Source organism: Amblyomma maculatum, chromosome 6, assembly GCF_055883805.1.
Source record: "Amblyomma maculatum isolate TAMU_Amacu chromosome 6, ASM5588380v1, whole genome shotgun sequence".
Lineage (NCBI taxonomy): Eukaryota > Metazoa > Arthropoda > Arachnida > Ixodida > Ixodidae > Amblyomma > Amblyomma maculatum.
This window is the reverse complement of record NC_139349.1, coordinates 95,363,229-95,576,456: the sequence shown is the minus strand read 5'-3', so window position 1 is coordinate 95,576,456 and position 213,228 is coordinate 95,363,229. Positions and strand designations below refer to the sequence as shown.

Genomic DNA, 213,228 nt, shown 5'->3' with positions numbered 1-213,228 from the left:
CTTTGATCCCCGCCAGGCACGCATACTACCCATCAAATGATGAGGGGGAATTTGGGGGGGGGGGGGGCGTTATTATGGCTGAACTCTATCAAAACTACATGTTAACCACCGAGACTCTAACAAATATGCCGATCTGTTTCAACCGTTACTACATTTACAAATTTACAAGCCAAGCTACGCTCTCTCGATGATGAATGCCCCAATGGAAATAGAACGCCTATTTTTAATTCATGTCATGATTCGTAATCTACTCTCCAACGCCTCTTGTTTCCAATTTTCAATCCGGCTAACTTATCTATAGTAAATGCCGAAACCGAAGAACTTGTCCATGCAGTGCATACAATATATGGACCTCGGGCTAGTAATGCTTAACGGACGACCAGTAGGATCCTGCTCATGACGAACACTGGTACCGTTACAGAGGGGAAAGAAGCAATCGTAAATTCCTCTCGCGACATAGGGACTACAGTGGAAAGGTATTATTGAGCAGGAAGCAGTCCAGCGGTGCTTGAAAGTGCTGGTTGTGATTATTAAACCTGACTACCGCTTTAGTAACATACACAGTGGTGTACGAATGACACAACTAAAAGAAAATGCAATTACAAGCAGAAAAGGCTAAAATGTGCGCCCATCTAAAACAATAAAAGAAAAATAAAGAACCGCACTGAAACCTCAGCGCAGAGTATTCCACTGTACAGTTGGTTACGTGCTACAGTGGATAATGATAAGACAGCGGCATAGACTCCGACAATACCCCCCCCCCCCCCCCAATCGTTAAAAAAAAAGAAAAAAGAAAAGACGTAGTAAATGCTGGTTCCATTCACCGTTCAACAAAGTCGAGGTGAGGGTTTCCGGATGTCCAAGCGCGGGCGAAAGCCGCGTACTCATGAAAAGGATTCTGTCATCTTAAATGAAAGATGAAAACTGAATTCGGATAATTCCAACTTTAGCTCAGCAGTGAAGGTGACATGCCATCAAAAGATTGAAAAATATTTAGTAATTTTATATAGCAACATGACATTTTCCAGCGCAAGCTATATAAAGTTCTTGTGCCGATGGCGATGGCCGTGTCCCGGATACGTGACAAGCTTAAAGGTTTTCCACCACAAAAAACAAATTTCGACGAATCTGAAAGCACACGTCAACAAGTTGAACTATTTGATGACTTCAAAAGTACAAAATCTGTGACGCGCCAATGCTGTCAACACAGGAAGAAATTTGTTTTGTTTTTCAAGATTTAACGCTCTGAGGCGACTCAGGATATGAGAGACGCTCTAGTGGATTACTCCTGAAATTCCGACCACCCGGGGTTCTATAACGTGCACTGACATCGCACACCACACGGACGCCACTCCGTTCCGCCTCCACCGAGGCGAGAAACGGAGTAGCATCCATGTGCTGTGCGATGTCAGTGCACGTTAAAAGCAGGCAGAAATTGTACAGGAGCCTTCGCATACCTTCCAGCCGAATATCCCGGGTTTCTTTAGGAGTGTCTCAAAGTACCAGGCGCGTCCGAGATAACCTGCAAACAGCCTATACTCCTTTTATCGTCATTACGTGCTCTTTCTGTCTTCACTTGTCACCCACCGAGGTCACGACAAGCAAGGCAGCCGCGACCTTCCCTATCTCCTTTATCGTACGCGGCATTTTCACCTTTTGTGCCGTCACCTCTTTGCACCTGCGTTTGTGAAGGTACAATCCTATAGAGAAAATGCTCTATACGAGCTCTGACTCCTACCACGCGTTATAAACCATTCCTGGTGAGTCGCCCGAAGAAATTCACGTCAACATTATTATTATTATTATTATTATTATTATTATTATTATTATTATTATTATTATTATTATTATTATTATTATTATTATTATTATTATTATTATTATTATTATTATTATCGAATGCACGCGCAAGGAGGAGCAGAATGCCTATCGGATTCACCTAAAGCTCCTTCGTATCACGGGAACAAGGAGGCATTTTTCCAGGAAAACAGAATCTGCTCTTTCACTGCAAAATGCAACTTCGTAGTAAATGTAATTCTGTGCCCCAACACCGCAGATAAAGTCTTTGTGAACAGTGAAAATGCTCCGATTACTGTTGCATGGAATTACCCGATCACGTGCTTACGTATATACGCGTTATCGTACAGCGAACTGAAAGATTAAGAAAGAGAGCAATGGGCAATATAATTAATTACGTGCAAACCGACAAGCATGCAGTGCAGTCCAACGCCGGTCCAAAGGCCGAAACGTCGATAAAATGTAGAGTGGTTGAAGCGAAACTTGACACGCCCCCCCCCCCCCCCCCTTTTTTTTTTTCCATATAAAATAAAAACTGTAAAACGCCGGTCGAAAGGACGAAATGTCGATAAAATGTAGAGTGGTTGAAGCGAAACGGTGACACGCCACCATTTTCTTCTTTTTTTTTTTAATGAAAAAACGGGGGCGGAGGAGGGACAGGCGTTGTTCTGATAACGTTCGGAGAATTTCCGACAGATACTGCTTTGTTTGCCCTGTGATGCGCCAAAAAGAAAGCCTTGTTGTCCTTGCGCGTCCCAACCCAACGATTGCGACGATAACTAAACTTGTTCTCCGCACTGAGCTTTCACAGGTACTCCGATCCAGTGCCCCGATTCCACGGTCCTTTGACCGACCCACCTAACGCGACACTAAACTGCACGAAGGTTTAACAAATGCTCGGAATGCTAAAGATATTTGAATAGTGAAAACTGCTCCTGAGACTCGAAACAGACTAAGGAAACAGCACTCTCTAACTATGGGTCATGACACTCGACGTGTGTATTACAGCTAAAAAGTGAAACAGATTAGCTTTTTTTAAATTCAACTCTATCAAAGAAGCCGGAGGCACCGAAATTCTTGAGCTTGTAACTGTCCTTTGCCCCGCTGGGGTGGTACAGTGGTAAGACGCCCGACTACTGTCCGGAGTTCCCGGGTTCGAACCCGACCTCGGCGGCTGCGTTTCGATGGAGGCGAAACGAAGTGGCGTCCGTGTGCTGTGCGATGTTAGCGCACGTTAAAGATCTCCAGGTGGTCGAAATTACTCCGTAGCCCTCCACTACGGCTCCCCTTTCTCTCTTTACACTTTCACTCCCACCTTCATCCCTTCCCTTACGGTGCGGTTCAGGTGTCCACATAGCAAGTGTGACAGATAGTGCGCCTTTCCCTTACTGTCCTTTTTATTTAAGTAACCAGAAACGCTTTAACGGCGAACTACTTTCTGGCGCGGAGGAATTATGTGAGAAATTACTGCGGACTTTGGTTGTATCCGACTACAACACAGAGAAATGCGCTCTGCCCTCCTACTCAATTTGGAAATAATTGGGCGTGCAAACTTAGCCATCAAAAAGTGAAGCCCAGAGAAAGAGCCGGGACGATCCGCTACGGAGACTCCTGGCAAGTTCCGCATAGCCCACTAAACCATATGAGAAACTGGCAGGAATGCACAGACAGACGTTTCCCCAGGGAAAAGAACAAGGGCGACTGTTCGTGTCTCTCTTTTCCTCTACAGAAGTGCTCGTCTGTTAACCAAGCAGGTATATGCTGAACAAATGAAGGAATCTTTAAGGACCAGCGCCTAAACATTCGACCGCCTCACACATAGACCATTTGCATTTGATCTCTTCCGTCGCTGAACCAGCCAAACTAGAATTTATTCATTCGTTTCGTTTTCAATGAGTTCTCCAGTGCCCAGCAAAGACGCTCGGCAGTGCCCGGCGATTCTCCTCCGCCGCCTGGGCAGGACAAGGTTGTGCAAAGCGAAGCACGCCCGCTGATTTCGCACACAGGAAGTGCGCGATGCACGCGCGTATGTACGAGAGAAAGAGCACTCTTGAGAAGAGAGCGTCGCCGCAGACTTGCTTCGCTTCGCGTTAGCTTCATTTAGACGAAGGTCACGCTCGCGCTGCACGTCACAGGCAGCCATGCTCCGACTGCAAAACATCAACTGCGAACCTTGAAGCACCAGGAAAAGCTAGCAGACGGAAGCCGCGGCGGCGCAGTAAACAAAGCTTAAAAGGAAAGAGAAAGCTACGCTACACACATCAACCCGTCGCAGGATGCAGCGCGCGACTTCCAGAGCCGCGGCAGCCAGAGTCGCCTCACGCTGTAACTACTTGCACCTGTGAATGTCTCTACATCTCACTGGGTTCATATAGGCACGCAGACACGTCAAGCTGTGACAAATCGTTTAGTATGGTCTACAGGGTCTGTACGTCCCAAACCGACTCAGGCTATGAGAGATACCGTAGTGGAGGGCTCCGGAAATTTCGACCACATGAACGCACACTGGCATCGCACAGCCCACGGGCTCCTTGCTTTTCAGTAGCACTTCTCAGTAGCACACGCCGGTCATGACGTCATCAATGACGAAGACTTGCGAACAGTACTGCGACCACTATTCAGTCACCGAGGCATACACTCATAACGTGACGTCATGCTCATCCACACGCAAATGTTTCAGTCGGGGAGCCGTGCAGCGGAGGAGATACCTTTAATGGGATAGAGTTGATGCCCGCTGCACATAATACCCACACAAGCTGCCATTGCCGGTGCGTGCCCGACCGAGAAATAAAAATGCACAGTAAGTGACACTCGCGAGGATCAAGTCATAACGAGCCTTCCTGCATCTTACATTCCCTTATGAAACTGAAAACTTGGTAGTTGCAAAAACACCAAACAATTTTGTGTATTTCGGGTGCCTTACTTGTACGTGATGGAGGGATGCCACAACTTAATCGCATCAGTGACAAGAATTTTAATCACTTAAGAATACCAGTCGGAGCACGCACGCACGCACGCACGCACGCACGCACACACACACACACACACACACACGCACGCACACACACACACACACACACACACACACACACACACACACACACACACACACACACACACACACACACACACACACACACACACACACACACACACACACACACACACACACACACACACACACACACACACACACACACACACACACACACACACACACACACACACTGTAAGTAAAACGGGAGTCACCGTGGAAGCAGTCACAAAACATCTGCCGAAGCCAGCACCCCCTTTCTGATTACGTCACACGATAGACGAAAGCGGCAAATGAGAAAATCGCGAGGAAGCTGCTGTGGAGCAATATATCGAGGCGTCAGAGACGAGCACTTGAGACTATGCCACCGAGTAGCCATCTCAACGAGTGCCTAAGCTTCATCGGAAGGAAAGCAGAACACAGGGTGATGCTAGCATACTGGCAATAATTTTCAGTGGCTGCCAAGTGTATGCTTTAAGTTAATGGGTTTTAGCGTCTCGAAGCGACTCAGGCTATAAGAGACGCGGAGGGCTCTGGAAAATTTTCAGTCACCTGGACTTGTCGAAACGCGCCCTCTATACGGCCGAGATCACGCATTCGCGTCTCCGGACTCTAACCACTAAACCACCGCGGCGAGGTGCCGTTATCAAGGGCTTTCATAGCAACTACTGCTAATCTGTCCATTCTGCGCCTTGCACGCCTGAATGAAAAATTTTTGTCGCCTTCGTTTAGGTACAAGACATATATACAAACGGAAAAAAAAACAGACAAGTGTCTGCCAGACACTCAAAACCAATGTCACTAGACGCACTCTGTGTGGATTATGACGAGAAACGCAAATCCTGACTTACATCGCTTTTAGATCGCCCAGCGGTTTCAGTGAGCTAATGCCCCGCCGGGGTGGCGCAGTGTTTACTGCGCTTGACTACTGTTCCCAAGGACGCGGGATCGAATCCCGGCCTCGGCGGCCGCTTTTCGGTGGAGGCGAAAAGCGAGGCGCCCGTGTGCTGTGCGATGACAGTGCACGTTAAAGAACCCCAGGTGGCCGAAATTTCCGGAGTCCTCCACTACGGCGTCTCTCATAGCCTGAGTCGCTTTGGGACGTTAATCCGCACAAACCAAACCTTCAGTGAGCTGAGGAATCGTCTGTAGGATGTCATAAGTACGTAAACTAAAACAAAATGGAAGTTGAAAATAATTCGTAAAAGTGCGAATTCGACACGGTTATATGAAGCGGATACATTATTTGTTCATACGAAGGCTGCCTCGTGGTCTAATAATACATCGGAATTGTAATCCCGAGTGGAGGACACATCCAGTTACCTTCTCTGCAGACACAAGAAAGGCAGCCCTGCCAGGGTGGTGCAGTGTTAAGACGCCCGTCTACTGTGCCGGAGTACCCGGGTTCGAACCCGACCTCGGCGGCTGCGTTTCGATGGAGGCGAAGCGAAGAGGCGTCCGTGTGCTGTGCGATGTGAGCGCACGTCAAAGATCCCCAGGTGGTCGAAATTACTCCGCAGCCCTCCACCACGGCTCCTCTTTCTCTCTTTCCACTTTCGCTCCTACCTTCCTCCCTACCCTTACGGCGCGGTTCAGGTGTCCACAGAAACGAGTGTGACAGATACTGCGCCTTTCCCTTCCTGTGAACCAACCAACCAACAAGAAAGGCAGACGCACGGACGCTCATGCAGATGCTACAGCCAAAATAAGCACCGCGCCGAACGCGTTCGTTTGCGGCGCTTCGTCACCAGGGTGACCATAATTTTCAGAACACGTGCTGGCCGTGATTCGAGCTCAGCGTCCCCTTTATATCCCTCATCACACCGCGAAATTTCTCGTTACCTCGAGGTTCCAAGGCGTCAGATTCAGACTCGGTAATTTCCCACTCCTGCCTTTCGCCCTCTCATCCACCTAGGTATCTATCCTCCTTCAACTGGTCATTTTTGCTTGGCCAGATCCTACCTCGACCACATAATATGGGACTGTGCTCACCACCCCTCCCCCCCCTCCTTTTTTTTTCCCCACCCACAGGCACTCAGTTCTCATTTAGAGGAGCAGTGGGAAGCTGTCCTTCGCAGTTCCACAGCTTGATCTCAAAGACAAGATCCTATATAGGGCTCAGGTGGTAGCGAAGGTCTACACAGCGTAGAACCTCCCTCCGTCTCTCCGCAACTGCCTCCTTCCCTTTTGGGATAAAGCCGTTATAAGAGCACCCAAACTGCAGGATACGTCTCCCGGTCCCTTGCTGTAAGCTCAGCATATGCTTCCATTGACAGAGCGCGCTGGAACGCAGTTTTGCCACCACAACTCGATTCTATTTTTCGTCCGCATGTATGTATCGATCGACGAGGTTTTACGCGAGAGCTTAATGGTCCCGTGTCGCAGAAAAGCCGGTGTCGTCGTTGTTGCACGAAGTAAAGCGAAAATCCACAATGAATGAAAGAAAAAAGTGAAAAACATCCTCCGTGTGTGTGAATATTGCGTAATTAACTGTGGAGTCGCCCCCGCGTTGCATCGAACACAACGCGTTCCCCTGAACGCGCACTGGGCCACATCAAGTTTTAAGGCGCCGTATCTCTCGGCAGAACATAAAATAAAATATATACACAAAGATAACTGACAAAACTACTCTAGTGTGTGTGAAACGCTGTCGTGTCTGACCCTTAATGGCGGAGCTTAAGTGTCCTGCTAATTTTTAACGTTCGAGCGTGATCAGAGTTAAGGTTTGAGCTTCCAAGTTCAAAGTGCTTTCGTTTTGCAGTGCTGTGAAGCCAAACTTCCAAAAATGACAGTTGTGCTTCTCCCCCAAACTTGGCCTTTGGAAACATTATATGAAGTCAATGAGACATATGGATATGTGCCCATAAAACGCTTCACACAATGAAAAGAAAATAGCCAAAGGCGCACGCAATCACATTCTCCTACACTGATATCATGCTGAATTATATGCTCAACATGAGAGCGACGTACTCGCAGGCGTTCCTTAATTCGCGCTGCACGGCTGCGTTCCAAGCAAAACCATGCTCACCTCAATCGGTTTAAGCAAAGTTAAACCCCGCCTAATTTTTATCAAGCACCGAGCCTATATTTAGAAACGATATCAAACTCATTCGTGGACGCATATTTCAACAATGCATTATGGAACGCCAACGATGAAGCGCGTAGCATGTCCCCTGGCTATGGCAGTGGTAGAGCCGAGAGCGTCCGGTGGCGGCTGAGGGCCAGCGTGATTACATCGAGCGGCCTGTTTCACACCCAGAAGCAATATCAGGCTTCTTCATAGACGCCTACTCGCACAATGTATTACCGAACGCGGATGAGGTACGGGGAGAATTAAGGAACGCCACCGATATGGCAACCAAACTTTCGATTACCACCCTGTGTTGTCTCCAGTGAAAACAGAAACATGAAGAAGCCACATTTTCTTTCTTTTTTTTTCTCACAGCAGTTCACCCAACCGGCGTAGAAGTGGAAATGGGCTTTATGCTTGACGGGGCTTCAGCAACGACAAACTCAGCAGATCAGGTCACCAGGTTGGTAGCACAAAACACAACATTCGCGAACGGCGCACACGCGAGTTTGAATGCAAAGTCATGCGTCAAAAGGCAGTGCAAGCGGGTGGATGGCCACAGCCCAGAACCATTGATCCATCCTCGCGCGTCCCACTCGACCGGCGCCAAGCCGAGAAGCGTCCGCGGTTGTACCGATGATGACATCGCGCGCAAGCCGGAGTCCGTTTGGGGGAAGGAAGGAAGCGGTGAGGCGAGGAGGTGGAAACCGGAAGACTTCCTGCAGCGACTGCGGCGCCGCGAACACTCCGACGCCCCCTGCAAAGCGAGAGCGGCCCGGCTGGCGCCTTTGCAAATCAAAACATTGCCGCCTCGCTGACTTTGGCCAGCGTGCTATCGATCGAGCCAGAGACACCCCGCGCGACCGAGGCCGTTCCGTGTTGTGGTGTGCCCTCTCGCTCCCCAGCTTTCCTTCAACTGCAGCCTCCCTTTGCTCTTCATTTATCCCTTTTTTTTTTTCGCTCCTTCTCTCCTCTGCTCATTTCACTCTGACGCGCGCCCTGCGCGCGGGAGCGTACCCAAAGGGTTAACCCGGAAACCGCGCTTTCCGAAAAACGGACGCTGGTGGGAAGAAAAATTTAGAGGCCTGGCGAAAACCAGCATGTCCCTCCGCGCGGCGCGCATAACCGAGGTTGGGCTCGAGCGTCAACCGTGCAAACGTCCCGTTTCAAGTCGTACTCACCGGCGCTGTAGATCCTGCGGAACTTGAAGTACGTCGCCTTGAGGTTGTTAATCTTCGTCTTGCAGTCGATCGACGAGCGCTCGTATCCATGCATGCGCAGCTTGTTGGCGATCATCTCCCAGATGACTGAGTGCCGGTAGGCCGAGTCGAACTTTTTCTGCGTCTCCGGGTCACTCCACAGCGTGATAAGCGCGTCGCTCTCGGCGACGCTGAAATTCTTGGACCGCCGCACCAGCTCCATATTGGATCGCCGCGGCTCGTCGACGTCGCCCGCAGTGGGCACCAGGGCGGCGCCGCAGTCACTGGGCCTCGCCTCCGCCGCCACCACCCCCTGACGATAGTCACACGCAGCAGCGGCAAGATGGAGCGGCCGCCATTGACGGGGGAGACCGCGCTCAAACGCCGCCGCCGCCGACAGCGCCTGTGCTTTGCTGCTGCTGCCGCAGCCGCCGCTCGTCCGCACTCCCAGCCGGCGACGCACTCGGCGCGCGGTTCTTTCGCCCGTCCCGACTAGCAGCGCAGCGCCGACGGTTGCCGCCGCACGCAACAGCCCCGTTTAATTATCATTAGGAGCGGATGCAGTGCGCCTGCGCGCACGTTAACGACGTTCAAGGCAATGGTTGCCATGGCGACGCCGCTTCCCCCGCTCCTGCTCCTTTCTCCCCTCAGTGCAGCAGTAGGCATCGCCGCGCCCCTCTCTCCTTCTTCGCTCAGCCTCCTTTCCACCGAGGCCAAAGCAGGAGAAGGATGAGAAAGCGACTTCCTCCTCGCTCTCTATTTATTACTATTATTATCGACCAGACGCGACTAGACGATAAGAAGGAGGCTGCGGCGGCGGCAGCAGCCGTGTGCGTGTCCGCTGCGCCGCTACCCAACCCAGCCGTGCCGCCGCTCGCACGCGCGGTCATGGCTGTGGCGGAGGGGAGGCCTTTTCAATCCGCTCTCGCCGCCCCGAAATGATGGTTTTCTTCCCCCCTCCAAGCTCGACTGGCTGATGATCCTTCTTCACGGAAACCGCAGTGACACGCTGGACTCTCCGCTGCCCTCCCGAGCCTCCTTCCTGCTTGGTTCCCCCCCTCCTCCGTCGACCAGCGCGCTAGGCTGGGACCCTTCCGCGCCCGCTAGAAAGAAGCCTGTCAGTCCACCCCGCCCGCTTCCCCTCCGACGCCGCCGCTGACGCCCCTTTCAGGCCTTGCTAGTACTGTCGAAACTGCCAAGAAGGCTGCAGTAGAAAGCGAAAAACGAAAACGACCCGGGGGTGGTGGCAAACCAACAGTCCCAACCACCGCTTCTCTTGGCTCGCGCACTTGGAAACTGCTAAACCCCTTCCTTCCGGCAAGGCTCCCTCCCTCGCCAAGCGAGCATTAGTTCGCCCTCAAATCTCTCCCCCGCCCCAACCGAAGTCCAGACTATCCTACACGCCTGCTTTTCTTACGGCGCATTCCTCCTTCCCCACAGCATAGCTGTAGAGCAAAGGCAAACCACTCAGCCTTTCTCTAGCGCTTGGTGTTTCCATTGTTCTTTTGGGTCCGGCGCTTTGACGCTGCAGTGAGGAAGGGGGTGGAAGCAGGGGAAGCAAAAGCCAGTGCAATGACCACTGTAATCTGTGCAGCGCCCCGCTCGAAGCTCGCTCAGATCGATCACGGCTTCGGGCGGGGGTAAAGCGTGCCTAGCCACCCTCCCCGCATGCCTCTGTGCTCTCTCTACTTCCGCCTGTGCGTGGGCTGCGTTCCTCTCTTCCGGTTTCATATGTCATCACGCGTGCTCCCGAGAGCGCCGGCGCGCGCCTGGTAAAGGCACCCACGCGCGCGAGCTGGATTTTGAATAACGGTTCTCATTCGCGTGCACTGCCAAGAAAAAAATCCCGGAGAAAGGAGGCAGGAATTGCAAACCTTAAAAAGTGAGAAAGGCACTAGCGAAAACTTCACATGGTTGAACCGAGCCTGTGCTGTGCTCTCGAGAGCTATAGGGAGAGACAGATGGAGAGCTCTTCACTCGTTTTGTAAAATGAAAGTTTCAGGAAAGGCCGCTATCGTTCTTCACGAGAGCACTTCGTAGGTCAAAGTCGTAAGTCCGGCGCCACTGTAAGGGATATTTCGTTATATATATTCTTTTGTTTACTGAAACCTTTTTTTTTTTTTTTTTTTTTTTCAGGCAGTTACTTAAGGGACATATAGAATGTCACAAGATATTCTGAGAACCTGCAAATAAAGAAAGAAAAAAATGCGTTATTCGCTTTTTCTCCAAAAATATAACACTTCGGAGTACAGTGGCAACGCACTGTGCCATTAAGCGCTTTTATTTTGTAATGTAGAAAGCGGTAAAAATAAACTCCTTCAGAGCTTTTTTAGGAAGACATGACATTTCGCGTACATCAAGGTATGCTTGCTCTTGCTCATTTTCACGCGTTGGAGTTTTGAGTATACGCTCCCTCTTCTAGCCACTTGGGCACCTTAGCATGGGCATTTCCGACTTGTAGCGCATATCGTTCTGATACAAAAACCAACTATTTTGACTTCCCCACATGCTTTGAAGACCACCATATACCCCTTTAGATCAAATAGCGTTTTCTATATTGTATACTCTTCGATGTTAGAAATGCGGCCTTCCGACGCCAAGATGATCGTTTTGACTCTACGGAAAGGTTCGGGAAAATGCGTATGGAATGCACGCCCATGTTCAGAGCGATCTCGTTGCACGATAAAAATCCTCAGGAGGACGCAATTATTCCCCCTTATTTTTTATTCACTCCCGCCTCCACCCCTTCTCTTATTTCCGTAATTGAGATATCCACCGAGAAATTACTCATTACTATACCATTTCTTGTTCTCAAAGTCTCCTGTAGTAGGCTACAACCTAAAAAAAAAGATAAAGAAAGAAACAGCAATTACTAATCATGGGCACGGTACGCCGCGTGTTTATTGTCCAGCCGGACATTGGTTGGTTGGTTGGTTCATAGGAAAGGAAAGGCGCAGTATCTGTCACACTTGCTCTGTGGACACCTGAACCGCGCCGGAGTGAAAGTGGATAGAGAGAAAGGGGGGCCGTAGTGGAGGGCTACGGAGTAATTTCGACCACCTGGGGATCTTTAACGTGCGCTGACATCGCACAGCACACGGACGCCACTTCGTTTCGCCTCCATCGAAACGCAGCCGCCGAGGCCGGGATTCGATCCCGGGAACTCCGGCACAGTAGTCGGGCGTCTTACCACTGCACCACCCCGGCGGGGCCAGCCGGACATTACACAAAATCAGTTTTTAATATTTGACTACACACCAAACAAGCCGGAAGTATCGAAAGTTTTGGGTCTAGTTTACTCTGGTAAGTATTTTTTAAATCTAGGTAACCAGAAAAGGCTTAACAGCTGACAAATTTCGATGACAAAGGAATTGTGTACGGCGGTTACTGAAGACTAGTTGTATCCGTACCCCGGCACATTGGGTCTGCTGTCTCAGCAGCGGATACGCGCAGAAACGAACATGCAGCTTGAACGCGCTGCATTTCAAACGATGTCTCATCCTTTCGAGACCAACGATAACCCTTATTCTCCGGAGATGAAGCTTTTTCAAAGAAGAGTCTACGTAGGGGATGAGGTCACCCTGTCAAGATTTCAAGGACAAGTAGCCTTCAGTTGTCAAAGACGAACGGGGTGCAAACGATATAATTTATTGTACGAGCGGTCTTGTTCTGCTTAAGCGGTAAATCACTATTTTGACGGCACGCTTGTTGACTATAAAATTGCGGCCTTTTATATTCGAAGTCTGTGACAGTACGCAACAAGGAAAAAAAAAATGCCCCAGCTATCCTGGTCTCAATCAAGAGTAGATGCAAGCTTGAGGTGGGCTTATTGCTGGCGCTGTTTTGTTGTCCATTCCTTGGCTTAACAGTTGTAACAGCGACATCATTTATTAGACTCAATGTTTTGCGGCTTGTCGAACCAGCCCTATCGCAATGACATGTCTGCACGTGCTGATGGGGGATACGCCTTGATGGACAGCGGTGAACGTGGGCTCCTTGCCTTGCACCGCGGCGGACCAGAACGCAAAAATTATTGTGGACACTAAAATGCCGCCTCGATAGTGTGGGCGGCTCACGTATAAAGCCCTGCATTAATAAAGCTATTAGACACGCCTGCATTGCCTAGGCGCAAAGTTGAAGCCAGGTCCTGGCAGGCAGATTCTGATAGATTCGGGCGTAGCCCGGATTGGCAGCTTCTACCAAACCCAATGACAGGAGACCCTACGTCCAAACAGCGTTCGGCCATGGGTTGAATTGTATGCTACAGGTGGGATGTTCGGCCATGTCAGCTATACCTCGTGCCAGCCCCACGCTCGTGACTTAAATTTTCACTCACAAAGCCAACACTGGCACCGACACCGGATTTTCGCTGAACGGGGCATTTAAGGCTATCGAGCTGAAAACACCAATTTATTTATTTATAAAATACTGCAGACACTAAGTCCAAGCAGGTTGGCCTTTCAATTCAGTGAAATCGTAAACACACAAAAAAACCGCAACACTGCAAAAGAAAGAAAGAAAAAAACAATGACAACCTTTGGTTAGACCTCATGTATCAAACGTTTATAGTTCTCCCATTGCAATCCGTTAGGAAAAACTTGTGTCTGTTTTAGCGAATATAGGTATTAGATAACTGGGGTACTCTTGACGAGTTTGCCTCGTTGATGAATGCGTTAACAATAATGACGGATCTAGACCAATTTATGTATTAAAAGAGAATAAAAAAATTCTAACCTATATTTGTCTGTGGTGTTCAAGTGGTTCAAATTTAGTAATTTTTGATTAAGCTGCTCTGAAAGTCAGTCCTTGAGTACTTATTCAAGATAAACCAAACAGCTCTTCGCTGTATTTCCAAATTCTTTGTGTTAGACTTAGTGTACGGGTCCCACACTATGCATGAATATTCGAGTTTAGGTCTGCTTATCAAAGAGTAGCAAAGTAGCTTAATTTTAGGAGAGGCATTTTTCGGTTTAGGTTTTAACCAGAACTATTTGCGAACTGCGGAAGAGCATATATTGCTCATACGCGAGTTTCATAATATATTACTAGTTATGACTATTTCCAGGATGGAGTAGCCAGAGATAGTACCAGGATAAATGCAAATGGGCGTCGCTCATAGCGTGAGTCGCTTTGACGTTAAACCCCACAAACCAACCACATATGTAACTGTGACGTATATTAATTCCGGTTATTGGCATACAATCCGTTTCTTTTCTTTTTTTTCTCAGAGAACCATGCCTCGCTGGTAGCACCATTTCAAATCGTTGTTCAAAGCATTGTTCATGTAATTTTTGTCATCCTTATTAGTAACTTCTCTGCATAAAACACAACCGCCGGGGAACAATCGAATATGCACAGATGGGTTAACAACTTGAACAGTATCATTTCTATAGGAAAGGAAAAGCAGAGGACCCAACACATTCCCTGGGGTGCACCGGATAAAACTGGAAGAGAGCCCGAACTTTCCTCTTCCAACAAAGGAGTGCGGTCGAATAAGTGCACTAATATCCCTATTGGAAAATGCAGTGCCACTGGGACACACTGGATCAGTGCCATACCTGATTATCGGACCAGTGTGGCACCGGATACTGGGATACTGGACACTGGCTGGCACTGGATGCTGGGACACTGGCTCGCACTGGGTGCCGGGGCACTGGCTGACACTGGCACACTGGGTGACACTGTGCTGGCACAGTGGCACACTGGCAGCAGCTAGCCAGCATACTAGACCACGCGTGATACTAGCATGTAGGACAGAGTACACCCTGCACAAAAGAAGCGGATGATGCCCTGTTCCCATTGTCTGCAACATAGAGCTTCGCATGATGTATACAATTTAATTTGCACACATTTCCTTCTGACGGCCCACGCGACTGACGTCTGTAAAAATGTCACCAATGGCCTTTCGGCCCGAGATCCTTTTGGCAGTCGACACGTCACTTGTGCTCTCTGTGACCACCTTTTGTATTAGATCTAAAAAAAGAGAAGATATACATAAGTAATGGAAAAAAATGGTGTTTAAGGTCATGGCTCAAAATTACACTGTTGATCTGCCACTACTAATTTTATCATTGATTTCACAGGGGCGCAACAGCAGAAATAGGATTTGTAGCAATTTTTAGAGCAGTAAAATCCGTATTCAGAGCAGCTCACAGGAGAAAAAAAAAAAAAAAAAAAAACCTGCACTTTGCAGAATGAATTTAAAATTTGGAGCCGTTAACCAGGACAAAAAAAAAAATATATGTGAATATCGGACCAGTATGAATGTGATCCAAAGGAAATCTAGCAAGGGCCACCTGTCACAGGCGCTTAGCATATTTGTTCAGGAATTTGACGTGCACCATTTTTTGTAAATAAGCGTCTTGTACCGCAAGGCGTGGTATCAAGCACAAATAAAGAATTTGAGCCATACAACCAAGGAGGTAAATTTTTCAAACTTCGCGGCACAAAAAAAAAAAGATACAAAAAGCTAGAGAACGTGCTTTTTTGTTTTGCATCTAGTGTGGTTTGACAATCTCAATCAGAGATTCTTGCTTGCAAGACTCTTAAAACAATATTTTACTGTCTGCGAAATCCACAGCTTGTGTTGTGCGACGACAGCTCCGGTAGAGCTCAATTCAAAGCCGTGACTGCTATCAGCCTGTGCTTAAATGCGAGTACAGTACAAAAAAAAAAAAAAAATCTTGTTTCAAAAGCACACAGAAAGAAAAACAAGAAACGAAAAATAGCGACCACAAGGCGAAAGCGCAAATGCCAAAAGCAGATAGGGAAGCAACGGTCGTAAGCAAGGAAAAGTTATGAGCAAATGTGTCCTCTAGGGCTGGTGATGACTAGTTTTGACTCTATATTTTAATCAAGGGGAGGTGGGCAATAACTCGGGATATTAGGATATATATTTCGTGCACAGAGCAGCCTTTGCAGTATTTAGATGCTCCAGCATCCATAAATGGTAATTTTGACAGTCTTGGGCTGCACTGTGGCGTTGTGAAATTCAAAATTTGGCTGCTGCTCGTTTCCCGACATCGCCCACCCCCCCCCCCCCCAAAAAAAAAAAAAAAAAAAGAAAAAAACACGTGTACCACCTCAAGTTATATTAGCACTAACAGAAGCCATAACTGATGCATCTCCTACACTATCTGACGAGAAAGTGAGTCTTGAGTCTATCGACGGGATCGCATAAAAACAGCTGCTGCACATGAATGGCCCAACAAAATACAGAAAACTTCCAGAAGCCACATAAAAATAAAAACTAGATACACCCATTAAAAAGCATGCGGTGCTTAAAACAAAACATGGAAGTATTACTCCAAAACCAGAAATACTACTACGGCCCTTTTCGCAGTGCAACGCAGTAGCAGTGGTGCCTCGTTACAAACAGCCCCTTTGCATTAAAAGGATGCTTCACCGCACGAATAGTGGCCTGTGCGTTGAAGCATCCTCAAACCGCAACAGTTCAGCGTACTCAGTGGAGGAAGAACGTGAATGCTAGAAAGGAAAATGTGAGTCGGCATTAGAACGGCAGGACGCCGTCTCAAAATAAAAATGAAAGGCCAGTGACGCGCTGGAGTGTCTGAAACGTCGCGACTGGCCATATCACGGTCGCAGAAAGTTGTCCCTGAGCATGGCAAACTTTTGTGGCCGTTCAGCGCATTTTGGCACAAATTCACCAAATTTTGCGCTTATGGCGCAGAAATATGCCGCTGTATCAAAATGGCGCAAGTGGCACATCTGTTGCACCCCTGATTTCAGGAACAAGCATATTGTCACGTCTCGGTAGAAGACCAAGGAGAACCTAGCGATAGATGGTTTGAATGGTCTACCAGAACAAGTCTTGTGTTCAAACTTCTTTCACTTCCAGGCTCGCGCTTGTCGTCATCTTTTGCGTCGTCTTCTATGCGGCATTTGCCCCCCTCCTTAGGAAGCATCGTCCCGATGAGAACAAAAGGAAGTAGGAGGTTAAGGTCAAACTGAGTGGTATGGCTTCATACGCACGACGTGGACGACGTCAGCTTGGTGCTGGCGTCGCTTTGATGTCGACACCCCGTCTGGCATCACCTCATAAGTGACGTCGGTTAAACGTCGCTGAACAACATAGGGTCCAAAGTATCGTCGCAATAGTTTTTCGGAGAGTCCACGGCGGCGAATAGGTGTCCAGACCCACACTTTGTCGCCAGGTTCGTACATTACATGCCGGTGTCTCTGATTGTAGCGTTGTGCATCGTGCTCCTGCTGATTTTGAATCCGCACACGAGCTAGTTGGCGAGCTTCCTCTGCACGCTGAGCGAATTCCTCGGCGTCCTGGTCGAGATCATCGGTGTCGGCATTCGGGAGCAACATTGCATCCAGCATAGTTGTTACTGGTCGCCCGTGAAGGAGGCTGAATGGTGTCATGCGAGTGGTGTCTTGGCGGGCCGTATTGTAGGCGAACGTAACGTAGGGAAGTATTTCGTCCCAATTCTTGTGGTTTACGTCGACGTACATGCAAAGCATGTCTGCGAGGGTCTTATTGAGGCGTTCCGTCAACCCATTGGTTTGAGGGTGATAGGCAGTAGTTTTACGGTGACTGGTACCACTGAGGCGAAGAACGGTTTCCAAAAGTTCGGCCGTAAATGTAGTTCCTCGGTCAGTTATAATAAGTGCCGGAGCGCCATGCCTCAGGACAATGTTCTCAACGAAGAACCTAGCTGCTTCGGCGGCGGTACCCCTTGGCAGAGCCTTGGTCTCCGCGTAGCGGGTCAGATAATCAGTGGCGACAATTATCCATTTATTCCCGGCTGTAGACGTCGGAAATGGTCCCAGGAGGTCCATGCCAATTTGCTTAAAAGGTGTCGCTGGCACTTGAAGAGGGTGGAGTAGGCCAGCTGGTTTTACAGGGGGTGATTTACGGCGCTGGTAGTCAATGCACGTACGTACATAGCGTTTCACTGTCGCCGGCAGTTTTGGCCAGTAGTATCCGTGCTGTACTCTAGCCAACGTGCGGGTGTAGCCTAGGTGACCGGCGGTTGGCTCGTCGTGGCACGCTTGCAAAACTTCAGTGCGGAGAACCGATGGGACGACGAGCAGAAGACTGTTTCCCCCAGGACGGAAGTTCTTCTTGTAAAGGACGTTGTTGCGAATAAAAAATGAAGGGATTACTCGGGCGAAAATCTTCGGCACAACCGTAGTTCGCTTCTCCAAGAAATCAATAAGAGGGAGCAATTCCTGATCCTCTCGCTGCTGTTGGGAAAGCGTTGCGTCATCTATGACACCTAAAAACGCAGTGTCTTCATCGGTCATAGTGGGAGGTTCGACCGGCGCTCGCGAAAGGCAATCTGCATCTGTGTGCTTCTTTCCAGATTTGTAAATAACTGCCATGTCAAATTCTTGCAATCGAAGGCTCCAACGCGCGAGTCTCCCTGAAGGGTCCTTTAAGTTCGTCAGCCAACAGAGAGAGTGATGGTCGCTGACGACTTGAAAGGGGCGAGCGTACAAATAAGGGCGGAATTTCATAACCGCCCATACTACTGCAAGACACTCTTTTTCGGTTGCCGAGTAGTTCGCTTCCGCTTTAGATAGGGTCCTGCTGGCGTAAGCAATTACCTTTTCCACACCATCCTGGCGCTGCACTAACACAGCACCTAAGCCCACGTTGCTGGCATCCGTATGAAGCAGTGTAGGGGCGTCGTCATCAAAGTGCGCCAGGACAGGTGGTGTCTGTAGACGCCTCCTCAGCTCATTGAAAGCTTGTTGCTGTTCTTCACCCCAGCGAAAGACAGCGTTGTCACGAGTCAGTGAAGTTAATGGCCAGGCTATTCGTGAGAAGCCAGCAATAAACCGACGGTAATAGGCGCAAAGACCCAAGAAGCGCCGCAATGTCTTTTTGTCCGTAGGTGTTGGGAACTTGGCGACTGCGGAGAGCTTTTCAGGATCCGGCCGAACACCTTCTTGGCTGACGACGTGGCCTAAGAACTGCAGCTCCTCGTAACCGAAGTGGCACTTCTCGGGTTTTAATGTGAGGCCCGCAGATTGTATGGCCTGAAACACAGCTAGCAAACGGAGTAGATGCTCTTCAAATGTAGCCGAAAACACTATCACGTCGTCAAGATACACCAAGCATGTTTGCCACTTAAGTCCCGAAAGCACAGTGTCCATCAGTCTCTGAAATGTTGCTGGCGCCGAGCATAAACCGAACGGAAGGACTTTAAACTCATACAATCCGTCGGGAGTGATGAATGCTGTCTTCTCCCGATCCCTCTCATCCACTTCGATTTGCCAATATCCACTTTTCAAGTCCATCGACGAGAAGTAACGTGCATTTCGTAGGCGATCCAAGGAGTCGTCGATGCGAGGGAGAGGGTACACGTCTTTTTTGGTCACTTGGTTGAGCTTGCGATAGTCTATGCAAAATCGTAAGCTGCCGTCTTTCTTTTTAACAAGTACCACGGGGGAAGCCCAGGGACTCTGTGACGGCTGGATAACGTCGTCTCTAAGCATTTCGGCCACCTGGCGCTGAATGGCTTCACGTTCTTTCGGAGCCACACGGTAAGGATTTTGTCGAATCGGGCGAATCGAGTCATCCGTGATAATTCGATGTTTTGTCAAAGGCGTTTGGCCGATCCGCGATTCTGAAGCAAAACAGTCTCGAAATTGATCTATGAGATCCAAAAGGCGGTCCCGCTCTGAAGAAGACAGATTTGGGCTCACATCAACGATGGTTACGGGTGTCTTGCACACTGATCCTCTCTGTTGCAGTAAGCAACAGTGCTGCGCATTTGGGAGGCTGTCGAAAAAGGCCACAGTTGTGCCTTTCGGAATTTGCTGACGCTCGTCGCTGAAGTTTGTCAGCAGCAGTTCGGTATGCCCATTGGTCAAGTTGACCAGCCCTCGAGCTATAGAAACACCTCGGCTGAGTACCAGGGTAACTGCCCGTTCGGCGACGCCATCGCCTGTATGCGCCACGTCGCATTTCACTTCAACAAGAGAACATGATCTCGGAGGTAATGTCACCGTCTCATTGGCGACGCGTAAGGGCAATAGTGGTACTTACGCATAACCAAGGTCTTCATGGTTATTGGTGAAGGCAACGATGCTGTCACGGATGCTGATTACAGCCCCATGAAGACGCAGAAAGTCCATGCCCAAGATGAGGTCTTTGCAGCAGTCAGGGAGAATAACGAAGCTGCCAACAAACACCGCGTTTCCTATTCCTATCCGGGCAGTGCATTTCCCTGTCGGTGCCAGTAGCTGACCCCCAGCACTTCTTATTACTGGCCCAGTCCATTCAGTTTTTACTTTGCGCAGGGTGTCGGCCAGTTTCTGGCTAATAATTGAAAAATCTGCCCCGGTATCCACCAGAGCATGTACCGCCAGCCCATCAATGGAAACGGCGAGGTCAGCGCTAACAAAATTATCTGGGTTGATCGTCCCTTTCGGCATTTGCGGCGGAAGCGCGGCAAGGTCGGCGCTGTCAGCTTCGTCGTCATGGCTGATCATCTGGTACGGCATTTTCGGCGGTAGTGCGGAAATGTCAATGTTAGCGGCGGCGTCAGAAGCCCGGGTTGTCGGCAATTGCGGCGGTGGTGAGGGTTTCGACACTTTTAGACTGGTTGCAACCTCCCCTCGCGAGGTTGCAGCTCTTAGTTTCCCCGGTGAGGGCTAGGAGACCGCCGTCCGCTAACGCCAGTAGTGTTGCGACGCGTCGGCAAATAACGCTGTGGCGATGGGGAGGAGCGGCGGCGGAAGCCCGGGGATTCGGTTTCCCTGCTGACCGGAGGGTCGTCGTCGATTTGGGCAGAATCAGTGTCGAAGCGGCGGCGAGCAGAAGCAAGCGGAAAGGACTGCCCCTCTTCGCGGTGGCGGCAGTACCGATACACATGGCCAGGTTGTCCGCAGTAGAAACAAAGTGGTCGGCTGTCATAACTGCGCCACCTGTCAGTTCGGCGCAGTTGAGAGCGCCTGGGAGGCGCCCACTGAGGCCCCTGGAGGAACCGAATCTCCTGACGGTTCGGTGAGCTCGGTGGGGCGTGATCTGGAGGTGGGCGACGAAGGACCGCAGCATAGCTCTCGGGCTGCGGCTCGAGGTAAGCTGCAGGAATGTTGGCCGTGCAGCTGATCGGTTTTGGAGCGTGGTATGGTTCGGAAAGGGGTGCCGCGTTGTCGACTGGATGAGACTCGTTGCATGGTGTAGACGCTGATAGGGCGTATCGAATTTCATTCCTCACTGTTTCCATGAGGGCCCCTGACGACTGAGTCTTCGTAGTCGTAATTCGCTGCAGCTCCTCAAGGACAATGCCTCTAATGATGTCTCGAAGAGTGGTCGTATCTGTTGCAGTCAGCGCCGCCGCAGTCGTCGGGGCACAGTTGACCGGTCGGTTGTACTGGCGGCACCGGTCTTGGAGGGCTCGTTCGATAGCCGTAGCGTCCTTAACGAACTCACTCACGGTTTTAGGGGGGTTGCGGACCAAGCCGGCAAACACCTGTTCTTTGACGCCATGCATGAGATGCCGTAGCTTCTTTGGTTCACTCATATCAGGGTCGGCACGGCGAAAAAGGCGAGCCATGTCTTCCGCAAACATAGCTACGCTCTCATTTGGCTTCTGGATGCGCACTTCAAGCAGGCGCAGCGCATTGTCCCGTCGGTCAGTTCTCGCGAAAGTGTCGACCAGCTGGCAGCGGAAGTCATCCCATGTGGATAAGCTGGCCTCATGGTTTTCAAACCACGTTCTAGCATTATCCTGAAGGGCAAAATAAACATTACAAAGCTTCTGGTCTGCGCTCCACTGGTTGATCTTTGACACTCGCTCAAACTGGTCGAGCCAGTCTTCCACATCTTCAAACGCTTCCCCGCGAAAGCACTCTGGCACCTTGGTGTTCTGTAGAGTCACCGGTGTAGGATTGGTATGTGCCATGGCTTGAGAGGTCTTAGGAACTTGGGCGTTTGAGGAGTCGTTCGGCAGATGACTGTACTCCGGCGCTAGGCCTAGAAGGCGGCGGCTAGCACGATGGACAGGCGTGTCGATGTTTGGGATCCGCTGTGGACTGCCGGAAGGAGTCCTATGCATACCCCAGCGCGCTCCACCAGTGTCACGTCTCGGTAGAAGACCAAGGAGAACCTAGCGATAGATGGTTTGAATGGTCTACCAGAACAAGTCTTGTGTTCAAACTTCTTTCACTTCCAGGCTCGCGCTTGTCGTCATCTTTTGCGTCGTCTTCTATGCGGCAATATAATGAAACTTAGTCATGATTACCGTCACTTTTTCAGGGGTTGCCGGCATCTTTGGAACATTGCCAGCAGTCCTTCTGCAATGTTGGCCCTGAGACTTCTCCTCTCCGCAGGTATCCAGATATACCGTTACCATTTCCCGCTCCACTTTTGCCTCATTTTTCTTGCTTGTGATAAATTGAAGTTTTCCCTCGTTGTTGTACAGGTTCGACCCCAAGTGAACCGGCAAACACAAAATTGGCACCCATAAAATATGTATATATAGAGGGTGGAAAAAAGAGGCACAGTCATCCATAATGAAAATTTGCAACACTAAGATGCTTTCAAAAAGTACTTCAGTGGTTGTTTATGTGCTTTAACGTCACAAAGTGACTCAGGCTATAAGAGACGCCACAGTGGAAGGCTCTAGAAATTTATACCACCTAGGGTTCTTTTACATGCAAGGCATCGCACAGCGCAGTGGCGCCTTGCTTTTCACCAACTTCGAAAAGTGCCCACTGCCGCAGGAATTCAATCCATGCATCCTTGAGTTCAGCAGTCGAGCACCCTAACCACTGATTTATTGCAACAGGGTTACTTGAGCATTCAATCATATTATCCTTCTGAAATGCTTGCTTTAAGCAGTAACCGCATGAGGCTACAATTCGCGGCGACATGCCGTGCGAAAGCATCGCACGGTGGGCTGAGGACCGCCAACCAATGCCACTCATTGCTGCTGCTCAGGTTCTGGGATTTTAGTAAATTTTGCATGTTGCCCGAAATCAGATCGCGAAACAGCCAATCGCAGAAGGCTTTGGGGTATTCAACTTCCATTCTGGCTTTTTTTGCAAGTGAAGATTTTCTATTATCCGGTTTGGACGAAGGAAGATCCTGCATACGATCACTTCATTTCGTCCATGCATATACGAGGGCATCGAGTCGGTTGATTAGTAGGGTAATAAGAGAAAACGAAGGTTATAGAGTGGCTAGATATTGTGAACTTTCGAAAGGAGCCGGAGGAAGTCACTGCTTGCAATGCAAGTCTGCATCAATGCGTAGGAGCACACCACGCACCAATGGGGTGTTTCCATTAGAAGCCCGATGTGTTACAAAAAATTTCATCAGTGTTATATCGTACTTCATGCTGTTAAGTGTTAGAAATGGAGTATTAGCCTAACTGTACTTCCAGACCGAACGGCGACGCAGCAGTAACAGAGTAACGCTTAAAATGCGCCGCTGTGTTGCGGAGTCCCGTCATTTGTGCGGTGTGCACCAGTGGCAACGACAGGCGTTAGCGTATATACATGGCACGACGCATCGCCAAAGATTGTCGCTTCACGTGGCTACGACTTAAATATTAGATCCTTTAAATAGCTTAATGTTAATTCATTAACATTCCCCCTCCAGCTTGACTTCAATGCAACTAACCCAGCTTTTTAGCTCCTTGCATGTGGTCAGGTGGCCAACAGAAGAACTGAGACAAGACTAGACTGGATGTTTGCTGGACACACATATGCATACACATGACAGTTGAGTAAAAATGGCCAAACATTTTTTTGCAACTACTCATTTTTCGCATTGACTAGTTATTGGGGCTGTTTTGTTAACAAATTCATGCTTCCCGTGTTCCTGCTGAAGGTGTGCATCGGCCGAAAATTTCAGCCCGAGCCCGGCCCGACCCAGTGCTTAGATTTAAGACCCGGGCCCGAACTGTCATGTTAGTTGACGTGATAAAAAAGAAGAAAATAATTTCACAATGATAAGTTTATCCAACTTTCTTAAATGAGTTGTTACATTTGTACTTACAAATTTGCTGAATCTTTGTGGCACAGGACATAACTAAGAATAAACTTAGTGCACAAAAAAAGTTATCCGTTGAATTGAGGCATATGCGGCGCTCCTGGATATTGAGCCCGGTGGCGCTGAAGTTTCTTTCAGTGCTACAACTTGTGGCTGGAAAGACTAACACGTTCTTTGATAGGAAAACAAGTTCTCGGTAAGCAGCTTGTTAGCTTCTTGGAAAGTGCGCTAGCTCTAAAGCTAAAAAAAAAAAAAGGGGGTTGCTTTTGTGGCCAAATACTCAGTGAGCTCGCCTGGCTCACCATGTGCCTTTCACGAGAACTTTTCGCAGCGACAGAAACAAGAGGAAACACTTGCACCGCAAATGCTTTGAGCTATGTGCCGCTTCAAATGAGGTCATGCCGAGGCGGGAGTAAGTCACAAGTGATGTGCGATAGGCGACAGCGCGGGACGAATTTTGAAACGGATACCTAAGCATCAGCGCTGGCGTTACCAAAGCTGAGATGCGAACTCGATACCAAATAGCCTACAAGCTGCCCTTCTGCTCGGTGACTGACGGCTACCAAAGATCCGTTCGCGGCGAGGAGGCGGGGAGGAAAGGCGGGTCGATGCCGTGAAAGAACTTTGAAGCTCTCGCGTGGGAACGGCGCGGAAAATGCTGTGCATTCTAGACACTTATAGCACTGCTGTATTCGCACTTTTGCAGATGTTGCATGTGTTCGTGATCAAGGTGTCTGACCCGGCCCACGTGAAATAAATATACCTGGGCCCGGACCCGAGCCCAAGGGCTTCCCGAGAGGCCCGAGTAACACATATGTGTTACTAAGATGTCAGGAATGCCCATTCATTGCATTTTTAGGTTAGTTTATTATGCTGAATTTTCTCCAACGCCTTGCTAAAATCCAAAAATATTGCCCCGATTCGACCTTGTCTCTAAAGGAAGTGAATGAATTTATTACTGTACCTTACCGTCGAGAAGCCTTTTCTGAACCCGTATTGGAGGTCGGTTAGCACGTAATCTTTATTTTTTTTTCTAAATGAGCAACGATATGTGTTCTACTAGGTTACATGTATCACGGTTAGGTCAGTGATATGAGATGTAGTTCGGCAAAAAAAAATAAATACAGCCGATTTGCATAATTAACCAAATGTGAAGTAGGTGCGTAGCCCTGCTTTCCTCTAGTATGCTTCCATAAGCATTTTTACACCGTGTTATAATTCGGTTTGCATTGTATTAAAGATTCGACTGTCCGGCTTCGTTCATAGCGAAGGCAATCAAAAGCGCGGTGCATCCGTACTCTGAGCTCTCTTCACACCATCTGCAGTGGACTTCTTATCACCGAGCGGCTCACAGCTGAGACAAAGGTAGCACCGCGCGTACACGTCTGCTGTCCATGAAGACCAAGGCGCTACTGACTCCACTGGAGGGAGCCTGAATTTGAGGGTGTGCGAGTGACACGAGGCTGCCCAATGAGGACTAATATGCAGTTGCACAGCATTGCCCTGTGACTGCCTCGACGGCCGCAACAGTGATACGCACCACTCTGTCACTGCCTGCAGCTCTGAGGCAGCTGCGGCTTTACAAAGGCGCTGCCATATTAGGGCGCTGGGCCCACTGGGCTCCGTACCACACAGCGACAGACCGTTATCTCCGCATGTACTCATCGTTGCTTCGGTAGGTCTGCAAGGGACATTGACCCGTCTTTCTAAAAGCAGCAAAGGATGCAGCTTATATTTTGGACACCCAGAAAAAAGAATGCAGCCAAATTCCAGAATCGGTCTCACATAGGCTTTGTACAAAAGTAGAAGAGTATCTCGACGCATACCAAATTTCCTGTTACTTATCCGTGTCAGTCTACCAAGGGCACGTTCACCTTTCCGAACATTAGACTTGATGTGAAGCCTCCAATCCATACTAGCATCATACGTAATGCCTAAATACCGCACAGATTCCACTTGAGGTATGACATCTGAGCGGTAGTTTAACTAAACATATAAGGGGGTATGGTTTTAAAAGCTAGCACACTACTTTTGGACACATTTAAAACCAATTTAATTTTGTCCAACCAGACCTCAAGTGCATTTAGGTAAGCCTGTAGTGAACGATATAGGTCATGAATATATTTTGCCGAGGCGAAGAATGCTATGTCATCTGCATATACATATACAGTGACATCAGGATGAACCGGAATATCGCACATTAATATATTAAAAAGGAGTGGGGAGAGCACAGACCCCTGATGCACCCCTCTTGTCTATGCTTAAGTGTCTGAGATTAATGAGCCATCAGTGTAAAAGAATTCTCGTCCTTTCAAAAATTCCCTGATCCACACATAAATGTAGAACTAAGGACGTAATAATGACAACTTGTTTAGTACAATGGAATGTTCAATGCTGTCATAGGCCTTAGCAATATCGAGCGTCACTAAAGCTGATACCTCGTTGTTGTACATTGCAAGGCGAATCCTGCTTTCTAAATCTATATGTGCAGACCATATTGAGAATTCATTGCGGAAACCAATCTGGGAAGAACTCAAAGCATTAACCTCTGAGATATGCTTTGAGAGGGGGCCATGCACAATTATTTCTATTAATTTTACTAGATTCGAAGTCAAAGCTATCGGCCGAATGTTTTCAACATGAAATCCTTTACCAGGGTCTTTCAAGAGCAATATAATTTTCGCCACTTTCCAGACGTGCGGCAGTCATGCAGATTCTAATGATTCATTAACCAGATCCAGGAGATCCTGGATGAAATCATTTGCTAAAATTTTGAGCATACCTACTTTAACCCCGTCCCAACCTGGAGCAGAGTTTTTCATGGAAAAAATCACAGATAGGAGTTCTGACCTATCAACCTCAACATAGTCTGAGCAGGAAATGGGAGCGTGCAAGGGAACTCTGCACTGCTCCTGGATACGTAATGCGAGTCTTTGCGCAATTTGTTCCAACTCATCCTTTGCCTCCTGTGGAGACAACACTACTGAACTTAATGACTGAGAAAAATGCGAGTTTCTATTCCGTTCAATGAAACGATACAAAGCCTTCCTGTGCTTAGGGTTTGACAAATAAGTATTTAAATTTTCGTTGTACTCGTCCTTTGCCTGCGCTGTGGCTCTTTTGAAAGACGCCGAACAAAATTTGTAGTTTATCCAGTTTACTGGGCTCTGGTTATAAGAAAGGCTTTTCCATGCTGCTTTTCTACGGCGGAAGGCTTTCTCACACGCGTCATTCCACCATGGGGATGGCGACTTATTGTTTACTGTAGACCGCACAGTGAACTGGGAATCTACAGTAGCATTCGCAATTGAGGTAAATACCTTTTGTGCTTTGTCGGTCCTACATGAACAAAGGTTTGATTTGAGGGAGGAGCGGAGCGAAGCTGCATATTTGGCGTTGTTTACTAGTTTACGGTCCAAAGTTCTATCTCGTGTTGTGCTCATCATGATGGTAAATGTTGTTGGAAAGTGGTCACTAGATGTATCACTGTCTACTGTGGACCATCCTCCTATACCTATCCCACCTGCTGCCAGGGATAAATCGATGACAGATTGCGAATTTCCGCGCATGAAGGTTATAGCCCGAGAATTGCAGCAGCGCACAGCATTTTCCGACATCCACGTCCATAACAGCTGTCCACATGCGTCCGAGTAGTTATTCCAAAGAGTACGGTGCGAGTTAAAATCACCTGCAATAACTACCCTATATTAGAATTTGTAAGTAATCTGTCAAAATAGTCTGTGCTACGTACACCTGTGGGGCAGTAGACGTTAGCGACTGTGACAGGGCCACAGTGTGGCAATGTGATATCTACAGCCAAAATCTCACACTCAGGATTCATTATTGTTTTGTTTATTTTTGCCCGGTGACATAATTTTGACGATATCAAAGTTAATAAACCACCGCCTCTGCCGTTTACACGATCGGCGCGGAAAACATGATATTTCTTTAAGGTAAATGACTTTGCGGGGGAGAGCCAAGTTTCTTGCAAAAGCACTATGTCTGGCTTATGTGTTGAAAGGAGAAGGTATAAATCTGGAAGTGAAGATGCAATAGAGCGACAATTCCACTGCAGAACTTGTACACCTGCCATGATTACTTACCTAAAATTGAGGCCGCAACAGCCTCTTTTAACACATCGGTTTGCTGTAAAACTTTGGAAGGCCCTTTTTTAGTTTTGGACTGGGAAATGGAGGACTTAGAGGGTGAGCTAGAAGCACGGCGCTTTTGAGTAGGGCATGCCATTTCAACATCATTAGAGCAAATAAATACCTTTGCGAGAAATGCCTACAGGGACACTAGCTGTCGATTGGGTGCACTTGAGTCAGCACTAGAGAAGAATCTGCATTTAAACTTTCAGCACAGGTTTGAGATGAAATAGATGCTGGAGTCAGCACAGGTTGAGGTGGGCAAGATGACTGGCTACCAACAATACTAGACAAAGCTTCAGTAAAGCTGGTAAGCATACGGTCAACCACGACAGAAAGGGCATAAGCATCTGCTCGAGAGCAACGATTCTCTTGAATTAATTCTAGTAACGCCTGCTCCTGAGATCGTTTCTCACAACTGGCGTCATCAGCCGAGTGCTCGTTACTACACAGACAACAGCTAGGTCTTGCAGCGGTACAGCTATTAGAAGAGTGTCCTTCCCCACACACCCTGCATCTTGTCGCAGACTTACACGCTCTTCCACTGTGCTGTGTCCAACTCGCCAACAGTTGGTACATTGAAGGGGGCGAGGACGTAGCGGGTCAATGCGATAAATAATTGGCCAAATTTTTAACTCAGATGGACACATGAGACCGGCAAAAGTTGTTATAACTGACTCTGTAGCAACACGCACCCCGGCCACTATGCGAGAGCAGCGATACACTGAAAGAACGCCAGCTCCTGCGTCCTGAAATTCCTCCAAAATTTCTTGAGCAGTAGATGCAGGATCCACTCCACGCGCAATACCCTTAGTGCAAGCCAGCTGTTCAGGAATAAAGGCTTTGACAGGAATCGATGTAAAAGAACTGCAGCGTAGCAGATCTGACACACAATTAATGTTTGCAGATTTGCAAACTATACCTCGTCTCCCGAAAGGTTGCACCTCAGAGATATCAAGGTAGTGATCCGTCAGACTTTTGAGTTGCTGCTGAATTGTTTTCGGATTTTTCATTTTCAGCATTCCCTCGCCTATCGGTATGAGTGCGACAAGAGTCACATCGACACCATTTTTAGCAAATGATTCCAGAGGCAAGCTTTCATTCGGCAGGCTGGCGAACCAATCTGCCGAGCCCCCTCCCGGGGAGGTGAAAGACATGCCTGTGCGCAAGGTACTGACACCTTTGCATTACCAAATCCTGTAAAGCTAGCCTGAACCCTGACCAAAACCCCCCTGAACGTGAAAAGGCCTGACCACGAAGAAGCACCAGGCACCGAACACCTTGAGGACTCCCAGGACAGCTTTTGAGTAGCCTTCTTCTGGCTGTAGCTAGCACAGGATCACCACGACGATCACGGAACGGAGGCGGACGAACGCTCAAGCTTCCTCCAGATAGCGCAGATCCTGCAGGCACCGGAGTGGTACGACACTTCTTCTTCTTCTCCCTCGTTGTAATGGCACATACCCACAGTGGGGGATTGGCCAGAATTCGTTGTAGGTGACATAATATTTTTGATAATGAAGATTTGACTATATGATATAAATAACCTAATAATTAGGAGCTAGTGTTGCTGAAAAAATTTGAAATTTTGAGGCGATGTAATAGAAAGCAATGAAAAAAAAAAGGAATAGAATTGTAAATTACTAAAAATAATAAGGAGAAAAAATACAATTCAGACAGCTCAGCGCTAACACACAAATCTTCCAGTAGCAATATTATAATTATGAAGTACTTCACACACCGGTTTTAGGGCATATCCTTTGACGGTTGCACCAAAGGAGAGGAGGACAGGAACTGTAAATGGCAGTCCTAGGCGAGCAAGAGGTATTTCTAGATAATGTCTTCTCTGAGTAGCATACCTGTGGCAGGAGAGGATGTAATGTTCAATTGTTTCCACGTCATTACATGACGCACAAAGATTGGACGGCGTGAATCCAGAGCGACATAAATAAAGATTGAGGGAAGGAATTCTACAACGCATGAGCGTCATGGAAACCTCACATTGCCTCGAGGTACAACATCGGACATTCCAATGAAAATTTAAATGATTAAAATCCGTAGTCGCAAGGAGTGGCTCATGGCTCAAGGAGTTTAACGTTTGAAATCGTTCAAAACGGGATATATTTAGCAAGATAATATTGGGTACAACATCGGCAACAGGCCCACTGAGAGCTGAATTTGCTAAATAATCCGCCATTGTATTAGAAGCGATGCCGCAGTGTCCCGGAACCCACTGAAAACGTACTTCTTGTAAGTGTATCGGAAGGAAAAACATCAGGGTTTGTTTCAAAAGACGCATTTTCGGACTTTCTAATGCTGCTAAGACTGACAGGCAGTCAGAGAGTATGATTACGTGAGTAACATTGCCGGGAACTTTTTGAAGGGCCAAACCAATTGCAAGCAATTCAGCAGTAAATATTGGTGTGTAATCAGGGATCCGTACAGAAAAACTCCAATCAAGTGCTTTGGAGTAAATCCCTATTGCTGCTTTTTCATTTCGTTGTGAGGCATCTGTGAAAATAGGTACGTGTCGTGGATATTGTAATAGATAATCTTCAAGGTGTCCCTTTATTACCGTGGTAGTCAAGTGTTCTGCATTAGATGGCAACGACTGGTCAAAGCGCAGTGTGGAATTAGCTTGAACATTGCCAACACGTCTTACTGACCTAAGCGAAACTGCAATTTTGGACAGCAAGGACTGAGTAAATACAAATTGTGGTTGCTTATATTGCGGCCAATGATAATCTAGAAACTGAGATTGGTGTGTAATAAAAATGTGAGAAGCCACTCCAGACAGAGATTCCAGTGCTCTTAAAAAGGTTCGCACAGTTAGCAGCTCAAATCGAGATTTCAAGTCACGTACACGGGCCTCTAAATAGAGGACTGCATTTGAAACTGTTCTTGGCAACCCCAAACATAGTCGTAAAGCACGCCTCTCCAGTAGCAACAAAGGTCGTAGTTTGTAATTAGGACTGCCCGTGAAAAGAACACAGCCGAACTCCAGAATTGGTCTCAAATAAGTTTTATAGAGAAACAAAAGAGTATCTCTACGCATACCGAATTTCTTATGGCTAATTCGAATCAGGCGACCAAGGGCTCGTTCACCTTTCAGGCAATTACTTTTGATATGAGGCCGCCAGTCTAATTGGGAGTGGTATAATACACCCAAGTATTTTAATGATTCAACCTGTGAGATTTGTGAACCGCAATACATAAGGGAGATATAAAGAGGGTGTGCCGGTGGGAAAACGAGTACTGAGGATTTCTTCACGTTGAGAGTTAATTTTACTTTACCGAGCCAAACTTCAAGGGCATTCAAGTAGGCTTGCAATAGCTGATATAAGGAATGAACATCTCGTGCAGAAGAGAAAAAGGCAATATCATCCGCATACACGTACAATTTTATATTTGGATGAACAGGAATATCTCTCATTAATATATTAAATAGCAATGGAGACAGCACCGATCCCTGAGGCACGCCTCTAGTTTGGTAATAAGTTTCAGAAGTTATAGAACCTCTCGTGCAGAAAAATTTTCTATTGCTTAAGAATTCTTTTAACCATGCAAACATGTAAGAAGGCGACCTAATTTCGTTTATCTTATTCAACAGAATAGAATGTTCTACACTGTCATATGCTTTGGCGATATCCAAAGTGACCAATGCCGACACTTCTTTCTTCTTCATTGCTAACCTAATTCTACTTTCCAAATCTGTATGAGCCGTCCAAATGGAGCACCCTTGACGAAAACCAATTTGTGCATCATTAAATACATTCAGGGTCATCACATGGTTTGTGAGGCGGCGGTGAACTATGCGTTCAATAAGTTTCACTAGATTTGAAGTCAGAGAAATTGGCCGAATATTATCCAAATCAAAGCCTTTTTTCGGATCTTTGAGGCTTAGTATAATTTTTGCAACTTTCCAGTCTTGAGGTAACCAAGCATTTTCCAGAGAAAAATTGACAATATTCAACACCTCCGAGCTGTGGTCTTGCACTAAAGCTTTCATCATAGCCACTGTAATACCGTCACACCCAGGAGCTGCAGGTTTCAGAGCAGCCGCTATACAATGCAATTCTGGTGACTCAACTGCAACGAAATCAGCACGTGGTGTAGGTCGAAGTAAGGGAGCCACCGTTTGAGCTTGAAAGCGAATAGCAAGACCGTTCGCAATTTGTTCAAGTTTCGCTTTTGCTTCATTGGGTGCTAACACCTCTGACTCGGTTACATGTGGTGGAGAAGAATTTTGGTTGCGTTCCATGAACCTATACAATGCCTTCCGATTAATTGGATTAGAGAGATAGATATTCATATTAGCATTATACTCATCCTTTGCTATACGAATAGTTTGTTTAAATGAAGCCGCATAAAATTTATAATTTATCCAATTTTGGGGACACTGGTTATGGGAAAGGCTCTTCCACGCAGCTTTTCTACGACGGAATGCTTTCTCACATTCTTCGTTCCACCATCCGCATGACATTTTGTTAGGGACAGACGATTTCACAGTGAAGACTGAACGCTCAGTGGCATCTAGCAGTGAAGAGAGTGCTTGTTGAGCACGTTCAGAATGCTGAGATGATGCTATTGAGGAAAAAGAGGAGTTCACAAACTTTTTAAATAGTTTATGGTTGACAAATTTTTGTTCACAAGTAGTTACTCTAAGGGGAGTAGATTCTATATTAAACGTTACTGGAAAGTGGTCGCTAGATGTACCACAATCCACCGTAGCCCATGATGAGACCCTTACTCCATTTGCTGCTAACGTTAAATCAATTACTGACCTAGCAGATGCTCGCATGAAGGTTATGCCTGGACTATTACAGCAATGCACATCATTTATAGACATCCAGTTCCAAAGTCGCTGCCCACATATATCTGAACGGTAACCCCAAATAACATGGTGTGAATTAAAATCGCCAGCAATAATCAGTCCGTTGGTTGAACTCAAAAGATCACTAAAATCATCTGTTGTACGGACACCTGTTGGGAAGTAGACATTTGCAATAGTGAGAGGAGCAGACTGTGTAATTGCGATATCAACTGCAAGCAGTTCGCAGTCTTGTCGTAGAATTTTTTGTGACACCATCGCCCGATGAATTGTTTTTGACGAAATTAATGTTAGCAAGCCGCCACCCCGGCCGCTAGTGCGATCTGATCTAAAAGTTCTAAAATACTTTAGAGAAAATGGCCGATTTGGCAAAAGCCAAGTTTCTTGTAATAAAACTATGTCTGGGTTGAAATTTGAGATAAGATTCTGTAAATCGTGAAACGAAGATGCAATTGAACGACAATTCCACTGTAGTACTTTTAACCCCGCCATGATTATTGTAGAATCCGGGAGGCTGTAACAGCCTCCTTTAAGACATCAATGTTATTCTGAGGATTAGGGGAACCTTTTTTACTTTTAGTGTTAGAATGGGCGGATTTTGAGGGAGAGGAAGAAGCGCGACGCTTCTGGGACGAACATGGCATCTCTACATCCAATGGGTAAACGGTGGACACGTGGGTATCTACAGGACCCTGACCCTGTACTTTCATTGACAAAAAAGGAGCAGGCGTCGTCTGGGTAGAATCTCCCTCAACTGAAGCCCTAGCAACCATTGGAGCATGGCATTCAGCTATACCAGGGTTGCCAACTGGCAAAGCTGCAATTTCGGTCGAACCAATCTTTGTAGCTATGACCTGTGACACAGCCTCTGTAAATGTGCTTAACATACGCTCGAAGAAACCCTCAAGAGATTTCTCAACAGCTGAGATAACCGACTTTGTTATGCCTGTTTCCACATCTGAAGCTATTGTTTTTGCACAAGCTGCATACGAATTCCTCTTATGGTCTAGCTGGGCATAGGCATCTGCTCTAGAACACCTTTTATGCTGAATGATGTTAAGAACAGTTTGTTCATCTGTGCGTTTTGGGCATGTACCATCATCAGCAGGGTGATCTGCGTGACATAGTGCGCAAATTACCACAGCAGAAGTGCACATGTCAGATGCATGGTTGTCTCCGCACAGTCTGCAGCGTGATGCGGACTTGCACGCCTTGCTGCTGTGTCCGAATCGCCAGCAGTTTTTGCACTGCAAAGGGCGAGGCTGCAGGGGATCTACACGGTACACAATGGGCCATACTTTAATCTCTGTTGGACAGTTAGCCCCGGCAAACGTCGCTATCATTGATTCTGTCGGCACCCTAGAGCCACCAGCATCCCTGCTGCAACGGAATAGTGACAAGATGCCAATGCCAGCCTCATTAAATTCTTCAATCATTTCTTGCGGAGAAGCCGACGAATCCACGCCGCGTATAATACCTTTTGCACATGCCAGCTGTTCAGGTATAAAAGGTTCAACAGGCAATGATGCAAACGATGTGCATCGAAGCAAGTCCGACACACACTGTATATTCGAGGACTTGCATAGGATACCTCTCCTGCCAAACGGACGCACCTCAGAGATTTCTAGGTAGTGGGGAGTGACAGCCTTTAGCTGCTCCTGGATTATTTTTGGATTTTTCAACTTCAGGAATCCATCCCCAATTGGTACAAATGCCACCGGTATTATACTTATTCCATTTCGTCCGAAAGATTCCAAGTCCAAGCTTTGGGCCGGCAGACTGGCAAACCAGGATGCCGAACCACCCCCTGGGGAAGCTAGAGACATAGGCCTAATTGTACACGAATCCTAGGTTCGGTTTAAAACAAATACTGGCCAATCCCCCGACGTGAAATGGCCTCACCAGAGAGAACGGTCAGGCAGAGAGAACGGTCAGGCTTGCAGACAAGACAGGATCAACAGTCAGGAGAAGAATGCAGAACAGCACACCAGCACCAGTTGTCTACGCCAACCTGCCACCACTTCATTGTCTACACGAAACTAAAAGACGATGCACTTCCTATTTTTTTTTCTTTTTATAATGGTAACAATACGGCTGTCCTGCAATCATCAGGTATTATTCCCGGCAGCATTGAAGCGCCAAAAATAATCACCAGAAATGTAGCCACAGTTTCGGCGGAGCGCGGAGGAAATATGTTCGAAATGTTGTCAGGAGCATATGACATTTTGATTTTGAGGTTCAGTAACATAGAAAACACACTAGAGTAAGAAATAAAATTCACTTCGGAGGGAGCATACACTCGGCTGTTGGCGGTAGATGCGTTCTGGGTAGCGAAAACACGTTCAAAATAACTATAAAATGCTCAGCAAGTACATTTTTATGAATTACGTAATTTTTCATAAATATTTTGAGACACTTCTTTCTCTTTTTTTCACTAAGAAAATAATGAATGTTTGCTGGAAACACATATGCATACACATGACGGCTGAGTAAAAATGGCCAAACATGTTTTTGCAGCTACTAATTTTTGGCATTGACTAGTTATTGGTGCTGTAGTAACACCGCGTAGCTCGCAATGCATTACATGCGTTTCAGATCTCAAGGTAAAACTTTGGTCCGGTCCTTTTCAACGGATAGAATGTCGACAAGTGCTACAGGAGTATCATTATAATTGTTGGGATGTTGCGATTGTTGGGATGCGGTGTTTTACTGGGATGTGTTACAAATGACACTTAAAAAAGACCTGCCATTGACGCCACGTTAGGGTGTCTAGCCACGTGGAATTCGGTACTTGACAACTGTAAACGATAATTTTCAGTATTTCAGTATGACCTCATCATGCTATTGGGCCTTCACAGTATTTGGAGAAGCAGGATGGCTTATAGACACTCTGATGTCGATGCACGATCTGTATGCGATTATTTTGTTGAACAAGTGTATAAACTAAAAGAAATTTTGAAGCAGCAAGACGCTGCGGAGGAGGTCTTGAGTCTGATGGGCGAACTTGTGGTAATGAAAGTCCATTAGACACGGTTGTCAGCTAAGGGGCATGGCAGCCACGATCTTTTACTAATGTATTTGTACCAATTCATGCAATAAAGAAAAAAAAAAGGCGGGGTGGCGCAGTGGTAAGACGCCCGACTTCTGTGCCGGAGTACCCGGGTTCGAACCCGACCTCGGCGGCTGAGTTTTGATAGAGGCGAAACGAAGAGGCGTCCGTGTGCTGTGCGATGTCATCGCACGTTAAAGATCCCCAGGTGGTCGAAATTACTCCGTAACCCTCCACTACGGCTCCTCTTTCTCTCTTTCCACTTTCACTGCCACCTTCCTCCCTTCCGTTACGGCGTGGTTGAGGTGTCCACAGAAAACAAGTGAAACAGTTACCGCGCCTTTCCCTTTCTATAAATCAATCAATCAGTAGGCAGTGGAGTTGGCTCCGCTACAGAGGCAGTAGCAGGCCCGCGCATTTTCTTAATAATAATAATAATAATAATAATAATAATAATAATAATAATAATAATAATAATTGGTTCACAGAAAGGGAAAGGCGCAGTAACTGTCACACTTGCTCTGTGGACACCCGAACCGCGCCGTAAGGGAAGGGAGGAAGGTGGGAATGAAAGTGGAAAGGGAGAAAGAGGGGCCGTAGTGAAGGGCTCCGGAGTAATTTCGACCACCTGGGGATCTTTAACGTGCGCTGACATCGCAGAGCAGACGGACGCCACTTCTTTTCGCCTCCATCGAAACGCAGCCGCCGAGGTCGGGTTCGAACCCGGGAACTCCGGCACAGTAGTCGGGCGTCTTACCACTGCACCACCCCGGCGGGGGCATTTTCTTTCCCTTCTTCCTACAGCCACAGCAACTAAAGATATCGGGAGGGGGTGAAGGATGGCTGATCCTGGCCCTGATGGGGCTGGGACAGGTAGGTCACCGCCGCTTGCGGCGGGTACTAACTAGCCTGCCACCGAATTCTTATCTTTTGTAGGCCGTCATTGCAACCGCCACCACTTCGGTGGTGGACGACGGCTGTTGCGGAGCACGTCTGTCTTTCCCTCTTCTTTTTCTTCCCTTCTCCACATTCTTCTTTCCGCACGAGGCAGCGGAGGTGGCTCAGCTACTACGGTCCCCCTTTCTCTCTATCCGCTTTCACTCCTTCCCTTACGGCGCGGTTCAGGTGTCCACAGAGGAAGTGTGACAGATACTGCGCCCTTCCCTTCCTATGAACCAACCAACCAACCAACCAACCAACAGAGCCAATAGCAGGCCCGTGCATTTTATTGCGAAGCAATACTACTTTAGCTAACACCTCAGCCCGTGCCATGCGGCGGCCGCATAGCCACGCTTGACCTTTCGCGTGAACTCGCGGCGTGACGTCATACCATCTGTGTAAAAACGGGGCCCCATCTCACGCCGTCGCCTTGCGTGGCGCATAGCCACGGCCGCGGCCTGACTCCCGCTCCTCTCACCGGGGGCTTGTAGCGATCGCGGAGAACCGCGCATCCCTCCGAAGCACCGCGCGCCGCGGAGGATGAAGGGGACAAAAGTATTCCTTCTCTTCCGAAGCTGAGTAATCCAAACGGGTTTTTCGATAGCGCCGCGTTTCCCTCTTCCCTCGCCGGGCGCAGGAGCGCACCGCTAGGCGTCGCAGACGCGACGCTCATTGGCCGAAAAAGGACAAAGGGCAAGATGCGCCGAGATCGGCGGGAACCGGCTACCGCCGAGGAGAGACGACAGCGAGCCGCGACAACGGAAGGACGCAAGGTAAATACCTCCCCGCTATACTTCTTTGTTGTCGCCATCTTGCCCTTCGAAGTGTCAGGCCCCATCCAAAAGGATAGGGTCTCCAGCAAGACCTTCACCAGCGTTCTTTTTGGGAAGACCCAATAAACATCTGGTTCCGGGCAAAGTCCTGTTCTGTGTTGTGTCGTATTTTGCATTACTACTTTGCGGCCGTGAGAACGGCTGCACGTGGTGTGTGATCGCGGGAGCTCTGTGTTTGCGGCCTAGACCTCAGAAGAGGCTCGACGGCTTAATAAGAACCCCCACAACTGGCGCCCCAACGTGGTTCTCTCGTGCAGAAGCACTTGAGCTACTCGCTCCCGCCGGACACAATGCCAGACCAGCAGAGTAATCTGCCTGATCTGATGTGGCTCGCAGAGCTCAGCCCCGGGTACAGGGAAAGCCCGGCCCACGGCTCGCTCGCCGCTAGCGCGACTCTACAGACGGGACAATTCGCCGCTGCAGGAGCAGCCAGCGAAACACGACGCCCGCAGGCAGATTCCGGCAGACGCCGCGCAATGCCGCCCTCAAGAGTTGGCGCGCCCCTGAACTACGCGCGAACGGATTGAGGAGAAGCACCAGGCACGCCATGTCCGCCCTCGCAGCTACCAAACGGCAGCACAGGGGCCGCGCCAACCCCGCCGACGATCTCGCCACTCGTCGCGGCACCCGAGAGCGAGGCAGCGGCAAACGCCGAGAACCTCGCAGGAGTCCTCGCCAACGCATTCCAGCAAGCGCTGCAGTCCTTGCAACCCACCCCGCGTATCGGAACACCGATCCCAACGTACAGCGGCTACGGCGATCAAATGAGCGCCAACAGCTTTCTCCTGGCGCTAGACCAGTACGGCCAAGTCAACGGCTGCAGCGAGACCCACATGCTGCGAAGGGTGATACCAGTGGCACTGGTGGACCAAGCCGCTCGGTGGCACCGTTTGGTAGGTCACACAGCGAGCACTATGGCTAAATTCCGCAGTATATTTAGGGAGGAATTCCTTCCTCACGACTACCAGCAGCGAATGCGGCGAGAATTGGAACTCCGAACCCAAGCTCCCGACGAGTCGCTCGTCGAATACGTCAGGGCGATGCAGGAGCTTTACGATTACGCCGATCCCAACGCTTCGAACACGGAGCAAGTGGAACGAGTAATCCGACAGAGCCACCCCACCTTTGCTCTTTACCTGCGGGGAAGTCGCTGCAGGAACCTAAATGAGCTTGCCGTGGAAGCGCGTCGGGTGCAAGCCGAAATTTCAGCTGCCCGTGCGTACCGGCCCCCGCCACCCCCATCGGATTGTCTGGAGCCCAGCTGCGCCTGGAATGGCAGTGCGCGTTCAAGGAGTGAAAACGCTCGAACGTCACGTGTTTCAGGTGAGGGCGCTTTCCCGGAAATCTCGGATCGTGCTCTTGATCCCTACTCAAACGGCCCGAGGATCACCGAAGCTGTGCGAGAGGTAAAGTGGTCAACCTCACGCCGACCGCCCGACAGAGATTACCAAACACGGTCAAACGATCGAGCGCTGGTGACGCGTGCGGACGGGCAGCGTAACATGGCGGTGGCACCGGCTCAACAAGCTCTCACGGACGGCCGTACGCGAGAGCACCCTCCCCAGCCTAGAGCCCGGAATCCCGGGCCATGCTTCTCTTGTGGCCAAGTTGGTCACTTGGCTCGTGCCTGCCCTGCGAGTCAGGGAAACGAGGTAGGCCGCCGGTAGCAGCGCCGGCGGCCGAAGCTGATCCGAGCGACGGAGCTGCAATAGTGGCACCCTCACTTCTCAGGATCGGAACACCGACCACTACCAGGGCTCCGTTCATAGACCTTGCGATAGCAGGGACTACGTTCCGAGCACTGCTTGACACTGGTGCTAGCACTTCTCTAATCGGAGACGAAGTCGTTTCCCGCCTTCGACAGAGAGGCATTCGGGTGCGAAAACGCAGCCTGCCCCTCCAGTTGGCGAGCGGAGAAGTATGCTCCGGCGGTGATGTGCGCCTCGTCGCGCGTTGGAATCAGCGCACCCGGCGACAGCGTTTCATTCATCTGCCTGGACTCACGGTACCAGTTATTCTCGGCCGAGATTTCTTGTCCCGTACGGGAATCGTGGTTGATATCGGCAATGGTGGCTATCGGGAAAGCCCGTTCGCGCCACTCAAGCCATTCGTCACAGCACCGACCACGACGGCCGAAAGGACAGCTTCCGAGGTGGAAAGGAGGAAAACCTCCCGAGGAAGCGGCGCTCCCCCTCAGCCGCTGAATACAGCAGCTGCGGCCCATCCCCATGCCTTGCGCGTGGGCGCGGAAGAGCGTTTACAGGGTCTACTGGCAAACGCCGACAACCTGACAGACCATGAGCGCGGCCGCGTCTTTTCGTTGTTAGGAAACTTCGAAGAGATGTTCACGGACCGCCCCGGCTGTACCAAGCTTGTACAGCACCGCATCGAGACAGGAGACGCGCAGCCTTGGAAATCCAACCCGAGACCGGTCAGCCCCGCCAAAAGGCAGGCGATTGACGCGGCGCTGCAAGAACTGATCGATGCGGGCATTGTTCGCCGCTCATCAAGCCCCTGGGGATTCCCAGTGGTGCTGGTCCCCAAAAAGGACGGTAGCTCACGGCTGTGCGTGGAGTACAGGCGACTGAATGCGGTCACACAAAAGGATGCATACCCCTTCCCGAGCGTCGACGACATTGTTTCGAACCTCGGCGGAGCGCGGTATTTTTCTACTCTGGACGCTAGCAAAGGCTATCTCCAAGTAGAGATGCGACCAGGCGACGAGTGTAAAACGGCGTTCACCTGCCACAGGGGTCTCTACGAATTCGTTAGGATGCCCTTCGGTCTGTCCGGAAGTCCGAGCACCTTTCAGCGGCTGATCGACCGTGTACTGGGCGACGCCAAATGGCATCACGCTCTCGCCTACCTGGACGACATCGTCATCTACTCCCGCACGTTCGAGGAACACCTCGATCACCTCCGAGACGTTCTGGGAAAACTCAGAACAGCAGGTCTCACGCTGAACCCCGCTAAGGCACAGCTGTGCAGGGCTGAAGTCAGTTTGCTCGGCTACAGCGTTCAGCGAGGAAAAGTAGCCCCGGACCCTGACAAACTTCGCGCTATCCTGGAATTCCCGGTGCCGAATGATGTAAAGGCCGTGCGCCGTTTTCTCGGCATGGTGGGCTACTATCGCCAATTCATTCCCAACTGCATCCGCCTGCAAACCCCTCTAACAAAATTGTTAAGGAAGGCAGCCTCGTGGGAATGGGGAGAGGAACAGCAGGCGAGTTTTCGTCAGCTCTCGCAAGCCATCGCCGATACTGCGTCACTGAAACTCCCCGACCTAAATAGGCCCTTTTTGATCCAGACAGATGCCTGCGATTTCGGAGTGGGCGCAGTGCTTCTCCAAAAGGAGGACGAGAAACTGCGCCCCGTGGCGTTCGCCAGCCGCGCGCTGACGCCGGCGGAGCGCAACTACTCAGTGACGGAGAAGGAATGCCTCGCTATCATCTTCGCGCTCCGAAAATTCGAGATGTACGTGGAAGGTACAAGGTTCACGGTCGAAACCGATCACATGGCCTTGACATGGCTGACCCGCTTACGCGAGCCGAGCGGGAGGCTCGCGCGCTGGGCACTGACGCTACAGCGCTTCGATTTCGAGGTGCGCTACCGGAAAGGTGCCACAAACGTGGTTGCGGACGCGCTGTCGCGCGCGCCGGTGAATGACCCGTCCCCAGCCGCGGGAGAGGAGGCGCGGCAACTTCCCCGCTCGTCGGGAAAGGAGGGCCGAAAGGAGAAATTCCTGCCTCCGGAGCACGCGCATCTCGTGACAGCGAAAACGCCGATCGAGATTGCATTCAGCAGGGAAGAGCTTATCAAAGCCCAACAGGAAGACTCGTATTGTCGTGAGATGGTCGCCAGTCTGCGTGAAGAGACGGACCAATCGACACCGCTGGTCGAAGAGCGCCCAGAATCCGCGGAGAACGCGGTAGGCGCGAGCTCTAGTGCAGCTGGTATTGCTGCGAGTGAGCTGGAGAGCTTCCTGTTGGACGCTGATGGAGCTTTGCTGAAATACGTGCCTGGCAAAGAAGACTCAAACGAGTGCTTCAAAGCCGTCATCCCCGGCCAACTGAGGCATGCTGCTTTGCAGCACTATCACGACGCAGACGGTCACGGAAGCGCACCAAAGACATGGAAGAAACTATGTCGGCTCGCTACCTGGCCAGGAATGAAGGCTGATGTATGTAAATACGTACGGACCTGCCACGTCTGCCAAGAAAGGAAGCCGCGAGGTGGAAAACCGCCTGGCCTGCTCCAACCGATTGTGAGCACAAAGCCATGGGAAACTGTGGCGTGCGATCTGATCGGACCGCTGCCGCGCAGCAAAAGAGGGCACAAATTTGTGTTAGTGGTGACATGTCACTTCAGCGGAATCGCTGAACTCTATCCGCTGCGAAACGCCACAACGAAGGAGATCCTGACGAAGCTCTCAGGATTGTTCTGTCGCTACGGGTTTCCGGAGAGGCTGATCACTGACAACGCCTCGTATTTCACGGCGAAAGTTTTTCGTGATACGTGTGCCGCCATGGGCGTACGGCAGCAGCGAACGACGTGTTATCATCCGCAGTCAAATGTGACCAAACGCCGCAATCGCGATGTGAAGCCACTACTCGGGGCATACGCCCGGACGCACAACGACTGGGATGAGCACCTCGACGCGATCACCTTTGCACTGCGAACAAGCGAGAATCGCTCCACAGGTTTCACGCCTGCCTTCCTGATGTTCGGGAGGGAACTAAATACGCCAACTGACACCATTTTGACCAAAAGGCAGGATGCTTCGTCAGGCGAAACGGCAATAGCCGACTACGCGCGGCGCATGCGTGATCGCTTGCAAAAAGCAGTGAGCGAGGCCAGCCAAAATCGCGCTAAAGCAAGGGCTAGCCAGAAGGCTGCCTATGATCGCGCGCATCGGAACGTGGAATTTCAAGTGGGAGACTTCGTTCTAAAGCGTAGCCATGTGCAGAGCGATGCGAGCACGGGGTTCGCAGCTGGCCTTGCGCCTAAATGGATTGGGCCGTTCATAGTTGCTGAGAAGCTCTCGCAGTTGAACTACAGGCTGAAAGATCCGAACACGGGTAGACTCGGCAAGCCGATCCACGTCGGGGAGCTAAAACAGTACTTCCAACGGGAAGTGGCTGGCAGGGCGGCAGCGCCGATTTCGCGAAGACGCGGGAAAAGGTCAGTGCCCCCACCTACCCCCAAAGCTCGCCCATACAATACCCGCTCTAGGCGAAAGCGACCTTGACGGGGTGAGTGGCCTGACAACAACACCTCGACCGCTCAGACGAGTGGTCAAGGAAGCAACCGGTTGTGAGGAAGCGAGCTGGCTACGGGAGGGTCGTATCTAGCAGTATTGTCGGTATGTCCCCTCGTGCCAAACAAAGGGGGGGGGGGAAGGAAAGGAAAAGCGGATGGTGGCGAAGACGCTGCTAAGCTGTTCCCCCTCTCCACTCGCTGCCGTAGGGACCTGGCCAAATGGCAGGCAACTATTGGCTAGGAGCGCCAAGGGAAAACTAATCGGAAATCCGAAAGGGGTCTCCCAGAAGGCGCTGCGAAGACAGGCGTCGTCTCCGAGCGAACTCGCTGACGCAGTCGACATCACAAGCATCGGATAGTCAGCAGCAACAACGCCTTGGGTGCCAGCGACGGTCGCAGCTCTAGCCGTCACAACAGAAGCGCGCATTCCCTCGAGACCGGCCGTGCCACAACCCAAGTCGCCGCCGCCCAGCCGTCAGGAAGCAGCGCCCGGCGACGGTTCTGGACGGCTGTAGGAGCAGCAGCTGCCGGCTGCAGTGCTGCCTCTCAGTGCCGGATCGCCATGGAGGGACACTTCTCGAGATAAGCGCTTCGGTATCGCCGCCGTGTTTCCGGCAAGTGGCGTGTGTGCGTGCGCGCGTGTGGGTGTGACTGCGGTCGTCGCAGCTGTGTGACAGCATTTCCATGCGGTCGGCGTACCGACGAGCGGTGCCATGTGATCATCGGAAGCTGCGAGGCAAAGGACTTAATTCGTGCTCACGGCAGACAGAGTAGCGGTGCAGCAGCGAACTGAAAGATTACGGCGCAACCAACTCTCCAGGCACTGGACGTCGCGAAACCGCCGTGGCGGCGCTTACACCTGCGCAGTGAAGAAGTCTACGGAAGACCGGACTACCATCCCAACTAGCCACCCGGACAGCGGCGTTGGAGCGTTGGATGCAAAACAACAAGGCGGCAAGGAAGTCGTTGCCGGCCTACCGTCGCCTGATTTCAGGTGACGTTCGGTCTTTAGGGAGGAGGAGTGTAGCGATCGCGGAGAACCGCGCATCCCTCCGAAGCACCGCGCGCCGCGGAGGATGAAGGGGACAAAAGTATTCCTTCTCTTCCGAAGCTGAGTAACCCAAACGGGTTTTTCGATAGCGCCGCGTTTCCCTCTTCCCTCGCCGGGCGCAGGAGCGCACCGCTAGGCGTCGCAGACGCGACGCTCATTGGCCGAAAAAGGACAAAGGGCAAGATGCGCCGAGATCGGCGGGAACCGGCTACCGCCGAGGAGAGACGACAGCGAGCCGCGACAACGGAAGGACGCAAGGTAAATACCTCCCCGCTATACTTCTTTGTTGTCGCCATCTTGCCCTTCGAAGTGTCAGGCCCCATCCAAAAGGATAGGGTCTCCAGCAAGACCTTCACCAGCGTTCTTTTTGGGAAGACCCAATAAACATCTGGTTCCGGGCAAAGTCCTGTTCTGTGTTGTGTCGTATTTTGCATTACTACTTTGCGGCCGTGAGAACGGCTGCACGTGGTGTGTGATCGCGGGAGCTCTGTGTTTGCGGCCTAGACCTCAGAAGAGGCTCGACGGCTTAATAAGAACCCCCACAGGCTCTGCGCGCTATGTGACGTCCTATCATCTGTGTAAAAACGGGGCCCCATAACACGCCGTCGCCTTGCGCGGCGCATAGCCACGGCCGCGGCCTGACTCCCGCTCCTCTCACAAGGGGCGCTGCGCGCTATGCGACTTCATACCATCTGCTTAAAAACGGGTTGTTGTGGCTGTAGGAAGAAAGAAAAGAAAATGGACGGGCTTGCTACTGGCTCTGTAGCTGAGCCACCTCTGCTGCCTCGTGCGGATATAAGAGAAAATAGACAAGAAAGAAAAAAAAGAAGAGCGAGAGAAAGACGCGCGCCGCAACAACAGCCGTCGGCCGACACCACCGAAGCGGTGGCGGGTGCAATGACGGCCTACAACAGATAAAAATCAGTGGCTGGCTAGACCCCGCCGCAAGCGGTGTTGACCTACCGTCCCAGCCCCGTAGGGCCAAGAACTGCCACCCTTTACTTAAAAACGGGGCCCCATCTCACGCCGTCGCCTTGCGCGGCGCATAGCCACGGCCGCGGCCTGACTACCGGTCTTCTCGTCAAGCCCATGAGATGCCGCCTCCAGCCTATACGCTTCGGCAGCCTTGCAGAGAGAAAGCATCAGAGAGCTACGGAGACCGAAGAATAACAAGAACGGCTTTCCAAGCGACGAGCTCAAGATGCAGCCAGGCGAAAAAAACGCTCAGCGTCTTCGGCAGCAGAATCAACGGCAGAAGCAAGTGAGGAAGTTATAAGTTTGGCCGACAGTGTGGAATGTGCATCTAGTTCCAGCACTACTAGTTCGGTTTGAATAAAAGATGATAACGAGTAACATGTGTGTGTCGTCATTCTTGTCTATGCGTGTTTACTCATGCCAAACATAGCAGAAATATAGCACAGCCAGGAGTGTCACTATAGCCATACTAGCATAAGCATAACCAGAGCGTCACCACAAGCGGTACAATAACAGACCCCACGTATTGCTTCGCAATTACTAGGCTTAACCAAGATAAGCCACAGCCAATTTTCCTTCCCTTCTTCCTACAGCCACAACCACAACAACAACAACCACGATGAATGCGCCATTGAGAACTAGATTGATTGATTGATTTAGAGGAAGGGAAAGGCGCGGTGTCTCACTTGTTTTTTATGTGGACACCGCAACCGCGCCGTAAGGGAAGGGAGGAAGATGGGAGGGAAAGTGGAAAGAGAGAAAGAGGAGCCGTAGTGGAGGGCTACGGATTAATTTCGGCCGCCTGGGGATTAACGTACGCTGACATCGCCCAGCACACGGACGCCTCTTCGTTTCGCCTCAGTTAAAACGCAGCCGCCGAGGTCGGATTCGAACCCGGGTACTCCGGCACAGTAGTCGGGCGTCTTACCACTGCACCACCCCGGCGGCGTATTTGGGTTTGCTCGGTACGGTGGCTCCGTAAGGGACAAAACGACAGAAGAGACGAAGAAAGCGGGCTGTTCCGACTAGCATCTACCGCCCCCAGGAGCCGAGCAGCCTAGCGATTAGCGGCGCATGCTTTTTCAATGGGCGTCATGTTGGACGCGGCACTAGCTTGAGAAAGCCTATACTACTACTACTACTACTACTACTGTTACTACTACTACTACTACTACTACTACTAATACTACTACTACTACTACTACTACTATTATTATTATTATTATTATTATTATTATTATTATTATTATTATTATTATTAGTAGTAGTAGTAGTAGTAGTAATAGTAGTAATAGAGGAAGACTCGATTCACTAAGTTGGCACTGAATTGTTCGTAGGTAACGGCCAAATTAACTGGCTAAATATTATCTTCAATAATAATAATAATGATTGGTTCACAGGAAGGGAAAGGCGCAGTATCTGTCACACTTGTGTCTGTGGACACCAAGGGATGAAGGTGTCCACAGGCACAAGTCTGACAGATACTGCGCCTTTCCCTTCCTGTTAACCAATCATTATTATTATTATTAATTAAAGCTGTGAAGATAATATTTAGCCAGTTAATTCGGCCGTTAACTAGAGAATTCAGTGCCAACTTCATGAAACGAGTCTTTCTCTATACTACTACTACTACTAATGATAATAATAATAATATTAATAACAATAATTAGCAGAGAAATATTACTGCGTAATATTATTATTTAGTAGTAGTAGTAGTAGTAGTAGTAGTAGTAGTAGTAGTAGTAGTAGTAGTAGTAGTAGTAGTAGTAGTAGTAGTAGTATTATTATAGGCTCTCTCAAGCTAGTGCCGCGTCCAACGCGACGCCCACTGAAAAAGCATGGGCTGCTAATCGCTAGGCTTCTCGGCTCCCGGGGGCGGTAGATGCTAGTCGGAACAGCCCGTTTTCTTCGTCTCTTCTATTGCTTTGTCCCTTGCGGAGCCACCGTACCGAGCAAACCCAAATACGCGCCCCGGCGGGGTATTGAGAACTCTATATTTTTCGATTGAGAACTAGAAGCAACCGATAAGTATACTCGTGGGCGGGTGAGTTCATTCGAGAATTCAGTTCAGTTCAGTCGTGTCCGACTCTTCGTGACCCTATGGACCATGCCACGCCACGCTTTCCGGTCTCTCATTATCTTCCTAACATCACATAACTTCATCTGCAGTGCCTCGAGGATGCCATCTAACCATCGCGTTCGCTGCTTACCCCTTCTCCGGCGACCCTCAACCTTTCCCAACATCAAATCTTTCTCCAGCGACTCCTCTCTTCTCATCAGATGACCAAAGTAGCTGAGCTTTAACTTTAGAATTTGACCCTCCGATGAGCAGTCAGGGTTTATGGTCGACAATATCGACTGATTTGATCTTCTGGCAGCCCAAGGAACTCTCAATAGTCTTCGCCAGCACCACAATTCAAACGCGTCAATTCTTCGGTGGTCAGCATTTTTCACAGTCCAACCCTCGCATCCATACATCAAAACTGGAAAGACCATAGCACGAGTTATACGGATCTTGGTTGGCAGACTAATGTCTCTGCTCTTTACTAGGCGGTTAAGGCTAACCATTGCTCTCTTTCCCAGAAGCAGGCGTCTCCTAATTTCATGGCTGCAGTCTCCGTCCGAGGTAATCTTGGAGCCCAAGAACAGAAAATCTGTCACAGCTTCCACTTCTTGTCCATTGATGCTCCAGGACTTGATAGGGCAAGACGCCATGATCTTTGTCTTTTTAATGTTCAGTTTAAGCCCAAACTTTTCACTCTCTTCTTGTACGCGCTTCAGAAGTCTCTTGAGTTCTACTTCACTTTCTGCCATTAAAGTGGTATCATCCGCATATCTAAGGTTGTTGATACGTTTTCCAGCAATCTTCACTCCAGCTGAAGACTCGTCCAGACCGGCCTTCCTAATGATGCACTCTGCATATAGGTTAAATAGGCAGGGCGACGGTATGCAGCCTTGCCTCACTCCTTTCTCGATCGGAAACCAATCAGTAAGACCATGCCCAGTTCTGACTGTGGCCTCTTGTCCTTCGTACAGGTTCCTGAGGAGACAGATGAGGTGAATTGGAACTCCCATCTCTTGAAGAGCTTGCCACAATCTGCTGTGATCTACGTAGTCAAACGCTTTCGCATAATCAATAAAGCAGAAGATAGATGGGTTTCTGAAACTCTCTTGCTTTTTCCATGATCCAGCGAAGGTTGGCAACTTGGTCTCTAGTTCCTCTGCCCTTGCGAAACCCAGCTTGCACGTCCGGAAGCTCCCGATCCACATACTGCTGCAGCCTACCTTGGAGGATTTTCAACATCACCTTGCTAGCATGCGAAATAAGCGCGATCGTGCGGTAGTTGGAACAATCTTTGGCACTGCCTTTCTTTGGGATGGGGATGTAAACTGACCTCCTCCAATCCTGTGGCCACTGCAGGGTTGTCCAAATCTTCTGACATAATGTATGCAGAATGTTAACAGCGTCATGGTTGAGGTTTTACCTTGTCCATTTACGAGGATATAGAAATAGGTGGCCTCCAAGGAAATCGATTACTCACAATAAAATTTAAAAAAAATGTCAAAGAAAAAAATTTGCCGATGATTACGTTATTTCCTAGCACGAAATTTGAGCGCAGCTCATCAGCTGTTTCACCTTTTCGATAGATCGAGGCAAACAATTCGCGCAACAAACAAAATTACGCATATACCACACGACGACATGTCCACCCTAGCATGATCGGATTCTTTCAAGCACCGCAATACAACACTATATTGCTACATACGGCAGTGAGAGCGGCCTGCTTCGAGTAGTGTGAGAGAGGTGGACTTACAGCGCGAAAATCGGCAGCATGGCAAGCAACGAGCAGCAGCTTGAAGAACCGTGAAGACGAAGCTACACTCCCCCATCCCACCTAACTAACTAATTACTCAAACAGCAGCCGAGAGCCATCCCTTCCTTTGAATAAAGGCTTCATTCATCCATTTATTTTTCGCACATATCTCACACCAACTACGCCCCGCCGGGGTGGTGCAGTGGTAAGACGCCCGACTACTGTCCGGAATACCCGGGCTCGAACCCGACCTCGGCGGCTGCGTTTCGATGGAGGCGAAACGAAGAGGCGTCCGTGTGCTGTAGGATGTCCGAGGGGACTCAGCGCACGTTAAAGATCCCCAGGTGGTCGAAATTACTCCGTAGCCCTCCACTACGGCGTCTCTCATAGCCTCAGTCGCCTTGGGACGGTAAACCCCACAAACCAAACCAAAACAAACCTCACACCAACTACCTCCTTTTCCGCGAGCGACAGATACTGGGCCTTCCCTTTCCTGTAAACCACTTAACTAGCTCTAACTAAATTTCAATGTAGACGAAACGAAGAGGCGTCAGTGTGCTGTGCGATGTCAGGGTACGTTAAAGATCACCAGGTGGTCGAAATTACTCCGCAGCCCTCCACTACGGCTCCTCTTTCTCTCCTTCCACTTTCACTGCCACCTTCCTCCCTTTCCTCACGGCGCGGTTGAGGTGCTTACAGAAACAAGTGTGACAGATACTGCGCCTTTCCTTTCCTGCGAACCAATTATCCTTATTAAGGCGAGTCTCGCCGCAGTGGTGCAGTGGTAAGACACTCGACTACTGTGCCGGAGTAACCGGGTTCGATCAAGACCGCCGGCGGCTGCGTTTCGATGGAGGCAAAGCGAAGAGGCGTCCGTGTGCTGTGCGATGTCTGCGCTCGTTAACGATCCCCGGGTGTTGTTGTTGTTGGGGTCCTTGGGATATTCTCGGGGGGGGGGGGGGGAGATACCGGACGCGGGTTATGCCGGCCTGAAGCAACACCTCCTAGACTTGCCTTAAGTCGCGGCGGCACTCTTCGTGTCCGGGGGAAGGGGAGATGGGATGTTGGGAGGGGGAGGGGGGTCATCATCTTGTAGTCGCACTCGTCATCGTCATCGGCTTCGTCGTCAACGCCGTGGCCAGCAGGCCCGGTGGAAGGCTACAGATGTGCAGCCAGGCCGGACTCTTCCAGGAAGGCCAGCAGGAGCCGGTGGGCTCTCAGGGGGCTCCTGGCCGGGAAGAGCAGCTGGTCCTCCGTGGCAGGGCCCGGTAGCCTGCCTCCATCTTGCGACGGTGGTGGGCATGTGCTGGGCACACACAGAGGAGATGCCGCAGCGTTCCTGCATCGCCGCAGGAGGGGCATGCTGGGGAGGGAGCCCGACCATGGACATACAGCTCCGTGGGCGTCCAGGAGCCTCCGGTGCGGAGGCGTAGGAGGTGACCAGGTGGTCGAAATTTCTCCGTTGTCCTCCACTAAGACTCCGCTCTCTCTCTCTCTCTCTTTCCACTTTCACTCCCACCTTCCTCCCCTCCTTTACGGCGCGGTCAGGTATCCACAGAAAGAAGTGACAGATACTGCGCCTTTCCCTTGCTGTGAATCAATTATTATTATTATTATTATTATTATTATTATTATTATTATTATTATTATTATTATTATTATTATTATTATTATTATTATTATATTATCATCATTATTATTATTATTATTATTATTATATGTCCCCAACCAACGCGGGGAAAGATAGACGAAGCAAACCTCTCCACTCCCACAAAGGAAGCTGACGCCACCGTTTCGCTACACATAGGCGTGAAGCTTCTGTGACATGATGCGTTGCAGCACATCGTGGTTACAGCCACGAAGGGAGAGGGAGTCTCTCCCGAATGCATGTCCCGTACCCAACATTACTCGTTGCCGTTATTGGCACGGTGATGCGAAGGCAGAACCATATGGGCTTAAGTATTTGCTTTTCTGCATTCATACAATCTTTTTTTTTTTACGTGGCAACGAAGTAATGTTACATGTAGAGATACATCAATAGTGAAATGTTTTATGTTTGGGTCACAAAGATTACGAAACCACGTTTTGTTCATGCATGTGGGACATGATGACCTGACATGTAATTTCTGTTATTCGGGCACTGATGGGAGTAATATAAAGCACATATTCAGCAATTCAAGATAAATGCGAAACAACGTTGACTCCGATAGAGCAGCAGATAAAAATTGTTTGGGTTTCAGCATGGTTTGAACCTATTGCTACGAGCGAAAACTGTGAGTAGCCGCGATGTCCCCATTAATAGCGCATTTCAGTCCGTGCTTTTTGAAGCGAAAGCTTTGCAACGCCATGTAAAGCCAAGGTCGCTGTGCATGGTATGACACTACTGCCCATGCACAGTAACCATGGCAATCAGCTGTGCTGTTTCACAGGTTATACGTCACTGCGCTTTCTACAGAAGAGGGAGGGGGGAGGGGCTAGTGGCATAAAAAAAACTGATTTATTTATAGGAAAGGAAAGGCTCGGTAACTGTCTCGTTTTTCTGTGGACACCGCAACCGCGCCGTAAGGGAAGGGAGGAAGATGGGAGGGAAAGTGGAAAGAGAGAAAGAGGAGCCGTAGTGGAGGGCTACGGAGTAATTTCGACCACCTGGGGATCTTTAACGTGCGCTGACATCACACAGCACACGACGCCTCTTCGTTTCGCCTCCATCGAAACGCAGCCGCCGAGGTCGGGTTCGAACCCGGGTACTCCGGCACAGTGGTCGGGCGTCTTACCACTGCACCACCCCGGCGGGGCGGGCTAGTTTCATATTAGCAGATGCGCCGGCACGAAGAGGAGGAGAAGAATAGTTCCCGCACTGCGCATGCGCGCGCTGCTACAGAGAGCTGACCTAGTGGAGCAGGAAAGCTGCATAGTTGGTTGCTTTATGGGGTTTAAGGTGTCAAAGCAGCTCAGGCCTGAGAGGCGTCGTAGTGGAGCATCTGTCGCACTATTTTAGTGCTTTAGCACTACTACCCGAATTCTCTCAAAAACCCTAATGTCTGCATCCGACTTGACCTTGGACCTTTCCGAGTGACTTCATGTGTTCACAGAAACAAGTGTGGCAGATACAGCGGCTTTTTTTCCCTAGTAAACCGATTGTAGAACGCCGGCGAAATTTGATGCGTTCAAAAGGAATGCTGGTTGGATTCGACAAGGAGCGCGCGATGTACCGTGTGCAGCAGCAACGCTCACGCTTCCGCATTTCTCCGCATTTCTCCAATTCCGTGATTAACTGAGTTAAACCAGCTGTATTTTTAAAGCAAAGCCTTTAAGCTGATTTTTTTATAGGAAGGGAAAGGCACGGTAACTGTCTCACTGTTTTCTGTGAGCACCGCAACAGCGCCGTTAGGGAAGGGTGGAAGGTGGGAGTGAAAGTGGAAAGAGAGAAGGAGGAGCCGTAGTGGAGGGCGACGGAGTAATTTCGACCACCTGGGGATTAATGTGCGCTCCGCTGCCTCATGCGGAGAGGAAAAAATAGAGAAGAAAGGGAAAAGAAGAGGGAGAGAAAGACGCGCGCCGCAACAACAGCCGTCGTACACTACCGCCGAAGCGGTGGCAATGACGACCTACAACAGATAAAAATCAGTGACTGGCTAGCCCCCACCGCAAGCGGCGTTGACCTAACGTCCCAGCCCCGTTGGGCCAAGAACTGCCACCCTTCACTGTAATACATGATGTGCACTAGCGCCTCACTCCAAGAGGGAAAGGGTAGCAGTTCCTGGCCTCCCTACGGGGCTGGGACGGTAGGTCAACGCCGCTTGTGGCGGGGGCTAGCCAGTTACCGAATTTTATCTGTGTAGGCCGTCATTGCACCCGTCAAAACATCGGTGGTGGTGGATGACGGCTGTTGTTGCGGCGCGCGTCTTTCCCTCCCTCTTCCCTTTCCTTTCTTCTCTATTTTCTCTTATGTCTGCACGAGGCAGCGAAGGTGCCTCGCCGGAGTATTTAGATTTGCTCGGTACGGTGGCTCCTCAAGAGAGAAAACGACAGAAGGGATGAAGAGAGCGGGCTGTTCCGACTAGCATTTACCGCCCCCAGAGGCGGCCGAGTGGCCTAGCGATTCATGGCGCATGCTTTTTCAATTGGCGTCATGTTGGCCGCAGCACTCGCTTGAGAGAGCCTAATGGTCGAGCGATAATAATAATAATAATAATAATAATAATAATAATAATAATAATAATAATAATAATAATAATAATAATAATAATAATAATAATAATAATAATAATAATAATAATAATAATAATGTTTATTGCCACTTTGTAGAAAATACAGTATGGTTCAGGCCCGTCAAAGCCAACAAGAGGCTTGAGGGACTGGGCCCGGCAGTTACGGTCAAGACTACAAAAAAAGCAATAAATATAGCAATGCTTCTCGTTACAGCCAAGCGAGAGCAAAAAAAAAAAAAAAAAAAGGTGGAAAAAACAGGTTAACAGCACGAGTATTGAGAAATTCAACTCTAAACCCAGAGTAGACGTCAATATAGAAATAAATGAATTAACCAATAAATTTTTAAGCGTAACTTCACTTTGACAAAAATACAAAGATCAACAGAGGGCTTTCAGATGCATGTTTAGGTTACGCATAGAAGTTACAGCAAACATTTCATCCGGTAACTCATTAAAGATATGAGGTACATAAGCACAGCGCCTTGCTTTCCCGTATCTAGTTACACTCCGTGGTATATAATACGGTAACATTTTCGTTGACTTCCGTTCAGGAGTATTAATAATTAAAAAATCAGAATTTCAAAAATCCCGGTGAACAACTGTCTGCACAAAAAGAGAATGAATTGACGGAAGGCCTAGGAACTGAAAGACGCCCGAGCCGGATGGTATGTGACAATTGTACGCGATGCTCCGCAACATGTTTTTTTAATATACTATCAATACGGCAATGCCAGCGTGAAGGACATGGCCCAAATGTAGTTATGGCGCATCTGAGAACACTACGCGAGTGCATGAATTATAGTTTTTTTTACTGACATCGGCGCCAAAGACTTCATAGTGAAGAGTAACCATGTAACTTTCCGTAGCTTAGCACACAGATATGCCAAGTGGTCATGCGAAGATAAGCTGCGGTCAAAAATAACACCGAGATATTTTATCGAGTTAACATATTCTATTGGCTTGCAACAACAGAGGAGGGAATCATGATCATGCAAGAATACTTGTCTATCTATAAGTAGTGTCTTTAAAGGATTTCTGAAACATATCATTTTCTTTTTGTTTATGTTCACCGAGATTCCATTATCGGAAAACCATTTCATGACATAATGAATGTTTTCCTGCAACACATTCACTGCCGTCTCGGGGCTGGTACAGGTGGGTCACCGCCGCTTGCGGCGGGGGCTAGCCTGACACCGAATTTTTATCTGTTTAGGCCGTCATTGCACACGCCGCCGCTGGTGGTGGGCGACGGTTGTTGTAGCAGCGCGCGTCTTTCTTTCCCTCTTTCTTTTCTTCCTTCTCTATATTCTCTTCTATCTGCACGAGGCAGCGGAAGTGGCTCAGCTACAGAGCCAGTAGCAGGCCCGTGCCTTTTCTTTTCCTTCTTCCTACAGCCACAACAACAGTTTGTATGCTTCGTGAGTCCGTGTGCTGTGCGATGTCAGCGCACGTTAAAGATCCCCAGGTGGTCGAAATTACTCCGTAGCCCTCCATTACGGCTCCTCTTTCTCTCTTTCCACTTTCACTCCCACCTTCCTCCCATCCCTTACGGCGTGGTTGCGGTGTCCACAGAAAAAAGTGAGACAGTTACCGCGCCTTTCCCTTCCTATAAATAAATCAGTATGCTTCGTGAGCAGAACTGTGTCGTCAGCGCACTGAAAAAATACAGGAAAATAATAGTAATAATATTAACAATATAATAGTGGAATAATAATAATAATATTAATAAAATTATTATTATTATTGTATTTAATTATTATCGATTATTGGTTCACAGGAAGGGTAAGGCGCAGTATCTGTCGGCGGCCGCTTTTCGATGGAGGCGAAAAGCAAGGCACCCGTGTGCTGTGCGATGTCAGTGCAAGTTAAAGAACCCCGGGTGGTCGAAATTTCCGGAGTCCTCCACTACGGCGTGTCTCATAGCCTGAGTCGCTTTGGGACGTAAAACCCCACAAACACAAACCAACAAACTTGTTTCTCTGGACACCTGAAACGCTTGCGCTGCCTCTGGGGGCGGTAGATGCTAATCGGAACAGCCCGCTTTCTTCGTCCCTTCTGTCGTTTTCTCTCCTGCGGAGCTACCGTACCGAGCAAACCCAAATACGCGCCCTGCCGGGGTGGCGCAGTGGTAAGACGCCCGACTACTGTGCTGGAGTACCCGGGTTCGATCCCGACCTCGGCGGCTGCGTTTCGATGGAGGCGAAACGAAGAGGCATCCGTGTGCTGTGCGATGTCAGCGCACGTTCCCCAGGTGGTCGAAGTTACTCCGCAGCCCTCCACTGCGGCTCTTTCTCTCAGTCAGAGTTCAGTCAACGGGAGCCAACAGAAGAGAAATTGAAGGCACGTTGTGTGACTGATCACTCCATTCGAATTTCCGAAAGTGTATCTGCGATTCGGACATTTGAAGCATACTTTATGAACAATCTGTTTAGACACATGTAGTGTGTGCGAGAGCCTGTGGCACATTTGAACTGGACACGAGTAAGTATTTCACTTTATGAGATTTTGCGTTTGGAGGCTGCGAAATTGTAATACCAATATTGTATAGACAAAATTGAGACCGCTGCATGCTACTTCACAGATTATCGGGAATCTTCATCTGTCAAGCAATATTGTGACATATATGCCCTGCATCGCTGGACGCTAAAGAAGACAACGATCAGAGACCGTGACACAAACGACGACAAAGTGGTAGCAACGTTTAGTGCTAGAAAGAGGTTAACGCTGTTGTGATTATGTGCTTTGTGTGCTGCGTCAACCAGGACTAACCTTCGTGCACTAACCTCGCCACGTATCATCTTGGTGGAGGTGACCAAAGATCCCCGTGTGTACACATAAATCCATTTAAGCAGCCGAAAGCTGGATTTAACATCGTGCACGTAGAAAATAACAACGCTTATATTCCAGTCTTGAACTTCGGCCTTTTTGTGCACGTTCTTCCTGAGGGCATTACTCTCGCCGAACTGAACCCACTGTCTGACGTCACAGTTGCCGCTCTTTTGCCTGACCCTACTGCTAAAGTGTCGACACGACCTGCGCCGTCCCCATCTCCGGAGGATCGCATATCAGGAATGGTTTCACCTAATTTGCACCCTGGCCGTGCTACAGCACTTACGAGTCTTCTGAATTCGTACAGCGATATTTTCGATTTTGGTGACCGCCCCTTAGGACAAACGTCCCTCGTTACACATCGTATCGACACCGGAGACGCCCGCCCAATCCACAGAAGACCTTATCGAGTCGCTGTTTCAGAACGATGCGTCATACAAGATGAAGTGGACAAGATGTTAGCAAGAAACATTATAAAGCCTTCAAGCAGCCCCTGAACGTCGCCTGTCGTGCTTGTTAAAAAGAAGAAGGTCCTGCGTTGATTACCGACACCTCAACAAAATTACAAAGAAAGACGTTTACCCGCTCCCCAGGATAGATGATGCCCTCGATTGCTCGCACGGTGCCAGCTATTTCTCTTCCATTGATCTTCGTTCCAGTTATTGGCAGATCGCAGTCGACGACCGGGACCGGGAGAAGACCGCCTTCGTCATTCCCGATGGCCTGTATCAATTCAAGGTGATGCCTTTCGGCTTGTGTAATGCGCCCGCAACATTCGAGCGCATGATGGACTCTCTCCTGCGCGGCTTGAAATGGACGACGTGCTTGTGCTATCTCGATGACGTCATTGTATTTTCTACATTCGAGAGCCATCTTCATCGCCTTGATGCCATTCTTGGCGTCTTCCGAAGAGCTGACCTTCAGCTGAACTCGAAGAAATGTAGCTTCGGCCGACGTGAATTCAAGGTGCTCGGTCACGTGGTCGACGCCCGTGGCGTTCAACCCGATCCAGACAAAATACGTGCTGTAAGGGCATTTCCTACACACCGTTGTACCAGTGACGTGCGTAGCTTTCTTGGGCTTTGCTCCTATTTTCGGCGGTTTGTACCTAACTTTGCGGAGACGGCTCGTCCACTCAGCAATCTTTTGAAGAACGACGCTGCATTTTGCTGGGACCATGAACAATCCGAAGCCTTTTCTGCGCTCATTGCAGCCTTCACCAACCCGCCCGTCCTGGCACACTTCAATCCTTCGGCACCAACGGAGGTACGCACCGACGCCAGTGGTCACGGTATTGGTGCCATACTCGCCCAGCAGCAGATGGGTCGCACTCGCGTCATTGCCAGTTGCCTCCTTTCTGCGGCTGAACCGAATTACTCGATCACAGAACGCGAGTGCTTAGCCCTCGTGTGGTCCATTACAAAGTTTCGCCCTTACTTCTTTGGCCGCCCGTTCTCCGTCATCACCGAACACCATGCCTTATGCTGGCTTTCTACGCTGAAGGACCCTACTGGTCGCCTGGGTCGTTGGGCCCTTCGCCTTCAGGAATACACTTTTTCCGTCGTCCACAAGTCTGGCCGGCTGTACGCTGACGCTGACTGCCTGTCCCGCAACCCGGTAGATCCCCCACCTGCGAGCGAGTGTGACGATGACACATATGTGTTGGCCATCTCTGACCTTTCAAACATTCGCCATGAACAGCGCCTAGATCCCAAGCTTTGCAGCATAATCAATCGCCTCAGCACCGATCACCTTGATGCTAGCCTTGCTCTGTTTATGCTCAACAACGGCACTTTATACCGACGGAATATGCGACCAGATGGCGCTGAGCTTCTGCTCGTAGTCCCAGAACACCTGCGTACCACCGTTCTTCAACAGCTGCACGACGAACCCACAGCGGGGCATCTTGGAGTATCTCGTACTTACGATAGCGTCCGCTGCCGCTTCTTTTGGCCAGGCCTCTATCGCTCTGTTCGACGTTACGTTGCTTCTTGTGACCGGTGTCAGCGACGGAAGAAGCTCTCGGCTATGCCTGCTGGATCCCTGCAGCCGATCGACATCCCAGTAGACCCGTTTTCCCGAGTTGGCCTTGACCTCCTCGGGCCTTTCCCACTTTCTGCGTCGGGGAATAAATGGATTGCAGTGGCCACGGATTATACTACGCGCTACGCTGTCACCCGAGCGATACCCACCAGCTGTGCAACTGATGTTGCTGCGTTTCTTCTCCACGACGTCATCCTGCTCCATGGTGCTCCACGCCAGCTGCTCACTGACTGTGGCCGTTGCTTTTTTGCTCGAGTAGTCGACGAAATTCTTCGGTATTGCTCCATTAAGCGCTATTTTACCACCGCTTACCATCCACAAACGAACAGCCTCACCGAACGCCTCAACCGCACGCTCACGGACATGCTGTCTATGTATGTCTCGGATGATCACCGTGACTGGGATATTAATTTGCCGTTTGTAACGTTCGCGTACAATTCCTCTCGTCACGACACCATGGGCTACTCACCGTTTTATCTTCTATACGGCCGTGACCCTCCCCTTCCATTTGACAGCGTATTGCCTCCCACCGCTAACGCCAGTTGCTACGTTCGTGACGCCATCTCCCGAGCTGACGCAGCCCGTGTTATTGCTCGCAGACGACTAGCCTCCTCTCAAAATTCTCAAAAACGGCGCCATGATTCTCGCCACCGGGATGTCCACTACTATCCGGACTCTCTCGTCTTGCTCTGGACTCCCGCTCGTAAAGTTGGGCTGTGTGAGAAGCTCTTGCCACGCTACTCAGGACCCTACCGTGTTTTACGGCCGGTCACCCCTGTGACATACGAGGTCGCCCCTGTACATCCGCTGCGACAGTCCTCTATGCAACGCACCGAGATTGTTCATGTCGCCAGAATGAAGCCGTACTACCCCTGCACTAATTCGTCCTAGCGCGCACCGGGACTGGGCTTTTCGCGGAGGGGTAATGTGACATATATGCCCTGCATCGCTGGACGCTAAAGAAGACAGCGATCAGAGACATATATTATGTTGAGGCATGAAAAGGAAAGAAAAATAAAGAGCCTCTGCCCGTGCCACTTTGTATAACGGGCTTAACGATCAGAGACATATAATATGTTGAGGCAACCAAAAAGAGAATAAAATAATATGCCTCTGCCCGTACCACACTAGGTATAACAGGCTCAATCCAATCGAATATAAAAGATTTGGTCCCGAAGGACAAGCTTGGTCTGTGTTTTTGCACCCATAGGCGAAAGAACCCGAAGGTTCCAAAAAAATGCGGGAATCTCTACACAGCGGCCCACAGCCGGGAGCGGGCCCGGGGAGATCCCCCGTGATCTCCCCTGGGACATAGAGGGATGGGATGTGACAAGGGAAAGGGAAATGGGATATAGGGAAAGGGTTATGGGACTATAGGAGGGAACGGGGCAGCTTGGGGAATTTCTCTAATGATCCTGATTCGATTCGAGCTCCAATTTCTTGGCCTCAGTTGAGGGCGAGCACTCGCTTTAGCCAATGCACGGCCCTCGGCCTTCAAGCGCATTCACATCCACATCACGTTCGCCGGGTCTCCGCCACATGAGACAGGCTGCTGGGCCACATTGGGGTTCCCCGTCCCCCAAGTCAGGTTCCCTCGCCCCGACTGTACTAGGGCTACTGGAGGGGCGCATTTCGCCGTACTAAGATTCCTTCAGCCCTACTCCAAGGTACTAAGAGAGGTGCCCAGAGTCACCTGTTAAGACAACCCTCCATTCACCGTTTTCTCTCCAACATAGTATGTTGACGGCTAGTTTCTGGTTGGCAAATCCAGGTTCACCGTCTGATAGTGTCCGCAAAGATACTCGTGCACGCACCTACAGAGGTACGGCACTGAGGGGTCGCCACTCCCCTTTTTGGCCCTGAGTCAGCGAGCCGCGGTTCCCTTAGTACTTCGCGAGTAGCGCCACCGGTGCCTTGGCAGCGGGCTGGGCTTTCCCTCGGCCAGCACTACCGCCCAGGACCAAGGGTCTCGAACCCCCCGCTTCTTCCGCGGTTAGCAAGCCGCGGTTCCTTGCGTACTACGCAGGCAAAGCCACCTTTAGGTGGCCGGCTGGGCTAGGGCATGGCCCGCCTACTAACCTCGGTTCTGCGGGGCGTTGCCCCCCGAAGGAGGTCCAAGTCAGCGAGCCGCGGTTCCTCTCGTACTACGCGAGCAGCGCCATTGTTCCCTTGATGGCCGGCTGAGCTTTCCCTCGGTCAGCCGTACTGACTCGGTTCCTCGCAAGGGGTCTTTACTTCCCCTTGAATGCAAGCATATGAACCAGCTAGCCGCGGTTCCTCTCGTACTACGCGGCTGAGCTGTTGTTCCCTGAACAGCCGACTGGGCTTTCCCTCGGCCAGCCAACTGACTCATATCATTGCGGGGTCTGACTCCCCTGAGTAGTTCTGCGTGTTCGTTGAAGATACTGACAGCGAGGGACACATGTGCTTTAGCACAATGTGCGACCACCTTCTTTTCCCGAGTTTCTGGCTTACTCGAAACCAAGTAGGCTACTTTGACACCGTCTTTTTCGCCTTTTCGAGCCTAAAGGCAAGTTCCCCAGAACCTGGACTTGGTTCGCCCCAGCCGCGGCCCCGCGAGGACCCGCTCCCCCTGGCAGCGGAAACCAACGGTCTGCGGCTGGGAGATGCGCTCTCTCGCACCGAGGGGTAATTTTGATCCAACATACGGAGTCAGCTAACTGCATTTCCATTAGTACTCTGCAGCTACGCCACCGTTCCCTAGGCGGCGGGTGGGGCTTTCCCTCGGCCTACCGACCGCCCCGTACATTGTAAATTTTGTTGCTTTCAAAACATACGGAGTCAGCTAACTGCCTTTCCATTAGTACTCTGCAGCTACGCCACCGTTCCCTAGGCGGCGGGTGGGGCTTTCCCTCGGCCTACCGACCGCTCCGTACATTTGAAATTTTGTTCTGCTTTTAACCGGATTCCACGTGCCCAGTCCGAACCCCTTCAGACTTGCCCCCGTGTTAGGCATCGGGCTACGTGGGCGCGGCACGCTCACAATGCCGCAGGGAGTAAGCTGACAACCTCCCCGGGGATTCGCAACCCCTCAGTATGGGTTCCGGCTGCACCCATACTGACCGCTGGCCGTTGCAACTGGACAAAGCCTAGCAGCCTTAACCGCTCTGGCCCATCCAGCTGGCGGGGGGGACCACGTGCAGGTCGCCAGATCGGATTTGCCCCCCCAACGATCAGAGACAGTGACACAGACGACGACAAAGTGGTAGCAACGTTTAGTGCTAGAAGAAGGTTAACGCTGTTGTGATTCTGTGCTTTGTGTGCTGCGCCAACCAGGACTAACCTTCGTGCACTAACCTCGCCACGTATCAATATGAATAAAATATGCGAATACCCAATGTCTCTCTTTGTTAAACATACATGACCACAACAAGCTCCGCCAGGAAAATGTACCTCTCGCTAGGTATATCCTGGCATAGCCGAACTAAGCCACTGCCATGTTTAAATATGAAATGGCAAGTGAGCACGACTTTAGTGGAAGAAAAGGCTCGAGTGCACTGGCAGCGGCAACTTTACTGGCCTCATGCAGAGTCTCACACATGGTGAGAAGGCGGCAAAAGTGGCTCCAATCTGTCGTTAAATAGCGCAATAGTAGAGGGAATTAATCGTCTTCAACACACACACGCACTGTAGTACATGGGCAACGTTTCAGCGCCTGAAGATTCGACGTCGGGGAGGGAAGGCGAAGCGCTTCAAGTCCAGATGGAAGAAATGAAGCGGCTGATATAGCGTTGACTTGGTTGAGCCTCGAAGGCAGCCTAGAGGAATTGCGAGCGAGCTGTCCAGCTCGAAGAACATAAACAGACGAAGGCGACGTCACGTTCAGCATACTTTTAAACAGTGCAGCTAGCCCTATTTGTTAACGATCGAAGAATCTTTGACGCCGGTCATGGAATGCGTTTAATTTTCCATGCCCTTTCAACAACTAAATAGGCTGTCATTTTTAGTTTTTTTTAATGCTTCCCGACTCACTATAGTGCGCGTATTATAGCGCAAGCTATCACTATTTGTACGCTATCTCTCACTTGTATTCATCACTCTAAAGAGCGAATTTGAAACGAGACATTTGCTAGTAGACGCAGAAGTTAATGCATGGTCCAAATGCGCATCAATTCTATGTTCGTCGCACCATGAGGAAAAGTGAGGCGGAAAAACCAACTTGTAAAACACATTTGTGAGTACTTGATTTCGTGCTTGTGATGCCCTTGCACGATTTTGTGCTAACGTATGTGTGAGCTTTGCGATGCCGAAACTTTCATTTACAATGAGTACATAACGGAACAAGACCTTGAAAGCGTTCCAGCAAGCAGCATAATGTGTAGTTTGATGAAGTTTATTCCCAGAAGGCATGTATTTAGGCGAAGACCGAGGAAGTCGGTTGCGTCAGAAGGGGCTTAATAATGTTCGCTAGCGCCATTAGAGTGGAGGAGAGGGAAATATGTTACGCCACGAGGGAGAAAAGAGCGGGAAGACTGGAAGCTACAACTTCTACCGGCAACTAATGTAGTGAACAGTACGTGGTCAGATTGTCCCATGTCCGCTCTTGACGTTGAGCGCGCGCCCTTACGGGCGTCGCGAGCAGCATGCTGCGTACGCTCTACGCGACAGTTGCGCAAAAAGTTATTTAGCATCATGCTTTTAGATTTGCGGCTATCTTGGTCCAAGTAATTAAAGTACCAGTGCTTCATTTTTGTCTTCGATGTGATGGCGATGATGTAGCAGCCTTGCGTAATTTTCATTTTTGCCTTAATGGAACGATGCCTGTGTGGTCTACTATAGATATATTTCTTACGGAACTGGACATCTGCAAACTGGTGGAATGAATGGAAGCGGGCTAGGCATAATACATTACAACTGCTGAGGACCGCGGCGGAATCAAGAAGACAAAGGTACTTGCATGAACGGGTGAAGAAAATTTAGATACAGGCAAGGTGCTCATTTGTAACACGTCCTCCAGCGCGGATCACGGATGTCTGTAGGCATCCTTGATCAGTCACGTTCTCTTTGTGAAGCGCTAGCAGATCTTATTGCAAAGAAAGTGTATGAATAGTGAGGTTATAAACAGATGGTGGCGCTCGAATAATTTGTAAAAGGAAAACCACTTTCAGAAATAATCGGACAATCCGCACTTCAAGTCAAGAATATTATATAAAAGAGTTGCTCGGGATGTTTGCGGTGCAGCTACTGATTGTTTCTCAAAGACAAGATGAAATAATACTGACAGTTTTGTAGCCTGAGTTCTCTACGGACATTGAATAGATTTAAGGTGGATTAACATCTTTACTCTGTTCATCCATGAAGTACTATTCGCAAGTCCTTTAGCTTTGTCGCTTGCAAGTCAAATGACTCGTGTTTCGTCTCCGAAACGAATCCAGACTCCGAAACACTGTATAGTATATTTGGTCCGCTTGAGTTCTTACGGACGGTAAGGATTCCGGGTGTTTTAAATTATTCGTCAGATCTGTTTACCCAATCAAGGTAAAATGTCGAATATGAAAGTAGATTTTATGGCAAGGCTAACATAACGCATGCGATAGATGGCAATTAAATGCAACTAATTCTTTAACTACATATCAACATTTTTTGTTCGTTTTTTCTTGTGCCGCTTGGGCATATTCCGAAATAGAAAGTCATCATAATCTAAGACGAGCCTATTTTTCAATGTTTCCGAATCAACATCAAGGTTAGAGCTTTTCAAAAAAGATTGACTCTGGAAAACCTTTCAGTTGGCTTTTCTCCGTTGCACGTAGTTAAATATCATGAATAGAAGATGCATGGTTTTGTCATGTAAACAATTTTAACACACTGTACACCAAAATACGCTATAACTGGTGTGTATTTCCTGCAGTAATATTTTTAACGCTACCATTCGGTGATTGCATACTGAGGTGGGAATGAGGAGTAGATACAGTAGTTTTAAAAACAAATTTTTATGCTCTGGACCAGTTTAGAAATCCGAAGGTTGGAGCCGGCTTCAGTGTTAAATGCTGGTTAAATAATAGGCTTTTAGTCACATTCCATTGCTCAGATTACGTTGGCCTTACTACGCTAACTTACTGATGCATTTCACAGGATTTGAAAATAATACTTTAGTGAATAATTTGAAAATGACTGTGGCCAAAGGTACGTCGGACGGATCCGATCAATGGTCTTAAATGTACTTCCGACGGATCCGGTGCGTTTTTTTTTCGGGATACATCGGACGGATCATGAAAATATTTTTCAGAGGTACGGCGGACAGACCCGGTCAGGTGTTCAAGTCTGACGAACACGATGCGTTTTTCTTCGGGGTACGTCGGGAAAGCCGGACGGATCCGGGAGGGGTACGGCGGACGGACCCGAACGGTGGGGTTCAGGTTTACGTCGGACGGACCCGACGCATTTTTTCCGGGATCAGCAAGGTGTAGCAAGATAGATGGGCCTTGGGATATGTCTAGAAAGCCGGACGGATCCGTCCGAGATCGCCGGATGTGTGGTTGTAGCAACAACTTGGCAGCGATAGCCATATGTAGCCAAATCGAAGTTAGTACGAGGTGTGCGAGGTGCAAGAAGTATGTACTGCCATAGCCTCCTTCATGTACTGCATACGTGAAATGTTGAATTACGAATAATAGTAAAGTGGCAAGATTAGTGCTTAGAATGGGTGATAGACTACGTGATGGCATGATGATAGGTTTACGTGAGTTGGACCGCGGCAGGGTGGCAAGCATGACCAGAGCGCAAGAACATGTAATCGCGGTGTTGACGGCCAGCCCACGGACTGCACATTTGGTCCTCGTTATCATGTAGATTAACATCTGCGACGGTCATTGTGTAGTTGTGTAGTTTGGATTCTTCAAAGTTTCCTCACTTCCATTTAAGATGAGATGCGCCACGTAACGCACCGCTTTCTGCTCGTATTGAGGTTTGGCGTTGCAAGTTCTACATGCTGTTGTGACCGGGTTCCGGCCGAGGTACGCGCAGACTTCAGCAGCTGAAAAGAGAGGCGTACTTAGCGGACGCCGGCGAGCGACCGGCGCCAAATACCGCGAAGCGGCGGCGACGGCAGCGGAGTGACGCTTTGCTTCCGGCTGCGGCGGCCAACCCTTCCCGCCTCCGCTCCTTCGGGATAGAAACGAGCTGCCTTTCAGGCCTTAATCCCCTTGGCGCCACGGCGGCGACAGCAGGGAACCTATCGTTGTGCCGAATGGGCCAGAGGCGCGCCACCGAGCAGCCTTGAGGGTTGACCGCGCACGCCAAATTCTTGAAGAAGGCGGGTGACCTTCTTGAAATTACGCGGGGGAAATGACCGCCGCCAGCGGGCGACTTCGCTGGATGTTTCACCTTGGCGCAGAAACTCCATCGCCTGCATCGACATTGGAAAATTTGCCCTCGCCATCGAAAGATGTAAGAGGAGGTCCGAGCACCACCCTCGGCAGTGGGTGGCACATCGAGTGATTTCTTGTGCCCCAGTGATTGGACTGCACCGACTGAACTTTGTTTCCCCAGCTAGGGAAGTGGGGACAACCGACTGTATTTAAGCGGTGAAAATTGTCTCCAAGATAGAGCTCGGTTTTTCTCTCTTGACCTGTAAATATCCCACCATGTAAAAAGTTGTATAAAACGCTCTTCTTCGTCTCTACTCTCTGCCTGCTTCTGTTCCTTCATCTTGGTTCTTCATGGTTCGACTGCGGTGAAGCCTGGGGCCCCCGAACACCCAGCCACATCAATACATATAAGCGGCGTTGAAAAAGCTGGGTACCGCCGGCGTGTCTCTAGCCCAAGCATCGCGTCATTCGTGTTTGTTGTACAACTGGAGGTGTGGTTTGTGCGTACCGTGAGATGCTGTGATATCCGGATTACATCCTACGAGTGCTGTGTGAGACTACGAGAGTGCTGTGATGAGTGCGCCGATGTCCGCTGGCGGACATCAGTGTGTCCGTTTATGATCGGCGATGTTCCACGTGCATGTCAGCGTTTATTAGGTGCAGTGGTATAAGTCCAAAAACGTCGCGTAAAGTGAGCGTCGTGGGAATTTATTAACACGCGCTGTGCAACAGTCAGACGAAAATAAGCCATCGACAATTTGCTATCAGACTGCACTCTGAAAAACTCGGAAAATGGGAATGCATATGATACAGTTTTCGCATGTTGGAGTGGTCAGAAATATAAGTGCCCAGCCCACACCGCCCAGATGTGCATTACTACAGGTGAAATGGCTCCGGCTTCTGTAAAGTAGCTGCCTGGCACAGCACCTTCCTTAATGTTCAGGCTTTGTACTATTGTTGAAGGCCACTTTATCATTAATAAATGGAACGGATATGCTTTATGTGTTAATGACTAGTGGTTTTTCCATATATTATGTTTATTTTTGTTTTTTGTTTGCCTTAGTTTCTTTTGTTTTTCATGCTAGACAAACACAAATGGCACACTTTTAAACTTGTCACTCCAAAGCTGAACATGAATATCTGCCATGCATGTGACAGCTTGAATGCTGGAAAGGTTGAAGTGTATAGCATGTACGTACACGCTGCGACATCTCAGCGGCGCGTTCGGCTACTTGCCCCAAGGTCGGGATGTTTAATGCAAGTGATGGCAGTCGCACTTTGGTGCAGGTGAAATGCAAATGCATCTGTTTCCTGCGAGATGTCAACGCAAAGTACAAAGCCCAGGCAGCCAAATTAGTCTGGAGCTCTCCACCACAGTATTCTTCATAGCTACATATGTCACTTTAGGATGCGAAACCCTACATGCCACAGGTAGGATATGTGTTGTTTTTTAGATTTTGTAATCTCTCATCTATGCTGTGCAACGTTTGGCTAATTTTAGTCCTCAAACATTTCTTGAAGATGAAACCGAAGCAGTTCTTGGCATGGTTTCCTGCTTGGATTAATTTGCCAAATGCAGTTCTTTGAAAATTTCATCAATGCTGGACAGTTCAAATAGCAGGCAGTTGAATTACAGGAATGATGTGTATCATACATTTCAGTTCTGACAAATGGAAGGCAATGATCCCCTCCATGCATGCACAGGTGCCCTTAGACAAATACATACTCGGGTGTATGACTGTGACACATATCAAGGGTCGACAGAAGGCTATGTGGAGCCAGTGTGATATTCTTCATGAAGGCTAAAATAAAATTGTACAACAGCTGCTGTACCATGCAGAAAAAAATTGGTGATTTTGTGTATGATTAAATGACCATTAATAGCACCTTACTCACAGTACGATGTGATATGCAATATCTGGTTTAGCATCCCAAAACAACTATGGCTGTGAGGAACACAATAGTTGAGGGCTCCGGTATAATTTCGATCACCTGGTTCTTTTACATGCACTGAACCCGCACGGTGCATGACAGCCTATTGTTTTGCCTGCATTGAAATGCCTCTGCTGTGGCCATGGAATCAAATCTGCATCCATGGGTTCAACAGCCAAGAACTCTTAACTACTGAGCCAGCACAACGAGATCAAGTAACAAAATGCATGCCATTACATATCCTTCTAGCCTGTGGTTTCCTTCACAGAACTCATGTATACAAGGAAAAGTAAATAGCAAGAAAATACTAGTTTTATTGCACATTATATTCACATTTCAGCAAACATTCTCTAGGAAGAAATTTCTCACAATGTTTGCATGGAAACCATGAACATCTTACAAAAACAAAACAGTGCACTTACTGCACTCCAATTGTTAATGGCCAAGGTTGCATCTATGCTACTACACTGCACTTATAACAAAACCACAAGCCTCATCTGCTTTGGCCAATCACTTGATGAAACAAACGGAGATAGATGTCGCACACCACACAGATCGTCTCGCAAGATATCTCTACATACGTTGCATTTCAATTTCATGCCTTTCCACTTAGCTTCAACTGATGGCAGCATTACAAGTCACCCATCTTTTCTGAAATTTCTTTTTACGCTGTTGGGATCAGCTTCCTTGTTAACGATGGTCTCTGGCAATCTCGATGCTATATTTTTTTCATATCTTCCTCACTTGGAAGAACGAAGAAAATGACAAGCCTTGAGCAGAAACAAAATTAGGGAGACTGCTAATCTCTACCTGTACGGGTATGATGCGCCAGCATAAATGGCTCTTGTTTGCAGATCCCATTGTGGATTCTCGTTAATTTACATGCCCTTTGCTACAATCTTAATTGCTAATTCTTTAATCCATGTCTCTGTTATCTCAGACATACTCATTAGTATACGGTCATAGGCTGCCCTGTTATGTGGTAGACGTCCCGGAGCATATTTCAAATATAACTTTGTAAGCTCGAGTTAACAGCTCCTGCCATGTCGTGTGGCCTCGCGACATTTGGCTCGTGGCACTTTTGGCTTGTGCACAGGGTCCATCTGTTAATCATACTGGTTAACATGCATGAAAAATACATTTTCACGCAAACTGGTGGCAAATGGTAAAGTGGTGCACTGCAGATTCTGAAATGTATACCTATATGCATTCAAGGGTGGCATCGTGACATAACATGATCAAGAGTTCTTTCAGTACCTGCATTTATTGGCCCTTCAATGCCCATTAAAGGACCACCTCAGACAATGATTGTTGATACCACAAGACCTGTTCTAACAGCGTGCTGACACAATTTCACTGAGCGATCGACATATATATGCATATCTTAGATAGCTCATGATTGTGGATCTCATTTATTTCTGTGACTTCCAAGGAGTTCCTGTCGTCAGAAACCCTACACTTTATGAAATCGGGACAGCTGTCTTGAAAGGTGATGAAAAGAAATAACCAGGTTACATTGCCGCAATGGTAAGTTACAGAGGGTGAATAAGGCGCATGAAGATATCAGGAAGATTGAGAGTGAAATAGCTGGATTTTTGAAACATTGAAATAAACAACAAACTACACTTTGTCAAACCTGTCATCGAGGAATGAAAATCATGCAGTCATCAAAAACAGCATGGAGGACATTTTAGGTTATCTTCACAAAAGACACACCCACACCTGACACACAGCTTGATACTTATGAAAGAGGAAAAATCAATATGCAAGGATTGTGGAGATGAACTAATAATAAACCATATCTTACTTACACGCGCGTCAGACTCGAGAAAATAAGAGGAAAACATTTTGTACAATTTTGCAACAGATCTATTTCCATCCCAGCATGATCCCAGGAGAGACGTGCAAATTTCCTGCATTTTTGGTTTCCTAAAATGTTCTTAAACAAGCTACATCCTAAGGAACATTTTAGTCATTACACACGAAATAAATAAATTAAACCTTGTTCTTGGTGCATGACAGCTTATGCACCACAGAAATCAACACAACGCTGTAAGGTATACCTTGGTTAGCTAAGTTATAGGAGATAAGCTTTTGGTCTGGTGTGGTCCTTATTCATGGGACAGCGCTGTCATGAGGGTCTATGTCCCAGCGATCGGAAAGTGACCTATTCCAATAATGATAAAAGCTGAAGGCGATTCTACAGATCTCTAAAGACGCGCGGGAGTTTAGTTTCGACAGGAGTGCCCAACTGTTTTATCAACATCCGCCTCCTTTTACAGCCTGGAGGGAAACTGTTAAAGAGAATACATTTTTGAACATTTAATGCATTTCTGAAGGCGTTGCTTTCATTTACGGGGCCCACAAAAAACAGCTGAATGTCCAACGCCAACTAGGTAGGCTTTCTAGCAAGACAGCGGTGTAGCGTGAAAAATCGCTCCGCCGGTCCATCGCTGGCGCCGCTGACTTGAAAGGCGAACTGTTCAAACTTATAGCTACTGCCCACACCTGAAACACTGAATTATGCATGGTCAAGGCAGAATTTCTCTAACACTGAGCACTGGTAGCTATCGATTTCGCGCCGAATATTGTGAAAATCCGTTCTCTCTTCGATCGTTGGTACGTCCGCGGTTGAACATTTATGCGCCTCGGGGTAGGCCAGGAACATGTATGCGTGGTTGTAGCAACGATCACTTGCATGACACACTCTGCAAAATTCCCAGAGTCAGCTTCTGCAATGAAATGTGCAGCGCACATTTTCTACCGCGTACCTAAGTCAGGCGATGCATGCATATCTCCCGCTCATTTCAAAGGTGCGGCCTTTCAGTTGGGTCACGCTAACCTCGAGCGTGCGGGGGATTACACCACATGTACGCAAAATTCAACGACGAGAAAAAGATGCAGGCTGAGCACTTGTCTAGTCTTCCCCTAAATACCAAACAACATTGCTATTCGTAGGTAATTCGGATCATTCGCGCTTCCGGCTTTCTGGTTGTGCACTCATGTACTGCGGTGCAGCAGGTCTTCACCTCGACGAGTCGACGTGCAGCTCGCCGCAGTAGCAGTGTAGGCCTCCAGTAGATTCTGCATGCCTTTTGCTACGGCTCTGAGGTAGAATTTAAACGAAGAATTTAACTAGAAACATCCTGTTTCCTCTGTTTGAATGTGAGGACGAGCATAATGCCATTTCACATAAAGCGTATATATATACTTTGGACGGCCAAATGTTCTGCACGGCGAGGTGTGTGTGTTGTGCCGGCGCTCGATCTTTTGAGGTCGATGCAGGACCTAAGACAGCGTAAATGCTAGGAATAGCTCGCTTGTATTACGGGCAGATCGAGGTGATAGTTTAGTGCGAAGCGAAAGCTGCTCGTGAATGTGCGTATCTCGATGACAGCTGGTGGAGCCGGTGCACTACGTCGCATCGCCTGCAGCTATGTGCGTGACAAGCGATGCTTGCCGTACACAATCCTGAGTGAAGACCGTGATCTTTGTTAGAATGGGCGAACTGTTCGTAGCATCTCATCGAGAGTCGCGGCTAACTGATATCATTGCGTAGCAAGCGGAATGCAGACATACGCGTTCGACGGCCTGTATATCGACATCCGCCGTATCTTTACGAGAATCGAATGGGTACGTCGGACGTACCTTTAGACATTTCATTTGAAAATACCGACATGTTGCGCTCGTTTTTCTGTCGTTGTATTTATATTCTTGATTCTGGCCGAGAAGAAAACTTATAAAGCGGCTCATAGTTCACTCACTCCTTAGTAAGGCAGGGTTTTTGCTTCCATGCCTGACTCGCATGGCTAATCAGCAGTTATATGGTGTATTTGAGCCAGATTTCATTTAGACGTCTGCAACAACTTGCGGAAGCTTGTGAATGATCCTTTCGCCAAAGGCAAGCATGCCTTTCGTGGAAGAATGCCGGCGACAAGATTTTGCAGCGGATACTGGATATGCAGCGGATATGCAGTGTCACACCAACGCTCGGTGATTGTCGACGGTGACAAAGACGACGAGCGTATGTCGAAAGGCGCGTGCTAAAAAAGAAGACGGCAGACAAAAGACGAAGACGCAAGAGACTGACGCGCTAGTTAAACCGTCGACCTGAACACCGACCTGAGCTTCAACGCGCCCTTACATTTGGTGGAGGCTGCTCTTCGTTCCCTCCTCTCACGCTGGAGCTTCGCAGCCGCACACTCGCTCCGCCATCCGCTATGCCTGAGGCAACAAGCCAGACCGCCACTCCACACTCGACTGATCCCACCGCTTCCCCTACCATCTTGTGCTCTGGCGGGCTTCGCCAGCGTGACCCCAGCTTTTTCAGTGGCGCCGACGACCAAGATGTAGACGATTGGCTATCCTCCTACGAACGCGTAAGCGCCTACACAAGTGGGACGACACCACGAAGTTAGCCAACGTCGTATTTTACCTGACCGATGTAGCAAATTTATGGTTCCGCAACCATGAACCCGACCTACCCACCTGGTCGGCCTTCAAAACGAGCTTTTCCGAGGTGTTAGGCCGCCCCGCTGTGCGCAAACTGCGCGCCGAACAACGCCTCGAAGCCCGCGCTCAGAATCCCGATGAAACGTTCACCAGCTACATAGAGGACATTGTGGATCTTTGTAGACGTGTTGATCCTTGTATGTCCGAAGCTGACAAGATAACCAAAATCCTGAAGGGAATCTCCGACGATGCATTTCACATGTTGACGGCCAGAAACCCCCAAACAGTCGTCGAAGTGGTTCAGCTCTGTCAGAGTTACGACGTACTCAAGAGGCAACGAGCTTCTACCCGGCGTTCTCTCGTGAACGATCGGTTATTCGTACCTCCAACAGCATGCGGTCTCACTTCTGAACCACCTTCCCTCCTTCCCGAGATCAAGGCCTTTATACGGGAGGAAGTGGCTTGCCAACTATCGCTCCTCCCTGCTTCTGCCGCAACCACCCCATCGATAGATTCTGCACTTCGAGCGCATGATGGACACAATTCAGTGCGGACTCAAGTGGCATGACTGTCTTTGTTACCTGGACGATGTTGCCGTGTTTTCAAAAGATTTTACGTCACATTTGGACCGTCTCGAGCGTGTGCTAAAGTGTTTGACTGATGCCGGCCTGCAACTAAATTTGAAAAAGTGCTGCTTCGGGGCTCGCCAGATTCCTATATTGGGACACGTTGTTTCGAAAGACGGTGTTCGTCCATATCCTGCGAAACTCCGTGCAGTAGCTGAGTTTCCACGCCCAACTTCTCTAAAGGAGCTGCGTAGTTTTATCGGGCTGTGCTCGTATTTTTGTCGCTTCATCCGCAATTTCGCTTCGATCATCTCGCCGCTGACTGATCTCCTTGCCGGTGACGCCATTCTTTCGTCTTGGACATCCGACTGTGATGAAGCCTTTTCGACGCTTCGGCGCCTTCTAGTGTCGCCTCCGATTCTCCGCCGTTTTGACCCTGCGGCGCCTACCGAAATTCACACTGATGCCAGCGGTGTAGGTCTCGGCACTGTCATTGCACAACGAAAGCCCGGCAACCCAGAGTACGTTGTTGCTTATGCCAGCCGTACCTTAACAAAGGCCGAAAAGAATTATTCTGTAACCGAAAATGAGTGATTGGCCATCATTTGGGCCATTGGGAAGTTCCGCCCATATCTCTACGGTTGTCCCTTTTCTGTTGTTACGGACCATCACGCACTCTGCTGGACCATCACGCACCGACCTGAGCTTCAACGCACCTTTACAGTTAAAACAAGATAAGTGTCGACTACTTTGTAAACTTTTGTGGCAAAAAATATGAAAACGTTTGTCGATCATCACTTGGAAAATTTAGGCCGTTATACCTGCGTTATTGTGATGCTGCGAAGTTGCTTGTGGAAGGCAGCAACGCCTGCGTGGTGTTTAGCATGAGGACACTTCAGGATGCTCATGCAAGAAGAGTGTGCAAGTGGAATGCAAGCGCCTCACTTCAGGGAGTCTTGCTCCTTTAGGCAGTACCCAGTCGGTTTCAGCATCCTCCAAGCCGTTCGAAAACTAAACCAAGGAAAGGAACCTGTTGGAGCGTGCAGATGTGGAAAGCACGTTTCTGACAGTTAAATGCACGATTTTTTTCTTTCACTAAACTTTTACAGCTGGAGGGGCGCGGGGGGCCTGTGCAAGCGAAATATGACCAGTCATTCGCGATGCCGATGAGCTATCATAGTATGACCGAACTAATCTGATTCGAACATTTTGCAGCAGATGCCTAGTTAACATCCTGCTTGTTTTTGAACGCATAAGGGGTGAAATCAATATTTTCAGGAACGAAATGCCATACAAAATCGCATCAGTGCTTCACAATTAAATAATATGGCGTTATACGCAGTTATGGCGAAAACTATTGGTTTAGCTCATGTCACGGTACTGGACCTCAATAAAAGCTGCTAGCGGCCTCTGTTTTTCCTGACTTGAACCAGTACAACACCTTCCAATGGCGCGTGATTTTGAGGGCTGCACCCTTAAGCGAAAAGTACAACGATATTTCAACTTGCCTTAATTATCAGGAATAGCCTAGGATCAACTAAAGCAGCAAAATAATTAAAAACAGAAGCCTTAAGGTCATTGAAATCTCGAATAAAGCGGAAATCGAGGAGCACTGAAACTTGCATTCGTCCACTGCGCACTTGCGACTAAGGCTGTCAGAGTTTACTGCATGAAAGATTTGATACATTATATTTTGCACGTTAAAACCACCTACTCTTCATAACTGCGGCGTTTGCCTCCGTAAACTTGAACAGCGCAAACGAAAGGAGTACGTCAGTTCTGTGGCAGCACATCCTACAGATGCATTTGAAAACAGAAGGAAAGATGTCTTTGTATGCTGTCTCAGAGGCAAAGAGGGAGATTACCCGGGAGCTCAGCAAGTATTCAGTGCTGTTAAAATGCATTGCTGCTCATTAAATAGTTAGTAAAACACCAAAATTGACCTATAATGTTAAAAAAAAAATGCGGGAGTGCGTAAGGAAAGAACGGAATTACATACTTGAAACCAGTACTATATTTAACGTTACTGGCCATTCGGATTCTGTAGGGCAAATAAAAGAGAGAGTGATAGCTGCTCCAAGCGCGTGGAGCCGTGCTATCTTACACTCAAATGCGAATTGGGCAAGGACCATGTGAATCGCATTATCACACAAGAAAAATCCCTAGGGCGTCCGGTCCTGAAGGCAGTGTGCTAATATTCTTGCCTGGAAGTTGCTAAGAGGCTCTGGTGTGGTTTATACACCGCCTGAAGTCCAGCTCTTCCGCACGACCATTGAACGTTAGGACAAGTAGCAATCTCGTTTGTTGTAAGTTGTATCATCTCACACGAGAGGGCGCCAGCTCTAACAATATGTGTGAGAGGCGCCGGAGGGTACGGGAGTGAGTGAAAAACGTTTATTTTCTGATATGCCGATTACATGTGACATTCATACGCTGCACGTGGTCTGCAGACACCCGGAGCACCTGTGAAGTGAGCGTTCAGCGTTTGTGCTGGCTGTCACGGCACTGCGAAGCAGATAGGGGGTGTCGGCGAGCGCGGAATGATACCTTTACTCCGTTGCAAGTGCTTCGCCGGCGCATTCAGACATTGTTGTAATTTTCCTATATATTATAGCTTAGGTGAGTCAGTACAAGAATATTTGCATTCTAATCAAATTAAAGGAGCCGCAAAGTGTCATTTCGGGATTTATCTTGTGTACTAAATGCTGATGCAGCAAGAAAACATGCAGTCGTCCCACCGTTTACCGGAACGCTTGTCGAACCATGGCAGCTCAGCTCTCGTAGGTTTTGAGCCTACAATTAAAAGAGAAAATTATTTGCATAAGCTAGGACCACCAGTTGTAATACGATCGAGATACCATTCATTAACAACCATCGCTGGATGCAGGAAAATGGTGCAGAAAGCAAGAGCGAATTAGGAAACAAATGGAGGAAAAATGAAGCACTGGTTTATGTACGTACCATACGCGTAAAATACCGAGCAAGCCCCCGCCCCCTTCATTCGTGAATATGCGACCCTGCCCCCGCATTTCGGCCCAGCGGTCCAAGAAGCTGAAAAGCCTAGTTGGCGTATTGCGATGCTGTTTCGCCATCCTGGGGCTTGCTTTGGCGAACTTGCTCACGTTGCTTTCAAAAGCTTTTTCTTATCTAACCTAGAGATCGGCCTGGTCCTGTCGAGGACGCCAAAATTGCGAGGAGGTTCTTTCTGTGCTAACACGGAATGTAATTGCATGAACGACTTTCCGCCACTAAAAAACGACAGAAGCGGTAAACAGTCGGCACCTTATTCTCGGGTCCTCGTCAACATGTACCTTTACGGCTCCCTGGAGCTTGAGTCGTGACATTGGTGGAGGTGCCATCGATGATCCCTTCTCCTGCAGACGACCCGACTTGGCTGCCTCTTGTGACCACTCCTGTTCAGCGTGCAAGCCGGCGGCTCCGTGGCTTGCCCCCCGAGGCTTTCCCTCTTGACGAGGACGCGAGAATAAGGTCGGCTTCTAGTTCCGATCACAGAGTCCAGCACCAGCGCGCCTCTCGAGCCAACAACCGCTTCGTCGTCGTCGGCACCAAGCAAGGCAGTCGCGCGGCGCTAGGCACGTGACATTGTATATATATATATATATATATATATATATATATATATATATATATATCGTAATGAAGTGGTTTAGATGGTTCGCACAGCAGTATATCTTACGTAGCAGCTACGACGGCCGGCGTTCACAGCTCGAGCTCGTGCTTCGTCCTCTTTGTCGTCTTCACCTCTTTATCGTCTTCGGCGCGCGACGTCTCGGATTTCCTCTTCTTTTTCCTTTCCACGGGTCATGCATCTCCCTTACAGCACTCCCCCTGTGAAAGGACGCAATCCTGGAGGATTAAGCGGAGGTCACGATGGCAGGGTCATGGTATGATTTGAGGCGGTCAAGGTGGACATTTTCACGTCCTCTTCGGCGATGATCTGTTGATGGCGTGAGGGGTAATTAACTAAGGTAATTAACTGGAGAAGTTTGCTTAAGCACGCGATAGGGTCCCTGGTATCGACTCAGAAACATGGGCGACTGGCCTGAAGTAGAAGAGGGCACCCATAGTCGTGCCATCGAGTCTGGACGATAAGCAGGTGGCAGACATGAGGATCCGGCGCGGTTGTTTTTCTGGTGGTACTGATTTCGACCTGTGATTGGACGTGCGATCTGACGGCACTCTTAGGCATAGGCAGCGGCTTGCGAAATGGGTGTCAATTCGGAGGCGCCGCGACGTAGGGTAGGATGGTGTCCATTGTGCAAAAAGGTTCCCGGCCGTACAGAAGGAAATAAGGTGAGAAACCGGTAGTCGCTTGCATAGCAGAATTGAAGGTGTAGGTTATGAATGGTAACACACGGTCCCAATTTGATGGTTTGGTTTGGTTTGTAGGGTTTAACGTCCCAAAGCGACTCAGGCTATGAGTAGCTTGGACACGACGTGGCCGAGTATCACCAGCTGTCGAGCACCAAACCGATACTTTTTCAAGTTTAGCTGCAAGCCTGCATCGCTCAGACATTGAAGAACACTCTCGAGGCGAAGAAGATGAGATCGAAAGTCCTTCGAGAAGATGACAACATCGTCTAGCTATCAGAGACATATCTGCCATTTCAGCCCCTGGAGGATGTTGGCCATCTTGCGCTCAAATGTGGCTGGAGCGTTGCACAACCCAGCACCTCCACCAAGTGTAATGAAGCGGTTTAGATGGTTCGCACAGCAATATATTTGTCTTACGTAGCAGCTACGACGGCCAGCGTTCACAGCGACAGCTCGAGCTTCGTCCTATTTGTCGTCTTCACCTCTTTATCGTCTTCGGCGCGCGACGTCTCTACTCTCCTCTTCTTTCTCCTTTCCACGGGCCATGCATCTCTCTTAGTATATATATATATATATATATATATATATATATATATATATATATATATATATATATATATATATATATATATATATAATGTGAAGAGGAAGAAGTGCAAGAGGAACATTCCAGGCAGTGACATCGTGATCGCTGCGCGTGTGGGACCTGACTGCGTTCGCTGTCGCTGTGCTCGCCGCTGATCTGCCCAATCCTGCTGATCGAGTCCTGCTGATCTGCTGAATAAACCCCCATCTTACATTTGGTGGAGCTGCCGGTTAAGATCTATCCTATCCTCTCGCCCTGGAACTCCGCAGCCGCACATTACCACCTCCTGCGATGCTTGCGGATGTTAACCATCATGCAGTATAAGTTGGCTCGGCCATCATCTGTCCCGGCTCCCTCCGCCAGCGAGACCCCGCCATCTTCAGCGGCACTGCCGACCATGACTTCGAGGACTGGCTCGAAGTGAGTGAGCGCTTACAACAAATGGGACGCGGAAGCGAAGTTAAGCAACGTGATTTTTTATCTTACCGGCGTAGCAAATCTATGGCTTCGGAACCATGACGCGGGCATTCCATCATGGTCCATGTTCAAAGCCAGCTTCTCTGAAGTTTTCGGCGGTCTCGCTGTGAGGAAACTCCGCGCTGAACAGCGCTTGCGTGCGCGGTCTCAGCAGGTTGGCGAGAATTTCACGAGTTATATCGAGGACGTCGTCGACTTGTGCATGCACGTGAACGCACAGACGTCAGAGGCCGACAAGATTAAGCACATTCTGCAAGGCATTGATGATGACGCCTTCCAGATGCTGACTGCTCGAGACATCCGCACCGTCGCAGAAGTGGTCACACTGTGTCAAAGTTATGATGAACTGCGCAAACAAAGGGCGATAACTAGCACGAACACCATGCACTCTGAGTCGCTTGCTGGCTTGGCAGATGCAGCTGAACATTCTGCGCTGCTGCCACAAATCAAGAGCTTCATTCGGGAAGAAGTTGCTCGACAGTTCTCCCTTATGTCCTGCCTATGAAGAGCCTTCCTCACACCTAGCTCCCAGTTTGCGCCAGATTATTCAAGAACAAGTAGCTGAATCTCTTCCTCCAGCCCCTCAATCCATACCTGTCGCAGCCCCATTGACGTATGTGGCTGTTGCTGCCCGACCACCACCTACATATACTCCGCCACAACCTGCCTACGTTCAGCCGCCTCTTGGTCCTGCTCGAGAACCTGCGCAGTTTATTCGACCGGCTCTAAGACCGCGCAATCCCTGGCGCACGACAGATAACCGGTCAATTTGTTGCACTTGCGGGTGGGCTGGACTTTATTCTCGTTATTGTCGAAGCCGTCTCCCAGTGTCGGCACCACCTACTCATGGTTCTGGGTACTGGTCTTCGACGCCTCAGTATTCCCCGCCTACTGAGCCTCCAGCCAGCCGTCATTTCTCCCCAGACTGCCCAGCCATGTTCGACCGCCGTTCACCGTCGCCGCGACGCCGCTCTATCTCTCCGATGCGACGTCGACAGAACGCTTCACGTGAGGAAAACTAGAGGCCGCAGTTCCTGAGGCGAGAACTGCGACCCCGTCAAACTTCCCAAGTCCTCATCTGTCGCCGGCCAACCTTATTGAAGTTTTCGTCGAGGGCGTTGCTGTCATGGCTCTAATTGACACTGGTGCTACGGTTTCGGTTATGGACGCAAATCTATGTAGCTCTTTAAAGAAAGTGAAGACGCCAGTTGCGGGACTTTCGTTGCGAACGGCCAGCGCTCAGCATATCAAGCCTTTAGCAGCGTGCACCGCTCGAGTAGTTATCCAGAATTGCCTTTATACGATTGAGTTCGTCGTGCTGCCAAGTTGCTCACACGCTGTAATTTTAGGCTGGGATTTCCTGTCGCGTCACGCTGCTATTGTCGATTGTGCTCGAGCTGAAGTGTGGTTCTCGACTTTGCCCGATGCCTTACCAGACGCTGATCCACGAAATTTCTGTGCTAAAGCCCTCGTCGCCGAAGATATCGACCTTCCACCCTGCTCTTCTGTGCTTGTTCGTGTCGCTTGTGCCTCTGTTAGCGATAAGAACGTTCTCTTCACACCAGCCCATACTTTCCTGCGCCGCAAGTGCCTTCCATTGCCTTATGCTGCGCTCGATATTTCCGCTGGCCTTTCCATGTTATGGCTCTCTAGCCCATTTAACTCCCCTACTGTTTTGCGCCATGGTGAATGCCTCGGCAGTATCCAGCCAATCGCATGTCTTCTGATCTCTGAGGATCCTGACGACGCGTCACACTCTGCCGTGACTGCGCTCAGCCCCCTTCACCTGCGCCCGCTTCCCTATCTACAGACTTGTTCCTCCGTTCCATTGACGCTTATCTTCCTGCAGCGCAGCGCACTCAGCTTTTGAACCTACTACATAAGTTTCGCTCCTACTTCGACTCTCATCAAAGTTCTTTGGGTCAAACATCTACAGTCACTCATCGCATCGACACCGGCACTCACGCACCACTGCGACGGCGCCCTTATCGTGTGTCTGCAACCGAATGCCAGGTTATTGAAGAGTGTTGTGACGCTGGGGCTACGTCGACCCGGCCTTCACTTGGTAGCGTGCAGAGACTCGGGGTTGAAGTAGGATTGAATCTTCGAAGTTGGTGAAATATGTACAAGCAGGTTTAATGGCACTTTGAGAAACTTATTTACAAGATTATTTACACGAAAAAGAAGGGTACATCAGCAAAATGGCAAGCGTTAAGAGTTCATAGCGAGAAGCGACTGGATGAGCCGTTTACCCAGGGCCCAGAGCGACATTTCGTGCTCTGCAGCGTCCTTAAAAACCCCCTATGTCCAGCCCCTCTCTGAAGATGCTGACCAACCAAATCCAGGGCACGCCCCTCAGGTATCGGCATCCAATCGAACACTTCACTGCACTGATGGTCTGAAGCACTGACTGGTCCGGCATTCATTCGTTGGGCGTGATCACTTGTTGGCGGGAAAAGCTTGGGAACGGCGAGGAGAGGAGGTACATTTCTATTCTTCAGCAAAGAAACCACAAGCTGGTTCTGACAAGGGGTTTTACTTCTCAGAAACCCGAGTGCACGTGGCGCCGCATAGGGCTCCCAACATGGTCCCTTTTCGACAATTGCAAATCTTTCCTGCATTCCCGGGAAATCACTTAATGGCCGTATGAGTCATGCTCCTTTCTTGTCCTGCACGTCAGCGGACATGTCACTCTGTCGTCTCCTTTGGGTAGGAGGCATTCATCACTGGAGGATAGCACTTCTCGACTGGAAGGGTGGACAAAAGAAAGAAAGCACTTCCTGCTATTTCCCGCAGGGGGACGTTTCTTTGTGTTTTTCCAGACGTTCTCTTGACAGGGTCAATTTGGCATTTGCAGGTTGTCCACAAAGCAAAACATGCTTACAAAACAGGATTCCTGGAAACAGGCTCACTTAGAGCCATTGGACCATCACCACATATTCACAAAACTTATCCATGCCCTCAGGCGAACAATAGAGCGCGCAATTGCGGATGCTTGGTCGTAACAGCCTCCTCCCCCGCCAGAAGAGTCTCGGAGGGCAGCAGTCCCAGCTGCTGCATGAAGAGACGACTTAATGGTCTGCACGTGAACGCTTGAAGCTCGCTGTTGCTTGTCGCGTTGTCTTGATTGTTGTAGGCCAAATTGCTCGAGCTGTCTGAAACTCAACCACATGTCGAAGCAAGCACTCGGCTCCCGTCTGAAGAGACCAGGTCAAAAGAAAACTGCCATTGTTGTTCGAGAAAAGCCCACTCTCAAGACGTTTAGGACCCACGTATTCCTAGAAAACCAAACGTGCTGCTTTACATAGTCACACATATACAAGCGCACGAAAAAAAAAAAAAAAAAAAAAAACAAAAAACCTGATTATCAATTTGGATACATGGTGAGGAACATCTCGGACCGCTTAGAAAGAGCGGCTAAGCGCGTCCGCATTCCCATTTAACTTCCCCTTTTTGTATCTTATTTCAAAATTGTACTGCTGTAAAATCAAGCTCCACCTAAGAAGGCGACTGTTCTTCGATGTCGCAGTTTGCAGCCAAGCCAGGGGACAATGGTCCGTCTCTACGGTGAATTTGGCCCCTCCAAGATAGCACTGCAATTTTTGAATGGCCCATACAATGCAAGCGCATTCTTTCTCTGACGCGCAATAAGCCCTCTCTCTAGAACTCAGTTTTCTGCTCAAGTAGAGCACGGGGTGCTCATTACCGTCGTCATCTCTCTGGCAGAGAACAGCACCTAACCCTCGATCACTGGCATCACACTGGACCGTGAATTCTCGGCCATAGTCTGGAGCTCGCAATACCGGACGGCTAATCAGCACAGCCTTCAGGTTTACGAAGGAGGCTTCCTTTTGTTCGTCCCAGACTACATTTGTCGGTTCTGTCTTGCGGAGAGCGTCGGTCAGAGGGCTAGCCAAAGATGAATAGTTAGGGATGTAGTGATTGTAGTATCCCGTCAGACCTAGGAATGCTCGAATTTCCGTCTTCGTGCTCGGCCGCGGGTAGTCTGCTACCGCAGAAATCTTAATCTCGCTGGGTTTCCTGAAACCTTGACCTACATTGTGACCCAAGTAGTCCACGGTCGCCCTTGCCAGGCAACATTTCTCGGCCTTTACGGTTAGTCCAGCTTGACGCAAAAGGCTCAGTACAGCTCTTAGATGTACCATATGGTCCGCCCATGAGTCGGAAAAAACCGCAATGTCGTCTAAATAAGGCACCGCGAATGTTTCACACCCCTTTAAAACCCTATCCATGAGTCGTGAAAAACAAAATGGAGCATTTTTGAGCCCGAAACTCATCATTGTTGGCTGGTAGCTGCCCGTCGGAGTGACGAAAGCCGCGTATCTGCTGGCGCGTTCAGTGAGCGGTACTTGCCAATATCCTCGAGTAAGGTCCAGCGTAGTCACATATGCCGCTCTACTGACCTGTTCTACTCTCTCCTCAATATTCGGAATAGGATACACTTGATCCCTGGTGAGAGAATTTAGCTTTCGGTAGTCTACCACAGGCCTAGGGTCTTTACCTGGAGCTTCTACTAAGATCATAGGCGAAGCATAATCGCTTTCCGAAGGTTTTATTACTCCCAATTCCAGCATGCGAGTTACTTCCCTATCCAGAATTTCTCTTTGCCTTGGAGAAAATCGGTAGCACCTTGATCGCACTGGCACGTCTGAAGTCAGCTCAATATCGTGCTCAGTCAAATCAGTTCTGCCTGGCCTGTCCACGAAGCAGGCCTCAAACTCTGTTATTATCTCGCCCAGATCGGACAGCTGGGATTTCTTTAGTTCTCCTCTCTGCTCCGTCTTTTTGAGAAGCTCCTGAGCGTTGCTTCCTTTTCCGCTGAGGCAAATCAAGTTGTCCCCCATCTCCTCGGGAAGGTTTAACGTTAGATTTACCACGGCTTCCCTCTGCACATAAGGCTTCATAAGATTGCAATGATAAATGCGCACTTCTTTACGCCTACCGGGAATTTTCACTGCGTAGTTAGTGTCAGAAAGCTTTGCAACGACTTCAGCCGGTCCTTCCCACTGTACTTCGAGCTTATTCTGCCTTGAACTTCTCAGCAACATCACCTGGTCCCCGATACAAAATGTCCTTTGACGGGCTGTCTTATCATAGTACACCTTGGAACGAGCCTGGGCTGACTTCATGCTGGCCTCAACGAGTTCCTTAGTGTTATGTAAGCGATTCAAGAGGTTCAGAATGAATTCTACTACTGTTGGGTCTTCTCCGCGCCCCTCCCAGGCTTCGCGCACCATTCGCAAAGGTGAGCGCAGTGACCTTCCGTACACCAACTCGGCTGGGCTAAATCCAGTGGATTCGTGCGGCACTGACCGCAAAGCGAAAAGCGCTGCAGGCAGGCAGGTATCCCATTCGCGCTTGTTTTCATAGCACAGTCCCCTCAGGACTCGTTTGAGAACAGAGTGCCATCTTTCTACGCTGTTGCTCTGCGGATGATGGATCGAGCTATGCACTACCTTAATGCCGCATCGCTCGAGAAATGAGGTGGTGAGGACACTCGTGAAAACGCTACCCTGATCACTTTGGACCTCGGAAGGGAATCCAACTCGTGCAAACACTGACAGCAGCGAATCCACTACACTCTCGGACGTCACCTCGCGCAGCGGAACAGCCTCTGGAAACTTTGTGGCTGGGCATAACATAGTGAGGATATAACGGTACCCTGACTCTGTCACAGGAAGTGGCCCAACTACATCTATTACTAACCGGTGAAACGGCTCGGTAATGATTGGTACTAACACCATCGGCGCTTTCCACTTATCTTGCGCCTTTCCAACCCGCTGGCACGTGTCGCATGACCGTACAAAATTTTCCGTGTCCTTAAAACATCCAGGCCAATAGTATTCTTGCAACAGCCTCTGCTTTGTTTTCTTTATTCCAAGGTGACATGACCACGAGCTGCCATGGGAAAGTCGCAGTAAGTCTCCGCGGTACTTTTGGGGAACAACTAATTGGTCCCGCTCTACTCCGCGCTTATCCTTGAATAAGCGATACAGCACTCCCTTTCTCATCTCGAAAGAAATATTGTTTGCTGTCTTAGTGGCGCGGTGGCGCTCCCTTATCTCCTGTATCTTGGGATCATTGGCTTGCTCTATAGCTAAGTCCTCTCGGGTTCCACTTAAAAGTCTCGTGAGATTACTAGACACTGGCGGCAAGAGGTTACTCTCAAGAACGTCCTCATTCCGCGTCTCATCAAGCTCACTTTCAAGTTGACATATCTGAGATGCCTCGCTCTCAAAGTTTTCTGACCTGCTATCTTCCACATCGACCACTGTTTTAACTGCCGTTTCTTCCGCTGTGGAATTTTCTGGTATGAGCAGTGTAGCTAGTTCTCGCGCCCTTGAACGTGTTAAGGCTTGCACAACTCTGTCTCCGAACAGGATGCCCCTCTTTCGCAGTAGCATGTCCGATTTGTTGGAGAACAAATACGGATAGCACTTAGGAAGCTTTCCTGAAACGGCAGCCTCGGTTGTTAATTCGCCGAAAGGGCCCTCGATGACCACGTTCGCGATCGGCAAGCACACACTCTGTTCCTCAACTACCTGTCGGATCCATGCACACTGTCCTGTATAGTCGGAAGGCGATACATACGCCGGATGGACAACATCCATCGTTGCGGCCGAATCGCGCAGTACCTTGCAAGGCTTCCCGTTGACTACTAGGTCATGCAGGTAGGGTTCTAAAAGCTGCATATTTTCATCGCAGTCCCTGACATACGAGAAAGCAATCTTTTCTTTCCGGCAGTTGACGGCAATGTGACCCTGCTCATTACACCTAAAGCATGTGAGCGGCTTCCTAGCCTCAAGCTTATTCTTTGTGTTCTGCACGTTGGTCACTTCCCCACTTTTCTCACTGCCGTCCTTTCTAGGGAATTTGCCTGAAGAAACCTTCATTTCTTCGTTTCCAACTCTAGCAAAGTGCCTTTCCTGACGGTTTTTCACACTGAACTTGGGATTGCGGGGCCTATCCACTGCTGGGTTGCTGAATTGTCGGCGCGAAGCATACTCCTCAATAAGTTCGGCAGCTTCAGTTGCCGACTTAATTTCGCCTCGGTCCTGTAACCAATTTCTTTCTTTTTCTGGGAGGCAGTTATAAAACTGCTCCAAAAGAATTCGCTCGACTACAGCGTCCCTATCACTGTAGGAATCTGTGCTCTTTAGCCACTCGCCCAAATTTACTCTTAAATTGTACAGGAATTCAGGGTAACTCTCGTCCCTGGACTTAGTAGCGTTCCGAAAACGTTGTCTGAACGCCTCGGCGCTAAGCCTATACTTTCTCAGAAGGCAAGCTTTGACCTTCTCGTAGTTGTCCGCGTCCTCCTTGCTTAGCCGCGCGACAACCTCCGCTGCCTCGCTGGGCAGAACCGTCAATAATCTCTGAGACCAAGTGTCTCGCTGGAAGGACAGTTTTTCGCAGGTTCGCTCAAAGTTAGCCAGATACAGACCGATATCCCCTGATATCACATATGGCTGCATGTACTTTGACATCTTGAAATCTGCCTCCTTGTTGAGACGAGGTACCGCTAGCTGGGGACAATCGCCCGACCTCTTGCTCAACTCTAGTTCTAATTTCCGGAGCTCAATTTCTTGGTCCAGCTTTTTTGCTTCTCTTTCAAGCTTCTCACGTTCGTGCTCCCTTTCCTCTTTTTCCCTCTCAAGTTCACGCTCTCTTTCCTCTTTTTCCCTCTGACGTTCGCGCTCCCTTTCCTCTTTTTCCCTCTGACGTTCGCGCTCCCTTTCCTCTTTCTGCTGTCTGAGCTGTTCCTTTTTTTGCCCGATGAGGTTCCATGCTTCACTGAGCTCCTCATCATCGGTTCCCAGATCAGTGATTGCCTTTATAATCAAGGGTTTTCGTGCCAAACCACTTGTATTAATTCCCAATTCCTCACACAATAGCAACAGTTCCGGTTTCTGCAGCTTTTGTAGGTCCATGATCGCTCCGAGTGTCGGCTACTTCCAAAACAACAGTGCAAACTACCAAACCTAAAGGCGTTTCAACACTTTTTACCAGTTCTTAAAATCTAACCCTGTTCTAGAACCTGGTCCACATCAGAAGAAAAGCCAAGCACTCACCCACACATGCGATCGATGTTCCGAGCTGCCCTCTTGTTGGCCGATTGTTGCGCCTGCTTGTTGCTTGAGATGCCACCTCCGATCACCAGATGTTGTGGCTTGTAGCTTCAGATCCACCTCCAATCACCAGATGTTGTGGCTTGTAGATTCAGATCCCAACGCTGGTCACCAGTTGTTGTGACGCTGGGGCTACGTCGACCCGGCCTTCACTTGGTAGCGTGCAGAGACTCGGGGTTGAAGTAGGATTGAATCTTCGAAGTTGGTGAAATATGTACAAGCAGGTTTAATGGCACTTTGAGAAACTTATTTACAAGATTATTTACACGAAAAAGAAGGGTACATCAGCAAAATGGCAAGCGTTAAGAGTTCATAGCGAGAAGCGACTGGATGAGCCGTTTACCCAGGGCCCAGAGCGACATTTCGTGCTCTGCAGCGTCCTTAAAAACCCCCTATGTCCAGCCCCTCTCTGAAGATGCTGACCAACCAAATCCAGGGCACGCCCCTCAGGTATCGGCATCCAATCGAACACTTCACTGCACTGATGGTCTGAAGCACTGACTGGTCCGGCATTCATTCGTTGGGCGTGATCACTTGTTGGCGGGAAAAGCTTGGGAACGGCGAGGAGAGGAGGTACATTTCTATTCTTCAGCAAAGAAACCACAAGCTGGTTCTGACAAGGGGTTTTACTTCTCAGAAACCCGAGTGCACGTGGCGCCGCATAGGGCTCCCAACATGGTCCCTTTTCGACAATTGCAAATCTTTCCTGCATTCCCGGGAAATCACTTAATGGCCGTATGAGTCATGCTCCTTTCTTGTCCTGCACGTCAGCGGACATGTCACTCTGTCGTCTCCTTTGGGTAGGAGGCATTCATCACTGGAGGATAGCACTTCTCGACTGGAAGGGTGGACAAAAGAAAGAAAGCACTTCCTGCTATTTCCCGCAGGGGGACGTTTCTTTGTGTTTTTCCAGACGTTCTCTTGACAGGGTCAATTTGGCATTTGCAGGTTGTCCACAAAGCAAAACATGCTTACAAAACAGGATTCCTGGAAACAGGCTCACTTAGAGCCATTGGACCATCACCACATATTCACAAAACTTATCCATGCCCTCAGGCGAACAATAGAGCGCGCAATTGCGGATGCTTGGTCGTAACAAGAGCAAGTCGACCTAATGATTCAAAATGGCGTGATTCAGCCCTCAAGCAGCCCTTGGGCGTCACCTGTTGTCCTCGTAAAAAAGAAAGATGGTTCTATCCGCTTCTGTGTCGACTATCGCCGCCTGAATAAGATTACGCGAAAGGGCGTCTACCTTCTCCCATGCATCGACAACGCTCTCAATTGTTTGCAAGGCGCCGAGCTCTTTTCTTCCCTAGATTTATGTTCTGGGTGCTGGAAATTGTTCCCCTGGAAGCGGCTGATCGCCCCAAAACTGCCTTTGTAACTCCCGACGCCTTGTACAAATTTACAGTTATGCCGTTTGGCCTTTGTAACGCTCCGGCAACATTTGAGCGGATGATGGACACCATTTTGCGTAGCCTAAAGTGGAAGACGTGCCTCTGCGGTCTCGACGACATTGTCGTCTTTTTTCCTGACTTGGACACACACCTCTATCGTCTGAAGTACGTTTTGACCTGCCTATCTGATGCCGGACTGCAGCTGAATTTAAAAAAAAATATCGTTTTGCCGCCCGCCAGCTCACCATTCTTGGCTAAGTTGTCTCCAAAGAAGGTGTATCTCCAGATCCTGCCAAACTTCGTGCCGTAGCAGCCTTTCCCAAACCGACTTCCATCAAAGATCTACGTAGCTTCCTCGGGCTGTGCTCTTACTTTCGCCGCTTTATTAGAAATTTTGCTTCAATTGCTGCTCTGTTGGCAGACCTTCTGTCCGGCAGTTCTGACCTTTCGTCATGGTCGCCAACGTGCGACGATGCCTTCAATACTTTACGCCGCATCCTCACGGAACCGCCTGTCCTACGTCACTTCGACCCCACAGCGCCTACTGAGCTAGGTCCACACGGACGCCAGTGGTATTGGTCTCGGCGCTGTGCTCGCTCAGCGCAAATCAGGTTATACTGAATACGTGGTCACCTGTGCTAGCCGTACACTCACGAAGGCTGAATCCAATTACTCTGTCACTGAAAAAGAGTGCTTAGCGATTATTTGGGCTCTTAATAAACTCCGCCCTTACCTCTATGGCCGCCCTTATAACGTAGTGACGGACCACCATGCGCTTTGCTGGCTTTCCTCACTGAAGGACCCGTCCGGCAGACTGGCAAGATGGGCTCTTCGCCTTCAGGAATATGATGTGTGCGTTGTTTACCGCTCCGGCCGCAAGCATCACGACGCCGATGCACTTTCCCGCTGCCCCCTTACAGCTGAGGTCGCGAGCCTTTCCCCTTCCGACGATTCCCCGCCATCGCTTCACACCAATGACATGCCGTCAGCGCAACGGCAAGATCCTTGGACAAATTCTCTCCTAGATTTTATCTCCAATCCTACAGCTGCTTCTCCATCGCGTGCTCTCCGCCGCCATGCTGCCCACTTCGCCATTCGTGTAACCACCTCTACGGCCGCAACTACTGCGCAGATGGCCACAAGTGGTTGCTAGTTATTCCCCGGCAGCTACGTTCGCCAATCTGTGACTATTTCCCCGCTGACCCACAATCCGGTCACGCGGGCGTCTTCAAGACATATACTCGTCTCCGCCTGCGTTATTACTGGCGGGGCATGTACACCTTCGTACCCAAGTACGTTTGCTCATGCCTCACCTGTCAACGTCGCAAGCCATCTCCTCAACGTTCCGCTGGAGAGTTGCTGCTGTTACTCAGCCCACCACGCCCTTTCGACCGCGTCAGCATTGATTTGTACGGGCCGCTTCCCTACACTGCAGCCGGCAACCGCTGGGCTATCGTAGCCGCTGATCATCTGTTGAGATATGCAGAAACCGCCGCAGAAATATAGGCCGCTAGGCTTAGCGGTACTGGTTTTGCGCGCTGTCCCGATTTTCTGGCGGTAATTTAAGCATGGGAATCGCGCCCTTTGTCCTATTTATTCGTGAATTGTTTTGCACCATATGTGTCATGACACACTGGTATCAGATTGGTCACCTCTAAAAGCTAGAGTATTATTATCTTCTTTAAACTGAGACCTTGATTACCAAAACATATTGAGAATTATATACAAAATTTCTTATTTCTACGATACCAACACTGCTGCCATTATATTAATCAAAACGTAACTCAAAATAAGGTAATTAGATAGTCCTGGTTAATCACTTTAATTGTTGCACCTAACTCCTTTTGTGACGTCCGCTGGTGCCGTCGTCATGAGTGCGAATCAGAAATCAGGGTATATTCAAAAGTTTCGTATTTGTAATGATTCTTTGACGCTCCCTGCCAGTGAAAGCTAAAATGAATACTTGCCTTCGTGGCTATACAAAATGAAGCACATGCATGAGTAAGGAAATTTCATGGGCATTTATTAGTGCTCAGCAGTCAGAGCCTTTTAATTCCCTTGTTATTCAGTACTAATACACCACATATAGCATTCCGACGGTGTTTTCAATCCGAGGCCATTGCATTCTTTCGTTGAAACTGTGTAGCACACTGTTTCGTTCTGTCTTGCAAACCAAAGTTGATCACGTCCACCCCCATTCTTTGGGCATCCATCAGTTGGCTCATAGCATCTTCGGTCGTCGCTTTCTTTGCAGCTAGGGCATCCATAAATCCTCTCTGGAAATAACAACCAGTGCAATGGTAACAGAGGCATTGTTGCGCTAGTTGCGAAGAGGGCAAAAAAATAAAAAAAAAAAATAAAACATGCTTTTTCTACCTTTATTGGAGAAAATTTTGTATGCTGAGGTGCAACCGCTTATTAACTAATTCACTTTGCAGGAATAGTACCGAAATAAAAATTCGGAGCGTCCTTTTCAAATATTAGGTCAATTTTTAATATAGCATCCACCCGCGGCCCCGCCGGGGTGGTGCAGTGGTAAGACGCCCGACTACTGTGCCGGAGTTCCCGGGTTCGAACCCGACCGCGGCGGCTGCGTTTCGATGGAGGCGAAACGAAGTGGCGTCGTGTGCTGTGCGATGTCAGCGCACGTTAAAGATCCCCAGGTGGTCGAAATTACTCCGTAGCCCTCCACTACGGCTCCTCTTTCTCTCTTTCCACTTTCATTCCCACCTTCCTCCCTTCCCTTACGGCGCGGTTCGGGTGTCCACAGAGCAAGTGTGACAGTTACTGCGCCTTTCCCTTTCTGTGAACCAATAAAAAAAAAAATCCACCCGCGGCGATGAAGTTCCGCCATCGATGCGCCTAGTCGCGTCGTGTGTTCCTGGTTCTCAAGAAGAAAGAGGGCAGTCCAGAATGTTATTTGAATGTTCCATCTTTTTTTTTTCGCAATAGCCCACCGAATAAAGGTTATATCCTATGAGTCAGCAAATTATCGCTGATTTCAAGATTAAAACGCACATGTACATAACATTTCCTTGCTGCCCTGTTTCCATCCATCCATAAGCCAGGAAAGTTTGCTGAAGCGCCCCACCCAGACACAACGGAGAAATAGCGCATGATTCACTTGAGCGCCCGAAAGCTTAAATTGGAACTCCACACTTAATTTACTTGTGCCAATACGTCACCAGTTCATCCTAACGAGGAAAACATGCAGTGCATGGGAGGACCTCCCCGCATGGTGGTGGAAGGGACAGACATTGCTTCAATGCTATAACCAGACGCCAAGCCTTAATTATTTCCCTACAGTTTCAAGCCCCATGTTGCCTTCCTTCTTGCTGATCGAAACAAAAAATAAATAAATTAGAGGCACACTCAAGGGGTTGTGGTGCTTCCGCAATGAGAAATACATGCAGACGCTCAGTTGGTATTGGAAAATCAGCTTTCAAGATGAGAGCGTTGAAGCCGCGAAGCGCTAGAAGCATTCCAGCTCTCGAGGAAGTTCGGGGGATCGCCATATGCCGGCGCCACTATGCCTCAAGCAAAAAAAAAAAAAAAAGAAGAGCGAGAGAGATACGCGAACACGAACTTCGCTACTCCCTCTAGGAGTAGAGACATCAGAATTTTTGACACGGGCATTTTCGTTGGAATAGTGCGCAGGACAATATTGTACACGAAGCACCATGCGAAGTTCACACACTCCAGGTAAGTTATTTTTCGATTTCGGTTCCGCTGAGCCGCAGCTGTGCAGTCATATGCAACCCTTTTTCATGTAAATGATAAAAAAAACTGATAAGACCACGCGCGCGCGCGCACACACGCACATGCACACACGAACACACACACACACACACACACACACACACACACACACACACACACACACACACACACACACACACACACACACACACACACACACACACACACACACACACACACACACACACACACACACACACACACACACACACACACACACACACACACACACACACACACACACACACACACACACACACACACACACACACACACACACACACACACACACACACACACACACACACACACACACACACACACACACACACACACACACACACACACACACACACACACACACACACACACACACACACACACACACACACACACACACACACGCACACACCTTATAAAAGGATCAAGTTGATGAAAAGATTGCAAAAGGTATACAGTTCACCATAAGCGATTGAACTGCCGAATATCGCATCCCGTCCGTACCTTGGGCAGTGTGAGAAACCGACTTTTACTACATTGCTCCTTAGAAGGTTTAAGTAGGCTTGCGTAAGCATTTCGGCGAGTTAATATGAACGAAATAGCGATAAACAGTGCAAATTTTGAGCGCCTCTCATGACCTCATCGATATGACGTCATAGCCGTCTTTCGGCGCTTGCAACCGCAACCATAACGTACATACATGGGAGGAAAATTCCTCCACAAATTATTTACTATTTTTTTGTGCAGTCGGCGTGACCAGTCATGTTCGGTAATGTGTGGAGCATCATTCTATATACAGAGTAGACAAATAAAATTTGGTGTCTCTGCACGTCCAGTTAATACTTCAATAATTACAAATTCTATAATTAGATGCATGGACATTAGAATGCACTTGTACCACGCCACTTTTTGAGAAACAGGACATGAAGCTTCGCAATGTATTCACCAGGTCCGCATCTTGGGGAATGGAACCAACGAGCTTTCATCGCATATACGTAGCGTGCCCAATTTGCATGCAGATGGCCTTGGCTCTAACTCCAACACCCGCCTTATTGACACAAATTTTCAAAAACGAAACGTCAATATGTTCAATTTTAGCTCTTACAAAAACTTCCTCACCAACTTTTACTTTATTTGGTTATCCCCCTCCCCACCATTTTCACTATTTCTCGAGTTATTTCCGACAGACGTAAGGCGAAGACGGCGATGCTAGCTTTTGTGCGCTCCCTAGCTTTGTAGCGTTAAAACACTGTGCAGCTAAGTGCTTAAAAAGATAAAACAAAAGAAAGCTAGCCTTCTACAGCTAGGCTTAAAGGGGCACTCACGGCAAGCTGAAGCTGGCGTGTATCGGAAGATCACTGCTTTATGATTGCCAACCCTCCAATTTCGCGCAAAATGCAAAAGCAGGAAAGGCAACAGTGAAATCCACTGCATTTGTTGACACCACCGACCGCTCCTGCTAGCAAGCTGCGGTGACGTCAACACGGTTCCAAGAAAAAAAAGCGAAGGAATCGGTTTTCGGTAGGAATAGAAATTAGGTAGCGTAAAGATCATAATTATCTCCTTATAGGGGAGCTTTTACTAAGTTACAATAGTGTAATGAAACGTTTACTGTATGCTGTTCTCTTGTTTTAATTACTTTCACTGAGTTTGCAAGTCATGCGACATTTTTTCCCTCTTTATATCTTGCATTTCCGCACTATCGTTACAGGCGATTTCAGCTGGCAACGGTGAATTTTTGACGTCACAAAACATACCAGCTCCATGCTTCGAAACGACTCATCATTATCTGTTGCTACTGTCGTCGTCATCGCGGCTTTACGCCAAGCGTTGTGCGCGTGCATTGGTCACGTACTGAGCTCCCGGTTCGCTCTGCGGTATAGAGTTTTTAACCGGTTTCACTCGATATGCTGAAAAGTTTTGGTGGGGCAGGAGAGGGAACTCTGAGAAATATTATGCGACTGTGAACTCCAAGCGGTCGAAAAATTGTCGTAGTCGCTTGAAAGGTTTATTTAAAACGCAGAGGGCGCGGGGGGAGGGAGGGAGGATAAATGACCAGAAATAAAGCAAAGTGATTTTTTTTCGCAATTAACATGCAGAGTAAACACTAGGAACAGTTTGTTCGACGGACGCGAAGGAAACGTGAACGCATACTCTTCGATGTTCTCTATCATTGTTTCGAAGCGGTGTCCCTGCGACCACTACCGCTACTAAGCCATTGTCCTTACCCGTTCACTATTATAGTCGAAGAGCTGCGCAAGAAGTCGAAAATCGCGCTGAAGAAGTCGCCGCAAACCACCATGCTAATGGCTACTCAGCTCTTTTACTAAGACCCAGTAACACTACCCCCGACAATAAAGTTTTCTGTCTCTCTCTCTCTGAAATAAATAAATAAATAAATAAATAAATAAATAAATAAATAAATAAATAAATAAATAAATAAATAAATAAATAAATAAATAAATAAATAAATAAATAAATAAATGTCATTGTCAAGTTATTATGGTTTACGTTTCAGTATCGCCAGTGTTTTGTTATATAGCTTCAGTATTATGATAGCCTGTGTTTTGTTATCGCTCCTATTAGCTAGAAACATACATCGATGCCGGACTGTTTTGAGTTCATAGAATACGTAATGCAAATAGAGTACAAGAAAAAAATTTTTGCTTCATTCTCTAGGTTTCAATGACTCAGGACTTCTTTTACAAAATCAGTTTCTACTGAAATTCTGTGGAACTGTTTTCAGGTAGCAACAGCAATCAAGGGCCCACGGTCGTTTACTCTTCTCTTCGACTTTTTAAATATTGAGAAAATGTGTGGGCGCCAAAAAATGTAAATTCATTTTTCGAGAACCGCTGTAGATTTTCTTGGAAAAAATATCGCATATCACAAGAAGCGGAAAGCGTCACTATTTTGTTTTCGTGGAATTGTAAGGTTTGATCCACACAGAAAGAAAAAATAACGACTTTTGCAAATTTAAAATTCCTGCATAAGCTTAATGAAAAGTGTCTGATGGAAGAAATGTGCCCCGTTAGGCAGTAATTCCAGCGTTGTCAGAGTAGCGCGAAAAAATTAATTGTGGTTTAGCTCTGGTTAACCCCAGTTGAATTGCGATAGCAACGGCGGAAGCTTCTTTCGCTGCTACATTATTCCCCTATCCCGCCCTATCAGTGTAAGGTGCTACATTATTGGGGACACTTAATCTTATCATTTAAGAGTATGACGCGAGAGCGTGAGCTACCAGCCACATATAAATGAGAAGGGTTCAATGCTGCCGAACCGAATGTGGAGGGAAAGCATTAGCTGCGGGTGACCGAGCGTTCTTCGTCTTCTGCTTCGTCTTCTTCTTCTTCGTCGTCTTCTTCTCCTTCGTCTTCTTTTTCATCTTCGTCTTCTTCGCTGCTGTTCAAGGTCAAACGTGGCCCTTCCCTGCACTACGCGACGGGCCGAAACCTGGCATAGCATGGCTATCGAAATAAAACCATGTTCAAGGCTCGGACAGCTGGTAGATGGCCGGTGACATCCAAGGTCAGAGACTGATTGGCTGGCGCTTTATGTGATGTCACGACAATATTTGACATGGAAGCAGCGTCCAATAGACCTCTTCTGGCCTACGTTATCAGAACACTGGTTCTGGACCGATGGGTAAAACGTGGACTTTAAACTGGAGAAGAAAGGCAGAACTACAGGGCGAGGTGAGAATATTCGGGAAAGCAAAGGTGGCGGAGGAGCGCTTGTTGCTAGAAAAACGGGTACAGAAGCGAAAGTGACCGATTTTGCCCATCGTTAAACACTTTGACGTCACAGTTTTTGCACCAGGGAAGGTTAAATGGGAATAGAACCCAAGAGGAACACAGAGTTATAACAGAGTCTCGAGTAAGGCACGCTACTCCTAGATAACATAGGCACGTTCGTACGCCATAGTTAAAGCAGGGCTCTGCATCTACTTCGGCTGTCTTTCACATATTGGGATAGCTAATGACTGAATGCCATTGAGGATTTCTGAGTTAATAGAGGACAAAATTAAGGGACTACTGAATAAACGAGTACCATAAACGACTGCCCACAGTGTTATCTATCCTTCACGCATGACTTCACCGAAGCCGTTTTATCATTGTTAGTTTCGTCGGGTGATGTTGAACTGAGCCCGGGGACTAATATTCGTTCCGCATTTAATGAAATGCTTGCGGCGTAATGACTGCACCCGGCTGAACTTAAGCCAGCAAGGTTATTCGTACTTAACGAAATAAAAGTAAACCGCACAAGTTGTTGCAAAATTATCAAACATGTTAAGAAATTGCGAATTGGCTCGTAATAAAACTAAAAAAATATTTTCCTACTAGTTGCCTCTCTCTCTCTCTCTCTGTGTATATATATATATATATATATATATATATATATATATATATATATATATATATATATATATATATATATATATATATATATATATATATATATAAATTGAGGTATTATCCCTGTCTCTGTATTCGTGACGTCACAGTGTTTACAAAAGGGAGGGCTTTAGCGTTGTGCTGAATTAAATCGCGAGCCGCAGCAACAAATATATTACAGCATTTGCTCCCCCCATTTGACTCGGACTCAACTTTCATGTCACAGTCATTGTTCGGCTGTTGGTATCGAAACGAGTGAGAAAAGGGACTCAATTATAAATTATCTTGAGGTCATAGGCAAGTAGCTTGCGCTGATTTGTGTGTAGTAATACCTTATGCATCTTTATGAAGCCTAAAACACGCAAGACTCTTTGCCCGTCTATACTGGTTTAACACTTATCGTAGTTCACCTACATCTAAGCAAGGCATAATAACCAATCTTCCAGCCTGCTCGACCTCTTGTGCGCTACCCATTCTGATAATCTTTCTCCACTATTTTTTTTTTTAACTGGGCTTAACGATCATGCATATATCGCCTCTTCTCATACTCAAATTACACACCCTAGAAAAGTTACATATCGTCGAAAAGAAAATTTATGATAGATTGGTATGGTTTATAGAATTTTAACGCGTCAAAATGGCTCAGGCTATACGGCACTCCGTAGTGGAGAGCGCCAGAAATTTCGACCGGCCGGGGTTCCTTAAGGTGCACTGACATCGCACAGTAGATGGTTTTTATTACAGAGATAATTACCCTGCGATGAAATAAACGCTAATACAGTGTAGTTCCTCATTTCTTGTTACATTTTCGTGCCGTTCAGTTGAAGATGAATGGCGAATTTTAAAACCTAAAATGAAGAGTTAACGAAAGCTATAATCCCTCTAATACCACAAACGAACAGTAGTCTTCGTCCTGATACAATACCGCAGTAATATCCGTCAATAATCGGGAGAAAACGTTTTATCGTATCGTCAAGCAAACTAACCTTCCACATGAAGGGGAAATATACCACAGCAGAAAAAAAAAATTGTCTGTCTCAAGCTGCCAAAGTAAGCAATCATGTTTTTCGGCCTGACTTCCTGACATGTTGCGTAATAACACTCCCCAATTCTAGAAACTTATGAATCCATTCCGGAAGAAACTGAAAAGAATACTCGAAAAAAAAAAAAAAAAAACTCCGTTCCTATCGCTGACACCGAAGTTGCGGCCACAATAAAAGTAGCTTTTTTTCTTTTTCAGCTTTTGCCAAAGAATCTGAAGGGAACGTTGCTTATTTTTCTAATCTTCAATATCCTTTAATGGTGGCACATAGTGGTTCACCGCGATAACACCTAAAACGACAAGAAACACAACAGAGAGCGAACACACAACTGGTGTATAATGGAAGAAACGAAAATTCTTTTATACAGAGAAACTTGATCGTCATCAGTGCAACATAATGAAATGAGCGAATCTGAAGAAATAAATCATTATAGGCATCAAAGACATACTACTGGACACACTCATCGCAATAAATGACGATGACGATGATGTCCTCGGTCAAAATGGCGCATACCAACGGCGAGGATTGGCCAGGGTACATTGCAGACACTAAATATACACGATCAAGGAGTGCATAAGTTAGATATATATGGGTGTTTACTTAGAATTTGGAAAAAATAAAAAGGAAATGAAAAGCAATGAAATCCCACCTAGCATAGAAATCTGCCTGATGGTGATATGAATTCACGAACTAAATTGCACACTGGTTGCAAAAAATGTTCCGTGACGCTTGCCCCGAAAGAGAGTAGAACTGGAATGGTTAGAGGAAGCCCTAATCTAGAGAGGGGAGTCGCTAAGTAAATTTTACGGAGAGATGCGAACCGCCGCCAGAACAGGAAGACTCATAAAGGTCAGTAACGGATGGAACCGCACGACGTAAATATAGATTTAGAGTTGCGGTATTCTGCAACGAAAAAGAGTCATAGACGCCTCAGATTGCCTTGAACTACACATGCGCCCATGAAAAGACCATTTTAGGTATCGGTAATCCGCTGCAGAAAGGAGAGGCTCGTGACTCAGGCAGCTTAAGCAGGTCAACTTCTCTCTCAGACAACGACAGCGATGCATTGCTGATACACATTTCGGCACCGGCCGATTTGATTTCAAACGCTTCTGCAATTTGTCTTTCCATTTCATTTTAGAATGCGAAGTTATTGCGATTCTTTCGAACTGAGTCTAGAATTTGCAGGGCTGACAATGCGTCGCCAGATTTTCTGGATGAGTGATAGGAATTAAAATTCTTGGCCAACAATTGTAACTACCTCACGCTAAAAGAAAAAAAAAAACGAAAGAGAAATTGCAGAAGCGTTTGAAATCAAATCTGCTACTGCCGAAATGTGTATCAGCAATGTATCGCTGTCGTTGTCTGTGAAAGAAGTTCATTTGCTTAGGCTATCGCGATGAGTGTGTCCAACAGTATGCCTTTGATGCATGGAGGAAGAAAAAACTGAGGACAGGCCGTGACGTCACTTTTCGCGACGCCGGTTCTCGATGCGTGATTCCGTTCTCTCACCGGTAGGGTCCTCTGAGCAGCGTCACCTAGCGACAGATAGTGGAGATATTCTAGAAATGAATAAATGTACATTTAAAGCCTGCCGTACTCGTTGCCTCATTGGCGCAATGGATTAACGTTACTCACCTGAGCACTTGGCGAATAAAATGTATGTTCGAATCCTAGCTGTGTTTGTAAATTTTTTCGAAATTTGTTTTTTAAATTGCAACATCAAAATAAGCTACTAATATCTTTCTGGAGGGTGTTCCCCTTTAGGTTGCATCATGTGATGTTTTTAATTCTTAATACCCACAAAATCTGCCATGAACACAGCCGCAAGACAACAGAATGATAACGCTTACACTATTTAATAACATTCAACGTAATCATTTCCTGCCTTTAGTGAGTGTATGTTACCTTTAGGTTGCGTTCAGACACATCTCTCAGTAACAATCGCCGTTTAACCCGCTCAGAGGCAACCAGTGACGAGAAAGAAGTTGCGGGACCCTACCGTTGAGAAGACGGAATTACGCATCCTCAATCGGAATACGATCGGAAAATGCTGTGGCGCCACCTACATATGGGGCAGCTTTTCCCCTCGCACTCCTCTGGGTGCCCTTCCCCGTCTGAGCGTTTCTCCGCGCCATCCGACGCCGACGGCGACAGCCATGCTGCGCCCCATAGTAACGCTGACGCTGTTGCTATTTGCTCCATATCTAGGCTAAAAAAAAGCACGTGACTTCCGGCACGTTTTTTGCAATGCATGGGGCCTCTCTTCAGTTTTGTCCTTCCTGTTTCCTGCATGTTTTGATGCTTTTAATACCTGTGATGATTGATGACTTCAGATTCCCTTGTTTCTTTATGTTGCACTGATTACGATCACTTTTCTGTGTATAAAAGAACTCCCGTTTCCTCCATAAAAAAGCAGTTGTAAGTTCGCGCTCTGTGCAGTGTTTCTTGTCGTCCTTGGTGTTAGCGTGGTGAACCCCTATTAATCGCCAACTATGCCAAATTCTCGCCAGTTTAGCAGTAATCGTTTAATGCGTGACATAATGTTTTAACCACACGACATTTGCAAATTAATTAAAGTTTGAAGCTAGCTTAAATTGCTAGAACTGACGACATCAAGTGCTTAAAGGGACAGAACACTGGAGTTTAGGTCTCGTTTTTTTTTCGCCGCAGTGGAAAGATTGATGTCTAAAATGTTCGATTCCATAACGGTTTTGTTAGAAACGCTGTAGAAAATTTTTCCCGGGAATTTTTCGATCAATACGTGCGCCTGTTTTTATGTAGTCCAATGCTGGAAACCATGAGCAGCGACCGCGATGACGACTGGTGATCGACAAAAAAAGACGTACCGAAAACCGGTATAACTGTCACTCGTCAGACAGTAATCAGACATTTTTTTGCGTAGAGTAACGTCCTTTTCAGTTTCACACTCAATGCTGTTACGTCACAATAGCGCACGCCTTCGTCGACGAAAGTTTTAGTGGGCATTGTCATTGCTTCATTCACGAAATTGCAAAAACTGTGGTGCCATCTAGTGGCAAAACCTGAAAGCATACCTCTCGCTGTGCGAAAGCAGGGTGGTATTAATTTAAGGATGCACTGGAGAGAGCGCGAAATATAATTAATTATTGCAAGCACTCCTAGAAGAAAAAAGATCAATGTGCGGTTACGAAAATTAGCGATATTTTGCTGACATGTTGTCACGTGGGGAACTACACTGAAAGTACTAGGGTTTGCTAGATAGCGCCTCTGTTGTTTTTATGCGATCTTCAATGGCAAATTAAAATTGTAAAGCCTCTTTTCTTTGATATTGTAGTGTTCGATGTGTACTATATGAGGCAAGATCTTTTAATCTCCACCATAATCTCATGACGTATTTTGGCCAGTGTTCTGCGCCTTTAAACAGTTCAGAAATCACCAGTATCATTCTGTCGTGCACCTTCCGACACTCCCTTTCGTATGAAGTGGTACCTCTGGATTAGATAATAGGTGAGGTCACTGCAGTCCCCCCCAAATGGTCTTAGAACTCTTGCCTTGAGTGACGGACAATTTAATTTGCTAGCGCATGTTCATAACAATTGGAGCATGCCATCTTTTTCCGAGCCACGATGTTCGTTGTCTTTTGTGCGCGAGAATTTATCTTGTGATACTCACCTGACACATTAACAAACGATATCAGCTCTGAGCAAAGCCTTTATATACTTGTATATTCGCTGTTTTTCGATTGCGATGAAAGCTTTTGATAAGGTTCCCCTTAATCGACTTTTCATGAACTTTCGGGGCTATATCTAAAACCCGGGGTTTAACTGGTTACGTCGTATTTTGACCTGATGTCGTCACTTCCTTTTAGTCAGTAATTTGTTTTGCATCTAAGCCTGAACTGATTTCGAATGGTTTCTGGTGGACCTCAAGTTCTTGTTCCGGGTACCATTGTCTTATTATTCTGCTTGAATGACTTCATCTTCAAACATAGATCTATTTGGGGATGACTGTGTTGTTTACGGATCCATCAACAATATTTCAGCCGCTCGAATTTTACATCCCGACTTACAAGTAGATGAAAAATGGTGTAAACATGTTTAATGCCCTGAAGTGTCAAGAAACCTCAGTACTCTCTTTCCATCGTGCGCCATTGTTATATAACGCATACCTATTCTTTTGGTAACTCCATCTATTCATCTTATAGGCATCTCTGACCTATTTCTACATAGAATATTTCGAGGTGCTCACACTTAGAAAGTAAGCAAGACGCTAACTACACCCTCGACTTCCTCAAGAAAAATTTGAGATTTGTTTCTTCTGTAAATACCACTGCTTGTAAAGGGCAAAATTAAAATACACGAGTTCAGTTTGGGACCTTCACCGAAATCATCTTGCTAAGGCGATTGAATCTATGCTACCCAAAGCTTCTCAGCTCGATTAATCTTCAATGACTGTGCTTTTTGTGCTAATGTCACAGCAATCGATTATAATGCTCTTCCCAACTGAAAACAAGACGTAAAATAGTGGGCCTCATTTTATTCTTTATGTTACATTTGCTCCTAACGGCACGCGGCCGACCTCTCATCTTCATAGCAGACAGTTCAGGATCCTTACCCGTGTCGCATACGCGTTCCGGGCAAGGTTGCGAACTGGAATCAGGTGCTGCTTCGAATAGCTCGCGCACCGTGGCACTCTTATGGTAGGTAACCGTATGTGCTAACCACAATGATCCCCGCTAGTGCAATTTCAAACGGCACTAGGAACGCGTTCCACTTCTCCTTCTGGTCGAAAGCTAGAGCTCGGCCTCGGCATATAGCCTACTTCTGTTTACGTACAATAATTCTGTGTACGTGGGCACAAATGGTGTACCGGCTGCTCAGCAAGATGTTTCTAGTTCGTTCATTATATGACATAATTCGCAAGATATTCTGGGCCTCAAATTCTTGTTCTTGGTCCCCTTGTCTTTTTAATTTGCTGTAATGACTTCCCTGTAATGACTTCCAAGGGAAGGAAAGCATAGCACGGGGCGGCAGAAGGTTAGGTGGGCGGATGAGGTTAAGAGGTGCGCAGAGGTCAAGTGGATTGAGCTACCACAGAAGCGGGTTAATTGGAGAAATATGGGAGAGGCCTTCGCCCTGCAGTGGGTATAGTCAGGCTGCTGCTGCTGCTGATGATGATGAATGGCTTCCCTAATGATATATCTTCTAACATAGATCTGTTTGGGAGTGACTGTGTTTACCAACCCATCAGCAACATTTGAGAAGTTGACATTTTACATCGCGACTTACATGCGGCTAAAAGATGGTGTAAAACATGTCTAATTCCCCCTAATTTTACACATGGCGCTTATCATGAGAGGTTGCGGCCAATTACTGCACCAGGGTGGCCAACTCCTGTTCTGGTGAGGGAGTGCGCTGCCGGAGAGGTGTTCACCGGCATCAGGTCGCACCCCAAACCTGTTTATGCAATTCCATCAACACGCGGATTTTTTTTCCGGTGGAGAATTGCGTGGCACCAGGATTTGAGCCCCGGTCCTTTTGCATGCGAGGCGGATGTTCTACCGCTACGCCACCACTGCACCATGAGAATGGCGACATTATACCCTAGAAGCAATGAACAATAATTTCAGAGATATCATTACTGAATGCGCTGTAGAAGTAGGCGGTAGGCTAGTTAGAGAGGGTACCGGTAAGCTGTCCAAGGAGACAGCTTTGACAGATTTGATTAAGAAACGCCAGAGTATGAAAGCTTCCAATCTAACAGACCAGATAGAATTGGCAGAGATATCAAAGCTAATCAATAAGCGCAAGGTGGCCGATATTAGGAAGTATACCATGGAGAAAATTGAGCATGCTGTAAAGAACGGAGGAAGCCTTAAAGCGGTAAAGAAGAAATTGGGCATAGGCAAAACCCAGATGTATGCGATAAGGGACAAAGCGGACAACGTCATCACGAATATGGACAAGATAGTCAAAGTAGCCGAGGAGTTCTATACAGATCTCTACAGCAGCCAAAGTAGTGAGGACCGTAATGAGATTGGCGGTAGGGAAAAACAGTCAGACGTTCCACCAGTGATGAAGGACGAGGTCAAGAAAGCATTAGAAACTATGAAAAGGGGGAAATCAGCTGGAGAGGATCAGATAACTACAAATTTGTTAAAAGACGGTGGGGGGGGGGGGGGGGGGGGGGGGGGGGGATATCGTGTTAGAAAAACTGGCCTCCCTGTACACGCAGTGCCTGGTGTCATCGACGGTACCGGAACCATGGAAGAATGCAAACATTATCTTCATAAGAAAGGGGACTCTAAGGACCCTAAACATTACAGACCAATAAGCTTACTGTCTGTTACGTATAAGGTATTTACTAAGGTTATCGCTAATAGAATCAGGACAACCTTAGACTGCAATCAAGCAAAGGATCAAGCAGGTTTTCGGAAACAGTACTCTACTATCGATCATATCCATACCATCAACCAGGTGATAGAAAAATGCTCGGAATATAACCAGCCCTTATACTTAGCATTCATTGATTACGAAAAAGCATTTGACTCAGTTGAAACTTCGGCGGTGATGCAGGCATTGCGAAATCAGGGGGTAGACGAGCCGCACGTGAAAATGCTGGAAGATATATATAGGGACTGCACAGCAACCATAGTTCTGCATAAAGAAAGTAACAAAATTCCCATAAAGAAAGGTGTTAGGCAAGGAGACACGATCTCCCCAGTACTATTCACAGCTTGCTTAGAGGAAGTATTCAGAGACTTGGAATGGGAGCAGTTAGGGATAAGGGCAGATGGAGAATACCTCAGTAATCTGCGATTCGCTGATGACATTGCCTTGCTAAGTAACTCGGGGGATGAACTGCAAATAATGATTGATGACCTAGACAGGAAAAGTAGAAAGGTACTTAAAAATCAATATGCAGAAGACTAAGGTAATGTTCAACAGCCTCGGGAAAGAACAGCAGTTTACGTTAGGTAGCGAGGCCCTGGAAGTAGTAGGCGAATATGTCTACTTAGGACAGGTAGTAACCGCAGAGCCGGACCATGAAAAGGAAATAACAAGAAGAATAAGATTGGGATGGAGCGCATTTGGCAAGCACTTGCAGATTATGACTAGCAGCTTACCGGTATCGCCCAAGAGGAAAGTATACAACAGTTGCATCTTACCTGTACTCACCTATGGGACTGAACCATGGAGGCTAACCAAGTGGGTTCTACTTAAGTTGAGGACAACCCAGAGGGCTATGGAACGAAAAATGGTAGGGGTAACATTAGGAGATAGGAAGCGTGCAGAGTGGATCAGAGAAATAACTCAAGTTACTGACATTCTAGTGGGAATTAAGAAGAAGAAATGGGCATGGGCAGGACATGTAGTGCGAAGAGAGGATAACCGGTGGTCGCTTAGGGTAACAAACTGGATTCCAAGGGAAGGAAAGTGTAGCAGGGGGCGGCGGAAAGTTAGGTGGGCGGATGAGGTTAAGAAGTTCGCAGGGGTCAAGTGGATGCAGCTAGCACAAAACAGGGCTAATTGGAGAAATATGGGAGAGGCCTTCGCCCTGCAGTGGGTATAGTCAGGCTGATGATGATGATGAATTTTACACACACACGCACACGCACACACACACACACGCGCACGCACGCACACACACACACACAGAAGCACGCACGCACGCACACAGACGCACGCACACGCGCACACACTCTATCTCTCTTAGGAAGCCGAATATCGCATCCCGTCCGTACCTTCGGCAGTGTGACAAACCTTCCTATGGGAGAAAAGTAAGCGCACAGGAGACCAACACCATGCAGGAGGCAGGAGAACGCGCTACCTTCTGATTGCTTTGAAGAAAGGCAGTTATTTACAAATAGTTTTTTGTGGCGAAAGAATTCCTAACCACAAGCTGGTGAAGTCTCTTTAAAAGGTGCTGACTTACAATGCGCTGCCAAGACCCTCGTTCGCTTAGGATGCAACGAAAAGTCACACCTTCTTTACGAGTCTTCGTCGTAAAAATGCTCAGACTCTGGCCCTTGAAGTCACTAAAGACGTTGCTAACCTTAATTGGTAGTTCCAGTTTGTTGCAACAGGCGACGGCCCTTGACCTCGCTCTGGTAGGCTGAGTTTGGAAAGTTCGAAGTTTTTCTCCACTACAGAACAGGCGTTTGCATTATAAATTACCGTTGGTACCACGATGAAACCTCCTTCTTTGTCTGCTTGCACAAAACGCAGACCGTTCTCCTTGACCACGATGTTGACCGTAGTACCAAACGCAGTCCCTCACTTGGACGCAGTTCTCAAGAGCATGATGGAATCAGCAGCACCAAACCGCACATTGGTTTGGTGCTGCTTTGCTGGGTTATATATACTGTGTTTTTTCAATAAATTTCAGTTGCGAGTTCAGCGCCCGTCCTGTTTGTTCTTCACCTCCGTCCACGTCTGCAGCGCTGTTATTCCATCATGTCACCATACCAACTCGCCCAGATGTCTCTTCTATCTCAAGAGCACATCCATTCCATCTAACAGGCAACGCTCCCGATCTTTCTTTGGTGCCTTTCCCGCCACTCTCCTGTTGAGAGACAAGGGCTCATGAGCGTCTGTTGGCAGCTAGAGACTGAACTTTGGTCCTTTAGCTAAGACCGGGCTTACTTCTTCCGGCAGACGAGCCTCGCCGAGCACCTTCACAGCTCCACACCTTGCCCTCTGCTTCTCCGGTGCCGTGGTAGTTTGCCGATTCGTGACGCCACCAAAATTCTGTGGTCTAGCTGTGCCTCGAGCTTTCTGTACTCCCGTAATTCCCTTTCAGCTACCCACAGCTCTGACCGCAAAAGTCTGCACAGACGTTTAACGTGACCATAGGAAGGACGGACTGCGCCGAACAGAGAGTTAATCTCCTCCGATATCAGCCCCTTCTTGATGCAAAATCATATGTGTCTAGCACTGCAGGAAGCCCATGAAATCTGGGTGACGATGAGCGACGCTTGTGACGAATGCGAAGACAAACAGAGCCCACAGCACGGGAAAGATACTGAAGGAAAGCTTGCTGATGGGCTAGTTGGTTCATGATTGCACAATCATGAACTAAAAGCCCAGTAACAAGTTTTGCTCCATTGACAAACTCTCTTTTACTAAATGAGAAGATGACGCAAAATATCGAATGTTACATGCTGCTCACATTTTATTGTATTCCTTGAGATGAGTAGCATCGTTTCCCGCGGCGGACCACCGCCGTCTCGAACCCTTCGCATTCCTAGAACTTGCAAAGTTCTTAGCGTCGGACTTGGTGGCGGCACGAAGACTTTAATGGCCGAACTGTCTTGCCGTGCTGGCCTGTCACCCGGAACATAACCGTCTTGTTCTGTGCTCGCCACCCCGCTGTCACCTGTTTGTCTGGACGCGGCTCCTCAGGAACACACGTCTTACCTGCGTCTTGTCCTGTTCGGGCACGCCGGTGCGCTCAATGCCTTCAACATTGGGGATTCATTCACTGTCAACCACTCAGTAGCACTTGTCCCCGTCTACTGCGATTTGCGGCGCATTCCTGTCTGTGGGCGTCATCGTTTCTATTCATAACAAAACTGCCACGAAGCGCTGGGGGCAAAGCCACTTAATATTTTCGACCTCCCGTGCTGACATGCACCCGTCCGTCGCTTACACTAAACTCTGCAGCGAGCTTGTCAGGGGCGATACATTTGTTTCGAAAGTTTTGCCAGAATTTCATATTACTGCAAAACAAAAAGCAAGCTCTCGAGGACAACTGCACCATTGATGTAGCCAACCAGGCAGCATAGGAGGCCGGAAAAGGTCAGGCCACTGAGTGCTGCTTTGTTTATACTTTTATTTGTCTTCTGCCTTTTGCTTTCGCTGGTATTCGTAGTAAAATTAATGTGCTCATTGTGTACAGTCCAATCATGTAAACTTTCGAAGATGACAAAGGGCAAGCTCCAAAAGCAATTTATCTTATTCTGAGACATGGAAGACAGCGCAATGCGCTGCTGCCATGTGTTCCGATAGGCTTGTCGCTAATAAAATTCGCTACATCGCTATATAATGGGTTGGGGACGTTGACACTTTACATATACAGCGGCTCAACGCCCGAAGAATGTCAGAGCTACAGGCGAGCTGGGATGTTTGTATATATATATATATATATATATATGAAGGAAAGAAGCCAACAGTCGGCGAGGCCAAGGAAAGCGTTGGGCATGGTACTTTGTCTTTTTTTTAACGTTTACTTGGATAATCACAGAAGTTAGTAATGTAATCTGTTTAGGGGAAAGATAATTAAACGTATACAGACAACATAAATACCCAAGCAAGAAACAGGGGGACAGCGGCCGATGTAGCTCAGTTGGAAGAGCACCGGACGCGATATTCGGAGGTCGTGGGTTCGGTTCCCACCATCGGCACGTTGTTTTTTCTTCTACTTTGTGTTTAATTATCTTTCCCCTGAACAGATTACATTACTAACTTCTGTGATTATCCAAGTAAACGTTAAAAGAAAAAAGACATAAAGTACCATCCCCAACGCTTTCTTTGGCCTCGCCGACTGTTGGCTTCTTTCCTTCATATATTATAACGAGCACCCTCATTTCCCCTATATATATATATATATAGTAAAAGAAGGCTAGGTCGAGACGGCGAAGTCGTGACGGCAAGGACAGCGAAGCCTTGTCTAGCGTTTTAATCCGATCACGAACCCAGGCGCGCGCCGGAGCCGGCGCCGCGGGATGATGATGATGGTATGTACAAATGAAAGAAGATCATGGCATGTACAAATGAAAGAAGGTCCACAGAAGGCTCACACAATCTGCCCGGGGGGTCGGAAGCGGCCAGCCTGGCCGCTCCTAATTAACCGATGTACCGCGGCGCACAAACGGTTTCAAGCGAGAAACATGAACAATTTCAGTTCCACGGTGGCGTCGATCGGCTGGGGGATCAACAGGCGTGACTTTGTAGTTAACTGGAGAAGTTTGGCTGATGATCTCGTAGGGACCAAGGTAGCGGTGGTGGAATTTGTCACTAAGGGCAGGGGTGCGCAGTGGTGTATAAAGCAATACTTCGTCACCGGGACGATAAGAGACCACGCGATGCGTAGAATCGTAGCGACCCTTGCGGTCTTCCTGGCACGCTGCTGTGTTGAGGCGGGCAAGATGACGGCATCTGGCCACACGAGATAAAAACTGGGTAGGTACTGATGTGGAGTTGTCGGGCGTAGAGAAGAAGGAAGCGTCGAGAATTGTAGTGGGAGGACGGCCATAAACGAGGAAAAATGAAGAATAACCGGTAGTCCGCTGTACTGCTGTGTTATAGGCGAAAGTGACGAATGGTAGAATAGTGTCCTAATTTCGATGATCCGGTGTGATGTACATGGAGATCATATCCGATAAGGTGCGGTGAAATCGCTCAGTCAGCCCGTTAGTCTGGGGATGGTAGCTTGAGGTTGTCTTATGAAGGGTGGATGACGCGTGAAGAACTTCGGCAACGACTGCCGATAAGAAGGCCATCCCGCGGTCACTTAGGAGCACCCGAGGAGCGCCATGACGCAATACAATTGATCGCAACAAGAAATTTGCTACTTCTTGAGCGGAACCGGTCGGTACAGGTGCTGTCTCAGCATAGCGTGTAAGGTGGTCGACAGCTGTTATAATCCAATGGTTACCCCCATCGGAGAAAGGTAGGGGACCATATAAGTCGATGCCGACTACGTCGAATGGCGTGGCGGAGCAGGGAACAGGTTGTAGAAGGCCAGCGGGCGAAGACGTCGGCCGTTTGCGACGTTGGCACAGAGGGCAGGATGCAACGTATTTGGCAACGCAGGAAGATAGGCCAGGCCAAAAGAATCGTTTTTTCACGCGGTCGTAGGTTTTGTCAACACCAAGGTGACCTGCAGTAGCGTCATCGTGGAGAGCCGCCAGTATACGTGGGCGAAGCACACGCGGCACGACTGGGATCCAGCGAGTTCCATCAGGGCAATACACGAAGCGGAGTAGGATGCCATCTTCGAGCTTAAAATTGCGAAGTTGTCGGCGAAGCCGAGCATTGGGTGGGTCCGAAGCGCCAATAAGGCGGTCGATGATGGGTCGGCAGTAGGCATCGGCTAATTGCTGTGAGCGGAGAGCGTGTTTGTTCTCAGAGCCGTCAAATGAAACTGTTGTGATATACGTCGGGAAAAGAGATGGTCGGCTGTGGTCATAGGTGGAAATGCATTGGGAAGAAAAACAGCAAGCTGATTCCGAAAGTGGACAGCGAGAAAGAGCGTCGGCGTCATGGTGTTGGCGACCCGATTTATAAGTGACGTCGAAATTGTATTCTTGCAGGCGTAGAATCCAACGGCCAAGTCGGCCTGTCAAATTTTTGAGCGAAGACAACCAGCAAAGAGCATGGTGATCGGTCACAACTGTGAAATGCCGACCATATAGGTAAGGGCGAAATTTTTGGACAGCCCAGACGACGGCAAGGCACTCCTGCTCGGTAATGGTGTAGTTTTTCGCAGCTGGAGTCATAGTCCGACTGGCGAAGGCAATCACTTTCTCACGCGAAGTTGCATCGCGCTGTAGGAGTACAGCTCCAAGACCGAGACCACTAGCATCAGTGTGCAGGATGGTTGGAGCGCTGTCACTGAAGTGGCCAAGAACAGGGTCTGATGTGAGGGCGTGCTTCAGATTATTAAAAGCGGCTTCGCACTGTTCAGTCCACACGAAAGGGCTGCGTGCTTTAAGTAGTTTATGAAGTGGATCAGCAGTACTTGCAAAATGCCTTTTAAAACACCGGAAATAAGACGCCAGGCCGAGAAAACTGCGCAATTCTGTAATCCGTTGCGGACGAGCAAAGTTCAAGACAGCGATGATTTTTTCAGGGTCTGGACGAATGCCGTCATGGCTGACTAGATGTCCCAATATTTTAATTTCCTTCTGTACAAAGTGGCACTTCTTGGTGTTGAGCTGAAGGCCCGCTGAAGCGAGACACGTGAGGACCTCATTCAGGCGTGTGAGATGGTCGTTAAAAGTTGACGAAAAGATGACAATGTCATCCAAGTAACATAAACAGGTTCTCCATTTTAGGCCACGAAGCACACTATCGATCATTCTTTCAAATGTCGCTGGTGCGTTACAAAGTCCGAAAGGAACGTTAAATTCGTAAAGGCTATCGGGAGTTGAGAAAGCGGTTTTTTCTTTATCGTCCTCGTGCATAGGTATTTGCCAATAACCTGAGCGGAGGTCCAAAGTTGAGAAATATTCGGCGCCTTGGAGAGAGTCAAGGGCGTCATCAATTCTTGGCATTGGGTATACATCTTTGCGGGTAATTTTGTTGAGTGCCCGGTAATCAACACAAAAGCGTACCGAGGCGTCCTTTTTTTTTAACTAACACTACTGGGGAGGACCATGGGCTTGTCGAGGGACGAATAATATTGCGATGGAGCATGTCATTTACATTTTCTTCAATTACTTTTCGTTCAGAGAGGGAAACCCGATAAGGCCGTCGGCGAACGATAGAGTTACCTTCAGTAATGATGCGATGGTGCGCAACACTAGTCCGTCCCAGTGGTGGGGAAGTGGCATCAAAAATGGCTTGGTGGTGTCGAAGCAATGTCAGCAGTTCTTGGCGTTGGTTCGGCGTGAGGTTAGGATTAATAGCCTTTGTGAGAACAGAAAGAGAGACGTCTGGCGAAACACTGCGCTGAGGCAGAGGGGCGGTGAGCACCATCAAGGACAAAGTTTGAACATCCACCATGCAGGGGAGAGAAGTTCCTTTTGGGAGCACGAGGGATTCACGTGAAGTGTTAGTGGTCGCTACTGTCGCTGAGCCGTTGCAAAACCTCACAAGACTAGACGGGAAGGCGATACCGCGTGCAAGATGACGATAAGATGGTGCGATGAGTACGTCCCCGTCAGTGATGTGGTCAGAAACAACGGTAAGCAGTTTTTCGCACTGAGGAGGCAAAACAGTATCAGCGGCGGCAACGAGGGGATGATGTCGTTCAGAAACTTCAGATGAAACATCGCTGTCTGTCATATGGATAACACGGTCGCCACATGAAATTAACGCCGAAGCGGTTGACAAAAAATCCCATCCTAAGATCATCAGATGCGCACATGGTGAGAGCACAGCAAACTGCACATGATGGCGGACGCCGTCAATAACAATTCGTACGGTGCACTTTGCTAAAGGGCGCAAAGGGACGTCATTGGCTCCACGGAGTTCAGGCCCATCATATGGTGTCGTCACTTTTCGCAAACGGTAGCACAAATCAGCGTGAATGACAGAAATTGCAGCTCCTGTATCAATCAATGCTTCGACCGGTAATCCTTCAGCGAAAGCAGAAGTCACATTATACGGGCGATTTGGAGGACTTTTGGTTAGTTCGCAAAGTGCAGTTTGACCTCCGGAAACTGCAACGTTTAGTTTTTCGGATGGCGGGCAGGGATAGTTGTTGCGGGGCGGAGAGGGGAAACTGAGCGGCGGTATGGGGATAGGGACCGACGTCGGGATGAATGGGTTCCACGAGGCTCAGACGAGGATTCTGGAGGTGGGGATGATCTTCGAGGTGGGCTTGGAATAAACCGGCGTTGATAATATGACGTTGAAGGGATGTCACTTTCAAAGGTATCGTAACCACGGCGCTCGTTCTAGAGGCGGCGACGACAGACGCGGGATATATGTCCTCTAATGCCACAGTAATAGCAAATTGGTCGGGAGGGGCGCCAAGGTGCGTAATAGGGTGGTGCAGGTTGAGCCGTCGCTATTGCATTGACGTGACTGTAGGTTGGTGCCGGTCGAGGCGGGGGAACTAAAGGAGGGGGGGGGGGGATGCTGCGACGTGCGCGTAAGTCGGTACTGAGCGGGGTGCCGGAGGGCCAGATGTCATAGGTTCGGTGATTGTTGCCAGCTCTTCTTTGATGATGCTGCGGAGACCGGCGTCATTAGATGTTGCGGAAGAGTGACCGCACCCGTGTCGACAGACAGGCTTGAGGGCCTGGAGCTCCTCGCGGATGATGGCTCGAATAAGTGCCCGCAGGTCGAGATCAGCATAGGTCGGGCCAGTAGCGTTGGCGGGCTGCAATCGGGAGGACTGCAGCTGGTCGATGCGTTGGCAGGTCGTAATAATGGAATCAATAGTTGAAGGATTTTGAGCAACTAGGATGTTATACGCCGTAGAATTGATTCCTTTCAAGACGTGGTGTACTCGTTCAGGTTCCGCCATGGTGGGACTAATACGCCGGCAGAGTGCAAGTATGGCCTCTATGTAAAACGCATATGACTCATCAGGACCTTGAAGGCGTGAAGCGAGCTTGGTCTTCGCGATCTCAGTCCGAACTGCCGGGTCGGCGATGTACTGTCGGAACTGCTGTTTGAAGGTGGTACAGTTAGTTGTGTGGGGCTCGCGGTTGATGAACCAAGTCCTGGCGACCTCAGTAAGGTAGAAAGAGATGTTGAGAAATTTCAGAGCATCGTCCCACCGGTTGTAGGCACTGTAGCGTTCATAGGTGTCCAGCCAGTCATCAACGTTTTCATCGCGACGACCAGCGAACAGCGGCGGGTCGCGCTGTCATGTGGGCACAGTCGGAGGGGGTGGTGCAGCTGAGGTAGAGGGTCCGGCCTGTTCGTGGGTACTGTCGGTAGACATAGCGATGGTGGCAGTTGCTAAACGGCGACCGGAACGTAGCTCCAGCGAGAGGCAGGGCCCAAGGCAGCAAGGGGGTCAAATTTCACCTCCACCACTTGTAAAAGAAGGCTAGGTCGAGACGGCGAGGTCGTGACGGCAAGGACAGCGAAGCCTTGTCTAGCGTTTTAATCCGATCACGAACCCAGGCGCGCGCCGGAGCTGGCGCCGCGGGACGATGATGATGGTATGTACAAATGAAAGAAGATCATGGCATGTACAAATGAAAGAAGGTCCACAGAAGGGTCACAATATATATATATATATATATATATATATATATATATATATATATATATATATATGTACATGGCGCTCGAATACTGTTCCTAAGGTTGCGGGATCGAATCCAGGCCTCGGCGGCCGCATTTCGCTGGAGGCGAAAAGCAAGGCGCCCGTGCGCTGTGCGATGTCAGTGCACGGTAAGGAGCCCCAGGTGGTCGAAATTTCCGGAGTTCTCCACTACGGCGTCTCTAATAGTCTGAGTCGCTTTGGGACGTTAAACCCCAGAAACCACAAACCAAATCATATATATATATACATGTTTACTGAGTAAAGTAGAACGTTACGACACTGTCGACAAAATAACTAAATAAAAAAGCAAAAATAACAAAATAATTGTACAGCAGTTGGTACCTTCACATGTTATATATATATATATATATATATATATATATATATATATATATATATATATACATAAGACGTGAAAGTACTATCTGCTGTACAATTCTAGCAATATAGGCTGCAGTGTGCTTCCGAGAGATGAATACCGTGTGAAAGAAGGCCAGGTCGAGACGCCAAGGCGAGAGGTACCGTGTCCGGCGTTTTATTGCGATAGCAACACTGCGCCAGGTTTCGAGCCGTCGCGTGGTCCCGGGGGAGGCCACGCTTGACCTTCAACAGCCGAGAATGAGGAGAAGAATAAGAATAAGAAGAAGACGATGACGTCGACGACGACTGGTAGCTTACGCTCTCGCGTCATACTCTTAAAGGATGAGCTTAGGTGTCTCCAATAATGTAGCACCTTATACTGATAGGGCGTGATACTGGAATAATGTAGCAGGTAAAAGAAGTTTCCGCCGTTGCTTTAGAAATTCAACTAGGGTTAACCAGAGTTAAACCACAACTAGTTTTATACTGATTGCGAACCGAGGTGCATGCCGCCGGTGGCGTCGCGGGATGATGACGATGCTATGTACATGTGAGAGAAGGAGGTCCATGGAAGGCTCACAACCGTGAAGTCACGCTTAGCAATACCTAGTGCGACATCTTCATGCGTTCGTCGGCCGCATTCGGAAATAAAAGCTGAATTCAAATGTCACCGGATATTGCTCAACGTAGAGCAGCATACTGAACATTTTGCACAAATACAATGCGTGCTTGAGCTAATCCGGCTTTTGCATCATCGCACACTGCATTGCGGTCACACGTATCTTGTAGAATAACGAGAGCATCGCATGTCTAACCAAAGCTTTGAAACGTGGAATAAAGCACGACCGCTTTTGCCATGCGGTATGCTGAAAAACACAGGAAGGGAACCGACCATTCCACTTCCGGCTGCGGTCTTCTTACATGTGTCAGCCGGGCTAGAATAGTACAACTCTAGCTGAGGCAGGAAATCGGCTTCAATTTCGCAAATAATAATGGAAGGCAAATTAATAGCACTGGTGTACAAGCAAGTTTTCCTTGACCAATTACAACATATATACCACAATCGCTGTCTAGCAATCGCGGCTCATTGATGGCAAATGCACACTGCTGCGGACACTTCTCTACCGCAAGAAAACTTCTGCGGCGGTGCCTTGAACAATAGTAGTGTACAAAATCTCTTGCATAAAGCAAAGTGACCTCGAGCAGCAGCAGCAGATGGAAAAGACAATAACGCATGTATACGTATAACATAATAGTTTCAGAAACATTGCTTACCTGCTGTAACGAGAAGAATAATTGTTAAAAGCTGTGCCCTCATTGCGGTTTCGTCAAATAAAGGCGAAAAATTTTGAAATACTGTCCTCGTACGTTTGATACAACCTGCTGGTGCAGTGTCAACCTTTGCTTCAGTGACGTGTCAGTAAAGTGCGCGCACGTCGGAGGCGTGGTTATGTATTCAGTTTAAAAGCAACAGCCTTTAGAGCGCAATATATCTTGGGGAAGTGCTTACGTAGACTGCTGTCTCGTTAAAAAGCAGCTGTTTCCTTAAGAGATATAGAAGAATTTGAAGCCTAGCGTTTAATACCGTGAAAAGCCTTTTTTTTATATATCTTCAGAGTACATGTCAAGTAAAAAAAGGTACCAATCGCGCCTGCAGATTATTTGCTGCCATGCGGCACGCGTGTAGATTAGATTATATTATTCGTCAGAACCGTTTGTAATGTAAGTTGTAATCACTATTCGCACCTTAGAATATTTGATGTTCCAGATTATATGTGGCACCACGAAGGAAACTATGATACAATAATTTTCTTTTTTTTGAATATGGCACCAGACAAGCACTAATGACAATTCCGCACTTCTGTGCATTTGTGTCGTCATCCTCATCAAGTGCCATTAACGAAGGTATCGTAGAATGCAAATACTATAATATTGAAGCATATGGATATGAATTCTTGATTTTATACGTCATCATCATCATCTTTATTTACACTGTGAGGTACAGCCTCGGTCAAAAGTTTTGAAGCCAAGGAACTTTTATCTCATCCTCAAAATGAAGCCGCCAGAGCGCCATTGAAGATTAAATGGCCCTGAAAAGCTATCTGAGAGTTTCTTATTATGATAAGGTAGCATTTGCTGGCATTATAAATGACCTTTGGCCCTTAATGATGACGTGACGGCTCCATTTTGCAGCCGAGATGAAAATCCTTCGGCTTCAGGACTTTTGACCAAGACTGTACATGTACATGGATTATTAGTATTACAGAAGGAGGTCCCGAAGTATAAACTGTCCGGGGGACCTCCTATGACAGAATGGATAAGATTAGCAGGTAATATACTAGGCAGTGAAAAGAAGAATATACAGGCGTGCAGAGAAAAACTATAATAGAATACTAACAAGAAACAGTGCAAATAAATTCTAAATAAACAGGAACTTCAAACAAAAAATGCACAAATTACAGAAATTAGCGCATTATTGGTACAAGAATAAATAAAATGTAAACACGGAAACTATGATCCAGACAAAACATCTTTAACAAAACATCATAATAAATACCTCAGCTTTATTTAAATCCTAAAATAAATCAGTCGGTCGGCCGGTGTGCCAGTCTGACCGTCGCGGTAAATCGTTGGTTTGTTCAGTCGGTATAGGTTACCGGTGCGCTGGTCAGTTGATTGATGAATCGATCGGTTCTTATTTTGGTGACACCGGAACAACACTAAAGTCCTGGCCGTGCTAAAATGCACAAATAACAATAAGCATTACCACATAAAGAAAAAAATGATTAGAACCGACTTTAAACACGAAGTATTCTGATAAAGCACGAGGATCAGCCCAAAGCACAACCAAAACACGCAGTGTAGCAAGCACCAGGCCCCAACCAATGGATAGCTGACAATGGAAAAAAGGAAAAGACTGAGAAGAAAAGTATAAAGAGACAGTCTTAGCTGCCTTTATATATATATAGATATGTATATATGAAAGAAAGAAGCCAACAGTCGGCGAGGCCAAGGAAAGCGTTAGGAATGGTACTTTATGTATTTTTTTATTGTTTACTTGCATAATTATCCAAGTAAACATATATCTATATCTATATCTATATATCTATATCTATATATATATATATATATATATATATATATATATATATATATATATATATATATATATATATATATATATATATATATAAGGCAGCTAAGACTGTCTCTTTATATTTTTTCTTCTCAGTCTTTTCCTTTTTTCCATTGTCAGCTATCCATTGGTTGGGGCCTGGTGCTTGCTACACTGCGTGTTTTGGTTTGGGATATATATATATATATATATATATATATATATATATATATATATATATATATATATATCTTTCTGGATGCGTGATCGAGTTACAATTGTCGGCATGCTCACTTAGATTGTAACAATTGTAACAATTAACCCCATCACACAAAGCTGGCGACGCATTTTCAGCACTGCAAATGCCAGCCTCAATTCAAAAGAATCGCAATAATCTCGAATTCTAACAACAAAACAGAAAGAGAAGTTGCAGAAGCGCTTGAAATCAAATCTGCCGGTGCCGAAATGTGTATGAGCAATGTATGACTGTCGTTGTCTGAGAAAGAAGTTCACCTGCTTAAGCTATCTCTAGGAGTGCGTACAGCAGAATTTCTTTGGTGCCTATGATGATTGTTTTCTGCGTGTTCCCTCGTTTCCTTATGTTGCACTGATGACGATCACGTTTCAGTGTGTAAAAGAACTTGACTTGTTTCTACCATTAAAAACTAGTTGTAATTTCGCACTATTTGTCATTCTATTTCTTCTCGTTCTAGGTGCTAGTGCGGTGAACGAATCCGCTTTGCGTCTTATGTAAAACCACTGGCCGCACTTAACTGTCCCAGCCGACAAATTCAGGAACAGGAGACACCTCAGTCTGACGAGTCTCAGCCGCAACCAGCCGCTTTGTCTAGCTGTACTGTACGGAGTTCTACTGTACGCAAAGGATTGCGTTGGTCCGCTCTGCTGACGTCGAATGCCCTGTCGCCACACCACCATCGATTCTAGACGCTGCAGCGAGCCAGTTCATAACACCACTAAAGGAAAACATTGCTCAGGAAAAAAAAAAAAAGCAAGGATTCGCTTTACTTCGGAAAAAACACACCCACGCGTGAGCGATCGCCCTCTGCTGATCATGCTCCGCGGGCACGACGCCGTCGCTTCCGTACTCGGCGATCCACTACGGCTGCTCGAGAACAAACCCTTGCATCAACATCGAGCGCTCACGTAGCACACGCTACTCATAACATAACACATGTAATAAATACCATACTGAGCTATGTTTTTTTCTTTATTGGCAAATTTATTATCAGATTTTACACGTAAAGAACATTACTCTACACAGAGAGAGAGAGAGAATATTGCGCGACAAACACACAACATGGTATAAAACCACGCTATTTGGGTTGCGTGATCAATTACAAATCAGGAATTTGCAGCAACACTTCTATTCTCGGTAGCCACTTAGGTACTTTGTCTTGTGCCTTGAAAACTTTAATAACACTCGCAACGTAGCTATTTTTTTCTTTATTGCCGGATGTCATACACAGAACCAAGTTTTACATACAATAAATTGATCTGAACACTCCAACTCGAAATGTTCACATAAATATGACACCGATAAAAAAAGCCGTGAACCCTATTGGGATTGTCGTTGTCGAGTTAAAATTCTTTCAGCTCTATCAAAGGTTCAACTTTCACCACCCATGCTGGGACTGCACTCATCGCTTTGTGCATTTCAACAAAGGCTTACATACACTCGCGAAAGTAGAGCCTTGCAGCCTTGCAAGTAGAGCCTTCAGGGTCAACGTGGAAGCCCACCATTCGTGATCGCCAAGGACTGTGCAATCCTAGTAACATTACAGTGTCAAGAGCTACATCAACTTCATTATATGCCGGCAGGAACTTGATTCCGTGTAGATCTAAAGGTAACTCTTTTTTAAGTGTCCTTTGTAACATGTAACAAAAATAAACCCCCTCCCAGCAGTGCAGAAAAATATGACATGGTATATTGTCTCTGGTTGTTTACATATAAGAAAATACCCAATGCAGATAAAAACTATTGTCTTCAAAAAACGTTTTCACCGATAACGTACCTGTACGTAGTTTAAAGAAAAACGTTTTTACCACTGGTGAAACTGGCATTCTCTCCACGTGTTTTAATCCGTCTTGACCTAGACTTTCGCTGCACAAGGCTCTGTACACAGGAAGAGGAAAAAGGTAGTCACAAATATCGTTGTACAGTTTCTTCTCCTTGACTGAACTCAATTATTCTGCCGAAAAACGAGCTGTCAAAATTCGGAAACAGCTCATTATTTCTTGAAAAAAAAAAATTACAAGGGTCAACGCTGCTGAACCAAATATTGAGCGATGTGAGTGCACGTTAAAGAACCCCAGGTGGTCGAAATTTCCGGAGTCCTCCGCTACAGCGTCTCTCATAGCCTGAGTCGCTTTGGGACGTTAAACCCCAAAACCAAACCAAACCAAATATTGAGCGAAATCATTGACTGCGGGTGACCGAGCGTTCTTCTTCTTCTCTTTTTGCTCTTCTAAGCGCGCATATAAAGCCACGCTTTAGCCAAGCCGTATGAACAAGCCTTAGTGGCCTATAGGGGAAATGCGAATGCCAGGGTCCTAGCAGGCTGATTCTGACATAACCGTCCCATGTGAAACGAGAGACCCAAGTTGGCAGCTCCTGCCAACTGAGCCGCTGCTCTGACCGCGCCACGCCGACCGCTAGAGTTGGGAGCCCATCACTCGCTTTTGTGTCACGTGGGGTATGACGTCACAGCGTCAAGTGGGTAAATCGTGGCTACCGCCGCGCTACGCCTACCGCTTGAGGTGGTAGCCCAGCTCTCATCCTAGTGTCACGAGGGTAAGACGTGGCTACCGCCGTGCTACGCTGAAGGCTCGAAACCTAGAGCAGTATTGCTTTCGCAATAAAACTTCTAAATTCACCCTCGCACATTTCTCGTAGAGGCAACGAATTGGGCACTGCCCGCACGAGCCTTACTTGGCACCACTGAGCTATAGCGGCGCTCGTTACCACCACTCTCATCGGAGCAGACATTAGGGAAGGGCACGCGCGTAGCAGGCTGTGTCGCGAGTCACTATTCGGCACTATACCGCACGCGCAGACAGCGATACATACTTCAACGAGACAAAAGGCCAACCGAAAAGAAAAAGCAGCCGCCAGTGAGGATCGAACTCACGACCTCTGGTTTACAAGACCAGCGCTTTGCCACTGAGCTCTAGCGGCGCTCGTTACCACCACTCTCATCGGAGCAGACATTAGGGAAGGGCACGCGCGTAGCAGGCTGTGTCGCGAGTCACTATTCGGCACAATACCGCACGCGCAGACAGCGATACATACTTCAACGTGACAAAAGGCCAGCCGAAGAAGAAAAAGCAGCCGCCAGTGAGGATCGAACTCACGACCGCTGGTTTACAAGACCAGCGCTCTGCCACTGAGCTATAGCGGCGATCGTTACCACCGCTCTTATCGGAGCAGACATTAGGGAAGGGCACGCGCGTAGCAGGCTGCGTCGCGGGTTACTATTCGGCATTACACCGCACGCGCAGACAGCGATACATACTTCAACGTGACAAAAGGCCAGCCAAAAAAGAAAAAAGCAGCCACCAGTGAGGATCGAACTCACGACCGCTGGTTTACAAGACCAGCGCTCTGCCACTGAGCTATAGCGGCGCTCGTTACCACCGCTCTCATCGGAGCCGACATTAGGGAAGGGCACGCGCGTATCAGGCTGTGTCGCGAGTCACCATTTGGCACTATACCGCACGCGTAGACAGCGATGCATACTTCAACGTGACAAAAGGCCAGCCGAAAAAGAAAAAAGCAGCCGCCAGTGAGGATCGAACTCACGGCCGCTGGTTTACAAGACCAGCGCTTTGCCACTGAGCTATAGCTTTTTTTTTTATTTATTTATTGCCTGACTTTGACACAAATACACCGCACTGGAACTCCAAACAACAGGAACAAAGGAATAATATATGTACACAAAGCTAGTTCGCGTTGCCTAACACCCACTGAGGGGCAGGCATTGTCATGTTAAAATTCCTTGAGCACCGTCAAAGGTTCCAGCTTTGACAGTCACTCAGGAGCACATGATTGCAATTTAAGCACGTCGAGCCATCGCTGCACACTTTCACGGAAATACATGCGGGCTGGCCGTGCATCTGGATCGCAGTGATAACCAGCCATTCGTGCGCGCCATATACTGTGGAGGCACGTTAACATAACCTGGTCTAACGGCATATCATCGTGGTTATCCAATGGCAAATACCTAATGCCATGGGAATCAAGTGGCAACTGTTTTTTTTTATTGTCCTTTGCAGAACATCCCACAAATATACCCCCTCCCAGCAATGCAAAAACACGTGATCTATTGTCTCTGGCTGTTTGCAGATGAGACATTGGGCCCCCCACGGTAGGAACATACCCTTTTCCTCCATAAATGATTTTACACTCAAAGTACCGGTATGTAGCATAAAGAAAAACGTTTTAGCTCCCGTAGCGACTTGCATTTTCTTTACGCGTTTTAATACATTGCTTCATGTGCCTCCATAGTATAAAACTCGGTACAAGGGCACCGGGAACACCCCTTCACAAACATCCTTGTATAATGTTCTCCTGTTAACATTACTTAAATACTATTTCGAAAAACGTGCGCTTAAGAATTTCACACTCAAAACAATTTCCCTAAAGAATCCGAAAAGAGAACCCGGCATACATTGAGTATAAAGTACGAAATCAGGCAACGCTCGACCACCCTGGCCTGACCACCCGATCGCTGGCCTCCCTAAAAAACATAAACCGGTTGACAATTTGTCGCACAAACAAATGACCGAGACCAAGCCCCCCATGCTTCACCTGCCGGAACAAATTTGTCCGACTGCACCTCTCTCAACTCGAGGCCCAAACAAACACCGCAAAAACTCGATGGAATTTTTGCACATTTACACGGGAGCAATGCAACACTTGCATTACATACCATAACTTACTAATTAAAAACAGGTTGCAAACTGCGGCTCTTGCAAATATTAATAATTGAGCGCTTTTCCATTTCTCCGCTTTTTCACGGGTTTCTTTGACCTGCTCTAGCCAGTATGGCTCGCTTTCCTTGTAAAATTCCAAGGGAACACCCAGGTACTTTGCAGGCGTTGTAACCCACGACACATTAGCGAAATTGTCGGGGGTCAGCTGCCATTCTCCGTGCCAAAATCCCAGGCACTTACCCCAGTTAACTTTACTCCCTGTGACTTTGTTAAAATGTTTTACCACATCCACTGTCCTCTTTATACTCTCCTTATTTACACAAAAAACCGCAACGTCGTCTGCGTAAGCCAGTAATTTGACTTCAGACTCCTGCAGTCGAAAACCATCAATGTCATTGTTTTGTAGGATGCTTAAACACAATGTTTCAATATAAATGCCGAACAAAAGAGGGCTGAGGGGGCAACCTTGGCGCACCGAACGTCGTGCGTTGATGGGGGCCCCCAGTGACTTATTGACAATTAATCTCGTAGTGCAGTTACGGTACGCCAAGGCCACTCCCTCTCGAATAATAGAGCCGACATTGACATAGTCTAATATACTGAACAGAATAGTATGTGCCACACAATCAAAAGCTTTCTCCAAGCCAAACTGCAGTGACGCAACACATGCATGAGTTGCATTGCAGCATTCGAGCACACTTCTCGCTTTGTGAATGTTCTGATAGATAGATCGCTCTTTGATACCGCACGTTTGGTGAGGGCCCACTAGTTCGCATATAACCGTTTGTTGTCTGCCAGCAAGCACCTTCATATAAATCTTGTAATCAACGTTTGTCAAAGCAATGGGCCTGTAAGACGACAACTGCCTAAGCTTATCTGGTTGGTCAGTTTTCGGAATAAGTACTGTGTGCGACGATCCGAAAGACGCAGGCAGTGCCTTCAGTTCATACGCTCCATTAAACAAGGCACACAACAAAGGAGATAGCTGTTCCTTGAACGCTTTATAAAAAGCCGCACTCAGACCATCAGGCCCGGGTGATTTCCCTGGGTTTAAATTTTCTATTGCCTGCTGCACTTCTTTTCGCTTATTGGCCGCTCCAGTCTTTCTTTTTGTTCGTCATCAATTTTTGGAATCGCGTCAAGAAAGGATTCTTTAAAACGGTCCAAATAAACTTCTCGGGACGAAAATAGCTCTTCATAATACTCCCGGAAAGCTTTCGCGATTCCTTCGTTATCGGTTTCTGTGCGTCCTGCCCATATCTACCCCTGCCACGTGATATCGCCTTGCATTTGCTTTTTCTATTCCCAACGATCTTTTTGTCGGCGTCTCATCCATGGCCATTTTTTCCGCTCTCGCACGCACCCATGCTCTGCGATAACGGTCTTCGTCATTCAGTTGAAGTCTGTTTTATTTTTCTAACGTCGTCAATGTATAACGCTGGCGTGTTACACTCCAGGGCTAACAATTTATCTAGCAAAGATCTTAAATGCATTTCATTTTGTGTTTCTTGAAACCGTATGCAGCTGGCTTTTTCTATAACTGATTTTAATTTGTTGCTTACACAGTTCCCATTCTTGACCCAGTTCGTGGGTGTTCTCCTGACAAATCTTACCAATTTTTTCTTCTACTAGTCTGGTGAATTGCTCGTCATTCAGCAGTTTATTATTTAATTTCCACAATTCCCAATTAAAACCGCTGCCCCCCTTTCTTGTTCCAATTGTACACTGAACCATGCAGTGATCTGAGTACGTTACCGCCAAAACATAATAATCCTGGCATTTTGGGGCCAGTTCTGCGGACACATAAATCCTGTCAAGGCGGGCGTGGCTAGCACCCTGAAAATGAGTATACTGAACCCGTCGCTCGCTCGTGAAACACTCTGCAACGTCTTCCAGTGCAAACTCGTCAATCAAGCGTGGCAGTACCTCTGTGCTACGATCCCTAAATGTACGATGGCTAGTTTTGTCACCGGAGCTCAGTACACAATTTAAATCTCCCAGAAAGACAAGTTGCTTATCCGTGTTTAAATACCCTTAAACAAAATCAAACAAAGCAGCCCTCTCATAAACTACCGTCGGTGCATATATATAAACAGCACGCCACTCAGCTGAGCAAAAACTAAAATCGAGGACCACACCCCGACCCGACGGAAAAGAAGCATGCGACTGCACTACAAGACCCGGCAACTTCTTCACAAACAGGACGCATCCAGCAGAAGTACCGACTGCATGGCTGACAACTGCGTAAAACAGCGACGTGAAACGTTGCACCATGCTCTCGGTCTCTTGTTCACCCTCGACTTTTGTCTCTTGAACTCCAAGTATATCGATGTCATTTTCATTTAAAAGGCGCAGGACTTGGCTCTGCTTCCTTTTCGCTGCTATACCTCTCACGTTAAGGGTTGCAATCTTTAGTGACAGTTCATAAGCCATTTTCTTAGAGTGAAAAGAGGCCAAGAGCATGGTGCATACCTTTCACGTCTAGCATGGCGCTAGACGCTTTCGTTGACGCCGGAGCCATGAGGTTGGACTGGCAGACCTTGTGACAGGGGCGGCTTTTCGGCAGCTCTCCTGTCCGCCGAGACATTCGGTCTCGGTTTGAAGGTCGCCCTCCTCCCTATTGGCGTTTTTATCGGCGGCTCGTCGTTGCTAGCAGCCTCTGCCTTGCTTGTCTCACTTGTGCTCTCGTCGTGGGCACGCTTCGCAGGGCCTTGGACGTTGGTCGCTCGGCCGCTGCTCTTTTCAAGGGTTTCCTGTCGGCCCGCAGACTCCTGAAGTTCAGTTTTTGAGCTCTCGGCATCGCTCACCCTTTCTTCCTGTGACGGTCCGTTGCTCGGTAGTGTGACTTCCTTGTCTGGCCTACTGAGTATCTCGTCACCACCCCCAGGGGGCACTAACATGCTTGTCGTTGCTGCTAGCTTTTCAGCTTCTCCGACCCCTTTTGCGGCCTCTTCTGTCTCTGCCACATCCATTTGGTGCTCAGTCATGTCCGCCCTCGCTGTTGGTGCAGTAGCCACTGCATACGTTCGCACGCAATCTTCCTCGGCGTGGCCAAAGCGCTTACATGTAGAGCAACGCGGAATCTTACATTCCCGGCGCACATGACCGGTCCCGCGGCAGCGCCGGCACTGCATTGGCCGCCCAGGCACCACAACAAGGGCCAACTCCCCTGCTACTCTTATCTGGTGAGGCAGGTCATCTATCTTAATCCCGGGCTTCAACTTCAGGAGCACGGTTCGCGTTGTGGAGCCCTTTTCGTGCACGCCCTGGACTCGCCACCGCTCACGGGTCACTTCGGTCACCTCACCGAATGCCGCAAAAGCAGTTCGGATATCCTCATCCGCCACGCCATGCAACATCCAGTGGAGCCGTAGCTTCACCTGTTGATCCTCCGGGTCAATGATGATGCACCGTCGACCTTTCATTTGAAGCTCCTTGAAGGCTACCAGCTGCTTGGTTGCTTCAGTGCTGCTCAAAGTCACCGCCCAGACATGGTTTATTTGGTAAGCCCCCAAGGCCACCACGTCTGGGAGCGTACCAGTCTTGGCCAGGGCGTCCCGAAAATCTTCAACCCTGAAGGGTCGCACTCGTACGTCGCCGTGCAAAAAAACTGTGTTGAAAACAACACATCCGGTGGGCAGATGCGGCAAAATGAGCTGATATTCCTTATCATCGTTTGAGTTAAGCCTGTTACCGCGGCCAGCCTGGGCCGCAATCGCCGCTCCGCCGGAGCTCATGATTCTGCTTCCGTACACGCCGGTGGCCGGAAGTAGAATGCCACTGAGCTATAGCGGCGCTCGTTACCACCACTCTCATCGGAGCAGACATTAGGAAAGGGCACGCGCGTAGCAGGCTGTGTCTCGAGTCACTATTCGGCACTATACCGCACGCGCAGACAGCGATACATACTTCAACGTGACAAAAGGCCAGCCGAAAAAGAAAAAGCAGCCGCCAGTGAGGATCGAAATCACGACCACTGGTTTACAAGACCAGCGCTCTGCCACTGAGCTATAGCGGCGCTCGGTACCACCACTCTCGTCGGAGCAGACATTAGGAAAGGGCACGCGCGTCACTATTCAGCACTATACCGCACGCGCAGACAGTGATACATACTTCAACGTGACAAAAGGCCAGCCGAAAAAGAAAAAGCAGCCGTCACTGAGGATCGAACTCACGACCGCTGGTTTACAAAAACAGCGCTCTGCCACTGAGCTATAGCAGCTTTTTTGTTGTTTATTACCGAGTTGGCAACAACAAGGAACGATGAGAAGTCGCACGGAAATAAAAACACAAGTTGCTTTCTGACAGGTTTCTTGTGATAAAATGGATTAAGTGACGTGAGCTTGTCCAAGACAGGCAGCTATTCGGGGGTTCAGATTGTCCTTCGAAAACATCACGCGTGTACATTACACTTTCTACAAAATACTGATAGGCTGGGTGTACAACAACATGCTCATGGCAAACATCCATTCGCGTACACAAGGCCAGTAATAAATCACTCGGCACTTCTCCTGGCTGGGCGCATGGAAGGTAGCGTATGCCAAACGGAGTTATTGGTAAGTCGTTTTTGATAGTACGTTATAGCACGTCCCCCACACACACAAAAAAAAAACCGCATCGTTACAATCAAGGAAAATATACTCTATAGATTCCAGTTTTTTTACAAAAATAAACAGTGAGCAGACAAAGGCATTAAAAGGCCTTTGCTTTCCAGCCATGGTTCAACGGAAGAATGCCGGTATGCAATTGAAAAAATAAAGACAGCGGACGATCTGATATGCATTATTTTCCCCCTTTTCACAGAGAAAATAGTTATACTGAGAACAATATTTCACGTACCACTTTATCTAATGCTTTGTGGAGGTCTAAGTGCACACAAATCTATAGCGGCGCTTGTTACAGCCGCTTCCATCAGAGCAGACATTAGGGAAGGGCACGCTTAGCATGCTGCGTTGCCAGTCACTACTCAGCATTATACCGCACGCGCAGCGATACCTACTTCAACGTGAAAAAACGACAGCCGAAAAAAAAATTACAAGGGTTCAACGCTGCTGAACCAAATATTGAGCAAAAGCATTAGCTGCGGTTGACCGAGCGTTCTTTTCTTATTTTTCTTCTTCCTCAGCGCACATATAAAGCCTCGCTTTAACCAAGCCGTATCAACGTGCCTTAGTGGCCTATAGGGGTAACGTGAATGCCCAGGTACTAGCAAGCTTATTCGGACCTAACCGTTCCATGTGAAAGGAGACCCAAATTGGCCGCTCCTGCCAGCCCGTGTGTCACGAGGGGTGTGACGTCACAGCGTCCGGTGGGTAAGACCATAGAGTTCCTCACACTAACTAAAGGGAAAGCTGAGGGCGCTGCACTTCAGCCACCATGGGCGCGCTAAGAATCATTGGCCGGTGTGCTACTTGTTGCCGGACAATCGATTTTTCTCGAGTACGTGGGGTGGCGTTACTGCAATGTTTCTTTTTCGTCATCATCGTCATCTGAAGGTGCGTACATAGACCGCGAAAGCCATAGTAGCGAAGGCGCAAAAGCAGACGTTGCTAATAAATGGTTTTTGTTTCCCGAAATGCCTCTAGAAACTTCCTTCAGTGATTGCACAACCATAAATATTTTTGTATCGTTTTTTATTTCAAATTTTGCCTATTCATCATCATCATCATCAGCCTGACTATACCCACTGCAGGGCGAAGGCCTCTCCCATATTTCTCCACTTAACCCGGTTCTGTGCTAGCTGCATCCACTTGACCCCTGCGAACTTCTTAATCTCATCCGCCCACCTAATTTTCTGCCGCACCCTGCTACGCTTTCCTTCCCTTGGGATCCAGTTTGTTACCCTAAGCGACTGGATTGCCTATTAAGTGCGAACTATTGGTATTCGTGCTGCTCAAAACTAAGCCAATAGGAGAAAGAGCCATCGCTTATATTATATATTGTAGCGATCGTGGAGAACCACGCATCCCTCCGAAACGCCGCGCGCCGCGGAGGATGAAGGGGACAAAAGTATTCCTTCTCTTCCGGGAGTAACCCAAACAGGTTTCTCGATAGCGCCGCGTTTCCCTCTTCCCTCGCCGGGCGCAGGAGCGCACCGCTAGGCGTCGCAGACGCGACGCTCATTGGCCGAAAAAGGACAAAGGGTAAGATGCGCCGAGATCGGCGGGAACCGGCTACCGCCGAGGGGAGACGACAGCGAGCCGCGACAACGGAAGGACGCAAGGTAAATACCTCCCCGCTATACTTCTTTGTTGTCGCCATCTTGCCCTTCGAAGTGTCAGGCCCCATCCAAAAGGATAGGGTCTCCAGCAAGACCTTCACCAGCGTTCTTTTTGGGAAGACCCAATAAACATCTGGTTCCGGGCAAAGTCCTGTTCTGTGTTGTGTCGTATTTTGCATTACTACTTTGCGGCCGTGAGAACGGCTGCACGTGGTGTGTGATCGCGGGAGCTTTGTGTTTGCGGCCTAGACCTCAGAAGAGGCTCGACGGCTTAATAAGAACCCCCACAACTGGCGCCCCAACGTGGTTCTTTCGTGCAGAAGCACTTGAGCTACTCGCTCCCGCCGGACACAATGCCAGACCAGCAGAGTAATCTGCCTGATCTGACGTGGCTCGCAGAGCTCAGCCCCGGGTACAGGGAAAGCCCGGCCCACGGCTCGCTCGCCGCCAACGAGACTCTACAGACGGGACAATTCGCCGCTGCAGGAGCGGCCAGCGAAACACGACGCCCGCAGGCAGATTCCGGCAGACGCCGCGAAATGCAACCCTCAAGAGTTGGCGCGCCTCTGCACTACGCGCGAACGGATTGGGGAGAAGCGCCAGGCACGCCATGTCCGCCCTCGCAGCTACCAAACGGCAGCACAGGGGCCGCGCCAACCCCTCCGACGATCTCGTCGCGGCACCCGAGAGCGAGGCAGCGGCAAACGCCGAAAACCTCGCAGGAGTCCTCGCCAACGCATTCCAGCAAGCGCTGCAGTCCTTGCAACCCAGCCCGCGGATCGGAACACCGATCCCAACTTACAGCGGCTACGGCGATCAAATGAGCGCCAACAGCTTTCTCCTGGCGCTAGACCAGTACGGCCAAGTCAACGGCTGCAGCGAGACCCACATGCTGCGAAGGGTGATACCAGTGGCACTGGTTGACCAAGCCGCTCGGTGGCACCGTTTGGTAGGTCACACAGCGAGCACTATGGCTGAATTCCGCAGTATGTTTAGGGAGGAATTCCTTCCTCAGGACTACCAGCAGCGAATGCGGCGAGAATTGGAACTCCGAACTCAAGCTCCCGACGAGTCGCTCGTCGAATACGTCAGGGCGATGCAGGAGCTTTACGATTACGCCGATCCCAACGCTTCGAACACGGAGCAAGTGGAACGAGTTATCCGACAGAGCCACCCCACCTTTGCTCTTTACCTGCGGGGAAGTCGCTGCAGGAACCTGAATGAGGTTGCCGTGGAAGCGCGTCGGGTGCAAGCCGAAATTTCAGCTGCCCGTGCGTACCGGCCCCCGCCACCCCCATCGGATTGTCTGGAGCCCAGCTGCGCCTGGAATGGCAGTGCGCATTCAAGGAGTGAAAACGCTCGAACGTCAGGTGAGGGCGCTTTCCCGGAAATCTCGGATCGCGCTCTTGATCCATACTCAAACGGGCCGAGGATCATCGAAGCTGTGCGAGAGGTAAAGTGGTCAACCTCACGCCGACCGCCCGACAGAGATTACCAAACACGGTCAAACGATCGAGCGCTGGTGACGCGTGCGGACGGGCAGCGTAACATGGTGGTGGCACCGGCTCAACAAGCTCTCACGGACGGCCGTACGCGAGAGCACCCTCGTCTGCCTAGAGCCCGGAATCCCGGGCCATGCTTCTCTTGTGGCCAAGTTGGTCACTTGGCTTGTGCCTGCCCTGCGAGTCAGGGAAACGAGGTAGGCCGCCGGTAGCAGCGCCGGCGGCCGAAGCTGATCCGAGCGACGGAGCTGCAATAGTGGCACCCTCACTTCTCAGGATCGGAACACCGACCACTACCAGGGCTCCATTCATAGACCTTGCGATAGCAGGGACTACGTTCCGAGCACTGCTTGACACTGGTGCTAGCACTTCTCTAATCGGAGACGAAGTCGTTTCCCGCCTTCGACAGAGAGGCATTCGGGTGCGAAAACGCAGCCTGCCCCTCCAGTTGGCGAGCGGAGAAGTATGCTCCGGCGGGGATGTGCACCTCGTCGCACGTTGGAATCAGCGCGCTCGGCGACAGCGTTTCATTCATCTGCCTGGACTCACGGTACCAGTTATTCTCGGCCGAGATTTCTTGTCCCGTACGGGAATCGTGGTTGATATCGCCAACTGTGGCTATCGGGAAAGCCCGTTCGCGCCACTCAAACCGTTCGTCACAGCACCGACCGCGACGGCCGAAAGGACAGCTTCCGAGGTGGAAAGGAGGAATACCTCCCGAGGAAGCGGCGCTCCCCCTCAGCCGCTAAATACAGCAGCTGCAGCCCGTCCCCATGCCTTGAGCGTGGGCGCGGAGGAGCGTTTACAGGATCTGCTGGCAAACGCCGACAACCTGACAGACAATGAGCGCGGCTGCGTCTTTTCGTTGTTAGGAAACTTCGAAGAGATGTTCACGGACCGCCCCGGCTGTACCAAGCTTGTACAGCACCGCATCGAGACAGGAGACGCGCAGCCTTGGAAATCCAACCCGAGACCGGTCAGCCCCGCCAAAAGGCAGGCGATTGACGCGGCGCTGCAAGAACTGATCGATGCGGGCATTGTTCGCAGCTCATCAAGCCCCTGGGGATTCCCAGTGGTGCTGGTCCCCAAAAAGGACGGTAGTTCACGGCTGTGCGTGGACTACAGGCGACTGAATGCGGTCACACAAAAGGATGCATACCCCTTCCCGAGCGTGGACGACATTGTTTCGAACCTCGGCGGAGTGCGGTATTTTTCTACTCTGGACGCTAGCAAAGGCTATCTCCAAGTAGAGATGCGACCAGGCGACGAGTGTAAAACGGCGTTCACCTGCCACAGGGGTCTCTACGAATTCGTTAGGATGCCCTTCGGTCTGTCCGGAAGTCCGAGCACCTTTCAGCGGCTGATCGACCGTGTACTGGGAGACGCCAAATGGCATCACGCTCTCGCCTACCTGGACGACATCGTCATCTACTCCCACACGTTCGAGGAACACCTCGAACACCTCCGAGACGTTCTGGGAAAACTCAGAACAGCAGGTCTCACGCTGAACCCCGCTAAAGCACAGCTGTGCAGGGCTGAAGTCAGTTTGCTCGGCTACCGCGTTCAGCGAGGAAAAGTAGCCCCGGACCCTGACAAACTTCGTGCTATCCTGGAATTCCCGGTGCCGAACGATGTAAAGGCCGTGCGCCGTTTTCTCGGCATGGTGGGCTACTATCGCCAATTCATTCCCAACTGCATCCGCCTGCAATCCCCTCTAACAAAATTGTTAAGGAAGGCAGCCTCGTGGGAATGGGGAGAGGAACAGCAGGCGAGTTTTCGTCAGCTCTCGCAAGCCATCGCCGATACCGCGTCACTGAAACTCCCCGACCTAAATAGGCCCTTTTTGATCCAGACAGATGCCTGTGATTTCGGAGTGGGCGCAGTGCTTCTCCAAAAGGTGGACGAGAAACTGCACCCCGTGGCGTTCGCCAGCCGCGCGCTGACGCCGGCGGAGCATGCCTCACTATCATCTTCGCGCTCCGAAAATTCGAGATGTACGTGGAAGGTACAGGGTTCACGGTCGAAACTGATCACATGGCCTTGACATGGCTGACCCGCTTACGCGAGCCGAGCGGGAGGCTCGCGCGCTGGGCACTGACGCTACAGCGCTTCGATTTCGAGGTGCGCTACCGGAAAGGCGCCACAAACGTGGTTGCGGACGCGCTGTCGCGCGCGCCGGTGAATGACCCGTCCCCAGCCGCGGGAGAGGAGGCGCGGCAACTTCCCCGCTCGTCGGGAAAGGAGGGCCGAAAGGAGAAATTCCCGCCTCCGGAGCACGCGCATCTCGTTACAGCGAAAACGCCGATCAAGATTGCATTCAGCAGGGAAGAGCTTATCAAAGCTCAACAGGAAGACTCGTATTGTCGTGAGATGGTCGCCAGTCTGCGTGAAGAGACGGACCAATCGACACCGCTGGTCGAAGAGCGCCCAGAATCCGCGGAGAACGCGGTAGGCGCGAGCTCTAGGGCGGCTGGTATTGCTGCGATTGAGCTGGAGAACTTCCTGTTGGACGCTGATGGAGCTTTGCTGAAATACGTGCCTGGCAAAGAAGACTCAAACGAGTGCTTTAAAGCCGTCATCCCCGGCCAACTGAGGCATGCTGCTTTGCAGCAGTATCACGACGCAGACGGTCACGGAAGCGCACCAAAGACATGGAAGAAACTATGTCGGCTCGCTACCTGGCCAGGAATGAAGGCTGATGTATGTAAATACGTACGGACCTGCCACGTCTGCCAAGAAAGGAAACCGCGAGGTGGGAAACCGCCTGGCCTGCTCCAACCGATCGTGAGCACAAAGCCATGGGAAACTGTGGCGTGCGATCTGATCGGACCGCTGCCGCGCAGCAAAAGAGGGCACAAATTTGTGTTAGTGGTGACATGTCACTTCAGCGGAATCGCTGAACTCTATCCGCTGCGAAACGCCACAACGAAGGAGATCCTGACGAAGCTCTCAGGATTGTTCTGTCGCTACGGGTTTCCGGAGAGGCTGATCACTGACAACGCCTCGTATTTCACGGCGAAAGTTTTTCGTGATACGTGTGCCGCCATGGGCGTACGGCAGCAGCGAACGACGTGTTACCATCCGCAGTCAAATGTGACCGAACGCCGCAATCGCGATGTGAAGCCACTGCTCGGGGCATACGCCCGGACGCACAACGACTGGGATGAGCACCTCGACGCGATCACCTTTGCACTGCGAACAAGCGAGAATCGCTCCACAGGTTTCACGCCTGCCTTCCTGATGTTCGGGAAGGAACTAAATACGCCAACTGACACCATTTTGACCAAAAGGCAGGATGCTTCGTCAGGCGAAACGGCAATAGCCGATTACGCGCGGCGCATGCGTGATCGCTTGCAAAAAGCAGTGAGCGAGGCCAGCCAAAATCGCGCTAAAGCAAGGGCTAGCCAGAAGGCTGCCTATGATCGCGCGCATCGGAACGTGGAATTTCAAGTGGGAGACTTCGTTCTAAAGCGTAGCCATGTGCAGAGCGATGCGAGCACGGGGTTCGCAGCTGGCCTTGCGCCTAAATGGATTGGGCCGTTCATAGTTGCTGAGAAGCTCTCGCAGTTGAACTACAGGCTGAAAGATCCGAACACGGGTCGACTCGGCAAGCCGATCCACGTCGGGGAGCTAAAACAGTACTTCCAACGGGAAGTGGCTGGCAGGGCGGCAGCGCCGATTTCGCGAAGACGCGGGAAAAGGTCAGTGCCCCCACCTACCCCCAAAGCTCGCCCATACAATACCCGCTCTAGGCGAAAGCGACCTTGACGGGGTGAGTGGCCTGACCACAACACCTCGACCGCTCAGACGAGTGGTCAGGTAGGCAACCGGTTGTGAGGAAGCGAGCTGGCTACGGGAGGGTCGTATCTAGCAGTACTGTTGGTATGTCCCCTCGTCCCAAACAAAGGGGGGGAGGAAAGGAAAAGCGGGCGGTGGCGAAGACACTACCAAGCTGTCCCCCCTCTCCACTCGCTGCCGTAGGGACCTGACCAAATGGCAGGCAACTATTGGCTAGGAGCGCCAAAGGAAAACTAGTCGGAAATCCGAAAGGGGTCTCCCAGAAGGCGCTGCGAAGACAGGCGTCGTCTCCCAGCGAACTCGCTGACGCAGTCGACATCACAAGCATCGGATAGTCAGCAGCAACAACGCCTTGGGTGCCAGCGACGGTCGCAGCTCTAGCCGCCACCACAGAAGCGCGCACTTCCTCGAGACCGGCCGTGCCACAACCCAAGTCGCCGCCGCCCAGCCGTCAGGAAGCAGCGCTCGGCGACGGTTCTGGACGGCTGTTGGAGCAGCAGCTGCAGGCTGCAGTCCTGCCTCTCGAGTGCCGGATCGCCATGGAGGGACACTACTCGAGATAAGCGTTTCGGATATCGCCGCCGTGTTTCCTTCAAGTGGCGTGTGTGCGTGAGTGCGCGCGCGTGGATGTGACCGCGGTCGTCGCAGCTGTGTGACAGCATTTCCATGCTGTCGGCGTACCGACGAGCGGCGCCGTGTGATCATCGGAAGCTGCGAGGCAAAGGACTTAATTCGTGCTTCACGGCAGACAGAGTAGCTGTGGAGCGGCGAACGGAAAGATCACGGTGCAACCAACCCTCCAGGCACTGGACGTCGCGAAACCGCCGTGGCGGCGCTTACACCTGCGCAGTGAAGAAGTGTACGGAAGCCCGGACAGCGGCGCTGGAGCGTTGTATGCAAGACAAGGCGGCAAGGAAGTCGTTGCCGGCCTACCGTCGCCTGAATTCAGGTGACGTTCGGTCTTTAGGGAGGAGGAGTGTAGCGATCGTGGAGAACCACGCATCCCTCCGAAACGCCGCGCGCCGCGGAGGATGAAGGGGAGAAAATTATTCCTTCTCTTCCGGGGTTGAGTAACCCAAACAGGTTTCTCGATAGCGCCGCGTTTCCCTCTTCCCTCGCCGGGCGCAGGAGCGCACCCCTAGGCGTCGCAGACGCGACGCTCATTGGCCGAAAAAGGACAAAGGGCAAGATGCGCCGAGATCGGCGGGAACCGGCTACCGCCGAGGGGAGACGACAGCGAGCCGCGACAGCGGAAGGACGCAAGGTAAATACCTCCCCGCTATACTTCTTTGTTGTCGCCATCTTGCCCTTCGAAGTGTCAGGCCCCATCCAAAAGGATAAGGTCTCCAGCAAGACCTTCACCAGCGTTCTTTTTGGGAAGACCCAATAAACATCTGGTTCCGGGCAAAGTCCTGTTCTGTGTTGTGTCGTATTTTGCATTACTACTTTGCGGCCGTGAGAACGGCTGCACGTGGTGTGTGATCGCGGGAGCTCTGTGTTTGCGGCCTAGACCTCAGAAGAGGCTCGACGGCTTAATAAGAACCCCCACAATATATATCACGCTGTTTCTCTATCTTTTTGCAATTTATAGTTACGATATTCAATCTTAGGACATTATTTATGGTAGAACAACGTTTATCTTTGCATTAGTTTTGGCCAAAAGTTGTAGTTCTGCACTCGGTAGTTCTCCGGCCCATGATGCTTTGAGCGCCCATGGTGGCTGAACTCCCCGACTGGAAACTCCATGTAAACTCACATAGACGGCAGCATAGCTTTCCCTCTAGGTAATAGCCTCTTTACACGGGCAGAGTTAACCACGGTTAGCGTAACTACGGTTACGCGAAACCGTGGTTAGCCCATTTACACGGCAGACCAAACCACAGTTACACCCCTAACCGTGGTTATCGCAAACCGAGTTTGGCGACCTCGGTTTGCATCGTTAACCGAGGTTATGGCGGCGTCTGTTGACGGAGGCTGCTCGTCGGCACCCGAGTGCGCGAAGCGTACGAGCGTATCTGCTTAAGCAGTGTACTCGTTTGCCCGTATTGAATAGCCGGTGTCTACTGTTCCGCCCGGCGTCTTCGGTTACGGCCTACAGCCAAGCGCCTTCGTACTGAAGCCCCGTCCTGTGTCTGCAGTATCGTTTGTGCGGCTTGGTGCTGAGCGCGGAACGTCAAAATATGCACAGTCTTAGCTTTTAATGAAAGTGCACAAGTTCGCAACGCTTGCAGTGTGGGATTTTGCGAGCAGGCTGAGGTACGTTACACTTACCGCGGCGGTGAAGCGAGCGAGCGCCGCGAACTACGCCAGGGTACGTAACCCCCTAGCCGTCGATAGGCTTAAATTATTTCTCTTCGAAGCCGCGGCGATCGGCGTTTTGGAACTGATCAACGCTGTCGAAATGATGTACTCATGAAACTTCCTTATTGTGAATCCTATTCTGCAGCCGTAAAATAACGATATGACAAACTTTGGCGATGCATTAATTGCAGAGCTAGCATAAACAGAACGGTGAGCCGCAATGCACCGGCGGCAGCTGTCTTGAGCAGAAACTTGATAGCATCGCGGTTATCGGTCTTGACAGCAATTTGCCGCTGGTCAGTGATGCTCAAGAGTGATACAAACCTGATATTCGGCTGAGTATTCCAGATGCCAATAAATTTGGTACGCTTTGTTTCTGACGTCGGCGCTAGCGCGTTCGCGTACGGTCTGCGGGAGGAGGGGCCAACGCGGTGGTGTTTACAGTGGTCGATGAGGTGCTGCAATCGTGCGGGGCTTTACCGCGTTGTTGATGCCTTGTCGGACGGCACTCCGGAAACTTCATTATAAATAAGATATTTGTAAATGCTGCTTCGTTCCGCAGATCGCCGCGTCGCTTAGGTTGTACTTTATGGGTAATGGCGGCCGTAACCGAGAACGGCGGCGAGCTGTGTAAGCACAGCTAACCGCGATTGGCGGTTAACCGTGGTTAAGTTCGGTAACCTCGGTTAAGCGTAACCGTGGTTAAGCCGGCCGTGTAAAGAGGGTATAAGAGTAAGAAACTCTGTGGGTAAGACGTGGCTATTGCCGCGCTACGCCGACCGCTTGAGTTGGTAGCCCAGTTCGCACCCCAGCGTCACGTGGGGTGTGACGTCACAGCGTCACGTGGGTAAGACGTGGCTACCGCCGCACTACGCCGAAAGCTCGAAACCTAGAGTAGTATTGCTTTCGCAATAAAAAAAAAAGCAGCCACAAGTGAGGATCGAACTCACGACCACTGGCTTACAAAACCAGCGCTCTGCCACTGAGCTATAGCGGCTTTTTTTTCTTTATTGCATGAATTGGTACAAATACATCAGTAAAATATCGTGATTGCGATGCCCCTTAGCTGACAACCGTGTCTAATGGACTTTCATTACCACAAGTTCGCCCATCAGACCTAAGACCTCCTCCGCAGCGTCTTGCTGCTTCAAAATTTCTTTTAGTTTATACACTTGCTCAATAAAATAATCACATACAGATCGTGCATCGACATCACAGTGTTTATAAGCCATCCTACTCCTCCAAATACTGTGAAGGCCCAGTAGCATGATGACGTCATACTGAAAATCATCATTAATAGTTGTCATCTACCGAATTACACGTGACGTCAATGGCAGGTCTTTTTTAAGTGTCCTTTGTAACACATCCCAGTAAAACACAGAATCCCAACAATCCAGGAACACGTGCTCAACTGTTTCAGGTTTCCTACATAGTATACAGTTTGAGCCCCAAGGTACAAAAAGGCCCTTTTCTTCCATCCATGTTTTGAGTGGGAGGGTTCCTGTATGCTATTTAAAAAAGGATGTTTTTACGCCCGGTGCAACAGTCATGTTTTTAACTCGTTTGAGCACATCTTTCCCTGGGCCTTCACAGTATAAAGTTCTGTACAATGGAGCTGGGAACAATTGTGAAATAAGATCCTTGTACAGTCGCTTAGGTGGTACCGTCGCTAAATACTCTACAGAGTACCTCACGCGCAAAAACTTGAACGACCACACCACTTCTCGCAAGAAGCGTGGCACAGTGTATCCCCGAGTAGAGCATGATGAGACTATAAACTCTGGAATTGCACTGGATAGCATGATTTGCATAAAGGTTCTCAGGAATGCATCTTTTTGGTCACGTAGGAAACAAAACCTTAAAACCATCTGCCGCACATATAGATGCATTAGAGACAACCCTCCGTCTTTAACTCGCCGAAAGATATTATCTCTGCTAATTAGTGGCGCTCGTTACGGCCGCTACCATCGGATCAGACATTAGGGAAGGAAGGGCACGCGCGTAGCAGGCTGCTTCGCGAGTCACTTTTCTCTTTATTCCGACTCTGATATCAAAACCAAAAAGCATAAATAATAAAACCGTCAGCCTACTTCGGCTGACGCAACAGGGATTAAAATCTTCTCAAAACAGCCAAATCATCAAGAACACAAATCCATTCAGGCGGGTCAAGTTGTGCTCGGTATACTTCTCTTAAAGGGGTCATGCAATGCCCAAAACGGGGTAAAGCAAATCGGTCGAGAGATAGGTACTCTCTCACAGGTCAATTCACCGCAGGAATGTTTTAGCTAGCTTCATTAACACCAGAGATATCGGCGATTAAAAATGGCGCTCCTCCTCGCTCCCCTCAACTCAGCACTCTACCAGAAAAAAAAAAACGAAGAAAACAGCTCGGGAACTCCGCCCCGCTAGCCCCGCCCACGAAGCGTCATCGGGTGACGCTCGGTTCTCAGACTTCCGGTCGTCGCGCCTGTTTTCCCCCGAGCGTCGCCCATGCATTCACGGTCCCGTCTGCGTTTGCATAGCTTTCAACCTTGTCTGCTGTCTTCCTCGGCCAGCGGTGTCTTCAGTTTCTTGACCTCTCGGAATTGTGTGCGACAGCAGCCCGAACGACTCGGGTCGTTCGCGAGCGCATACCTGCAGGTGGGAGTCCACACATACCGGCGGCCGCCGCGGAGGGAGCACTTTCCTTCATATCCCTGTCCCATTGAGCGCAAATTAGCGTGCACTCCTGCCGAGCACGGCTTTCTACAAGACCGCTTTCTTCTCTCGCGCTGCCTGGGTCAGTGTCTTTGGTACCGTCTTCTGCGGTTTGACCAAGGGCGGCCGGTGACCCCTCGCGGAGTTGACGCGATAGCATCGACTCTGCATGGATGCTAGCAGACGATCGAGCGTGCAAGTTGCCCGCGTGCAAACATATATCGTCGTCGCTTTTAGTCCGGAGCTGCTTTCATTATGGTCGGCGAGAGGCATCTCTTGTGCATAACGAATGGAATGTATACGCGTACGTATCACCGACTAGAGCACGGACTGATGATCGCCACAGAGTTTGGATATCGGATGACAGGTGAGCACGAATTATTCGTCCGCAAATCTTAAAATTGAGATTAACAAAATGGATAGCGTAGTTTTTTTTTTTTTGACATCCTTCGCACATCGTTTAGGAAGTGCCAATGCGCAACGTGCACGCGTGTTTATCTCGTGTGTACGCATCGTCCGAGCCAGAATCGACGGCGCAAAACATCAGCAAAGCTGCTTGGCACATTCAGTTCGGCAGTGCAGGTTGTCACTGATTTTTGCACCGACACGCAAGAATCGCGCACATGAGCATGCGAGCGGCTACGCTAGAGACGCAGCGAAGCGGGTGATTCCAAAACGCCGTCCACCGTGGCTTCGACGCGAATAAGGCCTAGCGACGACCAGGGAGCAGAGCACGATCGGAGTGCCGTCGGTCGCAGCGCCCGCGGACGGCATCTCTGCGGTAACCTGGCGACATCCGGTGCTGCACATAAGCGGTGCGAATTTGTGTACTTTCGCGATGAAGCTGAGGACAGACCTTTTTTGACGCACGTTTTATTTACACGAAGGTTGATGCTGCCTATTTAATCGGCACGGTGTCAAATCGGACCAGCTAGTGCTCTTTTCGCACTCCTGCACCGACGCGCACTTTCAGTCGGACGCCACCACCTTTTCGGTTAACATCGCGAACCGAAGCGCCAAGCTCGGGTTCACGCATGCATTGCAGCACTCGAGCAGACGACTTTCGCAGCTACCGGAAGTGTGTCAGTGACGTAGAGGGCGTCGCGGCTGCAGCCAATGGCAGCCTGTCGTGGCCTGTCACTCTGTGTCTGGTGACGTAGGTAATCACGGCAGAATAGTCCCAAATCTCGCCGCCACGCGGAAATGGCGCAGCCCGCGAATTTCAAAAAACGCTGTTTTTAAAAATTAATAATAAATCGCTGGATTTTTTCCGATGAGTTTTACTTTGAACGGATGCTCGGAAGCATTTGTTCTACACATTGAAAACGTTTGTCAGTGACCTTTCTAGCCGTTTCATGCCCCCTTTAAGCTTGCGACACTCTATAACGTTTACGCTACGCGCACCAAGCGAGCGCTAACATCAGCGTGTCGTATTTTCATCCGCGTCCTCCAGAGACTGCGGAGGCCCAGAAGCATGATTAAGTCGTATGGTACTTCTTCGTTGCCAACTGCCAAGAACCTAATGCCAGAAATACATTTTATTTATTTATTCAAGTACCTACATATCACCCTGGTGGCCATTACAGTAGGAGGGACGAGGCAAAAAAAAACTGAAACACTTGTCAGCGCCAAAGTTCTAAAGTGAAAACAATACACGCATGAAATACATCGTCCTGATGGGCATTGTAGAAGTCTGGAACGATAGAAACCCATTTCAAAGCTTCAGAGTAATAACAAATACAAGAAACAAACGCTGGCAATCAATAATTGCTCCAGAGTAATAAACATATGCAACAAACACGGATAATCAGTCAGTGGACACGAAAGGGGGGAAAATGGAGAAAGCTACGCGTAATGACTAAGTGCATCGACAAACATTGCACGATCAGCAGTTTCAACAATATCAGGACGCAGCCGGTTCCATTTACCGATAGTGTACGGAAAAAACGACTTCTTATAAACAGTGGTGCAGGCAAAAATTTCTTTAATCTTTAGGCTGTGATCTCGCCGCTCAGGTACATAGCTCGGTGTCTGTAAATATCTACTTTTAACTAACGGTGTTTCGTTGTACAGTACGTCCCGCAAGAATAAAAGGCGAAATCGTTCACGGCGTAGGGAAAAGTGCTCCCAGTTAATTTGACGTTTTATATCGGAGATGCTGCTGGGAAATTGGTAACAACTAGTTATAAAGCAGGCGGCACGATTCTGAATGGCTTCTATACTATTAATGAGATGCTGTGTGGGAGGGTCCCAAACAATACATGCATAATCAAGAATAGGCCTGACATTGGTAACATAAAGTGTTTCCCTAACGTTCTGTGGGGCTTGTTTGAAGTTTCTTTTAATGAAGTTCATAACGCGGCCTGCCTTCTGGGTTATACATTGAACGTGACGATTCTATGTTAGGTCTGAAGAAAATGTGACACCTAGGTATTTAGCTTCGTTAACTGTCGCGAGGGGCTGACCATAAATGAAATAATTTGACAACATCAAGTTACGCTTTCTGGTGAAACGGATATAACAGCACTTGGAAACGTTTAAAGACATAAGCCAGTTTTGACACCAATGGGATATTCTATGCAGGTCGGACTGTAAAGCTAATCGGTCTGAATCATTTTTAATTTCTCTGTATAAAACACAATCATCAGCGTCGAGCCTGATTTTTGACGTTATTCCAGTACCAATGTCATTAACGTAAATTAAAAAAAAGAAGAGGCCCTAATACAGAGCCCTGTGGTGCCCTGGATGTCACAGAAGCGGTAGCAGATTCAGTTCCATTTATGATTACTTTCTGCGAACGGTCAGTTATGTAATTTTGCAGCCAGAAAAGAATATGCCGAGGTAAACCGAGGGCGGATAGTTTGTGAAAGAGAAGAGCGTGACAAACTTTGTCGAATGCTTTCGGAAAATCAAGAAGAATGCAGTCAGTTTGGAGACCACTGTTGAATGAGCTAAATATATATATATATATATATATATATATATATATATATATATATATATATATATATATATATATATATATATATATATATATATACAGTAGAAAATGTAAATATCCTGAGACAATGTATATACCCTGAGAAAACGTATATAACCCGAGACAGTAGAAACATATATATATATATATATATATATGTTTCTACTGTCTCAGGTTATATACATTTTCTCAGGATATATACATTTTCTACTGTCTCATGTTTTTTGCATAAAAGACAGTTGGTCGTCCATGGGACGAAGATCCCCTTTTCATGTAGCAACGTCTTAACAGGAAACGTATTCGAGTGTAACTTAAAGAAAAAGATTTCGTAGATGGATGAACTGGCATTTTTATTGCGTAAGAATACTACGCAATACTAGTGCTTGGTTGGTTGCTCGATTTACATACTTCACGAATGTATGGTACACTTTCCATAAAGTACTCTCTGGCGGGCCTGAGGTTTAGATCTGCATGATGTCCCGCCAACCGAGTGTGCCATATGCCGCGCATGCATAGTACCATTACCATATAATGCGGCGCCCCGCCATCGATTGATGTAGGGAGGAAGCGGATTCCATATGATGTTAGCCTTCAAGTCCTTTTTATGGTGCGTTGTAGTATGTCCCACCTGAAAACAGCATCTGAACACTCAAGAAAATTATGATCAATGGTCTCTGGTCTTCTTCAATGCAAACACTTTATTGTCCACGGAACAAAAACACTCTTCTGCTCGAGCCACGGTTTCACTGGTACAGTTGCAGTGTGTACTTGAAAAAAGAAGCTTTTTACCGAAGGTCGAACTGGCATTACTCTCTTCAGGACATCTTTGCGTTTACCTTTTGGATACATCAAGCGATGCATTGGTTGTGACATGTATACATCAACAATATCCTTGTATAACTTCCTCCGGGTTACGTCATCCAGATATTTTACTGAAAATCTTGCTTGGAGAAATTGAAAGGACCAGATAACCTCTCGAAGAAATCCGCGCACAGTTGATCCCTTAACTCGAGTTGAAGCCAAAACAAAAGACGGCACATGATCACACAATCGAGTTTGAATCACAGTCTTTAAAAAGGCATCGCCTTGGTCTCGCACGAGCAGAAACCAGGAAACCACTTGTTTCAAGAACAAATGAGCTTAACCCAGTGCGCCAACTTTTACTGTACGGAAAAGGTTCATGCGGCTTGCGCCCTCCCACGTCGACCTCCATATAAATACGGCGCACACCCTATGTAGTTTTTGTATGTTCCCTCTCGAAGCACACATGACTTGCAGAGCATACTAAATCTTCGCTACGAGAAACAGGTTACAAACATTTGACCTCGCGAAGACGGATAGATCCTGCCCACCAAACTTTGGGGTTCTTTCTTCGAGCTGCTCTGCTTCCCATTTCCAATATTTTGAGGTGTCTTTATAGCGTTTTAGATGCACACCGAGATACTTCGTTGGTAAGTGTGACCATTGCATGCTTTCCAAACGTACTCGCGTGGGGCCCCATTCTCCACGCCAGATGCCTATAGATTTTTTCCAGTAGATGCTGCTTCCCGTCATACTGCAGAACTTTATTGCTACGCTTACCGAGTTAGTGACATTGGCATCAGCAATGTAAAAAAAAACAGCTACGTCGTCCGCATATGCTAAAAGCTTAACTTCACTTGTAGAAAATCGATAACCGGTGGTAGCGTTGTTAGTTATAACCCCTAAAAAAGGGCTCCAAAAATAAGACAAATATTAAACGCGACAAGGGACACCCTTGCTTAACAGATGATTTACTTGAAATGGAGTGGTTAGTGTCTTCTTGACTACAATCCTGGTGAACATGTTAGTACAGCATTTAGTATAGCGTTTGTCTGTGAGCCTGACCTGCTACCTGCTCAAAGCTCCTGAACGGACCTAGGTCCACTAACAACATCCCAAAGATTTCACACGATGAAATAATGCTTCCCGTTCAGGAATTCTATTCGGTGCATATACATATGCCGCTCTCTCCCCTAAATACGAGAAAAGTTGAATTCACATACAACACTGCGGCCGCTTTCAGAGGAGAATACAGATTCTACAGTCCCCTTCCAATTTCAAATGTAAATGAACATATTCCATATTTTACAGCTGCAGCACACACTGAATCGAGCGCGGTATACTTCAATCATCTTATCTGTCTTCTATTTGCTTTCAATTTTAGTCGCCTGAATAGCTAACAAATCAATTTCATATTTGGGCAATAGACGATTCACCTCATTTTGTCTCCTTCGCGCAGGCAACCCTCTTACATTTTGGGTAGCTACGTGCAGAGCAGATTTGAACTTAGTAGCCATATAAGAAGTTACAAATGGTCTTTGCCGAACCCACAGCACTATGTAGAAAACAGAGCTTATTTTTCTGCAGGGGATGCTCGATACTGCAAAAAGGCGTATTCCCCACGGCATCAAACCTGATCACAGACCGGGTTTCAGGGCCGACCGACAACAGAACCTCCGCTAAGGTGGAGGAGGCGTTTACAAAGTCCTACGATTCAGTGGCACGTTTGGTTTGGGCTTGAAGGACGCACGGCGACTAGGAGGCGACTTCGGAAGAGGCCCCTCCTGGCCCCTTTCTTCAGGCCTCGTTGCCCCATAGTCAGTATCGGCATGTGTCCTCTTAGCCGGCAAACTGGAGGCCGCGAACATATTGGTGTGGTTGTCCTCTTCTTTTGTCTGCTGTGGAGTTGACTCAGTTGGGGCAGCATTTACTTGGACGCTTTCTTTTTTTGCCACGACTTTATTATGAGTATCGTCGACCTACGGTGACTCTGCGCTTGTGGAAGAGCCAAATCAGTTGGGAAACACGGTCTTTCCGGAGGCCGTGAATTTTTGCGTTGTGTCTTCCTGGCTTTCACAGGTAGCCTGTACTGCATTAGCGTCATCCATAATGTGCTTCTCGGTGATGTCGCTGCGCACTGGACTCGCAACGTTAGCATAAATACGTACGCACTGGGCGTCGTCATGGCCGTAGCGACGACAGAGCCCGCAAAGTGGCACGCGGCACTCTCTACGAATGTGTCCGGTGCCGCGGGACCGGAGGCAGATGAAAGTGAAGGAGTGCGACGCCCTCTCCAACTCGCAACTGGTGTGGTAGGTCCTAGACAGTCACGAAAACCTTCAGCTTCAATGTTACTCAGGGCGCGCAGTAGAGGACGTGTCGACGCACTCTAGCATTCCACTGTTCCCTAGTTATATCAGTCACTTTTCTAAAAGCCGCCAAAGCTGTTTTTATGCCTTCGCCTTGCACGCCGTGTAGCAGCCAGAATAGCTTCAACCTGACGCCTAGGTTGCAATGGTCAATAACAACACGACTGTGGTCATAGACGTTGAACGCCTCCGCCTGTAGCATTTTACTCTTAGCTTCTCCTTTGCGAAATGTCCCAACTCACACATGATTCATCTGACATGCCACGAGGGCGACCACTTCCGACAGCAGTGACAGACGCTCATTGCTGTTGGAACCGTCAACGCGGTATGGCCTGGCTTTCACGTCGCCATGCCAAAGACAATATGAAAACACTCGAACCTGTTGGTAGATGTGGCAGAACCTTTTGTAATCTTTAGCAGCGTCTCTCGCACTCCTGATACCACGGCTCAGCTTGGCCGCTGAATCCGCTCCTTGGGAGCCCAGATGCCAACTTCCGTCACGCTCGGTGGCCGGACGTTTCGGAGCAGACATTAGGGAGGGGTACGCGCGTAGCAGGCTGTGTCACGAGTATATATTCTCCATTATACCGCACGCGCAGCTGTATTTCAATATGATAAAAGAGCTTTCGAAAGAAAATAAAAAACGGCCGCAAGTGAGGATTGAACCCATGACCACTGGTTTACAATGGACCAGCGCTGTACTACTGAACTATAGCGGCTTTTTTGTTTTCTGACATGGTATTTATTACGCGTGGTTATGTACAGAAAGGGTTATGTACACAGACTACTTACAAAGTTAAAATGACTCAGCCGTTGCTGAGCTGCACAACGGAAAACACAACTAAAAGGCCGGCCAATCAGGTTGAAAGTCATATTCATCAGAAATGTCCTTCAGGGTCAGCATCATTCTGCTAAAATGGAGTCTAGGTGGAACAACAGATTCAGCGTTGCGATCCAACATGCGTGTCTTCGACAAGCTATGGAGTCCAATAAGGAAAAACATGTCATATGGTTTGTAAAAAGCTTGTGTAACAGAAAGATACCGCACTCTGTACGAATTTAGAACGAAGTCTCTCTTGAGAGTTCTTTGCAGCACGTTCCAAAAGAGAATTGCGTCTTTGCAATTATTGAAACAGTGCTCAATTGTTTCAGGCACATCACACAGACGCTAGTTTACAGATGATACAAAATATTTTTCCTATGGAGCCATTGCTTCCCGACTTAGTGTTTTCTTCAGATTTTACTGATCGTCCACAGTTACTAGGATTTATGAAGGAAGTTTATGCTTCGGTGCGGTTTTTGACAGTACGATTCTCGAATGAGTACTTATATTCTGTTGCGCGCAAGTGACTATACAAAAAATTGATAGCAATGCTTTTTCCGCCACCACTGTATCGTTTTTTATACTTTGGTCTTAAGGGTCACGATGTGCAAAAGAGGGTGCTCAAAATGCAGATTTCCCCTGAGCTATAGCGGTGCTCGCTCTTTTCTTTTATTGCCTGTTATTGGGACAAGTAGCACAACAGACATACTAAAATACGTTACCGTTATTCGGTCTACGTGAAAGCTTAAAATTGCTTTACTTTTGCAAGATCATCCAAAACGCCAACACATTCATGTGGCTCCTGTTGGCTGCGGTATTCATCCGGCCTATACATGACACTTTCAATTAAATTTTCTCGGACTGGACTTATGTTAACGACAGCATTTCTGACTTACATTCAGGTTTTCCATATACTGTGAAGGCCTAGGCATGATGAGACCATAAGGAACGCAGGACTCATCGCTTACCAGTAAGAACCGGATTCCATATGTTGTAACCGGCAGGGCGACTTTCTTAATCGTTCTTTGCAGAATGTTCCAATGAAAAACGGCATCCTAATATTGTATAAAGGCATGTTCGATCATTTTCTTTCTGCAGAGGATGCAGTTAACCGTCCATGGCAGAAAAATGTCCTTTTGATCAAGCCAAATTCTTACGGGTAGTGTAATTGTATGTAGTTTGAAGAAAAAACTCTTACATTAGGTTACGTTTTATCTGCATCTTTTTTACTCTCTTCAGCATGTCCTGCCGTGGGCCTTCATAGTTTAGATGTCGATACAGTGGTCATAATTACATCACATCCAACAAATCTTTGTACAATTTCCTTCTTGGCACAGAACTTAAATATGTAAAGAAGAAGATGACCTGGCGCCAGCGCGCCGGCCCGAGACGCGAGAACCAGTTGTTCGAGCCAGGGCCTACCTTGCAAGTGCCTACCTGCAAGCCTCGACCTAGCCCTAGCAAACAAGCTAGCCTTACAATAAAGCTCGTTATAAGTATTCTAACGAAAACAGCACTTCTAACATGCTTAAAGCCGTCACCACTTCACACCAAAATCCCCTTACAAGTTACACATGCGGTTATTTTATCAGAACAGGATACAAGATATTTCGGCAAAGAATTGCGTAGGCGCACTTGAATCACTGTACGCAAAGAAGCATCATTCTGATCTCGCTAAAAAATAAAGCTCGGAACATTATGTCTCACAAACAAATGTACAAGGCCCACTCTTCTGTTGCGAGCAGAATGGAGCAGGTTAGTCTTACATGTGCGCTCCTTGTGTTACACCAAACGAGAACCCCAAATATTCGGTGTAATTTCTGTAGGCTCACTCACTACCTGAGCAACACCTGTAAATCATACCAAAACTTCGCTAGAAGGAAGGTGGTACAAATAGTTGCCCGTGTGAACATTGACAAATTCTTGACATTCCATACTTGCAATTTCTTTCTTAAATTCTCATTCTCATGTCACTGTAATGCTCGAGTGGCGCTTCCAAATACGCTGTCCCTTTTACATTGGCAAAGGATTCAGGTTTACGATCCCTGTTCCCGTACCAGAGTCTAATCGACTTCTCCCAGTTTACTTAGCAGCCTCTTTTACCGCAAAAATCAGTGGTCACTCTTGCAGCTTCTGCAACGCTTTCTCTGTCTGTGCAAAAAATAGCAACATCACCCGCTTAGGCAAGTACCTTCTACGGCTTCGAGTGCGAAGCGCCGTATCCAAAGTAAACTCAAGCAAAAGGGCTCGAGGCATAAAGCAACGGCGACATGAAGGAAACAGCTTAGCAGAGGCCCTTGCCATTCCCAATGCATTGGAGAAAGTGTGGCGGAAGTGACGTCAAAATTTAGGGTTAGCCAAGTCGGGCCATTAGCAACGGCGACGCTGTTGCTACGAAAACTCGGGCCACAAGCAACAGCGTTGCTAAGGGCCCTAGGTACGTGGGCGTCGCGGAGAAAGAGAATGCAGAGGGTAAAGGAGGAGGAGAGATGTTGCAGCGTCCGGTCGCGGCGCGGCCGCGCCGGCTTCAAAAAAATGACGTCAGGGCCTCTCCTAAGCTCTTTCCTTCCTCCATGAACGGCGACAATGGACAGCCCTGCCGCACAACGATTTCAGTGGCCCTCTTTGAGCCAATTTTTTATTCACCACAATGCGCATTGTGCATTCCGAGTGCGCGTGTTTGACCCCGTCCGTAATAAACCTCCTTACATTCGCGTATACTCTAACATTTGAAAAAGCACTTCATGAGACACCCGATAAAACGTTTTCGCTAGCAACACAACATTCCAAAACACTTCTCTCCACGTGTATAGTAGTCATTCGACCTTGAATACAGCAAGTTAGGTGTGGACCTAGTATGTCTTTGATAATACTTTGAGTTCTGCTCGTCAACACTTTCATAAAATGTTTGTAATCAACGTTGATGAGGCTAATCCGCCGATAAGACCCTACCAACAGCACGTTCGCGGCATCCTGACACTTTTAATGAAGACGACAAAGAGCTCTTTGAAAGAAGGCGGCAATTTATTGGTCTCATACTATCTATTAATTACGCAGCAGAAGACCCGATTTAACGCCCCTTTGAAATCTTTATAAAAAGTTGCGCCAAGTCCATCGGGGCAAGGAGGTATGCCTGCACTTAACTGATCAACTGTGTTTTCCATTTCTGTTACACTGATGGGAACTGAAGTCTTTTCTTCTGAGATAGGCAGTATTCGCAAGAAGTCCCTTTCAAAACCATCTTTACTCACTTGCTTCTGTCCAAGTAGTGCACGGTAATATTCGACCAAAACTTGTTCTATCAACTCTAGGTCAGTGCTGTCTTCACGTTTGTAAATTATGTTATGAATGTTATTTTTCGAGGTGTAGCTGTTTTCCTTCCTCAGTGATCGCTTAGTAGGCACCTCATCCATCCTTAATAGCTCACTTCGGGCTCGTACAACAGCACCACGATACTTATCTTCATGACGCATCAAGTTGGCTTTTAACTTAACTCCCTTTATTTGCTTCATGCATAACCCAGGCTGGAGAGCTTATATGTTAAAGCCAAAGCCTTCAATGGCTCATACTGTCGGCTTCTGTCCGATTACAATATAGCTGGCAGTCAAAGGATATCACCCGAAACTGAAACTAAGCATACTAATTATAACTCTTCCTGTCTACAGTGAAAAAGATAGTTAAATATAAATAAATAAATCCTGTCTTCACCGGGAATCAAACCTCCATCCCTTGGATTCCTATCCAAACGCTTTAACCAACTGCGCCATGTCCTTATTATCAACTTTTGCACGGGGCAGCTACAAAGCGTAGGGCAAACCATGTTAAAACACATTTACTGACGTGACAGGTTTAAACTGTTATCAACAGCATCAGTTGATCAAGCCATCCAATCCATGTTGGCCGGTCAGGAAGTACTCGACGCGCTTCTCTGAACCGTATGACACTTTCAATGAAGTGCTCGCTTACAGATCGCACTTCGATATCTGCGCTATTGTACTGAATCCTCATTTTGCACAAACTGTGGAGGCCCAGGCTCATAATAGTATCCAACGAAGGTCATCTGTTTTTACAGGTAATAACTTACAGGTAATGCCTTGGGGATGTAACGGAAGCTCTCTCTAATGTTTTTTGAAGGGTATCCCAGAAACAATCGACTCACAACAATCTAAAAGCACGCGTTCTATTGTTTCAGGTTTGAAAAGATGAAGCGGTTACTCGACCAAGGGACAAAAAGACATTTGTCATGCGTTCATGTTTTCACTGATAATGTATTAGTGGGAAGTTTGAAGAAACAGTTTTTTACTGACGCTAAGATTGCCATTCGCTCATCTTTCTTGAAGACATCTCCTCCTGGGCCTCTGCAGTGCGGCAAACGATACATCGGCACTGGTATCATTATGTCCACTAAGTCCCTATACATATTTTTCCTCGTGACATTACGTAGGTAGTCCGTGGAGAACCGCACGTGCAACATCATGTAAGAGAGCGCCACTTTTCGCAGGTGCCCCTCACTGCACCACTCATGATTTCAGACGAGCAAACCAATTCGAGCAGTAGCTGGCCCAACCATAATTGAATAACTGTCCTTTCCTTGAAAGTATGGAAGCTGATAAGTAAAGTGCAACTGTTTTTCTGGCTCGAGTCGAAACGTTTTGGGCAGGCGAATCGCCAAGGAAACGGGCGTTAGCGGACGAAAAAAAGATGCGCTTGCAATCAAGACATACGGCAGATAAGAAACGGAAACGATGTTTCGGCTGACAGGGCTGTTATCAACCACGTCATCAACGATCGCTTCAAGGAACATCTTTGACACGCGCAAAGAGCACACGATGGCTTCATGCTGAGTTCCTACCGTTAATGCGAACGCTTGAAGAAGCAGCCAAAATTAGTTTGGTACAACCGACATCTCTGTGAGAAATAGAGCTAGGAATAGATGATCTGAAGCCAGGTAAAGCGGCTGGCCCCGATAGCCTAGGGCCAACCTTTTACAAAACGTTCAAGTCTGTTTTAGCCCAGGTCCTTTTTAACCATGTGCGCAAGACCACATTTTATGGTCGTTTACAACATTGCACATAGTACTGGTACCAAAAACTGAGGAACCAGAAAAACGTCTCTTGATGAGCTCTTATCGTCCGATAACTCTCACCAACGCAGACTACAAAATGTATATGATGGTTCTGGGAAAAAAAAAAAAGAAAAAGCAAGGTGTCATTACCATGCCAGTAGTGCCACATCAAGCTTGTGGTATCAAGGGCTCGCTCATCGCTGCTAACTTACACATAGCGAGGAGTACATGTATTAGAATGCTGTGACGTGTTGGGAGAAAGAGTGGCAATGATACAGCTAGATCATATCAAGGCGTTTGATCGAGCATGGCACGACGTTCTTTTTTTCCATCCTCCACCATTCCAATGTGGGCTCCGTAAGAGCGGAGGGCGTTGGAATGGCACATTCTAATTTAACAGCGAGATCGTTGTAAATGGAAACCTCACTGAAAGAATTTAGGTAAGATCATCAGAGAGGCAGAGATGCCCTCTGTCGCCCCTGCTGTTTGCTGCCTACCTTTTTATTCTCGAACACTTTCTAATCTCATGCGCCCACCTAACTTTCTGCCGCTTCCTGATAGCCTTGCCTTATACCTTGCTTTTCCTATATAACAGAATTGTACTAGAGACAAAACCTTCCTTTCAATTTTTCACAGAATATTAAAAGACAAAAACTGACAGTGACACAGAAGGAAGTATTTCGTGAACAAGCATGGCTGCACCAACTACGGTGCAAAGCACCCTCTAATATTCACCCAATTAATCCGGTGGTGTCTTAGCTGCGTACATTTTATCCTCGAACAGTTTCTAATCTCATTTGCCCACCTAACTTTCTGCCGCCCCGAAGAGCTTTGTCATATACGTTGCTTTTCCTACATGCACAACTGTAACGGATACAAAACCTCTCTTTCAATTTTGCACAGAATATTAAAACTAAAAAAAGTGGCATTGACGTAGAAGGAAATTTTTCGTGACCAGCCACACCGTACGCCACAAGCGCAGTCTACAACTTGCGGCTCATAGTTCGCGGACTGCACCCGTTGTGGCAGCCTAACAAGCAAATTTCGGCAGGATTGCAATGAGCAATATTATTACCGATATGCTCTGGCATTACGCTTTGGCACCTCTAATGGTAGCCAATGTAAGATACGATATGCATATATAGGCATCACACCAGAGGTTAGGAAACAAAGCACAGAAAAAGAAGCGATAACATCGCTTACCTGCTGCAAGCAGTAGGATAATTGTTAAAATCTGTGCTCTCATTGATGGTTTGTCTAATAACAAAAAGGTAAGTTTTGATATCACTTTCAAGTAAGTTTGATGCAGAATCCACTGGAGCAGCGTAAATCAGTACTTCAGCGTCGTGTCAATGGAGTACGCCCTTGTTAATGTCGTGTTTAAGTATTTTGTGAACAAAGCAAGAAAAGCTTAAAGCGCAACGCAGCTTCCGAAAGAGCACATGTGAAATGATGCTTGCTTGAAGAGCAGCTGTTGTGTCAAAGCCAGTAGAAGCGTACGGAAGCGGCCAGTCATTATTGTGAAAAGTCTGCGTGTATCATGACAGCTGCATCAAGAACAAAAAAAAAAAAACAAAAAACAATAGGGCCGAATATTTTTGACATGCGACGCATGTGCAAACGATCTTATGAGTTTGCAAATCACTGTTTGCAGCCGGTGATGTTTTATGTCCCGCAGCAAATGAAGAAGCCGCAAGAAGAACACGATATAAAAATATATTCTTCTTCAAACGGCATCTGACACGTAGCAGTCAAAATACGCCAGTTTGGCTTGTTTTTTGGCCGCCATCATCTTCACTAAGCGCCATGAGTGAAATAGCCTAAAACGCACATTCGATGCGGTAGAAAATGCATAGCAATTTCATGATTTTATGTCATAATAAATAACGACCTTCATTTTTAAAGTAGAACAACCCATAAGGGAGCCAGTCAGTCAGTCGGTTGGTTGGTTGGTCGCAGAATTACCCATTGGTTCACATGAAAGGAAAAGCGCAGTATCTGTCACACATTTTGTGTACACCTGAACCGAGCCCTAAGGGAAGAGAGGAAGGTTGGAGTGAAAGAGGAAAGAGAGAAAGGGCTGCCGCAGTGTAGACCTCCGGAGTAATTGCGACCACCTGGGGATCATTAACGTGCACCGACATCGCACAGTACATACCGCCTGAAGTCAAATGTTTGAGAGGGTAAGTCAGCAAACTGTGCCGAACATTCTTCAAGCTTGCTGCGCACAGCACAATGTAAGAGCTTAACGCGTTGCCGCCATTTAATTTCTTGACAAGCACTCTCGAAGCCTGCGACGCATTGAATAAGAATGCAATGCCTCTAGCGAACCTAGACCGCGAAAACGGACGTCTGCCATTGACGAATTCGCCGTTGATGTCAAGACATGACAAAGCGTCGTGATTTCCATTTAAAAACCCTAATGAAGCGAAAGCATTACTAAGAGCTTGTTAGCCCTTTAAGGGACCTTGACCGATGATGCACCTTTCTTTTCTTATAAACCAGTTTGCAATTAAAGCAATTGCTTCACTACGCTAGAAGAGTTGGTCTTCGCGTGGCACAAAATTTGACCGTCAAGTGAACTTGACCTAGATTCGTTCGCAGGAAGGGGAAGGCGCGAGACAGTCTGTATCGCGTGTTTGCGGCGACGTTTATACGAAACAGTAAAGCCGTACTACTACTACTACTACTACTACTACTAACACTACTACTACTAACACTACTACTACTACTACTACTAACACTACTACTACTACTACTACTAACACTACTACTACTACTACTAACACTACTACTACTACTACTACTACTACTACTACTACTAACACTACTACTACTACTAACACTACTACTACTAACACTACTACTACTAACACTACTACTACTAACACTACTACTACTACTACTAACACTACTACTACTACTACTAACACTACTACTACTACTACTACTACTAACACTACTACTACCACTACTAACACTACTACTACCACTACTAACACTACTACTACCACTACTAACATTACCACTACCACTACCACTACCACTACTACTACTACTACTACTACTACTACTAATAATAATAATAATAATAATAATTCGCGGAGGCAGTAATTTAGGTCATCTGGGGATCTTTAACGTGCGCTGATGCGTATTGCCATTCCCTAAAGACTGTGGCAACGGAAGTGCCGGGCGGCGTCACTAAAAAATAAAACACAACAAAAAGGAAGTTAATGAAGCAATGTTTTTTTGAGTATACATTGCAGTGCATAAACTTAAATGTATACCCAATAAAATAGTTTGATGGATTAAAATTGCTTGCAGTAATCGTCTGATCATGTCAGTCACGTCCGTCGCGTCATCTTTAGTACGTTGAATGAAAACGAATAAGAGCGCATTTAAAGGCCGTACTTCCCGTCGCTTCTGTGGCGCAATGCAGAACTGTTCAGTTAAGTGTAAAGCCTCAATTACACTCTTTTTTGTCAGAATAAAAGAGAGCGATATCTTCCGCGTAGGCAATCTTAACTTCATACTGAGCCAGAGAGAAACCACGGATGGCTGCACTGTTAAATATACTGAGACTTGGGGGTTACAAATATAAGGCAAACAACAGTGGAGATAATAGACATCCTTGACGAACAGATGATTCCAGTGATATCGGTTTTGTTAGCTCCTGATTAACAATTAGTCTTGTATACGAGTTCATATAGAACAGCCTTATGCCTTTGAGCAAAGCGTCACTAATGTTTGCGTGCTCCGAGACCGCGAACAAGACATCGTGCCGAACTTTATCAAACGCCTTCGCCGGGTCAATTTGAACCAGAGCTACTTGACTCGTCTTATCTGATACTGTTTCCAATACTGAACGTGAAATATAGACGTGTGTCTGAATATTGCGCCCTCTGATACCACATACCTGATGCGAACCTATCAAGTCCACAATGAACAGCTGCAGACGATAACAAAGAACCTGGCAAAAAGTTTGTAATCAACATTACAGAGAGAAACTGGACGATATCCTTCAACAGTTTTCAACCAATTAGTATCTTTGCTTTCTGGAATTAGTATTGTGTGGCCTGAATAGAAAGTGGGAGGCAGGAAACCCACATCATAAGATGCTTGGAAAACTTCTAACAAAACAAGCCTTAGGCAAGGCGGAAATGTTTTATAGAATTCGCTAGTAATACCATCTGGGCCAGGGGATATTTGGCTCTGAAGGTCTGAAATGGCTGATTTAATTTCATCCAAAGGGAGTCCCTCTACTACAGCATACTTCTTATCGTCTTGTCGAGGAAATTTCTCAAGTCAGGAATTATAATCGGAACCCTGATTTGGATCTTCACAACTGCCGAACAGCTTTTGATAATAGTCATAGAAAGCAGCAAGGATACTAGGAGCATAACTGTATGTGCAATCACCATATTGAATTTCGAATATTTACTTCGTAAAGCATTCTCTCTTTTATCCCTCAGGGCCAGACGTGAAGGTTGCTCCTCAAGAAACCTTCTGGTTCTAGATCTTATCTTGACTTGACTGAACAGTTCTGCAATGCATCAGGCGCGGCTCTTAATTTAGATAAATCTAAAGGCTTTTGATTGGGCCATTGGGGCACTAGACCGAGCCAGTTTGGAGGCATATGCTGGGACTGTAGTCATCTTCAGTACCTAGGGGTTTCGCTGCACCAAGTTCGCAACAGCGCAGCCTACTGACATTCACAAATCGTACCTATGCGGCGACAAACACTGGCTTGGATGGGTAGGGAACTGTCAGTGTTTGCTATGGTACAGGTCTGTAACACATTTTTGTTTGCAAAGCTTGCGTATGTCCTTCAAGTCCTGCATTGTGCGAGGAGGAAGGTACAAGTTAGACAGAATATTTGAAACATTTGTGTGGCGCTCCCAATGGGAGCCTATGCGGTGTGACTTGTTCCTTCCCTTAGAGTTTGATGGAGTGGGCGTTGTTCACTTGTTTGTGCATCAACTTGTTTCCCATTTCTTTCTTTTTCAAATCGTCAAACTACCCGTTTCTTGTAGCTGCGTTCATTAGGCGCCTTAGTCCTCATTTGTCTTACTTATACGCACCGACTGGGCAGGCTTGTGAGGGGCCTTTATGGGGATTCCTTACGGATGTTGCTAACACTTTCAATTTTCTCACTGTGCGCTTCTCTGTAGATTACCTGTACAGCCTATCGAGGAAGCAGATGACCCAGGTTCTCACTTAGTCTTTGTTTCCTACATCGTTGTATCGGCAGCCTTATCTGGGGTTTTTGGACACCACAGTTATAAAGTGTGCTAGGGAAATGTGCATTCAGGCAGCTTCAAAAACGTTCTTTTTCAGACTACATACAGCTACGTTGCCTGTCAAGACATTTCTTCATGATAAGGAGATGTTCGTGCCTGGACGGTGAATTGCCGTCTCTGTAATGTGCCTGAGACAATTGATCATTGCTTTATTCTGTGCCGTGATGCTATGTTCTTTTGAGACATACTACAAAGAACTCTTAAAAAGAAAATTGAAATTACACCATATTCTATTAGATTTCTGCCTCCTGACAAAAAAATCTGTCGTGCCTTACGATCTATTTGTGTTGATGGGATTGTTCAGTCTTTGGAAAAGCCGCATGATGGACAGGTATACCGAGGCACCAAGATCGTCCAAATCCGTGGTTTGGGAGCAGTGTGCTTTGGCGAGGAGTGTGTAGGTTGCACGCGAAGAACCTCCGAACTGAATGCCGTATCTAAATGCATGTGTTTGCCTCCCAGAATGTTGATGTTTTGATGGTGGCGCATTGTCCGGCTAGGGAAATGGTGGGTTCGTATTAAGGAGCCCGGTAACTTCAGACATGGAAAAGTTTAAGTAAGTGGAAGTTTTCCTTTGTTTACGAAACTTTTCCCAAGCAATAAAGAAAAAGAAAGCTTCTGTGGCTATATGAATTAACACCATATACCTGATTGTAAGATATGTGTTCGATTCCTGTAGGTGCAAGTTCTTTTTTTTTTTAAATTCACAAGAATGAAATAAACTACGCCCATATTTCCTGGGGTATGTTCACCTTTAGTATAGGGTGTCTATCCACTCTACCTTTATGTTGCATAATACCATGTATTTGTTTCCTAACAGTAGCAAAACCAGCCACAAACGCAGCCAGGAAAAGCTAGCAAGCCTTTGTGCGATGCCGCATGCACTTTCTACAACTTTGGCGCTCTTCACAGTCGTTAATTAAACTTCGTAGATTGAGCTAGTGCCCTTACCTGACAAGAAGTGTCGTGCACAAACAATTGTCGGCACTTGTCGGGAGCTGCGCCGATGTTTTGCCGGTTGATCCTAGCCAGCCTTTCGAGGCGCTGCTTTTCCGACAGCAGCTCCGTGCGGTCGCACTTATTTAGTCGGATCTTCGGTATCTTGAAGAAACCAAGGCCCTTCTTGTTGCTTTTCAGCTTCTGCTTCTTGGTCTGACTCCGGCTATTGCAGCCGACAATGACGCAGTGTACCATAGCTGGCGGCGAAGTGCAAAACGGCAGCGAAAGAACTGACAGCTTCACCCGTTCGGTTAAAACTGAACAAAAAGATGTCGCATTGCCCACAATGCACCGCGCTTGACGCTTCAGTGAATACTCCCAGGACGAGATCATCCACGACCTGCAGTCATGAAATCAATAGCCCCTACGCCAACGCGTGCCATATATGGCGCATAAAATGCATTCTCATCACCTTCGACGGCACAACCACCCTCCCCAGAACCATCGCCTTCCACTGTGGGATCTAGCACTGCCACCCATCTGCCCCAAAGCCGAGGCCTTCTCGAATTGCTGGGCTTCTCGCCACCGCGCGGACGTCTGCACGAAGCTTAAGTCAGGTCTGCCACCGCTGCGACCAGGCACCCAAGGCAATCGAGCCCCCTATCTGCGTCGTCTGCTGTATCCTCACATTACATCTCGGGGTCGCACTCGTGCACGCTGCTGTTCGACTGTGACGCCAACGCATGGCTGAGCTGCCACAATAAAAGAAGCAATAAGTACGTGAAATGGGTACTCAATAAAATTTGCGGCAGCGCTCCGAGAGAGTAGTACGCGACAAAAAGCAGGAATAACCACGCCGGCAGCGACAGCGAAGAAGAGATCGGCGAGCTGTGCTGCCAAGCGCGCGCGTGCACTCATATTGGATTGGATTGCCTTTTTGCTGGGTGGGCGGTTCGCGTGCTCTGAGGCTCAGAGCTTTTGGATCATATCAGTTGGGCAAGAGGAGAAAGACATTAATTTAAACCGAATATCTGTGCACTGGTGAGTGCGTGATCGAGTCCTCTTCAGGCGACCTTTTATAGGGAAGCATTATTTTTAATGTTGAAGATGTGTACGTGATGAAATTGTAAAATATATTTTCATGAAGATATAGGTGGAATGCTTGGAGAGAAAAGCTTCACTACGAGGGTGGGAGCCGAGCTTCGCGTATGCCGTATGCCGTGATGGAAGGACGTCACGCAGGTCTGGCCCCACTGTTGCCGATTAGAAGAGCAGTGCTTCTCCATATCCAACGCCAGGTAGGCCAAACGAAGATGCAGGTGGCGATTGTTTTTCTGTGACTGAGAGTGGCAGTGAAAAGCGTGATAGGCCTCGCAAAGGTGCGGCAGACGGCTTTCTTCGGTAATGAAATGTGGTGCTTGAGAGAGTGTGGATGTGGCAGTGCGGACGTCCGCCAGAAGGGTCAGACGAGCAAAGGTGCGAGCACGAAAGGGGAGTGGGAAAGGTGTACATAAGATATAGTGGTCGCTACCAAGGGAGACCCCTGTATTTGTCATGTAGGATCAGAAACGTTTTGGTAGGATGAAGGTCAGAGTTGGTATCTCGTACACTAGATCCCACCCTGGTAGGGCGAGCAGTGATTAAATACCGAAGTTGTCGTTCTGGATGAAAGTCAAGAGTAAATTGATCTTGGTGTTTTGGGCGTAACCCCAGCTGGTGTGTGGCATTGAAGTCGCCTAGAACGACTAAGGTGTTGCGGTAAGCGCAAGAGAGGGCCAGTGGCAAGACGGTTGTCCTGGTACTCCCCTGATGGGACTGGGGCAGGTAGGTCACCGCCGCTTGCGGCGAGGGCTAGCCTGCCACCGAATTTTTATGTGTTGTAGGCCGGGATTGCACCCGCCACCGCTTCTGTGACGCACGACGGGTGTTGTTGCGGCTATAGTGTTCTAGACCACTATACTGCGGCGCGCGTCTTTCTTTCCCTCTTCCTTTTCTTTCTTCTCTATTTCACCTTCTATCTGCACGAGGCAGCGGAGGTGGCTCAGCTACAGAGCCAGTAGCAGGCCCGCGCATTTTCTTTTCCTTCTTCCTACAACAACAACAACAGCGCAAGAGAGCACTACGAAGGATGAGGAAAAAGGGGCCGAAGGAGCTTTTGGGGGTTTTACAGATTGAGAACAAATAAGCTTGCCTCTGTGCGACGACGGGGAAGGATTTCGAGGAGGACGAGGGCACAGACCGAAACGTCCAGCTGGGGAAGCGTGGCAGCAAGGTTACAGTGTACCAGGGCGGTGAAGTTTGGGTAGGTGTTAGAAGAAGGATGAAAGGAGGCGTAATCATGCAGCTTCATGGTAGTTAGGGGTTCCTGGAGTGCTAGTACAGATGGGAGAGTGTCGGGAGGAACGTTCTGGAGGTGGAGCTGCAGGGTGCTTTGCTTGTCACGGAATCCCTGGCAGTTCCACTGCCAGAGATAAATTGTGGGGGCTGTCTGGCCATGACGGATGGCGAGGTCCTAGGAATAGGTTAGGAGAGGTCCTGGATAGGTTGGGCAGGAATTATGAGGTGAGGGAGGGCGGCCTCAGTTGCGCTGTGGCAGGCATCTAGTGCTACGACCCTAGTATCTAGAGCGGTGAGGTGGAATTCAAAGCGACCACGTGGGTGTCAGTACTGGCGACGCGCTCCTCAAGTCACGCGAAACACGCTATGATGCTCTTCTCGAACGTGTCTAAGAAGGAGGCTGGCGAACAACGTCGACAGCTTCGGTTGAAGGAGGTATGCGTTTGTGCGGGGGGCTACTGGCAAGACAGGATGCGCGCAATGATGTGGTTGAGGACGCCGCACTCTACGGCTCCTCATCTGGCGCCGGCAGTAACTGTAGAGGTACGGGAGCGCGGGGAAGAGGAGGAGCGGGAGCTTGTGTGGTCAGGCGTGCAAGTGCCTCAGGTTATGCTGGCAGTGACTGTTGAAGTGCGAGAGCTAGGGAACAAGGAGCGGGGGAGGACCGACGACGCGCTAGCGCGTCCTGTAGCTGATGCAGCAGCTTCTGAATTTGTTACTGCTGAGCAGCAATGTGGCCTCGAGGCCGTGATTTCATAGGCTAGTGTGTGAAATTGCGATTTCTAGCTTACCGATGTGGTCTTGGTGTAATTGTGTGCTCATGGTGGAGGTGGAGACCTCTGACCTGGACAGAGTCGAGAAGGAGATAGAGCGGTGGTGCCTGATAGACGGTGCACTGTAGGAAGCAGAGCGACGGCGGGGCTAGGCAAGTCCGGAAGTTTTGAGGATAGGTCTTGTGTGAGCCTCTGGTTAGGAAGGCAGCTGCTTGGAGGTGACTGGATCGGATCTAGTGTACGAGATACCAACTCTGACCTTCATCCCACCAAAAAGTTTCTGATCCTACCTGACAAACACAGGGGTGTCCTTTGGTAGCGACCACTATATCTTATGTACACCTTTCCCACTCCCCTTTCTTGCTCGCACCTTTGCTCCTCTGAACCAGGTAGCTGATCGGGACCTGCTTTCACTTCATTCATCTCTCTACTTCTTCCTCTGCTTATACCGATCTCTCTGCTGGGACTGAGACCCTTCTGGCGGACGTCCGCACTGCCACATCCACACTCTCTCAAGCACCACATTTCATTACCGAAGAAAGCCGTCTGCCGCACCTTTGCGAGGCCTATCACGCTTTTCACTGCCACTCTCAGTCCCAGAAAAACAATCGCCACCTGCATCTTCGTTTGGCCTAGCTGGAGTCGGATATGAAGAAGCACTGCTCTTCTAATCGGCAACAGTGGGGGCCAGACCTGTATGACGTCCCTCCATCACGGCATACGGCATACGGCATGGCGCGAAGCTCGGCTCCGACCCTCGTAGTGAAGCTTTTCGCTCCAAAAATTCCACTTATTTTTTTATGAAAATATATTTTACAATTTCATCACGTACACATCTTTAACATTAAATATATGTTTCCCTATAAAAGGTCGTCTGAGGAGGACTCGATCACCCACTCACCAGTGCACAAATATTGGGTTTAAATGAATGTTCTCCTCCTCCTGCCCAACTAATATGATCCAAAAGCTCCGAGCCTTAGAGCACGCGAACCGCCCACCCCGCAAAAAGCCAAACCAATCCAATCCTATATGACTGCACGCGCATGCTTGGCAGCACAGCTCGCCGATCGCTTCTTCGCTGTCGCTGCCGGCGTGGTTATTCCTGCTTTTTGTCGCGTACTACTCTCCCGCAGCGCTGCCGCATATTTTATTGAGTACCCATTTCACGTACTAATTGCTTCTTTTATTGTGGCAGCTCAGCCATGCGTTGGGGTCACACTAAAATACCGCACCTCGCCTTGCGGCCGCGCGCTCAGCACAAGAAACCAAAATGTGCTTGAGTAACACGTGATGCAGAATATATCATGCCATTTTTCCTTACTTGGCAACATTTTTTACGGTTTCCCTTACATTTCCTTGATTGTTCCCGGTGGATGAAATTTCTGTGACAATTCCCGGTTTTCAAGGTAGCTAGACACCCTGGAAGCTAGGACCATAAAAATTCAATTTTGTTTGACCGAAAACCAAGACAGTCATAATTTTCATTCATGGCAGTGATGTGTAATCAACAAAAGCAATTTTCCACCGGAATCAGTCTTTTAGGCAAATGTATAAGAAACAAATAAAGAAAGTAAGAAAGAAAGAACTCTCAACTATGGTGAATAAAAAGCTAAATGAATTTGACCCCCCTGTACATGGCAGTTTTTGCTTCAAAGCCACAAAAACACGCTTCAAAAACTGACGAGGCAAAAAAAACACTTCAGGTAACATATATAGAAGAAATATGTTTCCCTGGGGACTGCAGCTTAAAAAAAAAAAGCGATCCGTTCAAAACAATAGGTTCTAGCATTGCTTGCACAGGCGATCAGGCAAAAAGGTTGCGAAAGGCTGCAGATGTTACATGTATGCACGGAAACAAAAATGATAATTACTTCTGAGATTGCTAACTTGAATAAAAATTCCAAAAAGCTATCTCCACTGGCAACATCAAACATCAATACAGAGATATGAGATACCACAGTGCGCGCGAGCTGGTTTTGCAAAAATTAACGCGTGTACTTCACTCACAATGCACTAACGATGCGTTGTTCAATGCAGGCGTATAATCATGCAAATGACAAAACTACGAGTTCTTAAAAGAGTATACCTGCTCTAATACGCCCCTTTGTTCTGAGGCACCTTCAAGCGCCCGTGACAGCCGGCTCGACGCGATTAAAACGCAAAAAAAAGTAAAATTAGAGTTTTTGTCTAAACAGACTAATGCGAAAAGATGATATTTTCCCCCCAGAAAGACACAAGACTGGGTTCCAAGCATATCCTTCAGAGCTGTCACATCAAGGCAGGAATATTGTGTAGATCAGGAGCGCAACAAAGCACGCACAAGAACTTCTACCCGTGCGCACACAACAACGTCGAGTCATAGCGAAACGAAAGCTAACACTCATGACCTATAGCGGCGCTCGCTGTAGCTGCCCCCATCGGAGAAATTAGGGAAGGGCACTCGCGTAGCAGATCTGTGTTACGTGTCTGTATTCCGCATTATAGCGCACGTGTAGCCCATAACTGTTTTAACATAATAAAAGAGCAGCCGATAAAAAAACAGCCGCTAGTGAGGATCGAACTCACGACCGCTGGTTTACGAGACCAGCGCTCTGGCACTGAGCTATAGCGGCGCTCGTTACAGCCCCTCCCATCGTAGCAGACATAAGGGAAGGGCACGCGCGTAGCAGACCTGTGTCACGAGTCTGTATTCCGCATTATACCGCACGCGTAGCCATACCTATTTTAACATGATAAAAGGACAGCCGATAAGAAAAATAACCGCCAGTGAGAATCGAACTCACGACCGCAGGTTTACGAGACCAGTGCTCTGCCACTGAGCTATAGCTTTTTTTTTCTTTATTGCCGGGCTTCGTCAAAGTACAATACAAAGGAACTTCAGGAGACTCAACAAGCACAAAAGCAGCCGAGGCACGTCGGCTAGGCATTGTCCAAATAAAATTCTCTGATATGCGTCAAAGGCTCTACATTTAACAACCGATCAGGAACACTTGAGACTGCTTTGATCACCTCAACAAATTTGTGCATTGTTTCCCGGAAGTACATTCGCTGAGGTCGAGCATCTGGATCACAGTAATACCCGGCCATGTGGGATCGCCATATGCTATGGAGGCCCACGAAGATGATAAGGTCCAATGGCGTCCCCTCCTCTTTTTGTTTAGGCAAAAACCTAATCCAATGAGGGTTTAGTGGTAAGTCTTTATTAATGGTCCTTTGTAGGACATTCCAGAAATTGACCCCCTCCCAACAATGCAAAAAGAAGTGATCAATCGTTTCCTGTTGTTTACAAATAAGGCATTGTGCACCCCATGGAAGAAAAAAAATTCCTTTGCCTGTTGAAATTATTTCACGTTCAATGTTCCTGTGTGTAGTTTAAAGAAGGTCTTTATGTCTGGCGCGACATACATCTCTTTAACGCGTTTTAAAACGTTACTACCGGGGCCTCCAGAGTGTAAGGCTCTGTACATGGGTTCCGGAATAACAGTGTCACGTAAATCCTTGTACAGTGATTTTCTGTTAACACTCGTTAAAAATTCTTTGGAGAAACGGACGGTCAGAAAACTCGCACTGAGGACAATCTCTCTAAAGAAGCAGTAATTCTTCCATTCAGATGTTGCATAGTAACAACCCAATCTGGCAATATGCGCCCGAGGCGCACTTGACACATGTTTCGAAGAAAGGGGTCTTTTACATCACGCAAAAACAAGATTTTATTTACAATTTGGCGGAGTTACAAATGCCCGAGTCCAAGTTCGCCTGCTCTGACGCACCAAAATAAATTGGTTCGACTACATCTTTCCCAACTTGAGGCCCAAATGAAGACTGTAATAATAGAAGGAGAATATTGATTAACCTATGTAATGATGTATTGTATTTGGGCAAGCCATTACACTTCGTCAGGCAACATCGACCACTGTAGTTACAGATATAAAATGTTGGGAAGCCATCACGAGTGGCGGGGGTGTATTGACTAATGTATGCCAATATAAAACACTGTGCAGTTTCTGTATATTCATTCGAGAGCCGTACAACGCTTGGAGTACATACCACCAGTTTGCTTTTGAAAAAATTATAACAAAGAGTGGCTCTAGAAAATATAAACAAGTAGCCGCTTTTCCCTTTCTCTATCTTCTCCCGAATTTCTTTCACTTGTTCTCGCCAATATGGCTCAGAATCCTTATATGGGATCCCAAGGTACTTAACGGGTGCTGTCACTCACGACACGCTAGCGAAAGTGTCAGGGGTTGAAGGCCAATCTGCGTGCCAGAATCCGAAGTATTTTTGTCAGTTCACCCTACTTCCGCTTACAGTACTGAAGTGCCTTACCACGTCGACTGTCTCACTCACACTGCTGTCGTCAACACAAAACACCGCAAAGTCATCTGCATATGCCAGAAGCTTGGCTTTCGTTTATTGCTGTCGGTAAGCATAATTTGAATTATTTTCAAATATATGCAAACACAGGGTTTCAATATACATATATATAGAACAAGCCCGTAACAATATATATATATATATATATATATATATATATATATATATATATATATATATATATATATATATATATATATATATATATATATATGTGGCTGCCTTGGCGTACCGAACGTTGTACACTTATGCGGCCCCCAGTTGCTTATTTACGATTAACCTTGTGCTGCAGTTAAGGTACGACATGGCAACTCCCTCACGAATTACAGAGCCGACATTAATATGATCTAGAATGCAAAACAGCCACACGCAGTCAATTGCTTTCTCCAGGTCGCGCAGGAGGACTGCCACATGGGCATACATAACATCACAGTACTCGAGCCCACACCTCGCTTTATGTATGCTATGAACGATGAATCTTTGAATCTACATGTTTGGTGAGACCCCACTATAGCCTGTATTACGGCTTGCAGCGTTGCCGCAAGTACCTTCATGTAAATCTGGTAATCCTCATTTGTTAAGGCAATGGGCCTGAGCGATGATACCTGTCTTAATTTTTCTATTTGTTCTGTTTTCGGCATGAGTATGCTGTAGGATGATGCGTACGATGAGGGCAGCTGCTTTAATTCATAAGTTTCACTAAACACTGCACATAATAGTGGTACAAGGTCTCCTTTGAAAGTTTCATAGAATGACGCGCTTGAACCGTCTGGCCCTGGCGACTTTCCTGCGTTTAACTTATCAATGGCTCATTCTACCTCACTTTCAGTAATCGCTCGCTCTAATCTTATTTTATCTTCATCCCGCACACGTGGCATCGCCTCCAGAAAATCTTCCTTAAATCTTGCCACATCAACGTGCTGCATAACGAAGAGCTTTTCATAATATTCTAAGAATACTTGACCGATGCTACCGTCGTTCCACACGTTTTACCACCCCATTCAATTTCCGCAACATGATTGCGCCGAGCATGGGCTCTTTCGAGCCCATGCAAATTCCCGACTGTATGCCCAGGTTATACAGCTTGCCGTTCGTTATTCTATCCAGTTCGTCTTTTACCATCTCAGTGAAAATTTCATCCTCTAATATCGTATTATTTAGTTTCCATAGTGCCCACTGGAATTCGCTAGATCGTTTTTTTAAAACCTACTCTAAGCAAAACCATGCAGTAGTCTGAGAATGTAACGGTACGACATCATAGCTGTGGCATTTTGGCACTATATCTAAAGACACATAAACTCGGTCCAGTCGGGCATGACTACGGCCTTTAAAATGCGTGAAACTAACCATGCAATTACTATCCACACATTCAGCCACATCTTTCAAGGCGAAATGGTCAATTAAATAGAGCAGAATATCAGTGCTTCCTATGGGGCCTAGTGCTGGTTTTGTCGGCGGCATTTAGTACGCAATTGAAATCACCCATCAATACTATCTATTTCCCTGTGCTTAGGTACTGCTTGATGCTTTCAAAAAACAAAACACGCTCTTCCAGCCGTGCATAAATGCATATGACGCGCCATTCAGAACTGTACTACGAAAAATAACCCACGACACAGCTCCCGAAGGACACGAAGCGTGCCCCTGTACGTCAGGGTTCGGCAGCTTTTTCAGAAAAACCACATCTCCTGCTGACGTACTTTTTGCGTGGCTCATGATTGTGTAAAATCTCGACAAACATTGCACCATGCTCCCAGTCTCTTCTTCCCCTTCAACTTTTGTCTACTGAATGACAAGCGAATCATTCACACGGTCAGGTAAAAGCCGGTAAACTTGGTTCTGCTTTTCTTTTCCCGGCTAAACCCCGTACGTTAAGCGTAGCCACGGTCAGTGATTGAGCAGGAATAATTTTTATCAACGGTAAAAAGACCGAGAGCACGGTGCTTACCTTTCGTGTCCAGTCCGGAGCTAGACGTCGTCACCGCCACCGGAACCATCCGGTGCAAGTGTCTGGGCCTGTTGAAGTGGCGCCCTGTCGCACCCTCGCTTCTCCGCCGTAACGCTAGGCCGTGGCTTGAAGATTGGTCGACGGGCTTGGACAGCTTTCGTCGGCGGCTCCTTCACGCTGGCGGCTTCCGTCTTGTCCCCGTCGTCGCTAGTCTGGGCGTAGGGGCTCTTAGCTGGGGTGTTGACGATAGTCATGCGTGCATCGCCATTTTCCGGCTGCACTGCAGTCTCTGACATGGTGGTCTTGGCATCCTGATTGCTTGCTTCGTCTTTCACTGTACGTTCCTGAATTGTAGTTTCTTTCACTTCCTTAGTTACGTCCTTGGCATTATCGCTGCCACTAGAAGATACCGATGATTCCAGAGTTGTTTCTCCCTTCCCTGTCCGCTCAGTGCCTTTTGCCGCATCCTCAGAGACTTCGATGGTCAAGTCCGCCGCATCGTCCGCAGCTAGAGACCCGTAGCTGCTGCGTACGTTCGGACACACTCGACGTCGCTGTGTCCGTATCGCCTGCATATCGAACACCTCGGCACCTTGCACTCTCGGCATACTTGGCCTGTGCCGCGGCACCGCAGGCTCTACAACAAGGGACAATTCGCCGCCGACTCGTACCTGATGAGGCAGGTCGTCTACTTTTATACCAGGTATCAGTTTCAGAAAAATAGTCCTCGTTGTCGAGCCCTTTTCTTTGACACCTTGAACGCGCCAGCGCTCCCGTGCCACCTCAGTTACCTTGTCCTGACGTCTTCGTCAGCTACGCCGTGTAGCAGCTAGTGCAGCCGCAACTTCACCTGATGGTCCTCGGGATCCATGACGATACAGCGTTGATCTTTCACCTTAATCTCCTCAGGCTTCTTATCCGAACCTGTTGAGCTGAAGATCAAAGCCCAGATGTGGTTGATCTGGTACGCCCCCAACGCCACAACGTGGGGGAGTGCGAAAGCGCTGTCGAGGGCTTCCGTAAAGTTCTCAACCCTGTAAGGCCTCAACCGCACGTTAGCGCGCAAAAAAAAAACGATGTTGAGTACAGTCGAGCGCGATATGAAGATTATCGCGCGTCGACCAGCCTAGCACTCCAGGTACCTGGCGGCCGGGTTTGGAACAGGAAAAATCATGATTTCATACTATTCTCTCCCTCGTTCGCTGTTCCATACAAGAACCATCTCCCCCGCGACAAACTCACTGCCCTTTCTCTCTATTCTAACCTTTCCGTTTGTGGCGATAAAGTGTCCAATTTCAGATAATACCGAAGAATAAGTCGTGCGCACGACGATCACTGCCTGTTTTCCAAACCAAAAAAAAAATGATGTCCTAGCAGGGAGCGACGGCTGCTGAAGGAACAGCAAAAAGAGTGAGGGAAGCTGGCTTGATACCCCCTTCGCCTCGGCAAAGAATTCTGGGCCATGCCGCTGTTCATGTTCCCTGTCGACGCTCGCGCGATAATCTTCAAATCGCGCTCGGCTGTACAACACGCCCTGTAGGCAAGGTGGGCAAAATATCCTGGTACTTATCATCGGCGTCTTCAGTCAGTTTCTGCGACCAGCATGGGCTGCTATCGTCGCTCCGCCGGAGCTCATGATTCCGCTTTCGTACACGCTGGTGGCCGGAAGTAGAATCGCCACTGAGCTATAGCGGCGCTTGGTGCAGCCACCTCTTTAGGAGCAGATATTAGAGGAGTGCGCACGCGAATAAACAACTGTGGCGTGAAACTGGAATCAACATTAGCGTACTAAAGCGAGACTTACGTTCCCCTCATAAAAGGGGAGCTGAAAAAAATTTAGCCGCCAGTGAGGATCGAACTCACGACCGCTGGTTTACAAGACCAGCGCTCTGCCACTGAGCTATAGCGGCGCTTGCTGCAGCCACTGCTTCAGGAGCAGGGATTAGAGGAGCGCGCACGCGCGTAAACAGTTGTGTCGTTCAACTGGAGTCAACATTAGCGCACTAGAAGCGATACTTACGTTTGCCTTATAAAAGGGGAGAGGAAAAAAATTCAGCCGCCAGTGAGGATCGAACTCACGACCGCTGGTTTACAAGACCAGCGCTCTGCCATTGAGCTATAGCGGCTATTTTTTTTCTTTATTGCATGAATTGGTACAAATACATCAGTAAAAGATCGTGGTTGCCATGCCCCTTGGCTGACAACCGTGTCTGATGGACTTACATTACCACAAGTTCGCCCATCAGACTTAAGACCTCCTCCGCAGCGTCTTGCTGCTTCAACATTTCTTTTAGTTTATACACTTGTTCAACAAAATAATCACATACAGATCGTGCATCGACATCACAGTGTCTATAAGCCATCCTACTCCTCCAAATACTGTGAAGGCCCAATAGCATGATGAGGTCATACTGAAAATCATTAACAGTTGTCAAGTACCGAATTCCACGTGGCGTCAATGGCAGGCCTTTTTCCTGGATTGTCATGTTCCTGGATTGTTGGGATGCGGTGTTTTACTGGGGTGTGTTACAAAGGACACTTAAAAGAAAACCACTGAGCTGTATCGGCGCTTGGTGCAGCCACGTCTTTAGGAACAGAGATTAGAGGAGTGCGCACGCGCGTAAACAGTTGCGTCGTTAAACAGGAGTTAACATTAGCGCGCTATCGCATTAGCCTTATAAAAGGGGAGAGGAAAAAAATTGAGCCGCCAGTGAGGATCGAACTCACGACTGCTGGTTTACAAGACCAGCGCTCTGCCACTGAGCTATTTTTTTTTTCTTTTTTTTCTTTATTGCCTGACTTCGGCAGGGACCACAATACACAAAATTACTTACAGGGCACAATGAGCAATCATTAATACAAGAATCAGCCAGGAGGGTTGTGGCGTCGTCATGTTAAAAATTATCTTAGGGTCACTAATGGCTCCAATCTTCCGAGCCACTCGGGAGCTTCAGGAGCAAGTTTCTGAATTTCAGTCTATCTATTCATGCCTTCCCGAAAATAGATCCGTGTTGGTCGTGCGTCAGGATCACAATGGTATCGCCAAATACAGTGGAGGGCCATTAGCATAAGGTCAAATGGCACCCCATCCTCTTTCTCTACTGGCAAGTACCTAATACCATGCGAGTCTAACGGAAATTCCTTTTCTAAAGTCCTTTGTAAAATATCCCAAAAGTATACCCCTTTCCAACAATGTAGGAAAACCTGGTCTAGAGTTTCTGGCTGTTTACAAATTAAGCAATGCGAACTCCAAGGTGAATATAACTTCTTCCCTTCCAAGCACTTCTTTACTGGCAGTGTTTCCGTGTGTAAATTAAAGAAAAAAGTTTTTACATTTGACGGCACCTGCATCGCCTTCACCCCCTTAAGTACGTCGCGTCCTGGTCCTCCACTGTATAAGGCCCTGTACATTGGTATGGGAAGAACTACGTCACACAAATCCTTGTACAGCTTCTTACTGCTAACACAAGATAAATATTCATAAGAAAATCGAACAGACAGGAATTGCACACTCGCGACAACTTCTCTAAAATAACCAAAAATTCGTCCCGATACACATTCGGTCGAGACAACAAAGTCCGGCAGTGCCTTTCCGAGCCTTAATTGGCACACAGTACGCAAAAATAGATCTCTTACATCGCGAACAAAAAGAAATCTGCTGAAAATCTGTCATAGAAATAAATGCCCCAAACCCAGTTCACCGTCCTTCACCCGCCTAAACAAGCTGGTCCGGCTACATCGTTCCCATTCTGCTGCCTACACAAAAAGGGCAAATATTCGGTGCAGTCTCTGTACGTTGATCCTTGCACAATGCAACACTTGCATCATGTTCAACAGCTTCGACATAAAAAACACATTGCACACTGTGGCCCTGGCGAAAACTGACAATTGTTGCCCTTTCCACCCCTCCACCTTTTCCCGCGTGGCTTGAGTCTGTGCCCTCCAGTACGATTCGCTATCGCGATAACTATCTAGTGGGACGCCCAAGTACTTTACTGGTGTTGTCACCCAGGACATGTTTGCGAACTTCTCGGGCGTCGTTGGCCATTCTCCGTGCCAAAGCCCCAGGGACTTTGACCAATTAACTTTACTGCCGGAAACCTTTGTGAATTCTTTTACAGACGACACGGCCTCGATTACCCCTTCGCGATTCACTGCGAATACAGCCATATCGTCCGCATATGCCAGCAGCTTAACTTCTGCAGCTTGCAATTGGAAGCCACAAATTTTGTCGTTTTCCATGATATTTAAACACAGTGTCTCGATGTAAATGCAGAATAGCAGAGGGCTGAGGGGACAACCCTGGCGCACCAATCGCTGCACGTTTATGGGGGCTCCCAAATTCTTATTTACAATCAATCTTGTTGTGCAGCTTCGGTATGCCATGGCCACTCCCTCGCAAATGACGGACCCTACATTCACATGGTCGAGTATGCAGAACAGGATTTCATGCGAGACGCAATCAAATGCTTTCTCCAGATCCAACTGAAGGATGGCTACACAACTGTTTGTGTGATCACAGCACTCAAGCACACTCCTAACTTTATGCACATTGGAAACAATGGATCGACCCATGATCCCACACGTCTGGTGTGGTCCAACTAACTGTTGAATTACTGACTGTAGTCAACGGGCTAAAATTTTCATAAATACTTTGTAGTCTACATTCGTGAGTGCGATAGGGCGATATGCTGTAACCTGTTGTAACTATCTGCTTCATTGTATTTAGGAATCAACACTGTGTGGGATTTGGAATAAGACGGGGGCAATACATTTACTTTGTAGGACTCGTTGTACACAGCTCTCAGTACCGGCGCTATTTCATGTTTGTATGCTTTGTAGAACGCCGCGCTTATCCCGTCGGGGCCGGGAGATTTTCCCGGGTTCAATTTTTTCTATGGCTAGCTCGACCTCTGACGCGGTTATTGAAAGCTCCAGCCTATCTTTCCGTTCATCATCTAATCGCGGTAAAGCGCTCAGAAACTTTCCTTTGAATGGGTTTACTTCCACGTCTTGCTTTGTAAACAGCGTTCGATAATATTCAAGAAACGCCTGCTGGATATGACCGCTTTCTCCAGATAACGCCCCGCCCCATTCCATCAGTTCAATGTGGTTTCGCTGAGCATGCGTCTTGTCGCTTCCTAGTGCTCGTTTCGACGGTGTCTCCCCAGCAGCTATATCTTGCGCCTTCACCTGCACATGAGCACCACGATAGCGCTCTTCTTCGAACAGTTCAATCCTGTTTTTTCATTTTCCTAATATCGTCCATCCATTTACTAGGCTCTTCGCTTTCTTTTTCAAGTAGTCTAGCCAGCAAGGATCTTAAATTGTCCTCCACACGCTTCTCTTCTTGTCGTATACAGCTTGACCGTTCGATTGCTGCTATCTTTATTTGCTCTTTGCAAAGTTCCCACTGCTGCCATATTTTCATCTCCCCCTAGACTGTATTTTGTCAATTTCTTCGCTTACTTTCCTGCTAAAGATATCGTCTGTAATGAGCTTATTATTTTATTTCCACGTCTCCCATGAAAACTGATTGCCTCGATTTTTTGTCCCTATCCCGCACTCCACTAAACAATGATCAGAAAATGAAATCGGTACTACATTGTAACTACTACATTTTGATATGACGTCCGTAGACAGATAAATGCGATCCAGCCACGCATGGCTTGACCGCTGGAAATGTGTAAACTTCACACAACGCGATCCTTCTAAGCATTCCGCCACGTCGTCAAGGTTGGTAGTGTCTACAATTTCTGAGAGAGCCTCAGTACTTGTGTCCCTAAACGCTCTGGTACTGGATTTATCGCAGCCTCTCAAGACGCAATTAAAGTCGCCCATGACAATCAGGGATTTCTCACAACTGAAGTACTTTTGTACGCTTTGAAAAAAGGCTACCCTCTCATCCACAACATTTGAAGCGTACACACTAATAATGCGCAAATACTTTTTGTTGTACATAAAATCAACACAAACACAGCTGTCCGACGGACATGCCATATGCGCCTGAACCTCGAGTCCGGGCAATTTCTTAACAAAAATGACACAGCCCGCAGACGTGCCAACTGCGTGGCTCACTACTGCAAAATACCTAGACGCGAAACGTCGCACCATGTTACCGGTCTCTTCTTCATCATCAACTTTCGTTTCCTGCACGGCCAGGGCGTCGATGTCATGCTCAGTTAAAAGGCGGTACACCTGGCCCTGCTTCTTCTTGCTTGCCAGTCCCCTGAGATTAAGTGTACCTACTTTTATCGGAGCCGCAGAAGCCATTTTCATACAGAGGAAAGAGGCCGGTAACATGGTGCTTACCTCTCGCGTCTAGCGCGTGGCTAGACGACGTCTTTGACACCGGAGCCATACGGTGCTGGCGGCAGGCCTGGCTGCGGTGGCGGTTTGTCGTGGTCTCTCCTCTCCGCCGACACATTAGGTCGCGGCCGCACAGTGGGCCGCCGTCCTTGGCTGGTTTTTGCCGGCGGCTGCTCGACGCTGAGAGCTGTCGCCTTATCTCCCTCAGCACTGGTCTGGGCGTGGGGCCGCTTCGATGGGGCAGGAACACCGATGGAGCGGGCGGCGCTCTTGTCATGGTTCTGCTCAAACAGAGTCGCTGATTCTGCTTCCTTGAGTGCCGGCCCGCTTACTCCTTCAGTCGGCTCCTCCATCTGGTTTCCCGCAAGTTCTCCCGCTTCAGGTTTCCGCCCGGCATCGCTGCTGGAAGGTCCTGAAGAGTCCGTAGCGCCGGTTTTCTTTTCCCGTTCAATGCCTTTAGCGGATACCTCGGCCTCCACTCCGTCCATCAGGAGCTCCTCCGTGTCGTCTTTTGACGCGGCACCCGTAGCTGCCGCGTAAGTGCGTACACAATCGTTGTCTGCGTGGCCGTACCGACGACATTTCGTACAGCGGCGGACTTTGCATTCCCGGCGCACGTGACCGGTGCCGTGGCAGCGGAGGTACTGCATCGGGCGTCCAGGCGCCACGACAAGGGCCAATTCTCCGGCGACGCGTACCTGATGTGGCAGGTCGTCCACTTTTAGGCCCGGCTTCAACTTCAGTAGGACAGTCCTTGTCGTAGAACCCTTGTCATTGACGCCTTGCATCCGCCACCGCTCACGCGTGACTTCCGTCACCTTGCCAAACGCCGCGAACGCCGTCCGGATGTCGTCGTCGGCCACGCCGTGAAGCATCCAGTGAAGCCGCAGCTGTACCTGCTGGTCTTCCGGGTCAATGATGAGACAGCGGCGTTTCTTCACTTGCAGCTCCTTGAAGGCGAGCAGCTTCTTTGTTGCCTCCGCACTCCGCAGGGTAACCGCCCAGACATGGTTGATTTAGTACTCCCCCAACGCAACCACGTCGGGGAGCGCACCGGACTCGGCCAGGGCGTCACGAAAATCTTCGACCCGGAAAGGCCTCACTCGTACATCGCCGTGAAGAAAACCCGTGTTTAAAACAACACGACCGGTTGGCAGTGTAGGCAAAATGATCTGGTAGTCCATATCTTCGCTTGCATCGATCTTGTTTCCGCGGCCGTCAACAGCCGCTATCGCCGCTCCGTTGGAGCCCATGACCCTGCGATCCGTTCAGCTCGGCTGCCGGAAGCAGAAATCTGCCACTGAGATATAGCGGCGCCGGATGGAGCCACTGCTTCAGGAGCAGAGATTAGAGGAGCGCGCACGCGTGTAAACAGTTGCGTCGTTAAACTGGAGTCAACATTATACCCTCTTTACACGGGCAGTCCTAACCGTGGTTAAGCTTAACTACAGTTACGGCGCTTAACCGTCGTTAGAGCCAGTCGCAGTTAGCCGCGCTTACACACAGTTTAAGCATCTCGGTTAGTGCGAGGGAAAAGATCATGTGATACTCGCCCGAGTGAAGGTATAAATTCACCTATCGAGGCGCATTAGTATAAAAAGCTACTTTTAAAAGAATAAGCAAAAGAAAAAATGTTGTGTTTCATGCTAAGACCTGTTTGAAACCTTTTTTTACTTGAACATGTGGCTGACGCTAGCGAAAAGCTAAAAGGAAGTCTTAAACAATGACCACAGTCGACTTCGTAGCCGACTCCGCGCTCAACTTTCGCCTCTTTTTACCGTGACTGCGTAGTGCGACACATCAGTGCTGGTGCTTTCGCTACTTCCGCGTCTTTTCTTTCACCGTTGGTGCGACTTCGTTCGCTGTGCACTGTGCATTTTTTGCCATCAAGCCTGCGATGGCCCTCAGCAGACCTGCGGCGTACCTGTCTCTCCGTGAGCGAAGTTTGTGGACGTACCCGCGCCCTAACTCGTGGTATGAAACAACGCTGCCGCGTCTTCTGGACAGCGGATTTCGAGAAAACTTTCGCGTCAACCGCGCTACATTCCGTTACGTAGTGGCAGTTTGTGGAAGTATGCGCCGGCAAGACACAAATATGAGAAAAGCCATCCCAGGGGAGAAACGTGTGGCGATTGGCCTGTACTGCCTCGCAACATCAGCTGAAGAGCGACCTGTTGCCAACTTGTTTGGCGTGAGCCCCGCCTCAGCGAACCTTATCTTTCAAGAATTTTGCAGCGTGATTGTGGAGAAGTTGGAAGCACGATTTGTGCAGTTGCCAACACTTAACGAGCTGCATGAGCACATGCGTGAATTTGAAGCAGTCTGCGGCTTCCCACAAGGTGTCGGTGCACTGGATGGCTGTCATATAGAGGTGTGCCCTCCAAAGCAAGAAGCTACAGACTACTATAACTATAAGGGATGGTATAGTGCCATCTTACTTGCTGCCGTCGACCATGCCTACAGGTTCCTGTACACCAACGTTGGGAGCCCTGGTAGAAATAATGACTCGGCTGTATTTCAAAAGTCTCGGTTGCCTGGTGTTCTGGCTAGTCCACTATTCAGAGGGGAAACCAAGATCATTGAAGGTGTGGAAGTTGGCCCAATTATTCTTGCGGACCAAGCATTCCCCTTGAAGAATCATTTAATGTAACCATTCCCCCTACCTGGCGCCTCTGGATCTCCCTCACAGACCTTTAACTACCGGTTGTCCAGTTCTATACAGATCTCTACAGCAGCCAAAGTAGTCAGGACCGTAATGAGATTGGCGGTAGGGAAAAACAGTCAGACGTTCCACCAGTGACGAAGGACGAGGTCAAGAAAGCACTAGAAACTGAAAAGGGGGAAATCAGCTGGAGAGGATCAGATAACTACAGATTTGCTGAAGGACGGGGGGGATATCGTGCTAGAAAAACTGGCCACCCTGTATACGCAGTGCCTGGTGTCATCGACGGTACCGGAACCATGGAAGAATGCAAACATTATCCTCATTCACAAGAAAGGGGACTCTAAGGACCTTAAAAATTACAGACCAATCAGCTTACTGTCTGTTACGTGTAAGGTATTTACTAAGGTAATCGCTAATAGAATCAGTACAACATTAGACTGCAATCAAGCAAAGGATCAAGCAGGGTTTCGGAAACGGTACTCTACTATCGATCATATCCATACCATCAATCAAGTGATAGAAAAATGCTCGGAATATAACCAGCCCTTATACATAGCATTCATTGATTACGAAAAAGCATTTGACTCAGTTGAAACCTCGGCGGTGATGCAGGCATTGCGAAATCAGGGGGTAGACGAGCCGTACGTGAAAGTGCTGGAAGATATATATAGTGGCTGCACAGCAACCATAGTTCTGCACAAAGAAAGTAACAAAATTCCCATAAAGAAAGGTGTTAGGCAAGGAGACAGAATCTCCCCAGTACTATTCACAGCTTGTTTAGAGGAAGTATTCAGAGACTTGGAATGGGAGCAGTTAGGGATAAGGGTAGATGGAGAATACCTCAGTAATCTGCGATTTGCTGATGACATTGCTTTGCTAAGCAACTCGGGGGATGAACTGCAAATAATGATTGATGACCTAGACAGAAAAAGTAGAAAGGTAGGCTTGAAAATCAATATGCAGAAGACTAAGGTAATCTTCAACAGCCTCGGGAAGGAACAGCAGTTTACATTAGGTAGTGAAATACTGGAAGTAGTAGGCGAATATGTCTACTTAGGACAGGTAGTAACCGCAGATCCAGACCATGAAAAGGAAATAACAAGAAGAATAAGATTGGGATGGAGCGCATTTGGCAAGCACTCGCAGATTATGACTAGCAGCTTACCGGTATCGCTCAAGAGGAAAGTATACAACAGTTGCGTCTTGCCTGTACTCACCTATGGGGCTGAAACGTGGAGGCTAACCAAGAGAGTTCTACTTAAGTTGAGGACAACCCAGAGGGCTATGGAACGAAAAATGGTAGGGGTAACATTAAGAGATAGGAAGCGTGCAGATTGGGTCAGAGAAATAACTCAAGTTACCGACATTCTAGTGGAAATTAAGAAGAAGAAATGGACATGGGCAGGACATGTAGTGCGAAGAGAGGATAACCGATGGTCGCTGAGGGTAACGAACTGGACTCCAAGGGAAGGAAAGCGTAGCAGGGGGCGGCAGAAAGTTAGGTGGGCGGATGAGATTAAGAAGTTCGCAGGGGTCAAGTGGATGCAGCTAGCACAGAACCGGGTTAAGGTGAGAAATATGGGAGAGGCCTTCGCCCTGCAGTGGGTATAATCAGGCTGATGATGATGATGTCCAGTGCCAGAAGTGTTGTGGAAAATGCATTCGGACGTGTGAAGGCACGCTTTAGAATGTTGCTAAAGGGCCTTGAGTGCAACATTCATAGTGTGAATAACGTTGTCCGTGCTGCTTGTGTATTGAAAAACATTTGCGAGCAGCTCAACGACCAATGTGATTCAAGCTGGTTTGGTGTGGCCAAAGTGCAGATGAAAAGCGGCCTCAGCCACTTTGCACAAGCAACCGCGAAGAGCCGTTAGGAGTGGCTGTCAGGAATGCCCTGGCGAAGCACCTTGCCGGGAACTAAAGTCCGTTCATGTGAACTGTTCAAAGGCATTTGGGAAGGCGCTCCTGCCAAGAACTAACAGCATTTATCAGAGTCACTCGCATATTTGTGAAAAAGCAGGCACTGCAGCTTCGGCTCACCTTCAAAGGCTAACACTGTATGCATGTGAAGCATTCCTTCTAGGGTGAAGGTTGCGAGGGTAACGACTAGTGTGCTAAGTTACATAAGCTACATGTGCTTCTGAAAATTGTCTTCCATTAATTATATAGCTGACATGCATTATTTTTACCGTAATGTGCTTTTTTTCTTCTTCAAAAGCGCGACGTTTTTCTTTACAATTATAGCCTCATGTTAAGCTATAAAATGATGTGGTTCATATCAACCAACAGCACTTCTTATGACAAACAACTCATCACCTACGCGCAACCTTTGTCTATAAACTTGTTAAGCCATAAAAATATCAATTCTTGCTCTAGTCTAAACAGATCTGTCTTCAAACAGTTCTGCTAGCACTCAGTAGTAAAATATTGGCTTAAGCATCCCATTCTTATAGTATTCATTTCTGTTAAGCACTGCTGGTTATGTAGCCAATTCAATGTCATTGTACTGCCCTTTTGTTTTCGTGTCGCATGGTCTTGTGTTTCTTGTGTTTGTGTCACATAACCTGCTACTCTTATCGGTTACTGTTTATTTCATTCTGATATTCATGTATGAGAGGTCATCATCCTACCATATTGCCAATCTGAAACTGGCCGAGACCTTGTCAAGCTGTTCAAGCTTTTAGTCTTGCACTCCTACTTATGAAAGGAATATAATGAAACGCTTTCTCTATATAAACCTTTCCAATAAGGGCTCCCTGGGTGCTGCCATATCGCTCACTGTGTGCATCAGAAGCTAGCTCAGTGGAAGCGGCAATGGAACTGGTTTGCAATAACCCAGAGAGAAGGCGTTTTGGCATGAGTCTATAATTCAATTTTGATACCATCTACACTTGCATTTCTTCATCACGGCAGCTAGTTCTTCAGTTAGCACAGACACATGCTATTAAACTGTAATTCAAATATATCCACAAGTTTTCAAATCACTTCTGCGCAGTGTTTGAATAATGAGTGTGAGAGGCCTCCTCCTTAGCTTCTTACAACCCTTTTGCAGGCAGTGCCAACTCTGACCCCACATAGCATGCTGCCGTGCTGAGTGTGCGCGAGCAGTAAAGATTCTGTAGGCATGCAGTGCAGTGACAGGCATTAGCACGGTTTATCTGAGTAAACACATTCAAAATGCTGACCTTAAAGATTGGACAACTGCGGTAGGCACTAGTTTGATGTCTTCTCAGTTGATGCTATGTCATATGACTGATGCCAAGATAGTATCCATTTCCAGGTGTGTTCTAGTAGTGCCAGGTTGTGCATCTGGGCAATCTGCGTGTTAACCCCCATTAGCTTTACTTCACTGCAATAGGCGCTTTGTTTTCTTGTGCTTACAAATATGTGCGACCTTGCTGCTTTCCAACATTTACCGCACCTGTAGTCATGTCTTACGCAGGTGTAGATTCGTCTAAACGATTGATCGAACAGAACTTTAAATAAAATTTCATTTCAGACTGTTTTGCAGGTTTCATATTCAGAGTACAGAAATGCTAACATGACTATAAACTTTTAAGTTCATATTTGATTTGGCGGCAAGGCTGCGCTATTAATATTACATTTGATTGGTTTGGAACGTACTATTTGCACGTCCCTACATGATTTGCCCCAGTAGGCAAAAAATTTGTGCGACACCTCAGTGCAGGCAGCTATGAATTCTTCATAAGTTCTTAAAATGCGTTCCAAGACAGCAACTTTTTTGAATTGCAAATTACTAGTATATGGACAAATGTAATACAAAAATTTCAGCAAAAGAAGATCTCAATTCATCACATCGCATGAACTGTAATGTCATGAACTGCAAACCAACAAACTTTCAGTACTTTTCGTCACTCTTTATTGAGAGTGTCACTGTTTTCTTTATTGTCCAAAAATTTTGCTAGCAGTCTCACCATACTAGCACTAATTTCATTGCCCTCTTCTTGGAGGCGAACCATGTTTTTGGGCATTTTATGCGCCTTGCGGTCAGCGTGAGCTGCTGCCTTCGCTTCTCCTCTATGGAGGGCCAACAACTGTTCCATTGCTGACCCTTGTCGCTTGCGGTGACTTTTTAGCACACTGCTCCTTTCAGAGCTTGTGCCAGCACCGGCTGTGTCTCCGTTGATGCCATCTGTACTAAGTTGTACAGGTACTGAAGCATTTGCACTTGCAGGGGAGCTGGCAGCAGTTAGTGTGAGGCCGTCTGTGGTGCTCTCTTCAGGCACTCTGTCGTCCCATGACAGCAGCATGTCTGAGCCGTCTGGTGCCTCATTGACGACTGGCAGCTGCACATGATGAAACATGGGAGACGGCATGTTTTATCATCCCAGGAGAGAGGAAAGCAATCATAGGCTGCAACAGTATATTGAAAAAAAAACACAACTTTGTGCTGGCCACGATGGAAAAAGGCAGAGGTCCAAATTTTTCAGAACCTAACTATATAAATATAACATGAAGAGCCGAGCAATACAGTATACGAAGCTCATCACTCAAAATAAATAAGGAACAATATGTTAAACACATGCAATCATATGGGCATGGTCGACCCAAGGGTAAAGCCACCTGAGGAGTGTGACTTGAGCAAAAGTATACATGGATGGTTGTGGGAGTGGTTCACTCTAGACAAGCCCCAGTTGGTTCATTATCTGTTATTGGCCAGCCTTTTGTAATGAGGACTATGCTGCACGCTGAGAAATGAGTAGTAATACAATTCTGCAGTGATATGATGAACTGATAACAGGCAATGTTAGAAATCACAAATTACCTCTAAACTTTCCTCGACTCGCCCATCATCGTTGATCGGTAGGCTGCCGAGGAAACTGTGGAGCTGCCAGTAGAAGGTCCATGGGACACCAGGCGACCCAATTGAAGTGCCTGTACGTCTCAAATGCCTGGAAAAATAAAAATGATTTGAACTATTAAATGTACTTTTTAAAAAATGGACAATTGAGGATTGTGATCGCAAAACTTCTCTTGGTGCATTAAGCATACGCATTTGCACTGAAGGAAAAAAAAATTACTAATACAGATTACATTTACAATGTGCGTTTAATCCTACAAGTTGCAGCCTTGGAAGCAAAGCAGCGACTGGCTATTATGGTTCAGCTATCGGGATTCTAACTTAGTGAATTTATAGATTTATTTATTTCATATATATTTCCAGGCTTCGATTCGCTGTATATACTGCTTTAGAGATACTGCTAGTACACAGTGAAGCCTGGAAGAAATGCCTAATCACATATCGGCAAATGCCTAGCGGCGTTCCAGGCTTCACTGTGTACTAGCAGTATCTGTAAAGCAGTATACACACCGATGACTGGAAAATATATATGAAATAAATAAATATAGGAATTAACTAAATTACTGCTCTAGCGCGTGGGTCAGAAATAGCGACGCGTACAGATTGCGGTGCAGCTTGTAAATAGTTTCCAAATAAACACAACGAACAACACGTGTAGAACGAGGAGGACGAAGTTGTCATGCAGCGCGGTGCACGTGTGCACGAGCGAAGACAAATAAGAAAGACTGTATTCTAAATGCTGCGCATGCTGCCTCTGCCGTGAGTCCTTTATTACTCTCAAGTCGTTAGCACCTTTACAACGCATTTGCAAGTTTACCTCGGACACTCAAGAACTAACCAATGTGCGACGACGGGAAGAGAATCGACGCGTAGCTCAAGTGACAGCACGTCCTACTATCGCACACTCAAGGCTGACGCAAGCAGCTCAGCTGCACTATGAAAACAGCGTCAAGAACCTGACGGTACAATCATCGTGCAATATAGATCGCACTTACCGGTATTTTTTTGTGAGGTTATCCATCTTCTGCTTCACTTGCTTTGCTGTATACGGGCCTTCGCCCGGCGCTAGCCCGGCGTTCAATCCAGCAAATATTGCTGCGTATATTCGTGCATTGCGCGTGTTACCACGCAGCGCAGGCAGCTGGTCCTCCCAAATGCGTATCAAGGCCGCGGTTGTAGAATCGGGCCAGATGACATGCCGGTGAGAGGAAGAGTCGTTTGCCGACGTTGTTGCTGTCACGGGCGCCGCCATTTTGTCAGTTTACCAGGTTTGCGTCGCAAACCGAGGTTGGCCAGCTCGGTTTCGGTAACTGCGGTTAGGTGGCGCAACTGCAGTTTCGTCTGCCGTGTAAGCGCGGCTAACTATAGTTTCGGGGAACTGTAGTTACGCTAACCGTGGTTAACTCTGCCCGTGTAAAGAAGGTATTAGCGCACTAGAAGCGATACTTACGTTTGCCTTATAAATGGAGAGAGGAAAAAAATTCAGCCGCCAGTGAGGATCGAACTCACGACCGCTGGTTTACAAGACCAGCGCTCTGCCACTGAGCTATAGCGGCGCTTCGTGCTGCCACTGCTTCAGGAGCAGAGATTGGAGGAGCGCGCACGCGCGTAAACAGCTGTGTGGTTAAACTGGAGTCAACATTAGCGCACTAGAAGCGATACTTACGTTTGCTTTATAAATGGAGAGAGGAAAAAAATTCAGCCGCCAGTGAGGATCGAACTCACGACCGCTGGTTTACAAGACCAGCGCTCTGCCACTGAGCTATAGCGGCGCTTGGTGCTGCCACTGCTTCAGGAGCAGAGATTGGAGGAGCGCGCACGCGCGTAAACAGCTGTGTGGTTAAACTGGAGTCAACATTAGCGCACTAGAAGCGATACTTACGTTTGCCTTATAAAAGGAGAGAGGAAAAAAATTCAGCCGCCAGTGAGGATCGAACTCACGACCGCTGGTTTACAAGAACAGCGCTCTGCCACTGAGCTATAGCGGCGCTTGGTGCAGCCACTGCTTCAGGAGCAGGGATTAGAGGAGCGCGCACGCGCGTAAACAGTTGTGTCGTTAAACTGGAGTCAACATTAGCGCTCTAGAAGCGATAGTTGCGTTTGCCTTATAATAGGGGGGAGGAAAAAAATTCAGCCGCCAGTGAGGATCGAACTCGCGACCGCTGGTTTACAAGACCAGCGCTCTGCCACTGAGCTATAGCGGCTTTTTTTTTATTGCCTGCTTTGTCAAATACACTGCAAATATGACATAAAACACTGTGACCATGGCGTGGTCAGCGTGAATGCTTAAAACGTTTTAAAATGAACAAGTTCATCTAGGACGCCAATCCAGTCGGGAGGTTCTGGCAATGTACGGTAAACATCTCGTAAGTACATAATGCTTTCAATGAAATTCTCCCTGACTGGACGGACGCTTACATCGGCGTGCCTAACAGCCATCTTTGTTCGCCATATGCTGTGGAACCCCAGAACCATGATCAGGTCATAAGGAATGTCTCCATCGTTTTCAATTGGTAGAAAACGGATTCCGTATGGTGTTATCGGTAGGTCTTTCTTTAGAGTCCTTTGCAAGATGTCCCAGTAGAAGACTGGATCCCAGCAATCAATAAATACATGATCTATTGTTTCTGGTTTCTTGCATAATATAAAATTAGTTGTCCATGGAATGAATATTCCCTTTTCCTCTAACCAAGTCTTAACTGGAAGCGTCCCTGTATGAATTTTAAAGAAAAAGGTTTTAATGCTGGGCTTAATATTCATCTTTTTAACTCTCTTTCAAACATCATTTCCTGGGCCTCCACAGTATATTGTTGGGTGCCTGGGTGTTGTCAACATTGTATCCAGTAGGTCTCTGTACAGTTTTTTCCTTTGCACTGAACTTAAGTACTCAAGGGAAAATCGAGCCTTTAAGATTTGGAATGCAAGTACAACTTCTCGCCAAAACCCAGTTACTGCGCGTCCACCGTCATTGCATGATGAAACAATAAATTCAGGTAAGGCATTGCCTAAGTGCACATGCATTACTGTGCGCAAAAAAAGAGTCTTTCTGGTCCCGAAGAAAAATAAATCGCGAAACGATTTGTCTTAGAAACAGGTGAGACAGGCCTAATCCACCATTACAAACAGAATGAAACAAATTCGTCCTACTAGTACGTTCCCAACTTGCCCCCCAAATGAAAACCGCGAACACTCTGTGAATGTTTTGCATATTTGTGCGTTTCATGAGCAAAAATTGGAGTACGAACCACACTTTGGATATCAAAAAAAAAAGATTGCAGACAGTCGCGCGGGCAAACATGGACAAATTACGGCCTTGCCAGCCTTGCGTCTTTTCCCTGACCCTGTCTGTTTCTTGATGCCAGTACTGCTCTCTATCTTGATAGCTATCAAGGGGCATACCTAGATACTTCGTAAGCAACGATGTCCATCGCATGTTTGCAAACGTTCCCGGTCTTTCGTTCCAGTTACCATGCCAAAAGCCAGCCGATTTTTCCCAGTTAATCTCACAGCCAGTTGCGGTGCAAAACCCGCCAGCAACCTCGACTGCCTCACTTACACTTTGTCAGTTCACACAGAAAATGGCTATATCATCCGCGTACGCAAGTACTTTCACTTCGAATGCTTGTAGCTTGAATCCACGGATTCTTTCATTATTAATCAGGCTTAAACAAAAGGGCTCTAGATACAAGGCAAATAGAAGAGGGGACAATGGACATCCTTGGCTTACTGACGATCGCACGGCTATTGCGTCCGTAAGACTTTTATTTACAATAATACGAGTAGAGAACCCAGCGTATGCCATTTTTACTCCATCTGCGACAACACTTCCGATATTTACATGCTCTAAAATGGTGAAAAGGACGTCATGTGAAACGTTGTAAAATGCTTTTGACAAGTCGAGCTGTATCATTGCTACATGGCACTCTAAAACGCATCTTGCTGTGTGTACATTTGTACAGATAGCGCGGCCCTTAATGCCGCACGTTTGGTGTGGACCGACCAACTGTTTAATGACACCTTGCACCCTCCTTGCCTATACTTTCATAAACAATTTATAATCCACATTTGTGAGGCTTATAGGTCGATAGGACCCCACCGATAGAAGTTTGACTGCATCATCTGATTTAGGAATTAAGACAATATGTGAAGCTTTGAAAGATGGCGGTATTTGTTTAACATGGTATGTTTCCTTCATTACGCAGTACAATGCCCTGCTGGCTTCTGATTTGAATTTCTTGTAAAAAGCAGCTCCTAATCCGTCAGGACGGGGTGATTTTCCAGCGCTTATTTCTTCTATAGGCCGCTAAATTTCAAGTACACTTATTGGTTCCTCAAGCCTGGCTTTAACTTCATCCTCAAGCCTGGGCAAGGTCTGCAAAAACTGACTTTCGAATTGTTCTTTCCTTTGCTTAGCCCGCCCAAGTAGCTCACTATAGTACAGTCGTGAGCAGCCTTGTCTAGAGCGCGCCGACAGTGTTCCGCGGAGCAAGTCAGCGCCATCTAAGGTTAGGCTCTGAGTTCGAATTATGTGTCCCATGCGCATGCGCGGCCAAAATAAAGCAGTGCCTGCTCGTGGGTTCCCGGCCTCATTTCCATCCAGTGATTGCGCTTCATGCCGCCAGGTACGCGCTTAATGATAAGTAACATCAGTCTGTAAACCAACGTGTTTCGCGCGAATCACGAAGCAGCTAGGCAAGTGGAATGTGATATCGGGTTATCGCTAGGTTCAAAAGCAATTGCAAGTGATAGCGGATAATCGCGCGCTTCAAACACCATAGCAAATAGTGCGAGAATTGGGCCTAGTTAGCCGTTAGGTGTTTGTTTTCGTCCTGTCCGTATACGGTTACGACCACGCACGTTGCAGGCGTCTCGCTTGATGGCGTGTTTTTGGGCCGAGTTATAAGCTATAAGGGACACAGCATTTTGCATCGCTATAGATATAGGAACTTGATTTCCTCCACGATGAGGTACAGCGACGATGAGTGGTGCGTATGCAGGAACGCGCATTATTCCGCTATCAGTCGCGCTTGCTTGCCTGGCCGTCTCGTTGCATTCGAGAAACACGGCGTCATCGCGACGCTCTGGGGACCGTCACAACCTCACAAATTATGGTGCCTCGATGCGGAGAGCGGGCGCGCATCGAGGCACCCTATCACAAATGCAGTCAATACGACCCTAGCGGCAAGAAAAGTGTTCGCAAGGCAGGGGTTGGATGTTGAAGTGATGAGCAGGCATCCTTCCGATTTGCCGCGCATACGCACGGGACGCATACCTCAAACCCAGAGCCTAACGTTAGATGTCGCTGACTTGCTCCACAGAGCCCTGTCGGCGCGCTCTAGACAAGGCTGCTCACGACTGTAGTCAACAAACGCTTCTTTGATAACCTCGCATTCTGTTGCAACTTCGTTATGGTAAAGTATCTTTTGAATTTTGTTTTTTTCCCCGTATCTTTTCTAGTCACCGAGTGAGCGCTTGTTCGGTGTCTCGCCAACCCATAATCGCTCTGCTCGTGCTCGCACAGTAGCTCCCCTATATCTTTCTTCATCGATAAGCACAAGTTTATTCTTAACTTCTTTTATCTGCTTCGACCATAATTCAGGCGTCCCGCTATCTAGGTTCAGCAACAAGTTGAGTTGACGGTGCAGATCTTTCTCGTTCTCTTTACTGATATGTCGCAAAATGGTAGCTCTTTCTATTGCTTTCGTTTTTATATTGTTCCTAAAACTTTCCCACTCACTCATCCAGTCCCCTGATTTTGTCGCAAACAGTGCGTTGAACATTTCCTTTACTTCGTTCACATAGCTCTCATCATCCAAAAGTTTAGAATTAAATTTCCAAAGCTCCCAGTTAAATTTAGATTGATTTTCCTTTGCACCTATGCAAAAAACTACTAGGCTGTGATCTGTAAATGACACGTGCTTAACTTCATAACTTCGGCACAGAGGCGCGAGTTCTAGGGAAATGTATGCACGATCTAGCCTCGCATGGCTTTCTCTTTGGAAATGGGTGTACTGGCGTTGTCCACTAGGTGATAGAAGCCAACCAACGTCTTCTAGATGATACTCTGTGGTTAAGGTCCTTAATAAGTGTGCGCTAGGGTCCTGCACAGGCTGAAATTTTACGCGATCTTCAGGCATACATACACAATTGAAGTCACCCACCATAACAACTCATCTTTCACCCTTCAAATGCTGTTCGAACTGCTCGAAGAACAACCTACGCTCCCCTTCCTTATTAGGTGCATAGACGCATATCATACGCCATTTCAAATTAAAGAAGGAAAAGTCAACAACAATCAGGCGTCCAGAAGGGCACACAGTGACTGCCTCATCGATCATGCCCAGACTGTTGCGAATAAAAATAACACACCCTGCCGAATTGCCAACAGCATGACACACACATACATTGTACCTATCTATGAATGGTTGCCCCATGCGGTCCGTTCAAGGCGGATGTAAAATGATGGCGAAGGCTGGGCCCAAAAACGGTCTAGCGCGACAGCAGCACAGCCACTTTGGGGGGGCCGAAGCACTTAGATAATGAAATTCAAAAGCACATATAAAAACGCTATAAAGAAATAAATATTTTAATGCCACGTTTTATAAAATAGGTAAACTATTTCAGCAGAACATTACGCCGCATTTTTAATTTTTTGCAACGTTCTTGTCGCGCCCCCTGTTGATGAGTGTGCGGTGCATTTGCAGCTTGACTTTGCAGGCCTTGTTTCGGCACCCGGCCACAGTGGCCGCGGGAGCTCACGAAGCGGTTTCTTATCGCCAGTCTCGAAATGCCCCTTTTGCGAAGTTTTCGTCGCCCTTGCGCGTCGGTTCTCTGTCACCGTTTTGTAAAATTTGCACCCCGCCGCACCGCTGCGGCAGTTTTCTCGGTTTTGTCGTTTCCTTCGACGTGCGGCCAGTGCGAAGTCTTTTTCCGTCTTTGCACGCTTCGCGCTGTTCTTTTGAAGCGCTTAGCGCTTGGTTTTATTTCAAGATGAGCTTGCGACGTGTGAAGAAACGATGCGCCGTGGCACACTGCGACAGAATGGACAGTGCCGTCGGTGTCAAGCTACACCGCTTCCCGCTGGACTTTCACAGGTGAGCTCTTGTCAGTGTCGTCTGCTACTATGCGTCTGCTCTAGGTATGCTCCGAATGCTTTCGTTGGGCTGTTCGCTGCTGTTTCTGTAACCAGTTCATGCGCACGTGGCTTCATTTTTTTGGCAATATTTATGTACTACACTACAGGACACACACTTTAAGTGCTGAACTGTGCGAAAGAGGCCCACTATTTGTCTGATTTATGGTGTTTCATGCAGCCGGCTATCACCAGCGTTAACTTGATACCGGGCTCTCAGGAGCAACCACGCGCATGCCACTGACCGGAAGGCCAATTTAAAACCAATTGTGCTGCCTGACAGGTCTGAGCACAACACTGTTTACTTTTCCAACACCGCGAAGCCAATTTGACCCTCGCAACTGGTAGTATCGAAATTCAGCCACGTGTATAGGCGCTGCCTTGAGGGTGCTTTAACTGAATTCACTCAGCAGGAGTTACTGCCTGTCTTCTTATTGCTATTCTGCATATGCATGACCGTTAGGGTAACTTTGAACGCACTTCATTCTCGTCAATCTTAACCATAGAAAAATATAGCTACCCGCATGGCATGAGGACGAGCGTACGTAATTGCACTCTTAGGCGCTGAGAGCTTGGGGCGAGCATTTACTACCATAGTTCAGATATAATGGAAGTATATTGTACTGCGGTTAGCATTGACAGGAATAATGACGCATTGGCGTTTGGAGTATGCAGTATTCCTTACGGCGCAATTGTGAATAACGTGCACGTTGCATCACGTCCAGGTGCCGAGCGTGGGTGCAGTTCTACCACAACGTCAGCCTGGAGAAGAAGACACCATGGCAGCTTCGAGACTTGCGGGTTTGTTCCAGCCACTTCGAACCGTCTGCGTATCTGTCGTCAAAAAGGCTGCGACTCATGTTGATGCGCCTACTTATGTCATGTCATGTTTGCCTCAATTGAAGCTGTCCTAGCACTGTCTTCTATGCTTTTCAATTTCCTACCTGGCAACGTTCGTGAAACTGCAGGGCCTTTCTCTATCCACACTGTGACCATTGAGATGAATAGTCAGCTTAAAGAAACTACTGCTTGAGCTGCCTGTGACGCGTATTTTTTGTTGGTGTGCTTTATCACTGTATTTGTTTGGTTGCTGTAATAAACCATGAATATGAAAACCATAGTTGCCGTACGCTGTATTGCAAACTGTGCACTTCAGCCTGTGCTTTGTGCATCATACCTTGTACTCAAAAGTACTAGCACCAGTATTTCCACCAAGGTTTCCACTATGAATCATGCATGATTGCATTCTTAGCCAGCCAAGGTAAGCCAGCGTCTGAAAGTGTTGCTGCCTTCTTTGCCAGTCACTTTCATTGGGTTCCGAATTACAGATTAGCAAGGCCATAACTAGCAGGAACTCGAGCACATTTGACTGGCAAAGGTTGGTGCGCACTGAAAGGCAACCTTCATGAGATACCGGCTTGAAAATGCGGGTTCTATAAAAAGACCACTTTAAAATTCGCGCTAAAAACATACGTATGCGTGACGTCATTCAACGTCACTCGTACGTAGTTGCCCCCCCAATATGGCGGTGCCCATGAGCCGCCATTTTTTTGACCAATGGGCGTCTATGGAGCCTTCGCTACAATTGTATATCTACCTTGACAGAGGCGCGAGTTCTAGGGAAATGTATGCACGATCTAGCCTCGCATGGCTTTCTCTTTGGAAATGGGTGTACTGGCGTTGTCCACTAGGTGATAGAAGCCAACCAACATCTTCTAGATGATACTCTGTGGTTAAGGTCCTTAATAAGTTTGCGCTAGGGTCCTTCACAGGCTGAAGTTTTACGCGATCTTCAGGCATACATACACAATTAAGTCACCCACCATAACAAAACATCTTTCCCCCTTCAAATGCTGTTCGAGCTGCTCGAAGAACAACCTACGCTCCCCTTCCTTATTAGGTGCATAGACGCATATCATACGCCATTTAAAATTAGAGAAGGAAAAGTCAACAACAATCAGGCGTCCAGAAGGGCACACAGTGACAGCCTCCTCGACAATGCCTAGACTGTTGCGAATAAAAATAACACACCCTGCCGAATTGCCAACAGCATGACACACACATACATTGTACCTATCTCTGAATGGTTGCACCATGCGGTCCGTTTGTTCTCCGCTTTCTACCTTCGTTTCTTGTATAGCGACCAAGTCCAATTCGTTTTCAAGAAATAGCCGACTAACTTGATATTGCCGCCGCCTCGCTGTCATTCCGCGAACGTTTAAGGTGGCTACACGTAACGCAGACAGGAGGATTACTGCCATTTAATTGCAAAACAAAAGGACCGCACAGCGCTTACCTCGGCAGTCTGGGAAGCAGTTGAGCATGTGCACTTGCTTTTTTGGTCGAGCCCGTAGCCACTGCGGAGAGGCCTTGCCTCTCGGTCGAAGCACCTTGAAGGGTTTGTCCAGTTCTTTATGCACAAACTTCACAATCCCTTTTTGCTAGGAGGGCCGTGTCCCGACCGTATTCTGGTCGAGGGAGGTGTTTGGCTTCGGTCTGAAGCTAGGTCGCCGTGGCAGGACGGCTTTGGGAGGCGGTCCCTCGTTGTTAGTGTAGTCAAGGCCGTCTCCTGCTCCCACGCTGTCCCCGTGGGTTCTTTTTGTGTTCACAGTTAATTCCATCGGCTCTCGCTGACTTCCATTTTCTGCGGCTGACGCTGCTCTTCGGTCACTACTAGACGCAGCCTTCGTAACTCCAGGTGGCTGCACGCCGTCCTAGGTGTGTTCGTCTCGGTGGCCCTCCGACAAGGTGCTCTCGGAGGACTTCTCAGCAGCCTCCGAAGGCGTCTCTACTTGTGTAGCAGGTGACTCGCTTTTCGTGTCACGGCTTGCGGCCTGCGTGGAGCCTTCAGAATTTTCGGAAGACGCGTTAGGGTATCTCGTGGACAATTCCAGCCTCCCTTTCGCTGCTTCCTCGGCGTCGGCTTCATCCATAATGAAGTCTGAAGCGTCCTCTTGTTGCAGTGGTCTCGTAACACTCGCGTAAGTTTTAACGCACATGTCCTCCTGATGACTAAAGCGCCTGCATCGGGCGCAACGAGGAACATGACACTTGCGTGTAATGTGCCCCGCAGTCCGGCACCGGAGACAAAGCGGAGCTCTGCCCTCTGCCCGGCACTACCACCAGAGCCAACTCGCCTGCTACGCGGAGCTGGTGCGGGAGGTCGTCCACCGAAACTCCGGATTTCAGCTTGAGCCCAATTACTCTTGTCGTTGATGCTTTGTCCGCAACGCCACTGACTCTTGAATGTAAGCGCTCAGACGTGATTCATCTGGTACGCCCCCAAGGCAATCACCACGGGGAGCATATCCAGACTATCCAACGCATCACGGAAGTCTTCCACGCGATACGGCCGACATCTCACATCAGCATGCAGAAAAACAGTATTTAAAACATTCCGACCTCATGGCAGTTGAGGCAAAATGACTTGATAATCCTGGTCCGGTAAGTCCGCAATCCTGTTTCCGCGACCCAGCCGGGCCGCTGTTACCGCTCCGTCGGAGCACATGATGTCACGTCCGTTCGCCTCGGCGGCCGGAAGTAGAATCCACTGAGCTATAGCGGCGCTTGGTGCAGCCACTGCTTCAGGAACAGGGATTGGAGGAGCGCGCACGCGCGTAAACTGTTGTGTCGTTAAACTGGGGTCAACATTAGCGCACTAGAAGCGATACTTATGTTTGCCTTATAAAAGGGGAGAGGAAAAAAAATTCAGCCGCCAGTGAGGATCGAACTCACGACCGCTGGTTTACAAGACCAGCGCTCCGCCACTGAGCTATAGCGGCGCTTGGTGCAGCCACTGCTTCAGGAACAGGGATTGGAGGAGCGCGCACGCGCGTAAACAGTTGCGTCGTTAAACTGGAGTCAACATTAGCGCACTAGAAGCGATACTTACGTTTCCCTTATAAAAGGGGGGAGGAAAAAAAATTCAGCCGCCAGTGAGGATCGAACTCACGACCGCTGGTTTACAAGACCAGCGCTCCGCCACTGCGCTATAGCGGCGCTTGGTGCAGCCACTGCTTCAGGAACAGGGATTGGAGGAGCGCGCACGCGCGTAAACAGTTGCGTCGTTAAACTGGAGTCAACATTAGCGCACTAGAAGCGATACTTACGTTTCCCTTATAAAAGGGGGGAGGAAAAAAAATTCAGCCGCCAGTGAGGATCGAACTCACGACCGCTGGTTTACAAGACCAGCGCTCTGCCACTGAGCTATAGCTTTTTCTTTCTTTATTGCCGTGAAACACAAAAACAAAATACACATGATAAAACACGTCAACTACACTTGAGCTAACGCGTACGCGGCTAAAATCTTTTCAGGTGCACCAACTCATCAAATAGACATTGCATTGTGGTGGATCCTGCTGCATCCTGAACGTTTCGCGTATATACGCCGCACTTTCAGTAAAGTTTTCACGCGCAGATCGTGTCTCTAAATCTGCATGTCGCACCTGCCTTCGTGTTTTCCACAAACTATGGAGGCCAAGAAGCATAAATAAATCATAAGGTGCATCATCGTTCTGCACTGGTAGAAATCTGACACCGTACGGAGTTAAGGGAAGTTCCTTTTTAATTGTCCTTTGGAGGACGTCCCATAGAAAGACAGCATCCCAACACTGTAAGAAAACGTGTTCAATTGTCTCCGGTTTTTTTTGCACAACAGGCAATTTGTTGTCCATGGGACGAAGATACCTTTTTCATTCAGCCAGGTTTTAACAGGGAGCGTATTAGAGTGAAGTTTGAAAAGGAACGTTTTAGCAGATGGCCTCACGGGCATCTTTTTGACTCTTTTCAAAACGTCCTGCCCTGGGCCTCCATAGTGTGATGCCCGGTAAAAAGGCACCGGTAGCATCACGTCAATGAGATCTTTATACAGTTTTTTTCTGGGAACCCTGAAAAGGTAATCAAAAGAAAACCGCACTTCCAGCAACTTGCACGAAAAAACAACCTCGCGCAGGTAGCCAGTCACAGTACCAGGCATGCTTTCACATGACACAAACCATTCAGGGAGCAGCCTCTGCAATCGCACTTGACTCACAGTTCTTAGAAAGGTATCTTTTTGATCACGCAGGAATATAAATCGCGAAAGCACTTGACGCAAGAAGAAATGGGCAAGGCCAAGCCCGCCCCTTTTAACAGAAATAAACAAATTCGTCCGGGTGGTTTTATCTCATGTGGATGCCCAAATAAAAACAGCGAAAACGTGGTGCATTTTCTGAATTGAGGTTCGTGAGACACACAACACATTGATGAGGCACCACAGCCTCGAAATAAGAAAAACATTGCAAATAGAAGCGCGCGCAAACATTGAGAGTTGCCTTCCTTGCCACGCATCCGCTTTTTCTTTCGCTCTGGATGTTTCTTCCATCCAGTGCACGTTGGGAGCTCGATAACAATCTAAAGGCACGCCTAGATATCGCGTTGGAGAGCAGACCATCGCAGCTTACAGAAGAAATCAGGCGTCACGCCCCAATCACCGTGCCAAAACCCAGAGCTTTTCTCCCAATTGATCTTACATCCGTTTTGATCACAAAATGTTTGGACGACACTCTTGACTTCACAGATGCTCTTCCTGGTTGCACAAAACACTGCTATGTCATCAGCATATGCTAGCATTTTTACGTGTGCTGATTGCAGCTTGATCCCTAAAATGCGATCGCTATCAATGATAGCCAAGCAAAGTGGCTCTAAATACATTGCAAAAAGCAGGGGTGAGAGCGGGCAGCCCTGCCTTACCGATGAACGTACTACGATACTGTCAGCCAGTTCACCATTCACTATAATACGGGTCGTGCATTTCGCGTAAGCCATTTTAACACCCTCCACTATGACTTTTCAAAGGTTAGAATGCTCCAACATGGAAAAAAGAATTTCGTGAGAAACACGGTCAAAGGCTTTCGCCAAATCTAACTGCATCATGGCTATCTGACCACCGAGTGCATCAACACATTCTACTACGGTTCTTGCGACATGTATATTCGTGGCAATTGATCGACCCTTGATGCCGCACGTTTGATGAGACCCAACCAGTTTTGTTATTACGCTTTGCAGTCTTTTTGCTAAAACCTTCATGTACACCTTATAGTCAACATTTGTGAGGCTAATCGGTCGATATGAGCCCACCAACAGTCGTTTCTCCGGATCATCTGTCTTGGGTATTAGCAGAATGTGCGATGTAGAGAAGGCAATGGAACAGTATTACGTTCATAAGCTTCAGTGATTACATCGAGCATAAGCTGAGCCGCATACTGCTGAAAAGTTTTAAAGAAGGCAGCGCTTAGCCCATCCGGCCCAGGGGCTTTCCCAGGTGTCAGGTCATCTATTGCAGATTCTACCTCCTGCGACGTTATCGGTGTTTCTAGGCGCGCTTTACATTCGTCATCCAGTGCAGGCATCAGTCTTAGAAAATCTGTTTGAAAGCCGTCTACAGTCTCAAGCTTAGCGCTAAGCAGTTCTTCGAAGTGCTCTGTTACCGCACGCTGAATATCTTTAGCATCTTCAGTGATATGGCCGGCATACCTTATACTCCTTATTTCTTTCTGGCAGGCGTATCTTTTTTCATCTGCTAGGGCTCGTTTTGTCGGCACTTCTCCAGCCCAAAGTTTTTCAGCGCTTGCACGTATGACAGCCGCTGTGTATCTTGCGCTGTCGATTGTTTCCAGCTCACTTTTAATCTCTCGTATTTTACTAGCGAAATGCCCTGGCACAGTACTTTCCATGCTAAAAAAAAAACTGAAGTTGTTCATTCAGTTCTTTTTCTTTCTCTTCATGCCGCACCTTACTGCTCTTTTCTATGGATTGCAATTTGACCCACTCTTTGAAGCTGTCCCATTCCGCTGCAAAACTTACTGGTCGCATAGCCAGGCGACTTTCAAACTCGGTCTTAACTTCCGTAAGGAACTCTTCATCGGCGAGAAGTTTGGCATTCAGTTTTCATAGGTACCCATTAAAGCGCGATTTCTTTCATGCCCTACCGAACACTGCACTCACGAGACAATGATCGCTGAAAGACACAGGTTTGACCTCATAGGGAAACAAGATCAACCGAGGCATACACCCTGTCCAATCGAGCATGGCTATCTCGCTGAAAGTGCGTGAACTCTGGTTGGTTTCCAGTGGAGAACACACTACCAACATCCTCAAGGCCGTATTCATGCAGAAGTGCATTCAACTGCAAAAGTTTGTGAGAAAAGAAGCCACCATACGGTCAGTGCTTTCTTGGCTCTCAATCTTTGACTCTTGCACAGCTGCTACATCTATATCATTATCTAAAAGGAGGCGACTGAGCTGGCATTGTCGCCTTCTCGCTCCCAGCCCTCTGACATTCAAAGTAGCTACGTGTAACGGCGAATTAAGCTTGTGAGTCATGTATTAGCGAGAGACGCCCGTACCCGCATGGTGCCTACCTTCATGACTGCGTGGCCTCTGCTTCTGAAGAACAGTGGCATATGTGTGCATGTATTGTCATCCCAGCAGAACGTCGGGCTGCATACAAACGAAGTCCAAGCACCATCTGTCATTTTTGCTCACACACGCCCCGCTTGGTTGCAGAATGTTCCTGGCGCTGGTCGGTAGGCAGTAGACCCACAAATCGTTCAGGACACCACAAAAACTACGGAGGCGGTTTCCCCGCCTGCCGGGTGTCGGCCGAGAAGTTCGGCTTTGGTCTTAACGTTGCTCTTCGGATGCGCGAAGTTTTCGGCGGCGGCTCACTACAAACACCGCCTGGCAGCTGAGTCCCCTCGGCGCTTTCCTCGTGTGGACGTTTCGCGGCAATAAAGGCTGCTGTCTCCGGCCCAACCTCCATGGCATCAGTACAGGGAGGCTCAGTACTGAGATGCTCCTCAGCGTCATAAAAATTGATTACATCTTCTGATGCTTCCTTTGACGCGCCTTCATGGTCCTGTGACTTATTTTGCAAGGCTTGCCGCGTTTCATTCTCTTGACTCGGCACCGTCACCTTATGCTTTGTTAAAACAGTCATGGAAGGCGCGTCCCGTTTTGTTGACTGACCTCTAATGTCACCAGCCTCCTCCGCATCCACCTCGTCCATTATTAACTCCGACGAGTCTTCGCTGGTCCCAGGTCCGGCAATGCTAGCGTAGGTACGAGCACACTGGCTGTCTTCATGCCCGAACCGTCGACAGGTTCCGCAGCGAGGAACCCGGCACTCTTTGCGGATGTGACCCGTACTCCGGCAGCGTAGGCACAGCGGGGTTCTGCCTGGCACAATAACGAGCGCCAGCTCACCGCTAACATTCAGCTGATGCGGCAGGTCGTCGAGCTTCATGCCAGCTTTCAGCTTCAGCGTGACGAGTCTAGTAGTTGAGCCGTTTTCTAACATACCTTTAACTCGCCAGCGCTCCCGTGTAACTTCGGATACCTTTCCGTACGGCGCAAAGGCAGCACGAACATCCTCGTCTGGCACGTTGTGTAGCAGCCAGTGAAGTTTCAGCCGCACATCCTGGTTCGCCGGGTCAATTACCAAGCAGCGACCGTTTTTCACACACAACTCGCCTAGACTAACAAGCTTGGTCACCGCTTCAAAATCCTTGAGAGTGACAGCCCAGACGTGGCTCATCCGATACGCCCCCATCGCAACAACATCGGGAATCAGCGAATGCTGTGCCAAAGCGTCGCGGAAATCTTCCACCCGGTACGGGCGGGCCCTGATATCGGCATGCAAAAAAACCGTATTCAAAACAAACCGACCTGTTGGCAGTGCAGGCAAAACAACTTGATAAGTACTATCCTGTTCAGAAGTCCTGTTACCGCGGCCTGAAGTGGCCGCTGAAGCCGCTCCTGAGGAGCCCTGCATCGTGCGTCCGTTCACTGGCGTGGCCGGAAGCAGAATGATGCCACTCAGCTATAGCGGCGCTTGGTGCAGCCACTGCTTCAGGAACAGAGATTAGAGGAGCGCGCACGCGCGTAACATTTGCGTCGTTAAACTGGAGTCAACATTAGCGCACTAGAAGTGATACTTACGTTTTGCTCATAAAAGGGGAGAGGAAAAAAAATTCAGCCGCCAGTGAGGATCGAACTCACGACCGCTGGTTTACAAGACCAGCGCTCTGCCACTGAGCTAAAAAAAAAAAAAAAACAAAAAAAAAAAAAAAAACTGAGCTATAGCGGCGCTTGGTGCAGCCACTGGTTCAGGAGCAGGGATTAGAGGAGCGCGCACGCGCGTAAACAGTTTTGTCGTTAAACTGGAGTCAACATTAGCGCGCTAGAAGAGTTACTTACGTTTGCCTTATAAAAGGGGCGAGGAAAAAAAATTCAGCCGCCAGTGAGGATCGAACTCACGACCGCTGGTTTACAAGACCAGCGCTCTGCCACTGAGCTATAGCGGCGCTTGGTGCAGCCCTTGCTTCAGGAGCGGAGACTAGAGGAGCGCGCACGCGCGTAAACAGTTGCGTCGTTAAACTGGAGTTAACATTAGCGCACTAGAAGCGACAGTTACGTTTGCCTTATAAAAGAAGAGAGGAAAAAAATTCAGCCGCCAGTGAGGATCGAACTCACGACCGCTGGTTTGCAAGACCAGCGCTCTGCCACTGAGCTAGAGCTTTTTTTATTGCCTGACTTCGGCACAATACACAAAACAACTTACAGGGCACAATCAGCATTCATTATTGCAACAATCAGCCAGGTGGGTTGTGGCGTCGTCATGCTAAAATTCTCTTAGGGTCACTAATGGCTCCCATCTTCCGAGCCGCTCGGGAGCTTCAGGAGCAAGTTTCTGAATTTCAGTATATCTATTCACGCCTTCCCGAAAATAGATACGTGCTGGCCGTGCGTCAGGATCGCAATGGTATCCTGCCATTCTCGAGCGCCAAATACAGTGCAGGGCCATTAGCATAATAAGGTCAAATGGCACCCCATCCTCATTCTCTACTGGCAAGTATCTAATACCATGCGAGTCTAATGGAAATTCCTTTGTTAAAGTGCTTTGTAAAATATCCCAAAGGTATACTCCTTCCCAACAATGTAGGAAAACATGGTCTATAGTTTCTGGCTGTTTACAAATTAAGCAATGCAAACTCCAAGGTAAAAATAAATTCTTCCCTTCCAAGAACTTCTTTACTGGCAGTGTTTCCGTGTGTAACCTCAAGAAAAAAGTTTTTGCATTTGACGGCACCTGCATCGACTTCACCTGCTTAAGTACGTCGCGTCCTGGTCCTCCATTGTATAAGGCCCTGTACATTGTTATGGGAAGAACTACGTCACACAAATCCTTGTACAGCTTCTTCCTGCTAACACAAGAAAAATATTCATAAGAAAATCGAACAGACAGGAATCACACACTAGCGACAACTTCACTAAAATAACCAAAAATGCGTTCCGATACATTTTCGGTCGGGACAACAATGTCCGGCAGTGCATTTCCGAACCTTAATTGGCACACAGTACGCAAAAATTGATCTTTTACATCGCGAACAAAATGAAATCTGCTGGCAATCTGTCGTAGAAATAAATGCCCCAAAACCAGTCCACCGTCCTTCACCCGCCTAAACAAGCTGGTCCGGCTACATCGTTCCCCTTGTGCTGCCCACACAAAAATGGCAAATATCCGGTGCAGTCTCTGTACGTTAATCCTTGCACAATGCAACACTTGCATCACGTACCTCAGCTTTGACATAAAAAAAATCATATTGCACACTGTGGCCCTGGCGAAAACTGACAATTGCTGCCCTTTCCACCCCTCCCCCTTTTCACGCATGGCTTGGGTCTGTGCCATCCGCTGAGCTATAGCGGCGCTTGGTGCAGTCACTGCTTCAGGAGCAGAGATTGGAGGAGCGCGCACGCGCGTAAACAGCTGTGTGGTTAAACTGGAGTCAACATTAGCGCACTAGAAGCGATACTTACGTTTGCCTTATAAAAGGGGAGAGGGAAAAAATTCAGCCGCCAGTGAGGATCGAACTCACGACCGCTGGTTTACAAGACCAGCGCTCTGCCACTGAGCTATAGCGGCGCTTGGCGCAGCCACTGCTTCAGGAGCAGAGATTGGAGGAGCGCACACGCGCGTAAACAGTTGTGTCGTTAAACTGGAGTCAACATAGAAGCGCTACTTACGTTTGCCTTATAAAAGGGGAGTGGGAAAAAATTCAGCCGCCAGTGATGATCGAACTCACGACCGCTGGTTTACAAGAACAGCGCTCTGCCACTGAGCTATAGCTTTTTTTTTACATTATTGCCGTGAAACACGAAACAAAAATACACATGATAAAACACGTAAACTACACTTGAGCTAATGCGTGCGTGCCTAAAAGCTTTTCAAGTGCACTAACTCATCAAAGAGACAATGCCATTGTGGCGGATCCTGCTGCCTCCTGAAGGTTTCGCGCATATACACAGCACTTTCAAGAAAGTGTTCTCGCGCAGATCGTGTATGTATATCTGCATGACGCACCTGCATTCGTGTTTTGCACAAACAATGGAGGCCAAGAAGCATAATTAAATCATAAGGTGCATCATCGTTCTGCACTGGTAGGAATCTTACACCGTAAGGAGTTAATGGAAGTTCCTTTTTAATTGTCCTTTGTAGGACGTCCCATAGAAAGACAGCATCCCAACACTGTAACAAAACGTGTTCAATTGTTTCCGTTTTTTTTGCACAACAGGCAATTTGTTGTCCATGGGACGAAGATACCTTTATCATTCAGCCAGATTTTAACAGGGAGCGTATTAGAGTGAAGTTTGAAAAGGAACGTTTCAGCAGATGGCCTCACGGGCATCTTCTTAACTCTTTTCAAAACGTCCTGCCCTGGGCCTCCATAGTGTGATGCCCGGTAAAAAGGCACCGGCAGCATCACGTCAATGAGATCTTTATACAGTTTTTTTCTGGGAACATTGTAAAGGTAATCAAAGGAAAACTGCACTTCCAGCAACTTGCACGAAAATACAACCTCGCGCAGGTGGCCAGTTAGAGTACCAGGCTTGTTTTCACATGACACAATCCATTCAGGGAGGGGCTTCTGCAATCGCACTTGCATCACAGTTCTTAGAAAGGTATCTTTTTGATCACGGAGGAATATAAATCGCGAAACCACCTGACGCAAGAACAGATGTGCAAGGCCAAGCCCGCCCCTTTTAACAGAAATAAACAAACTCGTCCGGGCGGTTTTTTCCCATGTGGATGCCCAAATATAAAAAGCAAAAACGCGGTGAATTTTCTGAATTGAGGTTCGTGAGATACACAACACATTTATGAGGTACCACAGCCTCGAAATAAGAAAAACATTGCAAATAGAAGCGCGCTAAAACATTGAGAGTTGCCTTCCTTGCCACGCATACGCTTTTTCTTTCGCTCTGTACGTTTCTTCCATCCAGTGCACGTTGGGATCTTGATAACAATCTAAAGGCACGCCTAGATATCGCGTTGGGAGAGCAGACCATCGCAGCTTACAGAAGAAATCAGGTGCCACGTCCCAATCACCGTGCCATACATAACCCAGAGCTTTTCTCCCAATTGATCTTACATCCGGTTTAATCACAAAATGTTTGGACGACACCCGTGACTTCACAGGTGCTCATTCTGGTTGCACAAAACACTGCTATGTCATCAGCGTATGCTAGCATGTTCACGTGTGCTGATTGCAGCTTGAACCCTAAAATGCGATCGCTATCAATGATAGCCAAGCAAAGTGGCTCTAAATACAGTGCAAAAAGTAGGGGTGAGAGCGGGAAGCCCTGCCTTACCGATGAACGTACTGCGATGCTGTCAGTCAGTTCACCATTCACTATAATACGGCGTGCAGTTCGCATAAGCCATTTTAACACCCTCCACTATGACTTCACCTAGGTTCAGTTCAGTTCAGTTCAGGCGTTCAGTCGTGTCCGACTCTTCGTGACCCTATGGACCATGTCACGCCACGCTTTCCGGTCTCTCACTATCTTCTTAACATCACATAGCTTCATCTGCAATGCCTCGAGAATGCCATCTAACCATCGTGTTCGCTGCCTACCCCTTCTCCGGCGACCCTCAACCTTTCCCAACATCAAATCTTTCTCCAGCGACTCCTCTCTTCTCATCAGATGACCAAGGTAGCTGAGCTTTAACTTTAGAATTTGACCCTCCAATGAGCAGTCAGGGTTTATGGTCGACAATATCGACTGATTTGATCTTCTGGCAGTCCAAGGAACTCTTAAGAGTCTTCGCCAGCACCACAATTCAAACGCGTCAATTCTTCGGCGGTCAGCCTTTTTCACAGTCCAACTCTCGCATCCATACATCACAACTGGAAAGACCATAGCACGGGTTATACGGATCTTGGTTGGCAGACTAATGTCTCTGCTCTTTACTAGGCGGTCAAGGCTAACCATTGCTCTCTTTCCCAGAAGCAGGCGTCTCCTAATTTCATGGCTGCAGTCTCCTTCCGAGGTAATCTTGGCGCCCAAGAACAGAAAATCTGTCACAGCTTCCACTTCTTGTCCATTGATGCTCCAGGACTTGATAGGGCAAGACGCCATGATCTTCGTCTTTTTAATGTTCAGTTTAAGCCCAAACTTCTCACTCTCTTCTTGTACGCGCATCAGAAGTCTCTTGAGTTCCACTTCACTTTCTGCCATTAAAGTGGTATCATCCGCATATCTAAGGTTGTTGATACGTTTTCCAGCAATCTTCACTCCAGCTGAAGACTCGTCCAGACCGGCCTTCCTCATGATGCACTCTGCATATAGGTTAAATAGGCAGGGCGATAGTATGCAGCCTTGCCTCACCCCTTTCTCAATCGGAAACCAATCAGTAAGACCATGCCCAGTTCTGACTGTGGCCTCTTGCCCTTCATACAGGTTCCTGAGGAGACAGATGAGGTGAATTGGAACTCCCATCTCTCGGAGAGCTTGCCACAATCTGCTGTGATCTACGCAGTCAAACGCTTTCGCATAATCAATAAAGCAGAAGTAAATGGGTTTCTGGAACTCTCTTGCTTTTTCCATGATCCAGCGAAGGTTGGCAATTTGGTCTCTAGTTCCTCTGCCCTTGCGAAACCCAGCTTGCACGTCCGGAAGCTCCCGATCCACATACTGCTGCAGCCTACCTTGCAGGATTTTTAACATCACCTTGCTAGCATGCGAAATAAGCGCGATCGTGCGGTAGTTGGAACAATCTTTGGCACTGCCTTTCTTTGGAATGGGGATGTAAACTGACCTCCTCCAATCCTGTGGCCACTGCAGGGTTGTCCAAATCTTTTGACATAATGTATGCAGTGTGCTAACAGCGTCGTGGTTGAGGTTTTGAAGCAACTCAGCTGGAATACCATCAATTCCGCTTGCTTTGTTCTTAGCAAGGCTGGCTAAGGCCCATTCAACTTCACTCTTCAGGATGCCCGGCTCGAGATCAGTAATCACAACCGTCCTATGTTGGGATTGCACATCCGGGTCCTTCTTGTACAGTTCTTCTGTGTATTCCTGCCACCTCTTCTTTATCTCTGAGGCTTCAGTGAGGTCCTTGCCTCGTTTGTCCTTTATCACGCCCAGCTTAGCACAGAAGCTTCCTTTGATATCTTTGATTGTCTTATACAGAGCTCTTGTGTTTCTTAATTGGCTGTTGTCCTCAACTGCTTGACACTGTATGTTCAGGAAGGCATTCTTATCTCTCCTTGCTATTTTCTGAAAATCCGCATTGAGAACCTTGTATCTTTCTCTTTCCCCCATACCTTTTGCCATCCTCCTTTCCTCAGCTATTTGCAAAGCCTCTTCAGATAACCAGTTTGCTTTTTTGCATTTCTTTTGCTTTGGAACTACCTTAGTAGCAACTTCTTGTATTATATCACGAACATCAGTCCACATCTCTTCGGGCTCTTTGTCTTCTAGATCTAATTCTTGAAATCGATTCCTCACTTCCACAGCATATTCTAATGGAATCTGATCCAGATCATACCTGAAAGGCATTCTAGTTTTCTGCGTTTTCCTCAATCGAAGCTTAATTTTGGCAACAAGAAGCTGATGATCGGTGCCACAATCGGCCCCAGGCCTTGTTTTTACTGCTTGTATAGCGCTTCTCCATCTCTGCCGGCAAATAATATAATCGATCTGATTCCTGTACAGACCGTCCGGTGAAATCCATGTGTACAGGCGCCTCTTGTGCTGTTGAAAATGAGTATTCGCTATGGTCAGGTTGTTTTCTTGACAGAACTCTACTAGCCTCTGCCCAGCTTCATTTGGCTCACCAAGACCGAACTTGCCTGTAATTCCGGATATTTCTTCACTCCCGACCTTAGCATTCCAGTCTCCTATGAGAAAAACGACGTCTGATGATGGGGTGCGGTCTAAAAGGCATTGTAGGTCCGCATAAAGTCTCTCAACGTCAGCTTCTTCAGCAGCAGTGGTCGGTGCATAGACTTGGATAACTGTTATGTTGAAAGGGTGACCTTGGATCCGAAGTGAAATCATTCGGTCGTTTTTGGGGTTGTACCCTGCACTGCTTTGCCCATTCTTCTGTTTACTATGAGAGCGACCCCATTCCTTCTCTTGGATTCGTGCCCACAATAAAAGACATAATGGTCGCCGGAGTTAAATTCTCCCATTCCGGTCCACTTGAGCTCGCTGATACCCAAGATATCAATGTTCAATCTGTCCATTTCTCGCTTGACGATATCCAGTTTACCTTGCGTCATAGATCTTACATTCCATGTTGCTATGTGACATATCTCCTTGCAACATCGGACTTTCCGGTCGCTTCCCGACACATCCACAACTGAGCGTCCTTTTGGCTTTAGCCCAGCCGCTTCATTCGTCCTGGAGCTACTAGGAATCGCCCTTTGTTCATCCCCAGTAACATGTGGGACGCCTTCCAACCTGGGGGGCTCATCTTCCGGCGCCATATCGATAATGGTATTGTGACTGGCCATAGGGTTTTCTTGGCAGGAAATACTGGAGTGGGTTGCCATTACCTTCTCCAGTGAATCACATTTTGTCAGAACTCTTCGCCGTGACCTGTCTATCTTGGGTGGCCCTACACAGCAGAGCTCACGACTTCATCGAGTTTCGCAAGCCCCTCCGCCACGACAAGGCAGTGATCCATGAAGGGGTCACCTAGGTTAGAATGCTCTAAAATGAAAAAAAGAATTTCGTGAGAAACACGCTCAAAGGCTTTCGCCAAATCTAACTCCATCATGGCTATCTGACACCTGTCGTGACGCTGGGACTAAGTCGACTCGGCCTTCACTTGGTAGCGTGCAGAGACTCCGGGTTGATGAAGGATTGAATCTTCGAAGTTGGTAAAATATATACAAGCAGGTTTAATGGCACTTGGAGAAAACGTATTTACATGAAAAAAGTGTATATCAGAAAAATGGCAAGCGTTAAGAGTTCATAGCGAGAAGCGTCTGGATGAGCCGTTTACCAGGGCTCAGAGCGTCATTTCGCGCTCTGCAGCGTCCTTAAAACCCCCTATGTCCAGCCCCTCTCTGAAGATGCTGACCAACCAGTTCCAGGGCATGCCCCTCAGATATCGGCATCCAATCGAACACAACACTGCACTGATGGTCTGATGCACTGAATGGTCCGGTATTCTTTCGTCGGGCGTGGTCACTTGTTGGCGGGTAGAGCTTGGGAACGGCGAGGAGGTACATTTCTATTCTTCAGCAAAGATCCGATATGGTGGTTCCGGCAAGTGGATTTCCTTCTCATAAACCCAAGTGCACGTGCGCGCCACATACTGCTCCCAGCATTGTCCCTTTCCGACAATTGCAAATCTTTCCTGCATTCCCGGGAATTCCTCTAATGGCCGTATTCGTCATGCTCCTTTCTTATCCTGTACGTCAGCGGACGTGTCACTCTGTCGTCTCCTTTGGACAATAGGCATTCCTCACTTGACAATAGCGCTTCTCGACGGGAAGGGTGAACAATTGAACAAAAGCACATCCGGCTATTTCTCACAGGGCGACGTTTCTTTGTATTTTTCTTGACGTTCCCTTGACGGGGCCAATTTGGCATTTGCAGGGTCTCGACAAAGCAAAACAGGCTCACACAAAAGGATTCATGGAAACAGGCTCACTTAGAGCCCTTGCACCAACAGCACATATCCACAGCAGATATCCATGCCCACAGGCGAGCAATAGAGCGCGCAATTGCGGACCATGCACGGTCATAACAGCTTCCTCCCCCGCCAGAAGAGTCACGGAGGGCAGCAGTCGCAGCTGCTGCATGAAGAGACGACTTAATGGCCTGCACATGAACGCTTGAATCTCGCAGTTGCTTGTCACGTTGTCTTGATTGTGTAGGCCAAATTGCTTGAGCTGCCTCTGAAACTCAAACACATGTCTAAACAAGCACTCGGCTCCCGTCTGAAGAGACCAGGTGAAAAGAAAACTGCCATCGTTGTCCGAGAAAAGCCCACACTCAAGACGTTCAGGACCCACGAATGCCTAGAAAACCAAACGTGCTGCTTTACATAGTCAAACATATACAAGCGCACGAAAAAAAAAAGAACCTGAGTATCAATTTGGATACATGGTGAGGAGCACCTCGGACCGCTTAGAAACAGCGGCTAAGCGCGTCTGCATTCCCATTCAACTTCCCCTTTTTGTATGTTATTTCAAAACTGTACTGCTGTAAAATCAAGCTCCACCTAAGAAGGCGACTGTTCTTCGATGTCGCAGTTTGCAGCCAAGCCAGGGGACAATGGTCCCTCTCTACGGTGAATTTGGCCCCTCCAAGATAGCACTGCAATTTTTGAATGGCCCATACAATGCAAGCGCACTCTTTCTCTGACGCGCAATAAGCCCTCTCTCTAGAACTCAGTTTTCTGCTCAGGTAGAGCACGGTGTGCTCATTACCGTCGTCATCTCTCTGGCAGAGAACAGCACCTAGCCCTCGATCACTTGCATCACACTGGACCGTGAATTCTCGGTCATAGTCTGAGCTCGCAATACCGGACGGCTAATCAGCACAGCCTTCAGGTTTACGAAGGAGGCTTCCTTTTGTTCGTCCCAGACTACATTTGTCGGTTCTGTCTTGCGGAGAGCGTTGGTCAGAGGGCTAGCCAAAGCTGAATAGTTAGGGATGTAGTGATTGTAGTATCCCGTTAGCCACAGGAATGCCCGAATTTCCGTCTTCGTGGTCGGCCGCGGGTAGTCTGCTACCGCAGAAATCTTAATCTCGCTGGGTTTCCTGAGACCTTGACCTACATTGTGACCCAAGTAGTCCACGGTCGCCCTTGCCAGCCAACATTTCTCGGCATTTACGGTTAGCCCAGCTTGACGCAAAAGGCTCAGTACAGCTCTTATATGTACCATATGGTCCGAGCATGAGTCGGAAGAAACCGCAATGTCATCTAAATAAGGCACCGCGAATGTTGCACACCCCTTTAAAACCCTATCCATGAGTCGGGAAAAACAAAATGGAGCATTTTTGAGCCAGAAACTCATCATTGTTGGCTGGTAGCTGCCCGTCGGAGTGACGAAAGCCGCGTATCTGCTGGCGCGTTCCGGGAGCGGTACTTACCAGTATCCTCGAGTAAGGTCCAGCGTAGTCACATATGCCGCTCTACTGACCTGTTCCACTCTATCCTCGATATTCGGAATAGGATACACTTGATCCCTGGTGAGAGAATTTAGCTTTCGGTAGTCTACCACAGGCCTAGGGTCTTTACCTGGAGCTTCTACTAAGATCATAGGCGAAGCATAATCGCTTTCAGAGGGTTTTATTACTCCCAATTCCAGCATGCGAGTTACTTCCCTATCCAGAATATCTCTTTGCCTTGGAGAAAATCGGTAGCACCTTGATCGCACTGGCACGTCTGAAGTCAGCTCAATATCGTGTTCAGTCAAATCAGCCCTGCCTGGCCTGTCCACGAAGCAGGCCTCAAACTCTGTTATTATCTCGCCCAGATCGGACAGCTGGGATTTCTTTAGTTCTCCTCTCTGCTCCGTCTCTTTGAGAAGCTCCTGAGCGTTGCTTTCTTTTCCGCTCAGGCAAATCAAGTTGTCCCCCATCTTCTCGGGAAGGTTTAACGTTAGATTTACCACGGCTTCCCTCTGCACATAAGGCTTCATAAGATTGCAATGATAAATGCGCACTTCTTTACGCCTACCGGGAATTTTCACTGCGTAGTTAGTGTTAGAAAACTTTGCAACGACTTCAGCAGGTCCTTCCCACTGTACTTCGAGCTTATTCTGCCTTGAACCTCCCAGCAACATCACCTGGTCCCCGATACGAAACGTCCTTTGACGGGCTGACTTATCATAGTACACTCTGGAACGAGCCTGGGCTGACTTCATGCTGGCCTCAACGAGTTCCTTAGTGTTATGTAAGCGATTCAAGAGGTTCAGAATGAATTCTACTACTGTTGGGTCTTCACCGCGCCCCTCCCAGGCTTCGCGCACCATTCGCAAAGGTGAGCGCAGTGACCTTCCGTACACCAACTCAGCTGGGCTAAATCCAGTGGATTCGTGCGGCACTGACCGCAAAGCGAAAAGTGCTGCAGGTAGGCAGGTATCCCATTCGCGCTTGTTTTCATAGCACAGTCCCCTCAGGACTCGTTTGAGAACAGAATGCCATCTTTCTACGCTGTTGCTCTGCGGATGGTGGATCGAGCTATGTACTACCTTAATGCCGCATAGCTCGAGAAATGAGGTGGTGAGGACACTTGTGAAAACGCTACCCTGGTCACTTTGGACCTCGGAAAGGAATCCAACTCGTGCAAACACTGAGAGCAGCGAATCCACTACGCTCTCGGACGTCACCTCGAGCAGCGGAACAGCTTCTGGAAACTTTGTGGCTGGGCATAACATAGTGAGGATATAACGGTACCCTGACTCTGTCACAGGAAGTGGCCCAACTACATCTATTACTAACCGGTGAAACGGCTCGGTAATGATTGGTACTAACACTATCGGAGCTTTCCACTTATCTTGCGCCTTTCCAACCCGCTGGCACGTGTCGCATGACCGTACAAAATTTTCCGTGTCCTTAAAACATCCAGGCCAATAGTATTCTTGCAACCGCCTCTGCTTTGTTTTCCTTATTCCAAGGTGACATGACCACGAGGTGCCATGGGAAAGTCGCAGTAAGTCTTCGCGGTACTTTTGGGGAACGACTAATTCATCCCGCTCTACTCCGCGCTTATCCTTGAATAAGCGATACAGCACTCCCTTTCTCATCTCGAAAGAAATATTCTTTGCTGTCTTAGTGGCGCGGTGACGCTACCTTATCTCCTGTATCTTGGGATCATTGGCTTGCTCCATAGCTAAGTCCTCTCGGGTTCCACTTAGAAGTCTTGTGAGATTACTAGACACTGGCGGCAAGAGGTTACTCTCAAGAACGTCCTCATTCCGCGTCTCATCAAGCTCACTTTCAAGTTGACTTATCTGAGATGCCTCGCTCTCAAAGTTTTCTGACCCGCTATCTTCCACATCGACCACTGTTTTAACTGCCGTTTCCTCCGCTGTGGAATTTTCTGGAATGAGCAGTGTAGCTAGTTCTCGCGCCTTTGAACGTGTTAAGGCTTGCACAACTCTGTCTCCGAAAAGGATGCCCCTCTTTCGCAGTAGCATGTCCGATTTGTTGGAAAACAAATACGGATAGCACTTAGGAAGCTTTCCTGAAACGGCAGCCTCGGTTGTTAACTCGCCGAAAGGGCCCCCGATGACCATGTTCGCGATTGGCAAGCGCACACTGTTCCTCCACTACCTGGCGGATCCATGCACACTGTCCTGTATAGTCGAAAGGCGACACATACGCCGGATGGACAACATCCATCGTTGCGGCCAAATCGCGCAGTACCTTGCAAGGCTTCCCGTTGACTATTAGGTCATGCATGTAGGATTCCAAAAGCCTCATGTTTTCCTCGCAGTCACTGACATACGAGAAAGCAATCTTTTCTTTCCGGCAGTTGACGGCAATGTGACCCTGCTCATTACACCTAAAGCATGTGAGCGGCTTTCTATTCTCAAGCTTGTTCTTTGTGTTCTGCGCGTTGGTCACTTCCCCACTTTTCTCACTGCCGTCCTTTCTAGGGAGTTTGCCTGAAGAAGCCTTCCTTTCGTCGTTTGCAACTCTAGCAAAGTGCCTTTCCTGACGGTTATTCACACTCAACTTGGGATTGCGGGGCCTATCCACTGCTGGGTTGCTGAATTGTCGACGCGAAGCGTACTCCTCAATGAGTTCGGCAGCTTCAGTTGCCGACTTAATGTCGCCTCGGTCCTGTAACCAATTTCTGTATTTTTCTGGGAGGCAGTTATAAAACTGCTTCAAAAGTATTCGCTCGACTACAGCGTCCCTATCACTGTAGGAATCAGTGCTCTTTAGCCACTCGCCCAAATTGGCTCTTAAATTGTACAGGAATTCAGGGTAACTCTCGTCCCTGGACTTAGTAGTGTTCCGAAAACGTTGTCTGAACGCCTCGGCGCTAAGCCTATACTTTCTCAGAAGGCAAGCTTTGACCTTCTCGTAGTTGTCCGCGTCCTCCTTGCTTAGCCGCGCGACAACCTCCGCTGCCTCGCAGGGCAGAACCGTCAATAATCTCTGAGACCAAGTGCCTCGCTGGAAGGGCAGTTTTTCGCAGGTTCGCTCAAAGTTAGCCAGATACAGACCGATATCCCCTGATATCACAAATGGCTGCATGTACTTTGAAATCTTGAAATCTGCCTCCTTGTTGAGAAGAGGTACCGCTAGCTGGGGACAATTGCCCGACCTCTTGCTGAACTCTAGTTCTAATTTCCGGAGCTCAATTTCTTGCTCCAGCCTTTTTGCTTCTCTCTCAATTTCACGCCTCTTTTCCTCTTTTTCCCTCTCAAGTTCACGCTCACGCCTCTTTTCCCCGCTCTTTCTGCTGTCTGAGTTGCTCCTCCTTTTTTGTCCGATGAGGTTCTATGCTTCACTGAGCTCCTCATCATCGGTTCCCAAATCAGTGATTGCCTTTATAATCAAGGATTTTCGTGACAAACCACTTGTATCAATTCCCAATTCCTCACACAATAGCAACAGTTCCGGTTTCTGCAGCTTTTGTAGGTCCATGATCGCTCCGAGTGTCGGCTACTTCCCAAACAACTGTGCAAACTACCAAACCTAAAGGCGTTTCAACACTCTTTACCAGTTCTAAAATCTAACCCTGTTCTAGAACCTGGTCCACATCAGAAGAAAAGCCAAGCGCTCACCCACACATGCGATCGATGTTCCGAGCTGCTCTCTTGTTGGCCGATTGTGGCTCCTGCTTGTTGCTTGAGATGCCACCTCCGATCACCAGATGTTGTGGGTTGTAGCTTCAGATGCCACCTCCAATCACCGGATGTTGTGGCTTGTAGATTCAGATCCCAACGCTGGTCACCAGTTGTCGTGACGCTGGAACTAAGTCGACCCGGCCTTCACTTGGTAGCGTGCAGAGACTCCGGGTAGATGAAGGATTGAATCTTCGAAGTTGGTAAAATATATACAAGCAGGTTTAATGGCACTTGGAGAAAACGTATTTACATGAAAAAAGGGTATATCAGAAAAATGGCAAGCGTTAAGAGTTAATAGCGAGAAGCGTCTGGATGAGCCGTTTACCCAGGGCTCAGAGCGTCATTTCGCGCTCTACAACGTCCTTAAAACCCCCTATGTCCAGCCCCTCTCTGAAGATGCTGAACAACCAGTTCCATGGCACGCCCCTCAGATATCTGCATCCAATCGAACACAACACTGCAACGATGGTCTGATGCACTGACTGGTCCGGTATTGTTTCGTCGGGCGTGGTCACTTGTTGGCGGGTAGAGCTTGGGAACGGCGAGGAGGTACATTTCTATTCTTCAGCAAAGATCCGATATGGTGGTTCCGGCAAGTGGATTTCCTTCTCATAAACCCAAGTGCACGTGCGCGCCACATACTGCTCCCAGCATTGTCCCTTTCCGACAATTGCAAATCTTTCCTGCATTCCCGGGAATTCCTCTAATGGCCGTATTCGTCATGCTCCTTTCTTATCCTGTACGTCAGCGGACGTGTCACTCTGTCGTCTCCTTTGGACAATAGGCATTCCTCACTTGACAATAGCGCTTCTCGACGGGAAGGGTGAACAATTGAACAAAAGCACATCCGGCTATTTCTCACAGGGCGACGTTTCTTTGTATTTTTCTTGACGTTCCCTTGACGGGGCCAATTTGGCATTTGCAGGGTCTCGACAAAGCAAAACAGGCTCACACAAAAGGATTCATGGAAACAGGCTCACTTAGAGCCCTTGCACCAACAGCACATATCCACAGCAGATATCCATGCCCACAGGCGAGCAATAGAGCGCGCAATTGCGGACCATGCACGGTCATAACAGCTTCCTCCCCCGCCAGAAGAGTCACGGAGGGCAGCAGTCGCAGCTGCTGCATGAAGAGACGACTTAATGGCCTGCACATGAACGCTTGAATCTCGCAGTTGCTTGTCACGTTGTCTTGATTGTGTAGGCCAAATTGCTTGAGCTGCCTCTGAAACTCAAACACATGTCTAAACAAGCACTCGGCTCCCGTCTGAAGAGACCAGGTGAAAAGAAAACTGCCATCGTTGTCCGAGAAAAGCCCACACTCAAGACGTTCAGGACCCACGAATGCCTAGAAAACCAAACGTGCTGCTTTACATAGTCAAACATATACAAGCGCACGAAAAAAAAAGAACCTGAGTATCAATTTGGATACATGGTGAGGAGCACCTCGGACCGCTTAGAAACAGCGGCTAAGCGCGTCTGCATTCCCATTCAACTTCCCCTTTTTGTATGTTATTTCAAAACTGTACTGCTGTAAAATCAAGCTCCACCTAAGAAGGCGACTGTTCTTCGATGTCGCAGTTTGCAGCCAAGCCAGGGGACAATGGTCCCTCTCTACGGTGAATTTGGCCCCTCCAAGATAGCACTGCAATTTTTGAATGGCCCATACAATGCAAGCGCACTCTTTATCTGACGCGCAATAAGCCCTCTCTCTAGAACTCAGTTTTCTGCTCAGGTAGAGCACGGTGTGCTCATTACCGTCGTCATCTCTCTGGCAGAGAACAGCACCTAGCCCTCGATCACTTGCATCACACTGGACCGTGAATTCTCGGTCATAGTCTGAGCTCGCAATACCGGACGGCTAATCAGCACAGCCTTCAGGTTTACGAAGGAGGCTTCCTTTTGTTCGTCCCAGACTACATTTGTCGGTTCTGTCTTGCGGAGAGCGTTGGTCAGAGGGCTAGCCAAAGCTGAATAGTTAGGGATGTAGTGATTGTAGTATCCCGTTAGCCACAGGAATGCCCGAATTTCCGTCTTCGTGGTCGGCCGCGGGTAGTCTGCTACCGCAGAAATCTTAATCTCGCTGGGTTTCCTGAGACCTTGACCTACATTGTGACCCAAGTAGTCCACGGTCGCCCTTGCCAGCCAACATTTCTCGGCATTTACGGTTAGCCCAGCTTGACGCAAAAGGCTCAGTACAGCTCTTATATGTACCATATGGTCCGAGCATGAGTCGGAAGAAACCGCAATGTCATCTAAATAAGGCACCGCGAATGTTGCACACCCCTTTAAAACCCTATCCATGAGTCGGGAAAAACAAAATGGAGCATTTTTGAGCCAGAAACTCATCATTGTTGGCTGGTAGCTGCCCGTCGGAGTGACGAAAGCCGCGTATCTGCTGGCGCGTTCCGGGAGCGGTACTTACCAGTATCCTCGAGTAAGGTCCAGCGTAGTCACATATGCCGCTCTACTGACCTGTTCCACTCTATCCTCGATATTCGGAATAGGATACACTTGATCCCTGGTGAGAGAATTTAGCTTTCGGTAGTCTACCACAGGCCTAGGGTCTTTACCTGGAGCTTCTACTAAGATCATAGGCGAAGCATAATCGCTTTCAGAGGGTTTTATTACTCCCAATTCCAGCATGCGAGTTACTTCCCTATCCAGAATATCTCTTTGCCTTGGAGAAAATCGGTAGCACCTTGATCGCACTGGCACGTCTGAAGTCAGCTCAATATCGTGTTCAGTCAAATCAGCCCTGCCTGGCCTGTCCACGAAGCAGGCCTCAAACTCTGTTATTATCTCGCCCAGATCGGACAGCTGGGATTTCTTTAGTTCTCCTCTCTGCTCCGTCTCTTTGAGAAGCTCCTGAGCGTTGCTTTCTTTTCCGCTCAGGCAAATCAAGTTGTCCCCCATCTTCTCGGGAAGGTTTAACGTTAGATTTACCACGGCTTCCCTCTGCACATAAGGCTTCATAAGATTGCAATGATAAATGCGCACTTCTTTACGCCTACCGGGAATTTTCACTGCGTAGTTAGTGTTAGAAAACTTTGCAACGACTTCAGCAGGTCCTTCCCACTGTACTTCGAGCTTATTCTGCCTTGAACCTCCCAGCAACATCACCTGGTCCCCGATACGAAACGTCCTTTGACGGGCTGACTTATCATAGTACACTCTGGAACGAGCCTGGGCTGACTTCATGCTGGCCTCAACGAGTTCCTTAGTGTTATGTAAGCGATTCAAGAGGTTCAGAATGAATTCTACTACTGTTGGGTCTTCACCGCGCCCCTCCCAGGCTTCGCGCACCATTCGCAAAGGTGAGCGCAGTGACCTTCCGTACACCAACTCAGCTGGGCTAAATCCAGTGGATTCGTGCGGCACTGACCGCAAAGCGAAAAGTGCTGCAGGTAGGCAGGTATCCCATTCGCGCTTGTTTTCATAGCACAGTCCCCTCAGGACTCGTTTGAGAACAGAATGCCATCTTTCTACGCTGTTGCTCTGCGGATGGTGGATCGAGCTATGTACTACCTTAATGCCGCATAGCTCGAGAAATGAGGTGGTGAGGACACTTGTGAAAACGCTACCCTGGTCACTTTGGACCTCGGAAAGGAATCCAACTCGTGCAAACACTGAGAGCAGCGAATCCACTACGCTCTCGGACGTCACCTCGAGCAGCGGAACAGCTTCTGGAAACTTTGTGGCTGGGCATAACATAGTGAGGATATAACGGTACCCTGACTCTGTCACAGGAAGTGGCCCAACTACATCTATTACTAACCGGTGAAACGGCTCGGTAATGATTGGTACTAACACTATCGGAGCTTTCCACTTATCTTGCGCCTTTCCAACCCGCTGGCACGTGTCGCATGACCGTACAAAATTTTCCGTGTCCTTAAAACATCCAGGCCAATAGTATTCTTGCAACCGCCTCTGCTTTGTTTTCCTTATTCCAAGGTGACATGACCACGAGGTGCCATGGGAAAGTCGCAGTAAGTCTTCGCGGTACTTTTGGGGAACGACTAATTCATCCCGCTCTACTCCGCGCTTATCCTTGAATAAGCGATACAGCACTCCCTTTCTCATCTCGAAAGAAATATTCTTTGCTGTCTTAGTGGCGCGGTGACGCTACCTTATCTCCTGTATCTTGGGATCATTGGCTTGCTCCATAGCTAAGTCCTCTCGGGTTCCACTTAGAAGTCTTGTGAGATTACTAGACACTGGCGGCAAGAGGTTACTCTCAAGAACGTCCTCATTCCGCGTCTCATCAAGCTCACTTTCAAGTTGACTTATCTGAGATGCCTCGCTCTCAAAGTTTTCTGACCCGCTATCTTCCACATCGACCACTGTTTTAACTGCCGTTTCCTCCGCTGTGGAATTTTCTGGAATGAGCAGTGTAGCTAGTTCTCGCGCCTTTGAACGTGTTAAGGCTTGCACAACTCTGTCTCCGAAAAGGATGCCCCTCTTTCGCAGTAGCATGTCCGATTTGTTGGAAAACAAATACGGATAGCACTTAGGAAGCTTTCCTGAAACGGCAGCCTCGGTTGTTAACTCGCCGAAAGGGCCCCCGATGACCATGTTCGCGATTGGCAAGCGCACACTGCTCCTCCACTACCTGGCGGATCCATGCACACTGTCCTGTATAGTCGAAAGGCGACACATACGCCGGATGGACAACATCCATCGTTGCGGCCAAATCGCGCAGTACCTTGCAAGGCTTCCCGTTGACTATTAGGTCATGCATGTAGGATTCCAAAAGCCTCATGTTTTCCTCGCAGTCACTGACATACGAGAAAGCAATCTTTTCTTTCCGGCAGTTGACGGCAATGTGACCCTGCTCATTACACCTAAAGCATGTGAGCGGCTTTCTATTCTCAAGCTTGTTCTTTGTGTTCTGCGCGTTGGTCACTTCCCCACTTTTCTCACTGCCGTCCTTTCTAGGGAGTTTGCCTGAAGAAGCCTTCCTTTCGTCGTTTGCAACTCTAGCAAAGTGCCTTTCCTGACGGTTATTCACACTCAACTTGGGATTGCGGGGCCTATCCACTGCTGGGTTGCTGAATTGTCGACGCGAAGC

General features: G+C 48.1%; 4 protein-coding genes and 16 non-coding genes across 21 annotated transcripts in view; 1 reads left to right on the top strand and 19 right to left on the bottom strand.

The window, feature by feature from the left end:
• The window catches only part of LOC146186342 (uncharacterized), a 126,389-nt gene extending 116,788 nt beyond the window's left edge, over nucleotides 1-9,601 (bottom strand). The window contains exon 1 of one of the 2 annotated variants that reach the window (XM_084607117.1): nucleotides 9,083-9,601. In XM_084607117.1, coding sequence (XP_084463243.1) covers nucleotides 9,083-9,323 — 241 coding nt within the window. In that variant the 5' untranslated portion in view covers nucleotides 9,324-9,601. The remainder of the gene's footprint in view (nucleotides 1-9,082) is intronic. The other variant, XM_084607118.1, reaches the window with a different exon arrangement.
• A 3,437-nt stretch (nucleotides 9,602-13,038) lies between these two features.
• On the top strand, nucleotides 13,039-132,929 carry LOC146186337 (uncharacterized). Its single transcript, XM_084608030.1, has 3 exons — nucleotides 13,039-13,087; nucleotides 38,547-39,203; nucleotides 132,742-132,929. The coding sequence occupies exons 1-3, from the start codon at nucleotides 13,039-13,041 to the stop codon at nucleotides 132,927-132,929; spliced, it is 894 nt and encodes a 297-aa protein (XP_084464156.1).
• On the bottom strand, nucleotides 119,018-119,089 carry TRNAT-UGU (transfer RNA threonine (anticodon UGU)). Its single transcript has one exon. It is a non-coding gene; the product is annotated as a tRNA-Thr (tRNA).
• Nucleotides 119,241-119,312, bottom strand: TRNAT-UGU (transfer RNA threonine (anticodon UGU)). Its single transcript has one exon. It is a non-coding gene; the product is annotated as a tRNA-Thr (tRNA).
• On the bottom strand, nucleotides 119,465-119,536 carry TRNAT-UGU (transfer RNA threonine (anticodon UGU)). Its single transcript has one exon. It is a non-coding gene; the product is annotated as a tRNA-Thr (tRNA).
• On the bottom strand, nucleotides 124,793-124,864 carry TRNAT-UGU (transfer RNA threonine (anticodon UGU)). The gene has a single exon. It is a non-coding gene; the product is annotated as a tRNA-Thr (tRNA).
• Nucleotides 132,930-135,592: 2,663 nt separating the features above from the next.
• TRNAT-UGU (transfer RNA threonine (anticodon UGU)) lies at nucleotides 135,593-135,664 on the bottom strand. The gene has a single exon. It is a non-coding gene; the product is annotated as a tRNA-Thr (tRNA).
• A 25,627-nt stretch (nucleotides 135,665-161,291) lies between these two features.
• Nucleotides 161,292-161,363, bottom strand: TRNAT-CGU (transfer RNA threonine (anticodon CGU)). The gene has a single exon. It is a non-coding gene; the product is annotated as a tRNA-Thr (tRNA).
• A 241-nt stretch (nucleotides 161,364-161,604) lies between these two features.
• Nucleotides 161,605-166,141, bottom strand: LOC146186334 (uncharacterized). Its single transcript, XM_084605660.1, has 2 exons — nucleotides 165,074-166,141; nucleotides 161,605-162,573 (listed from the first exon to the last, which is right to left on the bottom strand). Exon 1 carries the CDS (start codon nucleotides 165,679-165,681, stop codon nucleotides 165,094-165,096), a length of 588 nt encoding a protein of 195 aa, XP_084461786.1. The 5' UTR covers nucleotides 165,682-166,141; the 3' UTR covers nucleotides 161,605-162,573; nucleotides 165,074-165,093.
• A 770-nt stretch (nucleotides 166,142-166,911) lies between these two features.
• Nucleotides 166,912-166,983, bottom strand: TRNAT-UGU (transfer RNA threonine (anticodon UGU)). The gene has a single exon. It is a non-coding gene; the product is annotated as a tRNA-Thr (tRNA).
• A 144-nt stretch (nucleotides 166,984-167,127) lies between these two features.
• TRNAT-UGU (transfer RNA threonine (anticodon UGU)) lies at nucleotides 167,128-167,199 on the bottom strand. Its single transcript has one exon. It is a non-coding gene; the product is annotated as a tRNA-Thr (tRNA).
• Nucleotides 167,200-180,353: 13,154 nt separating this feature from the next.
• TRNAT-UGU (transfer RNA threonine (anticodon UGU)) lies at nucleotides 180,354-180,425 on the bottom strand. Its single transcript has one exon. It is a non-coding gene; the product is annotated as a tRNA-Thr (tRNA).
• Nucleotides 180,426-180,569: 144 nt separating this feature from the next.
• Nucleotides 180,570-180,641, bottom strand: TRNAT-UGU (transfer RNA threonine (anticodon UGU)). The gene has a single exon. It is a non-coding gene; the product is annotated as a tRNA-Thr (tRNA).
• A 144-nt stretch (nucleotides 180,642-180,785) lies between these two features.
• TRNAT-UGU (transfer RNA threonine (anticodon UGU)) lies at nucleotides 180,786-180,857 on the bottom strand. The gene has a single exon. It is a non-coding gene; the product is annotated as a tRNA-Thr (tRNA).
• Nucleotides 180,858-181,001: 144 nt separating this feature from the next.
• Nucleotides 181,002-181,073, bottom strand: TRNAT-UGU (transfer RNA threonine (anticodon UGU)). Its single transcript has one exon. It is a non-coding gene; the product is annotated as a tRNA-Thr (tRNA).
• Nucleotides 181,074-188,715: 7,642 nt separating this feature from the next.
• Nucleotides 188,716-194,813, bottom strand: LOC146186325 (uncharacterized). The gene is made up of 2 exons (XM_084608029.1): nucleotides 194,128-194,813; nucleotides 188,716-189,013 (listed from the first exon to the last, which is right to left on the bottom strand). The coding sequence occupies exons 1-2, from the start codon at nucleotides 194,811-194,813 to the stop codon at nucleotides 188,716-188,718; spliced, it is 984 nt and encodes a 327-aa protein (XP_084464155.1).
• TRNAT-UGU (transfer RNA threonine (anticodon UGU)) lies at nucleotides 189,712-189,783 on the bottom strand. Its single transcript has one exon. It is a non-coding gene; the product is annotated as a tRNA-Thr (tRNA).
• TRNAT-UGU (transfer RNA threonine (anticodon UGU)) lies at nucleotides 189,929-190,000 on the bottom strand. Its single transcript has one exon. It is a non-coding gene; the product is annotated as a tRNA-Thr (tRNA).
• Nucleotides 194,814-195,273: 460 nt separating the features above from the next.
• Nucleotides 195,274-195,345, bottom strand: TRNAT-UGU (transfer RNA threonine (anticodon UGU)). The gene has a single exon. It is a non-coding gene; the product is annotated as a tRNA-Thr (tRNA).
• A 1,547-nt stretch (nucleotides 195,346-196,892) lies between these two features.
• Nucleotides 196,893-196,964, bottom strand: TRNAT-UGU (transfer RNA threonine (anticodon UGU)). The gene has a single exon. It is a non-coding gene; the product is annotated as a tRNA-Thr (tRNA).
• Between the last annotated feature and the right edge of the window lie 16,264 nt (nucleotides 196,965-213,228).

Bases quoted from the DNA above. Each gene is read 5' to 3' on its own strand.
- LOC146186337 (XM_084608030.1), top strand. From the start codon at position 13,039: ATGTCTGCACGTGCTGATGGGGGATACGCCTTGATGGACAGCGGTGAA. The intron at 13,088-38,546 runs GTGGGCTCCTTG...AGAACCTCGCAG, and splicing joins CTTGATGGACAGCGGTGAAC to GAGTCCTCGCCAACGCATTC. The intron at 39,204-132,741 runs GTGAGGGCGCTT...CGACGGTCGCAG, and splicing joins TCGAACGTCACGTGTTTCAG to CTCTAGCCGCCACCACAGAA.
- LOC146186325 (XM_084608029.1), bottom strand. From the start codon at position 194,813: ATGCAGGGCTCCTCAGGAGCGGCTTCAGCGGCCACTTCAGGCCGCGGT. The intron at 189,014-194,127 runs GCATGAAGACAG...CAGGCGCTTTAG, and splicing joins GGAACCTGTCGACGGTTCGG to TCATCAGGAGGACATGTGCG.
- LOC146186334 (XM_084605660.1), bottom strand. From the start codon at position 165,681: ATGCCGAGAGTGCAAGGTGCCGAGGTGTTCGATATGCAGGCGATACGG.